This window comes from Amphiura filiformis, chromosome 8 (genome assembly GCF_039555335.1).
Source record: "Amphiura filiformis chromosome 8, Afil_fr2py, whole genome shotgun sequence".
Taxonomy (NCBI): domain Eukaryota; kingdom Metazoa; phylum Echinodermata; class Ophiuroidea; order Amphilepidida; family Amphiuridae; genus Amphiura; species Amphiura filiformis.
Window position 1 is genome coordinate 70,172,553 of NC_092635.1, and position 271,905 is coordinate 70,444,457.

At 36.9% G+C, this 271,905-nt stretch overlaps 7 protein-coding genes and 1 long non-coding RNA gene across 8 annotated transcripts; 2 read left to right on the forward strand and 6 right to left on the reverse strand.

The window, feature by feature from the left end:
- The first annotated feature begins 2,830 nt into the window (after window positions 1-2,830).
- Window positions 2,831-13,650, forward strand: LOC140158344 (long-chain fatty acid transport protein 2-like). The gene is made up of 9 exons (XM_072181435.1): window positions 2,831-3,402; window positions 4,869-5,078; window positions 5,781-5,939; window positions 6,515-6,639; window positions 7,162-7,362; window positions 8,974-9,067; window positions 10,683-10,881; window positions 11,820-11,917; window positions 12,983-13,650. Exons 1-9 carry the CDS (start codon window positions 2,919-2,921, stop codon window positions 13,288-13,290), a joined length of 1,878 nt encoding a protein of 625 aa, XP_072037536.1. The 5' UTR covers window positions 2,831-2,918; the 3' UTR covers window positions 13,291-13,650.
- A 6,430-nt stretch (window positions 13,651-20,080) lies between these two features.
- Window positions 20,081-31,368, reverse strand: LOC140159404 (protein dispatched homolog 1-like). The gene is made up of 4 exons (XM_072182868.1): window positions 30,992-31,368; window positions 26,139-26,262; window positions 24,682-24,985; window positions 20,081-23,152 (listed from the first exon to the last, which is right to left on the reverse strand). The coding sequence occupies exons 1-4, from the start codon at window positions 31,090-31,092 to the stop codon at window positions 20,466-20,468; spliced, it is 3,216 nt and encodes a 1,071-aa protein (XP_072038969.1). The 5' UTR covers window positions 31,093-31,368; the 3' UTR covers window positions 20,081-20,465.
- A 4,056-nt stretch (window positions 31,369-35,424) lies between these two features.
- Window positions 35,425-104,139, forward strand: LOC140159703 (lysosomal alpha-mannosidase-like). The gene is made up of 24 exons (XM_072183199.1): window positions 35,425-35,611; window positions 49,071-49,176; window positions 49,746-49,919; window positions 51,240-51,433; window positions 59,039-59,242; window positions 60,095-60,166; window positions 61,740-61,856; window positions 62,806-63,006; window positions 65,032-65,092; window positions 65,368-65,407; window positions 65,972-66,041; window positions 67,646-67,765; window positions 68,176-68,292; window positions 70,048-70,177; window positions 71,373-71,464; window positions 93,244-93,462; window positions 94,961-95,079; window positions 95,468-95,569; window positions 96,067-96,154; window positions 96,716-96,796; window positions 98,408-98,635; window positions 99,555-99,704; window positions 100,538-100,661; window positions 103,769-104,139. The coding sequence occupies exons 1-24, from the start codon at window positions 35,525-35,527 to the stop codon at window positions 103,861-103,863; spliced, it is 2,991 nt and encodes a 996-aa protein (XP_072039300.1). The 5' UTR covers window positions 35,425-35,524; the 3' UTR covers window positions 103,864-104,139.
- On the reverse strand, window positions 73,571-74,392 carry LOC140158414 (uncharacterized). The gene has a single exon (XM_072181505.1). It carries the CDS (start codon window positions 74,390-74,392, stop codon window positions 73,571-73,573), a length of 822 nt encoding a protein of 273 aa, XP_072037606.1.
- On the reverse strand, window positions 81,419-82,446 carry LOC140158415 (uncharacterized). The gene has a single exon (XM_072181506.1). The coding sequence runs from the start codon at window positions 82,444-82,446 to the stop codon at window positions 81,556-81,558; it is 891 nt and encodes a 296-aa protein (XP_072037607.1). The 3' UTR covers window positions 81,419-81,555.
- LOC140159405 (uncharacterized) lies at window positions 85,709-86,875 on the reverse strand. The gene has a single exon (XM_072182869.1). The coding sequence runs from the start codon at window positions 86,866-86,868 to the stop codon at window positions 86,044-86,046; it is 825 nt and encodes a 274-aa protein (XP_072038970.1). The 5' UTR covers window positions 86,869-86,875; the 3' UTR covers window positions 85,709-86,043.
- Window positions 104,140-111,805: 7,666 nt separating the features above from the next.
- On the reverse strand, window positions 111,806-114,647 carry LOC140159406 (uncharacterized). The gene is made up of 2 exons (XR_011859879.1): window positions 113,893-114,647; window positions 111,806-113,718 (listed from the first exon to the last, which is right to left on the reverse strand). It is a non-coding gene; the product is annotated as an uncharacterized lncRNA (long non-coding RNA).
- A 4,696-nt stretch (window positions 114,648-119,343) lies between these two features.
- Window positions 119,344-234,642, reverse strand: LOC140159704 (uncharacterized). The gene is given in 22 exon segments (XM_072183200.1): window positions 119,344-123,743; window positions 123,928-124,474; window positions 124,999-125,268; window positions 127,066-127,579; window positions 133,943-134,026; window positions 134,617-134,835; window positions 136,056-136,224; window positions 137,155-137,239; window positions 139,617-139,775; window positions 140,682-141,006; window positions 142,053-142,125; window positions 143,167-143,291; window positions 153,441-153,592; window positions 164,695-165,767; window positions 166,542-166,607; window positions 177,655-177,817; window positions 183,158-183,236; window positions 187,216-187,331; window positions 192,567-192,684; window positions 232,946-233,445; window positions 233,448-233,769; window positions 234,590-234,642. Coding segments are annotated over 21 exon segments (8,889 nt in total). The 5' UTR covers window positions 233,539-233,769; window positions 234,590-234,642; the 3' UTR covers window positions 119,344-119,782.
- Window positions 234,643-271,905: the final 37,263 nt, after the last annotated feature.

Here is a 271,905-nt window from a genome sequence, read left to right on the forward strand (position 1 = left end):
TATCTAGTTTTTATTAATTAATAACAATTCACTGAAGAATTACTTTGTTTTGTTACCCAAAACAATGTTGGTCAAAAAATGTGTTTTTTGGCATTTTCTCCAAAACTGTAAAAATACCAAAATTTGAGGTCACAGATGGTTTTGTCAAGTGTTTGCCATTCTAAAGATACTTTTATATATGATTTAAAGGATGCCTCCTGTAATCACAACACTAACCCTTATATGTGACACGATCTGGTCCATGGGGGCCAAAGGAGGCATTTTTGAAAATTGAGTTACTGTAATTATTACATTGTACATACAATAGGCTATCATTTACTGAAAACACCAAAGGTCTAGCATACTTGGTTCTAAAGTTATGAAGTTTTTTGATGTCTATTTTCTTATGTATTTTATTGTTTTTTACTCCATATTTTTACCTTTATCTCAGTTTCAAATTTGCCGCCTTTGGCCCCATGGACCAGATCATGTCACATATGTTAGAAAATTAATTATCAAGCACAAATTGTGTGGTTTTATTTAAAAAACTTGTATTGACCATAAAAACGAATACAGCCGTCTCTCAACACACGATATTCAAAATTCCCTGGCGCCAAAATTGTGTAGAGCAATGATGTCCCAGTAATACAATAAAGGCTGACAACTGAGCACAAATAACCATGACGTCATTGCACTAGACAATTTTGGCGTGAGAATATTGCGTTTTGAGAGCCGGCTACTTTTGATTAGTTTTTATGGTCAGTATGAGTTTCTTATAAAACCATGTGATTCGTGCTTAATAATTATTTTTTCTAACATATAAGGCATAATGTTGTGATTGCCTGAGACATACTTTAAGACCAACAGTTTAGCACTTATGAGCCTCAAAATGTATAATTCCAGGGTAGCACATGTCTTTGCAGATGCAACAAATTAGAATTAAAGAAAATAAAATATCTGCCAAATGTAAAACTTACTCTAGTGATATGTTCCAATAAAGGAAGTCAGAAAATCCATATAAATCATTTTAAGGGCTGGGGTATGAACGTTTGGACAGTATTTATTGTGGGACATTAGAGCACATCAGACATATCAAATTGCATTCTGAATACTGAAGAATGGCCTTCTGATATCAAATGATTTTGATTTTTTGAAATTCGCAATTTGATACACATTTTATGGCAAATCATTAAAAATTGATATTTTGGTTATTTAACAGTACTTGAAGTAACTTTATAAATCTGATGATTTATACTTAAAGTGTATGTAGGTGGGATGAAAAGCCGACGATCAATTGAAAATTTTGACCTTTCGTATTCAAGATATGGATTTTTTTTCCCAAAACACCAAAAAAAATTAGGTCTTTTTGGGAAAAAAATCCATATCTTCAATATGAAATGTCAAAATTTTCAATTGACCGTCGGCTTTTCCTCCCTGCTACATACACTTTAAGAATATGTCATTAGATTTATATAATTTACTTAGAGGACTGTTATATATCAAAAATTTGAAAAATATCACATTTTTATGCCTCCACCGGAGGTATTATGTTTCCTGGTTGTCCGTCCGCCCATCCATCCATCCATCCATCCGTCCGTCCGTCTGTCCGTCCGTCCGTCCGAGCTTGCGGGTGCAATATCTCGGAACTGATAAGATGTACAGTGATGCAATTTGGTGGAGGGATGGTCATTGGCGGTCTTCAAATTCCAGTAGGTTTGGTTAGTGGGTCAAGGTCACCCAAGGTCATCTAGGGGTCATCTGAGGTCAAATTGGCAAAAAACGTAGTATGGGCATGAAACTTGGTGGGTATTGTAAACATTTAGAACCAAATTTGTTGAGGGTCATTTTGGGGTCATCCGGGGTCACCCAGGGGTCATCTGAGGTCAAATAACTTAAAACTGTCGTATGGGCATGAACCTTGGTGGGTACTGTAAACATTTAGAACCAAATTTTTTGAGGGTCATTTTGGGGTCATCCAGGGTCACCCAGGGGTCATCTGAGGTCAAATTTTTTGGAAGGTCATTTTTGGCCTTACATTCCACTCGGAGTATCAAAATACTTCCTTGCTTCTGGTACCAAAATCAAACCATTTTGATGAAGACAAAATGGGTCAAGGATCTTTCATTTGTTACACTTTTTCTAGAAACCTACACTGTCATCTAGATGGCCAGTTCAGTAGTGAAATTGCACCAGTTAAAATGATACGCATCAAGGTGGAGGCATTGCGGCCTGCGGCCGACGCTTTGCGTCGAGAACCGCGCAAGTCGAGAACCGCTCTAGTTATAATTTGTCATTAATTTGTATAATATATTGTGATTTTCAAAAATGAAAATTATTTGATATCAGAAAGACATGCTTCGTATTCAGAATGCAATTTGATAGGTCTGAGGTTCTCTCATGTCACACAAAAAATACTGTTGAAACGCAATAAACGCTCATTTTATATCCCTTAAGCATGTTGCCAAATGATCAAATCATGTCCACTACCATGTGGCTCACAGTCCCATGTTGTTATCCAGTGACCCCTATTTCCCTGGAACTTTGGATGCATTGAAGTAGGTATTAGCATTTTACTTTGAAAAATCTATATAAGAGTTGCAGTGCTACTTTCATGTCCCTCCAGTGAACAGAGGCCCAATCCTACCCATGCAAATATGCATGAGGTCATTTGAGGTGTCACTGGAGTAATAATAGTAATGTTAGTATGTTCAACCAGGGAAGTGGTTCAACTTTGTTTGAAGGTCTTTGGTTTTTTTGCTCTGTACCAAATCTAAAAATAGTACAAAAGGTGATAGGCAATAGTTCAATGTATTATTTGCTTTAGAAGTCTTGGCTGACAGTTGCCAAATGTACCAATACCCATGGACCAATGCCCAGTCAAGTTGCATGTGTAGCTGTGTACGCCTCCCAGGTGATACTGTTTTGTGGAGAGCATTATAATGTCATTTAAACCCAACAAGGCTGCATTAGCAGCAGTCGGTATACCAGCTGCACTTCTAGTCGGCTTACGACTACGCTACCCAACCATCCGTGATGACATCACTCTTATTCGACAACAATTTGATTTACTCTTTGCCATTAAAGACTTTATGGACAGAAACCAGAAGGTTATTGATACCTTTGAAGAGCATGCACGCAATATACCAAACAAGCCATTCATATTCTTTAAAGATGAATGCCACACATACGGTCAGGTGGATCGAGATGCCAACAAGTTAGCGCATTTTATGCAGGAAAGTGGAAAGTTACAAGTAGGCGATACTGTGGCGTTCTTGCTACCAAATGCCCCTGTGTATGTATCAAGTTACTTAGCATGTAACAAGATTGGTGTTGCAGCGTCATTTGTGAACTACAACCTCAAGCATCATGCACTGTTGCATTGCATCGAAATCTGTGAAGCTAAAGTTGTTCTCTGCTCCAAAGGTAACTACCGAATAGGGTGCAACTTGCTAGACTTGAGTCTAGTACTCGTTTACAGAGTTTAGGGTCAGGGTTTAAGGTTGGGATAGGACAGTCTTGTAATAAGGCTAGTAAAGTTGCACCCTATTCGCCAATCGCTCCTAATATTATCATGTAATCCTCGTATTTAATAGCACCTGGGGCTTTGCAATAATTATATAGGGAGGGGGTATTTTCTCCCTGGCTTTTCTCAAAACAGTCTGTCAGAAGTTGCCCACTCCCGCTGTTTTAGATGTGTCAAAATTTTTGCCTCCAGATATTTTGATTCCCATTCTTCTAACTTTAGGTCTAAAAAAAAAATTGAACACATTTTTAAGCTGTAAATGGCAAATGACAGATTTGGAACTTTTTTTCTCTTTTTTTTTAAATTTAAATTTAATTTTTTTAATTTTTTTTTAAATATTTGTTTGCAGAAAAATAAGAAAAAAGTCTAGGGTCGGGCCTATTTTTACGGTTGGTCGGGTTACGCCAATCAAACAATTTTTTAGGCCTTATATTGTTTTACCGTGTGATACATGCAGGAAGGAACTTCTGTATATTTGTATGATTTCCTGTTTTGTAAGCCTTTCTAGAGCATATTTTAATTAAAGGTGCCCAAAAATCGGCAAAATTCACTCCCTCCCCTCACGTTTGTCCTGCCAGAAAATAATTCCCCATTTCTGATTGCCTCCTGCTATAAATTACAATTTGCAATTCGGAAGTGATGCATCTCTGAATATCCCTTTATGGTCAAAATGTGTACCGTATTTCGTCAAAATAGTCGCCCCCCCCTCAAACAAACGCCCCCCACCACTTTTTTAACCAAGATGTTTCAAAAATGCCGATATTTCCATGCCATCTTGTGTAGTAAGCTTACCAAGTTCCCCACATGGTCGATAATAGCGTCAATTGGCGAAAATCTGGATCAGAAACCCGGAAGTGAGCCAGAAGTCAATGTTTCTATTTCATAGTTCGTCATTTTAGCGAGTGTTTTTAGTTTGCCTAATGATTTTAACAGGAATTATGGTTCTAAAATTGACCTTGAATAAATGCCCCCCCCCCCTTGGGAAAATGTTACGCCCCCGGGGGGCGTTTATTTGACGAAATACGGTATGTACTTTTTAAACCACAAAAAGAAAATTGTTTGATTGGTGTAACATAAATTTTTTTTTTTTACTTGTTTTAACAAGTAAAAACATTTGCAACACATTTTACAACTTAAAAGTTGAAAATTGCGTTGCAAATATTTTTTTAAGTCAGGCCTAATTTTAGGGTCGGTTGGGTTGCGCCAATCAAACAATTTTTTGTAGCCTTATATGATTGAGACATTGATGTATTAATAATAACCCTTAAACAAAACTTATGTCAAATAATTTTTTTATTAATATTTGACCATGAAATTGTTTTAAAAAAAGGTTTACAATTATTTGTTCATAAAATTAATATTCCAGAATACATGGAGAGCATTCAAGATATCCATGAAGATCTTCAAAGACTTGGAATCGAAATCTGGGTATTAGGTTATGAAGATACAGCGCCCCCACCAGGATGCATCGCTGTTGATGTCAGACGTACCTCGGCTGAGCCTATACCAAGCGATATCAGGAAAGACCTCACTGTAAAGGACCCGTCAGTTTATATGTACACATCGGGCACTACAGGTGAGCTGATACATGCGCTTCTGGCTTTATTCGGGGGGTACTCATGCGTGTCTATGATTGTCAATATAGGGGTTGTTTACAGATGAAAACGTTGTAATCCGACGTCACTTCCTGCCAAGGTCACAACTATACTAAAATGCAGCAAACCTTTTACGAGCGCGACTACCGTGATGTTGCAAATTCGGCGCTAACAACGCGTCACGGGCGCTCAATTCATTCATAAATTTCCACTCAGCAACAATATATCGCCTTAGCAGCCAATCAGAGACAAGTGCGTTCAACGCAGTATATACGCGATGTATCCTTACAATACGCGCTCGTCTAAGGTTTTCTGCATTTTAGTATACTTCCGCAGTGATGGATCAAGCAGTTGCATAACAACGCTATCTACGCTGTACACGTCGATGTTCTGCTGTTTGAAAATCAAGTTTTAGCCATTTCTTAATGGGTTTCACTGCCTAGTAAGCTTTTGCAAGATGTTTTCCTATGACTTCTTATGACTGGTAATTTAAGAATTTAATAAATCAATTCCATACATTGATATCACCATTGTGGTTCTCATGAAAGCGTGATCCAGTCGCTATGGTAATGCCCCGGGATCACCAATATGACATCATGTCTACAATAGCGAATAGCAAAGTACTTTGACTATAGTAAAGTACATGTCAGTGTTTAGTTTCCTTTTGTTTCATGTCCATATAGGTCTTCCTAAAGCAGTGGTCCTGACACATTCTAGAATGATCAAGGCTATGTTAATAACCCATCCATGTAAGCTCAACTCAGATGATGTTATCTATTGTCCATTGCCTATCTACCATGGAGCAGCATTTGGGATGGGTGTATGTTCAGCTATAAGAGTTGGTGAGTACTAACCATGCAGTAGATGTGTCGTGCTAAGCAGGTGCTACAGTATATAGACTGTTTATGAAGAAGATGGTGAGAACTGTTTCTCCAAGGTGATCTTTTAAAAGACCATGGGTCACACCTATTATTATGTGGGTCAGTATAACATTAAGATCTTGAGCTGATAAATGGGTAGTATGTGTAAATTTTACAAAGAGTTCAGGTCCTTACAAGTTACCAGTCATTGATTTATGATTCTGAAGTGTTATCACTGGGATACCCAACATGCTCATCTATCAGGGTGCATGTCTGTAACCCCAATACATTTGTACATTCATTGAATGACCTTTGAAAAGTTTGGGTACAAAAACTCATACTCTGCAACTTGAGGTCAAATTTGTCTATGATTGTTTAATTGAGGTTATTGAAAGATGTCATTGGGATGAGGCCATTGTGGTCCATAGTGTATCTTCAGTCTTCTAAAGTGTCACATATATATGGACCATTGTGACATTCAAATCTTGAAAATTAAAAACATTTTACAATTTTGTTCAATATTCACTTAATTATTGATGATTATATTGTTTATGAAGGTTGTTCTGTTGTCATAGCACCCAAGTTTTCTGCAAGTCGTTACTGGGATGATGTACGCAGATACAGGGCTACGGTTGTCCAGTACATCGGAGAACTTTGCAGATATTTGTTAGCACAACCACCGGTAAGAATTTCAAACAATGGAAGTTCGAAATTGTTCAGAAATACTGTGGTGAATATGGCACTTGCAAGTCAAAACAGCTAATGACCCCTTTGTGAGAGATTAAAAAAAAAGAAGAAAATTCCCCAGGAAAAAAAATATTCCCCCACTGTATATATATATATTGCATCAGATTTCAACAGTTTCTGCAATGTATTATATTATCTTGTTATATAACAGCAAAGTGATATGGCCTGTGACGGGCCCTCAGGTTTGCTAGGCCAATGCCGTAAATATCTTAGCCACAGAAACTTCATGATACGCATCTGGAAATTTGATATAAGCAGTCACCAATGCTACCCCCTTGCAAGTTTCCCATAGTAGCAAGGGCATAAACAAGCAATATGTGCCAATCCTCACAATAGAGGAACATAACAAGAAAAAAAGTTTCATCCCACCCCCTTACAGCATAAAAACCTGTTGCTCATTCCAAAAAAAAGTGAAATAATACTATCAATAATAAAATCCATCATTGTACCTTTACAGCGCATTGATGATGGCAAGTATGCCCATAGAGTCCGTGTGGCAGTAGGCAATGGATTACGTCCAGATATTTGGGTTGAATTCCAGAAACGATTCAACATTGAGCATATCCGTGAATTCTATGCTGCTACCGAAGGCAACTTTATGGTGATGAATCTGGACGACACAGATGGAACTGTGGGAAGATATCCTAAACTTATACATGTAAGTTTCTTTAAATGGGCATTTCGTGATCCACGGCATCATCCCCCAGTTCTCAAAAAAAGTTGAGATTTTTATACTACTGGAAACCTCTGGCTACAAAATGTTTATGTACAAAGTAGTTCTTGCAGATTAATTCTTTTGGCAAAAATTTTGTGAAATTTGAATTATGTTCTGGTACAAAAGAACGAAATTACAACGCATTGCCTATGGGGTAGTGCAATACACATAATCATGTATAACTTGCAAACGCAAAATCAGAATCAACTGAAATTTTGGGAATAAGCTTTTTTCGTAGATGTCTACTGAAAATGTCATATAAAGAGGATACTAGGATCACAAAAATACTCGTTTAATAGTAAAATGTCCTTTTTCAGATCCAATAAACTGATGCATACTCAGAAATAATTCAATTCCTGTCAGGAATCTTGTTCACTATGGTTTAGTGTTTCTAGATTATTTTTTAGCTCATTATGAGCTGGCCATCAATCTTATCCAGTCATGGTAACCCCCTGCAAATGCCATGCAAATGTAAAACATAGGCCTACTTTAGAGCCTGGATCCAGTTCACTCATGCAGCCTGCAGAAGACAGGTGGTACTTCGGGGGCATTGTGAATTCGTAGACTCCTCTGAATTCAGAGTTCCGGTCTGTGAAATCATATGCCCGGATCTGTGATTTCACATACTTTTAACTTGTTTTAATTTTGGCAGCAAGTAAAATATCTGGCAGTCTGTTTGGTACATTAGATATATAATGGGCTTTTTTTTAAGCAGAGCAAAGCAAAAATATCCAAAAAACTTGCAGCATAACTTTGTTCACTGTTTTTTAAAGATGTTATGTTGTTGTAGCACATAGGAAATGTTTAAACCACATCAATATTATAATAAACAACAACATGTAAGCACCTTGAAACAAAGTGAGCTAAAAATGCAGATTAGAAATTAGAAGAGTATTTTGAATTCACAGATGGTCTGTGAATTCAGAGGAGTCTTGAATTCACAGCGCCCCCAAACTGACTTGCGAGTGGCCTTCTGTTCCAAAGAGGTTGTCAGGATACCTATCATTCATGAATAATTCAAATTATACCGTACTGACTCGAGTATAGTCCCACCCCGTTTTTGGGTGAACATTTTTCAAAATTGGAGGGTGGGACTATACTCGAATTAAAAAAAAAAAAAAAAAAATTAATTTATTTTTTCGGCTTTGGAGTGTCCTTGACCTAGACCTAAATGCTAGGATCATTCATGGTTGACCTAAAAAAAAAAAAAAGATGTTTTGTAATTTAATATGAAAATTGATAATTTGTATTCATGTCATACTCTATTAATGATTTCAAAATGCATTGAATTTGAATGCATTTTGAAATCATTAATAGAGTATGACATGAATACAAATGATCAATTTTCATATTAAAAATACAAAACATCTTGAAATTGTTTTTTTTATAATTTTTTTTAGGTTAACCATGAATGATCCTAGCATTTAGGTCCAGGTCCTGGGACACTCTAAAGCCGAAAAAATAAATAACTTAAAAAAAAAAAATTGGGGGTGGGACTTTACTCGAAGGTGGGACTATACTCGCGTCAGTGCGGTAATTCATTCTTTCATTCAGGATATTCTAGGAAATGTTCAGATCATCAAGTGTGATTTAGCCACAGCTGAACCTATTCGAAATCAAAAGGGCCACTGTATTCCTCTTCGACCAGGTAAGGCGCTTTCACTTTTTCAATCTATATAATTCGGCGGCTGCATTCCATAGTGGCGTATAGTGATTTTTGGTCATTTTTTTTTAATTGGCACATATGTTTTTAATGATGTTCCTTTTCATTTTACTAAGTCTCATCAGTCAAAATTAGCTAATTAATTAGTAATTAATTAAATGTGGCATATAGTTACAAAATGAAATTTTTTGTTTTCCATAGTGGCGCCACTTTTTATACACATTTTATAATTTAAAAATATTGTTAAAAATGAAAAACATTGCATATCATAGTGGCATACACCTCGCTACATTCAATAATGACGTACCGAACCTATACGCCACTATGGAATGAAGCCAAGGAAAAGTAACACCATAGGGATTACACAGGGATCGTGGTGGCGTAAGGTTAACGTTAGGTTAGGGTATTGCGTTTTGCGTGTTTTCCATAGTGACGTATAGTTTTGTACTTATTGTTTTTATTTTGCCAGTAAGATTGTGTCTTTATTTCTGTTGAAAAATATATGAAAATTAAATCTATTTAGCTTACTACAGAAATTTCACATCATTTACAAAATATAATGAATGTCTAATTTACACAACTTTTTTAAATTGTCATTTCTTCAAAATTGGCATTTTTTCAAACACAATTTTCTCGAAAAGTTGTATATTCGCAGTGTCCCACTATACACCACTATAGAATACAGCCGACAAATTTATTTGTATGTTTATGCCTGCCGAAATCTGAATCACAATTTCTGGATTTTCCGATTTACCATGTCACATAATTGTCTCATTATTGCCTAAGAATGTGAAAATATCAAAACATTACAATAGATTGGTCTTACAATAATACATGTTTGTACAGCCACCTGTATCAGTAATATAGTTGCTCACACTCCAAATCATGTTTTTGTGGAGGGTGTCTGCCTTTCATCTCATGTCAAAAAGCCCCTCCATTTAGATGGAATTCTAAACTGAGCTCAAAAAGAAACTTATAATTTTTCACAACTTGTGAATCACAAGGTCATATATCTTAAAATCCTGTCAATCAAAATGAAATAAAATTACACCCAGGATTATTTCAATACTCTACTCATGTCAGTAACCAAGCAATTGTCCAACTGACACAACAGCAAAAAGCACTGACACAGAACAGCATCCTGGACCACTTTCACAGCCCAATATTTGGCACCCAGCACAGGAAATCTGGGAGAATGCATACAAGACCCTGGCACAGATGATGAAATGGTGCTGCTTTTTTCTTTTCATACACTTTCTTCAAGAAACAGGTCGTGTTCCACACTATTCCACTTCCTCTTTGGGAATTATCACATGTGCAAGGATTTTTTACTCATTCTCACAGATTTCTTTTGCTGGGTGCCAATTATTGGGCTGTGAATGTGGCCCAGGAAGCTGTTCCATGTCAGTGCATTTTACTGTTGTGTCAGTTGGATAACTGCTTGGTTACTGACATGTGTTTAGAGTAGAGTATTGAAGTAAGCATGCGTGTAATTTTGGTTGATTTTGATGGACAGGATTTTAAGATATGACCTTGTGAAAAATTATAAGTTTCTTTTTGAGCTCAGTTTATAAAGTTAAGTGTATTTCCATGTCCCCAGGTGAAACAGGACTCCTTGTTACCAAGATAGATGAATTCTTCTCATTTGATGGTTACAAAGCATCAAAGGAAGTCAACGACAAGAAGATTATCAGAGACGTCATCAAGAAAGATGACCAATATTTCAACACCGGTGATCTGATGATGATTGACAACAATGGCTATGTGTATTTCTGTGATAGACTAGGAGATACATTCAGGTATGCTATGATTTTTTATTTGTCTATAGATTGACATACCAGCATCCCAGGGGAGGTACTCAGTACAAATGACCATACAAGGACGTGCCGCAAACATGGGTAGCATTTTCGGCCTTTTGGTATATCAATGACCCCTTTTCCTAGGCCAAGTTGGTTGTATAGATGGATCCTTTTTCAAAATTTTCTTATTTTTTTCAGAAAATAGCCCAATTTTGCCTCAATCTAGCCAAAATGTTTGAAATTTCACCAAAATTGTGGGGAAAATTTGTAAAAACTAAGACAATTTGGGTAAAATTCAGCCAAAAATGTTGACTTTCGGTATATTGATGGGACCAAGTTTCTTGAAAAAATTGGTATATTGATGGGTCCACTTTCAAATTCTCAGTGGCACACCCCTACCAAAACCAAACTTGTGTACCGCCTGGGACCAGCATGAATCTGCCGCCTTCATTTGTCAACTGTCTGGGTTGACGACTGAAAAACTGATGAGTTAAAAAAGTGTTGGACTTTACCACTAGAATCTAGTGATCCGAGACTACGCAGCTGTGTCCACATTGAACTTTTGACCTTGTTTGTTATTGAACACATATTTTTAGAACAGATTGTGTAATAATGTCACCAATAGGCAGTCGCACTATACTACAACCTAAGTCATGGTCCACGTTTATTATTGAACATATATTTTTAAAACAGACCGTGCAATGTCACCGATATGCAGTCATGCTGTGGCGCACAACCAAATTTGTGCAAGAATATATTTTCATGAGTCCAACACGATATGAACGGTTAAGTTGTTCAGTTGTCACTCCTAGAATATATGCACAGTGTAGACGACTGAAGGATTTAGTCATTAAGCAAAGTGAAAACAGCAACAGAGTAGTGAAATCAGACTGTTCTCCTTTAAATTTTACATCTTTATTTTTTCTTTGACTTCTCAGATGGAAGGGTGAAAATGTTGCCACAACTGAAGTAGCCGAGGTGCTCAACAAATTCCCAAGTATTCTTGACAGTAATGTCTATGGAGTGCAAGTACCTGGTAAGGCCTAAAAACAATTATTATTCATTTGCTGTGCTGACAAATCATGCAAAATCAGGTCAATTTTGGGCACATTTCAGCCAACAGACCCCAAAGCCACTCCAATGGCTTGTCACTAGTAGGTTTAAGGTACAAAAAGTAAAGTCATGCAAGCAATGCTCACCTGCCGAAGTGCCCATCCCTTTTTCCTTGGCGATTGGGCCAGACTCCCCTCAGTAAACGTGTTGTGAGGAGTTTGCCACTCCTCCTGCACAACTTAACAAGTCTATTCTACCTTCCCAGCACTATATTATGATGGTGCACGTTTATACACCTGAGTGGAGAGAGGCAATAAGGGACCATTCACAAACACTTGTTGGGGGGCTGATGCAAAAAAATTTATTGCGAAATGTTTTTGGTCCCCCTTTTGAGATCTCAAAATGTCAGGGCCCCCCTTTTGACATGAAAATTATGGGTCAACCCCATAGAAAAGCATATAAACTCAATTTTCCCAGGACATTTTTTTTCAGGGCCCTCTTAGGAGGATCAAAAATTTTCAGGGGCCCCCTTTTTGCATCAGGCCCCCCTAACAAGTGTTTGTGAACAGTCCCTAAGAGGTTAAGAGCCTTATCTATGGGAACAGCACAATAGCAACACCACTAGGACTCGAACCTGCAACCTTCCGATTATGAACCTGAGCCCCTACTACACCAGGCACAAAAAGAAACTCGTCAGTTATATTCATCCTTGCTGTTCAATAACTTGATAATTCTGGATTATTCTGAAATATACATTTTGTTAATTGGACTTTTCTTTCTCATTTGACACCCTGTTCGTGAACATTGAGCAAGAATTGACCAAGATATGCGCCTCCAAACTCTCAAACCCCAAAATGAAAAGTTGCAATTTTAACAATTCAATTGTGCCTGTTACACTGTGTGCTTTATTGATTGGCCCGTGGTGCTTGTGTGCAATACAACGATGCGTATCCCTTTGAAAATCGTTGAAAATGCAACTTTTGATTTTCGGGTTTGAGGCTTTGGAATATTGTGCTAATTTAATCTTTTATGCTAATTTGCTCTTCAGGTCAAGATGGTCGTGCAGGAATGGCAGCTATCACATTGAGAGAAGGATCCAATCTTGATCTGCGGCAACTTTTCAAACACGTCAAGGAGAACCTACCTTTGTATGCATGTCCTAAGTTTCTTCGTATTCTACCACAACTTGTTATCACCAGCACATTCAAGCACAAGAAAACCGACTTAGTCAAGGAAGGGTTTGATCCCACGGTAGTATCAGACTCGTTGTATTTTATGGATGTTGGTGAGGAGACCTATGTGCCGTTGGACCAGCAGATGTTTAAAAACATTGTGATTGGTAAAGCTAAATTGTGATTTTATGAAATAATTGTACGTTTTTTCAGTGACTGCCTGTTACAAGGATGTCTGTACAATGTACAGTGTACATGTTATTTTGATTTCAGGTAATGCAATGGCAATATCAGGGGTTAGGTACAGAAGATAAAACTGCTATATCTGTATATCATCATTGGGCCCAGTAGAGTACCCAGTAGCTTAGGTAAAGCATCCAAACAAATCCCTAATGCATAAGGGAAATCCTGAAGTCAAATCCCTAATGCATTGGAAACATGGAAAGAAATCTTAGGGGGTTTGAAAAGGAGTTTTTGCACCACGACTTGATACAAATCCTTAACACATTTGCGGATTTGACCAAAGAATCTGTTATCGAACCAGTAATTAGGGGCTGTGCAATAATTATTTTCCTCCCGGGGGTAAAATTTCAAACGGCCGCCAAAAATCACTTGCCCCCCCTCTCGGCCTGCCAAAAAATCGCCCCCCCCTCTCGGCCTGCCAAAAAATCTTTGCCCCCCTTACACATGCCAAATTTTTGCGACCACAATTTGCAAACATTAGCGCTTCCGCACTGTTTTCCTAAGCCTTTTTAGAGCGTTTTATTTAAAAGGCGCCCCATGAATGTGTGCCAAAAATCGCACCCCCCCCCCCTCTCGGCTGGCCAAAAATTGCTTGCCCCCCCCCTTTCAGCTCGCCAAAAATTTCTTGCCCCCCAATTTTACCCTCCCCAGGGCTCATAATTATTGCACAGCCCTTACCACTTGAGAGTTTCTTTCATGTCGAGAATTAATTATCTGCGACCATCAAGTGCCACTTGAGAGGTCACAACAGGCAACTCCTAGTGCACGACAAAGATCGATAGTACTGCTCCACGTGATCTTCATATTCTAGAAAAATATAGCACTAATGTTTTTGAAATAAAAAAATATCCTGTTTTGCCAAATGAACTATAGCTAAATCCAAATCTTTTAGTGAGTTCTACCTGTTAATGAAAGTCAAATTTAAATATTTTTGCAATTTGAGGGAAAATGAGCCAAAAACATGCAATGTTTTTCTTGCAATTGTAGTCACAAAATTGACTAAGACTTTTTTCTTGACTAAGAAATTATAATATTTTATGATTTTGATAATTGCTTATGAAAAAGATTAGAAAATATGTTTCCAAAAATTAGAATGCATAACTTGAATTTAGTTTTTGTACAAGTCTTTCAGCTTGATTGTCACAGCATTTGAAAAGTGCCCTAAAAATGCATGTTTTTGGCCCTTATTTCCTAAAATTGACCAAAAATTAATATTTGACTTTCATTGCCAGTTAGAACTAACTAAAGGATTAGGATTTAGCTATATTTCATTTATCAAAACAGGATAAATATTTTTTAATCCCCAAAAAATAGCACTGTATTTTTCTGGAATATTGAGTAGGTTTACAGCTACTTGATAACAATGCCTCTAATTGGGGTGTCTGGCCATATCAAGTGACTATTACATCTTATTACTTGAACTCAAATATCAACCTTAAACAGGAAGCCCCGCTTGGCTAGTTCGCCACAGAAGAACTGACTTATGCCTGTTACTTTGATGACAGACTGAAAAAAATTTACATGGATAAATTTCAACCTTGACTAATTCCCTTAGGAACTTGAACCAAAACTGGGCTTCCACTTTAAGGATTCAAAGCCTTCCAGCCACCATCTATACCTGTATCAACCTACACAAGTTTTTTAAAAGGATTTCTTTTTAAGGATTTGCTAAGGGGTATCTCTAATGCATAAGGGATTTGTTTGGATGCCTCACCTTATACATAATACTGGGCAAATTATGTAGAGGGGCAGTAAAGTCCAGGGACGTAGCAAGGTGGACAAATGTGGGACAGCTATCACAAATTATGTGGGGCGGTCAAGATACAAATATTTGCCCAAAGTGAAATAAAGATGTATAGAAAAACATAACAAACTTCTCAAAAAGTGGGGCAACCATAGCCTCCCCTGTCACCCCCTTGCTAGGGCCCTGGTAAAGTCTTCCTGTTGCTCTAGTCCAAAAACGACTTTACCAGAACTGAAAAACTCTAACTTTTGCACCATTTTGCTCAACGGTAAATGTTCTAGACCACAAAGAAGGTGCATACTGTAATTTGGGTTGAATTTATGTGTTGTAAATCAATCAGGCTTGACCAGTAAGAATCATCAGGGAAGGATGGGGGAACTATGCATCTGTCCCCCACCATGATTGGCTACAATCTTTTAAAAGTTGTTGCATAACTGGAGTGGACAATAAACATTAGAACTAAATTGCGACTGAATTATTCCTAATTGGTATGTTGCCATTAAATTTCGAACATGTTGTTCAAGTCAATATTCCCGGGTCAATATTCCACCAAGGCGTACCGCCTGGAATTGAACCACAGACCTCATACCCCCAAAGGCAAGTAACACTGGCCTTTAGGCTACACTCTCCTACAGTCTTTAATTATTTTTAAAATGTTATTGTAATTTGTGTCTTAAAATGTTTTAAAAGTGATATACAGTTAAATGAATATAAATATAAAGAAGCTATGTCAGTATAGTTCTAATATTTTGATAACATGTTAACCCCATGAGCATCACTGCTATCTTACAGAGCTGCTGATTGGTTAATGGCATGATATAATGATCTGAGTAACCAACCAACCATGATACAGCCCAGTTTAGAACCAATCAAAAGAGTTCTTAGAGGTTGATAAATTGGTCGGCAGTGCCCATGGGATTCAAGTAACATAATCCATGTAGTCCTATTTGTATTAACTATGCAATATGTATATATTAAATTCTTCTTTTAATTTTGATAAAATAATTGTTTGACTTAACAGTACTCATGAGACAGAAAACCAAAAAGATGTATGGAACACAAAGGCTGTCTAATTTTGTTTATTTCTTTGATTGAAATATAAGCTTGACAAGCATATATACATACAACACATATACATACATTATACATATTTTTTTCGATAATGAACATACATTTAAGCCACTTAGGCGGAATTAATCATTACATGAATAAATATAAAAACACAATAAGCTTGATAAGTGCATTGATTGTCTTTGGTCTGTCTGTTTCTGAGTCTCCATATGTGCCCCATTCCCACAACCCCAAAAAACAGGAACAAGTCACTAGACATGTTTTTGAGTTACAGGCTTCTAAAGCAATTAGGCCAAAATATCAAGGTATCATTTATAAAATTATCCATATCTTGAAAAGTATTGATGCTTTTTGTCTCCTGTTAAAGCTTATTGCATACTGCTTACATTTATATTAAAATCACGAATTGTCAGATATGTGACTTGTTCCTGGTTTTGCCATAATCACAATCTGCTCCATGGGGGCCAAAGGCGGCAAATTTGAAATTGAAATCAAGGCAAAAATATGGAGTAAAAAACCATGAAATACATAAGAAAATACACATTGCAAAACTTTATCTTTATAACTGTTCATAGCCAATGTTTGTATAAGGTAATAGTAGTAACTCAATTGTCAAAAATGCCTCCTTTGGCCTCCGTGGACCAGATCGTGTCACTTAATTTAATGAAGTTTGTCCCAATCTTGACACTGAGAAAGGGGCATTTCGTGATCCGCAGACTCATCCCCCCACTTTTCTCAAAAAAACATAATGTTTATGTACAAAAATTTCTTGAAGATTAACAACAGTAGTCTATGGAGCAGTGTAATACACATAATCATGCATAACTAGCAAACACATAATCCGAATCAACAGAAATTTGGGAATAAGCTTTTTTCATGGATATCTGTTGAAAAATGTCATGACAAAGAGGATGCTTGGATCACAAAATACACCTTTATCAGCCTTCGCAACATGTTTAGGGAAGTCAATTTTGGAAAAGTCACATTGGAAAACGTAGTCATGTGTGACCTAATCACATACTAATGATTTTGCAATCAAATCGAAGGGTGAGAAAATTGAGGGATTATTGCAAAAAGGCACTATCTGCTATAGCTGCCTTATAAATATTTGACTAATGTCTGCATTCTATATTGTACGCATCTCTAAAATATGACACCTGGCAGCTATTGCAGATGGGCCTTTTTGTACTGATCCCTCAAAATTACCAAGGTTTTTTTTTTGTGACTTTTTTTCACAAAAAAAAAACATTTCATGTTTTCATGATCAATAAGTCTGGTTTTCTTGCTTGATGTCTTGAAAAATATATTAAATATTCAAAAACACAAATTGGTAAGTTGCAATGTGTGTCGTAGTGCATGTTAGAATATGACCGTTGCTAGGTAAACTGGATCATGCTTTTGTTACGAACCACTGATCGAAATGATCACAACACAAAGCCTATGGCATATCAAAATTAAGAACAGGTGTGTGAGCCCAGGCTTGGAGCAGTAACCGATGGTTACTAACGTGCACTACGTGCAAGTATTCTGGATTTGTGTGATCGATCATGAACACTTAAAAAGTACAGATTTCGGCTTCAGTATCTTTTGCTACACCAACACAACATGCAGCGACCAGTGGCGTAGCCAGGATAATTCATGTTTTCAGAGGGGGGAAGGGGGCAAGGACTGCAAGGTGATGACCTTCAAGTGGGCAAGATGAAGGTCAAAATAAATGACTAAAATATAAAAATCATGGTGTTCAGCATTAGAAAGTGTGGAGGGCAAGAAGGGCAAGGTGTCAAACATAGGGAAGCTTTCCCCTCCCCTCCATATGGCTATGCCACTGACAACGACTTGGAAAGCATGTTCTTTTCTAACCCTGCACGTAATAGCGGATTGTTCATTTGACCTACACAACACATTGACCCAATAATATAAATTATGCAGTTATTTGATGCTCATTTTATTTTGTCCTTTTCCTCCCTCCTACCCTTCCCTCCCTCCAACACACCTTTTTGGCTTGTGGTGATACCCCCTCCTTTGTTTTAGTTTCCCATGTGGGATGGTCATCCATGCAACACAAAATGTTCTTGTTATAAACACATTTGGGTTTTATTCAAAATGGTTTAATAACAATTTCAAATGTCAGGTTATGTTAAGGGGGTTCTACACCCCTCGATAAATTTGTGTCTATTTTTGCATTTTTCTCAAAATCTAATAACACAGTGGTAACAAAAGTTATGTATATTATAGGGGCAAGGAATCCAATTACTACACTGGAATTTCAGTGACCCAAGACAAGCGGTTTGTTATTTATGATCAGAAATAAGGTACCGCTAGGATGTACCTCGTTTTCTATCATATAAACTGAACCGCTTGTCTTGAGTCACTGAAATTTCAGTGTAGTAATTGAATTCCTTGCCCCAATAATATACACAACTTTTGTTACCAGTGTGTAATTATTTTTTGAGAAAAATGCAAAAATAGTCACAAATTTACCACATGGGTGTAGTACCCCCTTAAGGTCATGAAAACGTCTTTTAAAACATTTTTGTATGGCATTTTTATATGGAAAAAATACTACAACAACATTAAAGTAGAAAAGTTTCTTTTTCAGATCCAAGTAATCTGGTACTCACTTAGAAATATTTCATGGGGCAGAACAACATGAACAAAGATGAGGGGGCTTACAAACTAGACAAGATCTACGATCAGGTTATATAATTATACAGATCATGAAAACGTTTTTAAAACGTTTTTTATATGAAAAAACACTACAACAACATTAAAATAGAAAAGGTTCTTTTTCAGATCCAAGTAATCTGGTACTTACTCATAAATATTTCATGGGGCAGAACAACCTGAACAAAGATGAGGGGGCTTACAAACCTGACAAGATCTACAATCAACTCGTATACTCGTGTACCCCAAAATGAAAAGTTGCAATTTTAACGATTCAATTGTGCGGCCTGTTACATTGTGTGCTTTATTGATCCGCCCGTGGTGCTTGTGTGCAATAACGATGCGTTCTCATTGAAAATCGTTGAAATGACAACTTTTGATATTGGGGTTTGAGGCTTTGGAGGCGTATATCTTGGTCAATTCGTATTCGATTTTCACGAACAGGGTGTCAAATGAGAAAGCAAAGTCTAATTAACAAAATGTATATTTCAGAATAATCCAAAATTATAAGGTTGTTGAACAGCGAGGATGACTATAACTGACGAGTTTCTTTTTGTGCCTGGTGTATATAGTATCATTGACATTACAAAGTACGCCAGATTCAAGAAAATACGGAGCTATTTTTTGACATTAAAACATTATGTTTTGTCAGATGAAACAACTCCATCCTTTTAATATATCGACCTCGGAATAAAAGTTCAAAATTCCATAAATTTTTAGAAAAAAGGGATAAAATTATGCATTTCTTAAACAAGTAAAAATTGCATTATTGCACATACATGTAAGCTTTTCGTGCCAAGTCTGTGACATTAGTGACTGTTAATATTGTTAAAAAAACATAGAAAATAAGGCGGTTTGGCCCTTGTTTTCTAAAAATTGAAAACTTTTGAAAAAAGAATTGTAACTTTTACTCCCAGTTAGCATGGTATGAACTCGGCGGTCGAACTAGTACTAGTAGCCCATATCGTACATGATTTATGCCGAACATTGTCTGTGTTTGGCCCTCTATTGGTGGAGCGCGGGACCAATGATAGGCGAAGGAGCATTGCGATTTCAATGCGCTGGACATTTGATGGCTGCAATGTATGATGGATTATTAAAAGCATGATACTTTATATACACCGACTGTGGTAAACCATATAACTGACTGCAGCTGCCTACCACCACATCGATTATTTAAATTGAACTAAGCCTGCAGTGTTGCTATTTTTTCACATTTTTACGGAGTTAGCCTACGAGCTATTCGTACAGCGGTACTCCCGGGGCTGTACTATATAGCTATTAGTTTGTGAAGCATTACACAATTCAACACTGTAAGCCTACCCTATCCTATTAGAGTTAGATTTCCCGAAAATGTAGGTACCGAACTCTGGCTTGCCCCAGCGCAGCGTATTGTCCCTGTCTCCTTATCTTCTTCCAGTGACGAGCTCATGAGAGCAAACTATTAAACGTCTGTGAAAACTCCTCTAAGCCTATTTTATATGGTCAGAGATCTTAAAGAAACCCTTCACATATTGAATGATATATTCGACATTATGATTCAATAAAATACGTCTCTAACGATGAAGGCAGTCTAGAAGAACAGCTTTATACAGATTTGAAACAGAATAAACACACAATAGTGAGTCACACACTAATTAAAAGGCTATAACCAATGAGTTGAATTGCAGTGTACCGGGTGTATCCATTTCAACATTTTCTAACAGATTTTCTGAATCTGGTGTATATATTGCATCCCCAGGACAGTTATTGCCATGTACATAATCATTATCTATAGAAGCAACCACTGTGTCCGATCCTCGAGTGCAACTGTTACACTTCGGCATTGGTATCTGCGCAATATTTCGTGATGGTCCCATTGTCCTACAAAGCGGTAAGAAGAACAAATTAGCATAAACCCAGCTGGTAGACATGACTAACATCATGAAAATACCAAGTTGTGAGTAGCTCAAAACTTGCGCCGGCATCATCATAGCACCGGCAGAGAAGGTCGATAGTGCTGCCACCATTATAGCAGAACCAAGAGTTTTTAAGGCAAATTCACTTCTTCCTTTTCTGTCTGTTACTGGAGCGATACGATATGCTACCCCATAGTGAATTGTAAAATCTACCGATAAACCTACTGCAATAGATAAGATAACACATTCAGTGATGTTGAGTTGCCATCCTAGAAGAACAAGTGATCCGATTGTGACGAAGACTGTTCCTGATACAGAGATTATAGCATATAGAGAGATAAGAAAATTGCGTGTCGTTAAAAACAACACCACTGCCGCTATTGCCAGTGAAATTCCCATAGATTCAGCAGCTCCCGTTGCTAACCCACTCTGTAGTGCGTAGAATTGAACTTGATACCATCCAAATGTTATAAACCACCCACTTTTCATACCTGGCGGTGCCTTCTGTACTTGGGACGAAGTCCACGTGTCAGCGGTAGTCCAGAATTCGTGCATGTCATTATAGTCCGGTCCATCTTTGTATGTACTTGTTGCTAAAATTGAAAAGGCGGCAATAGTGTTATTCTCTCCAGAATAGAGCGGACCATAAGGTATATTAAAAGGGTCTCCACTTGTACCTGCGCAACCCATGAATTCGGCACACACAATAGGAGCGCATATCTTGAACTGCGATTTCGGGTAAGGAAACGCGGTTTGATTGCAACACATATCAGGTACAATGCTATATAAGTTTTCAGAGCATGGTCGTTCCATATGATATTTTACCACTTCAATGAAACAGAATACATCATGATTCTTATTTACGAATGGCTGTTTTCTCACTTCACTGCAAAAGTGCAACAACCACTGCTGTGATTTGGGATCACTTATATCGAAGGTCTTGTCTAAAGTTACATTTTTAGTTGATTTTTGATTTGGATCCCACGTTCCGCGGTCGTCAATAGGTATGGCACCAAATGCAACAATATAAGGTAACATATCAACCTTATCTTGTTCAAAATCGTATTCCTTCTTGTACACTTGGTCATATTGTTCCATGGGATGATCCGAGTTGAATACTGGAAAATCGGTTTGAGTTGGTAACTCTAATCCGGGTGATACGAATATTAAATATGCGCCTCCGACACCGAGTAATGCAAATAAAACAATCCAGAGATAACGTAGTTTGAAAACAAACAAAGGAACGTACTTTGTGGCAAGTTTGTCGGATACTTTGGATAGCGGTCTCCAACTGCTCTTAATTTGCTTCAGACACATTTTCCACCATCCAAACCAATGCTCGTTGCACCAATCATCCATGACTACGACTACTGGTAGCCACGTAATGGTAAAGGCAAAATTCGCCATAATCGCCGTTCCTGCAAATACTGCGAAACATTTGATAGCGATGATTGAACTTATCATGTTAGCGTAAAGAGCTGCCCCGGTTGTGAAGCTTGTCACAAACATTGTCACTGCGGCATGACGAATAGTCTCTTGAAGCACTACTGTTCTGTCTTTGCCAGGAAGCTCAGCTTTAGCTTTTTTCCATATGTCCATGAAGACAAAGGTATCATCTGCCCCGATTCCAATAAGAAGAACAATAGCGAGGATGTTGACAAAAGGAAAGAAAGGTAGCTGAAAGATTACCTTATATACAAAGTAGGAAACGATGAGGGACATTCCCATGTTTAGAATGGTCATAACTGTTACGAACAAAGATCCTGTATACCAAATTATAATCAAAATTGCTAAAGCTGTACCAAGACCAACAAATAGTGCGTCTGATTCTAAATACACACTAAACAGGTCAAATTTCACAAAGAATTGCATAGCAGCAACTTCCGTTACCCCATCAGCAACTGTATTCTTTTCAAACACGTCCATATAAAAGTCCCATTTCTGATACCAATGCACGTACAAGAACAGCATTGTTGATTTAAGTTTGAATGTATTGTCCTTCACTTCATTCACGAAGCTTTTAGGCGTCAGGTAATGAAAAACATTTCCTACCAGATCGTTTGAAAGGCATTTATCAGGCACTTCGTCTTGGCTGCAATCTGACTTCGTCTTGTCACAGGTCAATAATCCTTGTTCGTAAAACGAAACGCAGTCCTGTAGGAGATGCGCAAAATTGAGAATATCGTCCTCAGTGATTTCATCGCAAGAGGTCTTATTGTTGATAAGCGTTACTGCATTAAGAATCGACCAGGTATTTTCACAATCATAATCTTCGTTGTATGTCGTGTTGAGGTACCAACGATCTTCAGACGTAGCAAATTTGCGGAGCATTTTCTTTTGAAGTGTGCACATTGATTGCATTCCTTGCACGGTGAAGAGGGTGTTACCCTTGACTGGGATGAAGACCATTCGATTGATGTTAACATCTGCAAAGAGAATCAGAAAAGATAACATGATTAGAGATGAATTATATATATCAGTGTATCTAATCACTGTTTAATTTTAATGATTGAAATTTAGAACTATAGACATTTTCATCTTGCAAAAATATTGTAATAGGCTTTACTACATAAAAGAAATCATCAATATAGTGATGGTGGCGGTGGCGGCGACGGCGGTGGTGCTAGTGACATGGCGGTGCCGATGCTGAAAACGTGTTAGTCAATTTTGTGCTTGATAGTCCAGGTTGATAGTATGAAAAAGTAGGGCTACGATTAAGGTTATATAGGGTTAGGTTTATGGGATAGCGTTTAGGATTAGTAGTGTATAGGAAGTTATTCCGGAGTTGTCAATTTTGTGATTGCCCTAAAACTTGGTCCACTGCGACTGTCGTTTTCCTTTGGTCTGGATGCGTGTCTGTTGGGGTTTCGTCTTCATAGTGGATTTCAACGAGAAACAACTGAATTAGGATAAGACTGTTTAGGAGGTTATTCCGGAGTTATCAGTTTTGTGATTGCCCTAAAACTGGGCCCACTTCGACAATGTTACTGTTTTAGTATTATCTTCCTTTGGTCTGCATGCGTGTCTGTTGGGTTTTCGTCCTCATAATGGATTTCAACGAGAAACAACTAAATTTCAGCGTAATTATATTGCATTATATTGATTTCACAAATGTCACAATGTCATGAAAGTGGATTGCTACTAAGACATTGAATTTCAATCAATACCTCCTCCAAAATCCAAAATTGAGTCAAATGTTTTAGGTTTCTTATGTTTTTCGGAGCATAATGGACATGGTCCAAATGTCCAAAATGGACATTTATAGATTAAATTAGCCTATTATGTTATTGAAGATTTCTAGATTTTTTAATTAAAATTTTTAATAGACTAGAGTTGATATGGATTTTAAAAACGGATATGTTGTCAGTGGAAAAATGATGGAAAGTGCCTGCACCTGCGGATGTGGAGAATACAAGGGTATTAGGTCTATAATTGACCTCTCCTTGCGACAGCAGACGCTAGCATCATCGGCGCGCAATCCTTGATTCCGAGGGTCTTCAGGCGAGTCGCATGGCAGAAGCCACATTTTTACAGTTTGGTCATTTATTTTGGGTGCCTCGTTATATTAATGCATTGATCTTATAGGGAATGGGCCAAGAAAGCCAATACTTGCTTTTATATTTCCATTTAAAGGCAGCAATATATCAAACGACAGTTTTGGGCGTTTTTCCTTCCCGAAAAAAACATTTGGCGGAAATGACACACCTTATCTTAAGCCTCCTTTACATAATATACCATTCCTCCTGTACGCTCCTAAGTCATGCTCCCTCCGAATGCGCCTTAAAGGCAAATCGACCAAAGTTCGCTAAAATTTAGTCAACACTCAACTAATTTGGCTCAAGTTAGCCGCATATCGGGGCCGCAGCATTCAAAACATCACAAGTGTCATGAAAGAACTACAATTAAGTATAATGGTTATGTGTATATTTCTTGAAGGTTCTTCAAAACGTCTTACATGTTTCATCAAATAGGCAGAATTTGCGATAGGGTATGATATCAGGCTGTCTTGTAGTTCGTAGTGGTTCTGATCTTCCTAATGTTACACCGGTGTCCGTGTCTTGTGTTCCTTGTGGATATGAGTCGTAACCCGAAACTGATGATTCTGATTGCTCATAATCACGTGGAACATGTGGAAGCAGGTCTTTGATGTCACCAAGGAAACTCGGGAATGAAGGATTAAAGCTAAGTCGATAATCAGTTGGTAGATGGCGACCAGTAATCATTCTGTTGATTATCTCAACCCCACGTGCTTCAAAACCCTGAAACAGACAAAGAATAATTAATAATTAATCAAATAATATTACTAATATTGGCCCACTGTTACTCTTTTTATACCGCGATTCTCATTTGCCAGGATTACTGTTTTCCCTAATTTGTCTTCTTTCTCCTTTTCTCATCTTCCCCTTTTCTTCCCTTCCCGGTATGGTGAAAGTTCGGCATGTCAAAAATAAGGTTCACTATGTCGATTTTTATAACAAGTTCGCTATTATAACAAGTTTCCTTTTCTCTAGCCCTAACTCTAGCCCCAACCATAACCATGCACCTAGCCCTAACCTTAACCCTAGCTAGCCTTATAATTTCTACATAGCGAACCTTATTTCATATGCAGCAAAAGTTATCTGGTTGCAGTCTGCTAGGGCGAAAATGTCCAAATAAGGTGCGCTGTGTCGAATATAAAACAAAGTTCGCTGTATAATCTAACCCTAACGCCGGCCCCAACCACAACCTTAAACCGAGCCCTAACCATAACCTAGTATAGCCTTGTTTCATATTCCACATATCGAACCTTATGTTGCAAATATAATATCTGATGTTGAAAATTTTGGAGAGTTCGATCGAAACCCTCTGTATGTACCACATGTATAGCCTTCACCACGTTCACTACTTTGAGGCCCCACGTGCACTACTTTGAGGGGCCGTAACTATAAGCATAATTGACTTAAAGGGCAGGTCTATTGCAAAAACAAGTTTATCTCTATTCGAAGAGAATAATTATTACATTACAAGTTGACACTCGTTGCAATTTTGTTATGCGTATTTCTCCTGAAAAGGAGAAATTGTGTGGGTAAAGTTCAGCCTCGTACGTGTTCTTCCCCCGTTTGAAGCGTACGTGTCAATTCTAGTCAATGGTGAATTTGTCATTCTGATTTTGTATTGCTAAAGATTGTGCAAAGGCTTATGGCCGCTCAACTTAAATTATATAGTGTTTACACTTGCTAGTGTTGCTTAAGCCCTGTTATTCATAGGTTTAAGTACAAGCTGATTTTGTTTGCTCATCTTAAGCATGTTAAGAAGGGTGAAATTAGACTCCGAAGATGACCGCGCTGGTGATCTACCAATGAACTAACCCCGGGAACTAACCCTGCGCAACATTATAAATACTAACACTTGCACACCCACACCCCAACATACCCTGGTCGGGTCATCAAAGTCAGGCCTGTCATAAGCGAAGAATGCCGTTGCCCCGCAGGCGCCCGTTACTGCAATTAGCACAATGAATACAGGCAGCGGATATTTAGCCAACAACTTTGAATATCTGCGAATAAATAAACAAATAAATTATTATTAATAAGGCAAGGTTTCCAAATTTGTTGTTGATTCTATTCAATCTCAGGTTGATGAGAGGCAATATGGCAACCAGAAAGGTATGTCGACTACCAACAGCTTGTTACCACCATTGGTCTCGGAAGCTGAGAAATCTGGTACAATCAATACGTTTAGTAACGGATTTCTCAAAAGCCTTTGATGTCATCGACCACGGCACTGTTTCAGATCTCAGAGCTGCATGGGTGTGTCACCATCTATTGTGCAGTGAGCGGCTGACTTCATTTCTGGTAGGCAACAAAGAGTCAAGCATAAAAATAGTCTGTCTGAATGGCAAACTTTATTGGGAGGGGTTCCACAGGGTACAATCTTGGCCCCAATAATATTTCTAAGTACTATCATCAACAGTGCTCAAGAGAATAACAAGAAATTGGATATCCACGTGGGAAATATGTCGACCACCTGACCATGGGTGAAAGCAGGGGCTAATGGTATCGGAAACCTAGTAAGATCCAGAAAAGCTTGGACTCGTTGCACCAATGGACTGTTGATAATCAGATGATGCTCAATCCTACAAAATGCCAGGTCATGCAAGTCTATTTTGATAGAAAACCTGCTCATAACGTGGAAGTCTCTATTTCTAGTCAGAATCCTGTGTTTTGATAAGGTCAAACTACTTGGAGTTATCATTGATAAGGATTTGAAGTGGGTAAATACAATGTACAGTAAGGCCAACAGAAAGCTGTTCAAGCTTGAGTTTAGGTCAAGTATGCAACTCCGGAAACGAGCACAATTCAAACCATACCGGGTTCAAAACTGACCAATTCAAGAACAGCCCACTGTCGATCGTACCTGTCTTTTAAATGAGCTACACTCCTATACTTCTTAAATCACTCCAGTTTTATGTGCTAGCTGCTTGCATGATTTTCATCCGTGTCTTTTTTTAACTTTTAATAAAGTTCCTTTTAGCTTGTACATGTTTATGCTCAATAATTTTATTTACCCAAAACAATGTGCAATATATCTTTTCAATTAATATAAAATGTTTTTGTGCAATTGAGCGCCCCCACTTGTGCACTAATGTTATCTCTTTGACTTCTTTATTTGATTTAAATTGTGTTTTTGTCATTTTGTTTTCTTTGATCATGTTTTTGATGTAGTAATATATTACTTTGAAATTGTACATAGATATATATTTGTGATGTATTAATTAATGTCGCTGAATGTGTACATTTTTGATGTTTGTAAATTGCGTCACAATTCAGTTTTTACTGCTCTGACATTTATTAAAGCCTTAATGTACGATTTCCGTCAAATTTTAATTTTGTTATATTTTATTCAAAATGTTGAAATAATATTAGTAATAATTGCCAGTATAGGTTGCTGTCCATTTTAAGTTTAAATAACAAGGTAAAGTGAAAGAAACCCCACTGGTTATTTTGACCGTTTAACATGCAGTTCTATGGGAGGACATATTATCATAATTTTTAAATTATGATAATATGTCGAACTTTGCTCTGTTGACCTACAAAGACAACAAATTTGGCCGATTCCATTTAAGTGCAAGTTGGGACATGTGTAAACATTACAGATATGCAAAAAAATCAGGTTTGAAAAAAATTAACCAATTTCATATTATAAGATCGTACATTATGGCTTTAATATATATATACCTGAAATACATGTACACTGCGTATAAAATTTATCTTTACATTGGAAAACAGTTATTGCTTAAAAACTAAGCAATAAATTGGGTAATTTGTTTTCATGCAATATCTTCTTTCTGCACACAAGGATCTGCGACCTCGACAAACATGATAAGCAAAAAGCACAGCATTTGAATGTGCGTGAGCGAATTTTCAAAATGACCGTGGCAAACTCTGGCCTTTGCAAAGAAAAACGATTCCAACAAGCGGAAAAAGTTGCAATGCATTGCATTCTGCAGTTAATCTTAATTGAAGTAGTAGGCCTATGTGGGTTTTTTTCAGTTTTTCTTCTCTATAATTTTCACTTTTCACAACTTGTTCCAGTTCTTTTGTTTCCGTTTTTTTTTTAAATTCCTATGTTTCTTCTCTTTTGTTTCTTTTCTTTTTTTTTGCGAACCACACATATTTGAGCTAAAAAGTGAGCAGATATAATTTATCAGATATAGCAAAAAACAACAACAGAGGGATCAATAGGATGTTGACAAAGAGATGGAATAAATTACACATTTGATGAAAGAACTATATTACGGAAACAAAATCAAATATTTGAACCAAACCCATTGTAGGCCTACGTCTATTGGAAAATCATGATCTGATTCAGGTATTCATGTAGAGAGCACACCACTAAATCAATACGCCATTTGTGCAACCCTATATACTGAGTTCCAGTACAATACAAGAAAATGTTTTGCGGTATAGGCCTAAATCGTAAACATGAGCTGCACGTTGGACTACTATGAATTAGAGAGAGTAGCGAAGTCCCGAATCGAGCGAAGTAGGCTATAGCTTAGGCCTAAATGAAAGTGTAAAGCCTAATGCATGAATTTAATCGCCAAAAAAGTAATATTTTTTTATAATGATCGAGAAAATAGGTCCGCGAATTAAAAAGTGGGCAGAAACAGGTTTGCATCGGGTCTTGAGAGCATGTCAAAAACAGCGGGCGCTGTTTACGGGCTCCTACCGGAAAAACGAGATTGGGGCATACATAGCTATATAGACCTATGCCTAATTAGGCCCTATGTTAAACTTTCACCGATTTGCAATCAACTGATTATCATGCATAAAATATCTCAAAAAGCGCCGAAAATGTCTCAAAACGAGCAAAGAAAAGGGGTGTGCTCACTGCATGCCCCTTTCCACAACACGTACGCTACTTCTCAGTAAAAAGTTTGAAGACCTCGATTAAATTTCAAGCGTCTAGTCAGGTACCCTCGCGTGACAAAAGTTTGCCGACCTGTAAACTCTCAATGACTTGTAACCAATTTTTCTGAAAAATTACAAAAGTTTGTCGACCTCAATATTAACTTTCAACAGCTTTATAATGTTTTAAAAGAACGAATTTGTGAAAAATAACAAAAGTTTGTCGACCTCAATGTAAACTTCCAATGGCAAAACGCTTCGAGTAAAATGAATTTGTGAAAAATGAGAAAAATAATCAAAACGGGACGGAAACGGACCGATTATATAACGTAGTCCTAATGGGTAGGCTTACATCCTGCCCGGGACATCCTGGATGTAGTTCGATAAATGATGTTACGGTTAAAATAATATGCATTATGCACTATGCATAGTGCTAAAGGAAGTAAAAAGAGATAGTGTACAGAAAGGACAAAATATATTTGGGAAGTTTAAAAAGCAGCTCTTGGTCAATAATATCACAGCCCCGGGGGGGGGGGGGCACTTCAATTTGAAATGGATATAGGTGTAGGGCTGGCGCTTTCGCACTAAGGGGCATTCGGTGAGAGCAACATGTAAAAAATATGGGGGTCATTGGGTGAGAGCATGATTTTTGGCATTCGGTGAAAGCAAAATGTAAAAAATATGGGGTCATTGGGTGATGAGAACATGACCTTTTTTTTAAATGGAATCTTTGGGTAAGACCAAAACAGCGCCACAAAAACCTCGAAAATCGAATTTCTAGTTCTAAATGGCTTCAAATTTCTTTATTTTTTCAAAATAAGTAACAAAATCAGTGATAAATGAAAGTTGCTGTTCAAATTGAACTTATAAGGGTCTTTGGGTGACAGATCAAATGGAAAAATAGGGGGGCTTCGGGTGACAGAGCGCGGAGCGAGCATGTGTTCGTAAAAAATATGGGGTCTTTGGGTGACAGCGATGCTGAAAAAGGGGTCTTAACAGCCCTACATACGCGTCACCTCCAAAGTTGGAGTGCCCCCCGGGATCACAGCATTTATTAATTAAGCGCTCATTTCAACATGAGCAAGTGAGCGAAGCCAATGTTGCTGTCTTTTGTTTTCAGCAAACACAGCACGCTTTACAGAAAACATACTATGTCGAGTTATAATTATATCGGTGTATAAATGGTAAAAACGTTTTAATAATAATATCATTCAACAACATTATTTGAAAACTGACTGTAAAACAAACTATTTTCAAATGTTTTTGCAACAAAATTTTACAATAACATTTTGACATCATGTCAAAAACTGAATGTTGTTGGAGTGTTTTACAAATAAAATGTTTTTATATACTAGTATCCAAAATTTAAATTTAATAAAAAACCAAAACATATAACAAGTTACATTACTGGTTATACTGCTGTCAATATTAAAGCCATAATGTACGATCTTTTAAAATGAGTTTAGTCAATTTTTGGCATAGGCATATTACACATGTCCTAACTAAACATCTAAAGCTATCTAACTGGATTCAGCCAAATTCATTGGGTTTTATTTCGACAGAGCAAGTTTGAATTAAAGACATATACTTATGACTTTAAATCCCTCCTAAACATGATAGAAGCGGCTAAGATATAGTAAGTGAGTTTTCTTTCATTTTACCTCATTTCTTTGGCTTAAAATTACCAGAAAACCAGGCTGGCAGGACAGTTGTTAATACTAATAATATTTTACTATTTGGCAAAGTATAACCAAATTAAAATTGGACCAAAATCATATATTAAGACTTTAAAGGCATGCTGTTGATTTTCATTTTCTAATGTCCATTGCCCATAGCTGGATGTGTAACGAAAATTTATATTGCCAATTTACTTACCTAAACCAAAACCCTTTTGAAGGCGTAGTCCTGGAATCTGAATCGCCCAAGAGCATATCATCATCATCGTTCACAGTTCCAGATATTCCCCACACTTCCATTTTGAACTAAAAGCACCAGCTTTTCAGCTTGTTAAGTCATAAAAATGTTGTTGAATTTTGCTTGCACTGAATGCAGATTATCAATGCAATTGCATGTCAATCCCATTCAACTTGATCTGATTCTGGTGTAAATCCCGCTAGCGGAAATATGCAGCCTCTCCGTGTAAATGAACTTCTTGTGATGGAGTGGTGATTTCAACGTGGTCAAACGCTGTCTGAAAATCAGGTGTAACGATGGCTCCAGCAAATAAGAATTTATCTGCCACCACGACACGGTCACATAATCTGAAATCATAAGATAAAATGCCATATATGAGCACTTAGTTCTCGGTCCCCCGGGTCTCGGTCCCAAAGCCAAAATGGGCTTTTCATATTTTACAGGCAAAGCTAGGCGCTGCTAGGCAAGACCCATACACAACTTTGTTAGCTTTTGTTCAGCAACCTAATTCCTATACATGTAGCATGCAGGAAATTGTACTATCGTTTTAAAATAGTCATAGTACAGTTTGTCCCAAAAACCTTGCACCATTTTCATTTTTGTCACTTGCAATGGCACGTAGAAAAACTTCGGGCAAACAAACTTACCGAACCAAAAACAGTGACTGTATACTCACACACATAAACTTTGGAAACTATTCCGTTGGATATTATTTTGAGTAGGCCTAGCTATAATGTCTATGGTTTGTAAGTGACTTTATGCCAAGGAAAGGAAAAGCCCAATCGATTCCTGGAAAATTAAACAGTGCGTCAGATCGGTTGACTGGCGATTCTTCGACGTATTTACAGGCCTACGTCAATTTAAGTTGTCGGAGGTGTAAGTCATAGTTCTTTCCTGCCGTTGATACATGGAGTGAAATAGTTTTTTTTTCCGTTGGATATTATTTTGAGTAGGACGATAGTGTTTAACAGTGAATTTTATACCAAAGGAAATGAGCTTGGACATTATAAACCAGTTACCAGTCCAATCGGCCAGTTCCTGGAAAATTGTCAGTACGTCAGACAAATGATTTTTTTTTTTCGAAAATAGCTTACATCCGGAGGGGTTGGGGGAATTGGAAGTACCGGGCTCGAATGTGAATGTGACGTGGGTCTATACCTGTGCCTATACTGTGGTGTTATTCAAGGGTTTTTTTTTAGTTTTTTTAAAATTCAATTCGATTCAAATTTACCTGCCACTAATCCCCACTAATCTTATAATTTAAAGTTCCATCTCGATTCTCAATTCAAAATGAATTTTTATTAAATTCTAATTCGATTCTCTCTCCCTATTTTTTTTATTGATTCGATTCAAATTCAATATTTTTTTCAAATCATTTCGATTCAATTCCAATTGAATGCATCAAAATTAAGTCAATAAATAAAACAGGTCAAGGTGCGCACAGAAACGTTTATTAGTAAGTAAACACACAGAACGCTTGTCAGTCCATGTCTATTGTTAACAAGACCCACTCGGTCACTTAATATTAGCTGAGACTAGGCACTGAAAACGATCGAATTCGGTGTTGAAATTAGCAAAATTTGTAGTTACACCTTTTCACTTCATAATTAATTTTCTCGGTCAAATGAAAAAAAACACCCAATAATTTTCATTTCTTCGGTACGGTAAATGTCAGAAAAAACTATCATGCTTGGTACTGAATACGTTTTTTAATCCCACTTAGGTGTGACTTTTTTTGGGGATCAATGTTCTTTATCAGCATAAAAGTTATCAGTAAAGTCAAACCCATGTCCAAAAGAAACTTATCATGTTTACAACGACATTCATTAATTCTAAAGACAAATTAATGTAGGCCTTTTGTAAGATGGGGTAAGTGGGACATTGGGGTAAGTGGGACACTTACTATACTAGATCTTCATTTGCAGCACTAAATCCACCAATACGATACCGAATGGTGACTTACCCCATTGCAAATATGTATATAATTTCACTGCTCAATATTGGAGTTTATTTGGTATTTGAGCTACGGGAGATGCTTGAGACCAACACTACCTTGATGTGGCGGCCAACTTTGAGGAATTATACTTATTTATTACCAAATATTTAAAAGTCTTTGCTGAGAATTAGGAGAAATAATATATTTCATTTACCATAAAAAATGCTTTTTACAAGCCTGATATAGCAGAAAATCATGATGAAATCATGCAATTTAGACCATTATGGCCTATTTAGTATGGTGTCCCACTTACCCCATCCACATGGGGTAGGTGGGACAGTGGTTCTTGGAATTAATTTTTGATACAAAAAAATAACAAAATTACTATAATGCCGTCAACAAGCTCAAAAACTAAATTAATACTGAAAACGCCTATTGAATGACTTGATTATTGATTTTGTGGCTGAAAATCGCAAAACGTGGGTTTTTGGGGTGTTTTGTCACCAAAAACCAAGAAAAAGATCTGTCTCATATATTCAGATGAAATGATAATGATAGTATAGTATTGCTATTATTTTGGTATAATTATGTTAATAATGCCCACATGCTCCAATATAAATATGTATTGCTGTAAAATATGTTCTTTTCGTGTAATCATATCATAAATATATGTGTCAAATATGTGTCAAATTTACCCCTACCCCTTATGTGTCCCACTTACCCCAAAGTGTTGGGGTAAGTGGGACAGTTGAGTCATTACATAATTGGCCCCGCCATTCTGTACTGAATTGCATGGAGTATCGCCCCAAAACTAACACCAGGTATTGTCCTAGGACTATACTTGAATTATAAAAATATAAGTCCAATCTTTATTCACTTACAAGTTACATGAGTTTTATATCCAATAATATCCTTAAGTGTCCCACTTATCCCATCTTACCCTATTGCTGCGATTTTGTATTATGTTTGATTGAGTTTTTGATAGGCCTATATAGACGTTGAAATGATAAGATCTATAAAGCTATTCTTGTCATAGGTGCTTGTGTAGGGGTGGCGCAATGTGAAAGTTATTTTTATTTATTTTTTTGTCCATCTTAAAGGATGATTTCGTGATCCTAGCATCCACTTTTTATGACATGTTTCAGTAGATATCCACGAAAAAAGCTTATTCCCAAAATTTCAGTTGATTAGCCGATTTTTCGTTTGCGAGTTATAGGCCTATGCATGATTAGGCCTATGTGTATTACACTGCTCCATATAGGCCACTGTTGTATAATTTCGTTCTGGTATACGGTACCAGAACGAAATTAAAAAGTTGACGATATTTTTGCTAAACATATTAAGGGAACTGGAATGAGCGTTTGAGCGTTTCGACAGCATTTTTGTGGGACATGAGAGCACATCAGACCTATCGAATTGCATTCTGAATACGAAGAATGTCTTTCTGATATCAAATAATTTTCATTTTATGAAATTCACGATATAATACAAATTTTATGACAAATTATTAAAATTTGATATTTTTCACATTTTGTCGAAGTAAATTTTATAAATTTAATGATATAGTCTTAAAGTGTATGTGGCTGGGAGGAAAAGCCGACGATCAATTCAAAATTTTGACCTTTCATATTGAAGATATGGATTTTTTCCCCAAAAAGACCTAACTTTTTTGTGTGTTTTGGGGAAAACAATCCATATCTTCAATACGAAAGGTCAAAATTTTCAATTGGCTTTTCATCCCACCTAAGTTTACTTCGAGTACTGTTAAATATCAAAAATATCAATTTTTAATGATTTGCCATAAAATGTGTATTACATTGTGAATTTCAAAAATCAAAATTATTTGATATCAGAAGGCCATTCTTCGTATTCAGACTGCAATTCGATATGTCTGATGTGCTCTAATGTCCCACAATAAATACTCTCCAAACGTTCATACCCGTTAATCTGCAAGAAATATTTGGTACATAAACATTATGTAGCCAGAGGTTTCCAGTGGTATAAAAATCTCAACTTTTTTTGAAAAAAGTGGGGGATGAGGCTGTAGATCACGAAATACCCTTTTAAGGGCATATTGAATGAGGGTGTTACATTTCTGATAAACCCCAAGTATAAAACTCTGAACGCTTCAATTTGAAACGGAATAAAAGTTTGGCGAGGATGGCAGCTTAAAATCAGCATAATTATGTGTGTCGGTTTTATGGAAATTAGCTCAGTATGCCTACGTTTACATGTTTTAAGGGGGGGAGCCACAATTTCGTCCCCATTTGTCAAAAAATTATTTTTTGTCCCATTTTTAGTCATTTTACACTTTATACTCTTTGCCCTCCCCCATTTTATCCCTGAACAATTGACGCCCCATCCCGGGATCGTATGTCGGTTTCACTATTTATGGCAGCGATCGCACGTTATAAACGCAGGTCATGTGTTTGTGTCACATGATCAATTTATAAAAAGTGAGCAAATTAAAGAACGGCCAGCATGTGATGTGAGCGGTAAATTTTGTTGACAATTCCAAGGATCAACAGTTCAATACGGGACCAGATTTCAGCAGCAAAATGGTGGGCGTTTACAAGGAGTGTTTTCTGATAGTGGTTTTGTCGCTACTGCTATTGAATACAGCTAAAGCACAATGTGGATATGAGGTAAGCTTACCGGCCCAAGTCATAAATTCACTTAGTCTCAGGCTCAGCTCTTTTTGTTACCCCACTTTGCTTTGCTCCTCTTTGCTATGTTTTCATTCAGTTGTATATAGTGCAACCAGTCAGTGAAACCATTTGTCCTCTGAATCCCATCATACTTACTGCGAGCTAAGTTCCGACTGATGCGATGAAGCAATCCTTTAATCCTCACAAGCCAACTTTAAATTTGTATATTTCCATAGCCGTCAAGTGGGCGGCTGGCCATGGCCACCCCACTTTTTGAGAAATTTGTTTTTCTTTATATCTTTTAGTTTGGGCATATATTTGTAATTTGGCCGCCCCACATTTGTGATGGCCGCCACACATTTTCAACCTTACGGCCCTGTTTTCATTAATTGCATGTATGATGAGCAAAATTAAAACACTTTTACCTTGAGCCTTAATTTTGAATTAACTCATTTTTGATCACACTGAAACAGCCGTTGAGCTTGAATTAAAGCCATATATTGTATTCCCATTTGCAAAATCCTGGTTTTTTTTTCATGATTGCCATTCAAACCAACATACCCTGCAAAAATCAAGCCTTTAGGCTAATAAAAGTTATGCTGGTTTCATACTACCCTGCCGCTTGCCGCTGAGCGGCGTGGCGCACGCGCATTGCAGACAAACGGACACAATAAAGGCTTGTCATTGGTTGAAACGCCCTGCCGCTTGCCGCAGTGGCAAGCGGCAGGAAAGTATGCTGGAGGCTTTAGGTGCTGTAGTGTGGTCAAAATCCAAGATTTTGAATAAAGCGCAAGAACCGTCATTTTATTATTTATATATGATGGAAATATTAGTCAAACGCATACGCGATGTTCATAAGACAGTACATTGAATCACTCAAATGACTGAAGGGGAAGTGCATGCAGCCACATTGACCCCCATTTGACAGCTGCCTCTCAACGAACATATGTTTTGTTGTCCCCTAGACCCCCTTTTGAATAATTTTGAACAAACTTTGGATAATTTCTCACTGAATTATGACCCATGATTTTCAGGGCCTAGATTTCGTGCCAGTTCGCGAGAATCAAAAACCATCCGAGTCGCTTCACTTACTGTATGATTAAATGAAAGAAATTGATTCTCGCAACAAATGTTATGAGAATCATTACGAGAATCGATTCAGTGATTCTTGTCGAATCTGAGGCCCTGATTTTAAACTCTCTAGGTTCAAGAGGACAAGATGGGCGCGATACAACTGTACATAGGTTACCCATAAAATCCTGTAGAATGTAGAATGACCCCGTTTTTCTCAAGTACCGCAATGTTTTTCAAAAATGTGTGAATTTAGAAAACTTTGCTTTTTACATATATAACTGTTGGTTCTAATGTCATGACCCAAAATTGTCCAAGTCTCACCGATTGACCCCATTTTAGGTGCTTATCTCAGAAAGACCCTCCTTTTTTGGTGTACTAATATTTTTTTAACCAAAAGTTTTGAATTGGTGTTCATTTCCCCATACCAGAATTACTTTGTGCATCTTCTTTTTGACATTGTCCCTGTATAGTCCTTTTTAGAGCAGGTAAATTTGAAGAGTCAAACTCAAAGTGACTGTGTAGCTAGGGGGTGGTGGGGGGTGGGACTGTGAAAAATCTTTCCCCCCTCTTGTGGCCCCCTCTTGTGGTGTCTTTTGGGTCCATGTTCTTCATGATGTTGGCATGTTCTGATTTACATCAAAGATGTTAGGTTTTTAATCACTAAAATGGATATGAAATTATACAAATCAATCTCACAAGGAAAGCAGGCCCTCTCTGAATCAATGCTGTACTTTGATCAGCTTGTAATCAGCGGGAATCGTTAGGTTTTACCACTACCATACGCCGAAAAGTGACCAACGTTGAAAGTGATATATATATTTTGCGTGTCAAAGTATTACATGTATGACTTAACTTGTGATGCTTCTGGTGAGATGTCACAAGACAATCTCAAAATAAAACATATTGATATTAATCTGTGATGTTATAAGGCCCGCTGATTACGAGCTTATCAAAGTATAATAGAACCAGTTTAATGCTAGTTTCATTGTTGAAATAGTGGCATCCAACATTTTTCAATAAAAACTGAATCTAGTACAATGACATCCAAAATTGAAGCTGTAAAGTGAAAATTTAGTCCTTGGGATGATGTAAAAAATTAAAAATGTTGACCTTTTTTAAAGATAAAAATAAATAATAAAGATAAAAATAATTTATTTTTAGGATCTTTGCTTTTATGTGCTTTGCAATGGAGAGGCTATTTGGTGGTTTGCGCCAACAGCAGCTGAAAGGAGTATCCCATCATGCATTGCAGTATATCTGCATGCCCCATAGCAAATGTATACAAAAAATAAACACGAGCCGCTTAGATATTGAGAGCTATGGATAGTTTCACAATAGACCACTTGACATCACTGTTTATCAACAAAGGCGAGGGACTCGTCTATCGATATGCTCGAACGAGCCGCTACACTGTTTAATGGCTTTCTTGTATTGTATGAAATGTGGCGGGCGATTTAAAATGCACATGCCCTTAGCAGACTACGATGCGTACGCACACTGCAGGGCAAAGAACAATGTAAATTGTCATAATGCGCGCGCATACTGCCGGGCAATGACGTCACATGGCAAGTGGTCTAATTTTTCGGTGCTTCATGTGTGTTGCATTCACCACTCCAATTTTTTTTTAAATCTTTCGACAGCCATAGTGTTACTGTCTATGATTTATTAACAAATAATACAATACAAAAGATGGCTGATTTTATGATACAAAATTTTAAACACCAAAAAGGACAAAACGAAACGAAAACAAACAACACAAAAAAGAATGACACAGACAAAAGGACAAGTTTCCCATGTTATTTTCATCAGGTGCAGAATGAAGAAAAAAAAATAGTTTAAAAAAGAGGAAATGCAAATAAAAAGTATTAAAAACAGATTGGCAGGCAAAGTCACCACTCCAATTTTGGTATAAAGGCACACATTTCAATTGTTTAGTACAAGTGTGCCAACTTCTTTTTTCCAGGATTTGCAGACTTGAGGGTAAAAAGTCAAAATTGTGTATTTTGTGTCAAATAAGATTAACCTGTGAAACCTGGTTGGCAGGGTCTTGCATTGAATGTCACCTTTGACAATGAAAGATTAGCTATCTGATTATGTAGGTTTCTGAATAATCAAAATCCTGAACATTTGTTATTCAACGATTCTTACATGATTGTTGGCAGTAAGTCAATTCAGCACGTCATTGACTGAGACCAAATAGCAAGGATATTATTCAATATTTCATGGTCCAAAGGCAAAGCTGCAGCTGTGCACACCCCCTCCCGCAAACAAAATGCCAAACCGAATAAAAAGGTTCACTTTTTTTTGTAAAAAACATTGAAAGTCAGTCCTTTCTTGAAGGAAAAGTTTAATATGATATTTGTGTACATCCATATCAAAACGATGCACTTGTCGGCTGCTACATGTGTCTCATTTCAGATAATAGCTAGGAACAAAATACCAGACTCATCTCAAGTGGAGGTCACTTCCAATCATCCCCAAGTCAGTCACATGGTTCAGGTATGCTCTCTGTATCCCTTATCCATGCGACTTAGGATGATTTGAAGTGACCTCCGCTTGGTATTTATTTCTAGCAATTATGTAGCATCTAGCAGCCGACAAGTGCATCGTTTTGATATGGATGTACACATTTACTAACGCTTGGTACCGAAAATTTGCTTAAATATAACTGTTTCCCGTCACCGTTCATGTTATAGCGTAGAATAATTAAATGTTAAGATATTTGATTGGATGATATACTGTAAATTTTGAGAAATTTTATGTCATTTGATCAAATCATTAACAGAAATTTCAATTGGGATTTATAACAAGTCTAATATAATACTTAATAGCATAAAAGCTTTGTTGGTAATGCTTAATAGCTTTAGTAATGCTTAAAGGCTTTTTAATGCCTAATAGCTATTTTAATAGCTTTTGAATAGTCGAGTCTTTTGGCAGCAAGTGCAGAATCATTTTGGTTTGTAGGACAATACAATACAATACAATACAATACAATACAATACAATACAATACAATACAGATTTATATGACACCTGGAGGGAACTCGAGGTAGCAGCAAGTAACAGGGGCGGATCCAGGAATTTTCAATAGAGGGGGCGCCGAGCCACCGCCACACAAAGTCAGGCGCCGATCTGCAAAAAATAGAGGGGGCACGTGCCGGGTGTGCCCCCCCTCTAAATCCGCCCCTGAGTAAATCTTTGTCAGCAGGCCCACTTACATTTTGTATTAGGCCAATACTTTATACTGGTGAAAAAAAAAACAAACCTATGAACATTGAACAAGAAATAAAACTTAAAAAACAAAAATATTTGCCTTAAAATATTGAAGTAAACTACATATGGATGGTAAACTTGTAACTATGTAAAAATTAACACATTTAAATCACAACACTTCATTAAAATGCTCTTGACATGAGATGAGTTTTTAACAGTTTCTTAAATGCAGCAGTTCAATTGGCAGTCCATACAGCAATTGGGTTATTCAACCCCTGTGGAAGATTTTAGAAGTATCTTCCACAGGGGAGTATGAATTTCAAATGGAATGAGCACATTAGGCAGCTTCATTTGAATTTCATACACCTCTGAGAAAGATTCAACCTGAACCTTCCACTGATGGAACTGATAAAATTGCAATTTTGGGTTTTTACTGGAGGGTGGGGGGCAACATGGGGGGGCAAGAGTTCAGACTGCCCCCATGCCCCCCTTATCCATAAGCAGGGGAATCTGAGAAGGTATGTGCCCCCTCAGTGAAAAATCAAAATAAAGGCCCAATTGACGCCAATTCGTGGACCATTTTGACACTATAGTTGATCATTGCTTAAAACAAAAAGTGTACAGATGTCCAAAACAGAAGCCAAAGAGGGCACTTTATCAGTGTTCAAATATGCCTCAAAAAGTTACAGGCCAGCGGGCTTGACCTACCGCCAGCCGGGTAGGCAACTAGATGCTAGTCAGAAAAGTTACCGGCCAAGCCATACGCAGAGGGAAGGTATCTGGGCAAGGATTTGCCCCATGTATTTGAAAAATAAAATAAAACAAAGGCTGAATCAAAGCCATTTTGTGGACCATTTTTACACTATGATTGTTTTAATACGCGATGTGAATGTTCAATGCCCATCACCATACGCGTAGATCACGGGGATGGGAGGATTTATCCCCCCCAATATTTTGCCAGGGGGGATGGTCCATACAATCATCCCCCCCATGTTGATGCCTGATAATGGGTTTCTGCTAAATTAACCTCATATTTGCCCATTTTAGCCCCAAAAGTGCAAATTTTTCGCACGCATTTATTCTACTTTTACGCCATATTTCATCAGTTAGCTTTTTTTTTCCAACTACATCCCCCAATGTCAAAAAGAAATCTACGCCACTGCCCATCACAGTTTTTTTCACAGAAGTAATCTTTTATGCATGTATTACTAATTTTTAGTGTTGTATGAACAGTGGTATGAACAGTGTATGAAAACAAAAGGTATGATATGCTATTCAGCATCGAAGTGGTTACGTAATTATCTTGGTTACCAGATCACGCTATTTTGATATGCCTTCGAGTGCCATACACTTTGTGTGGTGATCGTTTCGATCGTGGTTCAATACTCAAGAGCGTGATCCTGTTGACATAGTAACATTACGTAACTTCGATACTGAATTATTACTAGTACTCTGTTATTACTTTAAAAAAGTATCAGAATTAAATCAAAAATGTCTACCAACATGGAGTACCTTTTAATGTAACCATGGTAACAAACCCAGTGTATAAATTTAAAAATAGAGTAGAAACTGAATAGAACATGGAATAATAGAACCATATGGAAAAGACCAATTATTGAAATTGGCATGAACGCACAAGTCATGCTTAGTGAACACAGGCTCAATCGATACCGTCAACAAAACTGTGTGTGTGTGTGTGTGTATGGCTCAGGACTGTATAGTCCATTGCTAAATGGGTGTAATGCGCTGGGATTGGAAGGTGCTTTCATTATTACTGGTGTTTAATTGTGAAATAAACACACAAGTTGGTCAGACATTTTTGACTTATTTAATGTTGCAAACTACCACCACAACATCACAAAAATGGCATTCTGGCTTCCATCTTTATAGACCATTTCATATCAAGATTAGAAAAGTTCGGAAAACCGTGCTATTTATTCAGTAAGCTATAGAGGGTCAAATTTTACACAAACTGGCAGACAAGAAATGTCATGAATTATGGTACCCTTTTGTACGAAAATACAGCTTATTAAGCCAATGTGATGTGAACATGGGGTCATCGGTTTAAATATTTTCCTAGCATATTGAGCTAACACCTCAGCTACTTGGTTTTTCACAATAAGATACTAATGAAAGAATTGATCAAAAGTTCGTAATTTTTCGTCAGTTAAATTTTTTTAGAGAACATTTGTTTTGATGCATCATTTCTTCCACAAGTCAGTCTCTTCACAAGACATACCACCACACGGTTGATTGCACATTGAGTATCCTTGACAAAAGTACCTCTCTCATCCATAATTGACTGTCGAAAGTTCATCTTAGTTTATGATGCCTGTTACACATTGGAACTTTGCCACTGTACATGATGCTGAAGAGGTACTTTTATGCGCGTGCGCCGTGCGATAGGGGAAATTATTTTATGCTTCGGGTTTTATCGGAATGACTCATCAGTTTGAAAAGGTCTATTGGAAAAGGCCCCAATGATGTGAAAGCTTGGCAAATTTGATTAATTATATAAATTTTTATTTTGACACACAACACATGTTTATCGCTATATTTTAACCATTTTGTATACACACCTTTGTCAGAGTGCCTTTATTCTGTATTATATTGTGGTAATACAAAAATGGTAACGTTTATCAGTGATAGAATCTACACAGCCTTTCCAACGAAGCTTGCACATTTTTGAAAAGCAAAATGAGGATCCGCGCAGATCCGTGATTAGGGTCTCATAACACTCATTTTACTAGAAGAAGGGGTGTGTTTTTAAGGATGATCCTTGCTTAGGGTAGTTTTTTAAAATTACCCAATTAACGGACATTAATGGTGACATATTTATCACGTTATTCGGCACAAAAGAGTGGTTTCTGAGCAATTTTACTAGCCAGATTTTTTAAAAACCGGAGCCGACTTCAACAGCGCCAATTTTAAGCTTACCGATATCATCACAAACACTGAATGACACTCTACCAACACCAGTGTTCGAAATATGCCTCAAAAAGTTACATGCCAGCCGGGGCTTGACCTTAAAAAGTTACCGACCAGCCGGGCCGGCAACTAGATGCCAGTCAGAAAAGTTACCGGCCAGGCCAAAAAGTTACAGACCGACACACATAATGTCTATCCTTGTTTAGGGGTAAATTTCAAACCAATTCCTCGCTTAGGGTGTTTGTATTTGAGTAAAATCCTTGTTTAGGGTTAATTTGACATCCTAGCTTAGGGTCATTTTTGAAAGTCAATTCACACAGATTCTTACAACTTTTATACACGAAAGTGCCCCCCGGCCAATTTCAAGCCATGTTTTCATAGGAGTCTAAGTGTGGAACAGATTGGAAAATCTTACTTCCCCAAAGGTTTCAATACAAGAAGGAGTAAATAAAAGGATTATCTACAATTATAACAAAATAATTCAAGCTTTACTTACCTACCACTGGAAATGTCACCCTGTTATTCCACAAGCAGCTTCTCCGACATAACTGATGACAATATTAAAGCATATTAATAGAAAGCCATATACCCCATGTATAACTCAGTACACCAAGTACTTGGAAGCGTAATTACAGAGTAGCAAAAGCCATACAACTGATGATGAAAACAAACACAACCTCGCATATCAATGGATGAAACCATCCATGCACCACACCAGGCTCTATACATATACCATATCAGATATTTTTTCTTTGCCTTGTAAGTTGTATTATGTTGTTCTCTAATTGAATCGCACAAATTAAAGGTGGTGATATGTATAGGTTCGACCCTGAACTAGTACATTCTGAGTATTCTACGTGGTCAGTGTTATTGTTTACATGCACAATCTACGTCATTGACATGCATCGAGATGGAGCCCGGCATCATCAAGTATGCGTGAGAAAGAGTGTGCATAGCATGCGCAGTGAATCTAACAGCTGATTGAACTTGTACCATGTGAACCGTATGCATAGCATATTATAACTTAGTGATATTATTTTAAGTCTGGCCTTAACTGTTCACTCTCCACCCTGCTGTGAATAAAGTAAAAGGCTAAATTGCGCACACCTAGCCTTTATCTTCCATTTGTTTAATATCCTTTGTCTATTTCACTGTGGTCTATTTTGAACCGTATTTCATGCATGAAGGGCTCATTTTTGACCAGCCTTGGACTTTGATAATGAAGTATTATATTGTTTGTTTTTAAATTGAAGAAAAAATTTCATTGCAATTTGCATTGTTTAAAATAATTATATCAAAGGTTATTTGCATTCTTTAATTAATATTTTACCTTGTGAAAATAGAGACCCATAGTATTTTCTTTCAATGTTTATATCTATGTGTAGGTCGCTCTGGGAATTGATAAAAAATTTGTTTTAACATAATTTCTCACTAGTGAAATGTGTTATCAAGTATAGGTAACATGAACTGACCAAATACATGTGAAAAACATACTCCCTCTATGGAAGATATTATCAAAATCTTCCACAGAGGTAATGTTGATTTCAACTGGAAGAGCCTATTGCATGGCAAAATGATCACAACTGCTCCAAATTATTCATTGAAACTCGGGGGGGCACTCAAGTATGATAGTGTACACATGCATGACCAAATTGTTTTGAAACACCCCCTAAACAAGTTTTATCCTACCAGCAAATTTAGCCCCTTAATAAGGTAATTTGATATAGAATTTACCCCCTAATGAATGTTTGGCTAGAAATTTTTTTTTTTAAATGTACCCTTTTTGGACTCGTAATTACAAAAAATTTGAAAAGGTATCCTAAACAAGTTGTTCAGTCTCAGAAAGCTACCCGTATTCTTGAAAATCAGTGTTTTTTAGACCCTAAATGTGCCACATGCATAACTTGCCTTGCCTAAAAAACACCCCTTTATACTTGTTTTTTTTGTGTCACACATGCATATAGACCACTTATGTGAGTGCCCCCGGGCATTGAAAATACAAAAATAAAATTATACAAGAAAGCACCTGCAACCTGTGTCAATTTATGAAAATATTCCTAACAAGAGCAAAATAATTAATTTTATTCAGCTTCAAACATATACATGTATGGAAATTCAATAATTGTTTCTTTGCGTCATTTAGGACTTACATGTAATATATATTTTTCAATTCTTTATTGATGATAAACTGATGAGAACACCTGCATTAGATGGATGGGCCTGACGTCAATGCAGCAATCTGTTGCTATATATAATCAATCAATGCTGATCATTTCAAATCACTGGATTTTAATTAAATTGGTTAAAAATAACATGTCATAGCAGATTTTGAGAAAATATAGGAGGGAGAGGCAGTGAAAAATTTAAAGATGATACTCCCTGAAAATCAAGAATTGAAAATGTCAATTGTTTTTGCGATTGAAGTAATTGGCAATCTTTAAAAAGATTGCTTAATTTTGCTTTTAGACAGAAAACCAATAATTGGATACCATATCACTGGAACGACGTCAACACGTTGATACTTCAAGTTGCATTGAATCATTCTATTGTGAAGTACAATTAATCAGTTAGTAAAAACCAAACTTTGGAAATTTCAATCCAAAAGTTTGATATTTTAAGCGTTTATTAATAATTATTTGAATTATTTACCCCATCTAAGGTGATAAATTATTGTTTCAGTTATGAAATATTTCAATCTCACAGACTGAGAATTCCTACCATTATAAAAGTTAATATTTTCAATATAAAAATAACATGTCATAGCAGATTTTGAGGAAAAAAGGAGGGAGAGGCAGTGAAAAATTTAAAGATGATACTCCCAGAAAATCTGATTGAAGTAATTTCCAATCTCAAATATTGCTTTTAAACAGAAAACCAATAATTGGATACCATATCACTGGAACGATGTCAACATGTTCAGTTGATACATTAAAGGCCCATTCAGTGATCTCAGCGCAAGTACAGTGTGAAAAAATTGAGTCAGTGAAGGATAAGTCATTCAAAGTGTCATTTGGTATTTTTTAAATGACAAATTTGGCAAACAACAAAGAAAGCAGCAGTATTGATGAAGTTGAAGCCCCATTCAAATACATGCAGCTAATTTATAGACTGTCGGAAATATACAAGGCTTTCGGCTTAACCACGAGCAGGATATGTTAGCACATCTATGACAATGACAAAGGTACCAAAATCTGAATTTTGATGATTTTTACGATCATCCGGATGAGCAAATCATTGAATGGGCCTTAAGTAGGAGCATCGGATAATAGGCCCATGCAGGAAAATAGCCACTATTTCAAATCAGAATTATGTATCCATTTCAAATATATAACCAATTGAAGATAAGTCTTTACTCCACTGATTTTTAATGTTTCATGAAAATTTAAACAATTCTTATGTTTTTCTTTATTTTTTGAAAATTCCCTAATTTTTTCTACAAATAATTATTGCTAGCCAAGAGGGAATGTGATATGGTTTCCATAGTTTGTGGGGTGGTTAATAAGCCTAATATCTAAATTCTCTCGCCAGATTTTTTTAATAAAGTGTTTATTTTTTGAGAAAAATCATTTTTCTATTTTTAAATTAGGGAAATCTAGAAACACCCATAACTTAAAATAGAAACACTTTATTAAAAAAAGCTGGCGAGAAAAGTTTCTAAATTTAATAACCTTTCATATGACACCTTGTTTGTTAAAATTGGCCCTATGGTTAGCTCAGACAATAATTATGAAATTGGGTCATTCAGTGTTTCTAGATCAAATCAAGAAAATTTGAGCAAGTACTAACATTACCTTCAAATATCCCTTATATTACTGACCAATATATTGGAAAAAAGTCACTAATATTATTTGATAACATTTTTGTAACAAAAAGATCCAAAAAGCAGTTCTATAAATGGGATAGAAAGGAGAAAAAATAATATTTAAACATAGTATCCATTTTCAAACTTTTACCAATTTTAGTGAACGAGGCTTAGTGTCAAAACCACGTTATGTACAAAGTCAATGGGGTTTTCTAATGATAAAAAATGGCATAACTCAAAAACGCTTTGTTGGCAAAAATTAAAACTTGGCAGGCAAGTTTATCTCACCCAACTACACATCCTGTATCATTTTAAACCAAATCTGTGCATGACACCGTAGCCGATGTTTCTACCTTAAGTTGCATGTTGAATCATTCTTATTGTGAAGTACAATCAATCTTTAGTAAAAACCAAACTTTTAGATTGGAAATTTCAATCTGAAAAATTGATGTTTAAGGTTAGCAACTATTTTAAACTGTTGCAATGTGATAGTTCACAGCATCTTGCCAATAGTAGTGAGCTTTGGCAAAAATTGCATTGATCATTTCATAACGAGTGTATAGAAGAATTCAAATATCACAGATATACTTTTGTAGGTCCTGTGGTTATGTTGTAAAGAGGGCTGAAACAACAACACTTTTGTAAAACGTACATAAACTCATTCACAACAATAAATTAAGTTTTCAAAGTATATGATTTGTAGAATGAACTTTTGCAAAACATCAAGGTGTTATTTTTCAGTTATATATTGATTTAGATAATGAAATTCAATTTTTTTTTTTGCTGCTTCGACCAACAATACCTTATTTACCCTTAAGTCTTTATCATTTTTAAAATATTTGAATTATTCTCCCCATCTGAGGTGACAAATTATTGTTTCAGTTGTGAAATATTTCAATCTCACTGACTTAGATTTCCTACCATTTCAAAAGTTAATATTTTCAATCATTTTGTGATCAGAGAGGATTTGTCCCAAATTACAGTTGGCAACAATTTGTAAATCATGAAATTTTGTTCAATTTGTAAATCAGTTTGATAATTTATTGAATACTACTTATTCAAAGAGAGTTGAGAAAGAGAGAGCATTCAGGTATGCCAAGTGCCATTGAAAAGACCCCTTATTTTAAGTCTGATGACACCATATTTTTGTCATTTTCACTAAAAGACCCCATGATTTTATTGATTGTCAACCAAAGGCATCACATTTGTACCGTTTTCACTAAAAGACCCTATGGTTTTATTGTTTGCCATGCATGCAAAACACCATATTTTTGCAATTGTCACTAAAAGACCCTATGATTTTATTGTTTGTCACCTAATATACCATATTTTTTGCCATTTTCACTAAAAGACCACAAGATTTAATTGCTTGTCACTCAAAGACCTCATATATTTGAAATTGTCATTAAAAGACCCCATGATTTTATTGTTTGTCATTCAAAGACACTATTATTTTTGCCATTTTCACTTAAAGACCCCTTATTTATTGTTTGTCACCCAAAGGCATAATATATTTGCAAAAGACCCTGTGGTTTTATTGTTTCTTACCCAAAGACACCCTATTTTTGCCATTTTCACTGAAAGACCCCATGGTTTTATTGATTCTCACCCAAAGATGTCATATTTTTACCATTTTCACTAAAAGACCCCATAATTTTATTGTTTAGCACCCAAAGACACCATATTTCAGTAAAACTCATTTATATTCCATCTTTCTTATTCCCCTTTTCGGTAAATCCCATAAGCCTTTGCAGGTAGACCTGAGATGTTGTCATTTGACTTCACGCAGATGTGCACATCATTTAGTGAACATCATTCCTATGCATTTGAAAGCTGTAAAGTGTGCAGTAATGATGTGTGCATTGGTGTGACAACATCAGAGGTCTACCCGCAAAGGCTTATGGGATTTACCCAAAAGGTGAATTTTATATCAAACATAGCTTTTTTTTAAAGTAATCTTAAAAATGGTTGTTGTTGTTGTTGTTGTTGTTGTTGTTGTTTTTGTTGTTATTGTTATTGTCATAAGATTTCATAACTGAATAACTACAAATTGTGTGTCACTGAACAGGCTCCTGAATTAAATTACTGAGGACACGGTGGCTCAGTGGCTACGGTCTTGGACTCATAAACTGAGAGCTTGCTCAACGTGCGTTGGTTCGAGTCCCCGCCCCACCACCGTGTTGCACCCTTGGGCAAGGCGCTTTGCCTCGCTTGCCTCACCCCACCCAGGTGTAATGGGAAGCTGTTAGGGGTAGTCACAGTCGTTGTACTGATGAACCCTGCGCCAATTCTAGGCTGCAAACGTGGTTCCGACATATTCTAATAACGGCGGAATAAATGTAAAGCGCTTTGAGGCTGTTTACGGCATAAAGCGCTATATAAATATCTACATTTATTTTTTAATTTTTTTAAATACATTTCTATGTCATTATCGTTTCAGTCTTGCCCTGCTGTGAGGTCATCAGATTATATCAACGTTCATATTGTGCCGCATACTCATGATGATGTAGGCTGGCTTAAGACAGTGGATCAATACTTTTATGGAGGTATAGTATTTTTATAACTTTTTATGTTGGGCAGCATTAGGTATTTTGCATGTACAGAATGTAATTGTTTAAAATCACTCCATGCGGCAGCTAATTGTCAGTCTAGATGCAAGTCTTCTGGAAATATTACATTCCCTGAGTACATTAATGTGATATTTAGTCTGCACCAAATAGTCGTGCGATAGACTCTTGTCATGCTCATTCATGCATGTGACATGGGGAAAGGTTTTAGCATAACAAAGAGCAAGCCCTGAAATCTTAGTGTAGAAGCTTCGAAGCATAAACTGTCTTGTTTGCATAACAAGGAACAACTTGAATAAGAGCCAACATCCTTAATATCAATTTAGTTGTTACTTGGTTTCTCATGTGGATTGCCGGATATGGTCCATTAACAAATTTGGAAATGAAAGAGATTTGCCTAGCTTCAGGTTCAGCTAACCAAAATATAAAAATTAATAAGAAATTCTTGTAAAACTTGTAATGCTTTCTCATTAAAATTATCCTTAAGGTGGTGAAGCTAAAGGTCTAATAATATTGATTATAATTATGATGATGTTTTGTGATTTCAGGGCGTAATGACATTCAGCATGCCGGTGTACAATACATCCTTGATTCAGTTATCCCAGAGTTACAAGCTGATCCTAATAAGAGATTCATCTATGTGGAGATTGCATTCTTTGAGAGATGGTGGAATGAACAACCTCCTGATGTACAGAGCGCTGTCAAGGAGCTGGTTGCACAAGGTATATGCATTAGAATTAGAATTTATGATAATTAGTTCATTAATTATGCAAACATGCGAAATTAGAGGGTGGCAAGACAAAATAATACATTTGAGCACATTAGCAACAATTTGACAATTTTCAAGGCAAAATTCTGCAAATAAAAGTACCCTGAACATTTATGCATAATTTTTAGAAAAATATTTGCAAAATGTACATATTAATGAGCCTTTTCAGTCATTAGCTCATTAACTACATTGATTATTGATTAAAAAAACCAAAACAATAGGACACAAAGAAAATATAAATCAATGTATTATACTCAGATTAATAAGTAACCCAATTGGAATTTTCCATGCCTTTAAGTTTAAGCGTACTTGAATTCAAGTTTCTTTTGTGTACGCTCGCGCTATTTGAGCTATTTTTGAGTTTGCTCACTCGGTACTTGACTTAGCGTTGATCCCCATGGGTAACATGCCAAGTTTCCACGGTATGGTATTATGAAACTGTATGTCCGGTTCTCTTCAAACAAAGCTATTTTGATCAGTGCCAGGCCCGTAACGGGGAGGGGGAGGGGGGGGTCAAAATCTGCCCTCCCCTAGTCCAAAAGGGTCCTTATTTTGAAAAAAAAGTCCACTTTTTCTAAATCAGCCCCCCAAAATAAAACCTGGTTACAGGCCTGATCAATGTACATATCTCTACTCAAATGATCTGTTTAAAAGATGCTCAGAGCATTTCCTCTGAGCATGCCTCATATTCCACCTTAAACAAGTTGTCCCTGGATTAGTTACCTGAACAATCTTTTGAGGTAATGTGAGGACATTATTAGAGAAGCATAATAGTTATTTTGTATAATATTTCTGAATGTGGCTTTAAGAGTAGGCTAGATATTGTTGGTCGAAGCAGCCAAAAAAACTGTTTTCATTATCTAAATCAATATAGTATTGAAAAATAACACTTTGATGTTTTGCAAAAGTTCATTCTACAAATCATATACCAGGTACCAAAATCTGAATTTTGATGATTTTACGATCGTCCAGATTTTACGATCGTCCTGGGCCTCAAGGAAGAACAGATGATTAATTGTGTTTTCAACTGATTGAGTGTCCCAGGTTAAAGAAGAAATAAAACAAACAAACAAACAAATGAGCAAATCACTGAATGGGCCTTTAATTCATTGATGTGTTACAACATAACTCAAGAACCATAGGACCTACAAAAGTATATCTGTGATATTTGAATTCTACTACATGCTCGCTATGAAATGATCAATGCAATTTTTGCCAAAGCTCACTACCATTCGCAAGATGCTGTGAACTAACTTTTTACTTCCTAATTTAGGTCGTCTTACATTCATCAATGGTGGCTGGTGCATGAACGATGAAGCCTCAACTCACTACAATGCCATAATCGATCAGATGACACTAGGGTTAAAGTTCATTGACGACAACTTTGGGTCATGTGGTCGACCCCTTGTAGCTTGGCACATTGATCCATTTGGCCATTCAAGAGAGCAAGCATCTCTCTTTGCACAGGTAACTTGCAGTGATATTGATTGAGGCAATATTGAGTTAGGATTCATTAGGTCTATAGACGAATCTCATTTCATGCATTCCTACACCTCACTGACAGCCATAACTGGGTCCCCATTGGCTACAATGCAACCAAAATTGGTGACAAGTAAGATATGTATATTATAGGGGCAAGGACTACAACTACTGTACTGAAAATTCATCAACTCAAGGCAAGTAGTTATTGATTTATTGATCAAATATTGGGTTTCCCTAATTTTTGACTGTAACTCCACAACTGTTGTCTGTGCTGAAATAAAATTTCCAGTGCAGTAGTTGGCCAGGGGTGTAGGTCTATAGACAAATCTCATTTCATGCATTCCTACACCTCACTGACAGCCATAACTGGGTCCCCGTTGGCTACAATGCAACCAAAATGCGAAATGATTGGCGGGAATTTTAAACTGCATTCCGTCACCCGTTTTACACCTGCGGCGAAAACACACATAGACAAAAGAATGATGAAAGTTTACAACACAATAGAATTCCCTTCGGCAAAACACACAGCTTCTACATGGTCTATTGCCTTTTACGTGTGGTACAAAGAAAATAAAGTCATACACCATATCAAATGGTACTTCAAATGGAGTTCTTGCGAACAAAAGGACTTTGTATGAATAGATGCGACAGGATTACCTGCGGAATTATCTCTATTATTAACCCTCCTCGTCCTTGCATCTTCTCTAGGTGTTAGGCAGCTTTTATTTGCACAATTTGGCGGTCAAAACACCAGTTTGGTGCAGCAGTGACCCAGTAATGGCCGACCAAATCCTGATCATGACTTGGCTCGTGAGATTTGTCTATACCGTGGTCTATAGTCTGTATACCTTCCTGGAGTCAGTAATTTAGATACATGTATTGTTTGTTGTTGTATCTTGAAATGTATTGATAGAAGTAAAATGTATATAAAAGTACACATTTTCAGGAAGGAAATGATGCAAGGAATCCAACTAGTAGTAAATGTACAGTTTGTGAGAAAATCTCAAAATTTGATTTTACTTTACTTTACTGACTCTAGGACTTTAGCCTCTTGGGTTGTAAAATATTGAATGATAAAGTGAGAAAATTACTGCCATTTTAGCTGGGTGTTTGAAAAAAACTCTGAAAATGAGTGAGTGAATTGAGCATGCTGAGCACTTGCTCGGGACAATCCAGGGAATGGGGGTACATCAAAGAGTTTTTTTGTTGCTCTTTTAATGATGAAATAATCGTTTGTTCAAAACAAAACCAGAAAATCCATTAAAAAATGGTAAACTTGCATCCCTATTTAAAAAAAATAAGTCTTGAGAACATTGAACATCAACCATTGCCCCAATTCTATTTATCATGTGCTACATATCCTAACATGCATGGATTGCTATTCATCAAAGTAAAGGGGTGTGGGGTGTGAGAACAGTTCAAAAAAGAGCAAAAAAACTTCAAAACAGTGTAAAATCTGGGTAAAAATGTGACACAGGGGCTGAAAATAAAGAAAACACATACATTTTGGCAAAAAAAAGGAAATCCGCTGAAAAGAGGAACTCTCACAACCCTGAGAGTAATTAAAAATACAAGATGAAACCAATCTTTAAAAGGTGATATTCCCAACTTTTTTGCTATTTATGATCATCATCACACTAAGGAGCAAGCATAGAACCAGCTGTTGACCTATCATGTGTTCGCAGTTATATCATGGGTATGTACGGAAAATCAAATAATCTTTGACTGTGTGAAATAATAATAATATTGTATATTTTATAGTTATTTTTCAGCTGCCATGTCATCATGTATATCGTCCTTGGTAGGATATTATTGACTGAATGAGCATGTGTTGATTTTAAATTATTGTTATACTTATAAATTATGTATTTTAAACTACAGCATAATGATATTGATTATATCAAGCAAAATTCTTTGTGCGGTCTGCCGGGGTCAGGTGCCATTATTGAATACAGCACCAGATATTTCCGCATGTTTTGTGAGAATAAGCAGGTGGCAAAATGTGGCTATTCCAGCTGAAATCCATACACCCTATGTGGAAGACCTGACCTTAATCTCCTATGCAAAGGAGGTGTATATTTCAAGTGGAATCACCCATTCAGGTAACCTCATTTGAAATACACACTCCCTGTGTGGAAGATTAAGATCAGGGGGTGTATGGATTTCAACTGGAATAGCCCTTTTTTTTATGAAACTTTTAATATGATTATATTTGCTGTCGTTGTGCACGTTAGAATATGATCATTGCTTTTGATTGCAATAACCAATTTGGTATGGACTATTCCATTTGAAATCTTAGATGGAAGACATGACCATGCCACACAGGGGTGTAAATTTCAAATGGAGTCACCCATTCAGGTAACCTCATTTGAAATTCACACTCCCTGTGTTGAAGATTAAGGTCATGTCTTCCATAGGGGGTTGTGGATTTCAAATGGAAAAGCCTAATTCAAAATCTATATTCATGTGTACACTCGCTTTATGCTTATAATCAATAACCCTGTTTTAGTTTAGTTTAGTGGTATTCCAATATAGAATTATAATGTAGAATTCCGTCTACATGCTTATTCACCGGTGTGTCCAGAATCTGTTCCTGCGGGGGCTCAGAGGGGCTTCCAGAGTTATGCGGGGGGCTTAATGGCTAAAATTGCCAAAAAATGGCTGATTTTACATGATTTTTTTGGTTTCAGCCCCCTCCCCCTGGACACTGTTATATGCCTCTAAACTAGTGGGTTTTTTTAAATGAAAGAGATGAAAGGCAGACACCCTCTACAAAACATAACATAACAATAGATTGGTCCTACAATAATACATGTTTGTACAGCCAACTGTATCAGTGATACAGGGTGTATCAAAATGATTGGTACCCATCAGTTTGCAGTTATTATGGATATAAGACTACTACAACAAAATGCAACATAGGAGCTACCTTATTTATAGATTTATGTTATGAAAGGTCATAAGACTATAAATCCTGGGCATTTTAAGGAAGGTCCAATGTTCCATATTGAAGAAGCAGGGCTTGTCAATTAACACCAAAAACGATGCCGGTACCAAACATTTTGATACAGGCTGTATAGTTGCTCAAACTCCAAATCAGGTTTTTGTGGAGGGTGTCTGCCTTTCTTTTGTCAAAAAAACACCACTCATTCCATGCTTGTAGATGGAATTCAATGGTAATTAGTGGCATAAATCTCAATAAATACACTAATTTTATTTTTCATTCACTGGTTTTCTTTGCTTCAAATGTATTGTGACGGTTTCTTCTTTGCCCGCATGATGACAAGACATTGCTTGGCCAATAAAAATCATGGAAGGAATTTGTCACGGTAGCAGAAATCTTGGCCCTAAAACCGATCTGTATTGGGGCGCCTTCTATGTTTTTTTTATATATGCCTCCTAAAGTTTCTGTTTTGACCAAGGATGTAATAATAATAAGAATTCTCCTATACAGGTATAACACAACATGGATACAGCATTCCAACATGGCTATAGGTATGGCAACTGTTTCTTAAATTTGGTGGTATGTGTGACTAATCCTGCTTTGTATGTTAGTATACAGCAATCCAGCATGGTTATTGGTAAGGCTATGTCCTGTCTCTTTGGTGCATGTGACTAATCCAGCTTTGTATGTTAGTGGGATAAAGCAATCCAGCATGGCTATTGGTATGGCTACGTCCTGTCTCTTTGGTGCATGTGACTAATCCAGCTTTGTATGTTAGTGGGATAAAGCAATCCAGCATGGCTATTGGTAAGGCTACGTCCTGTCTCTTTGGTGCATGTGACTAATCCAGCTTTGTATGTTAGTAGGATAAAGCAATCCAGCATGACTATTGGTATGGCTACGTCCTGTCTCTTTGGTGTGTGAGACTAATCCTGCTTTGTATGTTAGTGGGATAAAGCAATCCAACATGGCTATTGGTAAGGCAATGTCCTGTCTCTTTGGTGCATGTGACTAATCCAGCTTTGTATGTTAGTGGGATAAAGCAATCCAGCATGGCTATTGGTATGGCTACGTCCTGTCTCTTTGGTGCATGTGACTAATCCTGCTTTGTATGTTAGTGGGATAAAGCAATCCAGCATGACTATTGGTATGGCTATGTTCTGACTCTTTGGTGCATGTGACTAATCCTGCTTTGTATGTTAGTGGGATAAAGCAATCCAGCATGGCTATTGGTATGGCTACGTCCTGTCTCTTTGGTGCATGTGACTAATCCAGCTTTGTATGTTAGTGGGATAAAGCAATCCAGCATGGCTATTGGTAAGGCTACGTCCTGTCTCTTTGGTGCATGTGACTAATCCAGCTTTGTATGTTAGTAGGATAAAGCAATCCAGCATGACTATTGGTATGGCTACGCCCCTGTCTCTTTGGTGTGTGAGACTAATCCTGCTTTGTATGTTAGTGGGATAAAGCAATCCAACATGGCTATTGGTAAGGCAATGTCCTGTCTCTTTGGTGCATGTGACTAATCCAGCTTTGTATGTTAGTGGGATAAAGCAATCCAGCATGGCTATTGGTATGGCTACGTCCTGTCTCTTTGGTGCATGTGACTAATCCTGCTTTGTATGTTAGTGGGATAAAGCAATCCAGCATGGCTATTGGTAAGGCTACGTCCTGTCTCTTTGGTGTGTGAGACTAATCCTGCTTTGTATGTTAGTGGGATAAAACAATCCAGCATGACTATTGGTGTGGCTACGTCCTGTCTCTTTGGTGTGTGAGACTAATCCTGCTTTGTATGTTAGTGGGATAAAACAATCCAGCATGACTATTGGTATGGCTACGCCCCGTCTCTTTGGTGCATGTGACTAATCCTGCTTTGTATGTTAGTGGGTTAAACAATCCAACATGGTTATTTGTACAGCAACTGTGTCTTTGGTGCATGTGACTAATCCTGCTTTGTATGTTAGTTTGTAGTTCCAGATTCTTAATTTCGAGAGAGGCCCTATCTGCAATAGCTGCCCAATAGACATATGACAATTTCTGCATTCTATATCATACACATCTGAAAATACTACACCTGGCAGCTATTGCAGATAGGCCTTCTTTCACTTACCCTTAGTTTGTAACTCCTTTCTTGCAGCAAGTAATCATTTCCAACCTTGATGTGAAATAATCTGGAAATGTTTGTTTGAATTCTAACCCTCACTATTTTGCTTTGACTCTCATGCATCCTTTTATAATATCTCATACTGTCCATCAGCCTCTCGTCTAACCTGCTAACATCATAAATGTTGTAGCAATCTTTTTATGATGTTGTGTGTTACTAGTATATGCCTTTGGAAGTCTTTTCTTTCTCCTCAATCTGTTTCTCTCTCTCTTTCCCTTTCTTTTACTTCCTCTGTATCTCTCTCTATCTCTTCTGTCAGGGAGGGGGTAGGGGTAGGGGGTAGGGGTAATTCAAGTTTGGTTTGGGTACGAAAATGTGGCTAAGTATTTGAATGGAGACGCATTGCTGTACCAATTCTCCAAGAAATTGATACCAATCACGGTACCAACTTGTGTCCATGCACATGTGTCACACAAACTGGTCTTTCCCCAAATTGTAACAAATTTTGAAAATGTAACTACAATGAGGCAAAATTGAGCTATTTTCAAAAAATGTTTTGTTTTTGAAAAAATGGATTGATGTATACACCAATACTAAGACCTTAAAAACAGGCCGACCCTGACATGTTTTTTTTTTTCTAAAACGAAAAGTTAAAAAAATCAAATGAAATGAAATTTTTTTTTTTACAGCTTTAATAGTAAGAAAAAAAAATCCAATCAAACTAATTTTTTTAGGCCTAAGGCGTAACTTTAAAATCAGGCACGCCACCCCTGTCATACACCCTCTGATTATTTTTGAGAACAGGGTATACTCACAGAATAAAGTGCAGCCAGGCCCGTATCCAGGATTTCATTTGGGAGGGACGGATTTTGAAAAAGTAGACTGGGGGCGGATTTTGGAAAAGTGGACTTTTCTTCAAAATTTGGACCAAAAAGGGCTAAAAATGCTCTATTTTTTCACTCTCTCACGCTTGCAAATAGGTTTTTTTGGGTCAAAAAGGGGACTTTTTTGCCATTTGGGGGGTACGCCCCTTCGCCCTCCCTGGTTACGGGCCTGAGTGCAGCTTGTAGATTTCATTCCTCATTGTGAAATCTAGCCATCACTAACAAATGAAATTGCTGTGTACTGTTTTACTTCTATTATTTTCTTCAATATGAGTTGTATAGTAACATGTGTTCCTTAATTTGCCATTATGTCTAATATACACCCTTGCAAATTGCTGTGTATTGTTTTCTTCTATTATTTTCTTCAATATGCAGTTGTATAATAACATGTGTTCTTTAATTTGCCATTATGTCTAATTCTAACATAGTAACATAACATGCACCCTCGCATGTGTACTAAACAGTAGCAACCTAATTTAGGGATTGATTTTTAAGGCGAGCGAGTGAGATTGCACGCCATAAATCACCTGTCCAAGCAGTGGCGTAAGCCAGTGGGGGGGCAGGGGCTGGTGCCCCCCCGCTTGTAATGGCTGTCGGTTCATGTAAGGCCGTCGGTAGATGGAAGGCGTTGGTGAAAAAAAAATTGGGTTAACAATAGACCATTTTTTACCCAGGGTGATGAAAAATTGTGAATGAAATTGAATTTTACATAACAATTTTGTGTTTTTATGTTGGTACTGCCTATTATCCTTATTATTATTATTTTTTTTTTTGCTCTTCACTTTTTCAAACCATGCAAAAACAATTTTGGTCAACAAATCACAACTTCCGTCTGCAAAAAATATTTCCGTCGGTACATTTACAAGTTGTGCCCCCCACCGATTCCAAACACTGTGTCCAAGTGCCATTTATAGCACACCTTAATTCCTAAACTCCTTACCGAATACAATTTAATAGCACACCTGACAACCCGCCTTAACATTTTCAAAAGTGCGATTTGTAGCACTGATATTTGTGACCTGCTCTGACAAAACCAGGAATTCAAACAAGTCGCATATTTGACATTTCATGATTTGAATAAAAATTTAAACTAGAATAGACAATGAGCTTTAAAATGATACCAACATTATATAAATAACATCAATACTTTTTAAGATGCGGATATTTTTGTAAATGATACCTTATAAATAAATAAAATAAAGTTTCCTGCTTTACTAGAAAAGACAATGAGCTTTAAAATGATAGCAAAATTATATAAATAGCATCAATACTTTTTAAGATGTGGATATTTTTGTAAATGATACCTTGATATTTTTGCCAAATTGCTATTTTGAGTAATGGGCCAATTAGTTTTCTGCCTTATGCAGGATTGAATAGGGATTATTATAGTTCAACTGTTAATTATTGATTAAATAAACCTCTTTTTAATAAGTACTTTCAAGAATTTTAATTCCAAAATTTCACTTTTTTATGGGAATGTCATCTTTAAAGGCCTATAACTCAAAAACATGTATGGCGACTTGTTCCGGGTTTTGTTGGAGCCTGTCACATTTTCAAAACTCAACCGCTGCTAATTATAGCACAAATAATTGCCTGAATTTTATTGTTTCTCTTTGTCTTTACATGTCTTCACTACTACTAACCTACCATCCCTGTAGATGCACTATGATGGCTTCTTCTTTGGTCGTCTTGACTACGATGACAAAAAGCACAGATTGAAGGAGACCACCATGGAGGAGATCTGGCATGCTAGCCCCAGCCTAGGGGGTCATTCTGATCTTTTCTATGGGGCTTTGTATAATGGTTACGGGCCTCCTGGGGGGTTTTGCTGGGATATCCATTGTAGCGATACGCCATTCCAGGTATTTTCAGTTTGTAAATCATTTTTTTAAATTGTTTTATTTAATGATGTGCTGATAATATATATCGTCAACCTGCTACGCTAATTTTTCAGCCGAATTGAGCTTTTTGCCTAAATCATATCTCTATTAGCATAATGCTCCAAATGACTAATCATAAAGGAGAATTTGGGGTGAGTTAGGCAATTTTTACAGGTGAAATATGGTGAGTTAGGTAGTTTAAAACCAGAATTTATGTCTAACTCAGCTGTTTGTCTGAAAATTTTGCTTTGATTTAAGTCACAGGCCAAAGTCATTGAAAGTTTCATGCATCAGTTATGTAATCACCCTAATTGTTTCTGACCATTGCTTTTAATTTGTCTCATTATCATTTGTTCTTGTTAAAAAAAAGTAAGTTAGGCAATTATCGTATCAGGGTGACGATATATGGATGGATTTATCACTGAAGCTGTTAACTATAAACATGGGCAAGATCCAGTTCGCAAACATCGATTTAACATTAAACTCAAGGATTAAAAATTTATAAAAAATTGCACAAACTTATGAATAACTTGAAAGACAAGTATTATATTGAAATTTTATGTAAAGTGAATTTTAATTTTAATTTGAAGTGAATTTTAAATAAAGAATTCTTTAATTTAAACATTTTTAGGTCACTTATATTGTTTGTGATATTAAACAGTCTAAAGTTTTTTACTCTTGGCAAGTTGATGTCAGTGCGCATTGCAATGGTTGCAGCTTCAAATCCGGATTGTTCACTCAAAATGGTGATGTACACACAGGTTTAAAGATGCTGTATAGATTCACATGCAAAACAGATGCCTCAATGCATTTGACATTTTAATTTTTTTGCAGGATGATCCGAGACTGTTTGATTACAATGTCGATGATAGAGTTAAAGACTTCATCAAAGCAGTTAAAGATCAGGTATGCTACATTGTTTAGGGTGCACACTAGTAAATAGTCCCCATTGACTTTCTGTACAAATAGGGTCCAGGAAAACATAATTTTCTCGACTCAGCTCTTCAAAACTTTCTGCAAGTTGAAGGTCAGGTAAAGACAGTCAGTTCAGTAAAAACATACAGAGTCCAGTGACTTTTCACAGCAAATTGCTGACTAGATCACCCTATAGCCCATACAGCTTACGCCAGCTCACAAATAGCTTGATGTTTCTGAAATGTAACACATTTTGAAAGTTGAGCCAAATTTTCATAAGAAGTCGAATCCTGCTCATTTTTCATGGACAATCTATTACTCAGGCCTAAATGAGAAATAAATATGGATCGGGGCCTAATAGTTGGATTTTAAGCCTTTGTATTACTCTAAGTGCAGGGCCACTTTCTCACCTTTCGAAACACTGATTTTTCCTCCAAGGGTATAGGAGACTTCTATATACTGGTGTCCACTCTTTATTATTGTCAAATTGCCCTGTAGATTTATTTAGACTATTTTTCAGAAAGACAAATGACTAGTTTTTACCATGTTCAAACACTGATCTGCATGTGGTGGTCTGTAAAAACCCTTCATATAGTAATTTTTTGACAAATTTATTTTGTGGGTTTTATGTAGGTTAGAGTGTGACTCGGTGGTTAGAATTCTTGCTTTTGGTGCATGAGGTCTCGGGTTTGATTCCCGATGGTGGCAAATTTTTTGGGATGTTGACCTGGACAAATAAAGTCTGAATTTGATTAGCAACATCTGTAGATTAGATTCAGGTTTCTACTCTCCCCCATGTTGCATTTATAGTTGGTTATCTGAACCATAAGAGAATTTCGTCCTTTGGAGGGGACGTTAAGCTGTTAGTCCCTTGTACAGAATGACCATACCTGTACATGTAACTCACAGTCAGTTAACCCTTGACTGTTCCCAACCTGTCCCAGTGTTCAAATGGACCACAACAGAAATAAGCTTCATAAGAGGCTTTGTTAGGTTATCCTAAAGCCATGATTTCTCCGTGATACGGAAAAACAGAATTTGGGGTTTGCTCACGGAAATGTGAAAATTCCACAAAATAGTGAAAAACTGTGCAAAATGTCTACCTTTTGTGTTGATTTGCAAAATAAAACAAAGAAACGTGATCATTTGGCAGTAATCAACCATTAAACAATCCATTCTAGCATTAATTCTAGGCCTTTGATGCAAGACTCTGGCCATACTACAATAACAGTTAAGGCAAAATACACTTCTAAAACATGTTTGTTTTAACTTTTCAGTGCTTTATTGTGGAAAACGGAAAATCACAGAAATCATCCAATTTGTAACACGGTTATCCATGCTTGTTCAAACCCATACAAATCAAATCAAATCAAAATATTTAGCATTAAGCAGCTCTTCACACTTTCCATCATGCCAAAACTGTCTAAATAAGGTTGCATGACTTTATAGTTTCTTGTTAAATTAAGAAAAAAATTATAGAAAACCTTTAATGCTTAAGGGATAACTTAAAGTGTGTAGATAATTGGAGTCTAATCTGCATTGTATTGTATTATGTATATTGCAGGTGAAGCACTTCAAGACCAATCATATCATCATGACAATGGGATCTGATTTCCAGTTTGAGAATGCACACACCTGGTACAAAAACTTGGATAAACTCATTGCATATGTTAATAAGAAGGTAACTGTATTTGGTTATTCCAGATGAAATCCATACACCCACTATGGAAAACATGACCTTAATCTTCCACATTTCACATGGAGTCACAAATAAAGGTGCTACGGGTATGTGTGGCTGTTGATGGCCGCTTTTTCAGGCTCTCCGGCAGTTCCTTAAGACCCACATTTGGATCATGCTCCAGTTCTTTGAGCCTCAAATGCTGAAAATTGTAGATCTTTAGCTCAAGTTTGGAATTTTTTAGCTGCACAGCTTATAACGTGGCCCAATTTTAGTTACTAAACCCCCAAAAAGTTGAAATTTCAGTTCATCAAGCCCCTATTTTGCCCAAAAATCACTTCTTAGTTCCCAAAGTAAAACACCGCTACCAAAATTTAAGTTCCCCCGGCATGGCAAATTAAGGTCATGTCTTCCATAATGCATGGATTTCAATTAAAATAGCCCATTTGGATATTATTATTTACATGTAACCATCACTCTCTACTTCTTACTAACAAAGGATTCACAGGTACACACAGAAGCGCATTTTGCAGGAAATTTGTTGCCTTTATTTTCATTATATCTTTTGCCAAGCGCTGAGTACATAGACCCTTCAGGTGCACTGTGGTGCAGGTAGTCAAGACATATCATTTATGCACAAATGCGCCAGAAAAGGATTTAATATTGTATTTATTTTGCAAATAACCAATTTCCATGCCCCACAGAACTGTGTGCATCTATCGGGAACTATGATGTGTTTAAATACCCTTCCGAATTTTGCGTGTTGAAACTGAAACTGTGGGACAGTCTGTGGGACAGTCTGTGGCAAGAGATGCGCTACTGTTACGCCCTTGTTGAAGTGCATTGATTCTGATCACAGACCTGCTCAGCTCGGCTTGTAGAATGAATATTATTAAAGAGTGCTGGTAATAATGTTAAATCACTCAAATTTATTTATTTAATTACATTTCAGGAAGAGGATACCAAGATTCATCTCCTGTACTCCACACCTGCCTGTTATGTGAAGCATCTGAATGAAGCGGATAAAACGTGGACGACAAAGAGTGACGACTTCTTTCCCTATGCCGATGCTGCTAATGACTTCTGGACTGGATACTTCACTAGTAGACCAGCTATCAAAGGTTATGTCAGACAAGCTAATAACTTCTTGCAGGTAAGAGATGCACTGATTCTTTCTCCTTGACTATCATTTCTGTCATTTAGTGTACAGGGGTGTAGCCAGCTTTCTTGGTCAGGGCAGGCAAAGTAAAAATTTTGTGGGCAAAGGTGAAATTAATTTCCCGGTTGCATATTTTGACCCAGTATTATAGGTAGGATATAATAAATATACCGTTTTTCCCCAGAGAGACTGTAGGACTAAATGAAAGTCTTTGAGCTTTCAGAGAGACTGTAGGCCTAAATGTAAAGTCTATGAACTTCATTGAGCTTCCAAAAAAGCTTCATTGGGACAGTGTGCGCTCATAGCCTGCAAGAATTTGGTAATTTGTACTATTTTGACCATGATCGGGGTGAATTTTACAGGCTTCTTGCTCTTCTTTTCCTTTGCCTACTCTATTTTCTCTGTAATTTTTTGTCAGGGAGCACTCTGCCCCCTTCCCCCGTTGGCTATGCTATGCCCTCAACTCAACACAAAAGTTGGTAACCATGCATGTTACCAAATCTTTCAAAGACTCCCTTTGCATTGATTTTTCATCAAATTTACCCCCCCCCTTTTCATGCGAAATTGAGGACAGTTGAGCTATCAAGGGTTATGTCAGACCGGCTAATAACCTCTTGCAGGTAGGGAACACACTGATTCTTTCTCCTTGACTATCATTTCTGTCATATGATGTAAGGGATCAGAAAGAGTGACAAGTTCTAACTGGTAATGATACTTTACACATAGCTATCAAGCGTTTTGTTAGACAAGCTAATAATCTATTTCTTCTAAGGTAAGAGACACCATGATTCTTTAGTTATCAACTCTGTCAGAGTCATAAAAGGAAGATTATGTTAGACAATCTACCATAGAATTCCATCAAAAAGCATCGTATATGCCTCTAAATGGGTTTTTTTTTTGTCAAAAGAGACAAAAGGCAGAGACCCTCCACAAAAACATTATTTGGAGTTTGAGCAACTATATTACTGATACATACAGCTGTACAAACATGTATTCTTGTTAGACCAATCTAGTGTAATGTTATTGTGGAGGGTGTCTGCCTTTCGTCTCATTTATCAAAAAACACTCATTTAGATTCATATATGCTTGCAGATGGAATTCTGCGGTATAGTCCATTTTGTTTCCACAAGGCACACAGTGTCATCGCCCTGATATCTTCACGGCAGAAATCGCCATGGTAGGTTGAATCCACAGCCATGCATGGCCATTATGTTCCGACCTGTTTAATAGTTTTGAGATGCATAATGGGCCGAGGGACATCCGACTAAGGCTATTGACAATAGCCTGGTGACTGACCTCTGTACGGTCAGTGAGCATGGTATACACCATGAGGTCATCTGCTTTCAGACTGCCTCCACGAGTGTCCTACACTGCGCTATAGTTCGGCACATATAAAATCAGAATTTTTGTCAGTTTTTGAGCTCAATATGCACAGTTCTTTCTCAATACGCAAGCTAACGATTATCATATCCTTTCATCACATATATTGCAAGCATAAAAATATGGCTTCTTTAGAATAAAAAAATTACGGGAGATATTCATCATTTTCTACCCCGGTATCCAAAGATTTATCGTCTGAATATCAAATCGTGCATAGCACATTCACTTGTATCGATCCCGGGTATTGATTTTAGTGTCTCTGCTGTACAATGTAATTATTAACCAGGCGATGTCGGTGTGAGGCAGTGAGGTTGGCACATTTCTGCAGTTACTTTACATATGTAAAAATGTACCACCTTTGATTGTGTATGTAATTAATCAGTTCTTTGTGAATCAACATGGGTAATTTAATACTATGCCAACTGGAGCATGCACTCATGTCACTCTCTCTATAATATCTTGATATCTCATTTTTATCTCAAGGCATATCAAATAGATTTAAGTCAGACCCTGTCCTGCTTTAAAAAAACCCAAAGAAAATAACAATAAAAACAACAAAAACGTTTCATACATTAAAAGGCAATAATTTAAATTGTATTTTGTATATCACATATATTAATTTCCATTTATTAATTATAGATTTGCAAACAGTTGGAGGTGTTGGGAGGCATGCAAAAGACTGGTAGCTCTGTTACTTTGAGTAAGTATAATGCCATACTATTTTGGAAGAAGCTATTCAACATATAAAACAAATTGTCAGCTTTTCAGTGCCTCCCCCACCCACTCCCCACCCTGGGGCAGGATTGTGGGAAGATGTCGGATTAATTAATACAGAAGAGGTCCACTGATTTTATGTTGTTTTAGCACCAAAGACCCTGTAAATTACTAAAATCAGATTCTGAAAATGGTACTTTCATGAGCCATAACTTATACATGTATGTATTATCTTTTGTTTAAATTATTCCTTGTCTACAGAGAAAGCCATGGGGGTAGCACAGCATCATGATGCAGTCAGGTAAGAAGGGCAGCCATTTGGTAGTGAAATTACTTATGATCAAAAGTCAAAATTTGATCATACCTTCACCACAGCAACATATTATAACGAATGCTTACATTTTTTTTTTTTTTTTTTCTTTCTTTCTTTTTTTCTTTCTTTTTTTCTTTCTTTCTTTCTTTCTTTCTTTCTTTCTTTCTTTCTTTCTTTCTTTCTTTCTTTCTTTCTTTCTTTCTTTCTTTCATCCTATTTTTTGATTGTCCTTTTTTTGTTCTTTCAATCTTTCTTTTTTTGTCCTTTCTTTTGTCTTTTCTTTTGTCCTTTCTTTTGTCCTTTCTTTCCTCCATTCTTTCTTACATTTTTTTAATTTTTTATTTCACCCTTTCTTTTATCCTTTCTTTCATCCTTTTTCCATATTTTTTGTTTGATTCATGTGTTAAAACTAAACTTCAGCAGGGTAACAAACTGTACTGATATCTAACACAAAATGTGACTGATAAAAATAATTTTAATGATACTGTGTAAAAGCCAACTATATTGTTATATCATAACTGATATTAATTGACAGTCTTCTATTCTTTACAGCGGTACTGAGAAGCAGCATGTGGCTAATGATTATGCCAAGAGAATTGGTATGGGTATTTCTTCATGTGAGGTAATTATATGGTTTCTTTGGCAACCTTACAGAAATCTGGGTCATTTGGTATATTAATGCTCTGCGTGCTAGTCCTTCGCTTCAACGGAAAAAATATTTTTCTCAAAATATGAAGAGCTATCTTAAGAACTACTGAACCAATACTAGGCTTGTTTGTACTCATTTTAATGCATTTTTCATGCTGATTCCAAATATGGTCATGAAAATTTACACATCTGAAATTTTTGAATTTTTTAAAATTAAATTTTTTTTCTTTTATATTACCGTATATTATTTTTTTCAGAAAATAGCCCAATATTACATCACTGCCTCAATTTTCTAAATTTGCCAAAAAAAATGGGAAAAGTTATAAAAAATGTGTATAGCGATGGGTGCACTTTTAGATTGTCAGCGGCGCCTCCCTACCTAAGCTAAACTGAGTTACCCCTTTCCCCGGGACAGAAGCTCATTCAAGATTACTATATCTTCGGGGCTCGTGCATGAGATGCATCAACATCAGCGCGTGTGCATTATTTTGTCTAATTTATCTCCCAGCAAGTAATACGTGTTCATTAACCTATAATTAAAACATAGCAGCTATTGGAGTTATGAGGTTTTGCCAGAACAGTGATGATTTACTTCCTTTTGACATGGATGAGGTTAACAACTCTATTTGATCTCATGTGGTAAGAGGCTGTAACATGTCAAGAGTTAAAACAATGTTGCTGTCTTTTGCCATAGGTAGGTTATTAACTGTATGGCACATACTTTGGTAAAAGAAAGTATCTTCCTCTTATTGTTGTTACATATACCATGTGAGGGTCATGCATTGAAAACAAATTGACCAAAGCTTAAAGGAGGATTTCGTGATCCTAGCATCCTCTTTTTATGACATTTTCAGTAGATATCCACTAAAAAAGCTTATTCCCAAAATTTCAGTTGATTCCGATTTTTGCTTATGAAGTTATGCATGATTATGTGTAACACTGCTCCATAGACAATGTGTTGTAATTTTGTTTTGGTGCACCAGAACAAAATTCAAATTTGGCGATATTTTTGCTAAACGAATTAATCTGCAAGAAATATTTGGTACATAAACATTATGTAGCCAGAGGTATCCAGTGGTGTAAAAATCTCAACTTTTTTGTTGAAAAGTGGGGGGATGAGGCTGTGGATCACGAAATGCCCCTTTAAGACCAAAAAAAGATTAATCAATTTCATTATTATTAGGCCATCTTAATTTAATAGTTTGTCTGAAAGCCATTCCCAAGTTGAAAACCTAATGTGAAATGCAGAATATTTTAAAGATTTGTTTTTTTACTCTGTCAGACAAGCTTTTTCTCAACAGACTGCCTATCATCTCTCAACGTTTCACTGTGGTCAAGAATTAGGCTATTGTGATATTTTTATGTGTTGAATAGTGAAAACAAATAAAACACAGGAAAAAATTGAAATTTACTCAATCCAGTGGGAAGAACATGCAAAAAGAGGGCAATTTTATTCAATATTCATGCTCATGGGGGCTTTGAGACAAACTATTAAAATAAGATGGCCTTACGTATGAATAATCCACTCATATTATGAGTGTTTGGCTGAATTCTTCGTTCATTTATATTTCATCACAGAGTGTGGTTAACAGTGTTCTTAATAATATGATGACCAATGGCACCTCAAGACCACCACAGGGAAGCTTCTGTGGATATCTCAATATAAGTATATGCCCATCAACAGAAGATGCACAAATGGTAAGTAGAGTCAGTGGCATATTTGAGGGGGGAGGAAAGAGGGGGTAAGCTACACCCTGTGAGATATCGTTCCTTGTCTTGCCCCCTACCCTTTGGATGTTGGCTGCCATGATTTTAGGCCGGCAATTTAGCCCATTTTTAACAATTTTCATCCAATTGTTCCTCCTTGAAAGTTGCCTCTGAAATCCTGGCTTTGCTAAGTACTGAGTAGGGTCTGAGCCCATGGCATGAGATTACTGAATTGGAGATGCAATACTCCAAACGGCAAGCTGAGTCCGGAATGTCAGCCCTGTATCACAAACGTGCCAGTAATTATCATTTTATATAAATCATTCGAACTATAAGGGTATGGTCAATGTAAAATGCTCAAATTATTTGACATTGAAACCTTTGTTGCTTCTCATTACTAGTTCACAGTGACAGCATACAACCCAGTGGCCCACATGGTGCATACGCCAGTACGAGTACCAGTCAACGGTAATTCATACACAGTCACAGGTCCAGATGGCAAAATGGTTTCCAGTCAGGTATGTAGAATATCAAGTTTAACCCCATGAGAACTACCTGCATATTGGTCAAAAAGAAGTTTTCATTATCAATTTGACCAATCAGCAACATTGTTAGAATAATTTCACCACACAAAAAATTGGGGTGAATTATTTGCAAAGCTCCATTCTGATTGGTGATTAAAATGAAGATATCATGTAATTGACCAATCAGAGAGAATGTTAGATCGGCAGGTAGTGCTCAGGGGGTTAAAAGCACCTTGCACAGTATTTGGCCACAAGCAGAAGGGATGGCTTCAAATCCAAACTAATAGTCAACCTCTGGTGCCCTAGTAGTACCAATGGTTTAACCAAGTTCTATATTTCAAACAATAGAAACCAGACTCAATTGCTGGTTCTTCCAAGATGCTGGCGGTCAATTGGTGGTTTGGTTTTGAAGTCATCTCTGACCTGCAAGTTTTTATGGAATTGATTCAGCTTAACATCACATTACTGCTCTGTGTAATGTTTTTTAAAACTTAAGTTGTGTTGTATTTAAAGAGATTAGGCTCAAAGATTACCAACTCTGCCATGCATGTGTGTCACTCATGGAGGGTAAAATAGTGTACATCTGGATTATTTGTCCATACGTCTGGAGGTGAGGGCGAGATGGCCAAGTGGTTAAGGCGTTGCGCTGCCGGCCGGGAGGTACGATCGATGAGGGTTCGAGCCTTGGGCTTGCCTTAGGTGAAAATTCTCTTCCCTCCCAAAAAGTTCCTATATGGTCGGGAATCCTTTAATTATGTTCAGTTAATTGATTTCAGAATTTAATTGAAGAATTTCTTCTCGCCCCCATACACTGCTTAGCACGTGCAGATATAGGTAGTGTATGTGCTTCGTCCGTGATTCGGAATTCATGTAAAGCCGTTGGTCCCGTGCACAGGAAGAGTCAAACCCTGTGCACGTTAAGTGTCAGAGCTATTCGAAAAGAGAAGGGGGAACCATCCCCGGTTCTGATATCTGCAATCAATCTTAGGTTCCAGGATTGTTCATAGGTAAAAAAACTGCACGTTAAGCCTGTGCGACAATACTCAATGTATGCACATATATAGGAAGAAGAAACTTGGGTTTTCGAAGGGCATTCTTACCACCCTCTTCAAACACCTTCTTAAATTTCATGTCTGCCCCAGGTTGTAATTTTTGGTGGACTGCATAGCGGTACCACCCTATATTAGTGTATGTTACTAGCTTACTTACTAACCTTTTGGTCTTAAATGGGCATATCTTGAAATGCCATGAAGGTATAACCCCCAAGTGGTGTCAATTGAAGGAGAAAAAAGTAAGAAATACAATAAAAAACACTGGGGGTTCTACTCCTAATTCTTTTAAAGATGTGTCCATTTTACTACCCCTCTCCCATGGCAAAAGATGTAAGTGACTTGTATGGGGGCAGTTAAGTCCTTCTGGTCTATATGTATGCTTTGTATTGAGAAGTGGGCCATTGGGACTTGCCTGAACTTGTTGTTTGACCTTCATCAGACCAGACACCAAAGTCACAAGTATTCATTCTTCCTACAAACAATACCCCAGTGGAATAACCTCAAAGAAAACATAATGCAAGCTCCAAGTAGCCAAGCATTCAAAGCACACCTACAGGCTCAGTATCCACGCTTAACTCCCGCACAAGCTTGGCTGTCATACACAGACTTTCTGGGTCCTGCCAATATCAGAGTTGAGGTAATAGGTACAATGTACTTATAAATCCCATTGTTTATATGCTTTTGTCTATACTTGCAGATAATGGATGTTACTACTGCAACAAAGAATGTAAGAAGAGATCGTGGTAAAGCTATGAAGGAGTTGGTGTTTACTGCTCAGGTTCCAGCGCTAGGATTCAGCACATATATGATTGCCACACAAAGTAACAGTAAGCTCATAATATTAAGCTCAATAATATGGATTTCTTTCAAACGTGTAATTAATTCTGGATTTACCTATATTGTTATTAACCATGACTATGGGCCTATTCGGCTTAATCCTACACAAAAGTTGCAATTCTTTCATTGAAAACTGTAATTAATTAGTTGTATGTAACCACACTAGTAGGGAAGTTTCACATGCAAAGTCAGGTGGTGACCTCATTAATATTAATGTATGAATGAATATTCAGTGAACAGATGTTTCAGAAGATATACTTTGATTAAGAATGAGTAGCCTAATGATCTAAGATTGCCTTTTTTCATACATAATGGTGAGCAACTCTACAAAAGAGTAGTATAATAAATTTTAAAAAGTGAACATTTTCATGGGGTTAATCCAAGAAAGTTGTATCTGCATTGTTTTTTTGCAGGAGTAGTGTTTTGTGTTTCATTTTACTTTTACAACTGACCTGTCTACTACTCTGTCTATCCTTTTGGCAATTAGATTTTTTTGATTGAAAATAATTGACTCCAACCTAGAAAAAGGGGTCATTGATATACCAAAAATGCTAACCGTGTTTGCGGCTAGTCCCTGTACGGTCATTTGTACTGAGTACCCCCTGGATTTAATGTACCTCCGGAATATTTCGCTATACGCCAGGCAAACTTGAATTCAAAGTGTATGGCTGTTTGCATTCTGCTTGTAACATGTTGTACCAAAAACAAGTGCTAAGCACTGCATGCGCAAACCTTCACACTTAAAGACGTAACTTATCATTTGATTTCTGGTTCTTCCCGATGGAGGTTCATTATTTGCCCTTCATGAGCTACAAACCAAGATGGCAGATTACCATAGCATCACGTATGGTTCAATGTTTCAAGTCTGTAATGTTTTGGTATAATATCTTTGGGAACTACAAAGGAGTTATGCTGAATTATTTTGTGTGTGTATATGGATCTTTAGCTTTTGATGGACTCAGGGTTTGGTGACAAACTATTCTGTCCATATATTCCCAACAAATACAATTTACAAACTACCCAGATATGTCTTTTACGATTCTAATTTCTCACAACAATTGATTTCTTACCAAGAGGGGAAGCTTGAGTAAATGAAAAATCCTCTTGAAAAAAAACCCCCAAAAAGTCACATATTTTCAACACTTTGATCAAAATGTTATTTCTTGTTCACTTTTATTTCTACAGAAGTGATGCAGAAATTGAAGCCCCATATACACAGCCAGCCCTCACCAGCTGAAACTCCAAGTGCTGATGCTGACCCTACTATTAGTAATGAGGTAAGGCCATAGACTAATAATAAATAGATGGTGCATCAAGTGACAAAGTCCAGCATCATATGTGGGCCAATCTTTCCATGAAGGGTGAGAGATGAAAATACTACTCTCACTGTGCATATTTTGAAAGTGCAGTATTAATATCATATAAACGCAAAGACATGAAACACAGTATGTAATTTGTATAGACGAAAAAGATAACAAACCCCGTACAAGCAGTCATAGTCTCAGCATCACCGATAATGAAGGCCGATTGTTCCATGAAATGCGACAGGCAAAACTGCTACTCACTTACCGTGTATTTTTACGGTCTATCGTGTAATTTGCGAAGGCATGCAATGCTTTATCGTGTGACCTGAGGTCCACATCACAAATTTCCGACAGTTTGATGGGCCATACAGTGTTATCACTAACTTTTGTTATAATAAATAAATTTTTTGTGTGTAAAAAAGAGTTCACAGGCTGTATTGGACATTATTGAGGGCTATCTGTGGCATGTTGACACCCCGATTAATAATATACAGCTATAGTGTGTTTCATCTCAAGTTGAGAGTAATACCTTGTTGAATTACGTAGTGGCAGATTCAATTCAATGTGTTTACACAGTTGTGTCACCAGCATACATACAAATCACGCTTCATGCATGTGTATACATCCCGCGGGATTAGGTTAGCGCACATGATTCGAATCTGCCACTGCGAATTCCAACATGGCGTTACTCTCAACTTGAGACGAGACAGACTATATTATACATATTGTACATACAAATTAATACATATATATCTATGATTATTCCCCTTTTCATATTTTATTCAGTAAGTGTGTTTTCATAGTTGAGTTTCATTCATTACAAATCATGCAACAATATCAAATAATAAACATGAAATGCATGCATACAGTTGATATCCAAAAACAAGGTCTTAATTAAACCCCTGCTTTCCTTAATGGTTATATGGTGCATACATGGCAAATTTATGATCAGTAGTCACTCAAAATATATTTAATTGTAATCAAATTCCATTTGAAACCATACCCCCTTGTGGAAGATTGTGGAACTACAACTAAACTTAGTATTTTTAGCCATTCTAGATCCAACAGTTTACATCCAAAAACAGTAGAAAAGGAGTGGAAGATTATGGGATTCCAAATAAAATTTTGTGTATATCTAGGATTTTCGCTTTCACAAGGGGAATGGGAAATGAACTTTGCTGCTTGGATGATGTCACAATGAGGTTAGCATTTATTCCGTATTGAAAAGCGTGTTCCGATGGATCTGCACTCGACTGGCCTCCTATATTTGGTTCATGAGGAAAACACATTTGTAATGGGTACCTGTGTAAATCAAATGTAAATGGCCCCAGAAAAAGGGTCTGTAGTTCAAGACGGAAATGGGACTGTCAGCGATCTACTGCATTTTGTTGATTCAATGCTGAGACAGTTGATGACAAACCGTCAATACGATGTGATCTGAAGAAGCAAATTTCAAAGATAGATTGTAAACCTGTTTAGTCTGACAAGTAGGGCCTTTTATTTCTTAGTTACCAGACTATATTCAGCTCGGACTATGATCACTATATCTATATCTATATATGGCGCAAGAAAGAAAAATCGCAAAAGTCCAGTGATCGCGAAAGTCCAGTGACCTCCCTGTCCCCCCCAAAAAACGGGCAGTTAGGTTATAGGACTTTCTAGGTTAATCTTTCTTGAGTGATCTACATCTGAGCATAGTCTGGTAACAAAGAAAAAACAGGTCCTACTTGTTGGATTATACCTGATTAAAACTAGGTTAAATTTAATCAAAGTTAACCAATAAGCATATAGCTGACTTAATCACAAGTTCTATAGATTTTTCAGTTCAAGAATGTTGTAAGTGACATTTTGAGCAAATTTGACAAATCAATGGATCAAGAAAATAAAGGTAAATGCATACATTGTGAGATATTTTATTTTACAAGTCTTAGAAGCAATTAATTAAATAAATAAAAATATTTAAAAGTAAAAAACACCCCAAAAACAATAAATACACAAAAAAAATTTAAAAACAAATATTATGCTTCTTCTGTAAAATGTCAAAAATGCAGATACACCACCATGATACAACATTCAAAGTTATATTTTATAAAGCAGGAACCCAGAAAAGCTGGAATATCTGTTGGAACTGCTGTGAAGTTTTTGTCCACTGTTTCCAAATTTCAACCAGACATGGTCTCCAGCCTCCAAGTTCAAGATTGCAGAATTGCTGGTTTGGTCAAAATCGTCAGCAGTAGTTGTGACAGTTACTGCAGTCACAACCAAATGATCATTCTTAACAAGCCTGATATGGGGTTGTGTAGGTCTGTATACACCCATAGAAAACATGAACACATAGATTCCAGGAATTTGACAGGTGAACTTGTTTGACTGGAGACTGAAATGACCATCAATGTTGACCGTAATCTCCTGGAATGTGACCACATCATCAACGTTTCCAGTTTGGTCATTCATTTTGACCGCTGTGAATGCAGATTTTCTGCATTGTCCACAGTCACCTTTCTCTCCTTTCATCCCGATTATTCCGGCCCGTCCGGGTATGCCTTGATTTCCTACAGGACCCATGGGTCCCCTTGGTCCAGTCTTTCCAGGGAGGCCTAGCCCCTGTAAACCCTTGTCTCCTTTCTCTCCTCTCAGTCCCTGAGGTCCAGGAAGGCCTACTTCTCCAAATCCAGCATCTCCTTTGTCTCCTTTGATATTCATACCAGCCTCACCTTTGTCTCCTGTCATCCCGTCCCGTCCGTCCCGTCCTGGTAGACCATTGTGTCCTGGTGTGCCCGGGACGCCACCTTGGCAGCAAGTATTACAGTTGTGTTCAGGTTGATTCTGTGTTTGCTGACTTTGAGTGGATACCAGGGATGAGATGACAGTAAGTGTCAAGAATGCAATAAACAGGAACATCTTGTGATCTGTGAATGCAATATTGATAATAACATCATGTTGTTGATTTTGTTGAGTACAAACCATAGGGTTGATTTTGTTGAGTAGGCCTTGAAAGTCAGTTCTCTAGACTCTATCTTGTTAATTTTGTAATTATTTTGTGTTAACGTTTAAAAATGATGTATGTTATGTAACAGGATTGGAAAGTAATCTGTGTTTGGACTTAAGTCTATTTTTGTTTCCTGAATTGCCATTTGCCTACTTATGTTTTATGGAAGATATAAATTGCATCACATTTTAATCATTATCAACAACCTCCCATACCAGGCGACAGGGGCACATCGTCATCATCCCTATATCTTCGTGTTAAAAATTGCCGTGATAGTACAGCGAATCCTCTTGTTTTTTAACAGCTACGCATCGCGATTTTGTTCGAGATAGGCCGAGTGACTCAGGCTAAGCATACTATGACTATCATATGAGATACCACAGCGTTTCTATATTCTACACATTATTACGATTTTTGCATGCTCTAGTACCCCATATGATGTTTCTATTACAAGAAAAAAATTAGTTTTCAGGTAAAACCAGGGTTTTGTTTCCAGTTCACTCACTCAAAAAGCAGTACACTAATTAGCGGGGCCTTGCAGCTTGCTGTGGATATCTTTTACTGCATTTTTAAAGTAAAAAATTTGAAATCCAAAGTAAAAATTGAGATATATTTAATTTTGAGAATGACATTATACTTTATAGGTATAAAGGAACGCGTTTAGCCCATTCAGTTAAGTTCCAGCTGCACGTCCTATAACACAATGCATATGTAAACTTTCTTTATCTGTGTCAATAATAGAATATTGATTTCAACGGAGCATTGAGCTGTATGGAAAAAAATATTTATAATACAGGGTGTTGACACTGTGAGGGGCACACTGGGTCCTTGCCCCCTTTCATGTTAAAAAAAATAAAAATAGAATTTAATGAACATTCACATCACATAATAATTATAGTGTAAAAATGGTGCACAATTTTTTTTCAAATGCTAAGGAAGGCGCATCCACCTCAGACCCCCTTTGACTTCTATTATTTTGTTGACATAATTATGTAGATAACATGAAAAATATGGATATTATGTTTTACTTAGCAGATTTTGAAGAAAAAATTACATAAAAGTGCAAAGATAACATATTTTCACTTGCATACACACAAAAGTCACAAATGATGTCATCTTTTGAATCCTTAGCTATATTGCAATGCTTTCTGAGCAGGTACCAGGTGGAGTGTCAAAAATGTTCTTCAAATGCAAAAAATAACCTAGAAAACACCTCAGAATACTTCAGAAAACTCTCATCGATGATGCTTACCTGTTTCGATTTATTTTTCAAATAGACTGAGGGGGGCACATCCTACCTCAGACACCCATCTGCGTATATTGATACAGATGTGTTCATTTTGGCTTTTATTTTGGGCACCTGTACACTTTGTATTTTAAGCAATGATATAAAAACAATAGTGTCAAAATGGTTCAAGAAATTGCTTAAATTGGGCCTTTATTTGTTCCAAATATGTTGTGGGGGCACATCCCACCTCAGACACCCCCTTACATTGTACGACGTGATGGCGCTTCACGAGTATACATGCATTGACCAATAATATTTTCACAAGGCAAAATAAGTTTGTGTCAGGAGATCACCTGCGTAGCCTTTAAAATTTGAAGGAATTTTCTATGTTCCAAGGTACTTTTTAGTTTTTTACTTTTGTGTGTACCAATACGCAATAAAAAAATGCATATCACATAGCCACATTTTGTAAAACTAAATGTTTACTACTTTGCTGTTTTCCTCATTTCCTCCTAAATAAGTCTCTTTTTTTGCCTGAGACAATCATCACACAAAAATACCTGATACCAAATTTTGGCCAAAAAATAAAAGTTTCCAATAATAAAACATATTGCACTAATTCTGGACTTAACTTGCAATCATTTATGAAGAAAGAAACACCATGCACACACTTAAGGGATCTGGAATGAGTGTTTTGAGCATTTCGACAGTATTTTTTGTGGGACATGAGAGCACATCAGACATATCGAATCGCATTCTGAATACGAAGAATGTCTTTCTGATATCAAATAATTTTCATTTTTGAAATTCACGATATAATACAAATTTTATGACAAATTATTAAAATTTGATATTTTTCACATTTTTGATATATAACAGTCCTCGAAGTAAATTTTATAAATCTAATGATATATTCTTAAATTGTATTGAGCTGAGAGGAAAAGCCGACGATCAATTGAAAATTTTGATCTTTCATATTGAAGATATGGATTTTTCCCCCAAAAGACCTAATTTTTTTGGTGTTTTGGGAAAAAAAATCCATATCTTCAATACGAAAGGTCAAAATTTTCAATTGATCGTCAGCTTTTCATCCCACCTACATACACTTTAAGTATAAATCATCAGATTTATAAAGTTTACTTTGAGTACTGTTAAAAATATCAAAAATATAAATTTTAATCATTTGCCATAAAATGTGTATTACATTGCGAATTTCAAAAAATCAAAATTATTTGATATCAGAAAGACATTCTTCGTATCCAGAATACAATTCGATATGTCTGATATGCTCTAATGTCCCACAATAAATACTGTCCAAACGTTCATACCCCATCCCTTAACATGTTCAGAAAAAGTACCCTTTTAATTTAAAAATAAGTGTTTTCAACCCACAGGTTATTTTACTCTTTTCATTTGCTTGGTGGTGGTGTCAGGCATGATCACACAGCATAATATATTATGAGTGATCGATTTCCAGACATCTTTGGCAAGTGCTGCTTATAAGTACTTAGCCAAGAAAAAAAAATCTAAAATATATTTGATTGGCAATGCAACATATTTAAGGGGGGTCGATCTTTTGTGCGTAATTATAGAGGGCCAGGGGATTCACTCTATCATTAAAAAAATTATTTGAAGAAGTCAAAGAGCCCTAGGAATAAAAACTGTAGTGTAATTCACGCCAGATACAATTTCTTTATACGACAAAAATTAATTTTTTGTAATCGATCAAAAAACGAACGTTTTATATCAATTTTAAATTTAGCCTGAATCCGTAAATAGGGTACCTCTCGCCTTTTTTGAGTCAAGGCTATTTTTACCATTATGCAGCGAACCATTGTTGAAGCTATTTCACATACATGTACAAAACATTCTAGAGAAAGAATGAGGACATATAGTGTTGAAATATCTTTTGTTGATTTCGAATGATAATGTCACGTAAGTCGTAAATTTTAAGGTCAAATTCCTAAAACCAAAACAAAACATTGCGACGCAGATAATTCCCGACTTCACTTAATTTCATCATCACATCAGTGTCTTTATTATTTGTTTGAAACCTTTCCCAAACGTTCGTGCTATTTATGCATAAAACGGCTAATCTATCTTTACAAAACGCGTCTTTTTTCAGTAAACAAAAGGCTAAAGATGGCATTATCAGATTTATCTTTTATCATTACACTCCATCGCTCAACTGCCACGGTGGCGAGCGGTAAAGCGCTAGACGCGTAATCGAAGGAAGTTTAGAATCGCTGGTTCGAGTCCCAACGAAGCCCGTGGAAACTTTTTTTTCTTCAAAATCCTTGATCGCATTCCGAAATGAGTCACTTGTCGGAAAATCATGTATCGTATCCTTAACTTCCTTGCCATGTCTGGCTAGCTACTGTAAAGAAGTTCACCAGTCTTACATGAGAAATATAAAATAAGCAAAGATAAAATCCTATTGGTTCTTATAAACACTTACCTGTATATCCGGTAGGTGAAAAAATGCAGAATCCTTCGATAGCTGATATGAAGAAATTCAAGTTTAAGGTACTTATAAGTTATGGCCCTCTTTGAGATATAGTAGGTGGAAAAGATGCATGCAATTGTCATGAAATATTCACAGCTAGACTTTGGTTGAGTGTAGCAAAGTCCATGTGTGTCTCGAGTACATTATAATCCGGGCACAGAGCCAAGGTTTTATAGGTCTAAGGAAATAAGTTTATTACTGTGGGGTTATATGTGGTGCCAATGAGTAGTTTTTTGCTTAAATTTATGTTGAATCATGGGTAAAAAAGTGGTTAGTCCTACTTATTTGGTTAATAAATCAAGAGATTCAGAGGATGGTACAGATTTAGGTGGTGAAGATACAGATTTATTTAAGTGGAATTGTGAATTTACATAAATGCAATATTGCTTAAAACTACACTTAAGTTGTAGTTCTGTATGTGAAATAGTAAATTTCCTGATATCGTATTTAAAGTTCATTTCATACTGGTCCATCTCGAGTATGTGATGCGTCTAAAGTCACATCACCATTCACGAAATCGAGATAGCCCCCAAGATAGACCAGTATGAAATGCACTTTAAATATGATATCAGGAAATAACTATTTCACATACAGAACTGCAACTTTAGTGTAATATTGCATACGTAAATATAATTCAAGATTAAATAAATCTGGTAAGTACATGCTTTAATTTAAAACCACTTTCATGAAAATCTATAGTCTAATTGAATTATAGAAAGGTAAACTTAATATGAAGATTTTCAATTGCGATTTTCTAGAAATGCATGTGTTTTGAAATAGACCAGCATGTGATGCGTCCGACGGATTGATCAGCTTGATTCTAAATCTATTTTATCAGTATATGTTTGGCCGAATGCTAAATTAGCGATTATTCTTTGTTAAAATCATATTAGGCATGAAATCTGTTGAAGGGGATAGTAGTCAGATGCTACAGTACTGCACCTTTAACTAACCCTGTATTCTAATTCAAGAGAATTCATGCGAAACATGATTTTGGCAAACGGATGAATCACTATTTAGCATTGTGACAAACTCATAATGATATATAGGACAGGTTCCAATACATTGCAAAGATATGTACAAAGAATCTTATTAAGACATAATTCTATTTCAGGAAATTTCAAACGTCAAAAAGTTTTAATGACATTCTATCGTACATAACAATAATTAGGCATAGGTATCATAGTAAGTCACCATGGTAATTAACAAAGTACATGTATAATTACAAAAGATACACTCCATACATCCTAAAGCTATGAGAATGTTAATTATAGCAGTTGAACTCATAAAAATGTATGTCTAGAATAGATGGCTATTAATTTGTCATTATTTGATGTGAAAATTTAACAAATTTAAACAACCGACTTTGACAAACCATGCTAATCACTATTTCAGCAAATTATTTTGAAAATTAAATTAGGCAAACCCAATTCTGATACTTTTGTCCATTTGTCACATTTTTGACCATTTGTTGCCAAAGTTTTTCACCCAAGCACTAAAACACCCAAGGGCTATTCCAGTTGAAATCCACACCCCACTATGGAAGATATTGCCTTCCATGCAGGGAGTGTGAATATTAAATGGGCATGGGTAAATTTTGGTACCATTCCCTGCACTCATTTGAGCAGAAAAAGTTAACCTACATTAACGAAAATTCGTCTCAGAATTGCACCCCCTTGGTTGTGCCAACCATCAATTCTTTAGGGTGGGGTAGGGTTACTGAAGCATCAAGGTTTTTATTTTTTCTCCAACAAAATATTTTAGGTGATGTGGAGTTCAACTTGATATTTAGATTAAAATACTTATTATTAAGTTACTCTCACTTTAAGGGCTGGGGTATGAACGTTTGGACAGTATTTATTTTGGGACATCAGAGCACATCAGACATATCGAATTGCATTCTGAATACGAAGAATGTCATTCTGATATCAAATAATTTTGATTTTTGAAATTTGCAATTTAATACACATTTTATGGCAAATCATTAAAAATTGATATTTTTGATATTTAACAGTACTTGAAGTAAACTTTATAAATCTGATGATTTATACTTAAAGTGTATGTAGGTGGGATGAAAACCCGACGATCAATTGAAAATTTTGACCTTTTCGTATTGAAGATATGGATTTTTTTCCCAAAACACCACAAAAAAAAGGTCTTTTGGGAAAAAATCCATATCTTCAATATGAAAGGTCAAAATTTTCAATTGACCGTCGGCTTTTCCTCCCTGCTACATACACTTTAAGAATATATCATTAGATGTATATAATTTACTTCGAGGACTGTTATATATCAAAAATTTGAAAAATATCAAATTTTCATAAAATGTGTATTATATTGTGATTTTCAAACAATGAAAATTATTTGATATCAGAAAGACATGCTTCGTATTCAGAATGCAATTCGATAGGTCTGAGGTGCTCTCATGTCCTACAAAAAATACTGTCGAAACGCAATAAACGCTCATTTTAGATCCCTTAAGTTAACTCTACATTGATGCAAAATGTCTACTTTTTGCATGATTGTAATGGCCAATGGTGTACTAAAATACCATGTGAAATACTAAGCCTGAAGTGCTTTAATTACAGTAAAATTTAAGTTTATATCGAGGGTTGAGAGCCTGAAAGCCTCAACTCACTACCACCTGCTCCCACAAAATGAGCATAAAGACACCACGGCACTATTGAAGATACAGTCCATTAATCATGACAAAATTCAATAGAAAACAAAAGACATTGTGATGAAATATTGATTTTTGAAGACCAAAGCAAAGAGCCAACTTTATGCTCATTTTGTGAGAGCTGGTAATATTGAGTTACGGCTTTCTGGTTCTGAACCCTCGATATATACATCCGGAGATCTCCTGTTTTATTCTGATTTCACAGATCGAGTGATGGCTGACACGTCTCATGCATGTGTATAATTGAATCAATAATGTATAAACTATGTGCTATTTTTCTTACATCTTATTTAGGCCTATACGTCCCAGCTGTGTGAAGTTCAATAATGATCGTCGAGCTAATACACACATTGACAATAATTATAGGCGCTGGAATGAAATAGCAATTTTCTTTGTTTTACCTCATTTGTTGGCTTGAAATTAAAAGGGGACATAATGTGATCAGTGAAAACTAACATTTTTGGAAAACAAATAAGAATCTATTATTCTTATTTGAAGATCTATTATTCTACTCATTAGACAATGCCAGGAAAAAGCATCCCTATCATTAAGGGTCTGTTATGTGTTACTAAAATGCTGGTGCAAGACAGTGTTAAATTCAAACAAAGTTGTCCAGTTAAGATTGGTTTGACTTCATCACTTGTTCTATGTCAGTTCAGAGTTATATTTCATAAAGCAGGAACCCAGAAAAGCTGGAAAATCTATAGGAATGACTGTGAAGTTTGTGTCCATTTTGATGACCAAATTTCAACCAGACTTGGTCTCCAGCCTCCAGGTTCAAGATTGCAGAATTGCTGGTTTGGTCAAAATCAGTTGCAGTAGTGGTATGGGCTAATGCAGTCACAACCAAATTATCATTTTTAACAAGCATTATATGCGGTTGTGTAGGTCTGTACACACCCATAGAAAACATGAACACATAAATTCCAGGAATTTGACATGTGAATTTGTTTGATTGAAGACTGAAATGACCATCAATATTGACAGTAATCTCCTGGAATGTGACCACATCATCAACGTTACCAGTTTGGGCATTCATTTTGACAGCTGTGAATGCCGATTTTCTGCATCGTCCGCAGTCACCTTTCTCTCCTTTCATCCCGATTGTTCCAGCCCGTCCGGGTATGCCTTGATTTCCTTCAGGACCCATGGGTCCCCTTGGTCCAGTCTTTCCAGGGAGGCCTACCCCCTGTAAACCCTGGTCTCCTTTCTCTCCTCTCAGTCCCTGTGGTCCAGGAAGGCCTATTTCTCCAAATCCAGTGTCTCCTTTGTCTCCTTTGATATTCATACCAGCCTCACCTTTGTCTCCTCTCATACCGTCCCGTCCGTCCCGTCCTGGTAGACCATTGTGTCCTGGTGTGCCCGGGACACCACCTTGGCAGCAAGTATTACAGTTGTGTTCAGGTTGATTCTGTGTTTGCTGACTTTGAGTGGATACCAGGGATGAGATGACAGTAATTGTCAAGAATGCAATGGACAGGAACATCTTGTGATCTGTGAATGCAATATTGATAATAATATCATATTGTTGATTTTGTTGAGTACAAACCATGTGGTTAATTTTGTTGAGTATCCCTGTACACAGACTTTCAACCACTCCTGCAAGTCAGTTCCACAAATAGGCTGAGTGGGTCACATCCCACCTCAGACACCCCCTTGCGTTGCACGATGCGATGGCGCTTCACAAGTATTCATGCATTGACCAATAATATATTCACAAGGCAAAAAAAAAGTTTGTGTTAGGAGATCGCCTGTGTAGCATTTAAAATTTGAAGGATTTTTCTATGTTCCAAGGAACTTTTTTAGTTTTTTACTTTTGTGTGTACCAAAATGCATAGCCACATTTTGTAAAACTAAATGTTTACTACTTTGCTCTTTTCTTTATTTCCTCCTAAAATAAATCTTCTTAAGAAGTAATTCATTGGTAGAGCACCAGCGCAGTCACTTTCGGAGTCTTATTTCACCCTTATACAGATAAACCTTATTATACCAAATTTTTTTTCCAATAATGGAACATATTGCACTAATTCTGGACTTAACTTGTAATCATTTATGAAGAAAGAAACACCATGCATACATTTAACATGTTCAGAAAAGGTACCCTTTTAATTTAAGAACAAGTGTTTTGAACCCACAGGTTATTTTACTCTTTTCATTTTTTGCTTGGTGGTGTCAGGCATGATCATATCATAATATATTATGAGCGACTGCCAAGATTTCCAGACATCTTTGGCAAGTGCTTCTTATAAGTACTTAGCCAAGAAAAAAATCTAAAATGTATTTGATTGGCAATGCAACATGTTTTAATTCCTTGCCATGTCTGGCTAGCTAGTGTAAAGAAGTTCACAAGTCTTGCATGAGAAATGTATAATAAGACAAGTCACATTCCTATTGGTTCTTATAAACACTTACCTGTCTATCTGGTAGGTGAAAAAATGCAGAATCCTTCGATAGCTGATATGAAGAAATTCAAGTTTAAGGTACTTATAAGTTATGGCCCTGTTTGAGATATAGGTGGAAAAGATGCATGCAATTGTTATGAAATGTTCACAGCTAGACTTTGGTTGAGTGTAACAAAGTCCATGTGTGTCTTGAGTACATTATAATCCGGGCACAGAGCCAAGATTTTATAGGTCTAAGGAAATAAGTTTATTACTGTGGGGTTATATGTGGTGCCAATGAGTAGTTTTTCGCTTAAATTTATGTTGAATCATGGGTACAAGAAGTGGTTAGTCCTACTTATTTGGTTAATAAATCAAGAGATTCAGAGGATGGTACAGATTTAGGTGGTGAAGATACAGATTTATTTAAGTAGAATTGTGAATTTACATATATGCAATATTGCTTAAAACTACACTTAAGTTGTAGTTCTGTATGTGAAATAGTAAATTTCCTGATATCGTATTTAAAGTGCATTTCATACTGGTCTATCTCGAGATAGACCAGTATGTGATGCATCTGAAGTCACATCACCGTTCGCGAAATTGAGATAGCCCCCAAGATAGACCAGTATGAAATGCACTTTAATTACGATATCAGGAAATTAACTCTTTCACATACAGAACTGCAACTTTAGTGTAGTTTTAAGCAATATTGTACATGTAAATATAATTCAAGATTAAATAAATCTGGTAAGTATATGGCCTTAATTTAAAACCACTTTCATGAAAATCCATAGTCTAATTGAATTATAGAAAGGTAAACTTAATATTTCTAGAATTTTCTAGAAATGCATGTGTTTTGAAATAGACCAGCATGTGATGCGCCCGACGGATTGATCAGCGTGATTCTAAATCTATTTTATCAGTATATGTTTGGCCGAATGCTAAATTAGCGATTATTCTTTGTTAAAATCATATTAGGCTTGAAATCTGTTGAAGAGGATAGTAGACAGATGCTGCAGTACTGCACCGTTAGGCCTCGTATCCATAGGCTGTTCCCTTGTGGCGTGTGCCCTTGTTCCGTGTTTACTTTTTCCCATGTGACCTGCCACACAGACAACGAATCTTTCTTTTGCTTTTTTTCGCTACGGTTCGTTGTCTGTGTGGCAGGTCACATGGGAAAAAGTAAACAAGGAACAAGGGCACACGCCGCAAGGGAACAGCCTATGGATACGAGGCCTTAACTAACCCTGTATTCAAGAGAATTCATGCGAAACATGATTTTGGCAAAAGGATGAATCACTATTTAGCATTGTGACAAACTCATAATGATATATAGGACAGGTTCCAATACATTGCAAAGATATGTACAAAGAATCTTATTAAGACATAATTCTATTTCAGGAAATTTCAAACATCAAAAAGTTTTAATGACATTCTATCGTACATAACAATAATTAGGCATAGGTATCATAGTAAGTCACCATGGTAATTAAAAGTACATGTATAATTACAAAATATACACTCCATACATCCTAAAGCTATGAGAATGTTGATTATAGGAGTTGAACTTGTACAAATTTGTGTCTAGAATAGGCGGTTATCAATTTGGCATCAATATTATGAGAAAATTCAACAATTAACAATTTAAACAATTAACCAACTTTGAAAATCTATGCTAACCACTATCTCATCAAAATATTATGAAAATTAAATTAGCAAAACCAATTCTTATACTTTTGTCCCTTTTTCACATTTGTGACCATTTTCCTGTCTCCCAAGGTTTTCCACCCAGTGCACTGAAACACCCAAAGACTATTCCAGTTGAAATCTCCGTTTTTTTTCTGAGTTCACCGACCGAGTTATGGCTGACACGTCTCGTGCATGTGTCTCATTGAATCAATAATGTATAAAAAAAAAAATTTAAAAAAAAGCAAAAAAAAAAGCGCAGTGATTTATAGTGCGCTACGCTTTGGCACTAGCGCCTAGATGTTGATCCACAAGCCTCAGCACACTTTACAGTGTGTGTAAATCGCTATTCGTCTTACGTCTTATTTATACACCCCAGCTGTGTGAAGCTTAATAATGATTGGAAAGCTAATCATGCATTGGCAATAATTATAGGCACTGGAATGAAATTGCAATTTTCTTTGTTTTACCTCAATTGTTGGCTCAAAATTAAAAGGGGACATAATGTGATCAGTTAAAACTACCATTTTGCGCAAAACAAATAAGAATCTATTTTTTATTGAAATCACACATTAAAGCTTAAAGGCAATGCCAGGAGAAAGGGTGTGTTATATGTTACTAAAATGCAAATGCAAGACAGGGTTAAGATGGTACTACACCCTTGATAAATTTGTGACTATTTTTGCATTTTCTGAAAAAATAATAACACACTGGTAACAAAAGTTATGTATATTATAGGGCAAGGAATCCAGTTACTACACTGGCATTTCAGTGACTCAAGACAAGCGGTTCATTATTTATGATAAGAAAAGAGGTACCGCTAGAATGTACCTCATTTCTTAATATATATAATGAACCACATGTCTTGAATCACTGAAATTTCAGTGAAGTAATTGGATTCCTTGCCCCTATAATATACATAACTTTTGTTACCAGTTATTTTTGGAGAAAAATGCAAAATTAGTCACAAAATGTATCAGGGGGTGTAGTACCACCTTAAATTCATACGAAGTTGTCCAATAAGTATATACAGTTTAATAACATTGGTTTGACTTTACTTGTTCTATGTCAGTTCAGAGTTATATTTCATAAAGCAGGAACCCAGAAAAGCTGGAATATCTATAGGAATGGCTGTGAAGTTTTTGTCCATTGTGATGACCAAATTTCAACCAGACTTGGTCTCCAGCCTCTAGGTTCAAGATTGCAGAATTGCTGGTTTGGTCAAAATCAGTAGCAGTAGTAGTATGGGCCAATGCAGTCACAACCAAATTGTCATTCTTAACAAGCCTGATATGGGGTTGTGTAGGTGTGTATACGCCCATAGAAAACATGAACACATAAATTCCAGGAATTTGACATGTGAACTTGTTTGATTGAAGACTAAAATGACCATCAATATTGACCGTAACCTCCTGGAATGTGACCACATCATCAACGTTTCCAGTTTGGTCATTCATTTTGACCGCTGTGAATGCTGATTTTCTGCACTGTCCACAGTCGCCTTTCTCTCCTTTCATCCCAATTATTCCGGCCCGTCCGGGTATGCCTTGATTTCCTTCAGGACCCATGGGTCCCCTTGGTCCAGTCTTTCCAGGGAGGCCTACCCCCTGTAAACCCTGATCTCCTTTTTCTCCTCTCTGTCCCTGTGGTCCAGGAAGGCCTACTTCTCCAAATCCAGTGTCTCCTTTGTCTCCTTTGATATTCATACCAGCCTCACCTTTGTCTCCTCTCATCCCGTCCCGTCCGTCCCGTCCTGGTAGACCATTATGTCCTGGTGTGCCTGGGACACCACCTTGGCAGCAAGTATTACAGTTGTGTTCAGGTTGATTCTGTGTTTGCTGACTTTGAGTGGATACCAGGGATGAGATGACAGTAATTGTCAAGAATGCAATGGACAGGAACATCTTGTGATCTGTGAGTGGAATATCGATAACATCAATCAAAGTATCAATAATTGTCCCACAATGGCAATATTTGTTGATCCAATGAACTAAAATTGGGTCAAAATATAGGTTGGGAGCTATGACAATTTAAAATTTTGCCAAACTTTTTGCTAAACGAGCTACAATGTTGAAAGTTGGACTGAAAACTCTAGCATGATTCTTAACTGGGAGTCTTCAGGATTGTCACGGACCCTGATTTAATTTAGAATACTTGTTTTCAATCCATGTTTGTTTTTTTACTCTTTTCATTGCTTGATGGTGCACAGCATATATTTGAGCGACTTTCTAAGATTTCCAGACTCACAATTAACCCATTTGTCAAGTGCTGCTTGCAAGTACTTAAGTGTACTGGCAACCTGTTTAACTTACTTGCCTGGCTAGCTAGTGTTAATGAAGTTCACCAGTCTTGCATGAGAAAATGTAAAATAAGCAAAGTTACAATCCTACTGGTTTTTACTTACCTGTGCTCCTGTGTATCCTGTAGGTGAAAAATGCAGAATCCTTTGATAGTGATGTGAAGAAATTCAAGTTTAAGGTACTTATGGCCCTGTTTTAATATAGCAGGTGGAAAAGAGGCATTCAATTGTCATGAAATGTTCAACACTATGACCCAAAATGATCTCCTCTCTGAAGGAAAAGTCCAATAACCTCTATTCAGTATGCATGGCTCAGAGTTGACCTCAGGTTTGGATTTATGAGCTCAACATACTCAAAGTTCATTCCATGCATGTATAATTCTATTGAGGTTAAGAACTCTGTACTGATAGATGAGCATATTTGAGATCCTAACGTGAGCACATCAGAACTAGGGCACAGAGCCAAGGCTTTATAGACCAACGGAAACATGGTTATTGATTTCATTTATTTTATCTTTATTCTGGTAAGCTCTTTCAATGCATAAGTACTGATCTCCCAAGAGTTCCACATCAGACAATGTAAATTACAAAATGCAAAGAATACAATGAAATTTAGAAATTTATGTGGGATTATAATAAGTTGTGATTCTAGCATCCTATATTTATGGATATATATCCATAAAAGTTTATTCCCAAAATTTCAGTTGATTCTGAAGTTATGGATGATTCTGTATATATTACATCACTCCAGGAGCACTGTGCTGTAATTTTGTTCTGTAAACAGGATAAAATTTGGCTATATTTTTGCTAAGCAAATGAATCTGAAAGAAATAATTTGCACACAAATATTATGTAGCCAGAGGTTTCCAGTTGTAGAAAAATATTAACTTTTTTTTTAAAGTGGGGGATGAGGCTCTGGATCATAAAATTACATTAATTTATGTATCGTGATTGCAGCATTCCTCTATACCCACCCTACAAACCACATACCCCCACAGTGCCCACACACACCCTTTTTGGTAAATTGTGCAAAATAGGGACATGTGTGTGCGTAAAAGTTTCAAACTATGCAGTTTATTGAAGCTTTCATTTATACAATTAGTCCAGGCCCTAGCTAGAACCCGGCCTACACCGGATAGGGTAGAGATTTTGACACTTGATTTGGGTTATTGGACCTTTGAGGTTAAAGAATCACGGAGGTGCTTTTTTAAAGCGGCTGGTCGAGAGTTCAAGATGGCCATGGCCATTTTGAAAATTTTAAATTTTAGTTTTCACTCAATATTCATGTGTAATACATCATTCTATAGGTTTTTGCATACAAGGAATCAATTTCTGACATTATTTTTATGATTGAAGGTCAGTATAACATGTTTACATTCAAAATGGCCACTTGAATGGTTGCCAAAAGATGGGGTTTTCATTCAAATGCATTTAGAATTCAATATTTTAACTTATTTGATGTTAAAAATAACCATGGGATGCTGATATTATGGTGACAACAAAGCATAAGTCGTCTATGTCATTTCTATCATCTCCTGGATATGTTTAAAAATCAAAATGGCTGCCAAAATGGCCATAAAATAGTCTTTTTCATTAAAATGTGTTACAGGAGTATTATAAAGTACCAGATTTACAATGAAATGGTGCCAAACATTGTGTTCTTTTGTATTCAAAGTATCCCTCTGGTAAAGGGGTAACAATATGACATCGGCATCAATTAATATTATCTCATATGGGCATGTAAACATTCAAAATGGCCGCCAAAATGGCTGCAAAACATGATTTTGTTCATTAAAATGGTATTTAAAACAGCATTTTAATAGACGTTGTGTTAAATATTTCCATGGGCGCTGATATAATGTTAAAGGGATATTTCTATCCCAATTTCTTCCTGCTCATGTGTTTTACATTCATAAAAGAATCTTAAATCCTAAATTTCATGCAAATCGGACATTCCGTTGGCGAATTATGGACTATAACATACCGTATATTTCAATGGTCCATAGGATTGTGTGTTATACTTTCGTTGGCGACAGAATAAAATTCAAAATCGAACATGTTGGCGGTTTCTCTGGAAAGGGAATATATTTGCAAGATTCCTCTTGCACATGATCATTATGCACCTAGTATATAAGGGGTCCCGTTGGTATGAGCATGCCGGCAGAATCATTTTACGACAGAATGTTAACCATATGCCATGAAGCTGAAAAATGACATCTCCTGTAAAAACTGGTATCTTGAAAGTTGGTGTAACAGTCATTTAAAAGAATATAATATACTCTTTTAAATGACTGTTACACTCAACATCAAAATATTATTTTGGTGGCCAAGTTGAATTTTAAACATGCCCAATTACCCATAAGTCCATGCTGTTTTCCTATTACTGCTATGCTATAATGATTATGTGGGAAAATACTCTCCTTTTATGGCACCATCCCCTTGAAAACCAGATACCTAGTGTCGCTGTAACAGATTTTGATGAAACAATAATATTTTGGTGGCCATTTTGGGAGTCACTTTTATTTCTTTGAACTTACCCATGGGATAATTTTGAATGACATATTTTACGTTACCCTTCTGCCACAAAGATATTTTTGGATCTCGAAGAAAGCACTCATGTGGCACCATTTCCTTAAAAAATCAGATAAATTACATGTTGTTGAGACATAATATTATCAATTTAAAAACTACTTGCATGGTCATTTTGGAGAAAAAACGAAAAGAAAGAAAGCACTATTGTTGCACATAATACACTATGTAAATTGTAAGTTGCTGGAAGGTATGGGTCTTGCTTAAAATGCCATATAGTTGAAAGCTTTCCATCCTGTTTCTGTTTTTCGGAATTTGATGGAAAACAAAAATAGACTATGGGGCAGGTTGGCCCACTTGTGCTGGGGCAGGTTGCCCCCATTGTGTTTATGGGCAAGAGTTATGCATACTTTCTCCATTTTCACCCATTTTGTGTCAAATGAAGCAAAATACAATTTACACACCAACACTAGTCAGTTCCATGGATAAAATTGTTCAAAGGCGGAGTATAGTACAAAAAAATCTATATTGTTGTCCTATTTGAGCACTTTTTGACTGGAAATAGCAATATTTCAATATCATATTTCTTTATAATTGGGAATTTGTACATAAAAAGTAATTCATCACTCAGAATAGTTAATAATGAACAAAAAAGTCAATTACAATTGTTATCCATAGCCTTTCAGTTTTTCGTTATGGGTTTTATAAGATGATTGGTTAACGTTATTTCCTTGATTTTAGCTATTTCCTCAAGAATGACCCATGATGGCATAAAATGAATTTTATTTTTGATTATCTTAGAACTATGATAGGTGATATCTTACCGCAGTTGTAACTTTAGAATGTTTTATTGGAAATAAATATGGCAATAACACACGGTTGTGCATAGAGGGCCAACCTGCCCCGTTTGGTGGGCCAACCTGCCCCGGCCTGGTTAATTTTCTTTTCGCTCTCTCCTACAACTACTATAACTTTTGTATAAGTCACAGAGCCATATAAATTTGTTAGCATTTACCTAGAGTAAACAGCTCTCAAGTATCAAATTGAGAGCCTCCTAATCCACAAACTGAGCTCTCCAGATAAGTGGGGAAAAAGGGGGCCAACCTGCCCCGGTCTCCCTTACTAGGTGCATAATGATCATGTGCAAAAGGAATCTTGCAAATTTATCTTATACATTTATAATTTATATCTAGAGAAACGGGCCGAAATGTTCGATTTTGAATTTCATTCTGTCGACAACGAAAGTATCACACACAATCCTATGGACCATTGAAATATATGTTATAGCCCATAATTCGCCAACTGAATGTCCGATTTGCATGAAAATTTGGGTTTAGGTTTCTTTCATGAATGTAAAAACACATGAGCAGGAAGAAATTTGGATAGAAATACTCCTTTAACATTATATCAGCGTTCAATGAAAATATTTAACACAACATCTATTAAAATGCTGTTTTAAATATCATTTTAATGAAAAAATCATGTTTTTGCAGCCATTTTGGCGGCCATTTTGAATGTTTACATGCCCATGAGATCATATTAATTGATGCTGATGTCATATTGTTACCCCTTTACCAGAGAGATACTTTGAATACAAAAGAACACAATGTTTGGCACCATTTCATTGTAAATCTGGTACTTCATAATACTCCTGTAACACATTTTAATGAAAAAGACGATTTTATGCCATTTTGGCAGCCATTTTGATTGTTAAACATATCCAGGATTATAGAAATGACATAGACAACTGACCATAATATCAGCAACCCATGGTTATTTTAACATCAAATAAGTTAAAATATTGAATTCTAAATACATTTTAATGAAAACCCCATCTTTTGGCAACCATTTGGCGGCCATTTTGAATGTAAACATGTTATACTGACCTTCAATCATAAAAATAATGTCAGAAATTGATTCCTTGTATGCAAAAACCTATAGAATGATGTATTACACATGAATATTGAGTGAAAACTAAAATTTAAAATTTTCAAAATGGCATGGCATCATCTTGGATTTCTCGAATTAGCAGCCGCTTTGCAAAAGCACCTCTGTGATTCGTTAACCTCAAAGGTCCAATAACCCAAATCAAGTGTCAAAATCTCTACCCTATCCGGTGTAGGCCGGGTTCTAGCTAGGGCCAGGACTAAATACAAGTGGTAAAATCGTTGTCTGTTCACTACTGTCGTATCTCAAAAGGCTGCCTTCTGTGATTTTTGTCTCGCCTGATAAGGCAGGAGACTATATAATCACTTTTCCGTATGTATGTGTGTGTGGGGGTGGGTGTGGGGGTGTGTGCGTGTGTGACAAATTTGATTAAAGTTTTGGTTTTCGCCTATTTTCTCGGAGACTAGGAGTCGCACGTTTCTCAAACTTGGTGGGTGGGTGCATCTTGACCCGAGACAAAACCGGTTTGTATTGGTTAGTGGGTCAAGGTCACTGAGGACCTCTAGAGGTCATCTGAGGTCAAATTAGTAAAAACTGTCGTATGGGCATGAAACTTGGTAGGTACAGTCAACATTTCAAGCCAAATTTTTTGAAGGTCATTTCAAGGGCACCAGGGGGCATCTGACGTTAAATAAGTATAATCTGTCGGATGGGCATGAAACTTGGTGGGTACAGTCAACATTTAAAGCCAAATTTTGGAAGGTCATTTCGGGGTCACCAGGGGTCATCTGAGGTCAAATTAGTAAAAACTATCGGATGTGCATGAAACTTGGTGGGTACAGTCAACATTTAAAGCCAAATTTTTGGAAGGTCATTTTGAGGTCACCAGGGGTCATCTGAGGTCAAATTAGTAAAACTGTCGATGGACATGAAACTTGGTGGGTACAGTCAACATTTAAAGCCAAATTTTTGGAAGATTATTTCAAGGCCACCAGGGGTCATCTGAGGTCAAATTAGTAAAAACTGTTGTGTGGGTATGAAACTTAGTGGATACAGTCAACATTTAGAGCCAAAGTTTTGGAAGGTCATTTCAGGGTCACCAGGGGTCAAATTAGTAAAAACTGTTGCATGGGCATGAAACTTGGTGGGCACAGTCACCATCAGCCAGATAATCGTGCCTAGCCGATAACCGCCAAATTCATTTACCTCTACCAAAAGTAATCACAAAAGCAGGCGGTTGCGAAAGCAGGCGAGACTCGTGGTTCGAGAACCGCCTTGTTATTATCATTGTTGTATTTCATATTGATGTATTATATTTCAGCATGCTTTTTCATAGACATTGTGACAAGATGACAGTAATTTAAAAAAATCACTCAAGGCAGCATTTTTGATATACAACAGTATGTGATGCAGACTACAAAATATCCCCCCTTTCCTGTGAAAATTCATACTTTCATATTTGAGTGTTTCTCCAGTTACACATAGTAGCGAACTAAATTGAATGTACAACATGTAATAAAGCCCTTCCTAATATCCTTGATTTTTTCTGTTTTATTGCCTCCAGCATTATCAAGTGATCTTTGACGGAACCACAGGCCTACTGAAATCCATAACTGAGCTTGGATCCAACACTAATCTACAAGTATCCCAGTCATACTACTGGTACAATAGCAGTACTGGCAACAATGTTAGCCACCAGGCATCGGGGGCATACATCTTCAGACCAAATTCAAGTGAAGCATTCCCACTCTTCAAAGATTCTGTGGATATTAAAATGGTTACAGTAAGTAGAAAATAATACTTCGCACCCATATGGCCATACTATGGCAAAGGTTGTATCTTACATTTTACATCAGTAGCAATTTACTTCCCTTTTCCTTGTTTGTCTACAGCAAGCCAAAAAATTAAGGTACCAGTTGTGTTCACCCCCTGTATATCCTAAACTAAGACAGATATGTCATAATTGGAACCAGCAGCCAATAGCTGCATCTTAAGATCTTTTAGCTCGAATTTAAGACCTCATTTGTTGAAATTGTTCTAGAAATAAAAACACTGCGATCCAAATACCTAAGGAAGATGGCCATTTAAAAGTTGCAGTTTGCTCCATTTCAAACCCTATTGATTTGCACACAACACATTCACAAACAAGAGAACCAACGGCAGTGCTTCCATTGATTAGCACGTTAAAACTAGCGCCGTGTTTTCATTGATTAGAACACAAAAGTGCAACTTTTGATTTTGTTTCTTCATTAGGTTTTAGATCACCGTTTCTTCAATTCTCAACCAATTTCAACAAATAAGGTCTTAAATCAGAGCTAAAGAGTACAGGTATCGGCTTTAATTTTGACATACTTATCTTTATTTAGGATATACTGGGGTGAACACAACTGGTACCTTAATTTTTGGCTTACTGTATTTGATTTGCATGGAAAAAGTTGTAACATAGAAATAGATTACAACAATTAATTACTGTCTGTTGCCATAACTAAAGTTAATTGCCATAACTAAAGTTTGTTCGGCCTTTAATAGGCAAAAATTATTTGTTTTTTGTTACAGCGCGATTCAATAAAGTCCAGCTTGCGTAAATTCACAAAAGTGTGCGCCAGTCAAGCAGTACGCAATGTGCAACTAGCGTACATGTAAGTGCTGCGTCCATTACGGGCAATAGTTAATAAAAAGTCAGATTTTAGTATATCGTAGGAATGAATGTTCTTATATGTTTATGTGGAAAACAAAAAACTGTTCAACAACACTAAATGGTATGGAGCAAGTGATGCTGATGGTTTTCTGTGATGCTGACCAGCTGAGCCTCTTCCACCCTTAAAATCAGGGACTGAAGCCACACACTTGACCAGTATATGATTCTCTCCTAAAAGCATGGAGCTCTTATATTCCTTAGAATTCTGACTACAAGCATATATGGCTCTAAATGAGGATTTTATGACAAAAGAGACAAAAAGCAGACACTGTTCACAAAAACATTGCAACAGATTAATAACAATACATGTTTGTACAGCCACCTGTATCATTAATGGTTGCTCAAACTCAGATGTTTTAGTGGAGGGTATCTGCCTTTCATCTCTTGCATATAGAGGCATGTATGCTTGTAGACGGAATTCTGTGGTATATGAGATACTATCAATGTGTAGTTTGGGTAGAGGATCAGTTAGTCAGCATTGCTAAGGCTAAAAACTTTAACAAAACATGACTTCTGATACAAGATATTTTAAAGAAAAAGTGAAAGAATATGCTAACTTAAAGTCTAATTTGATTGTGTTCAGGGTGATGTTGTCCAAGAGATACATCAAACATTCCAGCCATGGCTCAGTCAAGTAGTCAGGCTCTATAAAGGACAACCGTATGTTGAGTTTGAGTGGACAGTCGGACCAATACCTGTTGGGTGAGTATGCCAGGTGTATAAAGGTCAAGGTCCATTTGCTTAAAAAGTTACCTTTTTCAGAGTCTTGGTTAGCAGCGACGTAGCTTGCGACACCATCACGGCGTCTTCATTCAGCGTAGTGTTTACAATCCTCCGGTCACATGACCACCCGATGCTGAATGAAGACGCCGTGATGGTGTCGCAAGCTACGTCGCTGCTAACCAAGACTCTGAAAAAAGGTAACTTTTTAAGCAAATGTCAAGAATGACAGAGTCCAATATCAGTATCCATGCTGCTGTCAAGGAGGTTTTGCTTTAAACATGTTCAGGGGCCAATGACACACAGGTTTTTCCTGCCTAACGATGACTTGTATTTTATTAATAATAATACTCAATGCATTATATTGCAGAGATCATTTTGGCAAGGAGATCATCAGTAGGTTTGACACAGATATAATGTCTGATGAGTATGTGTACACTGATGCTAATGGAAGAGAAATGGTGCAAAGAAAGTAAGTTATCAAATAAATACACTACTATTACATGTAAAGCTATAAGCAGGCGCGTATACAGAACTTCAGCAACCGGGGGCGCAAATTTCTTGGTAGCTAATAAAGGATCATGAAACGTGTAAATATAAGATATGAAGCTGAAATGATAAAATATGGTTTAAATTTGAACAAATTTGTGTGAAATGTGCATAAATTTGCTTTATTAAATGCTGAAATCGTAAAATATGAGATTAAATTTGTCAAAATCACATGCACACAGGCGTTTCTCTTCTCTTCTTCTCCAATTTCTCTTCTCTATTTTTTGACACCAGAGGGGCACGCACCCGTTTAAAAAGGGATGTATATGCAACTGATAAGATTTGTTTCCTGTAGGAGACTGAAATTCTGGGTTTTTTTGTACAAATAAAACAACCAATTATTTGTAGTGCAGATCATGCAAGTTGTGTCACACCCAATTTGACTTTTTGATTGACATTGTTTTGTTCTCATCTGAATAGGTTGAACCATAGAGATACATGGAAATACAATAACACTGAACCTGTGGCAGGCAACTACTACCCAGTTAACAGTAGGATATATATCATGGTAAATATTATACTACAACATTGTCCATTATATGTATGTTAATCAGTAGTGGTATCACAGGGGGACATGCATGGGGGTTGCCTCCAAAATGTGGTCTTTGCCCGGGGGTGGGGGGTATACGAGGATGTGCCGGCCAAATTGGGTAGGTTTTCCACGAATAATCCCTAGACATGGGTTTATGTTTTGAATAAAAAAATCCTTAGACATGGGTCTCCCTTTTAGATTTTCTGTGCTTTCTGTGTGAAAAACATGTGGGAAAACATGTTGCTTTTACTATTTTCAACCTCAAATCTTTAGATATGGGTAAATTTCGGTAAATTACCCTTAGAAATGGGTATGGTTTCAGAAGCTCGGGCCGCAAAAGCTCAGCCGAAAAATAATCCAAGTACCCCCCGCTAGAAAACAATTAAAAATGGATCAACCTATACAAAACCACGAGTAGTGCCTGACATTGTAAATTTTATTTTGAAAATTGACCAAAATTGAATAGAATTTGAAGTAAAAGAGGACTAAAAACATAAAATCTGAAACTGTTCTTATGGTGTGTATTGTTTGTTTCAGGATGACAAGAAGCAATTAACAGTATTGAATGATAGATCTCAAGGAGGTGCTAGTCTTAAGAATGGATCAATGGAACTTATGGTAGGTCACAACAAGTATAGGTGTACTCATTGAAAGAAATGGGCTATTCCATTTAAAATCCATACATCCCCTGTGGAAGATTTAGCTAAAGTCTGCCACCAAGGGAGTATGAGTTTTGAATAGAATAGACAATTTGGTAACTTCCATTTGAAAAAACTCACTCCAGTTGTGTAAGATATAGGTAAAGCTATAACACGGGGGGAGTATGGGTTTCAAAATGATTAACACTGACCAAATACATTTGAAAAACATACTCCCTCTATGGAAGATATTTTCAAAATCTTCCACAGGAGTAGTGTGGATTTCAACTGGAACAGCCCATATATGGATTCGAAAATCAAGAAAAATGTATCAATTTTGCAAACATTGCCTGTATGTCACAAAAAAAGGATTCCTTTCGTATTGTGAAGATTTCATCCAGTGAAAATATTCCCATATGCAAATGAATATTTTGAAATTATCATTAATGGAATCGGTATTATTTTGAAATTAATGCTGGTTCTCTTCATATTGTGAAGATTTCATGCCGTGAAAATATTGTGCTTTCCCATATGAAATTGAAATTATCAGTAATGGAATTGGTATCATTTTGAAATCATATTTTTTTCCTTGGCCATCAAAATAAATCTGATAACTAATGGGCACAAATATCTAGGGATTATTTCATAAAGATTTGAAGCCGTGTTGTATCATAAGAACCCTATCGTAAAGTTAGGTGCACTTTGAGCTATTTTTGTCATCAATTCCCATACTTATGATGCATATTGATATTTAATAAAATGGGCTCTATAATGTGGTCTATAAATTCAAAGGCTGAAACCAACTGGAAACCCTTAGTGGTATCAAGTTCGCTCTATCGTTAAGGCGTTCGACTATGGTGCAAGAGGTTGCAGGTTCGAACCCTGGCGGTGCCTAGTACGCTCTCGTGAAAAAAATTGAGTTAGCTTGAAATTCCCCTGGACAAGGAACTTTATTGCTAATTTGTCTCATTGTAACCCGTACGAAACTTGGGGAGCTGATCCTGGTTGCGAAGGTTATTTGTGGAATGTCTAGGGTGTGCGCTCTTGAAGCAACAAAGTCCCTGAATTGTTGTTTAATGGTTTATGGAATGATGTGGGGCCGTAGTGGTCAGCGACGACTGTAAAGTGTGCTGAGGCTTGTGGATCAACGTCTAGGCATTGTGCCTGTGCACAATAAATCACTGCTCTTTTTCTTTTTTTAATTTTATATAGGGCTTCAGATATCAAATAATCAGATTTACTTGGTAAAGCTCATACAACCTTTCATCCAGATGCATAGCCAGGACTTTTTTTTTTTTTTGGGGGGGCAGGGAGAGGATTTTCAATTTTTCAATTGTGGACCTTTCTATGACCCAAAAAAGTGTCCAAACAAAAAAAAAAAAAAGTGGTCCCTTAATTTGTCTAATTTGGACCTTCATGAATCTTGGACATTTTTAAGTGGACCTGTTTGTTAGATTCTTGTTTAATTGGCAACAGGCCTGCTTTCATCAAATTGTTAGGTATTATCTTAAATATATTGGCATATTTTATACTGTAATAAAGAGCATAAGAGCAACATGTAAATGATAGTTCATTTCTTATTCTTAATAAGGTACACCGTCGTTGTCTCAAAGATGACAGCCGTGGTGTTGGAGAACCTCTCAATGAGACGGGCCAATATGGGGATGGTCTGATGATCCGTGGTAAACATCTTGTTACACTCTCCATTCCTGGCATGGCGGCTGCGATGCATCGTACCATCGGGGAACAGGTCTTTATGGCGCCCTCGCTGATGTTCGCACAAGGAGAATCGGATTGGGCATCGAAATATAAGACATCAGTGAGTTGATCTTCTTAAAGAAGCGCTTTCTTTTATTTAAACAGATATTGATATGGGACTTATTCTAGTTTTATAATAATAGACATAAATTTTAAAAAAACCTGGTTCATGTTTGACTTTCCTATCAATCAAACTCTGTGTGGCCCGTGATTAGTTGTCATAGTGCAACTAGGGAGGTGCCTAAAGTTATGCTAGGGAAACCAATCAGGGAACAAACAGACTTTGATTGACAGGGGATATCAGATGCAAACTACCGTATTCGTTCCAATAAGTGCCCATTCCCCAATAAGCGCCCACCCAGGGTATTTTCAATTTGCTAAAGGGTATCATTAATGTTGAAGTAACAGATAGACATCAATACAGTGAAATAGCTGGAGGGCTACAAGTCTGGTGTAAACTTGCAATACGTTTTCTGCATCAGAATAGCTACTAGAACGTCTCAGGACCCTTTTATAACATACGTTAATTTGTCTCTAATAAACACCCCTTATGAAAAAATTAGGCAAACCAGGTAAAAAATAAGTGCCCACCCAAAGTGACTTTGTTAAGCACTCTGGGCGCTTATTGGAATGAATACGGTAACTGTGTGCGATAGGGAGTAACCATAGTTACATCATTGTAACCAATCACAATCCACATAGCTTGATTGACAGGGACGTTAGGTGCGAATTAGTTTTTATATTTCTCTCTTTGATTTTAGAAAATAGGAAGTATTACTATTAGAGCCCACTACAAAAGAAAGTGACTGAGAGTAGACAGACCTTTGTAAAATTCCTTAAAATTCGGCATTTTTTGCCCAAAATAGTGGGTTTTACTGTGATTTTTGTGTTCTGACTGGGGGGGAAGGCCTGCTACCACTCGGTGGTCTTGGACTTGCACACAATGATTTATCACCATTCTCTTGATTATTTCCATATAGGAAACCCTATTGATGAAGGACTTGCCAGTTAATGTTCACCTACTGACACTTGAGTTATGGGATGACAACACTGCCCTCATTCGTTTAGAACATCAGTTTGCGAAAGGCGAAGATGCTGACCTCTCAAAGAATGCAACTGTCAGTCTCAAGGTAGGCAGGGAGTATTAAATATGGGAATTGAGCAGTTGGTACTTGTATGCTGTCATCATGCTGCTCTGCTGCTCCCAATGGGAGTGAAATTGTAAAAAATAATGAACGCATACTTAGATGTTGATGCATCTAATACACAAGCCCCGAAGGAGGGAGTGCATTAGACGCATCAACATCTCAGTACAAATGCATTATTTTCTCGAGTAACAAGGGATACACATTTATTAATCTATTTCATACACTACTAAACAATTCCATGATTTTTGCTATTTTTAAAACAAAATTGTCACTAAATATGTAGGGAAAATGCAAGCAAATATAAATGCATCCACTCACAAGAAAAATGAATGCGTCCGAAAGCACAGCGCATACTACACGGAGTGCGCGCGCCCATGCAATTCTACAATATTTATGCACAGCTAGTTTTTTACTAACGTTTGCTCTGATTGGTTCTCACTATCTAGGAGTGTATGAAATCTTTTCAAACTTGCTTGAAAATTCCTGTGCTTTTTTTACATCATTTTGGTTCAATTTTAGCTCCCCTGCCCAGGGGGAGGTTTAGAGGTTGTTCTTCAGCTAAACTAGCCACACATACACTAATTGTGTCTATCCTTCATGTAATTATTTTGTGTAAGCCAAACCTGACCCCTTAGCCTAATTCTAACCATAATCCTAATCCTAATTTTGTGTAAAATTACATGAAGGAGTAACCCTAATTCATGCATTATTGTCAAATACAAAGATCAAGCCTCGAGTTTCTAAAGCCACACTGATAAGCACACCAGTGAAAGTTTCAATCCAACTTTCCTATAAACTTTTTTTTGCATTTGTAGGGCTTGTTCAAAAGCTTCGACATCACCGGTATCACTGAAATTTCTCTCGGAGCCAATGTTGCCTTGAAAGATGCTACAAGATTGCAATGGAAAACAACAGACAGTAGTACACCAACTCCACCAAGTAAGTCAAGCTGCATTTGCTTTGTATAAATATTACTCAACTATTCTTCTAGAGGTGATATTAGGTGTGTTTAGACGGTAGCCTATTTTTGAAAGTACTTAATTTCGACCTAGCAATGAAATTATTACACTACTTGCGAGTGTGTGTCCACATGGGACTTACTTGTAAGCCAACTCACAAGTAATAGTTATTCCACGAGTGGCCTTCAGGCCACGAGTGGAATAAGTAACTTGTACCAGCCCAGAGTGATACATGGCAAAAGAGACCACTGTCTGGCCAACACATGTTATTTATTACACTAAATGCTGTATGTTGACAATCTATGTTTACAAACATGCTGAGGTCATGGTTGTGTCCTTAAAGTATACACCCAAATGAAAACCTTCTTGTGAGGTTACATAACCTTGTCTGGAAAATTTTAATTGAAAACAAGGACCACTCTCTTGGCACACCTGTTTATGAGGATGGTACAAGTAGTCTACCATGTCATGTGTTATGTCTGGAGCAGGTCATCTCTTTGGGTGGGTTTGTTTACTTTTTGAAGTATATACTAGAGGGTGGGACAAGTAATCTCCCATGTGACTAGTTATGTCTGGAGTGGGACATGGGAGTGGTACATGGGTTTTGACTTCACTTCAGACAGAGTGGTACTAGGCAGTAAAATCACCAGGTATGGTACAAGTAAGGGTGGCCTTCACTGATAAATTATGCCATGATTATGCACAATCACAATCACCTATTGCTGTATAATATCCTACAGGATTTCCAGGTGGTGGGATCGCATACTTGGTGTGATCATGGCATATTGTCAAGTAGAATCCATGTATAAAACTTTTACTGCTAAAAAATTAGTAATGTTGCCCTCTTTTGACAGAATAAAACAATATAAAAGCGTGATCGCTTCTTGTGCTCGGCGAATCGCCTGAAGTATTTCACATATTAGATAGAGATGATTTATAGTAAGCTGTTTGACACGGTTATGATCAATCATAATGATTATTATATAATCAAGATGATGTGTAATAAAAAAAAATTAGCAGAAAATACCAACTTCTACAGCACCTTGTGTTCCTCAATAGGTTTATCCATTTAAAATCCACATCCCCTTATTGATGAATTGATCTTATTATCTCTCACACAAGGGGTGTAGATTTCAAATCAGCAACCTCATTTGAAATTCACACCCCCTGTGTAGGAGATTAACCCTATTCTATTACCCCCTATCAATATATGGCACGAAATGGCTTAATATGCATGTGAAAAAATTATTTACACAAATAAGGTCTTATCTTTGGAACAGTTTTGGTAATTTATCACTTCTCTATCAACAAAACACCTTTTTTCCTAATATAACTACCATTAACACATCATAAAATGGTTTAAAATGTTGGAAACCTGCATATTTTGACCATTTTAAGGCCAAATTTTGCCCTAAAAATAGCCCAAAAATGTCCATAAACTTTTTAAATATGGTCCAAAGTAACTCGGATTTCTTTTTATTATATGTAGAAACACGGCAGTGTATTTAAAACTGCATAAAAATGCCACATTGATGTACTCATACACTTCAAAATTGTAAATGAAAATAATTTTTTGATCATATATGGCTATGAGCTCATTAATTATTCATGAGCTAATTTGCATAATATTTACATAATTAAATATTAAACTTGTTTTTCTAAAAGCTTAAAGTCCAAGCTCGCCAATGGTATGCCACTTATTGGTTTTTACCCAATCAATAACACTGCAACGCAGTAGTTAATATGATACCTCCACACCACTCAAATATACCACTTTTGTGGGGGGTAATAGAATAGGGTTAAGGTCATGTCTTTCATATGGGTTGTATAGATTTCAACTAGAATAGCCCAAGAGGGCTTCAATCAAACTTTGGAGTTCACAATAGGAGAAATAGAAGGCATTGAGTTCACAATAGGAGAAATAGAAGGCATTGAGTTCACAATAGGAGAAATAGAAGGCATTGAGTTCACAATAGGAGAAATAGAAGGCATTGAGTTCACAATAGGAGAAATAGAAGGCATTGAGTTCACAATAGGAGAAATAGAAGGCATTGAGTTCACAATAGGAGAAATAGAAGGCATTGAGTTCACAATAGGAGAAATAGAAGGCATTGAGTTCACAATAGGAGAAATAGAAGGCATTGAGTTCACAATAGGAGAAATAGAGAAGGCATTGAGTTCACAATAGGAGAAATAGAAGGCATTGAGTTCACAATAGGAGAAATAGAAGGCATTGAGTTCACAATAGGAGAAATAGAAGGCATTGAGTTCACAATAGGAGAAATAGAAGGCATTGAGTTCACAATAGGAGAAATAGAAGGCATTGAGTTCACAATAGGAGAAATAGAAGGCATTGAGTTCACAATAGGAGAAATAGAAGGCATTGAGTTCACAATAGGAGAAATAGAAGGCATTGAGTTCACAATAGGAGAAATAGAAGGCATTGAGTTCACAATAGGAGAAATAGAAGGCATTGAGTTCACAATAGGAGAAATAGAAGGCATTGAGTTCACAATAGGAGAAATAGAAGGCATTGAGTTCACAATAGGAGAAATAGAAGGCATTGAGTTCACAATAGGAGAAATAGAAGGCATTGAGTTCACAATAGGAGAAATAGAAGGCATAGTTTTGCAATATAGAAAACTTGAAACGGTTGTATAGGAACAAATCAAAGATTTGATGACGTTCTATAAACAAAATCCTTCCATTAGTGGGAGGGGTAAAAAGTCCTACTAAGTTTGTAATTGTAAATATCTAGTTAAAATATAGGTCAAAGTTGATCTTACAGGTTGGAATTTTCAACATTTCAAACTAAGTACGTTAAAGAGGGATGTAGTTACAGGGTCAGCTTCCTAACAAAAAAAACTTTGGTTTGTTACCGGCTGAATATTGATTTGGCTCCTTATTAAATACATGTTATGCATAAGTTCTCATGAATTATAGAACAAGAGTCAGGCGTTACATGAATTCAACAAAGAGACAAATCGCTATTTGGCATTCTGCCAAACTCTTAACGATATTAAATGATTTTGTAATGAAAATTAATTACTGATTTTTGACTTTTGTTTCTCTGTGTATTTTCCCCAGATACTATGCCTCTGCCCGTTAACATGGACACAATGGACGTGGAGTTGACACCAATGCAGATTAGGACTTTCAGATGTACTATCAAACGCAAATGAGAATCTCATTACATCAGAATAACAGCATCATAATTATACTTTTTTGATCACAAAAATCTTGATTATATAGTGGGAATTCCAATTGAATGAACCCAGCTTTCAATAGCGTGACAATTGTTTGCGTACACTGCGCAATGTACGCCAGCTCGTGTGACTGTGCGTGAGTAAAGTGGAAGTGAATCCAACCATACCAACACACACATGATTGGTTAGCATTGTATCCAAGGTCGTGCGTTCGCGTTGTAGTTTGAAATACGCGATACGATCACAGTTGGATTGAGTACAGCTGTTGAAAGCTGTGTTCATTCAGTTGAAATTCCTACTATAGTGTATTTTCATGTGAGAAATGCAGAGGGAGGGAGGGACAGAGAAAAGCATCCATATGGATTTGGCTAATCATGTTTGGTAAAATCATTTATAAAGTTCACCATTTTTTCAATGATAAAGGGATGTTACTTGTAAAGACAATAAGAGGAAGATTCTTTCTTGTGCCAAAGCATGCCCTATAGACCACTTGACATCATTGTTTATCAACAAAGGCAAGGGACTCGTCTATCGATATGCTTGAACGAACCACTACACTGTTCAGTGGCTTTCTTGTACTTTATGAAATGTGGTGGGTGATTTAAAATGCATGTGCCCTGAGCAAACTACGATACATACGCACACTGCAGGGCAAAGAACAATGGAAATTGCCATAATTCACACGCATACTGTCGACCAATGACGTTGCATGTCAAGTGGTCTATACAGGGGGGCGTAAAACCTATCTATGGCAAAAGACATTATTTTAATCTTTGTATGTTACAAACATTTTCCATGCGAGTTGAATGTGACATGCTACCATGAAATGAGCGTAAAGTTGCAAGTTCATATTTTTGAGTTGGATATCCTGGCTGCTGAGTTGATGTTCTTTGTTTGCTGTGCACCTGTAAGAACTTTACACTCATTACGTGGTAGCAGGTCACAAATAGAAAGCTAACCTCAACCATTGCAGAAAGGAAGTAACTTGCAAGAGATGTAAATAGGAGATACAACCTTTTACCATACTCCTGTTGATAAGACTGGTACAAACCTACTGTAGTATGGTGACATGAAAAATCCTGTGCAATTTTTGTGATTAAGCTCCAAATATTATTTTTATGTATACAGTATTAATGGAACATGCATTGTTCTTCAGAGATAAGAAGTTTTTGTCTGTAAAAATGTGGTCAGCTTAGATTTTAGTAACAGGCCTTTACTTCAAATTGGCTTTCGGACACATAAAAAAACCCAATTTTAATTATTTGTGTAAAATTGGGTTTCAATCTTTCTTCGGACAACTTAATTGTTAGTGGTAATAGTCGCCAATTATTAATACTAATAATAAAGGGACCCTACAACTAAATAAAGCCCTAACCATCATGTTTTTTTCTATACGAAGTGCTAGCAATTGGCTGAATTGAAGGAAGATGTAGGGCATCAGATATTATATCGTTATGAGTATGGCAGACAGCCAAATCTTTTTGTTAAATTGGAGAACTTCAGCTCTTTGGTGGCATAAATTTTTTGATGGTGTTCAGCAAGATAATTAAGCCAAAGAGGGCGGCATACAGGGTTAGCTAACAGTGCAGCGCAGCAAAGCCAACGATGATCACCATTAAAAAATTGATATGCTGCCCTCAGAGCTAAAGCGCTGATCCCATGTTCTCTAAATTCATAAGTATTTTTGTGCAACATGAATTTAACATAAAGACAAATCTGCTGTCTGCTGAATCACAGGCATGAGAATTTTCCTGCTTTTGCAGGATTTCCTGCTTTTTTCGTGGTCCAAATTTCCGCATTTTCTTTTAATTTCAGCCTGTTTTTGGCCTTTTTAGCCTCATTTCATGCGCTTTTTCAAACTTTTCACGTTTTTTCATGGATGATCATTCTCATGCCTGTAACGATATAAGCTACTCCTAAAATATAAGTATTACCTTAGCTTGTAGATGATGGAATTAATATATCGGGGTGCCCAAATCATTGGAGAGTCCTATGCAAAATGAACCGCCATCTAATGAACTCCAATGGCACTGAAAAAGTAAGAGCCCAAACTTGCTGTACACACTTTTACAGTGTCATAAGGTGGTTGTTTTTCATTTGTCACTCTGGAATGAATTAGGGACACTTCAATACAAATTCAGCATCAATGAATTATATTTTACAATTTATGCTGTATGGATCTTTTGATAACTTATTTTGAGACAAATTATATACAGTGGAGTTGGAATATGGATTCCCGTGCGCGAATTGAGGATTTTTTTTGTTTATTCAAGGGTGCTGAATAAGAATTTTTGGGTCCAACCTCGGGGAAATGTGGGGAACTCTCAGTAGAGGGCGTTTTTTCAAAATGGCCGCCAAAATACTGTTACATAACGTTATAAAGCTCTCAATAGTTCTCCTGTGGGTTGAATTGACGAAAAGGTTAGTTTTCTTTATTCTTGGTAATCAAAAGGCTATGGAGATACAAATTGTTATCCAAAGTTGAGCGTAGGGGGCGCTTTTTTCAAAATAGTGCCGAAATACCCAAAGAAAGCTCATTTTGGTGCAAAAGCAAAATATTATGCGCTAATAGAAGCATCTAACAGTAGTGTTGAACTGGATGAGTTGTTTAGAATGTTTTTATTAACATGTGTTCCCAAACACGAGGTCGCTATTTATTCAAAATGGCCACCAAATGACAATCTAAAACGTAAACTAGTAATATAGAAGGTAAATTGAACCAAAAATCATGTTGATTTTTACTCACAGCTTTTTGGAAGTTTATGAGAGCATAAACCATTTACCTATTGGAAAGAAAAAAAGCAAGGTACACCAACTTGATGTGGGGAAACAAGTAAAATGCAGACTAGACAGTATGCAGGGGGACAAAAACAGCAAATGTAGGCAGAAGAAGTAGGCAAAGTTCGATAGCCAAAAATTACCATTTCCAAAGCCCACAGAAGTAAGTGCTGAACCTGCAAAAACAACAAGGATCAATGGTAATACGAAACTGCACTATAAGTGATGAAAATCACTGTGCATATAAACAGACACGCTAAACCAAACATCCAGAGTAGGCACAAAACAGGCAAAGTTCGATGGCCAAAAATTGCCAATTCCAGAGCCCACAAAAGTGTCAGGAAAACAGTACATTGGAAGTGATGAAAATCACTGTGTACATAGCAGTCAAACACTAAACAGACAAAAAACAACCGACGTTTCGAGCAGATAAACTGCTCTTCTTCAGGGACAGACAACAAAATAGCAAACAACAAGAACTACATGCTGTAGTTTAAAAACAAATTCAAGTCAAAAATTGAAGGCAAGTTCAAATTGAAATAAGTAGCAAACAAAGACAGCAAACTCAGAGCAAAATAAGTTGTGTCTTCTCTCATTGAGAGCAAATTCACTACCACACATTTACCTATTGTGGACTTAAAGGGCGCATTTCATCAGAATTGCCTTAGATATGGGTTTTCTCTGTATATAAGCAATACATTAGTACTTAGGTAAACACCAAAATGCCTAAAAAGGTCACTTTGGTACACAAAATTACACACTAATAAGAGTTCTAACATGAGTGTTGGAATGAGTCGTTTAGAATATTTTATTTACTTGTGTGCCCCGTACAAAAGGCACTATTCTTTAAAATGGTTGCAAAATTCCCGATAAATAAAGTTCTATTACGTTAAATAGTCAAAAATAAGAATTGTAAGAGCTAATAAACCAATGGCATAGACCCATTGATGAGTGATTTTTCTTTCAAATGGAGCCTTTTTATAATAAATTTGATATTTCAGGCATCCTAGTTGATTTAGGATTATTAAAGATTCTAGAATCTGTTCCTGTGTTTAATGTTTGAAAATTGAATGTAATTGCACGCACAATATTGTTATCTATAATACTGTTTCATCCCTATTAACTTTTAATATTGAAGACAATGTTATGTAAAGTCTGAACAAAATAGTTACTCAAGAATGAAAACCCTTCCAAATAAAAGGTGTTACCGGTGTTGGGAGGATTTCATATTCATACCGCCTTTCTGTTAACAATAATTTACAAGCGTTTTTGTGGATCTGGCTTGGAAGAATGGGTTGTTGCAGATGGAATTATTGAGTCTGGATCGGTAGAGCAAGCTGTGAGAGGGAAACATTTCAACAGAGCTTTACGTATTCATAAACTTGTTTTTGAATGTTTTGTGATTGCAAGGAGACCCATGTCACTCAAAGTTTGCAACATATAATAGAGAAGATAAGAGATGAGCCAAATGGGGAAATGTGACAACTACTCGTTGAAGATGTCCTAAAGGAGTTTATCCACACTGCATTTGAAGAGATCAATGCTGCAGACTTTGGCAAGGTTCTGGGTGGCCTATCTGGAAATGGTAGAAATCCTGTTTATGATCTATCATGCTCTCAGAACTCAAAACTGGGATTCCTATCTACAGTCACTACGTCTGCTGTAACCATGGATGGCTGTCTATAACAATCTTCAGTTATATGATGGTATTCTGGTCAACTATGTGTAACCTTAATGAAGATTGGGCCCAGTTCATTAGAGATGGCAGATGGCCTTTTTTCAACCTTGCTGACAGCATGCCCATGTTCTGCAATACCTATGGATTGAAGTCATGATGAACTAGTACTCAAAAGTTGAAAGGTGGGTGGGTTGGAGTAGCAAAGATAGAGGCATTGGTAAATGCAAGAACAACAAACAGGATTCGTAAAGTGAGAGAAACACTACATAATGCATCTGATGTGCAAAGAAGTAAGAAACTTCACAGTGAGAATACAAGATCAAGCATTACCAAGGATAAACAGGGCATCCAAGATCTAGAGACCAGCCTTACAAAATGGGAAAATAACCTGTGGGATCTTGACAACGTAACTTTCAGCACATCGGAATCTGGCAAAATGCCACCCATTAAGCTAATTGAGGATTTCAACACTGCCAAAGAGAAGGGTGAAGAGTTGGTGACCACATTTTACAAGCAAAGGGTGTTAACGCATGAGAAGCTGCTGAAAGACAGAATGTCGCTTAATAAACGTCATTCATTTGGAAACCCACCAACTGAACGACTCAAAGACAGACATGTAAATAAAACAGTTCCAATGGAAAGTAAGGCAATGAAGGAATTGGTGGTGATGGCACAAATGAGAAAGCCCTTAACATGCAGGAGGTTATGGTATATGTTGTCCAACAGATATCCCACACTCATTGTTCAATACCAACAATGGTATTAGGAAGAACGTAAAATCGAAGCTGTTCACATGCCTGAACATTTAGTACCTCAACCAGATGCTAATTTGAGAAGTGGAATTCCATTATTGGAATGGAATTTCTTTGGGGATTCTATTCACCAGTAAGGAAGACAGAGAAAGCCATCACACATAGGGCGATTAAGCTAAGATATAATACAATACATAGATGGCATCCACACACGTGACGCGACTGAGTTCCATCTGATCAATGATAGATATGATGTTCATAACATCAAAGACAGTGAGCATCGGAGACGCATATGCTCAAGTTTCGTCAAAGGCATTCCTAATGTGTTTCCGAAGAGAGAGAATCTAGCGTCATCAGCTCAAGGATTCAACAATTTCTTCAAGAAATTCTATACAACAAACAAGAAGAAAGGCTCCAGTGCTTGATCCTGACCGAATTTTAGATGCTGTCTTTATTTGCTTCCAATGATGTAATACACTACACCTTGAAGGACAAGTGCATTAATTTAACAATTGGTGCCTAAGAATCCTTGTATGTGGTGAGAAACATGTGCAGCAATGACAACATCAGTGTTTTCAGCATCTATGGTAATTGAAGTATCTTCCTGTTGTACATTGGACGCATTTTTATAACATTCTGCTGAAGCCAGGCTAAGCCCAATAGTGCTCAGAGGCAATTAAATTCAAGGGATGCCATCCGGATATGACGGGACAGGGATATGGGAAGAGGTCCGATTTTAGATGCAGGAGGAAAACCGGAGCATCCGGCGAAAAAACCTGCCAGGACAAGCATGGATCGGCAACCAAACTGACATGTGGCACTGCAGGAATTGAACCCCGGCCACAGTGGTGAGAAGCGAGTGAGAAGAACACTACACTAACCCGCCCACCCGCCATGGAAGAAAAGCCTGGTATCTTCATGTTGATGGCATATGAAGTGGGATTCTTCTGCACCAGTTGTTAAATTATTGCACCAGTTTTGGGTTCTGAGAGCATCATGGATCATAAATTGATCTCTTCAAATGCAGTGTGGATAAACTCCTTTAACTCACGACTTTTTCAGGACATCTTCAACGAGTAGTTGTCACATTTCCCCATTTGGCTCATCTCTTATCTTCTCTATTATATGTTGCAAACTTGGAGTGACATGGGTCTTCTTGCAATCACTAGCCACACAAAACATTCAAAATCAAGTTTATCAATACGTAAAGCTCTCTTGTAATGTTTTCCTCTCAAAGCTTGCTCTGATACCAATCCTGACTCAATGATTCCAGCTGCAACAACACATTCTTCTAAGCCAGATCCACAAAAACGTTTGTAAATTGTTGACAGAAAGGCGGTATGAATATAAATCCTCCCAACACCGGTAACACCTTCTTTAATTTGGAAGTACATTTGTAATATGGAGTAACCTTTTTTTGTTCAGATGTTACGTAACTGTGCTTTTATTATAGGGATGAAACAGTATAACAATAATACTGTGCGTGCAATTACATTCAACTTTCAAACATTAAACAGGGGAACAGAATCTTCATTAATCCTAAATTAATTAGGATGCCTCAAATATCCAATTTATAAAAGGGCTCAATTTTAAAGAAAAGTCATCCATCAATGGGTCTATGCCATCGGTTTATTTAGCTCTTACAATTCTTATTGTGGACTATTTTACGTAACAGAACTTTATTTATTGGGAATTTGGCGGACATTTACAATAGTGCCTCTTGTACTGGGCACACATGTAAATAAAATATTCTAAACGACTCATTTCAACATTTGTGTTAGAAACTCTTAATGTGTAATTGTGGGCTTTTGTACCAAAAGTGACTTTTTTAGGCATTTTGGTGTTTACGCAAGTACTAATATATTGCTTCTATGCAGAGAAAACCCATATCTAAGGCAATTCTGAAAAAATATGCCCTGTAAATGGTTTTTTGCTCTCCAAAAAGCTGTAAGAAAAACATGATTTTGGTCTAATTTACCTTCTATATTTTACGTTCGAGATTGTTATTTGGTGGCCATTTTGAATAATAGCGCCCTCGTGCTTGGGCACACATGTGAATTAAACATTCTAAACAACTCATCCTGTTCAACACTGCTGTTAGATGCACCAAAATGAAATTTCTTTGGGCATTTCTATGTGTCTCCATAGCCTTTTGATTACCAAGAATAAAAACTAAAACTTTCGTCAATTCAACCCACAGGAGAACTTTATTTTGGTGGTCATTTTGAAAAACGCCCTCTACAGGGTTCCCCACACTTCCCCGAGGTTTGACCCAAAAATTCTTGTTCAGCACAAAATCATCCCCAAAACTTCTTTGTCTCAATTCACGCACTATATTCCGACTCCACTAATAATAATTATTTTTAACTTTATAATAAAACTTGACTAACCAAAAGCGGCTGAAAATGTGTTTTTATTTTAACAATCTTGTTTTGCCACCTGTGAGTAGTCCGACGAATAGTCCTGTTTTTTCTTAGTAACCAACTATATTCATGCAGACTCTGCTCGCTCAAAAAAGATTGACCGCAAAAGTCAACTAATCGCCCCACCTGAGGTCAGGCAACGCGGTCAATGGACTTTCACGATTTCGTCTTTCTTGCACCATGTGAGATAGTGATCATAGAGGCGAGTCTAGTCTGGCAACTATAGAAAAAAAAGGTCCTACTCATCATGCAGTTGAAAACCAAAATGACAGTCATCACACAAAGTATTTTCTATTTTCCAAGCTCTCAAGAGTTTTTTAATTTAATCCATCATATATACAATTTATGGCCATCATCGTTCACCTTTACAATGTCATCATGAGATTCAGCTAGAAATAAAACAGCCAATTAGAGGTATTATGTATTTACATGAAAATCATCAAGTATAATACATTAATATTACAATAATAGTGTAGTATGAACATTGTGACATTAGTTAAATTGGACTGTGTTAACTTATGGTGACTCATTTAGCTATTCCACTTGAAACCCTCACACCCCTTGAGGAAGAATTGTTTTTTGTATAAAAAATCATTTTGGAGTTTAAACACTTTTCTGCCTTGGATTTTAACATCAAATAGTGAAAAATCCACTGATTGATTACATATTCAACTGGAATTGAGAATGAAGTGCAGTCTTCCACAGGGGAGTGTTAATTTTTATTGGAATAGCCAATTTCTCTCTATTTTGTCTAATCTCTTCAACAATCCACAAGTGTATCACTGCTTCTGGAACAGGCCGTATCAAAATGATAGGTACTTGTCTATTCCCAAATTACCCGCATTATTTTGACCACAATGCCGTCATTTAGTGGAAATTTCGATTGAATATTAATGTTGCTAAAAATGCCAAGTTGAGTAAGATTCTGTTTCGAAATTAGAAAGGACTTTATTTCTTTATGATCAGACTTGGTGTCCCAATCCCATTGCATTTTTCCAATAATTACGATTATGGCAGCTAATGTGTGACACCTATATTATTTTGTTTTAATCAGATGGTCAAGAAATGATAAGCGTTTCTTTTAAACACGTTTTATCATCATCATGTTTAAATCAAGACAAAAATCATGTATTTATAATCTTTTTAAAAAAATTACTCATGCATCGGTACCAATCATTTTGATACAGCCTGTACTGACTTGTGCAATTAAATACTGTTGAGCTAAAACAGAGACTAAGTATTCTGTGTGTGACCTGTAGATCAATTGTTTCGCAATCGGTTTCTCTTGCTCAATTTCTCTCTCATATCCGACTACCCACAGACATGTGTGTTGTCAGCTTGGACCCTAATAGGAAGTTCATAATAATAAAAAAAACACAGCTGGGTATATTGAGCATAACTGGTCAATTACATTTACATGGAATATTTCTCAGTCCATCTCCTACAATGATAGCAGCATCAATGCCACTTACAATTATTAATCAAATATCATATCAAAATCATTAATTTCTCCTTTTTTTTTCTTCTCCATGACAAATGCTATTATTATTCAAAGGCAACTGGACAATTAATTGAAATTTGAAATAAATCTGTAATATATCTAAATGAACACAACACTTGAAATTAAGAACTTCAAATTGTTAAGAAAAAAATATCTCTACTGATATACTAACAATTAAAGTGGAACCAAACAAAATACACATTGTCATATCAACAACAAACTATAGTGCACCATCGGAATAAAAAAAGCACAGTATTTTCAAACTATCAGCAAGCAGTAGGCCCAATACTCATTTCCATGGACTTCATTATCAAATTCATCATGTCAAAGTTCCAACTTTTACAGACAGAAACTACGTTCAAATTTGGATAAAAATGTGAGATTGGGGGCAACATAAATACACAATGCAAATGCTGAAAAGAATATTTCAAAATTCAGTCTTGGTATCTCAGTGTTACTTTGCAAAAGCATGTCATGCTTCTGACCATTTACATAGGGATGGCGCCAAAACCTGACCGTCTACTGACCACCAGCACCTGACAGGGTGTCCGTGGTCGACTGGCAGTTGAGTTTCCAAGCCATCCCTTATACCCAGTAATAAAACCACATACATATTCCTTTCAATAATTAAGAAGAATGACGCAAGATTTTCCTACTGGTTTTGTGTACAAATTACTGACATATTTGTTGCAATGACACCTCAAATTTGGCATGGAGTTTTGTGTACAAATTACCGACATATTTGTTGCAATGACACCTCAAATTTGGCATGGAGTTTTGTGTACAAATTACCGACATATTTGTTGCAATGACACCTCAAATTTGGCATGGAGTTTTGTGTACAAATTACCGACATATTTGTTGCAATGACACCTCAAATTTGGCATGGACTTGTTTGATCTATAATTAATAGACCAAACTTAATTCAAGGCATTTCATTTAATAAATTGTTTACAAAGATGGACATAATGAGGGATAATTTCATGGGTTTTTTACAAAAATCATTTCTCCCTATATTTTATCATTCAAAAGGCAAAAAGGATATTGTCCTTCCAGGTTTTTTTTTCTAATTTAAAATTTTTTTTTTTTTTATATAAAATAACAACAACAAAAAGTCAAACATAACTGATAGCAAATGGAATACATCACAAGTAATCTAAAATGTAAACAAAGTTGTGACTGATCATGTGACTGATCATGTGACTGATATGGGAAATGAGGATATATTTTTTGGCTTAAATTTTACTTTCAAGATATTAAAAGTAAATGACTACTTGATACACATAATCACATTAAGGTTGAGGGAAAAATAATTTTCAAGTCATTACTCAGTATTTAAAGCATGGTGTAAACAACATAATGTGACATGATCTGGTCCATGGGGGCCAAATTTTCTTATGTATTTTATTGTTTTTACCTTTATCTCAGTTTCAAATTTGCCGCCTTTGGCCCCCATGGACCAGATCGTGTCACATATTCCCTTTGCAATAAGAACCATATTTGATATGACCATGCCAAGGGTCAATAGCCTACAATTAATTACCATCTGAATGATAGAAATGAACAAGAAATTGATACAAAAATAGTAATGTTTTTTGGGTTTTTTTCAAACTGTGCAAAATGACTGAATGAATCTTTACATTACATAGACTTATATGACTGGTAAATTTCACTGCCTGTTTACTGTAAATAACAAAATCTCCTAAATCGTAAGCAAAATCCCTATAAAAAAATTTGCATTATCGTCCAAGAGGTATTGTTTTGAGCGAGGTCGGATAGTATACAGTTGAAGTCACGTGCGTATTACCCCAGGAGTACATTCCGATAAAAGCAATTTGGCATATTTAATTTATCAGTATAATAGCATGTTGGATAGTAAACACCAAGTGGATCTTTTACAAGAAAAGATACGTCATCCGCCTTTTGTGTTGATGATACTACCAATTTACACCAAGTCACAAGTATATTCTTGGTTTGAAATGAATTTGGTAATTAAGGGCTCGAACATCCATCTTTGCAAAGTATTTTTTGTGGGACCTAAAATTTCTAGGTCTTTAATGAAACTTCATGTATATCTTCAATACAAAAGGTCAAAATTTTCCTATCATGGTCAGGTTTCCTCCCAGCTACATACACTTTAAGTACACATTTTGTTTACTTCGAGAACGGTTAAATTGCAAAAATGTCAACTTTAAATAAATTTGCATTTGTATAATATCGCAAATGTCAAAAAACTTTAAAAAAATGTCAAAAGGACATTCCTCGTATTCAGAATGCAATTTAGTGTCTGACGTGCTCTCAGGTTCCACAAAAAATACTGTGCAATGTTTTTGACAGATCCAATCTTATCCACAACTTATCTCTTTGGAAGTAGTAGTACAAGTAAATAAACTTATATTACTTATATTAAGATGACACTATATATTGAAAACATCATTTGAGAATCACTAGAGAAAATGTTGAACTATTGCAAATGCCCAAAACAAAAGCAGAAAATATACACAACTAAACATTACTAGAAGCAGAAAATATAACCATAACCAGTGCTACTTGAGAATTTCAAGACCTAAACTGAATTCAATGTTCATGCTAATGATAACAATAGTATGTGCAATTTAATAGAGAAAAAGTTTTAATAGTTTAACAGTAAAGTAAAATCGGAAAATTAATCAAAAGTTTATTTTTTGTTTCATACCGGCTTAAAATCAGCGTTGGTCAATTCTATAGTTTTCAGCAAGATTCTTCAGCAGTCTGCTGATTTGGCACTGCTTATAGCATAAACATGGAAGTGGGGTTCTGAATGGCTTATTGAATCACATCATCATCAATACATCATTCGCCGATCAAGCCATGTAGCAACACACGAACTAGTTCTTTTTACACAATAATCAGGAAGAGCAGTTAGACACCACTGAAGGAATTTGCTGAATATAATTTTTGTAATCTTTGTTATCTTAATCATAATGTCTTGAAATTCCAAGTTACAAATCAAAATTATTTGCATTGATTCAACAAATTTTGTTTATTTTTCTCTATAGAGGGTTAATATTCAAAGTGTCAGGCACCAACAAAGGAATGAAACAGCATCACCATTAATTCCTAGAAATCTTGGTGAGATATTCGCTGTCGTAGTGACGTCAAAATTGATGGTTGTCAGGTCAACTGGTTCTTGATGTGACCTGAACCACAATCAAAATTATCACAATGCAAACTCAATGGGTTGCTAACAGGTGTTCAAACCAAACGTAAACCAGTGACTTGGGTATGACGTATTCACTACGATGGCGAATATGGAACATGTAGGAGCAAAAGGTTCAACAAATTGGTATGATGTAAAATACATATTTTGTACCACTAAACCAAACCTGTCAAAATGTACTTGATTCTGATGCAGCATTTTGTTCAAATTATTTGCATTTTAGACATTTATGTGTTTAGTTTTCATTCTATTGACCCTTTGTACAACCTGCCATCTTGCTACCAAAACAAGCCATCTTGCTACCAAAACAAGCCATCTTGCTACCAAAACAAGGTTCTTCATGCAAACGTGGATTTTTGTTTTTAGATATTTTTTTGCACAAATTCACACAACACGCAAGAATGCTTTTACAAAACTTAGTCCATAATTAAAGCATGTGTATGAAAGGCATGGGCAACACAACATATACTTCGCAAGTATGACCTCATTTTGCGATGACCATGCCTGGGTCAATATTACAGCAGAACACTTGCAAAAACTTTATTTAATTTTGTCCCACAGGCTATTGCAGTTGAAATCCACACAACTCCTATGGAAGACCTAACCTTAATGTCAATTTTAAATGGAGTCGCCCATTCAGGTAACCCCATTTGAAATTCACACTCCCTGTGTGGACGATTAAGGGCATATCTTCTACTAAGGGTGTATGGATTTCAACTGGAACAGCCCCATGCAACCTATTTTAAATGGTTGCATTTGTATTGACTGAAAAGGAAAAACACTGCATCTTGGGATATTTAACAAAGGCACTTTTAATATCGACTGCTCAGTGTCAGAAGTGGGTAAGTGCAAAAGCTGCCATGTGTAGATTAGTACATTATACTGTGTGTAAATTGCCAAATGGTCACAGGGCAGCTATTGCACTTACCGAGCAGTTGATATGTTATGCTCAACTTGAAAGTATGAAGTACTTGGCTAGCTACACCTTATTGGTACATGTACCACAGATTTTCACATTTACTGTACAACTTGTTGCACACACGAGTCCAGTTCTTTACTTTATACTTCCAAGCTCAACAAATTCATTTTAATACAAGTTTTTAAATATGGACTGCTTCCACAGCATAGACTCTTAACAAATTGTGATACATAAATGTACTATCTGGCTCTTGTTATATGATCATCAGCATGCTTGCTTGAATTGGCAAGGGTGTAAAGGATGAAATCAAAACTCGACCGCCAGTTGACTGCTGGTTCCGCCCGGTTTCCACTGTTTAGAACAATAGAAACCAGACGGAACCGCTGGTCATCCGCCAGTTGAGCTCAGATTCATTCCTAATAGGATTGTGACACGACCTGTAGCATCAGAATACATTGAAAGAAATTTATACCTGAAATGTTTGATGCTGGTCAGATAAAGTACTCAGCTAGGAGACGTGAGGAACCGACTGTACTGGAATTCCCCAGTTTTAATCATGTAAGTTGAGCACATAAAAAGAATTAGGAGTCACTATTCAATGGTAATCTAATAACACAACAGCTAAAATGCATAAACTATTAATAATCTACGACTCTCACCTTCCTCCACTCCAAAAAAATTGAAAGAGGATGAGAAAAGGTCTGTTTTTGTTCCAAATAGCTGTACCTCATGATGTACACTGGGGGGACAGACAAGGGCACATCATTCATTACACAGAAAAATAGTTAAATAGATAGCAAGTTCACTTCTAAAGCCATATACACATACTAGTAATAGAAATAAAACAGAAATGACACTTTTATCTGAAGAGATTGTACAAATTCATATAATTTTTTTCAATTGGATATTTTTATAGTGCCATTCATAACAATTGTATATTATATTGATAAATCTCATTTTTCAAATTGTGATTTTCTTTCAAGATGGAAAGAAATCATAGAAAAAAGTACATGTACAACACCTTAAAAAATAACATTTTTTTATATGTTAAAAACACCCTGTTCTGTGCACAATCATTAAAAGAAACAATAATACTTGGTTGGACGAAACATAAGTTAAGTGCATCACAACTCCTGATACAAATTTTTGGCCATACATACATTGAATTAGCCAATACATAATTATACATTCAACAACCTCTTCTGCATGGTAGCCAACTACGTTTAAATGTAATAAATTAATAATTAAAATCTTCACTACGCAACTCTAAATCGCAACCCATAAAACAACCAAAATAACAACAAACTTCACATGACGGAAGTCATGCAAGGATTGAAATGAAATTGAACAGAATGGTTCCGTGCATAAAAACGGGTTATTGCAGTTGATATCCAAACACGCCTCTATGGAATATACAACCTTAATCTGCCACACAGGGAGTGTAATTTTCAAATGGGACAACCTGATTGGGTGGCTCCATTTGTAATCTACACCCCATATATGGGCGATTAAAGTCATGTCTTCCATACAGGGTGTATGGATTTCAATTGGAATAGCTCGATGGTTCCGTGCATAAAAATGGGCTGCATATATGACCAACACACAAATGTGTCAAGATAAAGGTCCGTTCATACTACGCCGCAATTGTGATGCAATACGTTGCCGCACTGCATTGTACCACAGAATAATAGTTAAATACATTTTAACTGCAACTGCGGCGTAGTATGAACATACCTTAAGTTTTTCTCTCTACCTAGTTGCACTAAACATTTACATAATACGGCAATTTCTGAAGAAAGACAAGCACACATATACTAAAGGTTACAATATCTGTGACCTGTTTTGTCTTCATTGTATCGTTCTGCCAAACGTAAAAACACAATATATATTAACATGAAAATTCTTTCAAACAAAAAAACATCTGAATACCATACAAACAGTTTGTGTGATCAACAGGTTTGTCACATGAAACATAGTAATAAATTAAGAACCTTTTTTTTTACGACTTGTGAAAATAACATTTTTTGTTTCTTTTCAATGATAACAGTACTACTAAAATATGCCTGCATATGTACAATAGGCCTATTGACCATGCCCATACTACACTGCCTTACCAAAAAGGTGGCAAAAGCTCTTTTTTTATATATAATATATATAGCTATGAACAATTAACAGAATACATAAATGTTTAAATATTTCTTTTATGGTTCCTCTGTCTACACACAAAAAAAGCCAAATTGAATTCTGTACACTATACAAAGTATGTTGTTACTGTACATGAGGTGAATATAACAAACAATAGTTGGTCTTTGGATCAATCAAGAAATAAATGAGATGCATTATGCAATATTTTAAATACAATTATACACCATAAGAAAAAACAAACAAACAAAACTCTACTTTGTTTCACCTCAGAAGTTTGGTAGTGACGCATGTGCGTATTACGCTGGTCGTAGTATCGAATTACGCACCTAATCCTGCAGAGCATATATGAATGTGTTCAAAGCAGTTTGTCGGCACGCCAGCGTAAACGCACCAACGTCACTACCAAAACTTGAGATGAAGCAAAGTGTAGTGTGGTTACGTGTCCCAGTGGATGATAAATAAGGAGTTACAATCTGCTCGTCCACTGGGACAAATTATTCTCATCTTCTCATCACTGACTGCCCTCCCATCTGTGGATTAACCATGTCATATCCCGGATGAGTCCACCCAGGACCGGTGAAATGGTTCGACCTGAGAGTGTGTTGGGAAGGGGACATGTTGACTACTCCCATCTGCATGTGCATGGGAGACTGCTCATGCACAAACCCCGTACCACTAGGGTATGTGTTGTGCATCATCGATGGTTGCCCAACATACCCGTTCATGGTAGGTGGAGCACCGTAGCCATGAATGTGGTTATAGTTCCTATGTTGGGAAGTTGGGTGCTGCTGTTGAGACGCACCTGGGTGGAAGTGATGGTGAGGATTAGGATACGGTGCTTTGTAATGATGGGCCGGGTGTTGCTGCTGTTGTTGTTGTTGTTGCTGTTGAGGCGGCGGAGTTTGTGGAGGAGGAGTTGACGCAGGTGCCGGTGCAGGTGGCGGCGTTGGAGTAGGGTTCGCCTGATGATGGTAATATGGGTAATGGTACTGCTGCAGTTGTTGTTGTCTCTGTTGCTGCTGATGTTGCTGCTGCTGATGCTGTTGCTGCATTTGCTGTAAATGCATCTGAGCTGCCATTCGCTGAGGAGATTGTTGGTGACAGTGCTGCTGCTGCTGTTGCTGACGCTGCTGTGCAGAGGCTTGTTCAAACTGTTCAAATACTGGATGTTGATGGTGTAGACGTTGTTGGGCAAGAGTTTGCTGTTGCTGTCTTCGCTTTGCACTTGTTTGTGATATCCTTTGCTGCTGTGGTTGCCGCTGTTGTGGTGGTGGTGGTTGTTGTGGTTGCTGTTGTGGTTGCTGCTGCTGTTGTTGCTGTTGCTGTTGTTGCTGCTGTTGTTGTTGTTGTTGTTGCTGCTGCTGTTGCAAATGTTGTTGTTGCTGCTGCTGCTGCTGCAATTGTTGCTGATGATGAAGCATGTTCATATGAGCTTGCTGTTGCTGTTGTTGTTGCTGCTGCTGCTGTTGTTGTTGCATGTGTGGCATTCTATGCTGCTGTACTGGTGGAGTATGAGATATAGGTGGTGTCATATTTCTTTGTAAGGGTGGTGGTGGTGTGTTGATTGGCGGTGGTGTCGGATTCTGAGGCTGATCGGTTGTTCTATGAGCAAGATTTGCAACAGGTTTTGGTGACCTGGGCACAGTAAGTGGTGCATTTGGCAGGATAGCTTGGGTTAACTTTTGCAGTTTCGCAAGACTCCCACTGGTATTCCTTTTTTGTTGCTGCTGCTGCTGTCGTGGAGTAGCACCCAGTAACATCAAGTTAGGATTATTACCATTGTGACCTGGGGGTGATTTCATTGCGACCTGCATGGCACATGAAGATTGCTGCTGATGGCTATTTATAACTGGCGTCTGTCGGCCCATTTGAGGACTACACACAGAATTATTCATGTGAGGAGCCCCATTCATTTGAGGACTGCAAACCTGCTCATAACTCATTGCAGGGCTACTGCACACACCACCTTGTACATTGTTCCTTGCTGGGCTACACACTTGATTTGTCATGCTTGGACTGCAAGCCACTGGAGCCGAGCTCATGATAGGACTGCATACTTGCGAGTTGAGTCCAGCTGCTGGACTACAGCCTTGGGTACTGCTCATGTTAGGACTGCATGCTTGTACGTTATTGGACATTGCCGGACTACACACTTGAGCATTTACAACTGGGCTGCGTACTTGCGGACTATGCATACTCATCTGAGGACTACTCATACTGTTCACTTGTGGACTATTCATACTGTTCACTTGTGGACTACTCATACTGTTCACTTGTGGACTATTCATATTGTTCACTTGTGGACTATTCATATTGTTCACTTGTGGGCTGTTCATAGTGTTCATTGCAGGACTCATGGTTTGCATTTGCTGACTCATCGATGTGTTCATCTGCGGATTTCCCAGTGAGTTCATCTGGGCAGCTGGACTCGCGTTGGGAATCTGCGGACCACCTACTGTACTGTTCATCTGTGGACTGTGACTCATGGTGTTGAGTTGTGGACTCATGCTTGGTACCTGCGGACTATGGTGGTGAGGACTCACTTGACTGTGTGGACTCATTGTGTTGTGATGCGGACTCATCGTGTTGTGATGCGGACTCACAATATTGTGGTGAGGACTCACAGTATTAGGATGAGGACTCACAGTGTTAGGATGAGGACTCACAGTGTTAGGATGAGGACTCACAGTGTTAGGATGAGGACTAACTGTACTATGATGAGGACTAACAGTACTGTTCATCTGAGAATTTCCTGCACTATTCATGTTTGGCATCTGCGGACTCATGCTAGGCATCTGCGGACTCATATTTGGCATCTGCGGACTCATGCTAGGCATCTGAGGACTGGGATTCATACTACTCATCTGTGGACTCATGCAGACCTGAGATGCTGGATTGATATTCGGACTGCACACTTGCTGCTGACTACCGCCGTGCGGACTGCTATTCATCTGAGGACTGCCTATGCCTGCATTGGCCATTTGCTGCTGTGGACTGCCCATACCATGACTACCCATAGATGATACACTCAGTGGTCCACTGTTACTCATCAAGTCTTGATCCATACATTGCGGCACCTCCGATATCTCCATACAAGAGTTGCGATGACCTCTTCTTAGTGGAATACTACAAGGGAAGTAATCTGCCATTTGCTGCGGAGTCGGCTGCTGTTGCTGCTGCTGTTGAGCGAGATGCTGTTGTTGCTGCTGCTGAGAAGGCTGCTGCTGCTGCTGTGGATGTTGTTGTGCAACAGCAGGAAACTGCTCGCTGTGTTGCTCTCCCACTGATCGTGTTGGCTCAGATTGAGTTTGCTTTTGTTGTTGGCACTGGTCTTGATTATTATCAATTTGACCCTGTGCCATTGGCTCCATCCTTGAGGAATCCTGCAGTTTATTCTCATCTGGCTTGTGTTGTATTGAAGGTGGAGGCATAGCATTATCTTCTTGATGTTGTTGCAATGGTTGCAGTTCAGTCGTTTGGACCTGGTCATGCTGCGGCTCTTGCGGTACTGATTCTGGCATATTTTCCTGCTGTACACTGTCCTGTGTTGGTTCAACTTGTTTTGTTGGTTGCAACTCTTGTACTTCTTTGTACGAATCAGAATCATTACTTGTTGCTGCAGGCTCAAAGTCCACTCGTCGCTCTTCAAGGTTTTCAACGCTTGCTACTGAATTGTCATTCTCCTCCGCATTATTTGAATCTTTATTATCTACAGACGGTTCTTGTTTTCTGCTCTCTGTTTCAAGTTCTCCACTATCAATATGGTTTTCATTATCCGTAACATTATTCACTCCTTCAGGTGACTTCGAAGAAGTGTCAGATTCCCTGTCTTTCCTGCTGAAATCCCCATCTTCGCTAAGACTGGTGTCCCTGCTATTTGGACTGTGCACAGTTTCTTTGTGTGAAGGTAAAATGTCCTCAACATCTTCATGATCACTGCTGTCAGGAGATCTCTGTTCAAAGGTATCTTCTGATGCAATGTTTCTCTCCTCAGTTACTTTGTCATCGCCAGATTTCTCAGTGTCTTTGCTACCATGATATTCTGTTTCTGTTTGTCTCATAAAATCCACTGGAGAATGATTTGATATTTCTTCCACATCTTTATCCTGTTGTTCTGGTTTTGTCACAACTTCAAGATTCTTATCACTCTCATCAATTATTACATCCTCCTCCTCCTTTGGCTGCTCATTAACACTCTCCTCATTCCTCTCCTGCATTTCTTGTTCTTGCGGATCTCTCCTACCGGGAGTTGCCAACAACCTTTCATCAAACTCTTGATAGAACTCCTCATTTACATCTTCTTGGGGCTGCACTTCTTCCTCTGGCTCTTGGTCCACCATAATCGATTCCACCGCTTCAGCTGTTTCAGCATCAGCCTGTGCATCTCTGGTTGCAATGAAACTGTCTGCACAGCTACTGCCTGCAGCTAATCCTGACGCAGTCTTAGGTTCATCGGCCCAACTTCCTCATTCGCAATAATTTCTGCCTGATCGTTTGCTATGTTTGTCTGTTCGATACTAGCATATTCTTCAGGTTGCGGTCTTTGATCTCTGCTGCTAAAATCCTCTGTACCTACATCGGCACTTCCCATAGGAGTTACTTTTGGACTGCTAGGACTTGCTAAAGAATGATCAAATGAAGGTACAGGACTTCTTTGAGGCTGGTTATGATTTTCAAATGAGCATGTTGACCTCTCCTCATCTGGATTTTGTGTTTCATTGAGTTGAGGACTTCCTTCCCAGGGCTTTCTCCAACACTAATCTTAGGACTTCCTTTGGGACTTGGCATTGGACTGGATATTGGACTAGACACAGGACTTGGTTCAGAACTTGGAGCTGGTGATTTCAAAGAAGGTGCATGTGGACTGAAGACATCATCATCAAGATCATCATCGGAATCATCATCGTCGGAATCATCATCATCTTCATCATCACCATCGTGTTCATCACCCAAATCAATATGTCCAACATCTGGACCTTTATCATTGACATTGTCAAGTTCATGTTCAAATTCACTATCTCGTCTAATTTCTCCATTTTCAATTTCTCCGTTTTCTTGGAGAGCGTCTTCTTTTGGAGCGACAGTAGGTGTTTCAGGCTCTAAATCCTCCTCTTCCTCCTTCTGTTCTGCGGGTTTACTCTCCTCATCCTTGTCAGCGTCTGTGACCTGATCAGCTTTGACCTGATCATCAACTCTCGTATCAACGCATCATCCTCGTCAACATCACTAACCACACCATTTGTGCTAGTCTCAATCGGTGGTTCTTTTTCAAGTATGCTTATACTTGTACCTTTGGTTTGATCAGTCTTTTCATTTTCTTTACTCATCTTTTCTTTTAATTTCTTGAGACTGAACGACTCTTCGTCCGTCTCGTAAGTTCCATTAATACAATTGGGCGCAGGACTGTTAGACTTACTTCTTTTCATTTTCCTCTTGCTCTTATGTTTGTTACCTTGTCCTTTGGACACAGAGTTCTTCTTTTTTATTCTGGGTATATAATTCACAGAAGCAAGAACATCCAGATCTTCTTTCGCCAAATGCGGCAACAGATCTTCATCAAGGTCATGCGTGCTCCAAAACACAGAAGCCTGCTCCAACTTGCTCTGGCTTCTCCTCTTGCTCTTTGTCTTGTCCAGTTTCTTTTTCTTCTTTGATGGCCTAGATTTGATTTCGCCTTCTTGACTCCCCCTGGGCCACCCTTTCCTATAAATGTCTCACGGGGTCACGGGCACGCCGCTTTTTGGAACCGAGAACTCTGTAAGCAGTCGCTGTCTCGATTTTGATGACTTTTTGCCTGGCAGGCCCTTTTTCTTGTTCTTTTTATGATCTCCACTGCCACTTGTTTTCTTCGATGAAGTAGAACTTCTTCTTGTCATCATCTCTCCATCAGAAGCTACCTCTCCATTGACTTTGCTTGAATCACCAGTGGGGTCATTGCTATCTTTGGTATTTCCTTTACGAGTGCTGCTAGATTTGGATTTCTTGCCTGTAACAGATAAAAAACAAAAAGAAGATACTATTCAGTCAGTCACCCAGCCAAATTGAAGTTGTAGTTTACTAAACAAACATGTAAATAAGGCTGCCCAAATGACATTTGTCCACCGATCCGATATTGATTTTATAATATTGTCTGATATCTGATATGCTATTTCATTCAGGCATGAAAAGTGGCAATAAAAACATTATAGAAAATAAGAATTCTCTCCAAAAGTGACAATATTTGAAAATGTAGCTTGGCTCCTTGTATTTTTTTCTTCAGAAAACCCCTGTGGAAACAACACTTGTGAGGATGGAGTCGACTCTTTTAATTTTTGTTTTGTTTGCCGATCCTATGACGAATACATCGGGCCGATGGAATAAATTATCAGTTCAGCCTTTCATACAAGAACATATCAAAACTAGTGTGTGTAATGTGGTTGCTAATCATCATTTGCAACAGTGGACATCCACAATTCTTGTGTGTCCACCTTTTATAATAGTCCACGATTCAGATTTCACACCACCAAATAATATTATATGGCTGTGCTCCCATCATTTCAATTCTCAGAAAAAAAGTAAGCATTAAAATGAGCAGAAATTTGCATAATTTTGGCTAAATTTGGATTGGTCATGATTAGTAATGTTAAATCCTGCAAGTATACCTCAGATGGGGAGAGATCGAGTAATTTTTAATAACTTCAGGCAGCCTTTTTCTTCTGTTTCCTATACGGAAACACTGACATGATTTTGCATGTAAATTCAGTCATTCCCAGCCATCATAGACTTTGAGGGCCAGTCGTAAAAAATAATGACAGTCAACCTATTTTTCCTGTGAGGCAAATTTAGCACATATCTCTATGGGACTATGATTTGGTGGTGTGAAATCTGCAAAGCGAAAAAGGATGCACACACAATATATTCTCAAAATCATTATGTGACCTCCGTCAGGTAGATAGCATCAGGGAATAAATAAAGATTGGGAAGCGTCACTCGAGGATAAATGTAATAAAACTATGGATGCCGCCATTACCCTGCCATCGCAGAGGCCTGGAACACTACCGCGATTTCTACCGGCTGCATCGCGCCCGTGCTCGCGCTCAAGAAATAAAATTACCCGTGAAAATCACGGCTTGCTGCAACCAAGGTTAGACCTTTTCAAGCCTGCAACAGTGTATTTTTTTTCAAATGTTGAATAGCTGTTTTTATTACTTTTAATAATATTTTTAGCGCATCTATTAACTTGATTTATTAAATACATAAAATCAACCAACAATCCCACACACGTAAGACTTGGCAATAGTCTATTCAGATATCGATGTCAAGCTTGAGGTGATTGACCCTTGATGATTGACAGTCGGGAACGCGTACTGTTACGCGTAGTCATGGTGCTGGCACTGCTGGGCGCGTTCGGGGGTGCTGGCGACCGTCGAGACGACGGTCACCAGCACCCCCTTTTCCCAAGATGGCGGCGCCCATGCTGGTACCAAATTTGTGATTCCCGGCAACTTCTGCATTGCATACCGTAGCGTGCAAATTTGGCCAAATTTGGAGAATCGGCGAATCACTGTCAAACCCCTTGATAGCATCTTGCAAGTACACACAACAGATTTAAAATCTACGAGTTACAAATAATACAAATGTTGCAAGGTATAATCAGCTTCTTGCAAGAAGGTTAATGTTTCACAGCTATTTTTTCAACACTTTGCATCAAAGTTAAAAGTCTCTACTGTATAAGCTACAGTACTGCATAAGATCAATATATGGCAATAACTGTTTATTTACAAGTGCAATAGGATAAGCTCACCTTTCTTCCCTTTCTTCTTGCTGCCTAACGTCTTCTTATTACTTGACCCTGGCGTTTTCTTTCCATCCGAGAGTTTCTTACTTGGAGTTTCCGGAGTCTTTTTGTTATTGTTCGAATCAGAGGATTTCTTCCCCGGTTCCGATGACTTCTTGTCACCGTCAGCTGATGACAGCGAGGAACCTTTCTTATGACTTGAAAGTTTCTTACTGAGGGATTTCTTGGCACTTGAATTGTGGGTTTTCTTCCCGGCTGTATCTTCGGAAGTTTTATCTTCCCCTGAATCAGAGTTTTTGCTACTTGATGCTACATCCTTTGCATCAGCAGACTCGGACACTGCTTTGGTACTCGCCTCTGCCGATTTCTTATTCTTAGATTTACTTGTACTGGTTTCTGATGGGTTGTCAAGACGTGCTCTCTTTGCATCTGGGGATCGATCCACCGACTCAACCGACTCTAGAACTGGGGGTGGAATCTGCTTCCGACGGTTTCTTCCTCTTATCCGTCTTGTGTACACCTGTGTTACAGACAAAGACAGAAAAATATTATGAATATTGCATTTTCATTGTCTTCAATAACTACACAATATCAACCTTGTGTGACAAAAAGAACTGAATTTGTTGACTAAAATTGGAGCACAAAAAGGGTATCTGCCCTTACAAATCAGTCACTTGTACACTAGCCTAAGCATTGTAATGTAAATTGAAGGGTATCAAACATTTCTCATACTGTGATCAGATTTTTGTAAATAGCAGCACTACATTTCCAAAATGTCAAATGCCCATGGCTTAGGGCCCATAGCTATTTATCAGTGTGAAGCCTTCCCCAGCCAATCTGTACAATACTCATAGTCCAGTATACAAATAACTGATTTGAAAAAGCAATTCAACCTTTATGTGCTCCAAACAGTCATTATGATACATTCATTTTGTAAGTAGTATTTGGGATAAGTACAATGTCATAACAAAAATTATTTTATGAAGTGGCCCTTAATGATTGTTTTTGCCCGCCTTTAAATTTGTTACCCACTCTGACCCCCGAAGAAACCCTATTACTAATAAAGAAAATGATGTTTCTAACTTGTGTAACAAATAAAAAGAAAAGAAAAACTGTTGCCCACGCTAACCCCGAATAACCCCTATTACTAATAAAGAAAATGATGTTTCTAACTTGTGTAACAGATAAAAAGATAAGGAAAACTGTTACCCACTCTAACCCTGAAGAAACCCTGTTACTAATAAAGAAAATGATGTTTCTAACTTGTGTAACAAATAAAAAGAAAAGGAAAACTGTTACCCACTCTAACCCCGAAGAAACCCTATTACTAATAAAGAAAATGATGTTTCTAACTTGTGTAACAGATAAAAAGAAAAGGAAAACTGTTACCCACTCTAACCCCGAAGAAACCCTATTACTAATAAAGAAAATGATGTTTCTAACTTGTGTAACAGATAAAAAGATAAGGAAAACTGTTACCCACTCTAACCCTGAAGAAACCCTGTTACTAATAAAGAAAATGATGTTTCTAACTTGTGTAACAGATAAAAAGAAAAGAAAAACTGTTACCCACTCTAACCCCGAAGAAACCCTATTACTAATAAAGAAAATGATGTTTCTAACTTGTGTAACAGATAAAAAGATAAGGAAAACTGTTACCCACTCTAACCCTGAAGAAACCCTGTTACTAATAAAGAAAATGATGTTTCTAACTTGTGTAACAAATAAAAAGAAAAGGAAAACTGTTACCCACTCTAACCCCGAAGAAACCCTATTACTAATAAAGAAAATGATGTTTCTAACTTGTGTAACAGATAAAAAGAAAAGGAAAACTGTTACCCACTCTAACCCTGAAGAAACCCTGTTACTAATAAAGAAAATGATGTTTCTAACTTGTGTAACAAATAAAAAGAAAAGGAAAACTGTTACCCACTCTAAACCTGAAGAAACCCTATTACTAATAAAGAAAATGATGTTTCTAACTTGTGTAACAGATAAAAAGAAAAGGAAAACTGTTACCCACTCTAACCCCGAAGAAACCCTATTACTAATAAAGAAAATGATGTTTCTAACTTGTGTAACAGATAAAAAGATAAGGAAAACTGTTACCCACTCTAACCCTGAAGAAACCCTATTACTAATAAAGAAAATGATGTTTCTAACTTGTGTAACAAATAAAAAGAAAAGGAAAACTGTTACCCACTCTAACCCTGAAGAAACCCTATTACTAATAAAGAAAATGATGTTTCTAACTTGTGTAACAAATAAAAAGATAAGGAAAACTGTTACCCACTCTAACCCTGAAGAAACCCTATTACTAATAAAGAAAATGATGTTTCTAACTTGTGTAACAAATAAAAAGATAAGGAAAACTGCATCTTCTCATGCATGAATGTTACAACTCGGATGCAGATAATCAGAAAACAATCACTCAAAGTTGGTGTATCCAAGATAAGTCACATTTAAAAATGCAGGGGGAATAGTGTGCTGTATCCTCAGTTTTACTTCACTGATGTCCAGCCTACTTGAGCAAGTTCTGGCTGCTGTTTTTTCTGGTGCAGTTTGCAACAATCCAGAAATGACTCAACACAAGCAAATTAAATGTAAGAATGCACACTGGTATTAACGAGCCAGAAACCATTTAACCATGTTTGCAATGCTACTTAACAACTTCACAATGGAAAGTCATAACGAATATTTATGTATAAGAACATACTTTAATTGGTGCATGCAAGCAATGTTGTGCAAATCTGAGAACACACAGAAATGCATGTGAATTTCAAGAAAATGCCTCATTCCATGCAAATAAAATGACAAGGATGTTACGAAAAATAATATGATACCACTAGCTGAATAGTCTTGTGGATTATACAAGACCTATTCAATTCAAATATTGTGGTCAATAAGGCTCCTGTACTCTTGTCAGCTTTCTACAAAATGTTGTTCTATTTTCCAACACATACCACACATTTTCATAGACATAAATGGTCCAATTTCTCAAAGCTTGGTTAGTGGTCAGGCTTCCTAAGCCAGTACGCTAGCCCTACCAATGTGGATCATTTTATTGACTGATCTTTCTAGGTCATGTATGATGTGAAATTGTAAGTACTGGTATATATAGGTCTAATTGGGCTTAAGCCTGAAGCCTGACCACTAGCCGTGCTTCAAGAAACCGGCCCAATGTCTACTCCAATAACTAGGTCAGTAGTAACTACCTTACACATCCCCCGCCAAACACACACACACACACGTTATTATTACAAAATATATCGGAACCAATAACATGACTCAGAAACACAGGATTGGATTAAAGGTAAGATTATATGAGAATTTTCAAAGGAATGTAGCAATAAATATGTGTGAATAGTCTCAGCAGATTTGGTGTCAGACAAGTAGAAAACTTGGGAAAAAAATATTGGAACAGCTCGGTCGTTTTATATTCTCCAGTCAGAGATGTATCCACTACACATTTTTCAAATTTCAAAATTGACTGATGGAGACACATTGAAAAGTATACAACGTAAAAGTGCTCCTAATAGATACTACTGTATTGGGCTACTCCAGGTGAAATCAATTATACATGTACACCCCTATGGAAGAGATGACCTTAATTAAATTGCCCACACAGGGTGTGAATTTCAAATGGAGTTACCTACCATTTGAAATCTACACCCCCTGTGTGCAAGATAATTAGAGAATAAATGATAGATTTTGTCTTTTGCCTATCAATATCGTGTCATAATGGATGGGCTGGCCAATATTTTGAGTAGTGGATGCGGCGCACACTACGATAAAAATATTGGCCAGCCCATCCATTATGACAGATATTGATAGGCAAAAGACAAAATCCTATCTTTATTCTCATTCTTATTCAGTTTTAATGTAATTTTTATGAGAAAAACTGCCTTTTTCAGAAAGAAATAAAGTTACTTTTGTGAGGACATCCCGTTGTTTTAAATGAACGAAACCATCACGAACATCTAAGCCGCCCGAATCGCGTTCTTGGTTCTCGTGTGTATTACGCGAACGCATTATCGCGCGATCATTGAGGAGCAACAAGCGTGCCGCCGTTGCGTGGCGGTAGCGCCTGACTAATATCACTATCAACTATTGTGAGATATTATACACCAGAAAACCAATCAAATTACGTGAATTCTTTACAAGACGCACCCATTGAATAAGAAAGGTCATTTCTTATATGGGGGTTGTAGATGTTAACTGGAATGGCCCATTATTTGAATTCATTTAATATTATACACTGTATGGAGATGTCACACTGAAAGATAACCTTGAAGGTGTTTTTTTTTGTAAATGAGAGATTTAATTAACCATTTAACCATTACTTTAAAGAAGTTGTACATTAGATTGACACCACTTCCTCAGTAACTCACTTGCTCAGATATAAAGCAATGTGATGTGCATTTCTTTTCATTTCCTCTACATTTTGTCAACCTTTCATGGAAGCCTTAAAAAGAGAATGCCAACATATGGTATCTTTTAATGTGACATGTCAATTAACAGCGAAACATGAATACACAGCGAGTTTTGATTCTAGCTATATGATAACAATGGAACGGAAACCGGATATGGTAATCACAAACATACAAGAATACATTTCCTCTGTCTCCCATTTTGCTCTGCATTGATTAGTTTTTATTTAAAGTGTTGCTTTTTTCCAATCCTCTTATAACTCTCTGTTAATGCCTATGTAATTAATCAAATGCATGTAAATGTACATTAAGGTCACTGATTAGTGGCAGTATTATGTATTAAGAAACTTTTAATAAAATCAGCTGTCTAAAAAAAAAAAAAAAAAAAAAAAGAATACATTTCCTGTCATTTCTCTCTATTTAACTTGAAATGTCAAAGAAATTATTAGTTTTACAACAAATATTGCAGCACTGAATCATTTGACAAATACATTAACTTAGGAGGGGCAATTGGCAAGATGACAAACACTAGCATGCTAATATATATATTCCTGGTTGTGACAAATTAAGGTGCAATGTTTGCATATAATAGAAAACTGTAATCTTTTACACACATTACATTTAAAACTTAACTGCACTGTTGGATAACAACTTTCCATTGTACTACCGTAAACGTTCGCCTAATGGCGCTATGGGCTCCTTTGACATAACTGGAATTTTAAGACACAAACTAAAAGTGCCCTCCTATAAAAATCCCACCAGCAAATAAGGACACATACCCTTAATTCTTGTTGGGATTTTTAGAGGAAATAGCTCTCTATTTGTACATGAAATTTACCCCAAGGCAAAGGAGCCCAGGTGTGCCATTAGGTGAACGTTATCAGATTCATTTAAAATCCAAACTCCCGTGAAGATTTTAGGAAATACCTTTCACAGGGGGAGTGTGAATTTCAGATGGAATGAACACATTAGGCAGCTCCATTTGAATGACATACACCCTCTGAGATATATTGAACCTGAATCTTTCACTGAGGGAGAGGTTTCAAATGGAGCTGCTAATGTGTTCATTCCTTTTGAAAGTCATACTCCCCCCTGAGGACGATATTTCCAAAATCTGACACTAGGGTAGTGTGGATTTTAAACGGAATAGTTCATTAAACAGATTGCACTGCAATCAATAGAAACACACACACAGGCCCTCTACAGTCTTTCAATTAGAAATGATGTCTCTAATTACCATATAGAATTAAATCAATTAATAATAAAAACTAAACATGCCAATATGAAGAAAAGTTAAACCCCAAAGTAGCTCTCTAAACGAACTGTTTCTAGAAGAGGGATGTTCTACTGACCTAACGTTCAATGGTTATTGGTTAGGCCATCTTAAAAAAAGAAGTCTATCAACGCTGCTTGCCATGCATCATGCAATGAAGAACACTAATAAAGTATTCCTACCATCATAATTTCATATGTTCCTGCTTTCTGAAAAATAGACTGCATTATCAAATCTTTTTGACCAAAATGTACCACTGATATTTTTGCTTTCTAAGTTCCCCCTCTTGTTCACATTGATATCTTTAAAATTATTACAATACATGTAAACATGTAAAAATAACCTAACAGTCTGTATTGTTTTTGATTTCCGACAAACTGTGAGACACAATTTCATTCTAAGATGGCCTTATCAGCATGCACTACAAGTGAGTTATTGCAAAATCGTTAAATTCTAATTTGGCAAAATGATTTCAACAGCTTTTATTTTCGTAACTTGGCAAGTGTATGTCCATCTCGGTAAGATAACTTCTTACGGGGGAAATATCAATGACGTAGAAATAAAGACTACCGAATGCACCATGTTTGTGTGTCGCTCATGGAGAGCAAATAGTGTACCTCCCAATGAGGTAGAACCAAAGAGTACCGTTTCCACCATTTTGTGTGTCGCTTATGCAGGGCAAAAAGTGTACCCCCATGAGGTAGAACCAAAGGTTTGAGTGTCGCTCATGGAGGGCAACTAGCGTAATTCCAGATAATTTTGCTATGCGGCAGCCAGACATCCAATTGAAAGAGCGTGGTTTGTGTTCTGCGTGAAATGCAGTGTGCTAAGCACTGAGTGGGCAAGCTTTTGTAACGCTCACACTTCGACACAAATCATTGTCTGATTTTTGCAGCAGGTACACTCTTTGCCCTCCATGAGCGATATGGCGAATTTACCATACGGTTACACACCGTAATTTTAAGTCGGTACTTTGTGGGTATAATCTGTTTTTAGTTTTGATTAAGCAAGATTTCTTACACTTTCTTGAAATCACTTGGACAAAGATTAATGTTAGTTTTTATGACCACATGCACAAAACAACCCTCAAGAGGAAAATAAGTGAAAAGGCAAAAAAACTAAAGTGAAAGGAGTGAGTGAGTGAGTGAGTACGGTAAGAAATGAACCCATTTAGTCTCACCTCCACTTTAGTCAATTCTGGGGGAGGGCTATCAGAGCCGTCCCGGTAAAAAGTGAACTCCTCTAAGCTTGGTGGTCGCGAGTGCTATAAAAACCACACGTGGTGTGAATTGGCGTGGAAAAATGTGTGAAAAGATGAATTGAACTTGTTAGTAAAAAAATACGAGGTACATTTCCCCACATTGAATTAGTCATTCTTCTGAATGCATGATTTATTTATTTTAGGTGAATGATTTATATTTTCGGTGCATGGTTAGACAATTTGTTAGTCAAGTGCAACATAACAGGCACTTTTCTTTAAATACGACATTACTATCCTCATAATATCAGAGAACACTTGCCATAGTAAAGCTAAATTTATACTTAATCGCGTTTGCATGCTCAGCGTACAAAAACCAAGTCATTTTTGCACATGAGAACACAATTTGCGTGTCTGCAAATGCGATCAAGTATAATTTCAGCTTAACTTTGTAACCTTCCAACTTTTGAGTTAGCTTTGTACTTTGTAGTACTGTAGTACAATTTGCATGTCACATATTTCTTGATCTTGATGAATACTATGAAGTTGTGATATTAACTACAAATCCTAATGCTGAAGGTGAAACAGCTGTCAAAGTCATTCTTTTATCCAATGTATAGCTTGTATAAACCTAGCAATAAAATGTTGTTACATACCTTTCTCTTGATTGGTTTTGCAGGACTTTTGACTGCCTCCTCAAAATAACTAGCTGCTTCTTTTGAGGTGCTAGGGGATGCCATGGCTATCCTCTCTGGTGATGAGAAGCGTGAACTGCTTGAATAGCGTCGGTACGGAGACAACGGCGAGATTGGAAGAGGTGACAAAGCGGTGCGCTCTTTCTCCATATCGTTGACAAGAGCCCCCATCTTCTCAACCTTGATATGGAAATAGGTGAAACAGAATGGTGAAGGGTTTTATGGCTTGGATTATGATACATACAGGGTGTCCCTGAAAAAACTATATCGTCGTAAACTTGTTTGGGCATTTTAACGCCACAACTAAACATAACTAAATAACTGGTGTGGTTGAGAAATAAATCAGCTACCACAATTTTTTTGAATTTTGACAATTGACCACACCGTTCTTGAAATATAAGAATTTTACGAAACTCCCTCATTTTGAAAACTTTCCATGGATTCAAATATCAATCGATGATCTGTATTTGGAGTGCTAATCACTGTGCATCATCAGGGTAAGGCGTCTATTGTCATTGATAGATATTTGACTCCGTGGAACGGATTGAAAATGAGGTAGTTAAGTAAAATGCTTGAATTTAAAAAACGGAGTGGTCAATGAACAAAATTCAAAAAGTATGTAACAGCTGATATATTCCTCAACTACATCGGTTATTTAGTTATATTTGGTTGATGCACTAAATTACTAAAAAAAAAATCAGTTTCCGACGATACAGTTCTTTCAGGGATACTCTGTACAGAAGAATCCGGTTCATCAGAACAAGATATCTTAACCTTGTCTTTTTATGTGCAATTTACTGCTCTAAAGAACACATGTAACATAATCTGATCCGATCAGACCCAAGTTGGCAATAATAAATATATAATATAACTATGTCAGGGATGCACAGATTTCAATATCACTAAGCGTAAGTACCAAGCAAGTTAGAAATGGTAAATTATGACTTGATGGTTGACATTCATGGTAAAAATGTCCCTTTCTTAAAAATATTTTTTTTAATTTAAGCTAATTTTGTTGTCTTATGAAAATAGCAATAAACTTATTTATTGTTGCTTAAATGTATGCCCATTTTGCTGCTCTGTGTATCACTACCTGTGAGGTCACTCATAGAGTGAGCATTCCCTGTATGAGTGCATGGCACTATACAGGAGAGAACTCATGCATATCACATGCAATCATACACACAGAAGCTAGCAGACATAAATCCTTTTTGCCTCCGAGTCATGAATTTGTCACTCTTTACATCAACTTCCAAGACACTTGGATCTTACACAAAATTGGTTCTGGGTTTGGATCTGGATAGGTTCCAACTCAAATTTATCCTACATGTTCATGCTCACTTCATGGCAGAGCTAGTATCATAAAAATAATATATGTCATATTTTGTCCCAATCTTTACCTCTCTCTTAGCTTCTCTCTCCTCCTCTACGATGGCTGAACCGCTGACGATGAGTGGAGACCACCGTAGGGACTCTGGGTCGACGTCTAATCTTTTGCGTTTCTGCTCTAGTTGTGCCAGTTTCTGCATGTGAGCGTGCACCACCTTCTTCCGGATACGTATCACAATACTGTGTGTGATAAACAAGAGAGAAAAAAAATACCAGTTTTGGCATGATTACAATATTTTATGATTAATTCTGAATACACGTTTAATCTTAATCTAAAATCAAAATCATACACATTTTATATTAATGTGACGAGTGATTATTTGACCGCAATTATGGCTTAAAGTGCTTCAATTTGTCAAACGGGCTCTTCCATTTAAAATCCACACTACCCCTGTGGAAGATTTTGGAAATATCTTCCACAGAGGGAGTATGAATTTCAAACAGAATGAGCCTAATTCAACCATTTTTATACTTCCAAATCCAACCATTTTCAACCACATCTTTTGTATTCCAAACAAAATGTCCAAAAATAGGAGCAAAATTATGTAAAATTCTACTGGATTTTTAACATTTTCAGCTGGATTTTAAAATGAAACACACACAAAACATTCCACCTACAAACTCTTCCAGAGAAAAAACAGCAATCCCTTGCTCAGATAAACATGCATGCCTTGGTAATGAGCGACATACGCCAGCTTTGATCAGTGCCGCTCTGCGCTGATCCTTTTTTTTTGACGCGTAGTCGCCAGTCGGCCAATCAGGTTATTGATCTGATGTTATGATTGTCAGATGATTGAATTAGCCTATCAGAACACCACTTCCATGTTATACTCTGTGTAGGCTCTCAAAATGTCAACAACTACCGTTCTTCTCTGCCGGCAAGTGAAGAGTGACCAAATAGTTCAACTGGAATTGATATACCAGTGTCATTTTCCAGAGGGTGAGGATTACAAATGGAATAGCACAACTGGTTAACTATTTGTCTATTCTATCTAATCCCCAACTCATAATTTTGGTTTGTAAACCAGTTTATATCGAGTTTGTAAGCTAGTTTATATTATAGAGATTATCAATGAACATTCAACGCTTCCACAAATTGGATGGACTCACCTTTCTTGCTTCCATTTGATCATCTTTAGGCTTTGTAACGTGGAGGCAATGTCGTGCGGACACATCCCAGTAGCTCTGCTTATGGCTGCAAAAGGATCATGAAAATGGCTTGTAAGTCATTTTACCTAATACAGAAATGGTGGCTTGAAGATGCCGGTACCTCAAAATTATAGAACAACACTATTTCCTATCCAGACGCTGCTATGAATGAAGTTTTTATTTGACTAACAGAAATATTTACTTTTATGCCATAAATTACACCTTTAATCATTATTACTTTAAAAACAGAGTCTAGATGTATTATGAGTCACAACTTAAAATAAGCCAAGCAAAATAATGTTCAAATCTAAATGTTGAGTTGGGTAACATTCCTGTTGCTCCGTGCCAACCCACTTCACTCTGTCTTGTTGAGACAAGATTATACTTCAATACCACTTGAGACAGATATGAATAAAAAAAAGGGTTTGCTTTTGAAAGGGACAAGTTCCATCATATTTTCATTTGTACCACAACACCAAGAGGATGAAGTGTGGAGTATTAAACCAGGACCAGGATAGAAAATAATATTGCCCTTTTAAAAATAATGAGCAATTCTGAGCAAAAGTCAGAAATTTTCTACAAGTTAGAATTGTTTGGTCGATCAACATTACTTCAGGTTTTAAATCATTTCTGGCTACAAAAACAGCAGTCGGAGACAATGATTTATCCCTTAAACCCATACCAAACAACTATACAGCAATATTTGTGACAATTTTGGTAATGTATCGCAGTTTACAAGTTATCACAATTTATTTTCTGCCACGTGCTAAGATTTTCTGGTTCATACCCTTTTCTATGCCCTTACTAGGGCATTCATGATCACAAGGTTTAAATATTTTTTAAGTAAGCTGTAAGAATATATTTTTTGGAGGCTGATGATAAAGTTATACTACAAAGCTGGATTCACTGACATCAAAAGGTTAAAATACTTTCATAAGTAGGCCCTAACATGGTTGATAATAATATTTCACACCAGGAAAGTCCAAAAATTTACTATTGATGTGTCTATAGTGGGGAAAAATGATACCCTTTTCTGTCATCAGTTACATAATCACGACCTGATATTTATTGGGGATTTTAATTGAAAAAAGGACCACTCTCTGGGCACACCTGTTATCTATATAAAGTTTATACTATTACAATTTAAGGATGGTACAAGTGATGTCCCATGTGACTTGTTTTGTCTGGAGTGGGACCAGGGAGTGGGACCAGGGAGTGGGACCAGGGAGTGGGACATGGCTTTGGATGCCACTCCAGACATAGTGGAACTAGGCAGTAAAACCAGAGGGCCACATGTTTTGAACTCGCCACCCTTAGCGTTACATCACAAATATTATGAATTTTTACACCAATCAAGTTTCAAATTAGAATATCTCCACAACTATCAACCCTAAACTAGCAAAAGTATACATTTTTTGGAAAGCTGAAGGCAAAAGCAATTTAAATATACACATTTCAACTCACTGTACAGGGTGACCTTGAAGTTATACAGGGTGGAATAAAAAAATCCAAATAAAAAATGGGTCATTTAATGCATTGCTTATTACTAACTTGCAGTTATAAACTGAAAGTAAACAACATTGATTTGGTTAGAGGTTAGGGGGAGCCTACTGACTCTGGAAGAAAAAAAATCACAGCTGTTTGGTAATCTCGGAATACAGGGTGTCCCAAAATATGTTCAAATTTTTTTACAATTCAACATATTTTGAACTGAAACATTTTATCCCTAACCCATACAAAAAAATAAGTCCATATTTAGATTCCTCATCAAATTTCCTCTCAGAAAATGTAAACTTTGACTATGATAGGATAAGTAATTAAAAATTTACAGCAACTTTTAGATTTTGAAGACATCCGCATTGCTTACTACAGTGTTTAATATGAAAACGGGTAGTTTTGTTACTTTTGTACATAAAAGTTAGCATTTTATAGACTAAACCAATCATAAAGAGTTAAAAATGATTAAAAACAATTAGCAGAATTAATAATCTTTCAAAAGAGCTCTTAACCATGTCTGTAGCCCATATGGATGCAAAGATATGATCAGTTGATTCAACGCACAGACACAAAATCTTTATTTCCCATAGACTTTGCACATACCGCCACCGCCTCATCCGCCACCGCCTCATCCACCACCTCGGTCATTCTGAACTCAAACAACTCTAACTCCACTATCTTAGCTGATAAACAATTCTCCTTTGGAGGTCTGTTAGGGCACTTATATAGCTACAAAATGACACCAAACACACTTCAATACCTTTTGTTTAAGCAGAGATGTAACAATTTGAACGAGTCTCGATTTGGAAAAGCGTAACAACACCACCATTTTTGGGTGGCGAGTTCAAAACGCGTGGCCAGAGGTAGATGATACAAGGATACAGGTTTGACCACTGAGTGACAAGAACAGGATCTTAATTACTTACATTTAATGGATATTTTCCTTGAATCCGTCTCCTTTAGTTTCTCATGAAGGAATTCTAAGATGACACTTCTCCAGTAGGAACAGTAGCTAACCTTGCCTAAATCCGACAGTGGTTTCTCCGGTGTGCCAGGTTGTCCTTCTAATTTGGACAGCAGATAACCTGTAATAGGGATTTCAACCAAAAAAGTAGGTGAACAACTTGGGAAGGGTTCATTAGGTCCAAGTCATTTCTAGAGAGATTAGACCCAAAGAGTACCGACTCAAAATTGCCCTGTGTTTAACACAATGGTAAATCTGTCATATTGGTTTGTCACTCATGGTGGACAAATAGTGTACCAAAGCCCGAAATGGAAAGAAAACTGTTGTCTTCAAGCATTCCAAATGTTTGTGCATAAATGCTTGGCACTCGCTCTTGGCATATAACGTTATGCAAACAACCAGCGCAATTGTGCCCTCCATGAGCGACATGCAAACATGGCAGAGTCGGTACTCTTCTATGATGGTATGCCACCTCTGACGATTAACAGCAAGACTTTTAAAAGATGTTCATCAGGTCTGTTGATTAAACAGCTATTGAACAGGAAGTACTCCTGTACAGACAGAGACAGGAGTACTTCTGGTAAAACTCTGGATTCCCGCTCCAAGCAGATGGATCAATAATCAATGGGCTTGACTAAGAACTTGCGAATTGCAGACAGAAAGCTACCCAAAAGGTGAGCTATTTTACGGCTGTAGAGAAACTAGATTCGTTTAATACAGAATTATTATTGTTCGCATGAAAGATAAAAATAAATCTTAAGGTCTGTTCATACTATGCCGCAATTGCTTTGCGATGCGTTGCCGATATATCGATTACCTTTTTGCAGTATTATGCAGTGCGGCAGTGGACCGCAATTGCGGCATAGTATGAACGGACCTTTAGGCTTACAATTCTTTGTGGGATTTGGAAGAGACATCACTTGATTTTGGAGTTGCATCTGCTATACACTTTTTCCTACCTGTCAAACTAGCATGGGTTCTATTTACAACATTCAAAAACTGAAATAACATTTATAACAAAACTTACTGAAGTCAATTAGAAATCTGCCGAAACCCTGCCTTTGATACATGGGTAGCGTCATGATACAGGACACGTTGTAGCGTTGCTGACAATGCTTCTCCTTGGAAAAATAACCCACCAAGTGGCATCCCTTGCCATCATTCTTTGTCAATACATAGAAGAGAAAAGGTTCCACATCATAGTACAGAGTCTTGTGGTCCAAGAACAGTTTAGCCAATAGGCAGAGGTTTTGACAATATATCTTGCTTATGTTACCGTCCACTTCAAAGACAGAGACGTCGTCTTTGCGGTAGATCTCGTTGGCTGGAGGATGATGCCATCCACACTTTGCCTAAATTTGATGAAAGAAATTAAAAAGTATATGCAAGTAAGATTATTTGCAAAATTGAGATACCTTCAACATGCTCCAGGAGCTTTCTGGAATACCAGGAACAGCACCACCCAAGAAATTAGCAAACAAGCTACGCTCCAGGAACACTACCTACACGTTGACAAAATCGCAAATATTTAAGGTAATTCCACTATTAAAAGTTCAGAACGTTTTCAAATAAGACGGTCTTAACTTCAACATTTTTCCACGCAAAATCTGCTCATCAGCTACAGATGGAAAAATGGTTGAAAGTTCCAAGAATCTGTGCAGGAATCTCAGCACCAAATGTTTGACAACTAAACGCATCCCAAAAAGAAAGTATCCAGTTTGATTTTTATCCATAAATCAAAGAAGGGTGTCTTAAATCAAAACCTACCAAAAGTATGTAACAGATGAATTTATTCCGCACAGTTTGATACCTCATTTGTCCAAATCGATGCAGAATTAATGACACAGTGATCTTTTCAATGCAGTCACTTCAATTTTTAAAGTTGCAGTAATTCCTATTGATGTTGTTCTCCTGCTTCTCAAGATTCTTCATAAAGGTACACAATAACAGAGACGGTCTAAAGGCTGTTTGACTCCACTTCATGTGCTTTATACTCTTCCTTCCTCACTGTTTTCCCATTCACTCTTCACAGTCCATATCTGGTATGTCCTCCTGCTGCATCAGTGATTGCCAGACATCTACGGCCTATGCTCTCAGCGAGACTTCTGATGCGCCCTGGCCTTGATCTATCGCTCCCCATATTGAGTAGCACTGCCAAATCAATTGGAATTTACTGCAACTTTTGAAATTGAGGTGATCGCATTCAAAATGTCATTGTGTCATCAATTCTGCATCGATTTGGACAAATGAGGTATCAAACTCTGCGGAATAAATTTATCTGTAACATACTTTTGGTAGATCTTGATTTAAGACCACATCTTTGACTTATGGACCACAATCAAACTGGATACTTTCTTTTTGGGATGCGTTTATGTTTGCCATGAGTCATTTCACTCACCATATGTCTGGTTAGAATACTCCTGCTCTTCATGTACTTAAGACAAAACTCGCACAAGTACAGCTTTGGTAACCTGTAAAATGACATCAAAATAATGCACTAATATGTTATACTCTATACTTCAAATCCATTGATAGTGCGCATTCTATACTAATTCCATCTATGCCATTTAGGATTAGCACAAAAACTACACTAATACAATGAAGAAGGGGTACTTGTATAATGGGTTGGTGATTTTCATTAGTTTTATTTTCGCGAATAGAGGGTTGGTCGCAAAATAAACAACTCACATTTGTGTGTTGTCATATAGCAGCAATTTTTACGGCATGAATTTTGCGAACATACACCAAGATCCCTTTTGACGGAAATCACGCGCAAAAAAATCTGCACATGAAAATAACACTTGCACAATAGCCTATCCACCCTAAGTGTGAACTAATCACAGAATTAAGACTAAGATTAAGATGTGTGCCTTTCACTCATCCCATGGAGGGGCAAATAATGTAGTCAAATTGTTTCACTAGTCAGATTATCGACATCAAAACAATGCGATGGTGCAGCTGCTTTGCTTGCGCATCTAGGCATCTTTGAACGATGACACTCGCAATTTGAAGTTGCGCCCAATGAAATGCGCAGTGAGGTCACTTGACTTACCCGAGTGTAAAAATACTATAATGCAACTATGCTGATGATATATACTTGGCAGTACATGGCAAAACCTTTGCAATGCTTTCAAAGACACACATTAATGTTTGATTTATGTCTTTGAAAAGAAAAATTAACCCGTATACAGTTTTGGTCCCCATACATAATTCTGTAGGGCTGTATGAAATATGTCTTCTTGGGTATTATTCTATAGATATAATGCAACTGCATTAGTAAGGAGCTGTTTTGATGCTGTGTACAAACACATCATGCAGTCATGTATAGTCACCTATATATATATGTTACTTTCTTTTACTACAAATCAAGAGCTTCATACAAAAAGCCCATCTGCAATAGCTGCCCTATAGTTCTGAATTCTATACTGTATAAAGAATATGTCATTTGGCAGCTATTGCTTAAGGTGGCTTCCTGTACTATCCCCTTGAAATAGATCAACACCAGTACTCACCTTGCATATTCCTGAGGATAGGGGGAGGAGTACCACGTCTGCAACTCAAATTTGCCAAACTCTATGCTAGCAGGGGAGCGACCCTGAGAATCAAGTGGCATTGTAATATCCAACGCGTTCACCTGCTATAATGAAGGGATTGAACAAAACAATACCGTCATGTTATTACAAATTCTTGTCTACTAATTTCTCAACCATCAATACTCTTTTTAACTTTGTTTCATTGTAAAACCTTAAACACCATTTTGAATGACACTGTGAACAGGAAAAAGAACTCTCGTCTTCCAATCTCATTCCATTTAATTTGGAATTGAGCAAAATAGTGAAATGATTATACTAACCCAAACCAAACTGACACCGTTCCCTTTCCCTGTTTATTTATTCTGAAGTTGTATGGGCACATAGTGTTGAAAGTAAACCACCTACGGTATTTACTCTATTAAACACAATTTCAAAAAGAGGGGCATTTATCCAAAGGGAATTTTCAAGGAAAAAACCTCGCAAAATACAACTGCCGGTATTCGTGAAATACACCTTCTACGTTGAAATTCAATCTGGCGGTGACCATACAGTAATCACACATCGGAAAATTCTACCAAATTAGATCTGTAAGTGCATTTTTATGCAAGAATGTGATTTATTTAGTTAAATATATGAACATTCTACTATAATGTGGCGATGAATTGGATGGAAATGTAAGTTACAATAATTATTTGTCCATGCAATTTATTTGGTGATCATGACATGCCAGTTTTTAGCTTTATACTTATGATGCTTACATGCTATGGCATGGAAATTTTCCGCATTTTGGTCACTTTTTCTTTATGGGGGCCTTTAATGGAAGGGGAGCGTTTAATAGAGTAAACACGGAATGTCCTTTGTTCTGTTCATTTTGCTTGCATTTGTTACTTATCATTATTTTATCTCAATTTCAATTTATTAAGCAACAAGTATGGAAATAAAAATTTCCACAACTGAACAATTCATGAACTGACTATAAAGCAGCAAGATTGTCCTGAATGATTAAATGACAATAATGTAGTTTCATAAAAGCAATTTCATGTAATTATTGCCGATACGGAGTAAGTGATGATTCCGAGATCAACTGCGCTATTCCACTTGAAATCCATACTCCCCCTATGGAAGACACAACCTTAATCACCCACACAGGGTGTGTAGATTTCAAAAGGAATCGCCCATTCAGGTAACCCCATTTGAAATTCACACTCCCTGTGTGGAAGACTAAGGCAATGTCTTCCATAGGGGGTGTATGGAATTCAATAGGAACAGCCCCTTTCTGTGATGCACACACCTACAGATAAGATATTAAATCTGAAATATCTACTCACTTCTAAATATAGCTGTTGTGACGCAAGATATTTAATTGACGCATGGACGTCATGTGTAATTGTGTATGTATTGCCTGCACTAAATTATGCCCCGAAATATTTCACTTTAAAAAACAGGATTTTTCACTGACTATAAAATGGATATCAATAAATTGATTGAACTCGATACAATATTTGGTATCGTTTGTGTGAACTTTCACTTGTATAAATTGAATAATTTGCAAGCAAAAATTTAGGTACATTAGTTTACTTTGAAAATGAAATGGCTATCAAGATATGTACATCCAGGGTGCCTGGAAGACATATGCAATTATCGAGGTCCTGATTATTATTATTTGTTATAATATTATATGGAAATTATTTGTCCATAGCTTTTAACTTGAGCTTCTTTCCTGTCCAGCGTCAACTTCACATATACATCTGAAAACATCCCAATTTTGACTTATGATGACTAAACACCTGTTACTTAAACCCCATTAATTCACACATCAAGTATGTCACTGATTTCAAATATCTTGGTTCCATGATGGGCTCTAGCACCAGTGACCTCTCCCGACGGAAGGCGCTTGCTTGGTATGCATTTTGGAAACTGGAGCACCTGTGGAGAAGTCCAACAATAACTGTTGCAACAAAAGTCAAGCTGTTTCACACCACTTGTGTTACAGTATTGCTCTATGGCTGTGAGTCCTGGGTGATATCTACTGACATGGCAAATAAGATCAACGCTTTTGGTACATCATGTTACAGGATAATGCTGAACATCAAGCGCACTGACCATGTTAGTAATGAAAGGGTCTATACCATCACCAACACTGTGCCTCTTATCAACTCTGTCAGATCACGACAACTACGATTCCTGGGACATATCCTGAGGATGCAGGAAGATGAACCATGCAGAAGATATGCTCTCTACACCCCATTACATGGTAAAAGAAGACCTGGAAGGCAAAGAACATCCTACTTGTCTTATGTGCAAAAACTGTTGGTGGATTTTGACAACTTTCTACTGCCAGATGCCATTGCCACTTTGGCTTCAGATCGTAGTACATGGAGAAACTTTGTAGTCGCCTGCTTCGCAGCCGAATGAAATGAATGAAATGAATTCACACATACAACTGACAACATCAAAACACTTGAAATAAAACCAGTCACTGTACACCAGCATAATGATCATGCACAATCTATGTCAAAAACCACAACCATTCATACTAGAGTATTATAGTATATATATATCAAAGCAAAAAAAACACCAAATCATTGCAATATTAAAAGTGAAAACCATACAATTCCCGATTAAGCATACAGAAGCTTAATGCCAGGCATTTTAAAATATATATATTGAATAATGAAAAAATAAAAAAAATAAATAATACTATGCAGGTTACGAAAAACAAATAAACCAGGCAGTGAAGTTGGCATGAAAAGAAGACCCTCTTTGATAGTTAGCAGGACGATGATTTATTAGTATGATACAGCAAAAGTTAGTATTATTAATATTATCTACATCTATAGCAAATAAATTTGCAAACAAAAAGAGTAAAATTTCAATAAAACTGTGGCGTGTGCACATGCTGATTCTGGACGTCCCAGTATGAGATTACCTAATCATCAGTTTAGGGAGGGATGGCTTCTGACCCACCCGCCAATGTTGACAGAAACGGTGATTGGGCTATATGCTAGTTAAAATCCATACACCCCCTATGGAAGACATGACCTTAATCTCCCACACAGGGAGTGTATATTATAAATGTAATCACTCTTTCAGGTAACCCACCACACTCTGTGTGGGAGATTAAGGAAATGTTTTCCATAGGGGGTGTATGGATTTCAACCAGAATAGCCCATTAAGCCTGTTTTTACTGTTCGCAACAAATTCTCCCATGTCTTGAAAGGCATCACTAACATAACTCAAGAGGCTGAATGTTGCGATTTTGGCCAGTGAAAAGTAGCTAGGGCACACATGAACTTCATATTACATTTAGTCAATTTGAGGAATGTTTTGAGTCCAAATTGGGCCAATTTGGAAAACAAGGCCTACTTTGGTAGACCCAATCTCCATAGAGTGAACATGGTGAACCCTGGATATGACAGCACCATCAGTTTGCTTTGTTAATGCTGCCAAGGGACATTCAGTAATTATATGTTAAAATAATATATTGGCCAAAATTTGGTTTAAGGAGATCCAACAAACATTTCAAATCTCAATTTGTTACGAAAAATCATTCTAGCATGTCACATGGGAAGCCAATGCTAGTTATAAGTGTGCCGAGGCTTGTGGATCAATGTCTAGGCGTCGTGCCTGTGTTTTGCGCACTATAAATCACTGCACTTTTTTTTAATAAGTTTACTGAAATATAGTATGGATGTTTCTGCATTTTGGTCACTTTTTCATGGAAAATTGCCCCCACATTTTTTTTAAATTTAAGGGGGGCGTTTAATAGAGGAAATACAGTATTACACCTTTTTCTGTTTGTTTGTTCCCGTCCACACTGATCTAGCAATTAATCAATGTGTCAATCAAGCAAGTTATTGGCTTTAAATTCAGGCCACAACTTGATCCAAGGGAAGCTCAACTTAAATGGAAACAGTAAGTTAGTTAAAATCATACCTTTACCCTTATGCAACCTGAGGCGGTATCAGTCTTCAAACATAAGGATAGGGTATATTGCTGATCCATTAATTATCCTTTTCTGGTGCATTGTGGGATAGAAAAGGGGCAAATCGATCGCTAATTTGCCCCCTTTTCTATCCCACAATGCACCAGAAAAGGATAATTAATGGATCAGCAATATACCCTATGGATTGTAATTTGTAGGCATTTAATACAAATGGATTATCAAATGTGGGACAGACTGAAAAAAAAAATAAACCCATGAAAAATGAAGCTAAAAAATAGAGAGCAAAAATCACAAAATGCAAGCTGGCAGAAAAAAATGTTAACACAATGCACTACATGCATGCACAAAAAACACAGGTCAAAGATAACTGACACAATTTTCACACCACTAGATATAAAATATGTAAGACAGACCCTGTTAAATATATATAGGACATATTTACTTAGGAACTATATAGGGAGGGTTGCTACAATTTTCCAGCCCAAAGGGGGCAGTGGGCTGTGCTCAAGTAGCCCAATGTCTAGTCAATGGAAAAAGCACCTAAAATCGTAAAATTTGGGCGATTTTATTAACTGTAGCGGAGAAAGTGCCAAATTTGGTGGATGACCGACCACTTGACTAACCGTTGGGCAGGAAAAAACCCCTTTGTGTCATTGGCCCCTGAACACGTTTAAAGCAAAACCTCCTATGTAAACTTTTGGCAGTTTTGCTTTAAACATGTTCAGGGGCCACAATCACAAAGGAGGTTTTTCCTACCCAATGACGTGATATGTCTTCCTGTATACACATCGAAGTGTCCAAATACTTCCAAAAGGCAATTTAATTCTTTGGAGACACAAATGGTTGTTAAAATCTGTGAAATCAAGGAAAATTGGCCATTGAAAACCACCACCGCACCTTGATATTTGTAGCCCATTTTTTAGCAGGGCATGGTGTTGCTTTCCGAGACGTGGTCCACACAGGAGCGTTTTGATTTTGGATTGGGTAGGGATTTGCCGTGGCAATTCTGAAACCATATCCCCCCAAATATACCAAATTTGGTAACAATACATTATTCCTGTTCAAAAATACAGTAACTTCTCCCAATTTTGAAAATGTTTTTCGTAAGTTTCACTAAAAACAAGTATATCCTGTATACAAGCGAGAGGTCTGGGGTTCAAGTCCCCGCACAGGCAGGTATGTCCGGAGTTTTTACTCTGGTATATCTGCCTATGCATGTAATGTTTCCATTTGTAAATTCATGTTTAATTGTGCTAGTGTGCGATGCGTAATTCTTCTTTCCCCTGTATATCCTGTATCTTTTTTTTGTTGAGAAAATTGTGAAAAAACACTCCATTTCTAAACCAGGTTAAACAAAATTGCGATCGCAAGTTATACCAAAAAGCCTAAAAATGCACCCAAAATCTGCCGCACATCCTTGTACCCACCATTCTAACAAGGAACCCTCCACAGGTTATGAAAAGTAGCCCAATTGGGCTGAGTACAGCAACTTATGGCAACCCTTAACTAGGGCAGAAGTGACTTGAACAACTAATTTCTCTTCTGGTTATTTGATACTTCATACTGCATGCACATTTGATTGAAACAGTATCTGATTTTGAATTGGAAGCAAATATTCATATTCAGTCACATTTAATTATTAGTTGGTAACGGTAGCAATTTAATGTGTATCCAAAATACTCTCAACGGACAGAAAATGATGTATTGAACAGATCTGAGTAAGTGCATACCTCATAGAATACAGGGATGGCATTGTATATTTTCATGCGCAAGAATAATACCAAGCGCTTCATTTATCCATTTTTAACAAATGGATTATTTTATCACTACTTGCTGGCCAAAGTTTATTATCACTGCCACCACCTCAAAAAATTTCCAGTTAGGGATTTGATTAAGGTTTAGGGTTAATAAGGTTTAGGGTTAGGATTAAGGTTTAATATTAGGATTAAGGGTTAGTTTATGGTTGGGGTGGCAGCAATGATAATAAAGTTGCTCCGACTTGCTACATGATCATACCATATTTCGTCAAATAAACGCCCCTGGGGCGTTACATTTTCCCAATGGGGGGCGTTTATTCAAGGTCAATTTTAGAATGATAATTCCCGTTAAAATCATTAGGTGAACTAAAAACACACGCTAAAATGACGAACTATGAACTAGAAACACTGACTTCTGGCTCACTTCCGGGTTTCTGATCCAGATTTTCGCCAATTATTGACGCTATTATCAACCATGTGCGCAACTTGGTAAGCTTACTACACAAGTTAGCATGGAAATATCGGTATTTTTGAACCATCTTGGGTGAAAAAAGTGGTGGGGGCGTTTATTTGAGGGGGGGCAACTATTTGACGAAATACGGTAAGTGCTTAATAAGCCCATAATGTCACCAACATTTCAGAGAAATCAGCATGACCCAATTATTTAAAGCATTGAGTGAGTAGGCATGGATAACAACACCAAACAATTTTGATTCCTGCAAAACCTGTTCCAGAAGTATTTTAGTCTAGAATCAATTTTCTTATCCGTGCCACAAATTCACTTTTTCAGTATATCCCGAAAGCCTTTGCGAATTTATCCCCAACTATGCACACATGGATGCGAACATCGTCACTGCACACGATGAACCAGTGACGATGTGCGGATTGGAGTGATGTAGCTAAATTACAAAGAATTTTGGGATTTCCTGAAACGTTCTATTGAGCCCTTGCGTATAAACAGGTTGTTTTCGTACAGGATTCAAATATATGCTAAGTGAATCAATTTTGATTGTCCTTAAACCATTCCACACAGAGCAACTAGGTGAAAATTCATTGATCATGTTACCACAAAAGTGTAATAAATTGAACCCCTATAGCTAATCAACACCAGGATTGCCAACCCCTGCAATTTGGTAGCCAAATTGGGTGACTTTTGAAGATTTTCCTTATGACATTGATCTTCTCCTGTCCCATAGAAACCGATGGTCAAGAAAAACTTTTGAACGTTTGCTGCCAAGACCTCTAGTAGTTTCATGTCCCATAGAAACCAATGGTTTAAGAGAAATATTGGGCTACTTTTCTGAGATTGGAACCGTGATTTGGGCTGAAAAGTTCTGGCAACCTTGCATATGTGACATTTCAAGAGAGAAAGAGAATAGTATGTGCTATTGGTATATGTAATATACACCTATTCACTCTCACACACACTATAAAAGATGTAAATATGGCTATGTCTATATACAGGGCTACATTATACACTTAATTCAATATTTACACAAACAGTCAACACACTACGGACATCATACAACCAACACTATAACACACCACAAGGCGTCTACAAAATTCTACAAGGGGATGTGGATCTTGAATGGGTACAGTATAGATGAGCATTTTATCTTGCAAATGCACCTTTTGGACAAATGCAGATTGCAGGCATACAAAATGGCCTACACTATAATAGGTTTCCCCTGCATATTCATTCAGAAGGAAATACTACTACGTATGACCTACAAAAATAGATCAAACCTACGAGAAAATCTATGTGAATTGATTTTGTTCTTAAGTTTAGGAAATTTAGGATCATATACTGTCTATGCCCTCTAATGCTGTTAAAATCTACAAGGACTCCTGAGTTTGACCTTGTGACATCACACAATTTGTTTGCAAATACGCCCAAAAATGTCAAATTTCAAACCAAATGGTAGTTCTTACCAAATTTCCAGAAATTTTAGGCAAAAATGGGTTGTTTTGAAAATTTTGAAAGAATACTCAAAAATGCACCCATGATTGCTGTATATCCCCCGTATGGTCATTTGCACTGACCCCCACTTTAATTCCTACCCCTTAAATCTAATGAACCCTACACAAAAATAGCCCACACACAAAAGTAGGCATTTACCCTGGATCTTAGTCATAATCTTCCATTTTTGTTTCCCTTACTATGATTCAGCTGGTTTTTATTTTTATTTTTAAAACCTGCTCACACATCTAGCTGTGTAAGATATCATCACTCACTGGTAAATTGGATGACATATTTCCAGTGACTACTCCATCGCGCAAGTATAGCAATACTCTGACACGGCTGTATATTCAATCATGCAAACCACCGTGACTGAGTCGGATTGATATTACTTTTCTCTCTTGTTTTCCACCCTGATTGACATGACATGAGCTCACACACATACGCATTTGAAAGCTGCCTTTGAAGACACTATATATAGCCCGCCCGGTGGTACTCTATAATTAGACAAATGTATCACAAACGCTTCTTCGTCTAGACTTGTCATCTATTGCTCATCACATGAATATTAACCAAAAAAAATCCTTCACATGTATTCACCATTACCACGCTGCTATTTAGACATAATTAACTAAACACCTTCGAGCACCTCCCACATGTTTCATCGCCAAAGACAACATAATTTGGTAGAAATATTATAAAATGTATTTTAATTTCCAATTTGCTTTTTAAATTTTATATTAACAAACAAATGCAACCTGCTGTTGACCATTTTGCTAAATTCTATAAATAATATTTATCCAAATTATCAATTTGAGTGTCTTCCAATCAGCCAGTCACAACACAAATTCAATTATTCAGGCAGTAAAAAATGATACAAGTACTCAGTAACGCATTATTTTTTGTAGGGTAAATATTTTCGCAATTTCTGAATGGAGTTTGTGGTTCTTTTATTCACAGGTTGACACAGCTACATATTGAAGCCTGTGGATTACAAATATTTTTGCTGGGTTTTAAATTTGCAATTGACTTGCTTAACCACGAAAAATTAAACCCCGTGAAAATTTTCCGATACACAGTGCACGGCGATGAGCTGAATACTAATTACATACAAATGAATCCTGTCAATCTTTTTCCCCATCGACTAATGAAAAGCTACTTGAGCACTAGCGCATTTTCAATAATATGCAGTCATTTTTTTCTTCTCCAGATATTCCCAGCAGAGGGTAGATATTTGATTAATACCGTCTTCCTTTCTTTCAATTTGACTACTCAAGGTCAATTGTGCTGCTATCTTCTTAGCATTTCAACAGTATGCATTTATGGTGCCGTGGAGATGAGGGATTTGCATTAAAAATATATTAAGATACCTGGTGCTTTACAGAAGATGAATTGGCAATTCAAGTATTTAATCTTGTCACTTCATCTCAATTTAAATGCTCACTTGTGACTTTTATTAAATACCTTGGAATAACTTATAAATTGGAATTAGTAATTTCGCATCAATATGCAGTTTAATTTTGGTTTTAAATGTATTCATTTTAAGGACTATTTTCTTATTTACTTAAACAATCCTACTTAGCAGGAATATATAAAAACATCTTGAACAATCATGAGCAACCCTGGGCCTGTAGCTTTTAACATCATCCAACAGCATAAGGGATTTTCGAGGGGATGAGACAGCATAAAAAAAGGGAACCTATAAATACTTCTGAAAAAATATAATTAGGACGTTAAGGGCTGGGGTATGAACGTTTGGACAGTATTTATTTTGGGACATTAGAGCACATCAGACATATCGAATTGCATTCTGAATACGAAGAATGTCATTCTGATCAAATAATTTTGAATTTTGAAATTCGCAATTTAATACACATTTTATGGCAAATCATTAAAAATTGATATTTTTGATATTTAACAGTACTTGAAGTAAACTTTATAAATCTGATGATTTATACTTAAAGTGTATGTAGGTGGGTTGAAAAGCCGACGATCAATTGAAAATTTTGACCTTTCAGTATTGAAGATATGGATTTTTTTCCCAAAACACCAAAAAAATTAGGTCTTTTTGGGAAAAAATCCATAGCTTCAATATGAAAGGTCAAAATTTTCAATTGACCGTCGGCTTTTCCTCCCTGCTACATACACTTTAAGAATATATCATTAGATTTATATAATTTACTTCGAGGACTGTTATATATCAAAAATTGAAAAATATCAAATTTTTATAATTTGTCATAAAATTTGTACTATATTGTGATTTTCAAAAAATGAAAATTATTTGATATCAGAAAGACATGCTTCGTATTCAGAATACAATTCGATAGGTCTGAGGTGCTCTCATGTGCCACAAAAAATACTGTCGAAATGCAATAAACGCTCATTTTAGATCCCTTAAGTAGGAGTAAATTCACAAAATGTCAGGAAATATTGCTATTGCAAAATAGTTTCCATTTTTCCATACATCTTTGTGGGAAAATTCCAAGAAAAATATTGGGTGGGTAAAGCTTTCCTCCTTTCAAGATCCACATAAAACACTGATAGAAATTTTACAGAAGAGGGTCAACTTGATCAACATAGGCCAACTTACGCCCGGCGGAGGGACTTTGTAGTCCGGTACTATTACCATCATGGCTTTTTCCTGAGCTTGTCGGAACAATTCCACATCCCGTTCTGTCACACCAACTGGGAGTGCCGGTTTTGCCGCAGACTGAGAACCAATCGGAGAACCGGGCGATGAATCTGTGTTTAAAAAAAATTCAAATGGAAATTTGCAAAACCACCAATGTATTAATAGTAATGTAAGAGATGTAACAGATATAAAATGACTAGGTTATTTTTTAAATACCATTACCAAAGCAAACCTCCTAACTGTTTAACTCCCTAGCTTCTGTCAAGCTTGTAATAATGCTAATTAATGAAAAATGCATTCAAATAGGCATATACACAGTACCAGGTATAAAAGTTGCCCATTTATATACAATACAGGGCTTAGTTAAAGTGAGGGTTCTCTTGCCATTTTTCAACCGACCCAAAATTTGAAAATTTCAAAAAGATTTTGCAGTACAAATGAGTATGACACAACTTTTTCATTTTTTGAGATATATTTTTTTCTTTTTGGTCACTTTGATGAAAATAATTAATTATATACCATACTTACCTCTTTATTGAAGTTTTTATAATGCATAAATGGTTCCACAAACAAACAAAAACTTTTTTTTTAATCTGACCGACCCTCTCAATTTTGGAGCCATAAGGGCAATACAACTTCTTTTTTAGGACTACTATGACAAACTCAGTAGTTACTATACGCTATTTACCATTTAAATAAGCATTCAACAGAAATCAAGCAAGCAATCAAACAAAATCATGCAGACAGACGATTGGAAAAGCACTGTGACATGCACATGAGGCACTGTAACATGCATAAGAGGCACTGTAACATGCATAGGAGATGCTTAAAAGCGCACACACACAAGTTAATAAAGAAAGTAGAAAGGAATTATGATAATTGCTAAAATTAAACATTTTTGAAGTAAAAAGGTACTAAATATGTATTATTAGCTAATGATTTATAGAAGGGGAGAAAGAAGGAGCATGTGGGAGATTAGACTATGTCATAGTCGATTTTTGATCAATAAAAATGTTATTAATCATGATGAACGCATTCAGTTGAACTCGAAATTATACTGATATTTAGTAGGCCTACATCAAAATACTAGTATAAAATGGTTATGAAAAAGTTTAGGCTATATAATTATATTTGTGACAGTAAAAGTAAAGTATAGGCCCTCACGTAGGCTTATATTATTGAATGCAACATATCATAATGGCATAATTATAATGACACTTCAATACTGAACAATTCTAATTTTAGAATCTGCCAGTTTATTATCCGAAAAACCGACTATGGACTTTCACTTTTAAGCAGAACTTTACCCGGACTCACACACTGTCAATCATACTTGTTTATCAATAAAATCTAACCACAAGACTAAGCATGGTGGTACAATATGCGCTAGATGCATACGTTCATCCACCAGCACAAAAGCGCCGCATTCCCAAGATAGTTGTGTACCATGTATAGTTATAATGGTACCAGTACGCGTCGGGAGGATTTAAACAATAACGAGATCTGGGCGACCAATCACAAGCCAGATTCATTTTTAAAGATGCATTACATCATCACCAATTTTAGTTAGGCCAGAAATTGGCCTAACTCTCAAGGCAAAGTCAGTAGTCCACTTGGGAAGCTAACAAACAGAGGGCGACGGTGACTGAAAAGATCAGTTGTGAAAATCTATCAATTGTGCACTCATTAATTAAATCAGAGTTTTAAGCTTAAATGTAATAGCCAGAGTAGTGCACAATTGGCAAGTGGACTACGGAGAAGTCTAGTGGGAGATAGAGAGAGAGAGAGGGGGGGGGGAGGAGACAGCGATATAAAGAGATGAAAATGACCTGATTAAACAGAGGTCTATGAATCTATTCACTAAAAACTAGTGGAATTATGTCATTATTTCTTTCTCCACATGTAGCTCTATTTAACTAGTGTAGACCAATAAAGGAGTCAAAAAGAGTGCTCCAACTAATTAGATTCCATATCCAGTTGTAAAATAGTGGTCAAATATCTTATCTTTACATGCTTGGTCTGTATAACTGCCAGCAATTTATAGCTTGATTACAAAATAAACTTATCAAAGCTGACAAACCTCTTGGAATTTTAGGTTTATAGGTACATCCCTGCTCAAAGATCAATGCTACTGTCTGTTCAATTAGCTTAGATTATTGTTTTTTAAAGATATTTGAAAAAATAAAAAAATGTGGCCAAAGTCATCAAAGAAAAGTGTTAGCACAGCCTTAGACCCAACATGATTTATACATTTCAAATTCCAAAGTTCAATTTGAAACCCCATTTCTTTTCAATTTTGGTCTTTTCCCGGGATATTTTCATAAAAAGCTTTAGAACGTCGGGTACCATAAACTTTTTTGAATCAATCCATTTAGTGCAATGGGGACGAATGACATAATAATTACATGCGCTGAGATAGTATTTAATCGACCATCCGCATCAGGAAGTATTGTTGAAGCACTGTTGAAACATTAGGCCTACGTTATTATGAAATGTGAAGGTGAACTAAATATGATTTTCAGAGCACATAGGCCCAGTTTATAAAAATACATTCCTTACGTATTATTTATTGATTGATTGATTGATTGATTGATTGATTGATTGAGTAATTGATTGATTTTGTGAATGGGTCTTTGAAGGTGTGAGACCCAGACCTATATAAAACTACAAATTTATTTTCAATTTGTTATATCGTTTCGTTTGCCAAATACAAACTATGAAAAGGGTATTTGGAAACAAAAGAACTTTTGTTCAGGAAATATTATTTAAAACAATGACTGGTTGCAGAAAACAATTCTTGTAAAGTCACTGTATCTGAAAATTTCAAGTAAATGCTGATATTTTTGTGAATTTAACGTGATTGTATCGATAAAACCAGTGAACCATCATCACCTATAGGCCATATCCAATAACTGGAACAGTATAACAATTGAAATGGCAGCCATGACAGTTCTAAGTGTCAGAGCCATTCATACCTATCACCTGCTTTAAAAAACCTTTTATTGTATCATAGGCCTCTTGGTGGAACGATTATTTTTGTTAATTTCGATAGGGTCTATGCCCTAAGTTGAGAATGGACTGTGCCACACGATTTGTGGAAAGGTCGCCAACCTTTTTGTTGGACCCAAGTAACTGTCTAAAATGAGGCAAAATTGAAAAGAAATGGGGTTTCAAAATGAACTTTGGAATTTGAAAAGTATAAATCACGTTGGGTCTAAGGCTGTGCGAACACTTTTCTTTGATGACTTTGACCACATTTTTTATTTTTTCAAATATCTTAAAAAACAAGAATCTAAGCTAATTGAACAGACAGTAGTTGGCTGGCTTATGTGCAATAGCTGATGTCTTTATATCTTGGGTAAAGTACTGGACCCACAATCCAGAGGTTGCCAGTTCAAATCCTGCTTCAGCTAAATTTCTTTGCTCCTTTTCTTCCGTTTAATATCAATGGTCATTGGTCAGTTTCTATATATATTGTTTGCTATTAATTTTGAGAGAGTTGAGGCACATTTATAGTATAGCTAGCAGTAAAGATGTAATTCTAAAACACATTATGTTCGACAAAAAATCTCAACAAATCTATTTTCATTTCCAAGTTATCAACCCCAGTCAGAGCTGTTCAGAAACCTATCCAAGGGGAAAGATAATATTCCAGAAAGCTGTTAAATATGCCAGGCAATTATGAGCCAAAATGGGCTATTCAATTTGAAATCCATACACCCCCTATGGAAGACAAACTTCACAATCCACACAGGGAGAGCGACTTTCAAATGGACCATCTGAATGAGCGACTCCATTTGAAATCTACACCCCCTGTGTGGAGGATTAAGGTCATGTCTTCCATAGAGGGTGTATGGATTTTAACTGGAATAGCCCAATGGTCTCATAGCCAATGGCACAGTTCACTGACCTCCATTCAACCATATCAAACTTTGACCTCAAGTTGTGTAGCATGAGTTTTTGTACCCAACACATCTAAAAGTCACCTTTATATGGGGTCAAATAACTGTGCCTTGATGTACATGAGATCCTAACGATTCTTGGCACCCTCATTCTGCTGCAATTAGCCCAGGAAGCTCTAGGTGGTACCCTATATATCATATTTTGAACAGGACCCCATAGCCAAGGTTCCGCGGAGATATAATTATAAAGGCAATTAATAAGCCAAATAGTTAACAATCTATGGATGAATCCTCAATTTGATGTAATTTGCCCACAAGAGATAATACATACAAATGGGGTAGAAACACAGCGTAGACACACTTGAACATCTCATGAGAAGGATTTAAAGATTACATTCCGAAAAATGCGATATGAAAAATTCCCACATATCAAGTGAATTTAATCCATTGGAGTTGGTTAGCAAACCACCCTGGAAGTATTGCTAGGTGAGCAGTTGAGTGGCGCACAGTTGTTGCGGAATCCCTCCAGGGCCCCTCATTATGATCTGTGTAGATGGCACTTGTGAACGTCACTTATTCCCCACCTATTTTCACGAAACAATTTCCGTATGATGAATGCGCTACTTGGCCACACAGAGTACCACATGCAAAAACAATGAGAACCAAATGTACTCTATACATTTATTTGATCTCATTTTATGAGACAAGAATAACTGAATTTCTGTAAAATGCATTAATTTAGATATCTCATTGCTACAGCGAGTTTTTAAATCTTATAAATTCTTCAGAATTGTAATGTTAAATCAATCGCAAATTAATAGCGTCATATACACAAAATAATCACCAAATAAAAATGCCATCAAAAGAGAATCATCCCAATAAATTGCTCGTTAATATTTCCAGCAGGTTATCTATCATTCCACCCATGGACTTGTATCACATACATCGATGAGTACATATTGACATGACTCGTTCTAACAGGTTAAGTGTGTACACATGCGCACGGATTACAAATATTAAACTAAAAGGACATGTCATCTCGCGCAATCTGGCCGGCAATATTATATCCCGTTGCCGTTTCACTGACTGCTAACTTAGCGGAGGAGCTAGGACAACGCAATGTGATATATATTGCCTTAAGATGAGAAGGGTCGGAAAGAAGAGCTGAAAAAATCTTGCCACCGGGTATTGTTTGCAGTGTACTGGCATTTCTCCAAATTGCCTGTGCAATGCTACTTGCAGACTCACAACTGAAGAGGGTCTGTGTTTTGGGCCAAGAATTCCACGCCTGCAATGCCAACAACAGCTTGCAAATACCTAACGTTAAGCAGTGCGTGGCTAAGATCGCGAATATCAAGGGCTCTCGGGTCAAAGCTTCCTCTTAATTCAACTCCTCAGGCTATTACGATTTATAGAGAGAAAGACAGACAAGAAAATGGCAGCCATGTGCATTATCTTTTTGATGGTACGGGCAGTCTATTTTGGTACATAATGAGGTAATATTGTGCAAATCATGTACAATTGTATTCATTTCAACTCTTTAGCAAAGATATAAAACAACAGGATTTCCGGATGGGAAATAGAGAGCAAGGGATTCGATCAGTTATCAGGTCCATGTGGAAAGGATTAATTTTGTGGAAAGGATTAATTTTGATTTAATTTTGTATGAAACTGGAAGGAAATTCCACCACTTTTGTGATTGCAAATTGACTAATCACGCATAAATATTGTTTCCCCTATGAAGATACCTGCTACACATATATGTGACACGATCAAGGGAAATGAGTCGGATGTCGCTTATATTGATTTTGAGATATTTGCAAAGAAAGTGTTAAAATTCTTTTGTTTTATATTGTTTTCAGCGATTGATAAATTAATGTAACTCCGCAAAGAAAAGTTGTATCAACACAGGTTTTCGGTTTCTGAAAGGTCTACATATCCTCTTTAGAAACATATATAAAACTCATTTTCGACCAGGGTCGACATGTGACTCATTCCCCTTGATCATGTCACATATGAGCAAATTGTCAGGTTGATGTATAATAATCAATCACACTACTTCGTCATGACAATGATGGTAATTGAGCCTTAGGTGCACTTAATCAAATGGGCTTTTCTAATCAAAATCCACCCTCCCCCACCATGGAAGACATGACCTTAATCTCCCACACAGGGAGTGTGAATTTCAAATGGGGTTATCTGAAAGGGCAACTCCATTTGAAATCTACACCATGTGTGTGGAAGATTAAGGTCATGTCTTCCATAAGGGGTGTATGGATTTCAACTGGAATAGCCAGTTGCCCAGCCTGAGTGTGAAATAGGATGGATGAATGATGATACCGGTTCTTATATTTTCCCATTAGCAGGTCCATTGTTTTCTTTTAATAATCGAGTGAACATGGTAGAATAATTGAGTTTGACTTAAAAAATAATGCGCAAATAAAATCTTGTTTTAATATAAGGTTAAATAAATTATACGAGACAATTATATGCTTTTGAAATTTTCTGCAAGATCTTTGGACATACAGGATTTCTGAAATTGCACAACATGACTTAAAACCACCTTAGTGACAGTACTTGGACCAGATCCGATCCTTTTCTTCATTACCAAGCCAATAAGCGACTTGACAAAAAAACATGATTGTTCAGGCTACTTCCTCTCACCGTGTAATCCAGCACCATAAGAAATATTGACTCAATAGTGGCAAGGTGTTACAATGCAATTGAGCCGAGCTATAACACGCACAGCCAATAAATAACAACTTGGGATCTGTTACTGCTAACACCACAATTGAACATCTGGCCAAAGCTGATCCAATGAACAAGGAGAGAAAAAAAAACAAGACAAAAAACCTCGACCAGACAAAGAATGATATGGGAATACAATAGTAGCTAGCAGCTATTGAACATACACAGAAGTGATAATGAAAACATTGCTGTTAGTCTCTTCAGCTGACTTGGTCTGTGCAATCAATTCAGGTTAGGCAAAAACAATGAAGCCTGTTGCAGAGATGGTTGCACTTCTAATTGAATTAAAAAGTGTTCCAAATTTGAAAGCGACTTCACATTTATTTATCGGTTGCACTTCCAATTGAATTAAAAAATGTTCTAAATTTGAAAGCAACTTCACATTTATTTATTTTTTTAATTTGTCATTGTTGCTTGTCAGACAAACTAGTAAAATAGTTCAATAGATCAAAGTGCAATACATTTGGGATCTGTTACCGCTAACGCCATTTATTAGCTGTAATTTGTCAATTTCACTTCAATGAATTTGTCACTTTCTATTGAATATGTGAGAGTCACATTGCACGTTTTTTTTTCCAGTTAAATCTATTTACACTAAGTATAACTACCAAAACCAAAACAACCAGAATAATGGTATCTTTTACAATCATATCTATCATACATGTCACAACAATCTGTTCATTCAATCCATTGACACACCAAACAATTTTCCAAGTTTCTTATCAAACATAATGAAAATCAACCAGGCATAGCATAAATACCAATGGACTTTACTCTGCTTAATCGGTAGTGAAAACGTACTTCCCTTACTATTGTCTGCCTTCCAGGCAAGCACTGACAAAAGCTCCAGCATAAAAACCAGACAAAATTCAGGCAACATAAACAGAATACCTCAAACAACAAGCTGTTTCAGGCTGAATAACTGTTGTTGTCATCCACAGTAAAAGGAAAATCTGAGATTAAATGAACCAAGTGTTACAACTTATTTAAAGAGTTTCACCAATATCATAACTGGGACACAGTTGAGTGAATGCAATATTGGGCTACAGTTCAATATCACTGCTGCCACACCAAGAGATTACATTCAAGTTCAATTACGTTAGGGTTAGGGCTAGGATTAAGTTTAGGATAAGGATTAAGAGGTTAGGGTTAGGATTATGGTTGGTGGTGGCAGCAGTGATAATAGAGTTGCTCCCTTAAGATCCATCACGTTTCATCACATCTTGACTTTTAATCAAAGTAATCGCTAACAAAATTGGCGCTATATTCTTGACCATCGAAAGGACAGGTCATCTTCACATTGGGGGAAAAAGAGCTTGACATAAATCAATTCTTTATATTTCCAATACATGCAATATTATTGTATCGCATTATTGACATAGTGAAACTACATCCTGAATTGATTGAACGGAAAAGAATTATTCCACCAGATTGTTAAAATATTGCCTTTCATTAACATATTTCTTGAGATGAAGGATCTCAAAATTAGGCATTTCTATTTTTCTCAAAACTAATTCAAAACAATCAATGCACTTTAGATTGGATGAACAGCTTATTCCACCTATATGAAAGAAAATAACACAAAATAATTTCAAATTAAATTGTACAACTAACAAAATAATAGAACCGCTGTGACAACTTGGATACAAATATATAACGGAAATCCAGGGGAACAACATCAGATTCTATCTCCCAAGGCAACATGCTTCCCTGCCTGCCTGCCAAGTGACAATACTTGTAAGCATCCACCAATTGCCACCATTACAGGACATTGTAAACCTTCATAATTAAGACGGCAGAACACAATATCATCACCACCCAGTGATATTATATCGATAAAAACATAAATGTCAACTAATATCAATTGAACCATCACCTTTCGATAACAACAAAACAAGTGGTTGTGAAGGTATTGACCCAAAGTTACAGTCCATGTTACAGTGAACACTGTTCAGTTGTGACAGTGATAACATTTTTTCTTGGTTCTCTCTAGAGTATGTTTGCATGCACACATTCGAAAGCCTGATGAATACCGTAACCTTCAAGAGACGATGAGCCGAGAACACTGATGGGCTCGATCTCCAGAGGGCACTTCTCTTTTTTATTATTTTATTTTCGTACGTCTTGCACTAGATGAATGTCAATTCAGGTGACTCCCTCAGGATATTCATGATATGCTTCAAATATGGAATTTGATTTAGGACATTTTTTTTCTCTCTCTCTCTCTCCTTGATAGCTTTGCATAAAGAAACATCCTTGGCAGTAAAAAGACATGAGACAGGTTTAATGTACAAACATTGGCACTCACTAACACACTAAGGTACCAAATCGTGTGACGCCATTAATAACAAGATGCCTGCTGGGTATTCAACTATTACCCCTCCCCTTCCTTACGATGCAATCACAGCTCGGCTCAAAAGATAACTACAAAAATTTGTGCATACAACAGAGATGGAAAAAACAAAAAAACATGCAAATTGCTTGCTCCTTGCCTCTCTCCTGACAGAATGGGGAAAGAACGTAGCTTATGCCACAATGAATGATTTAACGATGTGAAGGGAGAACTCAAAATTGCAATATGAATTATTGATGGTAGCGAGTACTCCAAGCAACAAACTGTTGTGGAAATTCACTTTTTTTTCTTAGTTATGTGTTCCATTTTGTTTCTGTTTTTTGAGATTTCATTTTGTACAACTACAGGTCATGTTGGAGCTGAGTAAAGGATGTGTTGTATAAAGATATGGACATCATTTAGGGTAGAGGTCGGGGGTTCTCTTTTAATTATGGAGGGTCAAACAATTTCAAAGATTTGTGCTTGGGGCCAAATTCAAGTTGCTTTTGCTATGTTTACTGAGCATTTCAAAGCTAATCAAGTGCCAACCAACGTTGGTCCGCAGGCCGGATCTGGGCCCGCTATATATAGGTATTGCAGAACACTGTTCAAATTGCCTGTAACAGTGTTCATCATACCGGGTTCATGTGAGAATTATGTCGCCTGAATATTACATGTAGTGAGGACATGAGCCAACATGATCGCATCTTTGATGGCAAAGTTCAACAACCTCCATCCAACAAGCACAGCTCAAAAGTTGACCTCAAGTTGCGGAGTATGAGTTTTTGTACCCAGTACACTTAAAGGTCATTCCATGTATGTAGAACCCTACTGGGGTTAAAGAACTGTTTCCTGACAGATGAGCATGTTTGAGCATTCCTAGCCAGGGTTCAAGTGAGGGATGGTGCTGCCCTGAATTTGGGTGGGGGAAATACCCAATGGCCTATTCCGTGATCATCCATCGCTACACGGGAAGAGTACCAGCAAGCTAGCGGTACTGGGACAATTGAAATGTGCCAACATATTCTGTCATGTTTCCCTTCATCACAAGTTTCTTATCTTCAACAAGAAAGGATATTTAGGTCAATAAAATCAGTAATTGGATTCTGGGCACATAGGGGTTAGTAGTTTGTGATTTTTCCTTTCAAACCGATGTATTCCCTTTTTCTCATCTATTTTTGTGTGTAAAAGTGTGATAAATCATGGATAATGCATTTGACATGATGATCGGCACTCTTGAGTAGAACTACTGTCATGCCTCAGGGCTCTATGGAGATATATGTACCAGCGACAGATTCCAACAATCAATATTTCTATATCTGTATTGTAATTTCTTTTTCCTTTTTTCTCAATTTTTTTTTTCTGTGCGTGTCACAAAATGTTATTGATGTATAATGGATGGCTTACGAGATTTAAACTTAACATGATCAAGTCGCAAAATGAAATCCATGATGCTCCAACGCACCTATGGGTAGGTTTCTCTTTGGTCTCAACTAGTAACACTGCAAATGTTTGTAAAGTAACACTGCAAGTGTTAGTAAAGTAACACTAAAGGTGTTAGAAGAGTAACACTGCAAGTATTAGTATAATAACACTGCAAGTGTTAGTAGAGTAACTTTATAGCCAAAACAGAGAACACAAACTTGTTTGTAATCTTTTTGAGTTTACTTTTTACTAAATACAAATTGTGCAGAGTACCCACAACCAAACATAATTAAAGTATGGAAGTCTGTACCAAAACACAGCAAATAAATAAAGAGTGGAAGCGTTAGTGCAGCAACAGCTATGTATGTTATATGTATGTTTTGGCCCCCTCATGCACTGCGTTATTAATTGCCGTTTTTTTTTCTCGTTAGTACTTCCAACAGGCCTGTTGCAGCAGAGCAGGCAAGCTGGTTATAGCCACAAAAATGCAGCAGTAGCAGCAACAGCAGGTTTTTCTAAGTCTACTATGACGAAAGGCAGTGTGTGGTATATAATGCTGCGATATATAAACGATGGTAGTGGGCTTCTAAAATACACTTTGTGTTAATATTAGCTGGTCACCAACACCAAGTAGTGTGGAAATGATAATATAATGTAATACACAGCAACATAGAGATGGAGAGTACACTAGTGGGTGTGTGATGAGAAATATAACGAAGGCCGAGAGGATAGGCACAAAGCAGGATGAGTCATGAAGTGAGCACACATCTACAGAGTAACTACTCCCATGCACATGCAGGCTTACCAGGAGGCAATGCGGTCGATGTGCTTGCCACTGGTTCGGGCTTTTTCTCCTCTCTCTTCACTTCTGTATTCGTTTCCGTTTTGGTTTGAGTTGGGCTGACTTCAGCCTTTGCTGCAGAGTTATTCTTGACCGACGCAAATTTTTCTGCCAATGAAGGCCCTTTCTTTTTGCTCCCCATTGCACGTGCCTTCTTGACTATTTTCGAAGCACTGGCTGAAAGACCACCTCTCGTCTTCATGTAGTGACACCTGGGTTTCGTAGGCGTGATCTTTCCTTCCGGTGGCGTCGACGGTTCTTCTTTCGATGCTGCTCCTTCTGCCTCCAATGGTTCTGATGTCATCAGTGGCGGCAGAGATGTCTTCCGTGCCCGCTTTGGTGGAATATACACAGGTGGAATGCCGTAGAGTCCCCGTTTTCGGGGCTCTGTCGGAGCAGCGTACAAATGTGAAAGGCCATCAAACAGACCTTTGAGCTGTGAACTACCTGTTCTCATAATTTGTGAATGTGGCGATGATGAGTTTGAATGCGACTTAGTGTCTTCAGCTGCTTGACTTGGCATCTTCTGATCTTTTGTATTCAAAGTTAAATGCGGTGGCACATCTTTAGTAGGTGTCGGTGTGGACGACTCTTTGGATTCCTGATCATCGGGTTTGCACTCAATAATCGGTGCTTCGCTCTCAATAATCGGTGCTTCGCTCTCAAGCTTTGGCGCCGCGGACTTGAGCTTCAAAGCTCGTCTGATAGGGTAAAAGCCCAGGCTAGACTGGGTGGAGCTTCTCGACTTTCGCCGATTTGTCGGCGTGAAAAATTTGCTCAAGCCATCTATTAATCCTTTAGGTTTACACTTAGGGTCATACATTTGTGGTGGCACATGGAGGGATGGGGGAGGTGGGCCGCCCTGATTGGACGGAGAAACACTGGACTCGGGTGGTTCTGATGTGTCTTTCCCCCTGTCAGGAGAGTTAGAAGGTTGATTGCGACTCCTACCCGGTGTCAAGAGGCCCGAGACAGGTCCTTTGCTGGTCAGTTTTGGCGGCCGCTGATCCAACGGACATCTAGGGCAAGCATACAACCTGTAAATTAAAATGTGAGAATCAATTTGTCAATAAATACATAATTAGTAACTTGTTTCTTTTTTATACAGATTTTACAAAGAAAAAAGTAAGGTGTTGAGCATTAATAGGCACTCTCCGCACTCAAGATAAGATACACTTACAGAAGGGCTTCTCACAACAGTGTAGTGTAATTTGTAGCAGTTGTTGTTTAACCGTGTAATTTAGGTTGTCTTAAGAAGCAGCCCAGGTATCGGAGGCCTTCCTCTCACCTCCCCTATATCACTTTATTTTGTTGTGATACATGGAAATAAAACGGATTGATCGATCTATTCAAAATCACACTTCTATGAGTGATTTATTAGCAGAAGTACTATCTCTCTAACTATCTCTAATTTTTTGTGGACTGGGGCAACAAATACTGTGCCCTCTGTGATACTTTGTAGCATCTATACCTCAAAGGGTCTGTGCAAGAAAGCACTATAGCTGCCTTATACACATTTGACAATTTCTGCATTCTATACTGTACACATCTCCAAATATGCCATGTGGCAGCTATTGCTGATCGACTTCTTGCACTAAATCATTTTTTCACCTCGATGTGGCAGTGACATCAACGTGCTGAGGCAGCCATTTCATGCGCGCATCTATGTAGTGTCTTATTATTGTGTGCGTGTGTATGGCAGCACCTAGAGCGAACAAAACTGATTTGAAGTTACATCCAAAGAAATGCGCACTGACGTCACTGCCACATCAGGATGAAAAACGGTATACCTATTGACTGGAAAAACTTACATTTTGTGGAATTTGAGCTTGCCATTTACATTACCAGTTCCATCACAGCCTGGATACGGACAGGTTCTGTAGAAAAAAGAATGAAAACATGGATGACGATCAAAAATCATGCATAACATGGATAACCATGACATTGGTCGGGTTTAGAATGAAAAGAAAACATAGGATAACCACATCATTTTGAGACAATACCTATTGATTGCAGTCTACTACATGGTGTTATTATTTTGATTCCATGATTTCCTGAACTGATCACAAAGCAGCAATCATTATTCAATACAAAATTATACAATTTAGTATTCTAATTTTAAATATGACGATGAGCCAGTTGCAAACAAAGGTTAGGTTAGGTTCAAATGAATTGATTCACAAAACATGGCAACATGTCTATATTTTGGCAAAACCTTTCCTGTTGATTTGCTTAATCCTCAGGGTTCCCAGCATTTCATAAAGTGATTGAAAAACTAAATTATACACACAATGCATTGTTGTACACCCTACATTCCATAGGTTTAAGGACTCATATGTCAAATTTTGTTTGTTCAATGGCATGAAACATAAATCAAGACAAAGTTGAACAAAACCAAGGGGAAAATGTGTAATTGTGTAGACCTGTGCATTTCCAGGTAAAGTGGGACACATTTGATTTCACTAAGTACACCCAACACATTCAGTGGTGTCTATTATTATCCCCACAAATGACAAAAAATAATTTTAACCTTTAGGGAAGATTTTCATGTTTTGGAAGCATAGGAAGGGAAAATAGGGACCGCTGTCCGAAATGAGTTGTCCAAAGATATGGGTAGTGATAGTGTACAAACTATTATTCTGGGAGTGCAGCTATGACCTATGTTTAGTTGCAATTGGATTTCAATTGTTCATTAAGATCATTTGATTTAATTTTCAGTCTATTTTACACATTGACCTTAAACGACCAATGACCTCAACAACCTATGTATACCAAACTGAACATATTCGCTCATTTTTATTTTAGCAGTCCCAGTAGCTATGAAAATTAATGCCCCGCAAAAATGACCACTTTTAAATTAACCTTGTTATTTTAACACAAAGGACATTGACCTATTTCACTTTACCACATCACCATTGCTCTGGTTCAGTATGTACCAATACTCAGAAATTGTACCACTTTGCCAAGGGGGAAGGGGAAGGGGAAGAAATATGTCATTATGTAGTAGAATATAGCATGCCCTACAGTTGTATAAATCCCTTCTTGGGAGGTTGGCCTCAAATGGCTAAATGCCAAACGAATAGGTAGACATAGCCAGGGTATACAGGAAACATAGTGATGTTTTAGGGTCACTTCAAAAATTACAATGTGGGTCGTCACTAGCTGTAGTGCTGTAATTGTATAGATTCACTGTAACAAACACTTCTGATAGTATTAAGTTGGTACATTATATATTACATCAATTGGGGGAAGTAACACCGTCAAATAATTTAACCCAGGACCTCTGGTACACAGGACCTGCACCCAAAACACTCAGCCAAAACGGTTAATATTAGATTTTATTTTTACTTAATTAGCCAATTAAATAAAATTCTCCTTTCAAAGTCCTTTGGAATACTAGTATATCAAGCAAATTTCCAAGAAATGTTTTCGCATTTGATTTTCAATAGACCACTGGATTTCCATTTCCAATGTATTTGTCATGTTTAGGAATGCATGTTTCCAGCACATCTAACCACTAAGTATTCTATTATACTAGTTAACAAGATCGTAATGACATATCATCTTGTGTGAACAGTTTACAATAACCCTCACTTGTACTTTTATAACACATAATCATTCCAGGCATCGGAAATAGAAATAGAAATGTCAATGTTATATGTCAACACTAGCAGTAGCACATTGAACAAGTCAGAACAACCATCAAGAAACATACATACATTCACAGGGTTACATGTACAAGTAAATACTTGTCTGGATTTGAACAGTGCTTAAAGTAGTCAAAATAATACAGAGTCATCCCCATTCATTCGTACCCCTCCCTCCCTCCCCCAACACACACACACAACATGGGAAGTAGGTAAGCACAGTCCTAGGAATCCTAACCTTGCAAAAGAAATCATGGCCTATTACTGTTAAATTAATTTCTCTAAAATATCTACAACTATTTAGTATGCCATGCACCTACAGTCACTTGCTCTTTACTCATATCTATATTTTTTAAATGTACAAATAGCATAGTTGACAGACATTACAAGTATCCTCTGCAGCTACTGTCTTCAAACCTATCTATTAGGTCAGTAAACCGCACACACGTATTAATCGTACACATGCATGTGTGAGCATTCCATATTTCCCCCATGGCCAACACCCAAGAAACTACGACCTAAGGGCACGGAAGTTGTCCAGCGTGGAGTGACCGTGGTGGGGCTGTGTGGGAGGAAAATGGGCATTTCCTCTATGAATTAGCAAACTTCAAATAACTCCTAGTATAAAGAGCGGAAAATCAATTGTTTGCCTTGAATGTCAGAAACAAAAATAACTTGACACATACAGCATGCAACAACAAATTGCATTACATACACTTAACACATAAACACCCTTATACCCTGATACATACTGCAATATATACATATGTAACCGAGGATGTTGACCCACCCTGTCAAGTTTGTTCCCTTACCGTGGATGTGCTGAAATATTCAAGTGCAGACTACACCAGCAAAATGCGGTCAATGACTATAATGAATTTGTAAGCTGTTATGGGTCTAGAAACACTAGTTACGAACTGTGTAATTCCAACGCTGATGTTTACAAAAGCATACATACACATTAACACACATACACTTCACAACAACAAAATCATCATGGTCAAAGGTTAGTACCATAATTTTGCAGTTCTCGAGAATTCTTTCAGTTCCCTGAAAGTACTATCCATTACAAAATTTTACTGATACAAATTATTTCAGATTCAATCAACGCTTGGCAAAAATGCAAAAATAAAAGTGAGAAAACCCACACCATTTCAGCAAATCTCCGCCTTTTATCACGCTTCGGCAATCCAAGTCAAAGGCACAAATGTTTCCGTTCTAAATGCCTATTACAAAGCTGCTACACAGCTTTAAACCTGTCGTTGAAATTGTCGCCAAGTCTAAGGAGATAGGAAGGGAAATACCTCCTAATGAGGCACTTCCCTGTTGGGAGGGCAGCACAGTGATGGGAATTCAGAGGGAGGAGGTAGCCCTCATTGTCACTTCTCCATTTATGTTGTGCGTAATACTTCACTTCCGTTGTAGACCTACATGTATTCACAACTTGCATGATCATGGCAATTCACTAGCTCTGTACCTGGCTAAGTGGGCAAGACGTGTGTAGGGGTGATAGAGAGAGGTTGAGAAGAAACATGGGACTTTTTTCCATTACATTCCAATGAACTGTGGACAAACAACCAACTGCGGATGTCCCGTCTACTAAAATGTGTTTATCAGCGAGTCCCCTATTTGGGGTATTCACCCTTTGCACAGATCCCCCATCTTGCAACCAAAACGAGGTCCTCCCTGCAAACGCATGCGCAAAAAGTGCATTTTTGTTTCTCACACTTTTCTAGCAACACGCCAGATGGTTTTTGCAAAGCGTGCGCAGTAATTAAATAACACGTTTGTCAGGCGTACGCACACACAACACGCACTTTGCGGGTAGAATTTTGTTTTGACCGTGCGATCGGCGAATAGAGTCAGTCGGACTCAGTCCACGGTTCGCTGGGTGTGTCCTGATTTGGTCCACAATTTGATAGTTAATTTGGGTCCACATTTATGGGTGTGTTTTTATGTCCACTTATGATGTCTTTCTAGCAGGGGTGTTGGGGTATGTTTATATATACATATGTATACTTCAAATTGGCCTCAAACAAGGAAATACACTTCATTTAAACAGGTCTGCAAAAGTGCATGCATTTTTCTAAGCATAGAAACGTGACTGTCCATGTTTCCGGTTCTGTGTAATGGACAATAATACAGACCACATTCTTACCATTTCTACACCACTTTTCCAAATTTCACTTATTCCATTATTTACCTATTTAAATCACTAATTGAGTTCAACATCTTTGCGCTTTTGCAAAATAACTTTCAACTTGGCATTGTCTTGTTATAAGCTTACTGATGTAGGAGGGTCTCTCCTACCCACAGGGAATCAGCCATTAGCTCTGTGCCAAGGATATAACCCATTTTACTTGGCTCTTTGCCTCTGGTCTAACAACATTATGTGAAAGCCGTGCCAGACATGTCATTCTTTCCCACATTGCACCACTTTTCTTGGCCAATGTCCTCATTATTTTATCATTCTTCATTACCACTTCTATAGTTTGTTCGGCTTATAATTGGCGTAAATTATTCGGTTTTTGTTACTGCGCGCGTCAGTAAAGTTCCAACATACGCATGTTTAAATTCACATTAGCGTGTGCCAGTCACACATTACGCAACTAGCATACATGTAAGCGCTGCGCCCAACTGCCATTCTGTATCAATACACAATGTTATGATTTTTTTTTGCCAATTATAAGCCGAACAAACTATAGCACCCATTAGTTTTATAGGGGTCTATCTTTCTTTTCCTCACAAAATCACAAGAGAACAAAAATGGGGTTACAGAACATGTGGGAACAGTCTAACTAGGGCAAATTTTTCCATCCTTAAAGGTCATGCCTTCAAGTTGTCATGATGTCAGCATTATTGATCCCTGTAAAGCCTTCAACTGTGAGTTCTGATGTAATGCATGGCAAGGTGAATGTTGTGAACTGGAGGCTATACTCATTATCACCACAATATTCCCTGTTTAAAAAAATCCTTCAGGGAGATCAAACAAAATTTGGCACATAACATGTCGTTTTGCTGGCGAGTACCCGCTAGTCCGAAGGACCGCTAGTCCGAAGGTTTGCTAGTCCGAAGGTTCGCTAGTCCGAACACGTATTTCAATGGAGGACGTGAGGGTCGCTAGTCCGAATTCGCAAAAAGGTTCGCTAGTCCGAAAAAAAGGTTCGCTAGTCCGAAGGTTCGCTAGTCCGAAGGTTCGCTAGTCCTAAGGTTCGCTAGTCCGAATTTATTAAAAGGTTCGCTAGTCCGAATTGTTAATCAGGTTCGCTAATCCGAATCAAAAAAAGGTGCTCTAGTCCGAATTTTAAATAAGGTCCGCTAGTCCGAATTTTATATAAGGTTCGCTAGTCCGAATGATAAATAAGACCCGCTAGTCCGAATTCTATAAATAAGGTCCGCTAGTCCGAATTTTCTTTAAAGAACCTGAGCAGCGCTACCATACACCGGTCTCAAAATGTATTGGAGGTGTTTGATCAAATATAGCGCGTTACCTGAGTAGGTGCACACAGGTTCACAACATTGTTCATGTTTTGCAAGGTTTCTTTAAAGGTAATGATGGCAAGTACATAAAAGTATACATTTTCAGAAAGGAAACAATGCAAGTAACCCAATAAGTTTCCAAATCGATGAAAACTGTATATTTATGTTCTAAAGACACAAAAAGTATACAGATGCTGTTTTGTTTTTTCCTAAAGTATTTGAATATTTATTCCTTTTAAAAATTACTGATGTAGGTTTTGTAGAATGAATGAAATTGCAATCAAATATACACCATCGCCTCAATAGTAATGGATATAATTCAAGACAACAACGAGAGCTAGGCCTATTATGAATGTCTAAAATACAAACTTTTCTATTTATTTTATTTCTTCATTGATTACTTTCTCTATAAATCCTTCTTCCTTTAATATATTCTTTCTTTCTTTCTTTCTTTCTTTCTTTCTTTCTTTCTTTCTTTTTCTTTCTTTCTTTCTTTCTTTCTTTCTTTCTTTCTTTCTTTCTTTCTTTCTTTCTTTCTTTCTTTCTTTCTTTCTTTCTTTTTCTTTCTTTCTTTCTTTCTTTCTTTCTTTCTTTCTTTCTTAAATTCGGACTAGCGGACCTTATTTAAAATTCGGACTAGCTTAACCCTAAATCAAATTCAATTAGCGGACATGATTTTTAATTCGGACTAGCGAACCTTATATATAATTCGGACTAGCGAGCCTTATTTAAAATTCGGACTAGCGAACCTTGTTAAAAATTCGGACTAGCGGACCTTATTTAGAATTCGGAATAGAGAACCTTCGGACTAGCGGACCTTCGGACTAGCGAACCTTCGGACTAGCGAACCTTCGGACTAGCGAACCTTCGGACTGGCGGGCCTTAGGACTAGCGGGCTGTAACCGTTTTGCTTGCCCTACTCTCACCACTGCTTTGTAAACAAATTAGATGGCTCTACGCCAGATGGATTTGACCAACTGGTGAATGCACCCTCTCTACAAACATAACATTGCTGCAGTTGCATGGAATACTCAACATCCACATTACAAGACGGTTACTATTACGTTTCAACTCCCATATGATGAAATTTCATTCTTCAAAATGTTCACGCTACCTTTAGTTTTGTTGACATGTCAACACCAACACTTACGGCTATGTCTGTGAAAATCATGCGTCATCAAAGCACATGAGAATCTACCAAATGTTGTTACTTTGAACTATTTCCATTTCCACAAAAGCTGTGACATATGATGAAATAATTTTGACATGAAATCTCTTGTACTTTATTGTCAAAAATCAATCAGATAAGTTATCAAAGATCAGCCATTATGCATTATACTTAGGCCTAAAAAATTGTATTGCCCTAGAGCTCCAAAGTCAGGGTCGGTCACCCGGTTTTGGGGTTTTTTTACCACATAAAATATCAAGAAATGCAAGTTTACCACAAAATACCATGGAAAACATGATTTATATGGTTTCTTAATAGGCTTGTTGTTTTAAATGTATCAGAGTTGTGCAGTACGAATTACAAAACAGGCAAAACATTTTCACAACATTTGTGTTTTACATACCAAATATGAAAAAAATAATAATAATAATAAACACGCCCACCCATTGGATTTTAGGGTTGGTCAAAAAGGGCAAAACAATTCTTTTTTTAGGCCTTATACCAAAATGTGGTGTACAAAATCAGTTTTCTCCAACTGAATTCACTAACTTTTACAGGTTTGTTTGTCATTTTCATGTTTTTGCACGCTCTTGAGTTCTTCAAAAGATTTTGCACCTTAAAAGAACCATTTATTATTATTAATTTATGTTTTAATCTGCAAGTATGTCAAAAAGTTGGCTCCATAAGTGAAAATGTGAATGACTTAGGCCTGGCAAAGTCGATTTTGAGTTTCCCGTCGCCCGCCCGCACTTCATTTTCGGGCCCGCACTTGAATTCATTATTGCGATTTTCGAAAAATAAAAATAAAAACTTATCATTTTTGCAAAAAAACCCGATGAAATCCGTGCATTTTTAGTGGAAAAATCAAATTCAAAACATCGATTTCGCTACCGGCAGTAAACGCACTGCGGCCGGTTGATTGGCGTCTGATAGTGATAGCCTAGATCCTGTAGGCCCGGTTCGCAACCCTTTGTAAATATGTTGACGTCGCAGTCCTTTTCCACGTGCGTATCATATACTGGACTGACAGACTAATGCTGTCATTGGCAGATCAATGATTCTACAGTGCTGTTTGTGACTTTGCACAATATCGTTGTTTGTGGTAATTAAAGAAATATATTAATACTGTTAATTTTATATTTGTTGTCCCAATTGATCAATTATTTATTTTTAAATAGTATTCAACATAGTTTTAAATTAAATTTAATATACAAAAAGAGCAAAAAATTATATATTTCAACTCCGTTGTGTTTATGACATTGCTGCAAGAAGTATGCGGTATTCAACATCAACAAAACACGCTGTGGGGGCAGGCCCGCGACACTCCGGCACTTGTTGGAAGACATCTAGTACAGCAGACAGTACATGTACAATGTGATTCTCTCATTTATAATTAGGATTACGTCATTGTCAGAATGCCAGAGCTTGTTTCATTTGTTCATTAGAATGATTGACAGCGGTGGGCGGACTTATACTCTTTGTTTTGTGAGCGGTACACAGATCTCTATGTAGGACTCTATGGTATCTTCTCATTACACGTTCGTAGTAAGACTTGGCCGGCGACAACGCCTGTCTTCAACTGCGGTATAGCATGGTATAGGCAGTTTGCAGAGAGTGTCCATCTCATTTAGTAAAGAATCTCTGGTGGGGGTTTCCCTTTAATTTTGTTGGCGCAAGATTCGACATGGAGTTGTAAAAACTTACCAATTCATGAATTGCAATTGTTTCGTATTTTGATTTCAATTTGATGGGACTTTGCTGACGTTTGTATAAAAGATTTGTCATGTACATATCAATTAAGATATGCGACAGTGGTCGCACCGTCATGCAGTGGACGATATCGAATGTCACCGTCAACTGGATAATTTGTACTTAAATCACACAAAATTTATAAATAAATAAGAAAAATAATAGTAAAAAGAAAGGAATTGGTATCAATTTTGACCATGCAGCCCCTTTGCAAGTTTATATCTTTGGTTAAACATCCTTTGAGTGAGTGAGCGGTAAATAACAATGTGTTTTACACTGCATTTTGTCATATAATGAAAGTCACGAAAATAATGAATAATGAATAATGAAAAAGTTACCTCACTTGTTTTCAAAAATTATGTGACGGGAAACTCAAAATCGATTGTTCGGGGCCTCAGCTCTCAGTTTAAGCACATACAGGTGACATGTTGCCTTTTTGAAATTGGCACCTGTCTCTGTGATAAATTGAAACATTTGTACTTGCTTTGTCTTTTTGTGGAGCAATTCCAGTGCAATTTAGTGAAATTTGTCTATCGTTCTGGGCAATTTGCAATTTCTATAATCATGGAGACATGATATTCATTTCTCATCTGACATACTGAAAATGATGTGGGAGGTGGCGATGACAAGAGGAAGCAATCATAATGCATGTTCAATACAAGGTGGAGTAAAATAAACCATTTTTTAATTTATTGATAAAGCCCATAATTTCAGGGCACTTACAACGATATAATTTGGATGATATGGAACATACTTCCACTTCACTTTGCTCAAGACCATTATCATCTCCCCGAATCTGTTTTGTACACTTATACGCCCAACTGAGCAACACGGTATTGCTTTCTTTCCCGACACAATTTGATTATTTGCTCATTAGTAATATTACCCAGTCAATTCGTCAGTGGAAGCAAAATTGCATCTCTGAAAGACAATTTCATTCAAACTACGGGTAACTTGCTTCATGGCCGCAGGAGACACAGAATTTTGTGCAACATCAACATTATTTCCAGGGATTTCTACTAAATGGCAAGACTTGTTTCAGGGCCAATTTCGAGGAACAGAAGCCAAGAAATGTTGAATATGAATAGCTGCCTTTTAGTAACACCATGACAGGCATAGTTATAACATGTAAACAATAATACCAGTGCGCAAGAAGTGTGCGGCACAATCTTTTTCCGATAAGCTTAACATCAAATGAAAACAATTTTTTTTGTTACTACAACCAGTATTGTTATCAACTTTGAATAGATTTTGAAAGAAAAAGCAACGTTACATAAATATCATGATGAAGTTGATGGCATTTCTGGCAACAAATTGTGATTGTAATTCATTGGGTGAATGTGACAATTCTATGTGGATAGCTAGCTGCCTTGTGTTCAGCATGTGATATTGGCACAAATGTAGCCAAGGCTTGTATTATTATTAAACCATGCTTATATGGTGCATAAACGTAAAATAACATCTCCAAATGTGTATAAAACCTACATGCAAATATTATGGGGAAAAAAACAGAGTGAAGCAGAATTACAGGAGAACAATATATTATGAGTTATTGACATATCTTTGAATAGCCGGGCTTTTAGCAGATTTTTGAAATTATTAGTGGTCACAGAGTTCTGTACATGGTCTGGGACAGCATTGCAAAGCACAGGGACAGCAACAGCAAATGCCCGTTCTTTGCAGGTCTTGGTGCGAGAGCGAGAGCGGACCAAGTGGTCTTCGGGTCTTATCCCCCCTTCCCTGAGACCATTGCATGGTGGAATATATGGGGTAAGTGCCAACATGAACAAAAGGCAGCAATCCATACAAGACTTTTCACATTAACCTGATGAATTATAATCCTAAGTCATTATCAGAAATGCCATCCACCTCATCATGATATCATGTTTTTACTTAGCAGTCATCACAAGAAGAAAAAAACATAAAAAGAAGTGGGGGCAATGCCAAGGAAATGTGTTTTTGCATCAAAATCAAGAACATCCATGAAAAAATGAGCACTGTTGAAATATCTCAAAGGTTTACCAGCCCTAATCGGCAATTCCATTTAAAATGCACACACCCGCTGCAGACGATTTCACTGCTATCTAAATTCCAGTGTACCTTATAATCAATCCAGCTGGCAATTTTTGATAGTTTTATGTGAAACTGCAGCTGAAAATTGTTGGAAATTTAAACATGCAGTTGAATTTTGCACAATTTGGCCTAAAATTAGACAATTTTATTTGGAATTCCAAAATCTTCCACACTTTTCCCCTTTTGGAATAATTTGGTTCCATTTGGTTGAAATTCCAAAATCTTCCCCATTGGGGGTGTGGTTTTTTAAATGGAACAGCCCACTGCGCAACATCCCCAACAAATCCAACTTTGATATTTCCCTATGAGCCAACCTACTTGGCAGCTCAGGAAATCACGTTAAAACAATTTGAATTTCACTATTTTCCTACACCTCTGCAGAGTAGTACCCCCTATTCACTAGGGTATTCGGCATTATTCACTGCCTAAACTCAAACACAGGCTCGTATGAAAAGAGTTGCATTAATTTCCGCTGTAAGGTCCATTCTGTAAAGTAGTCTTCAACGGAATACTTCATACAAACTATGGGAAGTGAAGTTGAGTGCATGCATGTACACCCATTTCTTTGAAAAGGAGTTCATTCTACTGTCAGCATCTCTTCTCTTTTTAACCTCTGGTTAAATATCACACCCACGATGATCAAGTGAGAACTCGTCAAGGAGCAACTGGAAAATTTGCACCCCCAACTTCCTGGTGGCAATTGCTGATGTCCTTATAGTCTCTGCTACCACAACTTTTACACATTATAGCAAACACAGTTTATACAGTAAGTTAAAAGCTGTAGACCAGCTACAGATATGTACTTACAAATTGCCACCGACACCTTTGACAGCTCGTATCTTGAGCTTGTTGGCTCGGCCTAATCTGGACTGGTACTGCTTCTTCGCTAATCTCCCTGTGGTGCCGTTAGATACTAACGTCTTCTTCCCTGGAAACTTCCCCACTTTACATCCTCGACACCGCCAAGGCCCTGGGTTTGATAAAAGTGAGAAAAAAAGAATAAGATTAAGTTGAAAATCAAAATATGCAAACAAACAAAACGAAACATTACCAGACCATATAGGAAGTCTTACAACTGTATCAATGTACTGTTACAAGTGGTAATTTTTGCGCATGTAATTTTTCGTGCTGTTCCAATTTTGAATTACTTTTCTTGTTTTTAAAAGCACTATTTTTGAGTTTTCTTATAAATGTAGACTTTTACATAATAGAACATATTTGCATGTTTTTATTTTCATGATTTTGAGGACAAAAATTATGTTCTGCAAAAATTTTCCAGATATCATTTTGTAATGCGCTACGAGCGCCAACGCAAATGTGCGCACCCAATCAGTATTAAAATATCTTGTACTGTTTTACTGTGCAGTATTAAACATTTGTGGTATAGCAAAAAGCTTCATTATTATAAATTTATAATAATGTGTGTTGCTGAACAATTCAGCACTTTGGCTACCAATGACAAAACTTTTTTCAATGAAACCCAAAATCCATTGATGTTGACTAAATTCTTTCAATAACTAACACAAATGCGTTGACAAATAAATACGGAATTCTAGTTTATTTCATTCACAAGACGACGACTTGAACATCTGTTTTGCACAATCCAAACGTAAGCTCTTTTCCTGAACAAAATTTGATTCAAAAAACCAATACAAGCCATGTAAACACATCACTTGACTTTTGTGTATACATGGAGCAGATCAGGTTCCACAAATTATCTCCAAAACACATAGTAATTTTGCTGAATCAATAACAGTTTATTTGCATAATTATGTAGAGCATCCATCAAAAACGCACGACGGATTAAAGTGCTCTAGTTTCAAAGGGCACAATAATTGTTTGACTTTCTCATTTTCATATATTCTATTTCAACTTATTTTCCCTTGTCCCATTTCCCTAATAATCGAATGTGAAACCACCTGATACTGTTAAGCTCGCATGCCCACTTTCAAACCACCATCACTATACTAGGGACAGCATTAATTGAACTGAATAAAATGCACAAATGTGTCGGGTTAACAACCCAAATCTCTTTACTCTTTCTTATCAATTTTATGGAAAGGAAAGCCCAAATGGGCTATTCCAGTTGAAATCCATACACCCCCTATGGAAGACATGACCTTAATCTTCCATACTCCATGTGAGCTTCAAATGAGATTACCTAAATGGGCAACTCCATTTAAAATCCACACCCCCCTGTGTGGGATATTAAAGTCATGTATTCCACAGGGGTGTATGGATTTCAAACGCAATAGCCCAATGAGAGATCAGCTTCTACACACCACGGCATATGTTGCAGTACAACCGATTAGCCCCGGATATCTACCGAGTGAGTGAAATTTCCTGACCTATCACAAGCTATACACCCACTAGTTGAGAGCAACAGGGAATATAAAGGGGGTCTTTGACCTCAAACTCCAGGTCAGTAGTCTTACATAAGCACAACATGGGTTTTGCTCTGAACATGGGTTTCATTTGCCAGGTTAGTAGTTAACTCTCTTGATCAGGAAAGGGATGACTCTGGATATTGGATGGAAATACTGATGAATGATTGGAGATATAGGGCAGTCAAATGTAAGCATCGAACGGCTGAATCTAATTACGTCATGTCAGTGATATTACCTGTCGTGATTGCTCACCTCTGCTTGACATTGATCTCATTACAGACCTTCACATGAATGGTTCAATGCTAGATGGTCACAAATAATTTGTTATTATTAATAATGAATTATGCACTGCTGATCTTCTTGCATTGGATTTCATTATTTTTAATGCAACCTAACAGCATGAAATGATTCTAAATGCATTGGTTTGCAAGCCACACCTACTTTCTGACACATTTATACTTTGTTCGGCTTATAATTATATGAAAATTATTCAGTTTTTGTTAATACACACATCAATATATTCCCAACTTAATCTCTGTTTAGTTCACATAAGTGTGCACCAGTCACATATTACATAACTAGCGAGGTGCTGGGCTCAATTATGCTCCATATCAATGCACGACATCGAGTCCCATTTTTGTCACCAATTATAAGCGAAGCAAAGTATAATGCCCAACGGTTGTATATGGACATAAATTGTAAACAATCAGCTCTACCCCAACAAATAGATGACGAGCATCGGTTTCAATTCCACTATATTTGCACAAATCTTGCGGCGGTGGCCCCCAGGTATGATCTAGAGCGGCCAATTCCTGAGAATCATTTTGGCGAACAGAACCTGGAGAGGTGGCATGTTTCATTGCAAGAATAATGACATACAAATTCAAGGTCAAACAGAAGTTTCAATTTCCTGACAGTTTATAAATGCTTATAGTAGCAGCAGCTGCAGCATATAGTGATTGGAAGCATTCCAGTATTTGGGAATGGATCCAAACACTAGGATCCCCAACATTCTCATCTATCAGGGGCACAGTTCTTAAACCCCAATACATTTGTACATTCATTGAATGACTTTTGAAAATGTGGGAACAAAAACTCATACTCTACAACTTGAGGTCAAATTGTGCACTATGATTATGTAATTGAGGTTATTGGACTATGCCATTGGGATGAGGCTATTGTGGTCCATAGTGAAATCCACTTCATACTTCATCAACATTTTTATTTAAAAAGGTGGGTGACCTGATTGACAGCCTCGCCCACTCACCCCCACCCTATCGAAATGCTGATTTTGGCATCAGGTAAAAGCTCATTATATTTTTTCTCATAACAACAGTGAAGTTTTAGGCCCAAAATATGTTTTGTTTTGGTAGTATGAACAAAAACGTGGTAGTTTGGTGGTATTCAGCATCAAAGTGGTTACGTAATGCTCTTGGTTACCGGATCACGCTATTTTGGTATGCCTTCGAGTGCCATATACTGTGTGGTGATTGTTTCGATCGTGGTTATTTTCTCAAGTGCGTGATCCCATTGACATAGTAACATTACGTAACTTCGATATTGAATACCAACCTGGAAGCCGTGCACTGCTCTATGGATCATTGTGATACACTTTTTTGCTTCTACAATCCAAAGTGGAGTACCAATTGAACTTAAAATGTAATGTTAGGGTGAAGGGCTTAAAATATGGCAGAAAAGTTCATGCGTTCTTGGACCACCCACCCACCTTTAACTCAATTCCTAAATCAACATTATGATGGCTACACTCACTAAAGCAAAAACCCCCATATTGGGCCTGAATATGATTACAAATTCAATGACTAGGTTCAGGGACTGAAAACTGGCATGGACCCAATCAATCTTCAATGAAGACAATAAATCAAAACGTCCAAATCCTCCTTATGACAATTGCTGTCAACGATGGTGAACAACCCTATATCTGTGGTCTGATCTTGTTCAAGCCTTGGACAAGAGTTTTATGAGGTAGCCCTTCTTGGGGTTTGATGGCCGGATGGACAGACAAGATAATGACACATTTTTCTGATATGCACACAATTATAACCTTGGCATATAGTGGACACATCCCATTGCTATGTAATGGACAGAGTATGCTCTGCAATAATTGAAGAAAAAAATTGCAAATCAAACAGGTTAAAAAGTACTATTATCTTCACTTTAGAGTGACCATATCCCATCTTGAAAAATATTATTACCACCTATGTTATTTTTTGCTCATTGTTAACAATACTCATGGTACCTCTTGTTCAACAAGCCCAACTTCTCAAACATCTTTGAAGTTTGACGTGTTTGACGCTTACTATTTTGAGTGGACATACTTATCACTTCATCTTTCAATTGAAATAGCCTTTTTACCGTGCATCAGCAGGTAACCATGGCAACTGTTGCAAGGAGGGAATTTTCCACAGTAAATAATTTACATCAAGGAGAAATTGCAAGTTCATCACCCTTGTATAATATCTAACAAGGATGTGTAATTTGTGTATCTGGGACATCCTTCTGCATTTTTGCTACATTGAAAACGGTATCTACGTTTGACAGTGAGCATGAAAACTATGGAGATTCCGGTTGAAATCCACACACCCCTTATGGACGACATAACCTCAATTTCCACACAGGCTGTGTGAATTTCAAAAGGGGTTACCGGAATGGGCAACTCCATTTGAAATCTGCACCCCCCTGTGTATAAGATTATGGTCATGTCTTCCATACTGTAGAGGGTATATGGGTTTCAACTGGAATAGCCTAAATAAATTTGACTTTGGTACATCTTTAATACTACATGTAGCTCTAAAGTTTATTATGTCTACTACTTTTGCTTTGTTTTGTTCCCCACATCAAGTTAATATGCTTGGTTCGAATCTTTCAATGTCTACTACTGTTCATGTGATAATTTTTCCATACAGAAAAGGAGACCTTTGATAGTATGTTATTATGACAAGAATTTCATATTCGTGTGCTGTTCAATTCATGACCTAACATCTAATCGTAAAATGCAAGAAAATAAAACGCTGGCAAAAATTACCACTTACACAGGTACTGTACACCAACTATCAATTAAATTCATGGTGATTTTGCAACTAATGCTTGTGGTGAGACATCATCATGTAGTCATCAATTCCACTTGATCCCTGCATTAATAAATCTCACCATGTACATAATTAGGAACATAATGCATGTGTTAATCTTTGGGGTCTCAATAATGCTTCATAGTATGTATCAAATGATTAAGTGATCCTGTATGACCGCACTAAGGAAGTGGTTACAGATATATATCCATTATAATACTCCTGTCTGTGTGTGGATCTGTTTTGAGACTCCAAAACCGCAGCGCCTTATGATTTTCCAAGGAGGTTAAACAAGTGTGATTCTACTTCATTTGGGTATGATACATTTGTTATCAGGCTTGGTTTAGGTGGACTACAGATTATCGTGCGTCTCGACAATGTTCAGCCTGCTGCATTTACCATGTTCGAGTTCCTCAACTACAGATAATCTGCATCCCACTTTGTACCTCTCCTAATCACTAATAGTATCCTGCAGCTACTCAGTATTTCACTGCCATACTTTTGTGGATGACATCAGCAAAAAAAATATGATAAGTTTTACGACAATGGGCTATTCCAGTTGAAATCCATACGCCTTACATCAGATATGACCTTTCTTCCAGGGGGTGTAGATTTCAAATGGAGTCACCCTTTTAGGTAATCCCATTTGAAATTCACACTCCCTGTGTGAAGATATGACCTTTCTTCCAGTGGGTGTAGATTTCAAATAGAGTCACCCATTTATGTACTCCCATTTGAAATTCACTCTCCCTGTGTGGAAGATTAAGGTCATGTCTTCCAGAGGGTGTATGGCTTTCAACTGGAATACTCCCAATATTTCCAAGACAGTCCGCCTACCTTTAGGTGCCCTCTTGAGTTGTGGTTTCACACAGCTCATGTGGAAGCCTCTGTCACACATGTCACACACCAGCAAATTCTGCAAGCAAAGACAAAACAAATATGAACATCAGCGTTATCAAAATACTGCACAATGTTTGGACGGCTAGTCAAACCTTTTACCACACCTAGAAAATGACCATTTAAACTTCTAATGTCGGTTATGCTGTATACTTTGCAGAGGCTAATATGTGTACTATTGCTTTAGACTGTCCCAGACACCTTAAGTGTGGATTCATATGTCTCTTGATTTAAGGTGACGGCACTCTTCGGTCTTGCTCCAATTACAAATCATCTAGCATTGTTCACATCTGATATACACTTGATCTTATTTTCCATTGTAAGCTAATTTTTTAGAATAGTATATGTTGACAATAGTGATATAATGATTAACCTAAGGATAAGCCAATAAGTATCATTACACTTCAATAACAAGCAATTTCTTGATGAAATTAAACTTAAATGAGAAAATCAGTCAGTTCAAGGGATGGTTAAAAAAATCTGATATATAAAATCTTACAAATTTCCTGAAAGCTTCAATCTCTGCAGACCAAGAAACCTGTAATGATGATCGCTGTCTACTACTATTGATGCATGGCTTCATCATCATTTCCGCTTAATTTTTTTTTTATGGATAGAACCCCGTAATTTTTTTAATGGATAGAAACCCCAGTAGTCCAGAACACTCTTTGATTCAAGATACTAGTCCGTCCAGTATAAAGTGGAATATGACGTACGCCACAATGCATGAATCTTACACAAACGGGGCAACTAGTTATTAAGATCAGTTAGAGAAACATGGAACATCCTTGAAAAAATTCATCAGGTCTGTAGTATAAAACCAGTCAAAACTTGTGTTTCTGGACATTTCATTTACCATCGGTTGACTTCATCAGCAGTGTTGCTGTTTTAAAATGCTATATGTGATATTGATCCGGCAACTCTTGGTAGTTTGAACAGTATCATTTTCCTGTGTCAAAGTTCTTATTTAACACATGATCCGGAGGAACAGCAGCAAGCTCCTAAACAAAGATGAGGAGGCCTACCAACTTTCAAATCTATACGATCCTGTGTTGCATAAGAACTTGGACACAGGGAATTGCCGGATCAATATCACACAGTACTTCAAAATAGCAATACTGCTGATGAAGTCAACATATGGTTGATGAAATGTCCAGAAACGGAAGTTTTGACTGGTCTTGATGTGATGCAATTCTTTATATTAAAGATGGAACATTACTTTGGATTAGACAAGCTCCATGGATGGGGTCAAGCTCAACCTTACACGGGACAGACTATAGCAAACTGCAATTCATGAATAGTTTTTACAATTGCATTACTTGATGACAAACTCTTTTACACCTTGAGAACAAACTGTCAGCTGAAGAAACAACCGTAAAAATATAATGAATTTTTCATCTTCTGGTTTAACCAACACACTGCATGTTTAAATAATCTGTTGAATGATTTATTGTTGTTGAATTTTGTCACTCACAACACTCTAGTTAAGTATGTACTTCATCAGTACATGCTTAGTTGTACTTATGCTGAAGTCTTTTGCTATTCAATTGCTACTTTAATTTTGAAAATTATGTAAATTTTAAATCAGCAGCTCAAATTTCTTCACACACATACACAAAGAAAGTCATTGTTGTAAATCTTTTAAACTAGAACACCTGCTGAAGCAAACATTCCTCAATTCATTTTCATTTGCCTCACGAAATATCTTAATGTTTCCCGATCCTAATATTGAGTATTTTTCCCCCATTCTTCAAGAGACATATTTTGAACATATCCTCTGTTGCATTTCAACATCAATTGACCTAATTTCCACAAGTGATTCTCCGAGGCATTTTCAACCCCGTATATAAACACACTTGAACCAACATGAGATTTATGTCCCAACCAGGTAATGCATTATAAATTGACAACTCAAGATGATGATTATGTGAGGCTCAAACTAAGGAAGCCATGGTCTATTACGTTCCAGATATCTTTTCTAATATCTTCTTACACCAATTTTACTTGGGTGCTGTCAAACACTTTTGGATGTCATAGCAGCCAAATTTCAACCCCGTATATAAACACACTTGAACCAACATGAGATTTACATCCCAACCAGGTAATGCATTATCAATTGACAACTCAAGATGATGATTATGTGAGGCTCAAACTAAGGAAGCCATGGTCTATTACGCTCCAGATATCTTTTCTAATATCTTCTTACACCAATTTTACTTGGGTGCTGTCAAACACTTCTGGATGTCATAGCAGTGAAATTTCAACCCCGTATATAAACACACTTGAACCAACATGAGATTTACATCCCAACCAGGTAATGCATTATCAATTGACAAGTGGAGGATGATGATTATGTGAGGCTCAAACTAAGGAAGCTATGGTCTATTACGTTCCAGATATCTTTTCTAATATCTTCTTACACCAATTTTACTTGGGTGCTGTCAAACACTTCTGGATGTCATAGCAGTGAAATTTCAACCCCGTATATAAACACACTTGAACCAACATCGAGATTTACATCCCAACCAGGTAATGCATTATCAATTGAGGAGTTAAGATGATGATTATGTGAGGCTCAAACTAAGGAAGCCATGGTCTATTACGTTCCAGATATCTTTTCTAATATCTTCTTACACCAATTTTACTTGGGTGCTGTCAAACACTTCTGGATGTCATAGCAGTGAAATTTCAACCCCCGTATATAAACACACTTGAACCAACATGAGATTTATGTCCCAACCAGGTAATGCATTATCAATTGAGGAGTTAAAATGATGATTATGTGAGGCTCAAACTAAGGCACAGTCTATATAATGTTCCAGGTATCTTTCCAGAATATTTCACCACTTTAAAATTTGACTTCAAGGGTGCTCTTAAATACTTCTGGAAGTCACCGAGCGATTTCCATATTAAATACATTTGTTACACATCCATGGAGCACATAGCCAAAATTCTAGCGTATATAGGGTTGCCAAAAAATGTTCAGCCTGAAGCGTGTGAATCAAATCGAAAAGTCACCCAATTTTCTCTTTTAACCATTGGTTTCTACGGGACAGGAAACTCCCGGAAGTCAGGGTAGCCATTGTTGAGAAGTTGCCCCATTTTTTCCTTAACCATTGTTGTCTATGGGACAGGAAATTGTCAAAAGTCAGAGAAAATCTTCAAAAGTCGCCCAATTGGGCTACCAACTCGCAGGTTTGGCAACCATGAGCTTACATGTGTAATTGTCTTGTAATGTTATCAAAAAGAGAAACATTTTCTCGACTTCAATTTGACAATTATGTGGTGCCCATGAACAGGGATAGAGTTGTACAAGTAATGTGTATGCGCTCAGAATAAGTGCTGCGTATTTGTGTGTTAACTAAAGATGCATTGTTTTTGTCCCAATGATGCGAACTAAGTGCTACGTTCGCAAACCCTTGTCATACTTGAGCGTAAACACACAAATTATCACTTGATTTCAGGCTTTGCTTTGCTGAAGGTTAAGTTTGTTCGGCCCATAAATGGTGAAAATTGAGTCATGCATTATGCAACATGCACCCATCTGTGTGCACACCAATCTATACCAATACATGATGTTTTAAGTCGCATTTTTTTTTGCCAAATACAAGCCGAACAAACTTAAGGACGTCGGGTACATTATTTCAATGTTCTCCATCAGTGACAAATCAATATGTCTGAGTTACCACAGGGCAATTCCAAGTCGGTTCTTTCTGGGCCTAAAACACCATGTATCCCATTCCAAATTTAGATGTACTGTACATTATATTCTGTAATCTAAGATTCTAAAAACATCCGAAAAGAATTTATTTTGCTCTGTAAATATCACTTATGGTAAATGCTCTACATACAGTACAGTTACAAAACAATGTCATGTCTCCTGCTAGAATGAAATCATCAGCCATACTCTTCATCCTATACAGTGAAAATGCCAAATACTTTACTCGAGTCCATTTTTTTCTGAACACACTGTAGAAGTGAACCGCCCATCAACTTACTTTGTTGCCCGGTGCCTGACAGATTGCACATGTTTTACACTGGCTACACTGCCACCTTGCAGATTGCCTTATCCTGGCCGTCAGTGCCTCGGAGTACTTTAAACAGGAGGGATGAGCTGTAGGAAATAGAGAATGAGAAAAGTACAAACATTGTTACTTGAGAGCTATTGCCAGCTACTAGTACTTCATGCCTTTAAAGGGGTTGCATAGTCCTACTCTTTAACGTACGTTCGGGGCTAAAAATACCTCCTGACAGGAAACGCTGTGCAATTGAGCAAAGGCGTTGCACATCACAACATGACATACACTGATATCACACACTATGGCTCTCTCTCTAAATTTAACTAGCACTCTTATAAAGAAGTGACATCACAATCACATGATGGAAGAAAATTTCTGTAGCAATGATTCAAACAATTATTCTACCATTACTTCTTGTTTTGTTTGTATCAAACTGATCACAGGCAGATTGAGCAAGAAAATGACTCTACAAGCATGTGATTTACCACGGATGTGAAAATAAAATGGTACATTATTTTTCCCAATTAACCCACTCATTTTTATCCACTTCACAGAAACTCATAAGCCTATATACGGGAAAATAGCTCATCCCGTAATTAAGTGATTTGCTTTTTATAAATAAAGCCGTTATTGCTATCAGATTCTTCACTTTGTGGAGTAGACATGACTGAACAATAATGATGCTACATGCACACCCACAACGACCTATAAACAAACTGATATTGTCCATTACGTGAATTGAAAATTGCATACACCCACGATAAAAGCAAGTTGTGCTATACGGGTGATCTTATATCCGCAGCTCAACAGAATAAGATAAAAACATTAGCTACGAGCGCTTCAACTTGATACTACCCCGCGCTGCCAAATAGTACTTTTGGAGATTGCTAGAGCCCCTTAGGCATTTAAAGAAATTCTTGCCTACTTGTCCTGCAACCAGACTCTATCAGCTCTTCAAAAGCAGAAAATGCTTTATTTCTTATTTTTCTAAATGATATTTTTTTCTCTGACAGTAGCCCCCCTGGGGGAAGCGAGCTCTTGAAGCATATTTGCAGCATCCTGTCACTTCTGGCTGACTTTCATCCCCTGTTGCTGGGACTTGCTGTCTCCAAAGGGGCCCAAATATATATCATTGCTTACGTACATCAAGAGCCTACTTGATTTGTGAATAGCATACACACTCCCAGTAACAAGAGAGGCCCAATTTGGGCTCTGCCTGCAACTGACCTGGCAACTGAGTTATAAGTGCATGAGGTTTTGTATCGCAACTCCTGTTACAAGGAAAGTGACATGTTTGACTCTTATCATCAATTTACCCCCAAATCCTTTTTCAAATTTTTTTTGGCCAGATATGCATCACGGGTATGCTAGTCGGTTTAATGTGGGGAGCTAACTTGTGACGTTATGGCAGGATTCTGCAGCATTAATGCCATACCATGCTTCTGGCCAATTTCATAATGATGGGAAATGTCCAAAACGAAAAAAAAAAAAATCTTGCCCTCTTTGCGCAGGCACACCACATTTCGCCAAAATACATTCTAGAAACGCTTGCTGTTAGAATAAGAAAAATTTTAATGCTAATTTATTGCACATTCTAGGAAGCGTGGTTACCTTTTTAAAATAACCGAGTGAGAGGGTTTTCAAGAAAAATTTTTCCTGTCAAAACTGAAGCATTAACTGTATAAAAGAAAATATGAATATTAACTGCACATCATATATAACGATTCGTGATACCCAATTATGGCGCATTTGATGCCGTTTAAGAGGCAGAGAATTTTATTTCAATTTTATATACGCCAAAAATTTTTTTTAATTGAGCAAGAATAAGGATAGAAAAAAGCGTTGAAAATCCTATGTGAATATTACATTAGACCCGCAAAAGATTACTGTTTCGTTTTATGGTAATCTAATCTTTTATTTCCTGAAAAAACATTTGGGGTCTAAAATGGAATTTTATGTAATTGATAAAAACATCGAACGTGTATACAAGAAAAATGGTAGGTTCCTCTATAGTATTTTACTGACCATGGAAATGTACTGACACCGTGAGAGCACGTGTCAAAATCGATATCATGTATTGTCCATATAGACGCCGCATTTATCATGTTTATGGTCGGATTAACAACAATTGAGCGCTATTAATACACATTAATGTATTTAGGCAAATAAAATTCCAAAATATGGTACGTTTTCTGCTTTTGCTTGTCACGTGGTATGCCTATATTGAAGTTGCGATTATATCTTCAAATAAGTTTCAAATGAATTCCATGAAGACAAGTGGTTGAGTGGTCTAAGGCGCTAGGCTCATAGAGCATTATAAGCGGCGCCGTGAGTTCGAACCCCGCCTCTGCCAAATTTTAAAAGAAGCAGAATTTAAATTTTACTTTTTTAAATTTAATATTGGGGAAATGTGACTGGGAGAATTTATGTATGGCGTGGAGTGGTGTGTTGCGCAGGTAACAATTTAGGAGGCATTAATCGCACTGCTTGGATCTTTCACATGGAAAGATCAATAGTTGCAGTCATAATTGTCAAACTAAAAGGTTGTAATTATTCCGCCCGTAAACAAATTTCATTTCTCGTTTCAAATTTATGTGACATTTAAACATCCTGTATTTTATTCTTTTATGCCATTGTATTTAATGCTTTATGCATGTCATTTTTACACCACCACCACTAACCTATAGTTAATAAATCCCCTTTTTAAATGCATGTATACTTCTTATGGGCAAATCATCTCTCAAGATATTCTTGACTTTCAGTACATGGCCTAAGGTTTGATCTTGTGCAGAACATTCAACATTGCTACTTACTTCTTAAACTAACAGAATCACGCCCACATATTGACAATACTAACTTGTCATTTCTCATAAATCCTATGTTGCATGTGTGTCAACAAGTACTTCTTGTAAAATGAACATGCAAGGCCTCCTTGAGATGCGATGAAATATCACAGTTAAGCTTGTTGATGAGACAGTGTGCACTGAATAAGCCTTGTTCTTCTTTGTCACTTTGATCTAAATACAGATTCTAGTGGTTTGTTTCAAGTTATTTTGTTTCCAACATCCATATTGGATTTGCTACAGTTAAAGTCATAGTGTAAGATCTTTTCAAATTTATTTGGTTAAGTTTTTTAAACCTCCTGATTTTTTTTGGCAAATTTGCAATTAAATGAAGCTTCCTATTTATCAATACTCTGTTTTCCTTCCTCTTTGCAAATCTTTTTAAAAAGTTCAAAAACACATGACAATTTTCTTGAATTTTCCTTAACTTTCAGGCCATTCCTAAATGTATTACATATTTTACCCCTTACGAGGATCAATGATAGTAGCAGCCCACCCCATTTCAAAGGGTAAGGGGAAATGTGGAGATTTGCTAGAACCTGCACTAGTTTATTCACATTTGTACTCCAGTGCACCCTAATCATTATTAAATAAGTTTGAAAATATAAATAAATATAGAGGCGTGCATATTACCATATCATTTCAAACACAATTAGTTACCCTACAGTAAACAGCATACACTTGTACAAATTATTTTTGTTAGATTGCTATCAGCTATTCACACTGGAAATAACTCCAAACTATGATGGAAATATTAATTATCTCTAGGGTGTTATCAATTTTCCTATTAAGCTGTAGATTTGACTGATCACTTCCCACAGATCTTTCAGTAGTAACCACAGAAGTCAAAACCCCCTCAATGAACAAGTTCCCATATAGCCATCAAATCTAAATGTCAAAAGCGGGACTTGCCCAATTTTGAGGTCTATTACTTTTTGTCAGGTTCATGCATTAAGATATGGCTAAAACAATATTGGATAGAAGGTTTGCTAGCAATTACACACCATTTCATTCAAAATACTGTTTGCTATTTCAAAATTGCTTGACCGCATTACAGATATTATGGACAATATTGGATGTCACAAGATCATCAGATGTTGATCTTCTGGGTATCCTCTGCCTGGTCCAATTAAGTCTGATGTGCTCTGACTGAAAACCTCTGGTGCTTTTGGGTGTCGGTTTGATGTCAGACAATGCACAGGCTTGTAAATGTGAGCTTCCCCGTCCCGGAAAGTTACACTAATATAGACTTGTAAAATGTGGCCTACACCCGTCCCCAAAGCCAGTAAACGCAGGTTACCCCTGGCTACAATCGACAGGCTGATACATGCATTGATATAGGCAACTAGAATAAAAAAAAAAGCAAGTTTCTTTGCTTTACTTCACTGGGTTTAGCTCAAAATGAATAACTTGGGAAATATATCTGACAGGGAAAAGTAACATTTTCATCAATTTTTCATGGAAATGTTATAATGTTGCTTGAACTCCCAATCAGAATAAGAGATGAGAGATGCTCAATTTATCATGAGTGCTACACAATGATGGACTATCTTCATCTATACCGAGACATATTCCTCCCTCAGTGAATTACATGGGATTTCCCTCTCATCCAATAACCTACAAATGAAAAAAAATCCAATATGAAACAGTTTTCAATCAGAACGAGAAATGCAGAGCTGTCAATTTTGAAATGATTTCTATCAATAAGTGATCTTTTTAATAACAAAAATGCCATCAACCTGCCATCATTTTATGGTTTCTTTTTACTGAACTAAATCCCTGGTGTATCATGTAAAGCAGTCCACTTTATGTGGGCTTATTATTCCACAATATCTGCTGTAGTATCTGATCATTTTGTCTATACAATGATTAGCTTGTAGTAGCGAAAATTATTTTGTTATTGTGTGCGTCAACAAAGTCCTAATTTACGCCTATGTAAATTCACAAAAAGCGCACATCAGTCACACAATATGCAATCTATTTAAAAATCTAAAAATACACTGGTTTTATACAAATTTCTAAATCTTTAATATATTCTGAATCTAAAGCGAACAAAAATTTTTGTTTTAAATTCCCCCCAAATGTCAAAAACTGCATTTTGGAACCAAAATATGCCATTTGCGTAAGTATCATTTAAATACTAGTCCACAATTCCGATAACAAAATGTCAGCCTTTTTTGTCTGAATATTTGTAGCAATTAGCAAACCAAATTCTCACATGATAAAGAGCAAAAACCCTTATTAAAATAACTCCTTGCACTACACATACTTTATAAGTGCTATTTTCATATTTATTTTCACGTTGTAAAAAGCGAAACTTGTAGTAGTAGTACTAGTATTCTATAAAAGGTTAAGTCACAGCTCAAGTCCTGTGACAATTCATTTGACCCGTGTCCTCATAGCCATCCCAATCACAGGTAATGTTTAACTAATTGTGTTTCCTCACTGCTACTCAAGTATTTCCTGTATGCATACACCCGGCCTTACCACTATTGCCACAGTCTGCACAGGACAGAAACTTCTCTGGTTTGCCCTCTCGGTTACACTCCGCCGTAGCCTGACAAAAACTGCACACAGGCATCGGGCTGGCCACAGGTCGGTCATCCTATGTGAACGAAAATATGAAAAGAGAGAAGGAACAACAATTAGATGATGGAAAGCATATCATTTGAATACATTGATTGATTTGAATTTATTCGATTAAATAAACATTAAAAAGATAAACAATTGATCTGTTCATACAAAAATTATTAATAGATCATATGAAATATTATTTTCATATTATTATTATTACATTGTATTATAATATTATTTTCAAATTTTTGATTTCTGTCCTGGATTTGAACAGAAATCTAGCTTGAGTATGCACACGCACACTTAAAGATGTCTGGCGAATTCAACAGCATTTCAATTGCCAATCAAAGTCACATCTGCAACACTGATGCCATGTTTGTTTTGACTTATCTATTTTCATTACGGCCAATCAAAACAAACATTGTGTAAATTGCAACTAGCAATCGCTGATCGGTAATTTAAATGCCATTTGCTTCTCCATAAATCTTTATTATTGTACAATAAATTCAATCATTTATGTAAATTAGGCAATATTTCCCCTTCATCACTGTTCAATATATTGGAAAACAAAGTTTGCTGCAAAATGGACGGTGACAGTCCTTAGAAATCAATGGTGCATAAAAGTTATTCAAATTGGGAAGATTTTCAAGGACTGTCTCCTTCCCCCAGTATGAGTGCACCCACATTTTTGGAGTGGAATCACTCATCTGGCAGAGGGTGGGGGACAGGTTTACAGGGCTATACCAACATTGTTACAGTATTTATATTTCACATTGGAAATATTAAAGATGATCATCTCTATTGAGCTACAGTCTCTCTCTGCATCCTTGCAATGACCATCCCTTACTTCTCATAATTGTCATTTAGAACTCAAGTTGGCATTTAACCAAGTACACAGCTACAGTCAGTCTGCTCTGAAATACAAAGTACCGACGTGAACGCACACATTGTGCCGACTCTTTAAAGGTACGCACACCTGCAGCAGATATGCAGCTCTGCGCACTGTTTACGTGCTGTATACATGCGCATTGTCACTTCGTAATTCAGAGTGGACAAACTGTAGTTATTTCCTCTTCATTCAAGTATAATAACTCCCTGCTGATGCATCATCAAGTCATTTTACACACATATCACCTCTCTCAATAAGGTGAAAGCCTCCATCACAAAGTCCCCAAATGATAGCATAGCAATGCAGTCATTTGAACTTGAAACAGTAAAACGATCTAGACACTACACCTGCCTGTACATCCCTATATGATATCAAACAAATCCCTGTTCAAGCCAACAGGCATCCCATACACCCTTGAGGCACCGTAGTTATCTCTCTATTCTCAATGTATCTATTGCTCTCCTCCCCCTCCCGCCTGTTTGGTTGCCAATGTCAATTTTAACATGTAATCTTATGTATGCAAATCTCTAATAGTAGCCAATTCATTCAATTAGAGAACTGCATCTTTACAATGTCTACTTCCATGTGTACAGCTACTGAATAGCGGATATTTTAACGGTATTACCGTGTTACTATTACTTTGTTGTGATTTTAACCGTTTTGAACAGTAGGGGTGCAAGTTATTTGTCATTTTGTTTAAACGGACTGCAATCCGTTCGTTAAATATTGCAAATATCTCCCACTACGCATGTAGGCCGATATTGGTTGGATGAATCATTTTTGAAGATGACAGGTTTCTCCATTTTTCTGTTCTTCAACAGCAAATATTTCTTTTTCCTATAGGACTTACAGAAATGTATCAAATTCACACAAAAATTACATGCCGCTGGTTCTTTCCGAATAGCAAAAAATGTTGTACTGCGAAAATAGTGTACTTAACAGTAATCGCTAAGGATTACATAATTAAGCACACAAGACACCGTGTTAAGCAGGTGAGGATTAGAAGAGCCCTCATTACACCTTCAACAAAATTGTCCTTTTTCCTTAAAATTCAATGCTGCTGATGAATACTGTAATCTTAGTCGATAATTAAATTACACTATCTACTCCACTAAGCCATATGATCCCTATGTATTATAGTGAGAATAGCAAATCGTAAGAAAACACTGTGGCAGTATATATATCTTCCCTTCAGTCAAGGGCATGGCAAAGAAAGAAACCCGATATTTCATTTTGTTTGAGGAGCCACAATCTAAAATGTCAAATTAGCCTGAAGAGGATGTTCAACGGAGGCCTAGCTGAAATGAAAACTCATAACGCAATTGCGCTGTGCATCGTTACTGGAGTATGATGGAGCACATTGTAAGTGATATTTCCCCAGATAAAAATGCCATTGGCTCACGACTTTTCTCTCTCATGTTTCCATCAAAATGTTTCAAGGAATTATGTTGAGCATTAATAAAACTATCATGAATCCTAGAAGCTTACCATTTGTTGTAGTTCTGTCTCCATTTTATGGTACCATATATGTAGTAATGGCACACAACAACTCAATGATACAAGTAGGAGCAAAGATGTTCTCACAGCCAGAGGCAGAGTCCAATAACCCTCATTAACCACCCTAGCTACAAATTTGACCTCAAGTTGTAGAGTATGAGTTTTTGTACCCAAATACTAAAAGGTCATTCAATGAATGTACAAGCATATTAGGGTTCACAACTGTGCCCTCATGGATGAGCATGTTTGAGATCCTAATGCTGCAGTGAATTCCTAAAAAAATCCATACAATTTTGTCAACTCTTTTCTTAAAAACTTTCAATGTGTTAAATGGGGAGGTTATTACAAGAACTTGTTGCAAACAAGTGGCTTAATGGCCATCTAGTGATCTACATGTGAAATTTGACATGCTCTTAATAATTTGTTGGCAAATCTTCAGTTCAGCAAGTCACTTCTAAAAATGATGATTTCAAGTTTCGGATTTTCTTCACTCAAACATCAATTTTGCAGCCAATTTCGGAGAAAATCACCAGGCCACTTGGGAATTCATGCGCACTACATAGATCCCCCAAGCGCATTTAAGAATTAATGTCACGCAATGGCAAAATAGGAAAGTAGTATTATTAGACATTAGGTTTTGTTTGTTTTCATATTTGGGACAGTTACATCACAAATGTGATTGTTCACCTGTAAAATCAGTAATAAGAAAGCATGAACTTTCTTTTGATGTAATTGTTTTCAAATTTAATACTCCAGTCAAATACTTCTATCTCTTGATTTTCAATAATAAAAAAATCTACACCCAAATGTGATTTCTTGGGGGCAACGAGCAACAGATTTTTGATTCAACAAGGCCCATTCAATTTGAGTGACATGTCCTAGATTTATCATGTTCATCGGAGCACAGCACATTATGCCAGGATGAACACTATGATAACATCCCAACACCCTGATCCCCAGGCCATCCCTTCCTAGTTTATTTGCAGCACTCAAAGAGAACTAGCGAATGTGCCATAATAACTCCCTCACATTTAAACGTCTGGCAACACCAGCAAAAATGAAGAAATCTGACTGAATGACAACTTTGTATGTTGAATTGAATGAAAGATGACATTTTTGTTTTCAATCATTGTGCTGTGTTTTGATCGCTATATAAATATTCTGAAGAAATATTTACCAACAGGCAATTACCATCTATTGTATAAATGGACCATTCAATATTGACAGGGGGGGTAAGGGGGAATCCGGATTTTTTTTTAGTCTTGAAGACAGAGTCTGAATTTTTTACTTGAACCATGAGGGGGAATGTTAAGTTTTAATTGTAGGAAAATGAAAAACCAAGGGGGGAATCCAAAAATTTTGAATAGATGGGAGGAGGAACACAACATTTTTTGTTGATTTTCGTAGTAAATACAACAAAATTACACTCAGCGAAGTGCATCATCAAGCAAGAATCTGAAATTAGTGAAATTCTACCATAATTAGGCAATGAAATGGATAGAAGTTTGAGTCATACTGGGTTTTGTCCATGCAATTTAGCAATCATCACTGACAAGACTGATGCAAGTTTCAAGCTTACTCACACAATATGGCATGGAAATGTTTGCATTTTTGTCAATTTTTCATTGAAAATTGGAGGGGGGCATTTATTAGAAGGGGAGCATTTGTTACAGACAATACAGTATATACAAAGTTATAGTACTTTCATCACTATTATGCACAACATTATCATACTGGAGATTCTGATGCAAAGGAAATGTTACCCCATCTCTAAATGCTGTAAAATTAATAATCATTTTGCATTTTACCCTAAATCTGTCACTCTTAATTATACCCGCATGCGAAGCATGAACGGGTATATTGCCATTCTATGGTTTCTTCTCCTTCTCCTCCTCTTCCTCCTTCTCCATCAAACACAACATTCTGTCAAGGCTAGCGCTAAAACTACAAGGGCAACAGGGCCCATATGTGGTACACTTATGGGCCCTAACCGTAGATTTATCCTATGCCAATCTTGGAAAAAGAGGTCAAAGAAACGGGCCCCAAAAAAAAAAAAAAAAAAAATACAAAGCATGCCGTTTCTCATCAAATGAAGCAGCCTCATGGCCCTGAGTTGGTACACTGATAGCCCCAGGGTACTCTATATATACAAGTATACATGAGCCCCATATGTCATATATTATGGGCCCCAGGGCCCCAATTGTTAAAATAAGGGCAACAGATTGACAGAGCTAGCGCTAAAACTACAAGGGCCCCAGGGCCCATATGTGGTACACTTATGGGCCCTACCCCGTGAGATTTATCCTTTGCACATCTTGGCCCCAGAGGTCAAAGGTCACGGGCCCCAGGGGCCCAAATGTAAAAATACAAAGCATGCTGTTTCTCATTAAATGAAGCAGCCTCGGGGCCCTGAGTTGGTACACTGATAGATCCAGGGGTACTCTATATATACAAGTATACATGAGCCCCACATGTCATATATTATGGGCCCCAGGGCCCCAAATGTTAAAATAAGGGGCAACAGATTAACAAGGCTGGCTATAAAACTACAAGGGCACTAGGGCTCATATGTGGCACATGTATGGGCCCTAAGTTGTAATGTGTCTTCTGCCCATTTTGGCCCCAGATGTTTAAGGCTAGGGGCCCCAGATGCCCAAATGTTAAAACAAAGGGCGGTCAAGTTTCTCAGCAAATAAAGTAGCTACAGGGTTTAGATTTGGTACACTAATAAGTCTTCAGCATTATATTGTTATATGTATATATGAACCCCATGTGTCACATAATATGGGCCCCAGGGCCCTAAATGTTAAAGCAAAGGGCCGGCCGGTTTTCACCAAATAAAGCTGCTTCAGAGCTCAGAGTTTGTACACAGACTGCACCTGAGAATTACATTGTTATATGTATATATGAGCCCCATATGTCACATAATATGGGCCCAGGGCCCCAAACGCTAAAACATAGGGTCAGCCGTTATTCAGTAAATAAAGCAGCTACAGTGCCCAGCTTGAGTCTACTGATAGCACTTGAGAATTATACTTCAACATGTGTACATGAGCCTCATAAGTCAAATATTATGGGCCAGGGCCCCAAAGGTTAAAAAGGGCCGTCGTTTATAATCAAATAAAGCAGCTTCAGGGCTGGGAGTTTGTACACAGATTGCACCTCATGTAATTATATTGTTTATAACACCCACTCCACCCCATTCACAGACAATAGCGTAATTATAATAATATAGATGACAGAAGCGTTAAGGCTGTTCTATTTAATTTACATACTCCCTCTGAAATAGCCACAAAATAGGCTGTTCCATTTAATTTACATACTCCCTCTGAAATGGCTGTTCCATTTAATTTACATACCCCCTCTGGAATAGCTTTCCCCTAATCAAAGTGCATATTGTGAATTTCAATAGCGTATTAGGCCTATAATAATTATAGATGATGATAATTGGAAATACCATGTGTGAAGCGTTAAGGGGGTACTACACCCATTGGATTTTTTTATGGGTTTTTGCATTTTGTGAAGAAATCAGAAAAAAAAATTGGTCAAAGTGGTATGCAAAATGAAGGGGCAAATCTTCTCGTTCTATTGGTGACATCGGTATCAATGTAGCTTACATGCTTTTAAAGGTAGAAGCCCGGAAGTGGTACATAGGCATGCATTCATGAAATCGAGTTTCTTGAGAATTTCAGAATTGCTATCGTAAATCAAATTACACACACATGTTAAGCATTTATGACAGACGCTAAAACTATAACATTTATTTTTTGGGGGAAATTAATTAATTATGCACAGCTTTGAAAACATTAATATGCATCAATTTCATGTTATCAATGAAATTAAACTTATTTTTCCCCCTTCCAGTTGACAATGATATGCAAAATTTGTGTTCGCAAGGCAGCATATTTGTTTCAGGTTTGATAAGGTTGAAATTAAAGAACAGTCAATGTCTTGGTTTTAAGTATTAAATGATTTTTAGGGCCGTCAGACTAAGTAAAACACGAACATTGAATATAACGTGAAACGATGTACGGCAAGTATGTGTTTGGGACAATTAGTTAATTTCTCGCAACTTATTGCACAAAATCAACTAAAATGGGAACATAACCAGTGTATGTTGGAGTATAATTAATATGCCACCATTTGTACTTACATCGGACACCTCAATCCACTCCATTTTCACTTGAAACAACCGCTGCCAGTGTATGATATTTCCATAAATAAACGCCGCCATTTTAACTGAATTTTCATTTCGGTGTTGGGCGGTATTTGCTACAATTACGATACCAGTGGTATCGTAATGGGTATCGGCTACTTTTGACAGATAGCAAAAATAAAATGTACTATTATGAAACGTATTGAAAACAAAAATATTTGAAAATTGAAAACAAATATAAGCAAATATTCTAATCTGTCATTCTCTATTAGCAACTTCAGGTAGCTTAATAAATTGTTTGTGGTATAGTGATTTAATTCCAATGGATTGTCCCCCATTTGCAGCTAGACTTTATGGGTTATCCTAGCATTTCGGCTTTTTGGTGTCTTTGCTTGTATCCATGTATTTCATATATGCTAAATTTGTGATAATTTGTGATTGATTATATTTATTGTTCTTGTCGATTTTGCCGAATAAATATGAATGAATGAATGAATGAATGAATGAATGGGATTGTGTATGGGATATACACTCATCGGCATACCATGCCTGATGGCGTGATATTTCGAGTGATAGAGGTGAAGTTTATGATGCTGGTTTTTTTTGCAAATTTCCAATGTTTTTCGCTTCCAAATGTATTGGGAACTTTCATAATGATTGCATATTAAAGACCCATTCAGTGATCCCAGCGCAAGTGTAAAAAATTAAAATTGTTTGTAGGATCACAGGGGTTGATGTAGGCCTACATAGACCGCGATCACTTGTTCAAAAAAGGTCAAAAAAAGATAAAGTCGAAGCCAACCAATTTGCATGTACTATATGGACGATAATTGTAAAAGGATTACTTGGCGACTGCCAAATTTGAAGAAAAAAATCGCCTTCGGCTTAAAAATCCGGTAAAACTGGAAAATTTATGAAAATTCAGCTCAAAATCCAAGATGGTGGCCGTAAAGTTAAAATTGTCAGAAGAAGAAAACTAAATCGAAGCCAAGCCATAACATGTCTCACATGATAGGTAATTGCATAGAGATTAATTGGGGACTTTAAAAAATGAAGAAAAAATTGGTCTTTGGTTTTAAAATGCAAAAAAATGGCAAAAATCCAAAATGGCGGAAATGGCGTTTAGCACATCTATGACAATGACAAAGGTACAAAAATCTGAATTTTGATGATTTTTACTATCGTCCGGATAAGAAAATCACTGAATGGGCCTTTAACTAGGCCTATTTTATCATTTTGGAAGAAAAAAGAAACATCTAAAAATTTGAACGATCGTATAGGCCTACAAGGCTTTAAAAAGAAAGTTGTATTAAGCTTGTTGCATCTAGTTGATTAAAGTGATGTTTGCTACTGGTTTTATTATCACCTGTGTTGTTTTTGTTTACGAGTCGTAATCCCACGAAGGGTAAGTTTAGTTCATTAATGTGGTAGGCCTACAGCCACACGCCCGCATCCCTGAACAAACACATCCTACTCATTTCAGGCGCAGATTTTAGGGGGAACGCCGACTGACCCGCTACCCCCCAAAAAAAAAAAAAAGAGGAAAGGCGAGAAGAGAAGAGAAGAGAAAGGGGAGGAGAGAGAAAAGGAGAAAAGGAGAAGAGAAAAGGAAGGTTAAAATTTCACGTAATTGAGTAGGCCCATGCTTAATAAAAACCCATGAGTCGGGTCGATTTGAAGTAGGTCCTATAATAATGGCCTGCGATTATTTTAGGCATTGGGCTTGAAGGCGGGTCCGCATCCTAAAGCATGTGAAAATTACTGCGGCCCCGCCGATATGCAGGGTCCGTCACATTTTGCCACCAAAGTCATTATTCCTGCCGACTTCATCGATTTATGCACGGCTTTTACCATGTTCTGAATCTCGAATTTTGCAAATTGAGTTCGGGCCCTTTTTTATAAGCAATTGATTTGAATAGTGTAAAATGATGCACCAAATAAATGGCTTGAATTGGACCAGGGTGCAAATTGTGATTTCTTCCTCAGGAGCAAGGTTTTAGACTCAAAATTTCCTCAATCATACCATGCATAAATAGCTTTATTCTATATTTCAAAAGATGGGAATGTTATACATATTGTGTATTTTTAGAACGACTCAATGTTAAAGTCTTCAAGTATCCAAAAAAGACTTTATATGAGAAAAATGTCTTGTGCTGTGTAGTAACAAAAAAATGCTATGTTACACTAGTTTTAGGCTCCTTTCCCTTTTATTTTCCTTTACCACCCCCCATTTCTTCTTTCATTTTTTGTCAGAGGGAGTACTTGTTCAGTGCTTCATGGTTCTTCTTTTTAAATTCTGTCAATATTAGTATTGATACACTGAATTCCTTCATAACTTTTGTTCCCATAAAATCCTCATTGCTGCCTCTCTATAAATTTCCTCAGATATGATTGCCGCCTCTGTAAATTTCCTAAGCTATGTGCCCTGTTTCCACCTGTCTTCATCCAACTTCTTTTTTTCCTGTTAAATTATATTGAATACCTCCTATAGGCCTATGGTGATGATTATTGTAAATTTCCTCATATCCCATTTCCATATTCTAACACCAACCCAGTCCTCTTGTTAGCACTTATGTCTTGAACAATATTGTGAATTCCTCCAAATTGGCACAACCAGTGTCTTTAAAGATTTCCTCTTTTCCATTCAGTAGCTTCACTGCCTCACAGCCCTCCCCTAAGTTGTACCTCACTCCTCTTCTTTTTCTTTCCTCTTTCCCCTTCCTCTACTCTTTTCTTTTCTTCCCTCCTTTTTCCTCTCTTTCTTTTTTTCTTCCCATGGCATTATTTCCTTAATTTTAACTCTCATTTCCTAGGAGCAGTGCTCCCGCTCCCGCACAATTTGCATCCCTGATCATTTTGCACATTTTTCAAACAGGAGGGAACATCCGTCCTCAGACAGCGTAGTGGATAAACATATGACCATTTTCGCTCTTCTTTCGACATTTGCAAATTTCCTATGTTAACACAATTTATAGGGAAAACTTGTCCACGGAAGGTTTCATGGACCGTCATTAATTTTACAAATTTGCGGCTTTTTCAACTAAAATTTTACACTATTAGGCCTAATAGTGCCAAAATTGTCCACCAAATCGCTTCAATTAGATCTTCATTTTGCACAAGTTTCTTACTTCTGAGGGGGGAACATCCCCCCTTAGACAACACCCTGCGTCGCGCAAGCGCGCTCCGCGGCCATTTTATTTTCATTTTATTTTATTTTTTCTAAAAATTCGCCCCATTTACCCCTGACTGCTCTAGATCATGGAAATACTATTTCCATGTCTAGATCGACAATCGGTACCAAAAGCTGGTATCGCCCATCCCTATAGAGATTGACATAGACGCAGGTGGCATAGGAACGCAACACGTGGACGCACGAGGCTGGCGAAGATACAGGCTGACAGCCCCATTCAAAATACACGGTTAGCAATTACAAATGGAAAATTAACATACTTGCAGTGTGGTACATTGTCGTACCCCGACGGTTTTAGAGTAAAATAATTTTGCTTTGACACCACATAACAAATTTAGAATTGCTTGTGAAGATTTCATGATTATGTGTTAATCCAATGGCGACCTCAAAATTGGCGTTATCGCTTCCATCACCGCCTGATAGACTAAATATCGCTAAAAAATAAGCGTCCTTATCAACCAGTCAACTTTACGACAAAAAGGTGAAACAGGACACTTTTACAAAGTTTTTTTCATAATTTTTATTATTTCACATGATCCGTGCATATATCGCCTAGCTATAAATGAAAAAATATTTTTTTAGACCAATCAAACCAATATATGGGTGTAGTACGCCCTTAAGGCTGTTCCATTCAAATTACATACCTTTGGCTGTTCCATTTAATTTACATACTCCCTCTGAAATGATCCCAAAATAGCTGTTCCATTTAATTTACATACTCCCTCTGAAAAGGCTGTTCGATTTAATTTACATACTCCCTTTGGAATAGCTTTCCCCTAATCAAATTGCATATTGTGAATTTCAATCTATCAAATTGCATAGCTTCACTGTGAATTAGAGAGACTGACAACAGCAACCTAAGTCCTCAGCAAATAAGGACTGTAAGTTTGTGTAAACCGATAACATGCGGGTATAGCCGTATTTGTGTACAAATATATAGCCTTCTAGTTCCAAACTGCATTTCTATTTTCAATTTTCAGTACTTCCATGATATTACCCTTTTAACATTTATCACATTCTGATAGACTGCCCAAAGACATTCCCTAGCTATGGGATATGAAATTGGAGCATTACATACTCCCCGCATTCTTCCACCACGCGATTATCTTTACTCCCACCCCCTCCTTATTATCTTCGGGGATATATTCCAAATCAAATACTTGCCAGGCTGGGGAAACCCACTGTTCAACCAAAGCAAGCAGTTGATCACTTAGTTGATATGGCATCTTTAATACTCTTGCAAATGTTAGTAAATCCTACTGCAACAACATATAAATTCTCCTGGTGATCGCTGATCAAATTTAACCTTTGAAATGTTGTGCTATGGATGAGTCTGGCCAAGTCGAAAGGTAAATCCAATTGAACGTTCAGGTGGTTGTGAACGAAGGAAAAAAACAAACCCTATGGGCTGGCACTACAACACACAAACTTAGTCTAAGCTTGAACTTAGCTAATACAGTTAATCAGCTATGCTAGTGTCTGCAAATTTCCCCTATGGCCTACATTAGAGCCCTAAGTCTTCTGTTTTTCCGGTAAAGAAAACAGAATTCAATGTTTTGGTGGAATTAACTTCTAAGAGAAGAAAAGACTTTGTCAGACTAATTAATGTCATTTTAAGCTAAATCCATGCTAACAATAATGGTCATGATGAGGATGCAATTTGAAAAACTGTTGGAAACTGGTATTTCAATTCACAAAATGGAATTTGCAGACTACATGTAGGCACCTATTGCATCCTGGAGCTCCAAATTTACTGGCATCTAAACATAGCACCACACATGTAGTACAGTGTGTAATCGTTGGAAACCGCTTGGCCATCATGGTCATGCATTATTCCGTATTAGAAAAGAATTATCCAACAATTACAACCCCCATATTGTCCAAATAATGTTGAATCTGCAATAGCTGCCTGGGGTCATATTTTTAGATGTGTACACTATAGAATACAAAAGCTGCCAAATGTGTAAAGGGCAGCTATTGCAGATAGGACCTACTTGCACAAAACCTTGAAATTATTGATGTAGGTATGTATAACCTTCCTCATCTATTGATCCACCTCTCAAAAAGACAATCACTTGTCATCCCCAATGAGCACTCACATCTTCCTCTCTCTCTCCATCTTATTTCCATCTCATTTTTTATGTGCGGAGGCTTAGATTTCCATCTGATTGAGTTCAGGTTTCGTGGCTCAATGCTAATTCAATTTTTGCACTGTTGATACCGGGAGGAATACCTGGCTTTGCATGTGATGAATTTCAAGCCCACTAAAACATTAACCTAAGGGACTGCTCTTGCCATAAGAAAGTTAATTATCCGCATATTCATTAGCAATAATCTCCTTGTTATGGCACCATTGGATATTCCAATTTCCAATAGCACCATCACACAAAGCTATTCAAAATTCCTGTGTCTACATACACAACATCACATCAACTTAAAATACCCATGATTATGCCGGTGTCAAATTTTTTCGCACCTGAGGTGGCAAAATATGAAATATTTAAGGACTAATTTTTAGTATCATCTTCAGCACAGCTGATCATGTTGTCCAACCTCAACTTAAACTCATTGACAGTCTTCTTAAAGAACAGGTTAATGAGTTACAAATGGGCGAGTTACAGAAAGGCAAGTTACCTCCTGCACAGATTACAAGAAGTCAACTACCTTGTCTGCAGGGTGTAACTCATCTCACTGCAAGGGTAACTTGCCTCTCTGCAAGGGTAACTTGCCTCTCTGCAAGGGTAACTTGTCTCACTGCTAGGGTAACTCGCCTCTCTGCAAGGGTAACTTGTCTCGCTGCAAAGGTAACTTGTCTCTCTGCAAGGGTAACTTGCTTCTCTGCAAGGGTAACTTGCCTCTCTGCAAGGGTAACTTGTCTCACTGCTAGGGTAACTCGCCTCTCTGCAAGGGTAAGTTGCCTCACTGCTAGGGTAACTTGCCTCTTTGCAAGGGTAACTCGCCCTCACTGCACGGGTAACTCGTCCTCACTGCAAGGATAATGCTATTTAACTCGCCATATTTTAACTCCCACTTTCCTTTTATTTCTTCATTGCCCACATACTTGATCACCCAGACTGAGACTAATAATACAACTACAAATTAGACGGGAAGTTAGTCAATCACTTGCCATCCTTTTTCCTAGAATCCTCCCCATAAATCACTCAGGTTCCCTTTAATCCAAACCTCCTCAATGTTATGATAACTGCATGTCAGAGAACAATAAATATTACACTCCCATGATGCAGCTATAGGAAACGGCCTGTGAAATGATTGCACATAATCTGTTTCCTTTTACAAGTGCTTATGACCCAAGCTGAAAGATTATACCTCCATTGAAATATTTATCAACTAGCAGGGCATCAAAATATGCCGAGAGTTGGCATGAATATTTTAACAGTGCCTTTTTATTTGCACTCTTTGAATTTACAGATGCAGCGAGCTACTGAAGGGAAAAAACACACACCGACGGATATTATAATTAACAAGACTCTCACTTTACGCCTCTTGTTTAAACGACTTGTCAGTATCGCTGTGCCGAGTTGTTTTAAGAGCCAACGGGATAAAGATTGAGTACACTCATGATCGCTAAACATAGTCAATATATTACCGGGTTAAATAGACCGAAAGCTGTTAAATTTGATCCCGAGAATTGCTTGCTTGCTTGCTTTGTGCGCGTACTACCTGTTAAAGATGCCTAACCCACAACGGAATTTAATTACTGTCAACATGTAGACCGGGGCTTATGACGCAGTCGTAATAAAGCAACTGTGCATCAATTTGATGCATCTCAAACAGCGCATTTCACTTACATTATCCACCTGTTAGCCAAGTGCCATGTCAGTAAAAATTTCTCTGCGTGCTCGTACGTCTTTTATATTAGCCACGCACAATGGCATTTTTTATACTCTTGACAGAATTTCGCTTCAAGACACGATACTTGAAAAAAAATGCAGCAAACACTTGAATTGAATAAAAGCTAGTATTTGACCACCACTGACAACACAAATGCCATCAGAGATAATCCTGCCCTTGATTTTAACAGGCAGTACTGTTGTTGAATAATCGCAGAGTGCTACACACAAGATCCATTAGACTTAATTGAGCGTAAATCTATACATGGCACTCACAGCCATGCTTACCTTGTCCCTGCGCTGTGATAGCTGATACTCACTGACCTTTGACCTTTTGTTGTGTGTTCATTCTTGCATACATTATTGTCAGGTGTAATATCACTTCTGGTAGCGACAACTTGGTTATGTTGTGATGTGTTTTGAGTAAGCGTGATTATGATACGTGCAGTATAGTGGTGGGCTGCCAAAGCTGGCTACGTGGATGATGGATGGAAAAGGGCACTTGATATTATGAGCATGCAGATGATGAAAGGGGGGGGGGGTGTCATTCTCTCATTATATACTTGAGTAGGTTGATGCTTCATTAATTTTGAATGGCTGCACATTTTGCAGGGTGGTGTAATCATTAAGTAATTAAATCTTACTAATGGTGGGAAATGAATCAACAATACATTGATGTCCATTAGTACTGATATTACTAAACACACATATGATAATCATCAATGTAAACATTTATCAAAGCCAGTAAATAATTTTGAATAGCTTACGGGTAAATTCAATTTATCTTTATTTCCTTTGTTTGGAAAAACTCATATTGCAAAGTGCAAACTATTTACACATCATATCCAAAATCCAAAAAATTCCCAAGCACTTGCAAACATTTATCAGAGATGCCACTCAGTTTCACTCAAAAAACCTGAAAAAGTATGTGAATATCGAATGCGGGCTAAAAAGCCCCAAAACAGACTAAAATAACATACAAACGTGGGGATTTGGACTTTCGAAACCCCAAATTCAGGCTAAAACCTAAAAAGTGGGATCTCTGATTTATGGAAGCTTGTCCGTGGTATTGGATACGGGGTATCACCACCCTAATTCTTCTGTTGTTCCTTTTATTGGGTATAGTGGGCACTAGTACAAAATACACCAGATCATACATTCATTTGATTTTCAGTTTGACCAATTTTTGATAGAAATCAAACTTTGAAACTGCATATGATGACCTGAAACTGAATTTTTTGAGGATACCACAAACACTGTCACAGTTGGCCTACTTTACCATCTACAAAGAAAATATACACGCTTTCAGCATAAGCACAGGTTGTATTAAAAGAGTCATCATTGGTATCATGCACACATGTACGACATGACTGTCAACACCCTTTGGGATAACATATCAGCTGTAGGACCCACATGTTGGGGGGAAGCATTTCGAAATATCAAATATGACAAAGAAGTATCTTCCACCTCACCAGAATAAGATTGTTTTACTATAAACCTAAGTCAGTAGTTGCACTAAATGAAAGACTCAAATAGTAGAGAGGAGGGAAGATTAAATAAATGGAAAAAGGTGGCCAAATGGCAGAGCAGGATGGCGATGACAATGATGATGATATTGAGATCAAAGTTCCTAAATTCATATTAAGGCTGGCATTTTCGGCGGGTAAACGGGTACCGCCGAGATTACATTACCGGTAGGAAATACCCTCCCGGTACCAAATTCAAAAAAAATTTCAAGATATTTTGTATTTTTAATATGAAAATTTGTATTCATGTCATAGCCTATTAATGATTTATTTATTTATTTTTTTTTGTTGAAATTTCGGGTACCTGATTACTCGCCCGAAAAATGCGGCGGGTACCCGGGTACAAAATTACCCGAAAATGCCAGGCCTAATTCATATGAAACCATTGGTCTACTCCTAAAACATCCTCATTTCAAACTACAAGTACTACATGTAGTAATATTTTTTTTCCTCACAAAGATCTGAGTTACTCTTGCAAAGTTACAATACCCAGGAAAACAAATGTGTAGGCCTTGGTGTATGTGTACACACTGAACCTCAAATTATGCTCAATGAATGGATCTTTATAAACAACACCCTGGATAATAGTGTGCACAAGTCCAATGTTCAAAAGCCAAATTATGAATTATTGATGAATGGATTCTTACATTTATGTGGATCATCCAAATAATTACAAATATAATATAATAATAATAAACATTTCCTCGAAGGTAATGTTTACAATACATCCTGAGAGAATTAATTGCCCTATCAGAAATATATAATTAAGTGATGCACATCGTCATCATCCCTATATCTTCGTGTCAAAAATTGCCGTGATAGTACAGCGAATCCTCTCGTTTTTTCAACAGCTACGCATGGCGATTTTGTTCGAGATAGGCCGAGCGACTCAGGCTAAGCATACCATGACTATCATGAGATACCACAAGAGTTTCTATATTCTACACATTATTACGATTTGTGCATGCTCTAGTACCCCATATGTTTCTATTACAAGAAAAATTGATTTGTTTTCAGGTAAAACCAGGGTTTTGTTTCCAGTACACTCACTCAAATAGCAATACACTAATTAGCGGGGCCTTGCAGCTTGCTGTGGATATCTTTTACTGCATTTTATAAGTAAAGATTTTGAAATCCAAAGTAAAAATTGTGATATATTTAATTTTGAGAATTACAATTATACTTTATAGGTATAAAGGAACACGTTTAGCCCATTCAGTTAAGTTCCAGGTGCAAGTCCTATAACACAATGCATATGTAAACTTTCTTTATCTGTGTCAATAATAGAATATTGATTTCAACGGAGTATTGAGCTGTATGGAAAAAATTATTTATAATACAGGGTGTTGACACTGTGTGATGTGATTTACTATTACCGGTAATTTCTTTTTTGACACATTGCAGGTGATATGATCCACATGTATTTTTCACTCATACCGTCAAGAAAGACCACAATGTTTTTCCCATTTGTAAACAGAAATCACCATTTGGAAATATGACGCACTAACAGAAAATAGGTGAATCTATTCAGTTGATGTGCTACTATTTTTTTGAGTTTTTAAGTTAAATTTTTGAGTTTTGCATTAGAATTTTGAGTTTCAAGTCTAAAATTTCGAATCAAATACGATGCATTAAAATAACATTTTGTGTCTTTATTTTATCAGTTGAGGGTGGATTCATGAAATTTGCAATAAAAACATTTAAAAAAATACAATGTACATGTACATGTAACAAACTTACAAAAGGGGTCCCTTCTCCAACACATGTTGACATCAACCCAAATATATTTAACATATGTCCAACATGAATTGCACTGCACTTCTTTCTCATAATACTTTTAAATCGCTAGTCATGTGTACGGCTTTTATCATCAATGATTTAAACCAGAGTCATCATCAATACCACAATGCAGGTCTTTATTACATGTATATGATCGAACAAAATGGGAGGGACAATCATTATCATCATTGGCATGTGTTTCCATTGATTTATAGCATCGTCAACGAGATACTATTTTAATTACACTAAAATAGATTAGCTCTGCCAGTTCACCTATCCATCAGTGAGCAGCCAGTCGATGGTACATGTATGGTTTCATCCATTTCAGCTTTATGGTATGCTACACCTTAATGGCTAATTACTGTGTAGGCCCAAGTGATTATTTTAACGAGTTTTATTTTGAGCAATTTCACAAATCAAGCAACAACCGTGAAATTACGAGACAAACAAAATGTTGAATAAATGCATTACTTACATGGGGCAGGAAAAGAGCCAGAATATATATCTTACCCTTCCCAGAATCCTTTGCAACATGATACATCACCTCATTTCATAAAATGATGCTCCAATCCATTACTTTGTACAAGTTCCTTTTGTTTTTATTTTCAGAATAGACTGGCTGAATATGTCCATAGTCATGCAATAAAAACATTTTTGCAAGATCTTGATACACTTTTCACTAAGGTACATTTTGTCACTATAGTATTAACCCATGTTGCACTAGATAGCAAATCAGTACAGATCATTGAAATGGAGAAATGCATCGTGGGAAGCGTAATATATCTTCTCTGGGATAAAGCAACCATGACAATTACAAATCACTAGACACCCAAGCATTTTCCTTTACTTCAAATCATGAAAATATCTTTACCTTTAGAACAAGGTGTTAACTAGCACCCTGCTCCTTTGTGCCACACGACCCAGTAGACAATGTGCCATTTGGCAGTGCACTGTCAGCCCACCCTACACCCTTTGTTGTATTTAGGACACTCTCCCTGTCTATACAGTTCTATTCCCTGTAGATGCCGTCATTTAGCTTCCCTTGTCACAGCAAGTCAATTTAACAAAGCTGTGATATCTTCAAATGTGTTATTACTTGCCACTTGCAATCTGGGTAATAGGAACTAGAGAACGCCCCAGTCCAACGATATGCTTGACATGCTTCAGTGATTTCCATGGTCCAATATTGACTCCAGTTTCCTTTGTTTTTACTCTTGATAAAACAAACACCCTCAAAACACCAAAAAAAAAAAAAAAACACATACAAAATCTGTGATAAATGTTTATTTTAACAGAGCTGTACATGGGATGTGGAGAATTCCACCTTTTATTATGAGGCTGTTAATTAAGAGCCAGTCTCCCTTATTATGTACATGAATAAGGGGGGTTGTGATACCAAAAAAATAGAATTGTCTCTAAAAAATAATTTTGGTACATATTAGCACCAACAACTCACATGTAAAATATGAGCGTGCACAGCGCCCTCGTTCAGCTTAAAAAATTCTTGAAATTTCAGCCTCTCTGAGCCTTACTTGCAAATGGTAAACTTTGGAGGTGCATAACATCGTGCGCCATCATCATCCCAACCTGCATTTTGCATTTTTTAAAGTACCAAATGGTTACATTACAAAAACCAAGAAAAAAATTGGGATCTTGATGGCGCACAAAATCAACAAATCAATGATTTGATGAAAAGCGCCCTCGTGCAAACTTCAAAGCATCATAACGGGCTGCGCCATCAAGATCCCAAGTCCGAACAAGTTTGAAATTAAAGACATCCATGGCAAGTTTCATTTTTCAGCAAAAAAATGTTGGGATTTCGTTGGCGCACCGAGTTAACAGAGGTCAAAGGTCAAAATTTCCTATTTTTGCACGCCTGTATTATTGCGCCCCAACGTCACCTGACTACCCGAACAGGATTTCATCAAAGAAGAGGTAATTCTCTGCAAGAACTGAAAAGATTAGCTTGGGATCTCTTGATCTTCATATTTTTCTGATTTTTTGAAAATGGACTTAGCATCATTTTGGAGGTCAATTTGACCTCTTTTTCCCACTCGCTGCACAATGTGGGCTTTATACTGCATCACAAAAAGATGCGCCAACAAGATCCCAATAGTATTAGTCATCGTCTAGCTTCTTTGGCGACCAGTAGATAAAACACAAGCAACAGCTAATTGGGATCATGTGGGCGCACTAATATAAAAGAGGTCAAAGGTCAAGCTTTGTGCCAAAGTGATGCATATTTGCCTATATGTGCAGAAAAGTGGAACTTTGACCCATAATAAAAATGTGCGCCAACAAGATCACATCTTACTTTTTGGATGATTAGCTGGAAAGGCTTATATATAACTGATAACAAGTGGGAAACTAATACAAAAAGTGGGATCATGTGGGCGCACTAATTCAATAGAGGTCAAAGTTCATACTTTGTGCCAAATTGGCATTATTTTGCCTATGTGCAGCACAAAAGTGGAAGTTTGACCATAATAAAAATGTGCGTAACAAGATCCCATCTTACTTTTGTATGATTGGATAAAGGGGCTTATGTATAACTAATAACAAGTAAAAAAAAAGTGGGATCATGTGGTAGCACTAATTCAATAGAGGTCAAAGTTCATACTTTGTGCGAATTTTTTTCAATGGGGATCACCAGACATGTCTCATAGAAACTTGTGTGAGTGCATTTCAGATGATGCTGATTCCATCATGGTAGTTGGTGAGAGTAAAAAAAATTTTTGTCAAAATACTTAGTCATATTTTGCAAAATTTGAGTGAAAGGTTGCTGAATTTGAAACGTAAGGCTAAAAATCGGTTAATTTTGTATGAAGTATGAACTTTGACCTCTATTGAATTAGTGCGCCCATTGATCCACTTTTTTTTTACTTGTTATCAGTTATACATAAGCCCCTTTATCCAATCATCAAAAAGTAAGATGGGATCTTGTTACGACATTTTATTATGGGTCAAAGTTCTACTTTTGTGCTGCATTAGGCAAAATTAATTCGCACAAAAGTATGAACTTTGACTCTTATTGAATTAGTGCGCCCATGACGATCCCACTTTTTTTTTCTTGGTTATCAGTTATTTGCCCTTTCAAAAAGTAAGATGGGATGCAAAATGCAGGTTGGGATGATGATCACAACTGTTATGCACCTCAATGTTTAGTTTGCATGATCCCAATTACCTGTTGCTTGATTTTCAGGCTCAAGAGGCTGAAATTTCAAGATGAATCCAATTTCAAACTGTTCGCTTGCTGAAGGCGTTAAGTGATGCTTTGAACATGGGCAAATTTCAAAATTTGTTACATCCCAAAATTTTTTTGAGTTGTTGGTGCAAAATTGATGTGAAAGTTATTGCTTTGCATCTGTGATGCAAAAAGAGACAAAAATGGCAAATGAGGCTAAGTATCAAAAAACTGAAGATCAAATCCGCTAATTTTTTCAGTGCAGATAACCTTCTTTTTGGGAGATTGGCTCTTAACAACAACAAAAATCGATTTCAGTAATGTAATGTTCACTAAGGGCTTAATTGTATACACAAACAAATACATAAGATAAATTATAAATTGAGTATTCAGTGAACAAATCCCTAAAATATGATTGAACGGTTTCAACTGCATCGCTTTGTGTGCCAGCCATTTTACTCAATTTTATCAACAACAGCATCTCTCTCTGATTGATTCACTTAGTGATAACAATCCAAGGTAACATATCGCACATTATCATTTTTCCCTTTCCTTCCTTCTTTCAAAACATAAGATAAAAAAAAAAATCCTAAAAACTCCCACTAAAAGCAGGTGCTGTACTCAATTTTAAAAACCTCCTGCTCCCCTCAAGGCAACTCAACTCAGGTTTCCTTCCTTGTGAAAGTATTCTATAATGTAATGTTAGAGGGCATGTGGGGCAACGTTTACAACATGACTGCGGACTTGCTCCTTTCACTGTCTAATCTATCCCATAGCTAGTATGTGCACAGACTGTCAGATGCTGATTATCCTATTGGCGAACATTCAACCGAGATTCCTTCGTCGCATTCCTGAACTACACGCTTATCCTATGATCGACATCCACCAACCGCCCCTGCAAGGTGATTCCACTATCAATACAATAGAATTGTCGTTGGCTTATTATACCTATACTCAATACAATCCCGTCAAGAGCTGCTTTTCTCAAAGCAACACTTAATTTCACTACTCAATGTGCATGGTGAAATTCAACACGGGGACGATCCATGTTTCACCACAGTTAAATTATTTGCATTCTCTTTTTAACCTACAGATTTCTCACTTTCAAGAAAGGGATCGACATTGTACTAGGTAGATCATGAGACAGCTGCACACCGAGCGACTCTTTGAATAGCCTGTTTGCACAACTGTTTCTAGTTTTGTGTCAAATACTCACTCTTTTGGGTCAAATCCTGTAATCAATGTCTGATACTGAAAAGACTACCACCTACAGCCCTTAGCGATTTGTGCACAACTGAAAAGGTCAAGATTGCATATGAAGAATATGATAGCACTGGCACGGCAATGCAAAGCTATAGATTTGCACAGATCGCTGGAATCAAATTACCAATTTCAAACTATTCTAGTGGTTAATCAATTGTTGATTTTTACCATTCTATATAATATCAGCTGGCGTGAGATGGAGTTGATACCGTAAACAAACAAGGACATATGTACGAAACGATTGCATTTTGCTACTGGGACTGGCAGAAAAAAAAGACAACTGTATAATAAAATTGTTGTACAGTATTTAATTGTCAGTCAATCACTTTTTTTTTCTGTTGAATTTCTGAAATCAATTCAAAGTGAGTCATTTTCATCTAACACCCATAAAATATCATTGACCAATTTCAGTGCAAATAATACATTCATGACATTATAAATATAGCCTACTTTTTAATAACAGACAAAAATAACCTATTGCAACATTTCAAATCAATTGCATTTATCAAGCCATCTCCCCTGTGAATTTACATAATAGGGGCAATATTTTCAACCAAGCCATCAAGACTCATCAACAATTTTTTATCGTCTTCAGTAGACAGTTCAATTTCGATTTAAATAAATAGCATGACTATGAGCTTGGCAGGACAGATGATGATGGGAAACAAGCAGGAGTGAATGAACTGCACATGACACCAGTATTGACAATTGCCATGACCTCTATCTACCAATGTTGATGATGATGATGCAGCACTGACAAGTACCTCATAATCCAATATTTTCGCGCACAAATACTTTCACGGACCTTGCGAGCTTCACTAACATATTTCGCGGGGAAATGATTTTGCAGTGGATTTCTTAGTAATTTAAAAGCTTATTATCAAGTACATTCACAAGGTGTTGAATTTACTGGCAAACTGTGAAATGCGCGAAAATAACACCATCGCTAAAATTTTAGCTTATAATAGTACATGATTCATGCAAGAGTCACACTGCCATTGCCTAGTTCAACAATAACTAATGTGCAATGTAAAAAGGCTATGTCAACATGCTACTTGGCGATGAAGTTCCATGCTAAATGGCAAAGGAGAGGTCATGAATCAGCTTCCATGGAACGCAGTGTGGAGAAATGTAAATGAAGTGTGAGACTCACCGAGAGAGATGATGTAAATTGCTCAGGGCTAGGCAACAACCATTGTAGTATCTATACCTAGTGTATTTTACGATTTCAAATAAATATAGACTTATTTGATTTCTTACTCTAAATGTCACTCTTTGGGAGGCTTAGTAATTTGGACAATTCAAATCCCTGCATCCGAATCACCCCATGTTCGGATGATAATATTTTCAAGTCGGGTAAACAAATTTAAAATCTGTAAGATGCTGGAAATGTCAATTTGAAGTGCTGCATATTGGTGACATTTCATGATAGGAGAGGTGGCTCATCGGTGCTAAGAGACGGTCCCATTAGGGATTGAAATTCAACAGGGACGGATGGGGGAAGGAAGGGGGAAAACAATGTGCATAATATACAAGTAGCTTTCAACAAGTATTGAATCCTGAATTGTAAACCAGTAAAGTGCGAGGAACTGACGAGAGTTGATCAATTTCTCTATCTCCTTTACTCTTGTAGTTGTACATACCATTGAAAATCAATTTCCTTTCATATGATTTCTAGAAAATGTAGAGGATATAATTCATTTCATTATTCCTTTTTATTCAGTAAAAAGAAATTTAATACTTGAATATATATATACGGCTGTCAGTATACACTATCAGGAGAGAAAATCATACATAATACAAATTGCTTGTTGACTGCATTTGTAAATCTTGTCTTTTCTTTAACTTGTATCAATTTGCTACGAAATGAAAAAATGAATTATATTATGATAGGCAGCCTCATTTTGCTAGCGTCATCGTAACATTCTCTGTAGACATGTACTTGATAGCTGCGTTTGAAAATAGCGGTAATCTGGGCGTGCATTCGTGCAAATTAACTAAAACTCGCATGGGACCTATTTTACCCTGATGGTTGTCCAGTTGTCAAGTCAGGTCACAATAAAATCAGGAAGTTACCCAAAACTTATAAGTAAGCTACTGTATCAAACTGAGGGGATCAGACTTGTGTTTTGCATGTCAAGAGACAGTGCAACTGCGATACACACTGGAGGACAGGAAATGCAATTACAAAAAATTCCAAGATGGATAATCCTTTTGACCCCAGGTTCTGAAATATTGCTCAAACATTTTCTTGTGTATACATGAACATAGCACATTGACATTCAATCGTGTAGATTTCTTCCCAAATTCAATTTATCCCCTAAAATCGGATTCAGACTCCACATCACAGCGCGATGCGATGCTGCGATGGTTTTAAAACTAAAATCTGAGCCAGGTTTTTACGGGCTCGGTGGTGAAAATTCTCATCACACAGTGGAAATTTCGTCCATGAGAATTAAATTTTGTTCAACCTTTTCGCATCGCGACGCGATATCGCAGCTGTGCAAGCTTGTGATTGACAACTGCGATATTGCAGCCATACACGTTTGTGACTGACAACTGGAAAATCAAGGTCAGCAGAATGACCATGAAAGGAGATGGAGACCCACATGCTTTTAAAACAGCGCAGCATCACACAATGAAATTTAAATGTACATTTTAATTTCATCGCGCAATGCTGCGATGTTTTAAAAGCATCGCATCACGCTGCGATGTGGAGTCTGAATGGGACTATGAACAACTTTGTTGGTTTGGGCATAGACCATCCTAACCCTAACCCTACCCGTGGTTTTTGGCTATCGGAAGGGAAAGAAGGAGCGAAAAAGGAGAGAAGATGAAGAAGAAAGTCACTTGGCACCCCGGATTCGAACCTCGGACCCCTCGCATGCCACGCAGAAGATCCCCAGCATGTAGCTACACAGGTGACGCGTTGGCCCGCCAGCGATTCCCTGGGTATATATGACTTGGTCTGATTGCGTCATCAAGTCCCGTGGAATGCATGCACGCAGAGCGGTTTTAATAGTGAGCTTTGGTGAGTCCTAGTTCTGTTAGGGTTAAGAAGGCATATAGGGAAAATATGCATGGTCACTAACCCTAACCCTACCCGTGGTTTTTTGGCTATCGGAAGGGAAAGAAGGAACGAAAAAGGAGAGAAGATGAAGAAGAAAGTCACTTGGCACCCCGGATTCGAACCTCGGACCCTCGCATGCCACGCAGAAGATCCCCAGCATGTAGCTACACAGGTGACGTTGGCCCGCCAAGCGATTCCCTGGGTATATATGACTTGGTCTGATTGCGTCATCAAGTCCCGTGGAATGCATGCACGCAGAGCGGTTTTAATAGTGAGCTTTGGTGAGTCCTAGTTCTGTTAGGGTTAATGCCTCTGTGGTGAAATAAAGCTTCCTATCCTCTGAATATTCGATATCGATAATAGTAATACTCAATATATTCGTTCAACAAGTATTGTTAAGGGGGTACTACACCCCTAGACAAATTTGTGTCTATTTTTGCATTTTTCTAAAAAACTAATAACACAGTGGTAACAAAGGTTATGTATATAATAGGGGCAAGGAATCCAATTACTACACTGGAATTTCAATGACTCAAGACAAGCGGTTCAGTATATATGATAGGAAACGATGTACATCCTAGCGGTACCGTAATTCTTCGTAATTTCAGTGTAGTAATTCGATTCCTTGCCCCAATAATATACATAACTTTTATTATCAGTGTGTTATTATTTTTTGAGAAAAATGCAAAAATAGTCACAAATTTACCACAGGGGTGTAGTACCCCCTTAAGTGATTTCAATTCATTTTTGTCTTCTAACGAACGTTTGCTGATGGAAAATCAATTCTATTTGATGTCAAATGTCTGGTGGAAATACATTCTAGATAAACATGACTGGAAACGGATTGAATAAAGAACAATAATATTGTTGCATCAAATATTCGACACCGTATAAAAGTATGCAGCAGTCCTTCAGACACATCCACAATAATCTACCTTGAACTCCAAATCGTTGAGCACTCCTATCCATACACCATCCACCAATCTTGGCTGACTCCTGATTATTGTGATTGATAATATGTCAAGTAAATAATTTGCTGGGCTGGTGCTTGTTTTGTATGCCCCTAAGCCAGTTTTAGGTCAAGATGATGTGTACACCACAAACATAATTATTTAATATAGTACATGTACTATGTAGACTGTCTAGATGCTTTAAAATACATATACAATGTATGAAGAGGTCAACTTATATGTGGCAATCGAAGGTACATTGTAAATTCACTTCCTTTCCAAGAATGTTTCCTATCCATTTCAAGCTATTATACATAGGCCTACATGTAATGAGGTAATAAAAATAAAATAAACCCACTTTTTCTCTTTCACAATTTAAACATATAGCTTTAATTAAGAGGGGGTGGGTTGTTAGGTTGATTCTAGTTGCATCTACAAATACCATATGTTTAAGTTGCAACATAATTATAATTGGCGAAAACTATTCGATTTTTGTTACTGCACGCATCAATAATTTAAAGTCCCAACTTATGTTTGCGTCAAATGAGTGCGCGTAAGTCACGCATCATACAACGCACAGCTAGCGAATTGCATTACATAAAGCCTACATGCCAACAAAACAGGTTTGATAAATACTTGTTTTTAAAACAAGATTGAACATTAATAGCTTTTAATGGCTTTGTGTTTTCCAGAAAGTGAATATTTTATTTCATTCCATGCACCAGTTCATATCCTGTGGTGGGTTTAAAATGGCCATTTGGGGAATTGTCTGCCATGTAAATGCCAACATGCTATCCTTGACTTGGATTGACACTGTATAGGTCAACTAAGGACATCTCCTACAAGTTCAACATACCAGACTGTCAGAAGTGATCATTTTTGTGTCCAATTTTTCATTTTTTGTCAATTTTTTAACTGATCATACTTCTGATTCTGTCTAAATTTGTGATTTTGAGTTTTCTTATATCTGCCTCTAGATACATAAAAAAACTTATTATAAATGCACATTTTTATTTATGCTAGCTTTGTTGAACGAAAAAAAAAAAAAGGTGAAAATTCCATTTCTGCAAAAAAATTAGCACTTTTACAGTGTATGCCATGCCAAGCCAAAATGATTTGTTCAATCAAATCATGAAGTTCAGGATTACAATGATTTTGACTTCAACTATCTAGACTGTATTTTGAAAGTTAAAATGCATGTCAATTCCTATTTACTTCCACTTAATACAAAGTACCCCCTCCCCTTTTTAAAGTACCATGTTTATGAAGTTTTAGGCCTACATGTACTTGTGAGAGGAAAGCAAATAACATTTAAGATTTCCAAAGTATTATAACATGTTAGAATTTTAGAAAATTAAACTAAGGCAACGAAAAAAAAAATTGTTTTAAGGCAGATTGACTTTTTCTGGAGGCTTAAGTGACCCTAAATTACCGTACTGACGTGAGTATAGTCCCACCCCGTTTTTGGGTGAACATTTTTCAAAATTAAGTTTTTTATTTTTTCGGCTTTCTAGTGTCCCTGGACCTAGACCTAAATGCTAGGATCATTGCCATAACCATGAATTTTTATTTCTGAAATTTTTCGAAAATTTGGGGGTGGGACTTTACTTTACTTTACAATTTGGCAAAAATTTGATAAGTTTTTAGCAAATATATTTTTTTCCCCAAAATTTTCAGTCAAAATCAATAAATTTTGCCCCAAAATGGCTGATTTTACTTGACTAATTTAGCAAAAAGTAATACAACAAACCATTCTCCCAAAACCTTGATTAGTCGGGGCCCGTAAAACAGCCCCCGCCCCACTCGACTTACGTTTAAGTATAGGCTTATGTATCTCTATGAAGAGTTTATTTAGCAGTTTGCCTCTACATCTGGATAGACATGTCCTTGTAAGTTTGGCCATGGAAGTACATGTACATGGTTTGACAGAGAGACTTGGTCTCAAGTTCAACAGTCAACACACCCTCCCCAATCCCCATGGAGGTGGTGTGGATAATATGTATGACCTCAGCTGTCCTTTCCTCTGACAGCTGTAGCAATTTAAGACCCCCAACACCACATTCACATCTCAAATGATGACATTGAACATGTTCACACCTTTCAGCAAAATCATCTCCAATGGCAAAGTTCAGCATCCCCCACAGTCCACATGATAATGATATAGCTTAAAAGTTGATCTCAACTTGTTGAGTATGAGGTTTTTGTATCCCTCACACCACATGGTCAAACTAAAAGGTCATTCTGTTGGGGTTAAATAATTGTGTATTGACAGACAGGCATGTTTGAGACCTTCACATAGTACTGGCTAGTCTGACTTCATCTGGACCTTGACTTATCCTGCAAACCTTGGCATGCCATTCAATAAGTCATAACAACAAAGCAAGGTTTTTAAAAACCATTTTCAGTACAGACCCCAGCTACATGTAGCCAGGGTCTGTGACATGCAATATCTCTTAAAATCCAAAATAAGGGTCCACTCCACTATCAATTTGTCAGACTCCAGAGAAATCAAAATAAAACTTTTTCAACAGGATGACTTTCTTTTATTATTTTGAATATTCTGTGTTACTGGGATGTTCAAATATTTATTTTAATCTTTCTGAAGTAAATGGGCAATTGGGCATTAAAATCCTAAAAATTGGAAGGGAAAATATATATATACTCAGCAACAATCCAATTATTTATCCCATCTTAATCTTTGCAATAACACCACTTGCTGGTGTATATTCAATGAGATAGCAGTTAGCTATCAACCCCCAGAGGCTCTGCCATCCTCAACTACATGTTAACTGTCTACCGCCGATTCGTCTTGTAAATTTATACATAAAGCTCTAGATTGCAAAGAAGTGAACCCTCCTACACATAATTCTCCCTGTCAAGTACTCTTCTCAAAACACTCAATGGATCAGACTACCTGTGATTTTTATTTGTCTTGCGCATTTGGTCAAGAGCTTTGACAAAATCTCTCTGGAGCTGTAGTATGACAAATACTTTCCTACATGTATATATCTGAAGCAAAAGTAAGATGGCAGCTTGGTGCAAAATCATTTGATATTTTTCTGCCCCAGCAGGCCCGGGCTGCTCTGTACGAAATAAACTGAAACTGACATGCTAAGTGATAATTTTTTGTACATTATGTACATTTATTTAATGCGCTTTTCACGTTATACAAAAACCAGGGACTGCCTTTTGAGAGGAGCTAGAGCTACCGCTCTTCTACAGCTCCTCTGAAGTTGCATTTGCAAGAGTGATTAATAGCTCCTCTTAATAACTCATTTAATTCTTTACACTTTAATGGTCACAGGTGCAAACAGCTCTTCTAAAGCTCTTCATGAAGAAGAGCATTTTACAGCTCCTAACCTGATTTTCAAAAGGCAGTCCCTGAAAAACGATGCGCGCATATTTTCAAAAATTGACAAATCAAATATGAAATTCGGTGACACGCGATCGCCATGACAGCCTGCCATGACCAGGTTAGTGCCTATTCAGTGTAGTGTGCACGGTAAGTGCTATCGGGCGATGGTTTAACTTCCTTTTCGAAACGAAGCAGTGAGTATTGTCGGTGTAAAGCGCAGTCGGAACAAATTTTAAAGTGGTGTGGCCGAAACTAGAGGTCTGAGGGTTTGCCCCTCATGGGGGCATAAGGGGCAGGGCGAAGCCCTCTCAAAGCCCAAGAACTTTTTTGTGTTATGGACTGCCGAAAAACAAAACAAAACAGAATTCTGGTAACAAAAAAACATATATGTGACCCCTCAGCACAACTGAGCCCTGAAGTCGCCAATCATCATTTTTGAAATAGTCAACCAAAATATTCTGCTTGAAATTAGCTTTAAAATGATGTATATCATGTCTATAGTACTTGACAAGTAGTGAAAAATCAATAAAACAGTCAATAAATCCTTTGTTTCCTATTGTTTATTGTTAAGTTCAATGGAGCATATCTCAATAGTGGCACTGGCGACATCTGGGCTCAGTTGTGGAGGATGGTCACATATGACAAGTGCCCTGGATTGATAAATCTAGAGTAATTTACTACAGGTCATGTGTTGTCTGGACTCTGGATGGGGCGTGTCTCAAGGGAGGTGTCCTCACTTTGCCCCAAAGGGAGGCCACTAACACTTGGCTTGCCTCTGATCAGTAATAAGTAATCAGTTAAAACAGACAGGCTTGCCACATGTACAAAACATCCTGTGCAGGGATGGAATTTCAGTAAAGTGCCACAGGAGTCCAAGTGGATTCTCGCAAGAGAGTTTTGCGAGAGTCCATGGATTCCCGTAAATGGATTCTCGTTGTACAATCTTGCGGGAGTCCAAAAGGTATTATACGTAGGCGTACGTAAAATGCATTCAAACAAACAACTTCAACTAACAAAGTCACGTTTTTAATATATGTGTCATCATACTCTCACTTCCATATGTCATTGCATCTTTGGCGACTTTTTCTTTATATTTTGCAGGCTTTGAGTTTTAAGGCATGTTGAACTTAAACGTAAGTTTGCTGAGCCGATCATTTCCAGCTCCACAAGGACTCTCGCAATAGGACTTTTACTCTGCGAGAGTCGGACTTTTACGGGAGTCTCTGCGAGAGTCGACTCTCGGACTCCCGCCGAAATTCCACCCCTGCTGTGCATGAAGGATGCAGTCCTGATTTAGTTCACTTGCAATTCTTCAATGTAGACTAATTTATACAAATTGTTTCCTTTCATATATTGCAACTAAATTTACTAGAAATATGAAACCAATTAACCAAGTACAGGTATGAAATAAACCTGTGAACCTTGTATTAAAATAAGGGCATTTCATGACCCACAGCCTCAACCCCCCCCCTTCCTCAAAAAAAGTTGAGATTTTGATACCACTGGAAACCTCTGGCTACATGTTTATGTACACAAAATTTCTTCCAGATTTGATTCATTTTGCAAAAATATCCCCAAATATGAATTACGTTCTTCTGGTACACCAGTGGCCTATGGACCAGTGTACTAATTAATACATATTTATTTATTTATTTATTTCTTATTTAACCTGGGGTGACCAATCAATGCACTGGCACTGTTCTCCCTTGGTTCCCAGGTGAAATCATGCATAACTCGCAAACACAAAATCTGAATCAACTGAAATTCTGGAAATAAGCTTTTTTTTTTTTTTTTTACTTAAAAATGTCATAAAAAGAGGATGCTACACAGGGGTTGATGTACATAGACCGCTCGATCACTTGTTCAAAAAAGTTCAAAAAAAGATAACTAAGTCGAAGCCAACCAATTTGCATGTACTATATGAACGATAATTGTACAAGGATTACTTAGCGACTTCAAAATTTGAAGAAAAAATTCGCCCGGCTTAAAAAATCCGGAAAACTTGAAAATTTAGGAAAATTCAGCTCAAAATCCAAGATGGCGGCCGTAAAGTGAAAATTGTCAGAAGAAGAAAACTAAATCGAAGCCAAGCCATTAACATGTCTCATATGATAGGTAATTGCATACAGATTAATTGGGGACTTTAAAAAATGAAGAAAAAATTGGTCTTTGGTTTCAAAATGCACAAAATGACAAAAATCCAAAATGGCGGATATACGAACAAATGATCAGGGCCAACACATGTGGCTAAGATCACAAAACACTCCTTTAAAGAGACAAATTATTAACAAGCCATGAAGTTTGCTACTCCTACAAAAATACAACCATCATTTCAACCAGGCCTGGATATACCATACTACATGTATATAAAGACCTGGATGGCCTACAGTGTATATAAGAATTAAGATGATGCTGAAAGATAAGAAGATGGTATTAACCATTATTGATTTGATCTGAGATGCAATGTCAAATTTCAGTTCTACCCATGCAATATCACCACCAACTGCTTATTTGGTATATTGCAAGCAATGGGGTGATTCTTCCAGGATTAAAATAAATAAGTAATGATTTTTGCAAATGAACTGTCTTTTGGGGAAAGTAACTTTCATGCCACTTGACTGTCTTCTTCAATATAAATTTGCTCCACATTTTCTGCGTACAGATTTCCAACAAAAGTGCCATTTACAATGCCTTTTCAACAATATTATTATTTTGACATAATTTCATATATAATTTTCATGAAATAAAATCTGAGAAAATAAAACCCTTGCAAAAATTATCACACTTGTACAGTATTTCCAGGCCGAGAAATCTGTGACAGTGCAGTAGTGCAGTGTGTGCACGATTCATATCAGATTTCTGAGCCCGAGTTCTCTTTCCCCCTCTCTTCTCCCCCTAATTTATGACTGCTCACTGATTAGGCCTATACACAAATTCAACCTGATATGGATGACCTTGAGATGTATTTTCATTTGAATCAAAGCTAGCGTGGTACAGGTACATGTACATGTCAACCCTAAAATATCACCAGTATTAAAGCAATAATGTGCAATTTCCATGAAAAATAGATTTTTATTTATTTCCCACAAAATGTTGTTTCACTGATCAATGTGATCACATTATGACTTATGTCCTCTTTTAATTCCAAGCCGAACATTGATGTAAAACTTTTGTATTTACGCTATATACTAAGGATGGGTAATTCCGTTTATTTTCCTAAACGTTTAAACGCATCAGTGATGCATGCGTTTAACATATTAACACGCATTGATCCAGCCCCATCTGGCGGCAAAATTTCATGAATATACGATAGGTGCGGTGCACCTCACAAAACTGGAATTTCTAACAGAATATGTTAGTACCAATGGGGCCCGTACATAAGGTAAAATTTGCGAAGTCAACGGCCCAAACATGTCAGAAACTAACTTAAGTTTTATTCAGATTTCCTTTTACAAATTAAGCGTACTGCTAGCCGTCCAGCGCGTATTATTTGCACAAGGTCCAATGAACACGCTTGACATCGCGCACGTATACGCGCACGTATACGCGATGGTTAAGCTGTCCAAGGAAATCTGAATAAAACTTCATGCATTATTTTGACGTATTAGTGTTAAATAATGAATGTTTTGAGCAAGTTTCATGTAAATTATTAACGTCGTCAACAGATTTTGTTACTTTCAACTGTTGATTAGCATTGAAATATGGAAAATTGAAGGTTGAAAATGACTTGCGTGTTTTACGTTTACCACAATTGCTAAACGTTTAACGGATCATGCGTGCGTTTCACGGTACATGCGTTTAACGTTCCCATGCCTACTGTATACACTCTCAAAATGTAAACAAGTGCCATTTTTATCTGCCAGCAAGTGTAAAGACGATTAACGATGTATGGCGTTTATACGTCAAAGATCTATGCATGCACAAGACGTTTAAGCCATCACTTGATTAGCGAACAAGGCGAATAAAACCTGGATCACAGTTTTATTACAATAAACTTATTTACTGTAGGCCTAATTATAAATCACTTCAGGATTAGTCTTTCACACAATCACACATGGTATTTTTGTACACCATGGCATTACAATCATGCAAAATACAGAAATTCAAGAAAAATTGAGGGCGTTGCTGTGGAGCCAATCACACACTATGGCTTCAAAGTACAAAGTATGTGATATTGTAACTCCCCCCCCCCCCTCCTTCTGGCCTCATACCAGAATGACTCTGAAAGGATACTCCGCACATCAGGATGATGCAATTCACAATTTCGACCAACACCTGACACTGTCAGTTTTTCTTCCTGCAGAGCATCCTCCGCTAGATGTAAATGTATTAAAAGTATTTTTTTCCGTGTTGAATTCAATTTTCTACGATAATGTCCCATCCAACCATGTCCCATCCAATTCCACCCCATCATTTTTCTATACCTTGGTAATTGCCTTCCCACAAATTACTTTTGTGTCTATACTTCAATTTTAACACATAATGTAAAACTGTAGGCCATATTTGTTTTTCCATGCACTTGCAGGTGAATTTGATCAAATTTTTGATTGTGCAGAGACACACATTCATGAGTCACAATGATTGACTAGTATCTAGAATATTTATAAAGCCTTGCATGTTTAATTCGATGAGCACTGGGTATATTTACAACAGATACATTTTTTTTCAGGCGATCCCTGTCTGGTTGCAAGTGAGGACAGCCCTGTCAGTCAAGCCTGTTGTAAGGACAACAAATGGTGATTCACTAATTGGGAAATATTCAATATCAAGTGAGGCGGAGTTCAGGATGTATGATGTCTGCTGGGTTTAGCTGTTTGATACACCTGATCAAATGTTGCTTGGGTCTCCCGCCTGTGAAGTGATGCTTATATGGGAATGTAACAAGACTCACATGAATCAAATCGAATTACAATCATTAATACTTTAATGATAGAATTAACAAACGCAGTCATTTTTGAGATTCCACATTTTGGTTTTACTCTAATAAAATTGCAATCTCCATCAGACCACCTCAACCAATCTTGTCATAGACACTGGAAAAATAATATATTTCCTTGTGTTATTCAAGTTCATTATCATAATCAGTTTCTTTTTATCATACTCCAAATACCATCTGGTTTAATCACAGACACAAAGCTAATTAAGCAAAAACAAGGTTATATAATAAATAATACAGGTAATCAAATATATACATGTAGTACCGGTAATTAAAACATTTTTGGCAATTTTGTTTCTTTTTGTGGATTTGGAGAGTCCCTTCCCATAGCCAACTAGTCAAGTCAAGTGCTGCAATCATTTGTGGTTGGTTGATTAAAAATAAAATATGGGAAAAAAATCACCAAGAAATTACACTTTTGTTTCCAAAAGAGGCAAATATATAGGCCCCCTAACTTATGGTCACTACAGAATCTATAAGATATTTATAGATCTTTAATAGATTATGAAGTGAACACAAGTTACAAATTCTGCCCCTTTTGGATTCAAACTTGTAATTTCTTCCCATTTTTTTAAAAATCAACCATAATGATTTCAGCACATGGCTTTACAAATGTAAGTCCAGGGACTCTCCAAACCCACAAAAAAGAAATGAAAAATTGCCAAAAAAAAAAAAAGAACTTATTTTTGGTGGGAAATCACACATTTTTTGAAAAAATGTGGTGCAAATTTTGGCCTCCAAAATAAATCAGTTGTGTTAAGGTTGTGGTAAACTGCCCCGACTCCTGTCCAGACAGGTACACTCTCGCCTTTTACCACGGTAGTATCACGACTGGGTACTTTATTTGAGTTAAATACCCCACATCTGAACACAGCTAAGATTTCAAAATTCTCCAGGACCCAGAGAGCGAGTCTGGGACCCCATGCCGGGGCACAATCTGCTTGTAAAGAGAGTGATTTGACTCCAACCTCAGCCTGGCTACAGACTTCCATCCATGTCAACCAACTGCACGTAAAACATGGAACCATCTATACAATTAAAAATCAATTTTTTGGGACATTGTTTACGTTTGCAATTATGTAGACAATGTCACAAATAAGCACCCACCCAAAATGATGTTGTTTATCACCCTGGGCAATTAATGGTACTCAAATCTCATTTGGTAAAATTACAGATTGTGACGATTATAAAGGGTCTGGGACAATGCATGATGGGAAGGCATAATTATCTGCTGTGCAAATAAACTACATCAGCCAACTCAATATTTCTACTATTTGTTTTAGCACAGGAATTCCATGCATGATAATATTGACAAGTGTCCCACATTGGACATGTATTAATGTATAGGCCTACATACATAGTGCCTGTAAAAGTTAGCCCATAATTTATCATGGTATTTAAGGGATCCAAAATGAGCGTTTATTGCGTTTCGACAGTATTTTTTGTGGGACATGACTCACATGAGAGCACCTCAGACCTATCGAATTGCATTCTGAATCTGAAGCATGTCTTTCTGATATCAAATAATTTTCATTTTTTAAAATCACAATATAATACAAATTTTATGACAAATTATAAAAATTTGATATTTTTCAAATTTTGATATATAACAGTCCTCGAAGTAAATTATATAAATCTAATGATATATTCTTAAAGTGTATGTAGCAGGGAGGAAAAGCCGACGGTCTATTGAAAATTTTGACCTTTCATATTGAAGATATGGATTTTTTCCCAAAAGACCTAATTTTTTTGGTGTTTTGGGGAAAAAAAATCCATATCTTCAATACGAAAGGTCAAAATTTTCAATTGATCGTCGGCTTTTCATCCCACCTACATACACTTTAAGTATAAATCATCAGATTTATGAAGGTTACTTCAAGTACTGTTAAATATCAAAAATATCAATTTTAATGATTTGCCATAAAATGTGTATTAAATTGCTAATTTCAAAAAATCAAAATTATTTGATATCAGAATGACATTCTTCGTATTCAGAATGCAATTCGATATGTCTGATGGTGCTCTAATGTCCCAAAATAAATACTGTCCAAACGTTCATACCCAGCCCTTAACTATTTGGCACTATTTACCAAAACAGTAAACTCTGACACCTACACACATAGAAGTGGTAAAGTCAGACTGCATAGTTTGGTGAGCTTCCCTTTCTGGAACATGAAGAATGAGACTACACTTAGTTGATCAACTACAATTCCTTCGAATTCTTTATTCGATATGCCTGTATCCTAATGAACAGAATTCTACACCCCTGTGGAGATGATGTACTTTCCAACACTCCAGCGGAATGCGGTGGAAATACAGTGCATGATGAGATGGAAAAACGTCTTTATAGAATTAAGCTGTAAGTGCATTGAAAGTGAGGCACTTAGACAGTTTTCACTTGGAAAAATTCTGTAGGGGTGCTTAATTAATACAAAGGTGAGGTATCAGATCTCCCAATCTGACATTCACAATTTAACTTTTTACAGTGTTATGATGGGTGTACTGTACAGTATTTTTAGTGATCACCTTGTGCCTTGTGGTGATTAACCATTTTGTTCTTTACATGTAATTCTACCATTAATATAAAATTAATAACCATTATCAGTCATTGATACTCTCAGCAACCACACCAAACAAAAGAAACCCCTCCTAATCTTAAAACCTGAGAGTAAATCACTTCTTTGTTTGTACCCTGCTCCCCTTTTACCACACAAAACAAATCACAGGTGCACTATTTATCAGCTCACTCACTCTGCAGCTCACTAAAACATTGCAAGTTACATGTACATGGACAATGGACATGTATAAAACTTTACCTATGTAACTACATGTACCGTACTTGATGTACACATACATCAGCTGCATGCCCAATCTCTAAAACATCATTTCCACCAAACTGGAACTGACCACTGACAGGCATTTTATGGCCCTAGGGATCCTTTGTCTGATAGGGTGGGTGTCGCAATGGAAGGGTGCACACTTTTGCCAACTTCGTGAACTTTGTGTGAGCAGTCAAAACTATTGTTGTGCATGCAAGAACAAAGCACTCACTTCCTGAGGTAACATGAGTTAAAATTTGTTTTCATCTGGCATCAGCACCACTTATCCTTTATTACCAGTGATTTACAAGTCATCTTATTGTGTGAAACAAATTGTTTTCAAATAAAAGTGTTAAACATCTGGTAAATGCTTTCAACTTGCCAAAGACAATTTGTTATACATCAAGTGCAATTGATTGCAAAAAGAGAGATAACAAACCAAATGATTCATTGACTGTTCAAATCATGCCATCACATGTACAAAAATATGTGTAAAGGAGGATGGTAAAAATTTACCATGTAATTATTTGTGGGAACCCATTTTCAGCATATTTCTGATATTAAAAAAATAATTTACAAACAAACATTTTCCACCTGTAATTATTAATTTCAAATGATTTATGACAAAAATACATTTATCAATTGGACCATGTCCCCTCTTAATTATGTTCTATCTTCAAGCCTTCATGCCAAGTGGTCCATTTCTCAACTTACCATATTGTTTGTAATAAACGCCCCCCCGGCTGTTGCATTTTTTCTGTGGCCGTTGCATTTTTTCAAAAGGGGATGGTGCTTGTTGAAAGATAAAAAAAGAAATGAATTTTCAGGGGAAAACTTCAAAATCAGGTTAAAATGCCTGGTGCTCCTGTAGTTAGGAGGGATTTACGACTATACTGATATTACTGATATGGCGGCGCCCACAGAATCACATGGACTGAGTGGTACATGGGAACATGGTTATGATGGTATCTTCGCGGTAAATAAATACAACAAAATTATGCCTGTACATCATCAAGCCAGAATCTGTTGAAATTAGTGAAATTTTAGAATGAAATTCTACTGAAACACTTTGACCAAGTTTCATGGCAAAAAATACGCACACAAAAAAGTACCCAGAACATATGCATGGATTTTTAGTAAAATAAAGGCCATTATTCTCGCATGTGAATTCTCGCATATTTAGTTAATAAGCTAAAATGAGTGTTTAAAAACACTAGCTTATTAACTAAATATGCGAGAATTCACAGCATACAATTACAAAGCACAGGAACTTTGACTGTTGGTGAAGTCTGAATCTCTCAAGTTTTATGGTTCTTGCACTAATTTCAAATACAAAGTCCCAAAGAGAGATTCCATTTAAGGGGGTACTAAACCCCTGCCAAATGCTGTGCCTATTTTTGCATTTTTCTCAAAAATTATAGCGCATTGGGGGCAAATAATATATGTATATTATAGGGGCAAGGACTACAACTACTGCACTGGAAATTTTATTTCAGCACAGACAACAGTTATGGAGTTACAGTCAAAAATGAGGGAAAACCAATATTTAATCAATAAATCAATAACTACTTACACTGAGTTGCTGAATTTTCAGTACAGTAGTTGTGGTTCTTGCCCCTATAATATACATATCTTACTTGTCACCAATGTGTTATAATTTTTGAGAAAAATGCAAAAATAGGCACACAATTGGCCAGGGGTGTAGTACCCCCTTAATTCTACAAAAATTCATTTCTTTAAACATTGACCCTAGATTGTCCTGGAGTGGTTCACAAATCATCCCCAAAGCTGGCCAGGGTCTACTTTCTCACACAACATAGGGATGTCACTATTGGAACAGTGCCAGGAGAGTTGAGACTGTAAATTTGTAGTGATTGACTGAAGACTATTTTTACCCAACTGTGACCACTTTGCCAGCTAACCATGACATTGGTCTATTTCAATAACTCACTCAACTGGAAGCCAGGAAGTTGTTGTGTTGGTCTTTACCATTAGACGAGGTCAAGGTTAGAGCACACCCTGGCATGGGGGCACCATAAAATTTGAATGCGCATTTGCCTGTGTGCAATCATCCACAGAAGTTGCATGTATGCACACTCACAGACCCTCTAGATACAAATGTACATGCACATATATGTACATTTAATGTATGTTGCTCCAGACAAACCTTGCTGGTAAATCCTTACTGTGAACATGTACACTGGTATATTTAAGGTAAAGAATTTTTCACAAAGCTGTTTATTAATTTTTGTGGAATTAATGTCTTGAGTATTACTGTCACTTAAATAAAAAATATACTGTCGCACCTGCACGGCCATCGCAAAATTCACGAAAATTAAAAGAAAATAGCATTTTGAAGTTGGTAGGTTAAACGAGTTCTTTTTCACCAATCACCATGTTATGTCTTGGCACTGGTGTTGCTTGGGTAGGCCTACATGATGACATGTAGTCTACTCCACCAGGGCCAGATTGGTAAGAATCTGAGAATCCATTCTCGCGAAGATTCTCGTCAACAAAATTGCAAGAATGATAGAATCTAAATGGATTCTCGTAAATATTTAAGTTTATCATACAAAGTTATATGGCGAGAACCCATAGATTGTTGCAAAATACCACTGGGAAAAGGATTCTCCCACTTTGCGAGACCTGCAGGTTTTTACACAAATTTGAGTCTTCAAATTTGAGTCTTCAAAACAAATGGTGTTGAAAGCTGGGTTATTATAATTTACTAGAGTGGATGTGGGGTTCTCCATCTCATCTACTATTAAAATTTACACACATATGCTTGGTTTAGAAACCCGTTCATCACATTGGATTTCATCTGCAGAACTGAAATCATTCGAAAAATGAAGTAAAATGGAGTCATTGAGGTTGAATGAAGTACAAAAAATGGGAACCCAAAATTTATATTTTTATAAAATGAACTCTGTCTATTCTTTAGAAAGAAACTGCACTTGACAGGGTTGTAGCTACCCTGGCCGGCCGGCCGGGACACACAAAAAAATTAACAAATGATTTTTTTTCCATCATAAAAATAGCAAAATATCAACTTTTTTTTACGGTTCATTATAAAGATTGTGCCCCTACCCAGCGCTCTAATTCATGAATTGGATAGTAAAATTAGCAGGCACTTACAACCCTGGCACTTGATCAATTGTAGGTCACCACTGTATGGACATCAAAACAATTTTGAAGGGGGGCAGCTGCTAAGCTCCCAAACTGGGAATCATATATTGTGCACTTTCTGTTATAGCAATAGCATGAGAGTTTCCACACATGAAGTACAAGGTCCAATGTTGATTTTAAGACATGGAAGTGAATGATGGAACCATTCTGGATTTGACCCCTGGTGACCATTACAGGTCATGAAAGGTCATACAGGGGTAACAAAAATTGAAAATGCTCCGATCTTTTTGAAAGACATACCAAATTACTTGTCTGATCACATCGATTAAAAAGATTTCTTTCCAAAGCTGGCTAAAGTTGAACATTTTAATTACTTTGGCTTCAATTGAACATTTAGCAATGCATACAAATTCATTTAATTCAATGTGTCAGTGCTGTTCAATAGAATTCAACAGTACAATTAAAACATACACAACGCAACTTTAGCCAGCTTCGAAAAAAAAAACACCCTTTTGCCCCATTTCTATAGCAGTATATTTCTCCAGTTCCAACGTGGAATAATAAGTAATTGATGGTCTACTTGTAAAACAATATTTCCAATATTTTCTGCATTTTCCTCTGGTGCATGCTGAAGTCTAATTTTAAAACAAAAACAACATTAATTGAACAAAACGTTTTAAAAACAACAACCATGAACTGACCTTTAATTCTTCCGATGTGGATGTGGCTGCAGTAGTTTCCTCCCCGGTCTTAGCATCATCTTTCTTTACTGGTGGGTCTGACTTCTCTGCAATTCTATATACACGTCCATCTTTCCCTAGCCTCCCGGAAGTAACTCCTTTTTTGGCTGCCAGCCGGAGCTGGCCACCAAGTTCTGATGCACTACTTAGTTCAACACGATGAGATTGTCTAATGTATTTTTCAATGCTCTTCAGTGAAGAGCCTCCTTCAGCCAAGTCCGTTATGGCTGCTTCAATCAGTTTAAGAAGATTGGTAGTCTTGCCGATTGTACCTCCTCTAGTACGCATGGTGGGCGATGCGCCGTTCCCCCCTCCATCCGGGTCACGATACGATGCTACCCCTTTGTTGAACACCCTGAGGATGTTGCCATCGCGTACACTGAGCTCTAGCTGCTCTAGAACTAATGCTTCGCTTACACCACGACCAGATCGAACTGCATGACAGATTCGATCCTGAGAAAGCGCTGTTTCTGCTTTTTAATCTTGCGAATGGCTTCCAGTATCCACTGGGTGTACTTGGGATTAGCGAGACATGAGTCGCTATCCTTCACCATATTGATGGCCTATGAGAAACACAGGACATACTTCTTTTGGTTAATGCCGATATTTGCATCCAACACAATTGCCTCCAGTGTACAAAAGTGCTTGTATTTTTGTCTCAAGAGCACCCACCAAGTTTTCACATCTCAACCCTTGTGATAGGTTTCTCACCCTATCTGAGTTTAATATAAACTGCTACTCCTGCTGCTCTGCTTACAAATATATATTATCCATTTGACTTCAACCTGTAAAGAAGCAAAAAGTAATGTAACTATTATTACACAAAAAGTGACAAAATTAGACAATCTGTTTTCCAATATTTGCCAAAAGAAATGATTATGAAAAAAATCATCACATTAAAATGTTGCTACAAAATTATTGTGAATGTATCTTAGAACACTAAATTCAATGATGGTATGGATGACAAACATTCAATACTAATACAAAATACACAGAAATTAATTACAAATCTGCAAAATGTCCAGTACCATTTAAAACTTTCCTCTGAGCTTTGGATGTCCTCCCTTATTCTCAGAGGTGGTGGGCGTACTCACACATGCCCCTCAAACTTGGTGGGTGGGGAGGGGATGACTACCTCTGGTTCCTCTCTCTTATCAAAATGGGTAGGAAAACTGGCAGCTGGTTTATTTTCAGTGTTGCTAACTTTGGATTTTACGCCCAATTGGGTGTGATTTTTTTTATTTGTCTTTCCTGTATTTTAGGGCCCATATGGATGAGATTTACTATAAACTTTTACAAGGACATTTCAAATGTATGTATTATATTCTCAAAGCAAATTATTGTAATCATTAATCAGGGACGTAAATCGGTAACAGATCTTCCTAAAAATTGATCTGGCCGAGCGTTTTGCTGCAGCACTGAACATGGGGGCTCATTCCGGGAATAGGCTATGGCATGGGTTAAGGTGGTATCCACCACACCCTTTTTTGCTCTTTTTAAGCTACATGTACATGTAGAATACCAGCACTCAAGTTTCCAGATTTGTTTTCTCCCCATTTCCAGAAATCCAGAAGAAATATCACCACTTGATTTTTTCATTCTCACCTTTTAATACTTGATGCAGTTCACTTCCAAGTTCTCGAGTTTTAGTTGAATTATATTACCTGTTGACAAATATTAAAAGAAAAATTAAATCATTTGTAACTCATGCACTGGCAATCTATTTGCAGTCCACATGACACACATATAATTACGTACATTTGTACATGTTAAAAATCTGACCCAGCACACTTGAGTCACCAATCACCATAGCATGCTTAATTAACCTGGATATAAACTGTACAGTGTACACCGTGTACACAAGGTGATTCACGAACCAAGGGATCCCCCACCTGCTGCGGTCACGGGGGTGGGGACTGTGATCAGGGTTCACAGTTTTCCGCGTTTTCGCATCCAGGACGCTTTTTGTACTCACTGGACCCGGAAAAAGTAAGATTACATAACCTGAATGGGTTCAGCAGGCTGTGCTTGGACCTGGAAAAAATCCCATCCAAGAAATATTGTAAACATTGTATTTGTAACGTAATATTTGCACGATCCAAAGAAAAGTCCACCTCTTCTACAGTTCCCTTGTATCACTAAGCAAAAATCTGTGCATGAAATAGCGATGGGTGAGCTCACACTGTGTCATGTAGCAGCGATTTTAGTAATTGTACAATGTATGTAATTTATGAATGAAAAGTTGTTTTTAAAAAAATATGCTGTGAGCCGACTGATCTGAGTCGAGTTGGCGGTACATTTCCTGGTGACAATTACGCAAACACGTTTTTGCGGTAGATATATTTTCAACTGAGCAAATATAGCAAAATAACAAATAATTTAGATGATTAAAGTAGTGCAATATTATTTGGTAGTAATTGTAGTTTTATTGAGAATAGTAGCCGATCGCGTTAAGTCATCTTTTATCCAATAATTCGGCTCGACTTGGATATGTTTTGGTTGCCGAATTCGACATACTTCATGCGCACCAGTACTGAGTGAGTGAAGATGGCATTTCCGGGTGTTCCGCCTTCCGTACATCGGATGCATACATTGTAAGTGTAATTTGGACCCACAAAAATCAGCTTGGGACCTGCAAATTTCAACTAAATGGGATCTGAATGGGTCCAGCATAAAAATAGTGGACCCGGTTATTTGAGAGCAAACTATGAACCCTGGTTGTGATCGTCACTGGGCCTCCTGCCATAGCTTTGACAATATTTATAACACTTTAAACCCCATTTGACCTCAACCCATGACCCACCTCCAAACAGGGTTCAAATTCATTTAAAAAATTTGTGTAGCAGTTTTTGGCTAATTCATCATAATAAGGATACTTCCATATACTAAAGCACTATAAAAAGTGCTATACAAATGCAAAATTGGGTAGCAGTTACCGTACTTCAAAATGTGGAGCAAACTGCTACATTGTATGTGATACAGCTGAATTCGAACCCTGCCTCCAAACTCAACCAGCGCCTACTTGAGATACAGCTAGTCAGCTACACACACATTACTCACTTAGATACTATATAGGTCAAAAGATACTGTGTTTACAAAGTTTATAGCAATTTAAGCCTATTGACCTCATTTGACCTTTGACCCTCACCCACCTCTGAACTCAACCACCATCTACATGTACAGTATTCCGGTATTTGTTCCAATAAACGCCATCACCAATAAGCACCCACCCAGGGCATTTTCAATTTGCTAAAGGGTACCATTACTGTTGTTGCAGTGACTGGACATTGATACTAGTGAAATAGCTTGACGATTTGAAGTCCTGTGTAAACTTGGCAATACATTTACCACATCAGAAAAGTTACTAGAACGTCTCGGGACCCTATAACGTACATAGGTAAATTTGTCTCTAATAAACGGCCCTTTCGAAAAAATTAGGTAAACCAGGTTAAAAAAAAGCGCCCACCCAAAATGACTTTGTAAAGCACTCTGGGCGTTTCTTCAATCTTCTTCAAAGATGCTATCCCTATGCAGCAGCAGCTACATTTTGTACATATATACTGGGACTTGGTGCAGAGATGAAGTCACAGGCAAGGGTGCAGAAACAAGGGTGAAGACTGTAACAAAATGACGAAACCAAGGCTTATTGGAATGAATACGGTACTTGATATGGTGCAATGATGATGATGACACCCATACTTGCTTAGATCGAGAGATACAGCATTGAAACAGTTGTAACCAGATTTGACCTTTGACCAATGGCACATTCCCCACCTGTGAACTCAACCACTGCCTACTTGAGTTGACTTACAATGTACACGTTTATCTACGTGTAATGATGCAAAGATGGACACCCATATACACCCTTAGAGATTCCTCTCGGTACTTGAGAGAGCGATACTGTACACAAGCACACACACTACAGGGTCAGAATTTCGACGAGAATCTGATAATCGATTCTCAATCAATCGACTGATCCGATAATCACTCGCAAACATTTGTAGTTTATACAGAGCTGATATTGCATTGACAAGGTTTATAGGAATTACGATGCACATATGGACGCCTAGCATTCCTAATGTAGAGCCTTCGCCAATTTGGTGAAATACAGGAAAATATCTGCCGTATTCCATGAAGCTGAATGCTGAATGGAATACGGCACAAGACCGTAGATATTTTCCCGTATTTCGTGAGAACAAACAGGGGGTAACAATTTTATCCTTTAGTGCATGCTTTCTCAACTGGCGGTGCACGCCACTTGTGGCGCTTGGACTGTGGCACACGAAGTGACGCACATTAATTTTAATATTTTTTCACATAAATCTTGAACAAAAAGGGGTGAAAAATACCCAATCTGGGCCTTAAAAAACCTAAAAATCCAGCAGCTTCCGGGGGCGCTGCCCCTGCCCCCCGATAAAGCACCACTGCACGATCCCCACTACATATGTTACACACGCTACCTCGCAGAATCCTCCCTTGACATGTTGGCACTTCATGATCACTAAAATTTTGCAGTTGGCACTTCAAATAAACTAGTTGATGATGATGAAGGCCTGCTTTTATAGTGAACATGAATTGTATGTATATCTTCAGACTTGTTCGTAAACTTTGTTGAAGGAATTTAGCTTGATAATCTTACTGAAAAGTAGGCCAGTTTCTTCTTTGCTTTTTAACAGTGCACTCATGCCGCGCGTGAAGTAAGCGCGCAAGTCTTAGGATATCGCGCGAGACATGTTACGCAAACGCATGTGTGTTATGACTACGCAGGTAATACGGGAAATATTACCTGCCTGTGATGAGGAGTATGCACGCAGGTAATACAGATTTTTGCCCCCCCCCCCAAATCCTGAAAGTAACCCCTGAAAGTTTTAAATTACAGACAGTCCATTTCTTTCAAAGGTAGCCCCAAGTTGAGGCCTGATTGCTGTTTTGAAAGTGGATAGAGCCAGGACGGGGATATGATTACACATGTAGATGCTGATGCTTAACTCACGGAACTATCATGATACATGAAGATTTTTATACACGATACATGATATACATTTGTATATCGTTGTTGGGAAGGAAAATCCTCTTGTGTCATTGGTCTCCGAACATTTTTAAAACTATGTACCTCTTGGCAGTTTTGTTTAAATATGTTCAAGCCTCAAGGATCACAAATACTTGGAGGTTTAGATGATATAGTTCCCCAATCCCTGGGATTTTATCAATGTTAAAAAGCATGGGATAATGGGCATCGCTAGCAGAGGATCCTACATGTAATAGAAGCAGAAGCAGAACTCGAGTACACTGGCACTATTTGTGCTATCTTTGAGTTCGCTAATAAATAACGCACCCTGCACTTATCGTCAATCCCCGGGCAACAGGCCTACCTTCCACAGTATGCTGTTATGGTATTTTATTGCTGTAGGCCCTACATACACGCACGGTCATTCGGTCAATAAAATGAATGGCCACACACATGGAATGGATATTGTAAAATTACCAATCGTGAAAATATGGACCAGTATTTGAACAGAATTTGTGAAAATTTGGTTTAAAAAATTGGTGGAGCGTTTATTAGAGGCGGCTTTAGAGAAAATAGGGCAATTTTACGAGGAAAGGTGAGGTCTTCAAATCTGCCTCCAGAAGACATGATGCGTGCGTAAACTAAGTCTAAAGCACAAAAGAATTCCCCAGGTGAAGCGATATTGATTGACTCATTTGCTTGCCTTTGTACTTGTTCCATGTGCATCATGTCATCTGGAAGCAGATTTGAACTAATGACCTTTCATGAAATTGCCCTACAATGTACATTGTATACACATTGGAAAGTCTTAAACGTAATTTGCACCAGGCCGGGCACTTAAGTGACTAAAATTATAAGCTTACGCAAATTACGTAATTTGTAATGACTAGGCCCTAGCCTAGGCAAACGATAGGAAAATTACTAATTTTGTGTTCATCGTGGAACTCTCAGTCTCGGTACCGGTACACATTTTCAGAACTGGCCAATCGCATTTGTGCAATAACACACGTCTGCGTCTGGCGTCCTACGCTACCTATCGCTATCCTACTACGCTGTATACGCCACAAGTACATGGTCAAATGATGGTGGGAAAGTTTTATGACGAACACAAATGAACTAATTTTCCTAGTACCGGGCCCGGGGCGTAGCTGCTTGTGGGACGCACTCCTCGAAATGAACATTTCGTGTCCGAGATATAGGAACAGTAGACAACTAGACATCACATGGTAGATGCAATTTAGTGTAAATGTAAATTGTAAACAAAACATAGCCAATCTACATCCACCAATTGATGCATCCACACTGCCAGTGACTGCTCACTTTTCACTTCAGCAAGTAAATTCAGGGGCTGCACTGATGACACTTTAACAGCTTAAAATTTCCACTTAAGTTATCAATATTGATTTATCACCCAAAATGATGATGATCAACGATTGTTTTCATGATGCATCTCATCACTCAGGTCAATTGAAAAACAATCTAAACAGCGGGCGCTATGACATGACCTACACTGTTGTGTATACAGATTGAACTTCTTATTTGACAGGACAACGTTGCACTTTCTTGTAAAATGGTGAAACATCCTTGAAGAATTTGTGCGATCCAAGCACTACTAATATAGCAAATGCAGAAGTAAGCTTTCCACACACATTGACAACCATGTACCATACATAATTATGATATCGATTGGCTTTCACACTTGGTATTTTATGTTTCCCCGAGGGCCAAAAGTTGAACAGTCAATTGATGGAAAAACATGGCGCCCATTAGTTGATTTCTCCTTCAAATCAGTGCTGTGATTCCACATTGATATTGCATATCCTACAAATTACAGCTACGCAATGGAAGAATATATCCATGTGTATCCAGGCAAATGAGAATATATATCCTGAGTGAACTCCACGTTAATTGACAGACACCCTGGAGTAACAATTCACAAGTTAGTGAATGAAAAACAAAGCAGTGAAGTGAACCGAATATTATGAAATGGGGTTATCCCGTACTTACAGCTGGCCAAATTAAGAAATGACCACCAGTGATATTCCTTCCGTAAATAGCTGCCATTATCACGAAATAATATATCTCGTGCTAGTTTTATATTCCAAATTAATAGAACTTCGATTCAAACTTGGTCTGGAATTATTGATGGCAGTGAAGCATGAAAGAAACGAGTTGATAATCAATCGGTGCTTATAAACTTCGTCGATATGGGCAATTTGCTTGTTTCGCCACTGATGTGAACGACACACAGAGTAAGGACATGCAGTGTAGGGAGAATTGACAATTCAATCACCACACGTTTGCAATATCTTGCTAAAATTCACATGATAATTCATGACATCAACTCATATCTCTCAAATATGCTTAAGTAATAAGGTTTCATTCATATATGTTACTTTTCTTACATTGTATTCTATATTTAGCATTAAATCAATTACACATTATTTACCCTAATTGCAATTCTCTACAACCACCCTAAGAGGTCATGCTACCGAAGAGTTGTATATCACTTAATTTGATTGGTTGTCACTTTTCAGAGCGACACATTCATTGGGTTTTGCGATCTCCTAAATGGTCTCAGTGATTGTGTCTCATGATGCAGGGGCAACTCAGTATCAATTTTCTTCCAGCAAAATATTATGACAATTTTACCCAAAAATGACATTAAATCAAATGCTATCAACCAATGAAATATTTGAAAGTTCATTTTTATCAAGGAAACATATTTACATCATATCTGCAAGCCGTTTCTTCATCAAATGACCCAAAACCAAGTTGACTTTTTGGTTGAGAGTCATAGCGCCCCCCACTCAAAGTTCATCAGTGTCTTTGTCTCAAGTTCAACTTCAAACTTCACTTTGTTTGACTTTTGTTCACAAGTCATGAAATTTTGGTAGGCTTTTGAGCTCTTAGGCAAAAATCAGGGCATGCAGAGAAAGCAAAAAATTTGAAGTCATCAAAATGTGAAATGTCAAAAATAAAGTGAAATTTTGGTCTTTTTCAATATTTTTCCCCGCTGTTAAAAGGCCCATTCAGTGATCCCATGCAGCGAAAGTGCAAAATAAATAAATAAATAAATAAATAAATAAATAAATAAATAAATAAATAAATAAATAAATAAATAAATAAATAAATAAATAAATAAATAAATAAATAAATAAATAAATAAATAAATAAATAAATAAATAAATAAATAAATAAATAAATAAATAAATAAATAGGCCTAAATAAATAAATAAATAATAATAATAAATTGCTTAAGGTTAGCAACTACTTTAAACTGTTGCCCCGGTAGTTCACAGCATCTTGCGAATGATAGAGAGCTTTGGCAAATAGCGATAGAAGAATTCAAATATCATTATACTTTTGTAGGTCATATGGTTCTTGAGTTATGTTGTAATTTTGTAAAACGTACGTAACTCATTAACAACATTAAATCAAGCAACTTTTCAAGTAGGCCTACTTGTAGAATCAACTTTTGCAAACATCAAAGTGTTATTTTTCATTAATAGGGCCTTGAAAATTTCATTTAGAAAATGAAAATCGATTTTTTTTTGGCTGTAAGTTCGACCAACCGGCAATACCGCGTCTACCCTTAAAAGTGAAAAATATGCCTAAGTCATTAAAATTACCATTAGGTATTTTTGAAATGAAAAATTTGGGAAAAAATGAGGAAACAGCAGTTGACAAATGACCCATTCAAATACCGTCAAACCTATTTTTTTTTGCATAGGCCTATTTGTAATGGTTACACATGTCCCAACTTGTACATGTTGTACATAAATGGAAGCAGCCAAATTTGTTGTCTTTGTAGGTCAACAGAGCAAAGTTTGAAATAAAGTCATAAATTTAAATTATGACTTTATGTCATCCCATAGAACTGCATGTTAAATGGCAGGATAACCAGGGGGCCGGGTTTCTTTCACTTTACATAACAAAAATCTAAATGATGGCCGGATAAGCACACAGAAGTTAAAATGGGAAATCTAATTAGGTTGGCCTGACTGATTTTTTGAAGACTGAAAAATTAAAACGTTTTATGAAAAAACAACAACACTACAACAATATTTCTACAAAACATTTTTGGCAAACATTTTTGCAAAATATTTTGTCAACATTTAGATAAGGGGCCGTGCAATAATGATGTGTAGGCCCCTATACCCCGAGGTGGTGAATTCTCGTCTGCCAAAAATCCCCCCTTTGCCCATGCCAAAATCTTTGCCCCCTCCCTTGAGTGACGTCCCATGACCCTACCCCCCCTTTTGACGTGCCAACAAATCTTTGCCCCCCCCCCCCTTTACACATGTTAGATTTTGGGGAACCCGAATTTAAAACCTTCCATCGACTTGTCATAAATTTAGCATAATTATTGGAACATAATGTTTTCTTACACTTTTTTATAGGGTGTAATATAGAAACGGTGCCCAAAATATCTGTACCCAAAATCGCTTGACCCCCCTTTTCGAGCTGCAAAAAATACCCCCCCTTTGTCTGCCAAAAAATCTTTATAAGTCAAAACCCCGGGGTACACATAATTATTTCACCACCCATAACATTATATTGGAATGATTTGCATCAAGTTTTCAAAATGTCTTTGAATGTTATTTGAATGTTATTGAACCTTTATAAAGATTTAGACGTTTTCTGTAAAAAGTTTTGTGTTTGCTGGGATTGTATAATTTGAAGTACAAGTTAAAATTAATCAAATAAAAGTAACACCGGTTGGAGTCAATAGAGAACCGCGCCTAGGGTGTCGTTTTTTAACACTTTTGGTGTTATTGTTATACCTTCCAAGCGTCAAAAATAAACCAAGAGTGTAAAAAATTGTTTAAAAAAATAACACCCCTGGGTGCGGTCCTCTATTGACTTCAATCGGAGTTTTTGCAGTGTATCTGTGTATTGATAAAGTATATAGTACGTGTACATTGCTTACATCTATCTACTGTAGATCTGTGTCTTGTTGAAGTAGTAGGCCTAAAATAAATAAAACTGACCCGACTGAACATTGCTAAATGGGTTGATATCACCACACGTCGGTTTAAGTGTGCAACTACTTTAGATCTGTGTATTGATGAAGTATACAGACTTGACATTAAGTTTGGAATATTTCTTCACTGCGAAGTGCCAATATATACATACTGCAGTTACTGTCCGTTTTCCTATACACAATACACAGTGCTCTTTCCCATTGACGCGTGACCTCTACAAATAGCCTACGTAAAAGTATGGGGATATGCCTAGTTAACGTCGTTGTGTGAAAAATAACCGGCCAATATTAAAGGTACTTTTCTAAAGTTCTAGAAAATATAGTTTTGTAACATGTCCTAAATTTTTAGCTAATTTAGATGTTTGGAAATATGCGTACTTTGGTGTTTTAGTTAATGTTATAGGTAATAGTACATTGCCTAGTTAACGTCGCTGTGTGAAAAATAACCGGCCAATATTAAAAGTACTCTTCTAAAATTCTAGACAATATAGTTTTGTAACATGTCCTAAATTTTTAGCTAATTTAGATGTTTGGAAATATGCGTACTTTGGTGTTTTAGGAAGGATGTGCAGATAACACCAAAAATATGAAGAAATTATTTCCAAACCGTGTTAAGTCTGCAAACCACCATGTTTCTCATTTTCAAGAACGCTGGTTAACAATAAGCACGTATTGTCTCATTTCGTAAACAAAGACCACACACAATTCTCTAGCGCTCGCTTTATAATCGTTCACCCAACTGAAACTATAATCCCAGCTCATTGCTCCATTGTACGTGTAAAGCAGACACATATGTTGCGTGTATTTAACCAGAGAAGATATGATTTAATCAGTTGAGCTGTTTTCAATGCGCGTTATCTTGGTTTAATAGCTTTTAATGGGGTTTAAGTCCTGCAAAGGTCGAGTTGAAGCTGGAAGGGGCCTGCATAAACGTACTGCATGGGCTAAATGTTAATTGGGGCGAAGATGGTGTAAAATAATTGTTTACTAGAAAATGTGCTTTCAATGAGTTTACATTATGCATATTATTACACTGCAAAACCTCGGGTGTTAAAAATAACACCGGTTGGAGTCAATAGAGGACCGCACCCAGGGTTGTTTTTAAACACTTTTGGTATTATTGTTATACCTTCCAGGTGAGGTGTCAAAAATGACACCAAGAGTGTAAAAATAACACCCAAAGGTGTTAAAAATAACATCCCTGGGTGCGGTCCTCTATTGACTCCAACTGGTGTTACTTTAAACACCCGAGTTTTTGCACTGTATCTGTGTATTGATGAAGTAGTACAGGGTGAGTCAAAAAAAGTGCAATACAGCAAAGAATCGATATTTATGTAAGAACCAAGTTGAACTTTCCCATTATTGAAACTCCATAAATGCCACACTCAATAGTCACCTTCTGTGAAAAAATGAAGTGACTGGCTTTTACCGTTTAATTTTTATGAGTCCTTTTGCTGCGATACCCAATTTCATTATTTGTCCACGAGGTACCATGTATTTTGAATGGGAGCACACATTGCACGATAAATGCCCCAGCTCTGAAACTGACTTTAACATAAATAGGGTGGATTTTTGCGTTATTCTTATTTCTTTTTTCTGTTCAAACAAACTTTCTAACATTACTTTAAGTCCTTCATACCGCACTCGACTCCAACTCCAGTTTTTTAAATCCCAATATGTCCAACTTACTGGATGTTTTGTAATTCACTCCACTCCAATTTGCGCGTATTTCATTTCGACATTTGAAAAACCAGCCTACAAATTTATATGGTTTTGATAGAGAATAAACATCTTTAAAATAAAGGGAAAATGAAAAATAACAACAGATAATGTTTCTTCTCCTTAAACAAGACCAAGGACAATAAGGCTTTGGGTGCTTCATTTTATTTCAATGCCAATGAGGTTAAGAAACTGGCAGTGGTTCCAAATCTACCTTACACAGAGTGGCCTGACATTCAAATTTTAGGTGTCTCTTGGACAAACATTAAAATTGGGTATCGCTATAAAATGTGTCATAAAAACAAAACGCTAAATGCTAAGTCCTTGATTTTTTCACACAAGATCACTAATGGATATGTTATTTATAAAATGTTTTAAAATCTAAAAGGTTCAACTCGGTTCTTAAATAAAAATGGATTCTTTTCTCTATTGCACTTTTTTTTACTCACCCTGTACATTGCTTATCTAGTATGTTGACGAAGTAGTATATTGCTTACATCTACTGTGTGTCATTGATGAAGTAGTGCATAATACAGGAAATGAAATGTAGATATGTGTATTGATGAAGTAGTTAACATTGATAACATACTACTATAGATCTGTGCATTGCTTATACATCTACTCTCGATCTGCGTATTTATGTGTATAACTTCTATCTACTGTAGATCTGTTTGTATTGCTTATACAGCACTTTAAAAAAATGGCTACCGTGTATGTGTGCTTTGATGAAGTAGTGCTTTGCTAACTGTAGATCTGTGTATGGATGAAATAGTACATTGCTTACATCTACTGTACATCTGTGTATTGTTGTAGTACATTGCTTACGGTACATCTACTGTAGATCTGTGTATTGATGAAGTACCGTAAAATGGGGTAACTTTGTGCCACTTTTCAGAGTTTTTAAACCATTGCTTCTCAACAAAACCAATTATATTTCTAATTAACTGTTATTTAAGACATTAGAGTTCCCCTCTACATCTTGAAGTTGAAAACAATTTTCAATTTTTTAAGGGTGCTCTAGGGGTTAAATATAGCCCGACCAAAGTTACCCTTAATTTAGAAAGAAAAAAAACAAACTTATGATCTTCGCTGTTTATGGGCAAGTTGTTGGTTTTTGTGACATTTGAACCCTTGCAAAATTAATCAAGCACACATCCTTGTTCACAAAGATCGATTTTTATTTTTTCTGAAAAAAAAAGTAAAAACATGCTTATTTTTGGTCAAAAATCCCAATAATTTCGTCAATTTCGAGGAAATTTGACATGAGACTATTATTTCTTCCAAATATATTTCTTAACAAATTGGCACCAAATAGGCCTATGACTTAAAACAATATTGCTGTTTGGAAATATGACCATTTAAAAAAGATTTGGCTGCCCAAAGTTATCCCGCTGACCGAAGTTACCCCAGTTTACGGTAGTGCATTGCATATGTATTGATGAAGTAGTGCATTGCTTACATTTACTGTAGATCTGTGTATTCATTAAATAGTGCATTGCTTACCTTTGTTATTATCTGTGTAGTACATTGCTTACATTTACTGTAGATATATGTATTGATGGAGTAGTGCATTGCTTACATCTACTGTAGATATATGTATTGATGAAGTAGGCCTAGTACATTGCTTACATTTACTGTAGATATATGTATTGATGGAGTAGTGCATTGCTTACATCTACTGTAAATCTGTATATTCATTAAATAGTGCATTGCTTATACATTTGCTGTATATATGTGTAGTACATTGCTTACATCTACTGTAGATATATGTATTGATGAAGTAGGCCTAGTGCATTGCTTACATCTACTGTAGATATATGTATTGATGAAGTAGTGCATTGCTTACATCTACTGTCGATATATGTATTGATGAAGTAGTGCATTGCTTACATCTACTGCAGATATATGTATTGATGAAGTAGTGCATTGGTTACATCTACTCTAGATCTGTGTATTGATGAAGTAGTGCATTGCTTACATTTACAGTAGATCTGTGTATTCATTAAATAGTGCATTGCTTACCTTTGCTGTATATCTGTGTAGTACATTGCTTACATCTACTGTATAGATATATGTATTGATGAAGTAGTGCATTGCTTACATCTACTGTAAATCTGTATATTCATTAAATAGTGCATTGCTTACATTTGCTGTATATCTGTGTAGTACATTGCTTACATCTACTGTATAGATATATGTATTGATGAAGTAGTGCATTGCTTACATCTACTGTAAATCTGTATATTCATTAAATAGTGCATTGCTTACATTTGCTGTATATCTGTGTAGTACATTGCTTACATCTACTGTATAGATATATGTATTGATGAAGTAGTGCATTGCTTACATCTACTGTAGATATATGTATTGATGAAGTAGTGCATTGCTTACATCTACTGTCGATATATGTATTGATGAAGTAGTGCATTGCTTACATCTACTGCAGATATATGTATTGATGAAGTAGTGCATTGGTTACATCTACTCTAGATCTGTGTATTGATGAAATAGTGCATTGCTTACATCTACTATAGATATGTGTATTGTTGAAGAAGAGCAATACTTACAGGGGTATAGTGCCTTGGGTCATCAATTTTCTCAGTGACCTTCGTCAATGTGTCAGATATAATAACACATTGTCCGATTATGCTCAGTTGCATGCAGGTGTTCCTCCGGGCACCAAAATTGGTCCTATCACCTTCCAGGCGGTCATCAATGATGCGGCTCAGGGCTGCTGCTCTCACTACTGGAAATATGTTGACGATCTTACCTTTGCGGAGAACCGCAACTGTAATGAGGGCAGCCGTCTTCAGGCTGATCTTGATGAGTTCCTGGATTGGTCCTTGAGAAACCAACTAAAATTAAATCCTGATAAATGCCAAGCTATCTACATCTGTTACATGAGAAATCCACCTCCATGCACTGACCTTAAAATTGGTAAGACTTCTCGGAAGTATGTTCATCATGCCAAAGTTCTTGGTATTGGCGGATCTCAAATGGGATCATCTCAAGTTAATCATATATGCCAAAATGCCAACAAAAGATTGTTTATTCTTAGTAAGTTAAAACGTTTTGGTTTCAACACTGCTGAATTGATCACCATTTATTCTTGTTATGTTCGCCCTCTCCCGGAAGCTTAATTTCTTTCTGCAACCATAATGGGCCGCAATATATCACTAACCGCATAGTGCGAGGCAAGGTTCATTATTGTCAGGGTTAGGGTCTTAGGGTTAGGGTCTTAGGGTTAGGGTTAGGGTTAGGGGTTAGGGTTAGCGGTTAGGGTTAGGGTTTAGGGTTTAGGGTTAAGGTTAGGGTTAGGGTTTAGGGTTAGGGTTAGGGTAAGGGTTAGGGTTAGGGTTATATTCGTATTTATTAGTACTAATATACTAGTAATAGTATATTGTGTGTATGCAGTTTATTCCGTAATCAATAAGTATCATAAACAAACAAACACCTTTCTGGCACAACGAATCATAGCACAGTCGTGTAGGCATTAGACTATGGATACAATAGGTTGTGGGTTCGAACCCCAGGTAAACCGTTATAGAATTTTAATTCTATCGATTTCTTTTTATTTTATTAAGTAAGAGGAAATAATAATGGTAATAAACTCGTGTTATATCTAGCCTCATAGGCTTATAATTACATGTATGTACTATGTGTTATCGCATTGCGGCCCATTATGGTTGCAGAAAGAAATAACGCCTCCCGGAATATGTCTATGTGACGTGATCTGGCATTCTTCTCTTACTGTTAAACAATCCTTGATGATTGAACGTATCCAGAAGAGGGCTTGCAAAATTATATTAGGTTATAACAAGTTCATTTCTTACAAACATGCACTCAGAAGGAGGGAGGGAAAGTCATTGCCTTACATTTGCTCAGTTGCTTCCTTGTTGTGAACGCACTAGCGGGCTTCTCCCTGCGATGTATTGAAAATTGTTAATAAAACCTAAACCCTGAACCTAACATCTACTGTAGATATGTGTCTGGATGAAGTAGAACGTTGCGTACATCTACTGTAGATCTGTGTATTGATGAAGTAGTGAGCTTACATCTACTGTAGATCGGTGTATTGATGAAGTAGGACACTGCCGAGTTAAATCTACTGTAGATCTGTGTATTGTTAAAGTAGTACATTGCTTACATCTACTGCATATCTGTGTATTGTTGAAATAGTGCATAATTTACATCTATACTGTAGATATGTGTATTGTTGAAGTAGTGCATAGCTTACATCTACTGTAGATCTGTGTATTGTTGAAGTACTACATTGCTTACATCTACTGTAGATCTTTGTGTTGTTGAAGTAGTGCAATGCTTGCATCTGCTGCAGATATGTGTAATGTTGAAGTAGTGCATAATTTACATCTACTGTAGATATGTGTATTGTTGAAGAACTGCATAGCTTACATCTACTGTAGATATGTGTATTGTTGAAGAACTGCATAGCTTACATCTACTGTAGATATGTGTATTGTTGAAGAACTGCATAATTTACATCTACTGTAGATCATACTGCAGTTACTGTCCGTTTTCCTATACACAATACACAGTGCTCTCACCATTGACGCGCGACCTTTACAAATAGTGTATGTTATTAAGTATATGCATTTGCCTAGTTAACATCACTGTGTGAAAAATAACCGGCCAATATTTAAAGTATTCTCCAAACTTCTAGCAAATATATTTCTCTAACATGACCTAAAATTACAGCTAGGTTAGATGTTCAGAAATAGTCGCACTTTCGTAAAATATGAGTGAGGGCAAGGCATAGCTAGCTCATAGCTAGCCAACTCCCCGTGTTAATTGAATGGAGATTTGACCGAAAATATTGGTAACGGACCGATCAGTTCTAAAGGATGCCACAAAAAAACGGTACAAGCTACATTTAAAGTATTCTACGAAATTCTAGAAAATATAGTTTTGTAACATGTCCTAATTTTTTAGCTAATTTAGGTGTTTGGAAATAGTCACACTTTTGTGTTTTAGGAAGGATATGTAAACGACAGATAACACCAAAAAATATGAAGAAATTATTTCCAAACCGTGTTAAGTCAACAATCATTATGTTGCTCATTTTCAAGAATGCTGCTTAACAAAAAGCAGACCATTATCTCATTTCGTGAACAAAGGTCCACATACCATTGTTTCCTTGCGTTTCCTTTATAATCGGTTACCCAACTGAAGCTATAATACCAGCTTTATTGCGATATCGCACATGTAAAACAGACACATGTGCACAACCAGAGAAGATCCGATTTAATCAGTTGAGCTGTTTCAATGAGTGTTATCTTGGTTTAATAGCTTGTAAGGGGGTTAAGTCCTGCAAAGGTCGTGATGAATTCTACTGTAGACATGACTGCATCATGTATGTGTATTGTTGAAGAACTGCAAAGCTTACATCTACTGTAGATATGTGTATTGTTGAAGAACTGCATAGCTTACATCTACTGTAGATATGTGTATAACAGTGTATTGTTGAAGAACTGCATAGCTTACTTCTACGGTAGATATGTGTATTTTTGAAGAATTGCATAGCTTACATCTATTGTAGATATGTGTATTGTTGAAGAACTGCATAGCTTACATCTACTGTAGATATGTGTATTGTTGAAGAACTGCATAGCTTACATCTACTGTAGATATGTGTATTGTTGAAGAACTGCATATCTTACTTCTACTGTAGATATGTGTATTGTTGAAGAACTGCATAGCTTACATCTACTGTAGATATGTGTATTGTTGGAAGTAGTGCATAGCTTACATCTACTGTAGATATGTGTATTGTTGAAGAACTGCATAGCTTACATCTACTGAGTCTGTAGATATGTGTATTGTTGAAGAACTGCATAGCTTACATCTACTGTAGATATGTGTATTGTTGAAGAACTGCATAGCTTACATCTACTGTAGATAATGTGTATTGTTGAAGAACTGCATAGCTTACTTCTACTGTAGATATGTGTATTGTTGAAGAACTGCATAGCTTACATCTACTGTAGATATGTGTATTGTTGTAAGTAGTGCATAGCTTACATCTACTGTAGATATGTGTATTGTTGAAGAACTGCATAGCTTACATCTACTGTAGATATGTGTATTGTTAAAGTAGTGCATAGCTTACATCTACTGTAGATATATGTATTGTTGGAAGTAGTGCAAAGCTTACATCTACTGTAGATATGAGTATTGTTGAAGTAGTACAATGCTTATATCTAGTGCAGATATGTGTATTGTTGAAGTAGTACAATGCTTACATCTACTGTAGATCTGTGTATTGTTGAAGTAGTACATAGCTTACATTTACTGTAGATCTGTGTATTGTTGAAGTAGTGCATAGCTTACATATACTGTAGATATGTGTACTAGTATTGTTGAAAGTAGTGCATAGCTTACATCTACTGTAGATATGTGTATTGTTGAAGTAGTGCAATGCTTATATCTACTGTAGATGAGGTAGTACATAGCTTACATCTACTGTAGATCTGTGTATTGTTGAAGTAGTGCATAGCTTACATCTAATGTAGATATGAGTATTGTTGAAGTAGTACAATGCTTACATCTACTGTAGATATGTGTACTAGTATTGTTGAAAGTAGTGCATAGCTTACATCTACTGTAGATATGTGTATTGTTGAAGTAGTGCAATGCTTACATCTACTGTAGATGAGGTAGTGCATAGCTTACATCTACTGTAGACCTGTGTATTGTTGAAGTAGTGCATAGCTGGTTTGTGGAATGATGCGGGGCCGTACTGGTCAGTGACAACCTGTAAAGTGTGCTGAGACTTGTGGATCAAAGTCTAGGCATTGTGCCTGTGCGTAGCGCACTATAAACCACTGCGCCTTTATTAGTTTACATCTACTGTAGATATGTATTATTGAAGTAGTACATTGCTTACATCTACTGTAGATCGGTTCATTTTTGAAGTAGTGCATTGCCTACATCCACTGTAGATATGTGTATTGTTTTAGTAGTGCATAGCTTACATCTACTGTAGATATGTGCATTGTTGAAGTAGTGCATAGCTTACTTCTACTGTAAATATGTGTATTGTTGAAGTAGTACAATGCTTACATCTACTGTATTATGTGCATTGCTGAAGTAGAACAATGCTTACATCTACTGTAGATGTGTGTATTGTTGAAGTAGTACATTGCTTACATCTACTGTAGATATGTGTATTGTTGAAGTAGTGCATTGCTTACATCTACTGTAGATATGTGTATTGTTGAAGTAGTACAATGCTTACATCTACTGTATTATGTGCATTGCTGAAGTAGAACAATGCTTACATCTACTGTAGATGTGTGTATTGTTGAAGTAGTACATTGCTTACATCTACTGTAGATATGTGTATTGTTGAAGTAGTGCATTGCTTACATCTACTGTAGATATGTGTATTGTTGAAGTAGTACAATGCTTACATCTACTGTATTATGTGTATTGTTGAAGTAGTACAATGCTTACATCTACTGTATTATGTGCATTGCTGAAGTAGAACAATGCTTACATCTACTGTAGATGTGTGTATTGTTGAAGTAGTATATTGCTTACATCTACTGTAGATATGTGTATTGTTGAAGTAGTGCATTGCTTACATCTACTGTAGATATGTGTATTGTTGAAGTAGTACATTGCTTACATCTACTGTAGATATGTGTATTGTTGAAGTAATACAATGCTTACATCTACTGTATTATGTATATTGTTGAAGTAGTACAATGCTTACATCTACTGTATTATGTGCATTGCTGAAGTAGTACAATGCTTACACCTACTGTAGATGTGTGTATTGTTGAAGTAGTGCATTGCTTACATCTACTGTAGATATGTGTATTGTTGAAGTAGTACAATGCTTACATTTACTGTACATGTGTGTATTGTTGAAGTAGTACATTGCTTACATCTACTGTAGATATGTGTATTGTTGAAGTAGTACAATGCTTACATCTACTGTATTATGTGCATTGCTGAAGTAGTACAATGCTTACATCTACTGTAGATGTGTGTATTGTTGAAGTAGTACATTGCTTACATCTACTGTAGATATGTGTATTGTTGAAGTAGTACAATGCTTACATCTACTGTAGATATGTGTATTGTTGAAGTAATACAATGCTTACATCTACTGTATTATGTATATTGTTGAAGTAGTACAATGCTTACATCTACTGTATTATGTGCATTGCTGAAGTAGTACAATGCTTACACCTACTGTAGATGTGTGTATTGTTGAAGTAGTACATTGCTTACATCTACTGTATTATGTGCATTGCTGAAGTAGTACAATGCTTACATCTACTGTAGATGTGTGTATTGTTGAAGTAGTACATTGCTTACATCTACTGTAGATATGTACATTGTTGAAGTAGTGCAATGCTTACATCTACTGTAGATATGTGTATTGTTGAAGTAGTACAATGCTTACATCTACTGTATTATGTGCATTGCTGAAGTAGAACAATGCTTACATCTACTGTAGATATGTGTATTGTTGAAGTAGTACATTGCTTACATCTACTTTTTATTTTATTTTATTTAATGACATCTTTAACGAGGGTAAACCCTGATCAGTGCAAGCACTGCTTTCCACAGGGGCCCTCGATACAATAAAACATAAACAAATGATTTACAAGGAAATAAATGTAAAATACACTTAGAAAGTCATTGCACCAATAATACAAGATATAAAACAAATAAATATTATAAAATTACAAACTACATAATATATACAGAGTAATACCATAAAATATTTAAAAGATTAAAACACATGAGACTATAAACAGGATATACTAGTTAGGTTTGTAAAATGTGCTCCTTGAGCGACTTTTTAAAGTTAATAATATTGCTTATTTGTTTTAAATTGTCAGGAGGTTATTCCATGCTGTTGTTCCAGAGTACCTGAAGGAACGTTTACCAGTTTCAGTATGAACAGAAGAATGAAAAACATTTTTATTTGCAACAAATCTAGTGTTGTATGAGTGAATGTTTATTTGTGAATGAATGTTGTCCCTCAGGTACTCAGGAGCCACATTATTAATACACTTATGCATAAGAATAATTCTAAAATAATCAGCCCGCTGATTTACCTTCATCCAATTGAGTTGTTTGTACAAATCCTTCACATGTAAATCCCTAACTTTACACCCAAGAGTCAGTCTGGCTGCTCTGTTCTGTAAGACTTGAATCTGATTAATATATTTACTTGCGGCAGTTGACCAAATTGTACAACAGTAGTCGATGTGAGGCAAGATGATAGCATTACATAAAATATTACGAGTGTATTGATCAATATACCAACTTAACCTTTTTAAAACACTACTGTAGATATGTGTATTGTTGAAGTAATACAATGCTTACATCTACTGTATTATGTGCATTGTTGAAGTAGTGCATTGCTTACATCTACTGTAGATATGTGTATTGTTGAAGTAGTACATTGCTTACATCTACTGTATTATGTGTATTGCTGAAGTAGTGCATAGCTTACATCTACTGTAGATATGTGTATTGTTGAAGTAGTACATTGCTTACATCTACTGTATTATGTGTATTGTTGAAGTAGTGCATTGCTTACATCTACTGTAGATATGTGTATTGTTGAAGTAGTACATTGCTTACATCTACTGTATTATGTGTATTGTTGAAGTAGTACAATGCTTACATCTACTGAGACCGTATTGTACTTTTGAGACCCTTGTGTGGTTTTGAGAGCCTTTTGGCCCTCACGGCCGCCCATATCAAAGTCTAGGCATTGTGCCTGTGCGTAGCGCACTATAAACCACTGCGCCTTTATTAGTTTACATCTATACTGTAGATCTGTTCATTGTTGAAGTAGTACATTGCTTACATCTATACTGTAGATCTGTTCATTGTTGAAGTAGTGCATTGCCTACATCTACTGTAGATATGTGTATTGTTTTAGAAGTGCATAGCTTACATCTACTGTAGATATGTGCATTGTTGAAGTAGTGCATAGCTTACATCTACTGTAGATATGTGTATTGTTGAAGTAGTACATTGCTTACATCTACTGTATTATGTGTATTGTTGAAGTAGTACAATGCTTACATCTACTGTAGATATGTGTATGTGAAGTAGTACATTGCTTACATCTACTGTATTATGTGTATTGTTGAAGTAGTACAATGCTTACATCTACTGTATTATGTGCATTGCTGAAGTAGAACAATGCTTACATCTACTGTAGATATGTGTATTGTTGAAGTAGTACATAGCTTACATCTACTGTAGATACGTGTATTGTTGAAGTAGTGCATAGCTTACATCTACTGTAGATATGTGTATTGTTGAAGTAGTACATTGCTTACATCTACTGTAGATATGTGTATTGTTGAAGTAGTGCATAGCTTACATCTACTGTAGATATGTGTATTGTTGAAGTAGTACATTGCTTACATCTACTGTATTATGTGTATTGTTGAAGTAGTACAATGCTTACATCTACTGTATTATGTGCATTGCTGAAGTAGAACAATGCTTACATCTACTGTATTATGTGCATTGCCGAAGTAGAACAATGCTTACACCTACTGTAGATGTGTGTATTGTTGAAGTAGTACATTGCTTACATCTACTGTATTATGTGTATTGTTGAAGTAGTACAATGCTTACATCTACTGTATTATGTGCATTGCTGAAGTAGAACAATGCTTACATCTACTGTAGATGTGTGTATTGTTGAAGTAGTACATTGCTTACATCTACTGTAGATATGTGTATTGTTGAAGTAGTGCATTGCTTACATCTACTGTAGATATGTGCATTGCTGAAGTAGAACAATGCTTACATCTACTGTATTATGTATATTGTTGAAGTAGTACAATGCTTACATCTACTGTATTATGTATATTGTTGAAGTAGTACAATGCTTACATCTACTGTATTATGTGCATTGCTGAAGTAGAACAATGCTTACATCTACTGTAGATGTATGTATTGTTGAAGTAGTACATTGCTTACATCTACTGTATTATGTGTATTGTTGAAGTAGTACAATGCTTACATCTACTGTATTATGTGCATTGCTGAAGTAGAACAATGCTTACATCTACTGTAGATGTGTGTTGTTGGAGTAGTACATTGCTTACATCTACTGTAGATATGTGTATTGTTGAAGTAGTGCATTGCTTACATCTACTGTAGATATGTGTATTGTTGAAGTAGTACAATGCTTACATCTACTGTATTATGTGTATTGTTGAAGTAGTACAATGCTTACATCTACTGTATTATGTGCATTGCTGAAGTAGAACAATGCTTACATCTACTATATTATGTATATTGTTGAAGTAGTACAATGCTTACATCTACTGTATTATGTATATTGTGGAAGTAGTACAATGCTTACATCTACTGTATTATGTGCATTGCTGAAGTAGAACAATGCTTACATCTACTGTAGATATGTGTATTGTTGAAGTAGTACAATGCTTACATCTACTGTAGATGTGTGTATTGTTGAAGTAGTACATTGCTTACATCTACTGTAGATATGTGTATTGTTGAAGTAGTGCATTGCTTACATCTACTGTAGATATGTGTATTGTTGAAGTAGTACATTGCTTACATCTACTGTAGATATGTGTATTGTTGAAGTAGTACAATGCTTACATCTACTGTATTATGTATATTGTTGAAGTAGTACAATGCTTACATCTACTGTATTATGTGCATTGCTGAAGTAGAACAATGCTTACATCTACTGTAGATGTGTGTATTGTTGAAGTAGTACATTGCTTACATCTACTGTAGATATGTGTATTGTTGAAGTAGTGCATTGCTTACATCTACTGTAGATATGTGTATTGTTGAAGTAGTACAATGCTTACATCTACTGTATTATATGTATTGTTGAAGTAGTACAATGCTTACATCTACTGTAGTATGTGCATTGCTGAAGTAGAACAATGCTTACATCTACTGTATTATGTATATTGTTGAAGTAGTACAATGCTTACATCTACTGTATTATGTATATTGTTGAAGTAGTACAATGCTTACAGCTACTGTATTATGTGCATTGCTGAAGTAGAACAATGCTTACATCTACTGTAGATATGTGTATTGTTGAAGTAGTGCATTGCTTACATCTACTGTAGATATGTGTATTGTTGAAGTAGTACAATGCTTACATCTACTGTATTATGTGTATTGTTGAAGTAGTACAATGCTTACATCTACTGTATTATGTGCATTGCTGAAGTAGAACAATGCTTACATCTACTGTATTATGTATATTGTTGAAGTAGTACAATGCTTACATCTACTGTGTTATGTATATTGTTGAAGTAGTACAATGCTTACATCTACTGTATTATGTGCATTGCTGAAGTAGAACAATGCTTACATCTACTGTAGATGTGTGTATTGTTGAAGTAGTACATTGCTTACATCTACTGTATTATGTGTATTGTTGAAGTAGTACAATGCTTACATCTACTGAGACCGTATTGTACTTTTGAGACCCTTGTGTGGTTTTGAGAGCCTTTTGGCCCTCACGGCCGCCCATATCAAAGTCTAGGCATTGTGCCTGTGCGTAGCGCACTATAAACCACTGCGAAGTAGTACAATGCTTACATCTACTGAGACCGTATTGTACTTTTGAGACCCTTGTGTGGTTTTGAGAGCCTTTTGGCCCTCACGGCCGCCCATATCAAAGTCTAGGCATTGTGCCTGTGCGTAGCGCACTATAAACCACTGCGCTTTTATTAGTTTACATCTATACTGTAGATCTGTTCATTGTTGAAGTAGTACATTGCTTACATCTATACTGTAGATCTGTTCATTGTTGAAGTAGTGCATTGCCTACATCTACTGTAGATATGTGTATTGTTGAAGTAGTGCATAGCTTACATCTACTGTAGATATGTACATTGTTGAAGTAGTGCATAGCTTACATCTACTGTAGATATGTGTATTGTTGAAGTAGTACATTGCTTACATCTACTGTATTATGTGTATTGTTGAAGTAGTACAATGCTTACATCTACTGTAGATATGTGTATGTGAAGTAGTACATTGCTTACATCTACTGTATTATGTGTATTGTTGAAGTAGTACAATGCTTACATCTACTGTATTATGTGCATTGCTGAAGTAGAACAATGCTTACATCTACTGTATTATGTGCATTGCTGAAGTAGAACAATGCTTACATCTACTGTAGATATGTGTATTGTTGAAGTAGTACATAGCTTACATCTACTGTAGATATGTGTATTGTTGAAGTAGTGCATAGCTTACATCTACTGTAGATATGTGTATTGTTGAAGTAGTACATTGCTTACATCTACTGTAGATATGTGTATTGTTGAAGTAGTGCATAGCTTACATCTACTGTAGATATGTGTATTGTTGAAGTAGTACATTGCTTACATCTACTGTATTATGTGTATTGTTGAAGTAGTGCATTGCTTACATCTACTGTAGATATGTGTATTGTTGAAGTAGTACATTGCTTACATCTACTGTATTATGTGTATTGTTGAAGTAGTACAATGCTTACATCTACTGTATTATGTGCATTGCTGAAGTAGAACAATGCTTACATCTACTGTAGATGTGTGTATTGTTGAAGTAGTACATTGCTTACATCTACTGTAGATATGTGTATTGTTGAAGTAGTGCATTGCTTACATCTACTGTAGATATGTGTATTGTTGAAGTAGTACAATGCTTACATCTACTGTATTATGTGTATTGTTGAAGTAGTACAATGCTTACATCTACTGTATTATGTGCATTGCTGAAGTAGAACAATGCTTACATCTACTGTATTATGTGCATTGCTGAAGTAGAACAATGCTTACATCTACTGTATTATGTGCATTGCTGAAGTAGTACAATGCTTACATCTACTGTATTATGTATATTGTTGTAGTACAATGCTTACATCTACTGTATTATGTATATTGTTGAAGTAGTACAATGCTTACATCTACTGTATTATGTGCATTGCTGAAGTAGAACAATGCTTACATCTACTGTAGATGTGTGTATTGTTGAAGTAGTACATTGCTTACATCTACTGTATTATGTGTATTGTTGAAGTAGTACAATGCTTACATCTACTGTATTATGTGCATTGCTGAAGTAGAACAATGCTTACATCTACTGTAGATGTGTGTATTGTTGAGTAGTACATTGCTTACATCTACTGTAGATATGTGTATTGTTGAAGTAGTGCATTGCTTACATCTACTGTAGATATGTGTATTGTTGAAGTAGTACAATGCTTACATCTACTGTATTATGTGTATTGTTGAAGTAGTACAATGCTTACATCTACTGTATTATGTGCATTGCTGAAGTAGAACAATGCTTACATCTACTGTATTATGTATATTGTTGAAGTAGTACAATGCTTACATCTACTGTATTATGTACAGACTTGACATTTAATATGGAATACTTTTTCGCAAAATTCCAAGACTGGTCTGATAGAGGTCTGCATAAACAGCACGGGCTAAATATTAATTGGGGTGTGTCGGGAGATGGTGTAAAATAATTGTTTGACAGATAATGTGCTTGCCATTAGTTTACAATATGGCGCTTATAATGTAGTAAATTAGCCTAAAATGGCGGATTTAAGGAGACTGAATTTGAATTTGGTGGGGGTAAAATTTTTGAATATAAGCAACATTATTCTGATATTATCAAATTTATTGAGGTTTGAGGCAAGTTTATTGAACCTAAGTACCAATAAGTGTTCAGCAGAACTGAAATGCACCTGTGATCTACCAGTTTTGAAAGTGGGAGGAGCTTTAAAAAATATGGCTCTATAAAGTGGTACGCACTCAGAAAATTTGAATGGTCCCCTGGGACCATATGTTATAAACCTACTGTACACAAAGAAACAGTGTGAGGTCATTGGACAACCAGGAATCCGCACAGTTGTTTTTGTACCGTAAGTTTATAACATTTGACCCCAGGGGGCCATTCAAACTTTCTGAGTACGTACAGCTTTGAAGAACCGTATTTTTAAGCTCCTCCCCTGTTCAAAAACTTGGTACATTGTAAGTGTATTTCAGTTGTGATGAATGCCAGTTGCTGACGAGGTTTAAGAAATATCACCTCAAACACCTATAAATTTGATAATAACAGAACCACGTTGCATAATGTCCGAAATTGTGGCCCCCACAAAGCTCAAATTCAGCCTCCCTAAATCCGCCATTTTAGGCAAAGTTGCTGCATTATGAGCACCATAATGTGAACATATCGAAAGCCCATTTTCTATCAAACAATTATTTTACACCATCTCCCGACACACCCCAATTAATATTTAGCCCGTGCTTGTCTATGCAGACTCCGCCCAGACCAGTCTCGAACTTTGCGAAAAATATTCCATATTAAATGTCAAGTCTGTATATTGTTGAAGTAGTACAATGCTTACATCTACTGTATTATGTGCATTGCTGAAGTAGAACAATGCTTACATCTACTGTAGATATGTGTATTGTTGAAGTAGTACAATGCTTACATCTACTGTAGATGTGTGTATTGTTGAAGTAGTACATTGCTTACATCTACTGTAGATATGTGTATTGTTGAAGTAGTGCATTGCTTACATCTACTGTAGATATGTGTATTGTTGAAGTAGTACATTGCTTACATCTACTGTAGATATGTGTATTGTTGAAGTAGTACAATGCTTACATCTACTGTATTATGTATATTGTTGAAGTAGTACAATGCTTACATCTACTGTATTATGTGCATTGCTGAAGTAGAACAATGCTTACATCTACTGTAGATGTGTGTATTGTTGAAGTAGTACATTGCTTACATCTACTGTAGATATGTGTATTGTTGAAGTAGTGCATTGCTTACATCTACTGTAGATATGTGTATTGTTGAAGTAGTACAATGCTTACATCTACTGTATTATATGTATTGTTGAAGTAGTACAATGCTTACATCTACTGTATTATGTGCATTGCTGAAGTAGAACAATGCTTACATCTACTGTATTATGTATATTGTTGAAGTAGTACAATGCTTACATCTACTGTATTATGTATATTGTTGAAGTAGTACAATGCTTACATCTACTGTATTATGTGCATTGCTGAAGTAGAACAATGCTTACATCTACTGTAGATGTGTGTATTGTTGAAGTAGTACATTGCTTACATCTACTGTATTATGTGTATTGTTGAAGTAGTACAATGCTTACATCTACTGTATTATGTGCATTGCTGAAGTAGAACAATGCTTACATCTACTGTAGATGTGTGTATTGTTGAAGTAGTACATTGCTTACATCTACTGTAGATATGTGTGTTGTTGAAGTAGTGCATTGCTTACATCTACTGTAGATATGTGTATTGTTGAAGTAGTACAATGCTTACATCTACTGTATTATGTGTATTGTTGAAGTAGTACAATGCTTACATCTACTGTATTATGTGCATTGCTGAAGTAGAACAATGCAGTGGCGTAACTTTGGGTCAGGGTGCCCGGGGGCGAAAGTAGTTCGGGTGCCCCTGACCAACACGGGGACCAACATGGTGCAGAGCTAATCAATTTTAGTATTGAAAGCCATAGACCTACCGAATAACTTACGAAGTGTTTCAGATTAAATTTATTTCATGTTTCAATGCAGTTCATGTTAATAAAACAAAATGTTTTCATATTCTCTAATGTCTTTACTTTGGAGACTCGTCACTAGCTGCAGTGACGTAGCATATGGCGCCCAGGGGCAAGAATACAAATATCTCCCTCTTCCTAAAACAATTGCGTGCGGGCGCGAAAATGTGCATAAATACCACTAATTTGGTATTTAATCAAGTTGAATTTAGGTCTTTAAAATGACAATTTATATGTTGGAATGCGCGCGAAGCGCGCGAAAAATTTTGTGTTGAAGGGGCACCCAAATGAAGAGTAATTCAATGCATGGTGGGTAAAGGTTTCCACTTCTTTCCTATAACAAAGTATTATCGTGCCGGCTATCCAGACTTGGGTGCCCCTTAGCCCGGGTGCCCGGGGGCACGCCCCCCCAGAGCCCATAGGAGTTACGCCACTGGAACAATGCTTACATCTACTGTATTATGTATATTGTTGAAGTAGTACAATGCTTACATCTACTGTGTTATGTATATTGTTGAAGTAGTACAATGCTTACATCTACTGTAATATGTGCATTGCTGAAGTAGAACAATGCTTACATCTACTGTAGATGTGTGTATTGTTGAAGTAGTACATTGCTTACATCTACTGTAGATATGTGTATTGTTGAAGTAGTGCATTGCTTACATCTACTGTAGATGTGTGTATTGTTGAAGTAGTACATAACTTATATCTACTGTAGATATGTGTATTGTTGAAGTAGTACATAACTTACATCTACTGTAGATATGTGTATTGTTGAAGTAGTGCATTGCTTACATCTAATGTATATCTGTGTATTGTTGAAGTAGTACATAACTTATATCTACTGTAGATATGTGTATTGTTGAAGTAGTACATAACTTACATCTGCTGTAGATACCGTATAAACCCGTCTACAAGCACTATAAGCGACTGTGATGATAGCCAAATTCATGCTGACGCCCTCCACAATATCATACCATTATGGAATTTGAGCAAATCAATTACCGACACAAGCAGGTATACAATGTATTATTTTATCGTTATTTCGCATCTCACGAGCATAGCTCACTTGGTAAGGCATAGGACTTTGGTACACGAGTGCTTTAGACTATAGATCGAAAGATGGTGAGTTCGAGCCTCATCACGGTCACATGAACTTTATAAACCAAATTTGTTTGGAACTTTTCATTTATATTTTGGCGTTTTATTTATATTTTCTTACATTCTTCTATTAAGACTCTTTTCGTGTTCTCTCTTTTCATATTTGTTTAATTTTTTAGTAATTGTTTTTCTTCTATTGTTTCTTTTCCTTGTCTTCTTTTTTCTTGTTTTTATTTTATTTTTTATTTATTTTTTAAAATTTATATTGCCAGGGAGAGGGGTGAACTTAAGGCCCATTCAGTAATTTGCTCATCCGGACGATCGTAAAAATCATCAAAATTCAGATTTTGTACTTTTGTCATTGTCATAGATGTGCTAACATAGCCTGCTAGTGGTTCATCCGAAAGCCGCATATTTAAGACAAATAATGCATTCACGTGAATCTGTAATTTATATAGAGGCCCTGCATGAAATTATCGATTGGCTCCAAACAAAGCATTTGAGCCAGTGTCCTTCACCGTAGTTATGGCGGAGTGCAGTCCATTCAATCAAATGTTGTCTTTAACTTATTTGATCGTAGTGCAGGGTTATGTGTGTGAGACGAACTGTCACGGTAGATTGCAATCATGCTTTTGTTGAATGCATTTGAGTAGTCCGCCATATTTACGGATGATACGTCACACTCCCTCGGGTCCATGGAGAACGACTGGTAATGTAGATTATAGCATTAAAAATCAACCCAATACATGGACCCTCCCAGTCTGTAAGCAATTTGCCTTCCAGTTCCAACAAAATGCTGGGAGTTCACTTTTACGGATTTGGAGTCACGCAATCTTTCTACATACCACGTCCATGTTTTCACTACATTAACGTTTGTGTAAGCGACTAAAACAATGATATTGTATCCGACCAATCAACGCAGCTTGGCAGCGCGGGGATATTTGAAAAGGCTTCCCTAGCTAAATAATGTGCAAAATTTGCAAACCGCACGCGATAATATACGCAATATGGACAATAGGCCTAAGTCCGAGTCGAGTGGTTGCCTTTTATTATTGCGCGTACCATGGGTCTATCAGACGCGTGCCACTTGAGCTCATTACCTCTCAGTTGTTGACAAGTGTCCCATCCGATCTTGCGTCACATCCCGCGGCATAGCTTTGTGCTACCATATTTGAATTGAAACTGGGGCGGGGCTTTCGTAAGTGACATCGGAAACAACGTGCTTCGTTGAACCAGAGAAGATGTAATGGTTGAACGAATATTTGGAAGGGAGATCTAACAGATTGGACCAGTCTCGGAATCAGCGCTCAATGGACTTTCGCGTTCACTTACAATACGAGTATATTTCTATATTGCTGCATGGTTGACTGTGGTGGGTGTAATTAGTGGCGTCGATTTGTGGATGAAGAGGAATGGGTTTTTGGCATTGAAGAAAATAAGGGGGGGGGGTTACAGGACTTTGGCATTTTTTTCATAAGGCATTTGTTACATTATCCAGAGATGGAACCGAACCGAGACTGGGGGCCAGTCTAGGTCTATAGAGGCCCTGCATGCTTTTATCGATTGACTCCAAACAAAGGATTTGAACCGGTGTCCTTCACCGTAGTCATGGTAGTTATGGCAGAGTGCAGTCCATTCAATCAATTGTCATCAACCTATTTGATCGTAGTGCATTTGTTATGTTTGTGAGAAGAACTGTCGCGGTATATTGCAATCATGCTTTTGTTGAATGCATTTGAGTAGTCCGCCATATTCACTGTATGATACTATGGCTGCTCAAACCGTGGGTTTCGATATTGTTTGGAATAAATGCTTTTACTAGTTTCTTTAAAACCACAAAATTTCTTTTTAAAAAAAAAATTAAAAAAAAGTAAATAATAAAAAAAAAAAAATTAATTAATTAAAAAAAAACCTAAAATGAAATCCTAAAAGAAGAAAAGTAGATTTGAAGATAAGATAAAAAGAACATGTCAAAAAGTTTAATCAAAACGCGACGAGCATAAAACGGAACCAGTTCCCAGACCGTGGTCTCTTTACTGCCAAAGTCTGACGCTTTATCAATTGAGCTATATGATCCTGATATAAACACATCAAAAGAAATAAGCCCCCCTCTGACAATTTCGTCATAACATCGTAAAGTAAAACAAGTTTGTACCAATAAAACTTACTTAGAAATAATTATATGATTGTTTACTAAGTGTTTTGTGAAAATGAAAGATGTCCGTGACTTCATGGCTGAATGAACCCAAATTGAAGACAAAAACTGCCCTTTCCAAAAGTCACAAAGTAAGCCTATGCTTGTTAACTGCAAGGCGTATTGGGACAAGGAATGGAACTGGCCATCTTACAACTCACTGTGCTGAACTCTGCACCAAGGTGATTTGCATGGCTGAATGATCAAGAATCGATACACATTACAGTAAATGTTCACTTGGTGAGGATTTTAAACTGCACTCAAACACATGGAGTTTTCCATTAGTAACACGCATGAATCGACTTTTGTGACAAGCATAGGCCTACTTTGTGACTTTTGAAAAGGGCAGTTTTTGCCTTCAATTTAGGCTCATTCCACCCTGAAGTCATGGAAATCTCTCATTTTCACACAGCACTTAGTAAACAGTCATATCATTATTTCAAAGTTAGTTTTATTGGTACAAAACGAAACCTTACAATGTTATGACGACATATTCAGAGGGGGACTTATTTCTTTTGATGTGTTTATGAAACATTCTTACACCTACTACTGTAGATGTGTGTATTGTTGAAGTAGTATGTTGCGTACATCTACTGTAGATGTGTGTACTGAAGTGCATAGCTTACATCAAATGTAGGTATGCGTATAAGCGAAGCAGTACATTGTTTACATTAACTCTAGATCTGTGTGTTGGAGAAGTAGTGCATTGCTTACATCTACTGTAGATATGTGTATTGATGAAGTATTACATTGCTTACACCTACTGTAGATATGTATATTGATGAAGCAGTGCACTGTATACATCAACTGTCTGTGTGTTGATGAAGAATTGCATTGCATTGCTTACATATCATGTATATACTGTATTTGTGCATATTGATGAATTTGTACATTGCTTACATCAACTACAGACCTGTGTGTTGACAAAGTAGTGTATTGCTTGTATTGTTGAAGTAGTGCATAATTTACATCTATACTGTAGATGTGTGTATTGTAGAAGTAGTGCATAGCTTACATCTACTGTAGATCTGTGTATTGTTGAAGTAGTACATTGCTTACATCTACTGTAGATCAGTGTATTGATGAAGTAGTACATTGCTTACATCTACTGTAGATCAGTGTATTGATGAAGTAGTATATAATTTGCTTACATCTACTGTAGATATGTGTTGTTGAAGTAGTGCAATGCTTACATCTACTGTAGATCTGTGTATTGTTGAAGTAGTGCAATGCTTACATCTACTGTAGATCTGTGTATTGTTGAAGTAGTGCAATGCTTACATCTACTGTAGATCTGTGTATTGTTGAAGTACTATTGCTTACATCTACTGTATATCAGTGTATTGATGAAGTAGTACATTGCTTACATCTACTGTAGATATGTGTTGTTGAAGTAGTACAATGATTACATCTACTGTAGATCTGTGTATTGTTGAAGTAGTGCAATGCTTACATCTACTGTAGATCTGTGTATTGTTGAAGTACTATTGCTTACATCTACTGTATATCAGTGTATTGATGAAGTAGTACATTGCTTACATCTACTGTAGATATGTGTTGTTGAAGTAGTACAATGATTACATCTACTGTAGATCTGTGTATTGTTGAAGTAGTGCAATGCTTACATCTACTGTAGATCTGTGTATTGTTGAAGTACTATTGCTTACATCTACTGTATATCAGTGTAGGCCTATTGATGAAGTTGTACATTGCTTACATCTACTGTATATCTGTGTATTGTTGTAGTAGTGCATTGCTTACATCTACTGTAGATCTGTGTATTGATGAAGTACTACATTGCTTACATCTATTGTAGAACTGTGTCAAGTTGTTGAGGTAGTACATTGCTACTGTAGATGTGTATTGTTGAAATAGTGCATTGCATACATCTACTGTACTGTAGATCTGTGTATTGTTGAAGTAGTGCATTGCTTACATCTACTGTAGATATGTATAAAATAGTGCATCGATTACATCTACTGTAGATCTGTGTATTGACAAAGCAATGCATTGGTTACACAATACTCAATATGTGCATATTGATGAAGTAGTGCATTGTTTACATCTACTGTAGATCTTTGTGTTGATGAAGATCTACAGTAGATGTAAGATGTAAGCAAATAGTTATTACCCACCCCGAAAAGTGTCACATGATAATGGCCCTTTTTGCCATCAACCCTCACCTGACGAAATTATGGTGTGAAAACTCGAACTAATCCTCTACTGTAGATCTTTGCAATGATGACATTGCTTACATCTACTGTATAGATATTTGTGTTGATGAAGTACTCACTACTGTAGTACATTGCAAAGGTCATTTTAAGGAAAATAAAAAAAACCACTACAATTTCATCTAACTGGAGCCAAAAAGTATTAACATTTTTTCCGAAATTGTGTTAAATTTGACCAAAAACTCTGGGTTTCGGGTCATTATATCAATATGTTCAATTTTCTTGGAAAATTGGTGTAAATATGGGTCCACTATATGGGTCCACTATATGGGTCCACTATATGGGTCCACTATCATAAGTGCAGTAGAATGCAATATCTGCCATTTGCAACATTTCAATAAATGTACTTTACTTTATTTTTACAACTACATGTAAAGGTGATATCGTGGGTTAGCTTAGTGACCATAAGGGAAGTATACAGAACATCAACACTTTATACAATGAGCATGATGAGATTCAGATTCAGATTAAATTTATTTCAAATTCGTGGCCCGTAGGCCAAATTACATGAAATATTACATTTGCATTGTTTACATTAAAAGACATAAAAAACACATATAAAATATATATAAAAACACCATAAAATTACTCAAAGACATTAATTGCACTTGTTGAGGCAAAATCTCACACTCACACTCATACAGCTCACACACCCCTATATCTCCACACACACACCTTACATACACCCACACCCAAACTATCAGCCCTCCATATACACACACCCCCACACACCACAGATAAAGCAGTAATTAATAAATAATATAACAAAATATTGCACATAAATTGGACCAGCCAAATTATAAGGACAAATTGAATGCATCAAGATAAAAATGCTGTCATAAAATCACAGTTAAAACACACCAGCTGAATATGAACATGATGAGATGCACTAAGTAGATGAGTGAGATAGGGTATTGAGCTGTTCCCATATCTTTTTGTTTGGATTCTGGGGACCTGATACTTATTGCACTGTCTAAGGGTCATATTGTGGGTCCTCATATTGTGTGGAAACCACTCTGAGTACCTATCAGATTCGACACATTTTTGAGCAAACTGTACAGAGATGTAGTCTTCTATCATTCAAGGTTTGGAGTTCCAACTGATCAAGGGAATCTGTGTAGGATGAGTAATTGGCACCAAGGATAATGCGGCAAGCCCTCTTTTGGATGCGCTCTAATTGATGTGCCTGGTCATTGGTAATACTACCATGCCAGACAGGGGCTGCATATTCACGTGTTGGGCGAACATAACCAATATAAACAGAGACTAGGTCACCAGTTGGAACACCAAAGCGTTTGAGACGTGAGAGCATGTACAACCTTCGACTGCTTTTTGATACCATATTGTTAACCTGAGACTGCCAGCCAAGATTGGACTGGACAGTCAGCCCCAGGAGCTTAGTCTCAGACACCACATCAAGCTCAATCCCAGCAATGTGAAGACTAGGAGGGACAGGAGGTTCCCTCATGAAACAAACCTGCATCACCTTGCACTTACTCGGATTGAGCTTGAGATGATGGTCTTTTGCCCAAGCATCCAAGTCCTGAACATCGGGTCCAATCTGGCTGACTTGTTTAGCAGGACGAACCTCTCCAAGGGTGAGATCATCGACATACTTAAAGCTTTTAGTCAGAGACTCCTCAGAAGCATTGTTGATCACAACAAGAAATGTGATGGGGCCCAGCTTAGTGCCCTGTGGGACACCACATGAGAGAGTTTCCCATTCTGACAGGGCAGAGTGGTACTGCACCCGTTGACGACGAGCTGTGAGGAAGTTTATAAGAAAACATCAAGGGGATTGTGCTACAAACAATAGGTGTTTTACAAAAGGCAGCTATTGTAGTCTACTGCACTTACCATAGTGTTGCACTCCGCCGACGATATGATTCTCGAAGTCCCATTCATACGAGAACCAAACTTGAGTATCCCTCTGGGAAAGTTTTCATAGCATAATCTCATGTGAGGGTTGATGTCAAAAAGAACCATTATCATGTGACACTTTTTGGGTAGGTAAAAATTATTTATTATTCTAAAACATAGAGGAGGCTATCATGTGTCAGATAAGAGGAAATACAACCCATGGAGTGGTCTATAAAGGAGAAAAGTCAAAATTCACAGTTTTAGTCCAGATGTGGTTCAAATGTATCCCAAGTAGTCCTCAAAAACAATGTTTTAACACAATTTGAATGATATTCTACAGCACGGTTCAAGGGCATTCAAGGGCATGTACAGGTGAGATAAAATAGTGTAGTGTTGAGGTTAAACTCTTTCATTATCTACCACTATGTAGAATGTCCACCCATTCTGAATTGGATTTTGAAATATGATGGAATTCCATGGGTAATAAACATTTGGACCTCCCCACTCCTGTACACATGATGCAGTCATGTCTACAGTAGAATTTACCTCGACCTTTGCAGGACTTAAACCCCATTAAAAGCTATTAAACCAAGATAACACTCATTGAAACAGCTCAACTGATTAAATCGGATCTTCTCTGGCTGTGCACATGTGTCTGTTTTATATGTGCGATATAGCAATGAGCTGCTATAATACAGCTTCAGTTGGGTAACCGATTATAAAGGAAACGCAAGGAAACAACCTTTGTTCACGAAATGAGACAATGGCCTGCTTTTTGTTAACCAGCATTCTTGAAAATGAGCAACATAATGATTGTTGACTTAACACGGTTTGGAAATAATTTTTCATATTTTTGGTGTTATCTGTCGTTTACATCCTTCCTAAAACACAAAAGTGCGACCCTTTGTCAATCACCTACAGTACCCAATTTCGGCATACTATATAAGAAACTCATCATGATGATTGCCAGAGAATAGTTTAAATGCAGCTTGTACCGTTTTTTTGTGGCATCCTTCAGAAGTGAGCGGTCCGATACCAATATTTTCGGTCAAATCTCCATTCAATTAACACGGGAGTTGGCTAGCTATGCCTTGCCCTCACTCATATTTTACAAAAGTGCGACTATTTCTGAGCATCTAACCTAGCTGTAATTTTAGGTCATGTTAGAGAAATATATTTGCTAGAAGTTTGGAGAATAAGTTAAATATTGGCTGGTTATTTTTCACACAGTGATGTTAACTAGGCAAGTGCCCATTCTTCCAACATACATCATTTGTAGAGGTCACGCGTCAATGGTGAGAGTACTGTGTATTAATTTAATATTGTGTATAGGAAAACGGACAGTAACTGCAGTATGATAGGATTTGAATGCCCTTGAATCATGCTGTAGAATATCATTCTTTGTCATAAAATATGAACAGGCCTAGCTAGGCCTATTTATGACATAAGATGGTCATTTATGGACTAAATTGTGGTGTGTGTCTACAAATATCATTCAAATTGTGTTAGAATGTTGGACCATATCTGGACATCAGAAAGTTATATTTTTGGTATATAGGTTATTTGTCAGTGTATCATTGGTGTAAGATATTCATAAGTTAGACTAGTGTAAAGACTCCATTGTGGAATTGGCAGCTTACGGAATAAGCTGTACATAATCCTTCAATAGAGGTTCTCTGTGTTCTATAAGCTGCATATCCTATCAGCGACTGCTATACCTTGTTTGGGATTTTCAAAAGAAATACCTGCATGTGCAGTGCACATTGTGCAATCATGACTGTTTCAAAATAGCCCGCCAAGTAACTCTGAGGTCGTGCATTGAATTGATTTGAATGAGGAATACTATATACGGGAACCAGCGCCTTTTGTTAGAAGTCACACATGAGTAACGTGGATAACATAGAAGATTTGTGCTAAGCTAATTCTATGCAGTCTTACACGAAGGATAAACCTATTTATACTACTGCCAGGTGATGGGTATAATATAACAGTCCTCAAAAGTTGAAGGCTTTCCGTTAAAATAAATTTTTCAAAAAAAGGGGGTCATTTGGTACAAACAGGAAAACAATGGAGCCATTGGGTAGAAGACAGTAAAATGGGAGGGAGTGGGTCAAGATTGCAAAAAGGGGGTCACTGGATAGATTAGAAGCAGGTGAAATAATGGAGTCTTGGGCAGAAGGCTGCAAAAATTAAGGTCACTGAGGGTCATTGGGCAGCTGATTTGAAAAAAGTAAGGGGTCATTGGGTATAGAACTAAAAATACCGTTATTGGTATACAATAAAAGAAAGGGGTCATTGGGTAGAAAGAGGTCTATTGACAGGGACAAACACATCACCTGTATTATAAAAGTATCCCCCTCCATGACATTCTAACAATGACATATCGTCACCTTGCAATGATATTAGTAACTTTTTGTAATTTTGAGAACAAAGTACAAAAGATGGTTCAAGCATGCATTCGTTATGTAATCATTCTAATTATTTCTGATTATTCTCTATTATCATTTTGTTCTTGTGCAAAGATTGGTGAATAAAATTCAAATGCATGCTTGAACTATATTTTGTACTGTTCTCAAAATTACACAAATTGACCTTGGCAATTATTGTAGCAGGCTGATGGTACCTGAAATAGCTACATTGTAATATTGCCCTTGGGTGGGGGCACTATAATGGCAAGGGGGGGGGGATCAGGTGCATCCAAATATTCATGTAAAAAGGGTATTGAGGCAATCCATGTCAACTCCAGGGATGTGCACCGCAGCACCTCTTCAATTTTTTTTTTTTTCTGTGTGGTGGTAGATATTGATGAGAAAGTAAAATCCTGAAAATTTGAGCTTCATACTCTATATCGTTTTCCCGTGGCATCAATTTGAAATTTAGGGGGGTCAGCGTAAAAATGTGTCGCAACGCGAAAGACGATGTTTGGAGGTCCATAAATGTATAAAGGGAACCCCCTACAACTTGATGACCATTGACCAGCAAACCCATTTGTTGATATGGCATGGAATGACTAGTATGGAGTAGACAAACCTAACTGATGTTTTTAAAGCAAAGTCATCAAGACCCCAAGCCACTATCTCTCAGAAATGTTGTCCACGAACATATTTTCAACATACCAGAAGTTGATGGTGGGGCAAAATGTCTGACATTGGTTTTCAGGGGGGTCAAAATGTACAAAAAATGTACAATTGGAGTTTTGCA

Bases quoted from the DNA above. Each gene is read 5' to 3' on its own strand.
- LOC140158415 (XM_072181506.1), bottom strand. From the start codon at position 82,446: ATGGTTTGTACTCAACAAAATCAACAATATGATATTATTATCAATATT.
- LOC140158344 (XM_072181435.1), top strand. From the start codon at position 2,919: ATGTCATTTAAACCCAACAAGGCTGCATTAGCAGCAGTCGGTATACCA. The intron at 5,079-5,780 runs GTGAGCTGATAC...ATGTCCATATAG, and splicing joins GTACACATCGGGCACTACAG to GTCTTCCTAAAGCAGTGGTC. The intron at 7,363-8,973 runs GTAAGTTTCTTT...TCTTTCATTCAG, and splicing joins GATATCCTAAACTTATACAT to GATATTCTAGGAAATGTTCA.
- LOC140159404 (XM_072182868.1), bottom strand. From the start codon at position 31,092: ATGGAAGTGTGGGGAATATCTGGAACTGTGAACGATGATGATGATATG. The intron at 24,986-26,138 runs GTATGTTGGGGT...TGTCTGTTTCAG, and splicing joins ACTTTGATGACCCGACCAGG to GGTTTTGAAGCACGTGGGGT. The intron at 23,153-24,681 runs GTAAGACGTTTT...TTCTCTTTGCAG, and splicing joins CTGCCTATTTGATGAAACAT to ATGTTAACATCAATCGAATG.
- LOC140159405 (XM_072182869.1), bottom strand. From the start codon at position 86,868: ATGTTCCTGTCCATTGCATTCTTGACAATTACTGTCATCTCATCCCTG.
- LOC140158414 (XM_072181505.1), bottom strand. From the start codon at position 74,392: ATGTTCCTGTTTATTGCATTCTTGACACTTACTGTCATCTCATCCCTG.
- LOC140159703 (XM_072183199.1), top strand. From the start codon at position 35,525: ATGGTGGGCGTTTACAAGGAGTGTTTTCTGATAGTGGTTTTGTCGCTA. The intron at 59,243-60,094 runs GTATTTTCAGTT...ATTTTTTTGCAG, and splicing joins GTAGCGATACGCCATTCCAG to GATGATCCGAGACTGTTTGA. The intron at 99,705-100,537 runs GTAGGCAGGGAG...TTGCATTTGTAG, and splicing joins ATGCAACTGTCAGTCTCAAG to GGCTTGTTCAAAAGCTTCGA.